The sequence below is a fragment of the Halichoeres trimaculatus genome, unplaced genomic scaffold (assembly GCF_033239565.1).
Source record: "Halichoeres trimaculatus isolate MK-OKI-2021-1 unplaced genomic scaffold, fHalTri1.1 fHalTri1_scaffold_20, whole genome shotgun sequence".
Classification (NCBI taxonomy): Eukaryota; Metazoa; Chordata; class Actinopteri; order Labriformes; family Labridae; genus Halichoeres; species Halichoeres trimaculatus.
In genome coordinates, this window is record NW_027437198.1 from 10,426,394 (window position 1) to 10,671,231 (window position 244,838).

Here is a 244,838-nt window from a genome sequence, read left to right on the forward strand (position 1 = left end):
TACTTCCCACAGAATCCTTTAGATTTGGTTTCCTGACCTCTCAAAGAAGATGATCTGTAACAAATGTTAAATTTAATCATGCCAATAATCATGGTTGGCGTCCCTGCGATCTTCAGGTAACTGTTTCTGTGTAATTATTGCTCTTTGTGGTTCTTATCGATGATTGTTGGAGTTTGTGTCCACTGTTGTAGTAATGCAATTTAGCCACTAGAGGGAGTTGCAATATCAGATCTACATTTTTTTAACTGGCTTGAGGACTTGTGATTGCAGGAGAAAGACAATTTTATTTGATAGCTTTTCTCACAATGAGTGATATATATATATATATATATATATATATATATATATATATATATATATATATATATATATATATATATATATATATATATATATATATATATTGTAAACAAAGATCAAAAAAGGAATCAAAATAAAAGAGTTCCAACACATCACAAATTAGGGCTGCATTCATGCTAGAGTTTGTGATAATATGCAGTTGTTGGGACAAAATTTAGATACAAACAAAAGGTCAGGTAAGTCTGTAATGACTAGTTGTGGTTGTTGATTTTTATTACACTGGCTCTAGTCAGCTGATTAGAAAAATACCAATTACAGATGATTTAGTGTCAAAAAATCTTAAAATCGAAACCTCCAACAGGAGCAAAGCCAAACTAACCTGTTTGATGACTTCATCTTTTATGACCCAATTCCCACATCCCTCTCTCTGGAGTATTTCTTCTTAACCTGACGCTCATTTTAGAGTAAAAGCAATAATACTGATCAATGACAGAGATAATGAGTTCTCCAGAATAACTGCGTTACGCATTAGCAGTAAATTCCTACAGCTTGTTTCTCTGTCTTTGTTGATTAAAACCGATAGAGGAATCAATACTGTCCATCAATACAAGGACTGATATCTGACGCAGCTGACGTAACCTTGCTGTGACAGAAAAACATCCAGAGGCATAACTTAAAGTGCTTTTCTCATCCGATGTTCTCAGACATGCAGTTCATCCAGAGAACAATGCCTCTTCGTGTTCCTGAAAACATCTGCTTGGATCTGCTTGTTTCAATCCCCTTTGGCGCTCCCACTGATGGGAAACTCACTGAGATAACAGCCGAGGAGGATGAGAAGGTCCACAAGAGCTGAGATCAGGACCTGGACTTTGCACACAGTGTTTTTATTGTTGAAACATCCACTTACAGAAATACAGCTAATGAGCATCTGAGGAAACGACAAATTCAAAATATCTGCTCTCACATTTCTTTAATTGACTTTTAGTGATAACAGCATTTAGTCCATAGCTCTGTTCATCAATACGTCCAACTCATCACCATGACACCTGAAGAGGTCAGGAACAGACAGGTAACGTCACAGAGACTACATGTGTGTTTTATGTCAATTGAAGTAGTTTTAATTTCTTCTAAAATCTGACTCAGCCTCAGGGATCAAGCTGCTGACGCTCCTGCCAGCTTTTCCTGTGATTGTCCAGAATTATTCCTCTCAGATGTCCCTAACCAACGACAGGATGGGGCTCCAGGGGAGGATCAACCTGGAAATGATTTATTTTTAAATGAAAAGGAGACACTCTGGCTGTTATCGGTTGTTTAGTTTGGACCCCAGTGAAAAGAGGAAACAGGGTCCTCAAATGGAAAAAGTTAATGTCTTGAAAATGAAGCATAAATTGTAGTTGGCTGGAGAATAAGAAGTGTAATGTTTTGTGAATTAGAATCCTGAGAGGGTGAGCAGGAGCCCACAAGCTTCAGGAAACTCAGCAGAAACTGATCAGACTATATCTTCACTTAGAAAGAGCCTCTGAGGTGTGATATATGGGTCTTTTATGGTCAGCTTCAGTGGCGTGCCGAGACTTTTTAAAAGACAGAGACAAAATGAAAAAAAAAAAGGCACATCAAGCATTTCTCACAACTACAAAGGACAGTGGATCTGGATGTTTTTGAGAGGAGTGAGGCACGCAATTCTTTGCTCCCAACAGGCCACTGTAGCACTTTTTGGCTTCCAAGAGAGCATGTGAGCGGATGGAGCAGCAAGGAGTTCTGCCCCTCGCTACCCGAGGTGCCTGTCTCCGTTGATCCCCGCTTAAAGTCCCACCACGCCGCTCCGCCCATTATCACTGAGTGCTTAACCAAGATAGCATCTCCACTTCACACTTGCTCCATGATCACTCCAAAAATATGTGCCTGCACATTTTATTTATCTTTATTTATTTGAAGCTTTAGACCCCAAATAGGTAGGAGGTAATAAAACTATTTGTACTCAGATACTCAGATACTGTGCTTAAATAGATTTCAGACTTGTTGTGAGCTAAAATTGAGCAGGACGGTGTCCCACTCCACTCCATTCATATTCATTGAAAAAAAAACCCACTTGTGCTCTTTTCAAAATTCTGTTTAGCTCCCCTGCTAGCTCCCGCTCAGCTCTGCTCAGATGCTCAGGGCCCCAAGAGAGCACTTTAGCGCGTGTTTGGGCTCAAAGAAGGCAATTTAATGTGTTTTGGCTCCCTTGAGGCCACCTTAGCATTTTGGCTCCTTAGAAGCCAGTTTGTCATGTCTTAACTTACAGGGAAGTTTTGAGTGTTTTGTCAACCATAAGGGCACTCTCGCACAGCGACCATTGCTCTAAGACTGCAAGGGAAGCTCAGCTTCCCCTAAAATGTCCCCGAAAAGTGGTGATATGTTCTGTTGTGTTTACATTTCTTTGACAAAATATGAGCTAGAATTCCTTCATCTTTTGTTCAGAATCAGCTCCTATCACAGGTAACTGGTTCGACCTCCTTCTCATTCATCCCCGCAGCGTCTCAGTGCTTTATCACAGTCGGACGCTGAGCGTCTTCTGACTTCAGCGGGGAAGTGTAGAGTGGGTTGTTTCCCTGTGGAAGCTGGATGGTAATTGGATAAATGCTGGGCTTTGTCTCGCCCATCGGACGCTCAGCATCTCTGGGGGTCTATGAGACAGTGGGCTGGCCTGGACGCTGGGCTTCTGCATGATGATTGGATGATCTGTCTGAGGCTGAATCCCTTTTTGATTGACAGTGAAATGAGCCAGTCAGCGATCTTGACGTATAACCCTCCACTGGAGCATCTTCTGTACAGAGGAGCTTCTTCTGTTTGAAGCGGCTCAAGTCTCACACCCTCAACACTATGGGCTAAGGCCATTTAAGCAGTCTAGCTCTGCTGGTCATTGAGAGAACACCTGTAAAATCCCTGGAAAAAACACCTGGTTGGTACCACAGGGTCACAGATCATTTCTTGAAAAGGAACGGGTAGAATTTACGTTTTAGTAAATGAACAAGTTTATGATGTAGGCTGGAAAAAAATGAGCTTCCCTTCCTTGACTGACCAGCAGCCACCACTGCTTTGGCGCCTACTTTTTAACCCCCCTTGTATCATACTGATACAGTTTTTAGTTTTTAGGTCAAACTGGACTCTCAAAAAATTAAAAAGTTCCTCTTAATGTCAAAAGCTGTGCTACAGAAGCAGAAAATCCTCTTAAAAAAAATGAATCACGCATTTCCAACCCATATTTGGTGCAAGAATCAGAGGGAAGTCGACCGTTCGTGTCTTTTCCTTTTACACTGCTGACCCGTGTGAAAGGATTGACCACCTGTGTGGATGGATCCAGATTTAAAGTCAGTACCAGGAAACACTCTGACCCATTTGGACTCCTTCATCTTTGGACTTCCTCGTTTTTTTTCTTTGAACATTTGTTTTGAATCATGAGGGAAGCAAACTCATGAGGGGAATAACAGGAAAAGTTTGTATCTCTACCCAGATTAAATCCCTGGACCCCCTGAGGTGTTACATAAACGTCCCAAATGGACCCATTGTTGTTGGAAAAATCAGTTTTAAAGTAAACTGTCTGAAATAGATGACACGTAAGACAGCGTGATAAAAATGGACACAAACAATCTGCAGCCGCTGGAGGACTCTACTTTGGAAAACATAAATCTGAACTTGTTTAATGAAATGTGTCCAAATACATGGGAATTCATCAGAGCAGATGTCGGTTTAAGCCTGTCCGAGTGCTTGTTGACAGGTTTCTGTGATGAGTATCAGTGAGAGTGAGAAGCTGTTGGAGAGCTCCTCAGACCACCTGAGACGAGCTCAAAGAGGAGTCAGCTCACAGGCCCGAGGTTTCTTCATGCTCCTGACTCTGAGTCTTATTCTGTCTGTAAATCATCTTGTTAAAAGTTTCCTATAACTATCTCACTCAGAGATTTATGAGGAACAGCAGGTGCTGGGGATGGGAGTGTGAGGATCTGAGTCAGTTCTCTTCAGCGCAGACTGAAGTAACTACGGGAAAACACAGAGACAGACTCTGATGGATGGTCAGAGGTGAACATGTGGCATAAGGTGTGTTTCAACAGCAGGAACAAGGGTCTGAATTTAGTTCCTGGAAAGTTCCTGCCAATTATGTCCAAAGGTTCAGGTTCAGGTTAATTAGTAGTGACCATGCAGTTATGCGTATTAGAAGCCTGACAGGGCGAGCAGGACACCATTGTTATTAATCCCAACATTTACAAAGACACCAACTTTCAGTGGCACAAACAGCATGCTCTCACTTCTGTAGAGGTGTTTTTTTAGGGGTACTTTAGCAAGTTGATTTGGGCAGTTCATCATATTTTAACCTACCAAGGGGGCAGGTGAGTGTGTTTTTTCCACCCAAGAAGGCACTTTAATACATATTTTTCAACAATTAGGCCACTTTCACATCCAAAATACACCAGATGCGTCAACTGTCCTTGCCCTGCTTCATCCCAGCATCAGATCAGAAAGGTTTCTATTCAAGTCAGGGGCAGGCTGGCCATTGGGAAATTCAGGACGTTCCCCGATGGCTGGTCTATTCCAGACCCTAACCAGCCGGTGGTTGGAGCGTTTCTTTTTTTTTTTTCAATTACTGACGTCAGGCTGCTGGTCTGCTGATGTGTCCCATTGTTGTGGGCCGGGCCGAGTCAAAGTCCAGGGCTGTTTTTCATTAACAGTCCGCCACTGATTCAAGTCAATAGCTGCCAAGTGGACCTGTTCGCGTTGTCTCAGTATGGCTCACATTTTGCGGTGTTTCCACTTACTAATCCCGGGACAGATCACCAAACAACTGAGACGAGCCGTCCCACTTTTTGGGACCCTTTCGTATGGGTGCCAGACTGAACTGATCCACTCTCAGAAGGTGGAGCTACACACTGCAGACGGTTGATTGGTCGAAAGAATTGTCACTAACCCCAACAGCGGCTGCATTTCTCCTGGCGGCACACAGACTTCTCTGAAACAAAGCTTGATTGCACTGAGTATCAAAGAGCTACATGTCAATCAGAGAGAGGATGAAATGCTGCATGTCTTCCATCGATGCTCTTTGTTTACTGTCCGCGTTTTTTCTTCTTAATTGGATGTATTTGCGAGGTAAACGGTGTCACTCTATTATTTTACAGCTGCGGCTTTCAGCATCCGGCTTACACACGGCCCACCACGAGAGGGCACAGTTTTGCTGTGGAAACACAAACAGGATCAGGCTTAACCGTACCAAACCATGCCAAACCGTACTGAACTAAACCTGGCTGCTTGGTGGAAACACGGCTTATGTGTCAACTCACATCAGATCCAGCAGGATCTGCTCAGGCTGGGTTCCTGCTCTGGCAGGTAGCAGCAGATACCCAAGCCTCCAAATTTTGCTGGATGCTGGAGCTGTGACGCATCAATTTACAAGAGGCAGATTGAGCAGGACAGGAAGTGGTGCAATGAAACCACTTTGAAATGTCTAGTGACTTTAAAAATAAGACAAATGATGTCAGAACAAAATGGTGTTTAGTTTGACTACAGCAACAAATCACCAAAATGAGTGAAGTCAGTCCAGAAATCAGCAGGTTTGAGGTTTTACAGCCCAACATGAACCAGGAGAGAATCATTACTGGGTTGGGAATCGAGGGGACTCCTCAGTCAGTGATTCCAGCTGTCTTAAGGTCAGGGTGCCTTTTTTAAGTTATTTATGGGCTTTTTATGCCTTCAGTTAGATATGAGAGAGGACAGTGGATTAAGCTGGGAAGAAGCCACAAGCTGGATTCAGACCCAAGCCACCCATGTCAGGGCGACCTCATGGAGCACGACTAAGTCCCACTGTGTGTTGTCGCACTGGAGTCACATCTATCCTAAATAAATTGAGCCCATTAGTTTCAGAAGTAAACACACATCTTATCTATTGAAGGCCAAACATTTGGCAAAGTGAGGATGAGGAAAAAGAACGCCGTCTCTCGTCCTTTCTTGACTGGGCAGCATCATGAAACAGAATCTGAGCTGTCGTCTGGTATGTCTGGTTTTGGAGAACTGGTTTTATTTATGTCTCCACATTTGCCAAACATGTGTTAGTGCTTAAGTTTACATGAAAGACTTTGTGGGCTTAATGAAAAAAAGAGACGGACGTTTCCAGTTCAGCGCAGATATTCCATCCCTCTGTGTGCAGTTTGGTTACAAAAGAGAAGAAATCCAGTCATGTTTCAAATCAGTCGTCAGTTTCAGAGAAGAAGAGCAGAGGTTCACCATTTTCTCTGTTGTATCAGTGACACTTCACGGATCTGAGGCCAGTATTTGTGGAAACACTGATGATAAATAAAGGGTTATTTTGGGTTGTGATGATGTCTTAAAGGCCTGTGTCTGAATTGAGCGACTTTTGGTGCCATGTTTGCATCTCGTTGCTTAGCAACTAAACCTGGACGCCTTCCTTTGTATTAATAGTTATTTTTATCAACAGTATTAAAACAGAACTGCATTTGTGCGTCACAGAGTTCATCAGAATTATTTCAGATAAACTGTAAATCTTAACGTGACAAAAAGTTATTTTTAGTCTTTAGTCATGGCTTCAGCTCGCCATGTCAGCTCGTGTTTTACTGACTCAGGAGATAGACAGAGAGATCCAGGACAGAAAGAGTTCAGCATTGTTCTTCCAAATAGCACCCCCGGGATAGCATCCATCATCTCAGGCTGTGTGAGCAGGTGGTTAACACACATTAAGACCTGAACCACTGCTTCACTCTGTGTATGACCTCACCAGGTGATGACTGATGGCTGCTGGAGGGCTGTAACCTGCTCTCTGTCACCTCATTCAGGCCAAGATTTCTGACAGCGCTCTTGTTTGGATGCAAACAGAGTGAGTTAGGGAGGAGGAAATCAGAGCTCACTGAAGCCAAACAGTGGGCTCTGACTTCTGACCCACAAATTTAATTCATAAACAGCCTCAGTGACCGTCTGTATTTACGCTTTGGAGATTTATTTATCCTGGCTTCGTGCTGCATCCGTGACTTCAGCTGGTGTCACCAGAGGAACGTGACACTGTGAAATGTTTATTCTCCAAGTCTCCTGGGAGGAGGACTGTTTATGTGGATACTTTAGAGTCTTAAACAGACCTGATAGAAAAAATAACTGGATTTACAAGCAGCGCTTCCTCGCTTTGTGCAGCTTCTCGTGTAAACAAAGCAGAGTGTGTTTATGCAGATTGTGTGGGTGCAGGTGTTTCGGTCATCATGTCTGCTCCCAGGAGATGATGTGAGGAAATTAATATTTTGGGAAAAACTTGATCTTGAGAAACTGTAACGACATTTAATGATGAACATCCGATGAAGCCTGTTTGTGAGGATTAGTAGAGTAAACAAACTTGCATATCTGGGGTAAGGGACTGAAGAAGTTGATCTGTTTGATTCAGAAACTCTTAAAAAGAGTGAGAAGAGTGGAAAGCGCTCCAAGCTGCAAAATAAATAAATAAATAAATAAAAGACATCGGCTGAGCTGCTGTCCACCCTAGAATATTCTGAAATCCTTTGGGTCTGGTTGGCGATCCAGAGTTCAAACACGGGTATCCACCTGTGCTCAGAGTCTGACACCTTGCAGAGGCAGCAAAGTCATCTAAATGAAGTTTTCCTTGAGCTCTATCTTAGTTGATATTGAAGCTAGTTCAAGCTCAATCGATCCATCTCAGAGTGAAAACCCCCAGGTGGTCTCTGATCTCCGGAGAGGAACAGAAACTGATCCACAACAACCCTCCCTCTTTCATAATGTCAGAATCCACCACCTGAAAATCAAACTCTGCCACTTTTTCATCCAAACAACAAATCCAGAGCCTGGTTTTTCCCTCTTTCCCACAAAATAATCTCTTCCACTGAAGCCCCTGCAGGCCTGGCGTTCTTTGGCTGTGGTGTCTGGATGTGCAGATGTTTTCTGGTTTTGACTGTTTTTGATTTTTCATAGTTGATGTTTTTGCAGTGGTTTTGCTATTACTGCAGTTTTGCATGTTTTTCTCATGTCTGTTCTGTGTTTTTGAATTCACATTCTTCTCCTATTGGAGTTGTTTTTGGGCTGTTGCAGAGCAGCTCTGTGGTACATCTTTACATGCTGTGCACATACGCCTACTCACACTTTTCAATTCATGCATTGAATTAAGAATAACAATGGCTTTGTTGACTGCAATTTGTGCACACAATGTGAATAATTATTCAAAAAGAGTCAATAAACAGTTATTATTGTAGCATTTTTCAAGATGAAGTTTTTGAGTCCAGATCCCTTAAGCAGCACGACAAGGAAACATTAGCAGCTTGTCAACCTCTTTTTAATGGATGGAGGAGCATCAGGAGACTCTGGGCTTTCTCGTAACACTGACTCATTATTGCATGTCTTTCGCTCTCGTGCAGACAGACTGATGGATGAAGATTTTGAAAAAACGTTTCTGTGTAACCTCACGTTTATACAGCTCAGAGAAATCCTTCATTTTGTGCTGGAACATCCTTCCAGGGGATCCAGACTTCTACCAGAAAGCCTGTTAGTCGAAGGCTAGTAAGTCAGAAAATCAGAAGACCTGTAAGTCAGATGGCCCTGTAGTCAGATGATCAGAAGGTCAGAATGCCCATTAGTCAGAAGACCTGTAAATCAGAAAATCAGTAGGCCCTTCAGTCAGAAATTTGGAAGGCCAGTTAGTCAAAATGCATGTCAGTCAAGGGGCCAGTTAGTCAGAAAATCCAAAGGCCCATTAGTCAGAATGCCTGTTAGCCAAAAAATCAGAAGGCTGGTTTGTCAAATGGCTCTTCTGTCTGAAGGTCCTTTGTAAGAAGGCCTAGCAGTCAGAAGGCTAGATTGTCAAATGGCCCTTCTGTCAGGCCCTCTGTCAGAAGGCCTGGTAGTCCAAAAAATTGTTTGGATTTAATTTATATCCAAAATTCAAGCTAATTTCCAGACTAACAGGTCCCTGATTTTCTGACAAATCGTCATTCTGATTTTTGCAATACTGGGCCCTCTGACTAATGGGCCACCTGACTGAAGGGCCTCCGAATAATGGGCCACCTGACTAGTAGAGCCTGACCAATATGGGATTTTTGGGGCCGATGCCGATACCCGGGGCAAAAAAAAGCCGATATCCAATATATCGGCCGATACCCAATATATCGGCCGATATCCGATAAATCTGCCGATACCCGATACATCGGCTGATATATATAATAAATTCATTGATTTACACAGGATATATACTGTATATAATCACAAATCATAACAATACCCATATGATTCAAGACAGAGACAGAACACTATGAAATTAAAACAAGGAACTTAAATTATAAAACTGTCAACATAAGAACTGTGGTGTAAACCAATGATAAATAAGAACAAGCTGTAAACACAATAACATTAGATAATGGTGGACGTGTGAATTAACAGTAGTATCTATCTCTGTTTATCTCACAAAATAGCAACTTACACAATGTTAAAACGTCATTCTGTAGTCTTACATTAAATAATGGTGGACGGAGGAGATGGGCTCTCGGGCAGTGTGCAGCCCAACACACAGACACACAGGAGCAAGAGTGACAGAATCTCTGTGGAGCAAAAATTATTATAATCGCCTACATTTTGGCCGATGTTGATTAATCGGTGACAGGCATAATCAGTCCGACCGATTAATCCATCCGACCGATTAATCCATCGGGCTCTACTGACAAGTGGGCCTTCTGACTACAAGGTTGGCTCCATTCTTCAGAGAGTGCTTTTAGTCTCAGAGAGATCATTCTAGAGTTGGAAAGTTCTTGTTTATGATATCCTATAAGTTTGATGTTGAAATCTTGTGGATAGATCAGTGTTATTATAATGAAATGGAAACTTCTGGAGCTCCTACTGGCTGGTTGCAGTATAGGTCATAAAGCAACTTTTACACTCCAGTGCATCAGTGCTGCTGATGGCGTAGACTACTACAGCGTAGAGTTAATGAATAACTATAAATCAGAGCTTCATACAGGAGTCATTGAACTTCCCATAATCTGCTTCAAACAGACAGAAGAATCTGTCTGAATGGGAAAAAACCTGAGGGATCTCTGCGGTTTGACCAGAAAAGAAATGCGTTTTAAGGACCTGTGTAAGACGTCAGCGCCTGTTGAAGGAAGGAGATTTGCTTCACTGTTTAATGTCAGAAGGAGGTGGAATCGTCATACCTTACCAGAAAAGCGTGACTTAAGTCTCAGTGGGCTGAGAATTGTCTCATATCAAAAGAACTGTTTTTTAAATAGAAATCTGGAGACTTGAATGCTTTACAAACATGACACCTGACACTGAATTTACTCTGAGAAACTGGAGCTCATCCTGTGTGGACCCAGAGTTATCTTCCTGTCATTTACAGACCTGAAACCAACAACAGCTCTCAGCCGTGCTCGCTGCTATCGATCCGTCTGGATGCTTGAAGCCTAAAGTCTGGGGATGCATTAAGAAGAGGAGCGGATGAAAATCAAAAACAATGAAATGTTAATGAAGCAGCGGAAAGCTGTGAGGAGAGGAAGCTCATCAGCCTCTGATGAACAGAGTGCTTGATGACGTTAGCGACACCATCGGCTGAGATGCTTGTCTGGGCTCAGTTATGGCTTTGGTGGCGTGAAGTTTCCTGTTACAGATGTTCATTACAGCTTTCTATAAATGCTTACACAAGTGCACCATTAATATCAATTGAACAGACCTTACATAACTGCACAGAGCAGAAGCTCTGACGCCAATGATTGCTAGCAAACTGATACGCCTAACAACAAACCAGCTTTTACTTTGAAGTGAAGAGGTTTATGAGCTGAACTTGGCTGTTCTTCTCATGGATTATGATCCCTCTGTTTCGCTTTAAACCATCATCAAACACAGCATGGTAACAAAGAAGAAAACATCAAACATTTGTCTACTAAAGGAATCAAAACCAACGATTATCATGAACACTTAAAAACTAAACCTACTGAACTGTAAAAACCACCTCATGGTTTGATTACAAAAGGTTGTGCGTTAAATTACTCAGTCAGGATTGTGGGTCAAAGTTGAACCAGGAAGTTTTTCTGTAAACTGAGGAGGTTTACAACAGACAGTCTGGGTACTGGGTTCATTTAGAAACTACTTCCTGTAGAGGAACTGTCAGGTCTCAAGGAAGCTGCATCCTGACAGAGATTTAATACATTTGTAATTTTTTTTTTCATTCTTTCAGAAGCACGTGTGTAACAGCATCCTTTTTAAAGATTAGTCCGCCCGCATTTGGCTGATCAAATGGTGCAAATCAGGGTGCTGAGGAGCAAAGACACAGGATCCCAAATTCTGTTTTACCTTTATGCTGACGACACTGTCATCTATTGTGTCTTAACTTACGCCTGCTCAAGCTTTTTTTTAATACTTAAGGTTTTCACTTAAGACTAAACTAATTTTCCTTTAACATTCTACTGAATGGAGAAAACAGTGCTCCACTTCTTTAAGGAAGTTTGCGCCTGACCACTGTCACATGTTGCTCTAATTTTTCAGTTTATTCTTTGAGATCATTTTTCCTTTTTCTCATGGTGGATCTAACTCGTGTTTCTTTAGCCTCCACCCACCCGTTTTTAAAAGTACTTCCATCCACATGAAACCAGGCAACTCCGCCGATAAGTGCAGCTCAAAGAATGCCAGACCCATGTTTGAACCTATAATATTGTGTTTCTACGTGGGGAAGACTTGAAAGACGTGCACCTTACAGGGCCTGTTAGTACAAGGAAATCACGGGTATTTGACGCACTTGGTCGGCAGAAAGCCAACTTGTGGCACTCTTCGACACGTGCTGCTCTTCAAGTTCCTGGAACAAGTGAAAGTTGAGCCATGCTTCACCCTCATATCTGTTTGGCGTTTTGTTTCTCGTGGTTTGTCCAATATCATAGCCACTCAGGACAGCTTCTTTGGCTCGCTATTATCAACACACAACACTTGTGCGCTAGGACTACAGAGGTAGCCACATCTACTCCCCCCACAGAAACATCCTCAGAACATCAACTTACAGGCAGAGGAGGGGGTTAGGGCAGACACAGACACTGACACTGACACATGTGTATAGAGGCCTGTAGGAGATGATTACGCAGGATAATTCCTGTAAAAGTTGACATTTTTTAGGATAATCCTGCAGACTATACTTTAAATGCTTTTAAATCTAAAATGAAAGACATGGAGGCAGAGTCTATAACACAGGGATCTCAAACTCGTGCCATGGAGGGCCAAGATGCTACAGGTTTTCTTTCCAACCAGAACCCCACCAGCTGATTCAACTAATTACCTCACCTTCAAGCAGAGAGCAGGGACTAATCAGTGAAACCAGCTTGTGAAGTTCTTGGTTGGAGAGAAAACCTGCAGCCTCTTGGCCCTCCATGGCACAAGTTTGACATCCCTGCTATAACATGTCGATGTTTTAGCGTGGCTGTTTGATCAATTGATCTCCAGAAAGGCTCAAAGATGCTTCTATTTTAAACCCTAATGCTGTTTTGTTCACTGTTTCTCTTTGTCTTTTTGTCTGTACTTGTGTTTTTGCTGCTACCAGATTTACCTTGAATAATAAAGATGAATTAAAAATAAAATAAAATAAATGCCTTTGATCAGTTTTTTTTTTCACCATTAGCACAAACAGGCCCTGCTGTGTACACGTGCTTCAAGCGGCCTTTCCTTCCTTCCCTACATCATTCCTAAAAACTGCTTCTTAAACTCTACATTTTCATGTCTGTGGCTGCAAAATTACAAATCAAAAGAAAAGTTCAACTGGTCAGAAAATTTGTGTAAATACACCAATGCACCAAATATGGCCTGATTAATCCGTCTACAAAAACAGAAAATAATCACCTAATTGAACTTTCTTTGGAAAAGTGATGCTTTGATAAAACTTAGTAACTTTCCAGCTGCGTGACCAATGATTACCAAATCTCCTCTGCATTAGTCCACTTTTTAATCGATTAGGAGTCAGCCTGTAGAAAAATCATCCAAACAAGGCATGATTGAGTTTGAGTCTGTTAAATTTAAATCCCTCAATATCTGTAAGGCTGTTGAGTTTATTTCTACAGAAACCCTTTCTTCCAGTTCAAATTCCTCAAATGCTTTCATGTGTTTATCTCCTCTCCCAAATATTTACTAAAAGATTACTTTAAGTGACTACAAACATGTGTGTGTGTGTTTTGCCTAACTGCGAGTCCTCTCCTATTTGAAAGAAACAGCACTCTGTACACCAACGAGACAGATATATGAACCCAATAAATCTCCAGCTGTGTGCTTTTCTCCTCCTTTGCTGCATTTTCATTTTCAGACACAAACTTTCTCTCTTTGATTCTCTGCGTCATCACCGTCTGGATGGAGGGGAAAGTTTTGTTTTTAGTGAGGCCAAACGTGAACATGTGCTGCCTGGATGCATTTTACGAGGTTTCTCTGAGTCAAAAGAAAGAAGTTTAGAGAGTTAGTTAATGTAATCCAAGACTGGTTTCATTTTATAGACATTACTCTTTTGCTGCAGGCCAATCTTTGATATTTTTCACACTTCAATCCACAAAGCTTCTCCATTCATGGCCCCCAGCTTTATTTCTTCTATCCCCTCCAACATTTTATGATCAGGCAAAGTTTTGTGAGGATTTTGGTCCGTTTACTCATCCGGCTGGTGTGTTTGTTGATTGTTTTCTCTCAGCGTTAAATTCCTTTGGTTATCATTACTTCATCAGGGAGTTACATCACGTCTGCCTGATTGAACGATGTTAGATTGAACTTTATTTAGACGTGATTCAAGCCTCTGCATGTTTGTGTGTAATGTCAGCGGGAGCAGTGATTCATACTTTCAGGGTGTTTGAACTTCAGTTCCCGTTAGGCGTAAAGATAACTGAGCCATTAGGGCTCTTTTAGGAAACAATAATTCAAACACAGAGGTCAGCCTTCAGTAAGGAAAAAAGATACATCACAGCTGCTGACACAGAGTGATGCTCAGCTGTGATAGAAAGTGGAGTGTCAGGCAACTTTGAGACTTTAATAAAAAAAAATAATAAGTGAACCCATATCACTCTTCATTAAAATATTATTACAACTCATTTTAACAAGTAACTATGTTGAAAAAGGTGGGAGACCCATTTTTTCTGATTTGGGTCAACATAGAAAAATAGAGTTATCAGAAAGATGCTTTCATTTGATCAGTCCACACATGCATGATTAAGCCCTGATCTTTTTGGTGCTTTATTCATTCCTTGAACATATGTGGGCAAATCCACACTGAAAAAAAAACTAGTAGTCCAACTTATTAAAAAAAAATAGTTCACATGAGCTGGACTCATAAAAAAAAAAAAAAAAGTCACATGTGCTTGAAATTCAATTCATTTGAAATCATCACCTTGTATAAACCCAACTCAAAATATTTAAACTAACTTAAAGTTTCCAAACTTTTCAATAGAATAATTTCTGAAACCAAAATAAAAAAACTGCTTCTTTATTTTCTAAGAAAATTAATTTAGCAAAGCAATTCTTTGTGACCGCATTTTGTAACTGTAAGTGAGGAGGGAACACAGTGACTTTGAGACCCTGCTGTACCTCAGTATGTGCAGTTCAAACTGGCATATGCTGTTTGTCTGTGCTTCACATGGTATGGACTGGTCTGTGCTTAAAATATATTCCTAGAGATAAGTTAACTGCAAAAAAAAAAAAAAAAAAAAAATCCCTTTATGAAAAAATTCAAAGATGGCATAGTCCAATCAAAAGTTTAATTCATTAATATGTAAATCATTTGGCACACTGCAGAAATTAAAAGGACAAGACCATAGACTGTATCAAACATGGACGTAGTCTCCCGACGTCACCCGTCTGTTTCTGAAACGGAAAATGAAGCACATTGGCTATAGCGGCTATATTGATAGTGGCAAGGGCTTGGCCTACAGCCATAGAGCGCCTGGGCCCCTACAGTGTGTGTCGTTAGTAAAATTAGCGACTCAGACAGGAGACGATTTTTGAACCAGGCTGTAAATATGTTAATTTCTGCTTTGAAAATGGCTTTTTTTGGATTGGCGTGTCTGTGACTACTGGTACTTCTGGAGCCAGCCTCAAGTGGACACTCAAGAAACAACAGATTTTAGCTCTTCAGCATCGTCTCATATTCTTAGACCGGGGGTTGCCGCTTGGACAAAACTCATGCCATGGAGAAATTTGTAGATTTTTGAATGAGAGGGGTGAGTCTGAGCTGTGGATGTTTGGAGGGATGAAGATTCAGAGAGTTGGAGCTGCAGAAGGCTCTGTCACCAACAGTCAGTGTGGTGCTTGGTCTTAGGGTTTGGGGTCAGGAGGTTGGTGTTGAGGTGGTGGGTTGGGGGAGTTGGAGGAGGTCTGTAGGGTATGGGGGAGCAAGGTTATTGAGTCATTGAAGGCTCTGTAGGTGATGAACAGGATCTTGAAGTGAATTGTCTGGTAGACAGAGAGCCTGTGAAGGGAAGTTGAGTTTTGGATGTACTGTAGGTTTTGTGAAAAAGAGGGTAAGGTGAACTTTTGCTCTAAAAAGTTGATGCTTTGGATTTAATATTAAGATTAAATTCCCAGAAATTTCCTGAGTCCTTACTGATTCCTTCCTGGGCTTCCTGTTCTCCTTGTTTGACCTTCACTTCCTCATCTTGAATCGGATGGGCTGAGCAGAGGCGAGATTTGGTGGACTGCTGGGAAAAAGCAAATTACGTAAACTAATGGCTCCATAATGGATGCTTTCTGCACTGCGATGAGAGACAAAACGGAAGCTGGTGAGAAAATGTTAAAAACACTTGTCAAAGCGGTGATGCTGGATGTGACGGAGTTTATTTAGAAATGTTTGAAAGATGTGAAGCTCCATAAACATCAGAAGAACGTGCTAGAAGTGATCCAGTCTGAACAACACGACTGAAATGATGATTTGATACTGGTGCAAAGGGACGGCTGAAGGGAGAGTTGTTTCCTTGCAAATCTTTTCACAAAGATCTGCGACTTCTGCAGCAAAATAACTTTAAAAACTCATCTTTTTATCTACACTCATGCTCAGTTTGGAGATGTTTATTCAGCTGGGTTGAGGCCCCTCATTACTCGTCATTATCCTGTCATCCCTGATCCGAATCTTGCCCAAAGTACAGCAGCACGATGACAAGATACCCCTCAAAAAAAAAAAAAAAAAACAGAGCAGGAAACGTGATTTAGTAATCTTCCTCCAGACAACAGAGAGTCCTTGGTCCTTCACTTCAGTTTTTAAGACAGAGGGTCAGTCTGCGCCGAGTGAGTTTAACACGGGAGCCGCAGCCTGACCACAAAAGGAAAAATACAGGAAGGACTCACACAGTCAAACTGTGAATCTGAGACACAGAGAGGAGATTATCCTCTGAGAGGCCTCGTATATTAACAATCCTCACTTATTTGTTTGGGCTTGTTTGATTACACGCCACAAAATGAAAGAGCTCTGATGGATAAAAGTTATCCTCTTCACAGTCCCTCATAGATTCTCTCGTAGGTTCAGGTCCAACAAAGTTGCTGGCCAATCAAGCTCATTAGAGTCAGGGTCACTCGAACTTTTGGTACTTTGGCGTTGTAGGCAGGAGCCAAGTCCAGCTGGGGAAGAAAATCAGCTCCTTTGTGAAGTTTATCTTCAACCAAATCCATCTCAGCTTCATCACGGCATTGGATTTGATAGGTTTTAATTAAAGTCAACGTGTTTTCCTCCCTTAAGTCTCTGCTCCAGCAGGACAGAGCTCTAAGTTATCTTAGTGTTTCTGTATTTTTCCTGATACTGGAATATGGATGCATTGCAGATTGAGTGGGACAGGAAATCAGACACTGAAATTACATTAAAACATCCAATGACTTTCAAATTAAAATGATAGAGTTAGCACCAGATCGTATTTATCTATCTTATCTTACAACAACAAGCCATGAAATAAGTGGAGGCAGGCCAGGACTCAACAGCTTTGATCAGTGGTCGTCACGCGTTCCTGTGCATCCTTCCCTGTATTTATTCACCTCTTCTGAAACAGTTTAGTCTAAGGTTAGTGAGCCAAAGGGAACATGAAACAAAGACAGAAGTGACTAACAGAACTCATAAGAGATCAATTAGGATCTTACCCTGGAGTCCATATTGTCCCTTTCTTTCCTGCTTACTCTGTTGTTTCTCTTCCTTTCAGCTGCTCAGTACCTCAGAGCTAATAAAAGGCATTTGGAGGGCGACTCGCCAACAGATATGTTCAGAGATGAACAGAGGGAGGCTCTGGAGCTGTTACTCAACACGCCTTTCCTCTGGCTGCGGGGAAGCTTGTTGATGGATGAGCACTGCGCTGCCTCAGGGCGAGGATCGATGTGTGTCAAGATAAGTATTTTGAGCAGAAAGATGACGGCTGAATACCATGTTGCCTGACAGTTGGAGGCGGTGTGATGGAGTGTTTTAGATTCTGACACATTCTGGGGCACAAGAAAAACAATTAGATAGATAGATTATTTATCCCTACTGGGAAATGAGACTGTCATGGGAGCCAATCACATTTCAATGACATCAAAAAGTAAATTGATTCAATTAGAAAAATACCCCCGGAATACAGAAATATGCAAAAAAAAAAAAAAAAGTTTCACAATGTCAAGTTTTTAGGATAAAAAAATTAACTGCAAAGCTTAAATTAAGGTCGGTAATCTCCTTTGGAGTGTAACTCATTGTCCATCTATTTTGTTTCAAAACACAGATGCTGAGTGTTATAATGTCATGAGTCAAAGCATTCACCACACACACACACACACACACACACACACACACACACACACACACACACACACACACACACACACACACACACACACACACACACAAATGTTATTCAAAACTAAGCCGCAAGGTTCAAAAACCTGAAACGTCAAAAATGACAAATCGACTCCCTGCAGCTGCAGACGACCTTGTTTCTGGCAGAACGCTGAACTGGAACAACAAGGACTCAGTCTGTGAGGACTCAAATGACTCAGTGGCTGCCTAAGAGTTTGATACAACAACAACAGAGCAGCTGCTTTGGTTTTCTCTGAGTATTAAGCGTAATCTTAACTCCTGGTCTGCTTCAAATCCAATGATAGGTTCCTCTCGTTGGCAAACTGCAACTGTAAAGATGAAGGAGTTTGACCGTAATGGTCAGCTAGCCACTGGAAATGGGAGTTAATGTTGCGGTTGGACTTCTGAAATCCTGTGCCATCAAGAAGTTTTATCTTGTTTGAGCTTCAAATTGACCCTATGGGTAGAGAAATCAGCTGTCTTTGTCTCTCTTTAGCTCATGTTTGACAAAACTCAGCCTTATCTTTAAAGCCCTTTAATCCACAGAGCACGCTGTTCAAAGTGCTTTACAACAAAAGGCTTAAAATAAATTAAAGCTACAAGCAGTGCTGAACAGGTCCTGGGCTCTCTGTGCTGGTTTGGGACACAGTCTGAATGCTGATGCTTCAGGAAGCTGTTAAGATGCTTTAATGAGCACTTTAAAGAAAAGGGTTGTCATTGTTATAGTGAAATATTTGCATGTGGATGTGTTTGGCCTGGAAAATTTATCATGTATGTGCATTATGGTCTGGATTCAAATTTGTACACCAGAGCTGTAAGGTTTAAATGGGGTTAGCACATCACCGAAACAACCCTCAAAGTTGAACCCCAGTCCTAGCCACACCCAATGAGTCACAGAATGAGTCTTGTAATAAATTTTGATTCTTAACATGAGTACAACACACAAACCAAATTCAGGGTCGATCTGATCAAATCTGTCGGACAGGTAAACTATGAAACGCCAAAATCCGACATTTAAAGTGGTATTGAGGAATTGCTAAGTGATCTTGAAAAAGTCTCCCTTCTAGATATATGCTTGATCATAATCCACACTTTGAAATGGGATTATCAGCGCCAATATTGCTGGTTATAGGTTATTTTAAATTGCTACTTCTTAGCTTCAAGCATGACTGTATTGATTTACTGCATGCCCAAGTCTCTATGACAACACCACCACACCAGCTGACAAAGTTTAGTAGGGAGAAGAGAGATCTGTGTTTTTCTCGGCTGAAAACTATTTCTATGATTAATTTTGTAGTGATGGTGGACACTGAAGCCTAACTGTCGGACAGAAAAAGGACAGAAGAGCAGAAGAAAGATGAATGGGAGAGTGAAACAGCCTGAAGGCTAAGGCATGACCTAAACTGTTTCCTCAGTCAGCAGTTATTCTGCAGTGGTCTGTTCAAACTTGAGAGTCTATCAATAAAATGCAGAGTGAGGTTATGTTAGCTCTGATTGATAGATGACTGGCAGGACATAACCAGGTTCCAAAACAAACACACATCTCACAAAAAGTAATTTATGACAATGTGCAGAGACTCCGGGCCACAAGGTGGCAAGGGAGTGCAATTAAAACAGACCCTCCTCATAACATCTTTAAGTCAAATTTCCAAACTTCCTGTTATGATCATAGGAGGCTTTTTTGAAGGTCTCTGCGACACAGTAAAAGTGTCATGCATGTAGGTGAAAGTAGCTGGAGGAACTACAGTTCTAAGTCACCAGGGGGCGCTATGGAACACGTAACCATGCTAAACCAATGGGCTCATAAATCTTTGGCCTGAATTAAAGTTTCAGTGAGGTTTGGTAAACTTTCATGCATGTTGTGACCACCAAACACTTGATTCATTTGCAGCATATAAGCAACTATCCTATTTTCACTAGATGCTAGAGCCGTGATGCATCAATTCAAATGATGCTGTTAGGGTTACAGAAGGGTCCTCGCCAACCTGACTCTGGGCTCTGACCCTAAGTGAAGGCTCTGTGATTGGTTGAGTGATTTATTTGTAATTATGTAGAGCTATTGTTTGAAACGTGACAATGAGTGATCATTGTACACGGGCGGTGAACAGACTGTTTGTGTTCCTCACAGCCCAGTGCTCTGAGACCTGTCCATAACGTTTATGATGTAACGTGGATTCATGCTCTCTGAGGGAAAATCCGGTCCTAACTTTTGGGCTTCCTCTCTCCTGACTTTGCGTCTCTCGTTGTTAAGGACTTCTTTTAGCTCTTGGACTCCTGTAAATAAAACTGTTTCACTAAAACATCCGAAAGTCTTTCATATTGTTTAGCGGCCCATTGTGCTTTAGTAAAGACCCATTCTCTCACATTGGGGTGGTTCTGTTTGGAGGTCAAACAGAATGTAAGTCCAGAAGAAGGAGTGATTGCAAATCAAGTTGTTTGGGGTTTTAAGGAAACAACCAAGGACAGATAGTATCTTTGGAGCGGGTCATTGTTGTACTTTGTTTCAGCAGGGAGTCACTGTGAGATGACGGCAAGGAGCGACTTCCTGCTAAATGGGGCTGACACAAACTGCCCTTCATAGTTTACTCCCTGTTTGCTGTGTTATAAATGTGACAAATTAATCCCAAAGTGCATCAGTTTCATGAACTGATTCAAGCACAAGTCTGGAACTTTCTCCCTGAGACTTGAAACCTCAATGAGCTGCAGCCTCTCACTCGCTCATTAGTCTTGTTTTTACCATAACACACCATCTCTGGATGAGATTCATCTTCAAGTAACTCCTAAAAGATTGAAACGAGAATCTGAATCTTGAAGGATGTGATAGAGCAGACAGAGTTCATGTATCCCTGATGTGATGAACCAAAGAATCTGCAGCATCTGGACTCAATCAGGGAGCTGCGGGCAGGAGAGACTCTTACAGTCCGGCTGGCACTTTGTGAATGAGGTCTTTATAAGAGTTTGGACACGACTCCGTGGACCTTAGAAGAGCCAGTTCAAGCCTCACTGTGACATTTAAATTAGGCAACAAGCACACTTTGCTGCTTTATGTACACAAACGTTTAAGATGTTGAGTTTGGCTCCTCAGTATGTTTAAAGGAAAACTTACACCATTGAAGAAAGTCTCACAGGGTCACATCAAGAGATCAGCACAGGTGGATACTTTCTGTTGGCATAAAAACATTTTTCTTTGTTCAGACTGGCTCTAAAAGAAGTGCGAGAGTGTGGACTGCAGAGCTCCTGTTTTCTTTTGAAATTCTTGCCATTTCTGCAAACTCCCAGCTAAACGTTCACCTTGAAATACTTTGCAGTCTGAAAGTGGGTTTTAAAACATCTAGAAAACATGAAAAATAAGAAGTGATCCAAAGGAAAATAAAGCAGAGATGTGGTGCTGTTGCGCATTGAAATCAGTGATACTTGAATTCTGTTTGACATAAAGTTATGTTTGGCTTGGCTTGGGAGTTTCTACTGAGGAATTTAGCATTAAAAACTATGGTGTGCTGAAAGGGACAAAAGCCTGTGTTTAAAACAATATTTTGAGTTTGGATCATCATTGCATCCAGAGTAATATGTTGATGCTGAAAGCTCTAAACCTGACACAAACAAGTTAAAGATGATGATTCTTGACCATTGATCCATCTTCCACCGATTGTCTGGGTCTGGGGTCAGCAATATCTTCAGTGAAGATCAAAAACCTCTTCCACCAGACCTGGCCACTTCTACCAGCTCCTTTGGGGGGATATCAAGGTGCCAGCCAGGGAGATATAAACCCTGCATCGTGTCCTGGGTCTACCCCGGGGTCTCCTCCCAGCTGGGTGTGCCTGAAGCACCTCACCAGGAAGGCATCCAGGACAGTGGCACGCACAGACAGAAGAAAAAAGACGCTCATTTTTGTGACCCAAGAGGGCAGTCTATTATGAATTAACCGGCATCGGGGGCAGTTTGGTGTGTTTTGCCAACCAAGAGGGCACTTAAGTGCGCGCTTCGGCTCCATTTGAGGGTGTTGCTCCTGTATGCACACCACTAGTTCAGGAAGCATCCTGACAAGATAAGAAGGAGCAGTGCTTTGCAGAGAAAGCTCATTTTAGCTGCTTTTATTGGCAGTCTTGTTTTTTCAGTCACTACCCACAACTCCATGACCATAGGTGAGGGTTGGAACATAAATTGACCAGTAAATCGAGAGCCCTTACCTTCTGGCTCAACAACTGACTGATAAAACATCCACATCACTGTCCAAAAAATTCTGATATGATGCAAAACATGTCAGAAAATTACTTTTGAAATCAGAAGAATGGCAGACAGGATTCATTTATCGGTCTTTATGTTTTTATGATGTGAGTCAAAGTGTTTTCAAGCAGAAGGTTGGGAGTTAAACCCCTTGATGCAGGTTTGTCACAAATTTGCCATATACTCTGTCAGGTCTTGTTGCAGCTGAAATGACCTTTATATCTCATTATTACCAAATGATTCATATTCTACACGTACAAAAGATCGTATCAGATCCACTATGTCACAATATATTGGTCAGGGGATGAACGTCTCATGTCTATATATATAGCTATACACTTATGTGCAGTTTGATTAATATGTTCAGATTCTCTCCATTGATAAAGCTTTTTTCTCCAGGTTATGTGAGAAGTAGTAAAGTGCTGTGTCATTACTACTTTCAGACTTGTGCGTTAAACCACTTCCCAGGTGAAGTCGATTAAGTCCATAAGGGCCCAGGGCTCAGGGTTTAAGGGGGGACATTGAGATCCAGCCCGTGAACCCCAAACGGCTCCCGCTGTTGGTCAGCTCTGTTCCTAACCAGCCACAAGCCAGTGTTCTTATTAGTGCTGGATAACTGTGCCAGGAATTCTGATGTGAAACTGTGACAAATCAACATGTGGAACAGGAACAAGTCTGTGATGACCCCAGAAAGCAAAAGAAGTTTCCATGATGTAACTGAAGTTAAATTCTGGTTTATAAAGCCCAGGTGTTGACTTCCAGGGAAGCAGGTAACGCGCTTCTAAGTAACGCGTTACTCTGATTTGACCACTTTTTTCAGTAACAAGTAATCTAACGCGTTACTATTTCCAAACCAGTAATCAGATTAAAGTTACTTATCCAAATCACTGTGTGTTACCCAAATGCTTTTTCACTTGTGTCTCAAGAAGTGATGGGGGCCACTTGTGCATCATATTCCTTAAAGGTCCCATATTATGCAAAAATCCCTTTATTAAGTCTTTAAGTGAAATCTGTGGGTCTTTGGCTTTCCTCCCAGCCCACAAAATGTGACATTTAATGACAAAACCTGTACTTCGTAGTGCTTGTGAATGTAAAATCCTGACCCAAAATGGGGTGTTTGGGTTTTTGGGATTTTCTGACGTCAGCGATTCCTTTTTTTGACCAATCAGGAGCAAGTCTGACCTGATTGGTCCATCGGAGCAGATTAAAACCAAACCAGACTCGACAACTCTTTAGTTGTATTTTAAAATCCAAAACGTATACAATGAATATTTTCGTTTTTAATTGTAAAGTACACATTTTACAACTACCAATGTCTGCATGTTACTTTAAAACAAAAGAAGTTGACTCATATTATTTTTCATTTTAACCACAATTGCACAATTTTGCCAAATTATGCAGCTGCAGGTGTTGTTAGCAGCTGCTTAAAATAACTAAAAAACTAATTTGTAATCTAACTTAGTTACTTTTAAAATCAAGTGATAAAGTAATTACATTACTTTTTAAAGGAGTAATCAGTAATCAGATTACTTGTTCATTGTAACTGTGGCAACGCTGTTGACTTCTTAGGCAACACGATAACCTGCTGACCAACCAATCAGTCTGGATTTCTCATCCCATCGCTCTCTTTGAGTCTGCATCTCTGCCACGTTTTTGTCATTTCTACATCTTATTCTTTCTTCCCAGGGAAAACTGGGTCATCGTGCAGAGGGTGGTGAGACAGTGGGATGTGATGGATTGGGGGATTTAGCTGAATTTCTTTGTGCACGACTCTGCTCTCTTTTAGCCCAGAAGCTTCCAGGGAATCTGACGTGTCCCTGTGGGGGTTCTTTAACGGTCTGTGCAGAGTCCAGTATACTTGTTACCAGGATGGATTAAAGCCAGAAACGTGTTTTCTAAATCCATTGTGTGACATGAATCTGTCTGACTCACAGAGGCACGTTTTATTTACATATTTTATCCTATTATTAGACACTAACAACAAACAATGATGTCCATGGAAAGCACTACCTCATATATTTTGCTGCCTGAGGGTGCGTCTGTAATTTGCTGGATGTTTTATTGGTACAAGAGGGGCAGTAAAGCAGATAATTAAATATAATCGGCTTCATTAGCCTGATTTATGGTTTGGACATAGAGTTTGTGGCACAGAGCAGTCTTTTCCTGCAGCTGTTATCAGGTTTGAATCTATTTTTTTCGTGCTAACAAAAACGACCTCCAGCCTGCCGTGCAGCTCACACAACCCTACAAATCACTCCACCGTCCAAAACATGCTGAGCATTTTTGAGCCGCTCTCCTCCTGACTTCCAGGCAGCAATTGTGGCGAGGTAATTAACTCGACAATTATCTCCTCAACCTCGCTTTTAGAGCTCACTGAGAGGAAGAGAAACCAGAGGCGATCTAGGAGGTGCAGCTCGAGCATCTCTGTTCGATCCAAAAACACTTCTGGGACAATGGTTGGCAGGAGGGCTGGGAATATGTAATTTATGGACACCAACACGAAAACACGCTCTGGAAAGTTCCATTTACTGAAAAGACAAACTCAGACTTCAGTATGTAATGCTGAAATTGACGGTACAAGCTGCAAACAGCATGCATGTGCTGTAAAGGGCGTCTGTGAATCTGTAAATCTGCCCATTAAGTCTAATGATGTGAAGCAATGAAGAGTCTGTTCTTGCTTTGCGGTTTCCCAGCACTCCTGCTGTGTTTGTCCAAACAAACTGTGCAAGAGTTCATACGAACAAGAACGAGCTCTGCAGGTCTGTGCCCAAGATCCTGCATCCAACAAAGAGCGTCTGTGAGCTGCAGCGCGGCCCTCACTGCATTTACTGTACACAGCGAATGAAACGTGCTAATGAAAGAGCAGATTGAACTCAGAGCCAACTTTCAGGAACAGGATCTTAGATGAGTGCGTTAAAAACAACTTTACAAACAGGTCGCACAGGTTGGGGAGAATCCAGGAAGAGATGCTGACAACATTTAGAGAAAACAACTGCAGAGGACGTGCAAAACAGAGACCCGGTGTCTCATGAATATCCTGTACAAGTACACTACAGTTACATGGCTTTAATCTTAAACCAACAACTTAACACCACACCTGATCTGGAAATGAGCCAAACAATCATTTTTCAACATTCAGACACTTTCAATGATATGCAAACTATTAAAGGCTTTATCATTGTAATAATACTTGTGGGATTTCACTCTGAGTGCCAGCGTTGCTAAAAGTTTGTTTACTTAAAAAAAGCCCGTCCCCAAAGTCACATCACTCTTTAGTCATCAGAAAATGTGTCACTGTTATTTTCAGAAGTAATGAGCCCTGACGGATAAGATAAGTTACATAATACGTAAAATAGAGCTGAGGCACGGAGAGAGGAGGGAAAATAAGGGTCAAGAAAGGGGCCTTCCACTGCTTGATGTAACTCTAGAAAAGTTAAATTTCTGCCTTTTTAAAACTCTAAATCTGGTAATACACACATTGAATTACTCAAAATGTGTAAGCAACTTGATTTGATTTTTTTCGAGGTCCCTAAGCTGTAGTGGGTTACATTTTTCTCAGTCCTCTAACTTGAACTCATGGGACATCTGAAGAGCATGTTTAAAGTTTGTCAGCTTAATTCCTGCTGCTTTTCTTCAGCACTTTCTGGTAGCTTGGTTCCCTTTAAGTATTATATTCAAATTGTGGGGTCCCTCATCCAGGTCTACACTCCTTCTGGCCCACTACACTCTGCTTGGGAAAGATGCCTGGTGCTCCCGGCCCAGTGCAGCTCCAAATTTCTAGCCAGTCTCTTCTTCTCTGCTGTTCCCAAATGGTGGAATGAATTACCTAATTCTATATGATCCCTTTCTACTTTTAAGAGATGTCTGAAAACTCATCTGTTCAGGGAACACTTGTGCACTTAAGCTGACCCTTCTCCTCTTTGCACTCAGGGGTGAAATGAGTCGGTAGGTCTCAGACTCAGCTCTTATGATTTTTCAGCACTACTACTGAATGTTGTTGAAGATTGAAGTATATTGTTGCAGCAATTAGTTGTGGTTTGTTGGCTTCTTATTATTCTACCCCCCCAAAACAACAACAACAACAACAACAACAACAACAACAACAACAACAACAACAACAACAACAACAACAACAACAACCTTGCACTTAATGGCAGCACCTGCAGCCAAATAAGCTGTAGCACTGTTGTCGCACTAACTAGGTTTTCCTTCTGTCTAAATTCTTGCTTGTGTTGTACATCGCTTTGGACAAAAGCGTCTGCTAAATGAAACTGTAGAATTGAAACGGATGTGAAAATCTCAGAAATTTCTGTGATTAAAACTCCAACATGTAGAAATCCTAAAAATCAGAATTACACCAACTAATATTCCCACCAATATTTCCATTGACTAGAGGACTAAAAGTCTCTCCTGTTATACCTCATTTGGGTAACAGGACTGAAAGTAAGAGAAATTTTCAGAATAGAATCAGCACAAACATGAAATACAGCCACATAGCATTAATGCTTGTAGCATGTGACAAAAAATGCATTACAGTAGTTGAAAAAAAAAGAAAAAAGGGAAAAAATATATAATAAATTCATTAAATAATAATAAATTCATCAAATATAATAAATTCATTAAAAATAATAATAATAATAATAATAATAATAATAATAATAATAATAATAATAATAATAATAATAATAATAATGTTACAGGACTGAGCTGAGATTTCAGTTATAGCTGTAATACCATCAAATACTTGCTATGATGCTACTTGCTGTGGATCATGTGACTTGTGGAAAGGTAACAGGACTGAGTCAAAACCCAGGGACATGAATAAAGTGTGAATTTCAATTTCTTTCTCTCTTTTTTTTTTTCTTCATTTTTTCCAATACAAATAACTTTAAGTACGGATTAGATAAGGACTAACACAAAGATGTGAAAAACATCACATTTCTGAAGGATTTAAATGATTATATCTGATGGCACAGTCTTATTTTCTGAAGCAGGGACAGGCAACAAATGCTATTTCTCCAGTGTTCAAGGTAGCTTAAATGTCTCTTTTGAATTCTGTCTTATTAAACACGCAATTAGATCAATGTGCAACACATTTGGCATGAAACAAAAATGTATTTACATTTAATTCTATCGTGGATTTATACATTTTATTACCTGGGGAAGCAAACGGCACCGATTTGGTGGACTGGCCCAATGAGTGGAAAGATTTGTAAGATGTTACAATTTGAGTTGTTAATCTTTCATAACCTTTAATCTTGTGAATTACTAATCTTAAAGTGATCATAGATATAAAAATATGATCATAACCGGACTATCTCAGACATGTTGGTACCACAGAGTACCTTCAGCTCTTCAGTCTGACACCCTGTCAGGTGAGATTGTTACACCTTCCTCCGCTTGTCCTTGGATTCCTCTCTGTGCTGTTTATTCCTTTATTTACTTTGACTCATGTTGACGGCCTGTGAGACTCAGCACATCCACAGTCCAACAAGTGTCTGGACTCCTCAGTGGAAAATCAGAGTGCAGAAAAAAGTAGTAATTGCAAAGGAGAAAAATTTGGACTTTACACTTCAGTGAGTCTTCGAATACTTTCTCAAAAGACCCTTTCAGCTGTTATGGGAAGTGTGACGAGGAACGCCAGCCCCGGCAGAGATGTGGATGCTGATAGCTGGCTGCTCTGAATAACTTAGAGTTAGAGTTTGTTTCTGTTTTTGGTAAAGCTTGGCCCACACTTTAAAAGTTTTTCAACAGAGGGTGAAAATGTGAGAGCCCACACATGGAGGCAAAAAATGACACTGAAAATAAAGAGAAGCTTCATTTCAGTTTACTTCAGGAGAGAAGAAAGAGATTTTCTTACTTTCTAGGTTGTAAGTTTGTCAAAATAAAATCTTGATGCATCTTTGTCCTGCCTGTTTTCAAGGGAGAAAAACAACAACTTTTACGGTTTTTGTTTGTGATATGAAGGCGTAATCCATCGTTTCTGATGCACTCCAGAAAGTTGCAAAATCTTGAAGAGGGGTTATACTGCTTTCTCATATTTTAAACATGGATATAACGTAACAAAGCTGTATGTTCAGACTCAATGTAGGAAGAGTTTCAAACCTCTACATACTTGTATGTTTTAAGTACCCCTGAACCTGTGAGTAGAATCCTCAAACTGGCTCAATCCAAAAATATTGTTATAGATCCTTACAAGATATTTACAAGACCTTCACAAGATCTTCTCAAGAACCTCAAGAGATCTTCACAAGATCTTGATGAGATATTCACAAGAACTTTGAGATATCTTCATAAATACTAACTGCTTCCTGACACATTAGAGGGGCAGAGCTTCATACACCAAAGTCATAGCTCCGCCCCTGACAGGCCTCCAGAGAGCTGACCAATCAGAGAGACGTGGGTTTGTTTGGTAGGGAGCCTTAAAGTGACAGCAGCTAAACCAAAGTGCGTCAGGAAGAACCTTCAGAGGAGCTCATTTCACACCAGAGGAGACAACGAGATAAACAAAACACCAACCCTGTCTGCCACATACGACACCGTGAAGACGGTTAAAGGCAAGGACAGGAAAAAAACAACGATTCAGACAGAGCCTGGAGCTGAAACTGACGCTGAAAATAAATCAAACTGCATGTCACTGACTTATAGAGAAGGAGCTGTGGGAGATCTGAATGAACTGTCTCAGGAGTCAAAATCAAAAAGCTTTTACTTTGAAATACCTCAGGAAAATATTTTGACAGCTTCGACCAGCGCTCAGCAAACTTGACCTTTGTGTGCCACAGCAGGACGTGTCAGAGTCAGTGTCCACTGAGCTTTGATGATTCTGTCCCCCTGCAGGTTTACTCTTACATAATCACTCTTTTTACATCAACAGCTCCAGAAAAACACATCATGACCTCCAAGGCTGCACGAGTCCCAGGCTGACGGTCCTTTCCAGAGCTCTGCAGTCACACCCACACACTGAATAAAGCCCGCTTTCACATTTCTACTCCCTAATGGAGTTTATTTGATTTATACAGAAACTGAATGATAAGTGGTCTGTGCTCTGGTGCTGCAGCTATTTCACACTTCACTGAGCCAAGGAAGTGTCCGTTTATTATCCACGCTGGGCGAAAGAGAGGAATGATAATGTGAGCAGCTCAGTGACTGCTGCTCGTCCAAGCAGCAGAGATAATATGGAGCCAGTCAGGCGATCAACAGGAAGGAGGTTCAGAGTCAGGAATGAGTGCATTAGATGTGTTGAACGCTGGGATGACAAACCGAGCAGCAACCTCCGGTCTAATGCCGCAGCCACACCGGACGTGAATTTGGGAATGTAAACGCGTGTCACGCCTGTAACGTGCTGCGTGACCACCCAAGTCTGGACGCTGGACTATTTTGACAAGCTGAGGGGCTGATGCGTCACTATGCTGGCAGAGTAGAGAGCCCGTTCATTTAAAGACAAAAAGCCCAAAAGAGCAGCTGAAAAACAATGAGCTGTGGTTTCAAAAGCATGGCAGGAGAGTGTGTGAAAGCTTTGGAGATCACAACCAAGGCCTGCTGCCTCTCCCTGGTAATCCACCTCCACCGGCCCTGCCTGGCTGTTCCCTGCAACCTCATCCTCGACCCACCAACCCATGTTCCCGGAGGTCTCCCTGGGGATAATGAAGGGGTCGAGGACAGAGAGGACCGCAGAGAACTTCCATCTTTTCCCTGCCCCTGCCCCGCTCCTTTTTTCATGCTCCTTCCTCCTCTCTGTCAGGTAGGTGTCTCTGAGGCTCTTCCATCTTTTACGACGAAACTCCGCTGAGGAAAACACAGTCGGACTCAGTGATGACCCGTGCAGGCAAGTCCAGCTGGGAACGAATATTTACAGAACTTACCTTCGAAACCTGTCTCCTCAGAGACTTTCACCCAAGCCTGCTCCTTTTCGTTCTGGTCTTTGTAGAGTACACGCGTCGTATCGTATAACTATGGATAATGACACACTGCAAAGATTATTCTGTCCTCCATCTTCCGGCGGGGTTGGAGTTGGAGCAGGTGGCGGTTCCCCCCAATGTCATCAAATCAATGACGTCGTGGGGGAACATCATTGCTGATTGGCTGCCGCGACACGGCCTCAAGCGAATTCGCGTTGAAAGTTCAATATTTTCAACTCGAGCCTAGAGGCGTCTGACGCCCCAAACGTACGGTGGACGCGCTGTCCGGGGCAAATCAGCATCTAAACACGTCTTTGCATTGACTTTGTATGTGATCTCGACGCAAATTCGCTTTCGGTGTGGCGGTACCATAAGAATATGAGACAATGCTGAAGTGCTAAAATCTGCTGTTCCCTCGAAAGTCCGCTTGAAGTGGGCTCCAAAATTACCGGAAGTTACAAACACACCAAGCTAAAAAAAAAAGCAGTTTTCCAAACAAAAACTAACCTATTTACAACCTGGTTCAAAAAACATCTCTTGTCTGAATCGCTAATTTCACAATCTGCGCACACTGTAAGGGGGTGAATTTTTTTTTAACTTGGCAGTTCAGAGGAAATGAAGATGGCAAGCTTGCCCAATCAGATCAGGTCATGTGACTAATGGGTGCCCTATAGCTGTACTAGAAGCCCCCGCTTCTTCTAGTATGGCCGCGATAGTCGATTTGCTTCAAAATCAGTTTCAGAAAAAGATGAGTGACTTCAGGAAGACTTAGTCCATTGATTATACAATCTATGCAAAACCTGATATCTCCCCTAGACTTTGCAGCTTTAAGTTCGTCTGGTGCAAAATCCTCAAATCTCAGATGCAAACATGTCGTGTCGTGTGATGCAATATGATGCTTTACCCATAGACTGTATATAGAGCGAACAGTGTAGCTCCGCCATTTATCATTGTACGGTTTTGAAGCCAAAATTCCCCCGTCACAGGCGCTGCCATTGGCAGCCATTCTGCAGCCAGAGTCCGCACGCGATTATGGGAGAATCTGAGGGGAGCCTGGTGACAAAAATCTCTATTTTTTTTTCTGTCGATAGTCAAATCACTTCTTGACTCCACCTTCCGACCTTTTTTACAGGCCCCGAAAAAAGCTGTCAATCATCGTTAAACATAACCTAAAACCTTGTTTTTAACCTCCTATAACTACTGAAAACAAAACTTTTCAGAAAAAAAGGGAACTTAAATACAAGGCAGCCAAATGATACTCCAACAATCTGACGTGAGAAACATTTCTACGAGGTGTATTAATTTTTTAAAGTTTGACGACAGCCCATCCAGAATGACTGGAGAGTCAGATTTTTTGACCTATACTTCTGCCAGCCACCAGGGGGAGCAATTTTTGTGGCGACCTCAATTCGAGCTAAGCAAGATGACGTCCATTTTTTTTTTTTTTACAGTCTATGGCTTTACACGGTAGCTTTATGTGTTTTTTTGCCAGAGGACGTCAAAGTTAGGATGTGCAGGAGGATTCTGCAACTACACTGTTCCACTGAGCGCCCCCAACAGGTCTGGAGTATCTCTGTTATCATGTCTTTGGAGATTTTAGCTGAAGCAGTAGACCTGCTTAAGCACACGCTGCTAAAAGTGACAAGAGTCAGCCGAGGATTGCACTTCGTATTTCCTGGTCTAGTTAAATCCTGTCATGTTCATCTGTAGCACCTGTCACGGGATTCAGAATGATCCAGATATTAGTTTTAATTTTCTTCAAGCTGCAGGATGTGAGTTAAAGTTTCTGCTGGATAGACATGACAGCATACGTGCTTCACGAGGAGTTGGCATGTATGTTCCCATGCTCCTGGTTGAGCCGTGATGAGGAAGCTGTGGTTTTCTGGTCATTAGTTGAATCGACCTCAGATATCCCAGCTGCTTTAATTGATCCCCAGAGCCCGGGGGAAGCTGTCGCTTCTGCAGAAGAGTCCTCCCTCAGACCCGCAGCTTTGACAGACTGCAGATCTGATTTCTGTGTAGTCCGGGAGGCCTTTGACTCTTACACGTGCAGGGAAACACTGCTGTAAAATTAGCTGGAAACCAGATTCTTCAGGGTAAAAAAAGACTGACTATATCAGGGCAAAAAAAGAGGGAGTCACGTCATTGGGTCATGGTTGTCTCTTTTAAAGCCAGCAGACCTGAACCGCTGATTGAGGCTCTGCAGATGGCACAATGAGTGCTGCATCCCAAAAATATCGCACTACAAACTGAATTTCTGTCGTCAAAGAAAAGAGTGTTCACTTAAAACAAAATCAGCTGTTTCCTGTGGTTCAGCAGACCCACTGATTGAAGAAAAACAATGAAGGAAAACAATTTTTCAACCTGTTGATGAACCGACCCAAAACAAATACTAGATAAGGCTCAGAGGGGATGTGATCACTCTCCCTGCGATCGGGGAGGTTCAGGGTTTGTAAACCAAAAAAGGGCAGAAAGAAGGGAGAGTATCTCTGAAACAACAACATGCCCCACTTCCAGTGAAATGACCCCTCGGGCCTTTCAAGATTTAGGTCTTTCTGCTTCCACGGAAACTAAACATGCCTAACTCTCTCATCCTCACCAAGACCTCTGAGGACAGAAGGATGAGCCGTCCCAGGAGGTGGACTCTCAGGGGGATCAGGGTGGGCCTCAGCTGGACTGTGCAGACAAGCAGAGGATTATTGATTCAAAATCCTGATCACTAATTCTCAGCAGAGTGGGAATAATGACAGGACCCAGCTCGTAGGGATGAACAGGTCAATATTTGTGTCTTTGTTTTAAGCTCTACTGATAAAATCTTTTGGTGTGAACATGTTATCAAGCAGGAGGAGTTTCTATCTTTGGATTATTTTCTTATCTGATGATATTTTGTCCTCATGACTGACACCAGAGCAGAATCAACACAACATGCCGTATGTAGACATTTTAACGTAGAGTGGTTTTTTAGAGTAGGAGTTAAAGTCATAAATCATTTAAACCACTCTAAACATCAAAATGAAAGTCGACCACTGTGTTTTATTGTCATTGCGAATAGACATAAACTGTAGTGACGGATCCCAAAGTGCTCAAACAACATGATTCTACAAACTATAGCTGGTGAAATATATCTAGGAGTGGCCAATTGTGGGGTTACATCCCTCCTTTAAGCACCAACTAACAACTCTAGGCTTCACTTCTAACTTTAAAATAACCACTTGGACATAAATTGTCATTAACACTTAATATGGCAATAGAACCCACAGGCTGAGAGAAAATGATAGAGGAAACTGGCTAGAAGTTACGGCAACTGGAGCTCGAAATGTTTTGGCTTTAGGGAGGGGTCATGTTATTTTTATTCCTATTGATTAGGAATGGGTTGTGATTTATGAATCCTCAAATATTTATTGATTTATGAAAAATAAAAGAGTTTGGGGGTTCCTGTGTGGCCTTGGTTGTGCATCCCACCCTTGAGCTGTTGGTCCAGGTTCGAATCCATCCTACGTCCATTAACTTGTACCCTTTGAATAAAAGCACAAAAACTTTTTTAAAAAACAACTCAAACGTCTGTATATACATATGAAAATTAAAAAGTTAATATCCAAGTATTATCTTAGTATAAGGGTGTAATGACACTGGCCATTGGTACTGGGCCCAAACAGTTCATTTGGCCACTGTGACTGAGATGTACTCTGGGGTGGTGCACTTCATGGATGAACACAAGCACAAGCACGAAACAAGTGCATGACATAATAATAATAATAATTAATGACAGATAACCACGGTGACCGCTCTTCTCAACAATCATTTTAAATAATGGCGGGGTGTTAGAGGGTTGTGTCGAACCAAAGCGACTTAATGTGAGCCAAAAAGTCACTAAAGTTGTAGTCATGGTCTCTGTAACTGATGTGTCAGTCGTGAAAAAGAGCTCTTCAGAGTAAACGACAGGAGTCGGCTCCTGATTGGGAGCCAATTCTTTTTTTTTATTATTTTTTATCTTTTAAAGTGGCATGTGATTGGAGCCAATTCATTTTTCTTCATTCATTTCTTTTTATTCGGAAAAAATAAAAGAATAAGGTAAACAATAAGCCAGAGTAATAGAATAAATAAAGACCTCAATATACAGTAAATGATTTTACTTTGTTTGTTGTTTCACTTCAATTGTTAAGTTAAAAAAAAGCTAAAAGTTAAATTGTAAATAGCTACATGTTTGTTTTTGCTCTTCATAAGTAAGTTTTTAGCACCTTGTAGGGTTAGTAACTTATGGCAAATCTAAATCTAAAAAACACAAATAACAAACAAAAAGCTTTTTTTAAATCAATAATTAATTTTACATAAAATTTTACATTATTGTTGGTAATGAATTTGTTTAAGCAATAAATAAATCTGAAGAGCTGTTTAGGGGCCACAAGAGCCAGCTTTTTTAAATGACTGAGAATTCCCATCACTCGTCTCTGTGGTGTATTAACCACACAGTTATATTGTGCTTCTGTACTAATTGTGTTATACCTCCAGGTAACGCCCCTGTGAAGATGATGCAGTGCGCTTAGGCTGTGTTTTTGTGTGAATAATGGCTAAATAAAGACAACATCAATACTGTCATGCCTCCTGAATCAATACACCCCAGTCTCTGTGGCACAAACTCTGATGAAACAGACGTTTCATGATGAAGGAGGCGAGCCATGCAACAGTATTTCCAAATGATGATGATATGAGTACAAGAGATGATCATGCTGAAGTCTGGTTCATATTGGAGTAGTGTAACAACAGGCCATACGGGCCAGCGGGAAACGGCGCAGTGGAGGGGTCAGTCGGTACAGATGGCGAGTGTGACTCCCATCGTTTTCATTGGCGCATGGCTTTAAAACAGTTTTCCCACCAGTGGCAGTAGCACATCTAAAATCTGCTGGGTAAGACGACGAAGAAGAAGAAAAATAAGAAGAATGCTGACTGCATTAAATACAAAAGAGGAAGAAAGCATTAGCATCAGTTTCTGAGATACATGAACAGATGTGATTGGCTATCAGTCAGTATTTTGGCTTGAAATGCCCATCATTACTTTAATACAGTCTATAAACCACAACACATCAAAATCTGAGCACCAGATGTTTACATGACTTTAAAAAGACCTGTCACAGAGTCAAAGACCCCAGATCCTGGATCACTACCATGGACCTCAGGACTGTTTGCAGGGAAGTCTGGCTGCTCTGTGAGACTGCGGGTGTTTTTATGGCGTGAAGGGCGGTGCCATCCAGCCAGCACATTCCTCTGTGTTATAGAGAGAAATTACAAGTCTGAAGCAGAGCCCAGGATCAGGCGGTCTGAGACCTTTCAGTCCGATTCGGCTGATTTTGGAAGACGGGGAGAAACTGTTGAATCTGTGCTTGTTGTTTTCAGTGCAGGATGAATTTTAAACCACTTTCAGGCTCATTGCAGCTGTTTTGGCGAGTGCTTTTGTATGCTGCGGTGTTCCCTGTGGTGCAAATTAAGATGTCAAATACGGTGACCGAGCAACACTCATCAGTCATAGAGTCTGAAAGTTTCATAATTTGGTCTGGGCTTCAATGAGAAGTTAAATCTTGTATTCAAACATATTTCGGGATGTTCTTTTGTGCCTGTTTGAAATTGAATTCCTTTGTAGATATCAAACCCTTTTTATGTCATTACAGGAACAGAAGTTATTAAAAAGGCGGTTAGAAGACAAAATCAACATCCTTGAGGCACGATGAAGGACAAAATCTGCGTTTTGATCAAATAAAGAAAACTTCTCTGGCTCTTTGTGCTTTATGTTACATAATCGGCTCACCTCCCTGTTTCTGTTCCGACACAACGAGTACGATGCAAGAAGATACACTCACCGGCCACTTTATTAGGTAGACCTTGCCTGTACCGGTTGGACCCCTTTTCCTTCAGAACTGCCTTAATCCTTGGTGGCGTAGATTCAACAAGGTACTGGAAACATCCCTCAGAGAGTTTGGTCCATATTGACATGATAGCATCACACAGTTGCTGCAGATTTGTCGGCTGAACATCCATGATGAGAATCTCCCGTTCCACCACATCCCAAAGGTGCTCTATTGGATTGAGATCTGGGGACTGTGGAGGACATTTGAGTACAGGGAACTCATTGTCATGTTGAAGAAACCAGTCTGAGATGATTCCAGCTTTATGACATGGAGCGTTATCCTGCTGGAAGTAGCCATCAGAAGATGGGTACACTGTGCTCATAAAGGGATGGACGTGGTCAGCAACAATACTCAGGTAGGCTGTGGACTTTAAACCATGCTCAGGTGGTACTAAGGGGCCAAAAGTGAGCCAAGAAAATATCCCCCACACCATTACACCAGCACCAGCAGCCTGAACCATTGATGCAAGGCAGGATGGATCCATGCTTTCATGTTGTTGATGCCAAATTCTGACCCTACCATCTGAATGTGGAGCAGAAATCCAGACTCATCAGACCAGGCAACGTTTTTCCAATCTTCTATTGTCCAGTTTTGGTGTTGCTGTATGAATTGTAGCCTCAGTTTCCTGTTCTTAGCTGACAGGAGGGTCACCCGGTGTGGTCTTCTGCTGCTGTAAACCATCTGCCTCAAGGTTGGACGTGTTGTGTGTTCAGAGATGCTCTTCTGCAGACCTCGGTTGTAACCAGTGGTTATTTGAATTATTGTTGCCTTTCTATCAGCTCCAACCAGTCTGTCCATTCTCCTCTGACCTCTGGCATCAACAACCATGCCAGGTTCGAAGTCTCTTAAATCATCTTTCTTCCTCATTCTGATGCTCGGTTTAAACTGCAGCAGATCGTCTTGACCACGTCTACATGCCTAAATGTATTGAGTTGCTGCCATGTGATTGGCTGATTACAAATTTGCGTTAATGAGCAGTTGGACAGGTGTGCCTAATAAAGTAGCTGGTGAGTGTATATACAACACAAGCTCAAATGCTGAGCTTCAACTGTTGCAAATTACAACTAATTGCCAAGTTTCTGAACCAATCAATTGTTTTCTGGCAATGACGAAGCAGTTTCTGGCAAATACCAGCTTTGCATCCAACAAATTTAGTGATTAGCACAGCCATCAGTGCAAAACCTTCTCTGGCTCCATGAACAATTCCTCCTCCTCCTCCTCCTCCTCCTCCTCTGCTGCTGTGGTTTTGCAGGATCAAGATGTCAAAGGTTCAGGCCTGACACACCAGCTGCTTTTCTTGTTTGTTGCCAAAAAACAAACACAAACATCTTTATTCAGTCCCAGCACTGGAGGACAAAAGAAAACAGCGGTTTCTTTTTATTTTTTAATAACAAGGTGCCGGCTGCAGTTTGTGCTAATTTGTTTGTTTGTGCTAACCACATCACCTCAGACTGATTTAGCAACAGACGCCGACCACATAAAGCTTCACACGGAAGGCAGAGAAGTGGGAGTAACACTTCAACAGTTTCTTCAGTTCATGGTTAGTTCTGGATCATATGCAAATCGCAGGTTCTTCTGATGCACTCGCCATTGTCTATTGGGTGTTTTTCCGCCTCTGCATCTGCCTGGATTTCTTTAAACAGCTAAAATATGGTGAGCTTTTAAATCCAGTTTTAAATCCCTCTTCTTTAGGAAAAAAAACACTCTTTACTTTTCATCTTTTTTCTCAGAAAAGACTGAGGTCCTTCTCACCCAAACAGCCTGCCAGCTGATCACTGCCTCTCCTCTCCATTTACAGACATTAAGATCTTCCTTCCAGCCAGCTGTGGTGTTAATCTTAGCCAGGCTCCAGGTTTCACAGCACATCAGACTGACAGGTTTGCATTTAACCCCTGCCAATACTACTACAGCTGCGTTTCTGATAGCTCACTGCCTGCTAACTCCTCTCCAGGAGGACGTACGGACACGTTCAAGGTTTCCCCCGGTTGTTGAAGCTACAGTATTTAACAAAGTGAGCACACAGAGGTTTGAAGCTGTGCCTCACTGTGGGTCAAAGGTCATCACACAGCTGCAGTTAGCGGTGAACAAAGACTTTTGTGTATCAGAGTCTCAAAAAGAGAAAAATGAGAAGACTTTGTGTGGGAAGAATTTCATCCGGGTGTAATTATGTGCCTGACTTGGTGATAACCTGAGACCCTCCAGATTTAATCCTTAGACTCTGCAGCTTGACTGGTCTGTGAGTCTGTCTGTAAAAAAGGAATTTTACTTATTTAAGGTGCGGTTCACTGCTCATCGTCTGTGTGAAGCCTGCAGCTTTAAATCATATTTCAGGAGTTGGACCAGTCTTTTGATTAAATGTAAAATCATCTGCAGCCTCAAGCTTTCAAACATTACAGAGATCTCTGAATCCGTCTGTAGTCGGCTCAGTGGTGGTGATAAAATCTCTGAGACATTCTTTATCAAACAGTTTACATTTCACTAAAGTGACTCATCTTCATAAAGTTGATTTAATTTGTAAAAGACAGATAAGAAAAACAGATATTCTCTCTTTGCTCCCAAACTTTATGGCCTGTGATCCTCAAATACTGCTGTCATAGACCAGCGGCTCTGTGCCGTGGGAATACACTAACAGGGTGACCCAGAAACAGACAAATAGAAATAAAAAGAGGCCTGGGACACTGATTTGAATCAGACTACCTTTGGTCAGATAATGATGGTTCATCAGTGAATCTGCCTTCACTGATGCTGTTGTGATCAGTGGCATTAACCCTCTCAAGGCAGACGTTACAGATTTGCAACAGCTAATTGTTAGTTACCTAATTACTCCATATCCACATTTTATGAGCCTTTTTTTCACAGAAGTACCACTGCAGAACGTAGTTGTGCAGTAGCAACAGTTTCCCACTATCCCACCAATTGGCAGAGCTGTGACACTTTTAACATGGCTGCCTCCTTGGTTTCAGCAAAACAGATTTTCAAGGCATCAGTTTCATGTAAGTTTCACTACCAACCAAAATTAATTTGAAACTAAAACTGCATGAGATGAATCCTGAATATATATAGATCCAGTACACGCCAATTAGTAGATTTTATCTCCTCTGGGTTTTTTCTTAGGGGTAGCTTTATTACAATGTTGCAACATCCCAGAATGCATTGCATGTGAAGGTCTCTCCTAAAAAAAGTCAGAATTGTATATAACTATTTTTCCCTAAGCATCTGATTTTCTCAGTAACTAAAACTTAATTTGAACCTGAAAGTGTTAAAAAAAACTTTTGAAGGGAAAGAGCGAAACAAAAAAAGACACATACGGTGCGTTTCTCACCACAAAAAAGCGCACCATGTTCCACGTTTTCAAGGCTCTGTAGCGCAATTTTACATCCCAAGTGGGCAGTTTATTGCATGTTTTGGCGACCAAGAGTGCACTTTAGTATGCCTTTTGGTCCCTAAGGGCACTTCAGTATGCGCTTTTCCACTCCAAAGAGGGCACATAAGCGTGATTCAGCCCTCAAAAGGGCACTTTAGCGCCGATGTGGCCCCCAGTAGGGCAAGTTATTGCGCATTTTGCATCTCAAGTGAGCACTTCTTCTTTGTTTTGCCTTCTAGGAAGGCATTTTTGCACCTGTTGTTGCCTCTCAAGAGGGAATTATATTGCAGAGTTTTGCTCCCAAAAAAGCAGTTTATTGCATTTTGTTCCGCAAAAAAGCACTTGAAAGAGTTTTTTCAACAAATACAGGACAACAAACATTTTCTGGTAGCGTGGTTTTATGAAAAGTCTAACATCTGAGAGTGTTGTAGGCATTATTATGTTTTTACGCATTATTAGTATTGTATATTATTACAATAATATATGAAATATGACATTTCAAACAGTTTTTTATTGCGAAAGGCATTTCAAGACCCTGCTTTCTGTATTTTGCAAACCTTGTTTTGGGAACCACTGTGCTACAAAAAAAAAACACACACACACACACACACACACAACAAAACAAAAACAAAATCAAAAACCAAAGACATTCATTTACATCTCCAAAAAGTGAACAGTTTACTTTCCCTCTGAGACATTTTTGACAGAGGGGAGACCGACATATTTAGATTTAATCTGGTTTCTGTGTTGTGTTGCTTTTAGTCTGTTGCAACATAAAAGTGGTTTAAACACACTGCTCTTTCCTTTTAAGATAAATAGGATGTAACAGACAGTAAAAAGAGGCCGTGATAAGAAGAAGTGTGACACGCTAAGAAAAAGATTCTTGAGCACATTTTGGGTAGAACACGTCAATGTGGTTGATGCTGATTTTGAAGTTGCCACAAACATCAAGATCAAATCTTTTCCTCCAGAGAACAAACATTTCCTCCATCCTGCGCAACAATCGCAGAGTATAAAACATGCAAACTGGCCGGAGATCAACACTCCTGGGATCAAAGACTTCAAGATCATCAGTGTTTGGACAGATGGGTCAGCTTGGTTTGAAATATTCATCCTCTTCCTGTCGCCTTCAGGGAGTCTGTGATGCCAGCAAAGAGGCGGACGCTGAGACACCCAGAGGTGGTGTGGGCTCTCTGCAGCTCGGTGTATAAAACCAGCTGCAGAGTAAGAGAGGACATGCATGTGCAGCGAGACGCAGGAGCAGCTTGTTCTCCTGAGGAGGAAGACTTTCAACGTATTTCTCGGAAGGACATACAGGAGAAGATTCAACAACAAGCTGGATTTATGACTTTTCTGGTGCTTCAGGGATGAGTTGTCGAGATCCGCATCCCCTCCATGGATTTATCACTTTTAAGGTGAGTTCAGTTTCAGGTGTTTTCTTCTTTTTCTTCTTTGGTATGCTTAGATGTTGTCCAAGTCTGTCACTGCAACTTTTAAAACTGGGTTAAACTGCAACTTTGGGACACAAATTGGAAAAACAAACATTTAAAACAACAATATATTTAGAGGAAATGGGATTGTTTGGGGGAAAATGCTTTTTAGCGCTCAAAGGAATGAAGCAATTGTGCCTGTCTATATTAATAATGAAACATTTTATATTATTTGATCATGTGTTAGAATCAAGACTTTTTATTTATTTTATTTTATTTTATTTTATTTTATTTTATTTTATTTTATTTTATTTTATTTTATTTTATTTTATTTTATTTTATTATTTTGCTCTGGTAATATGTGTTATTTTTCTGACCACAAGAAAAATATGCCATTAATGCTCTTCTAATCTTTAACGAAGCAGCTGAAATGATGCTTTCAGTGTCAAACTCTCAGTAAATAATCTCCCAGCAGTTTGCAAACATGCATGTGTGTCTTATTTTTGTCTGCTTCAACACGCTGCTGCAGGTAACCATACCTGTGCAGGAATGTTGTAGCAGAGGCCAGAGTGACACAGAAACTGTCCAAACTTGTTTAGACTTTCACTCCGAAGCGAAACAGAAATGTTGGTGAATCAATCGAGGACCTGTTTGGGTCTGTTTGAAAATGATTCCAGGGAAATTCAAAGGTTTGTTAATCTTGAAGGTGTAGTTATGTAACAAACAGATCAGGCATTGGTTTTATGACTGACTGTCGGACATGTCTTGGTTTCCTAACAGAGGCTCTAATTGAGCTGCTGGAGTTCATTGGTTTCAGTCTGGGTGGGGCTGAATCAGAGCTCTAATCCCTCATTGCCTCCAGAAACACTCTGTTCTCAAGTTGCCTGCAGCCAGAAACAACAAGTTAGAGCAAAGTGCTGGAAAACACAACAATTTTATCGTCAGTAAATCCTCCAGCATCTGCGTTTTAGAGGAAAGTTGGTCGTATAACTGAGGAGGAGTGTCCACGGAGAATATCAGAGCTGGAAATGGTTTTTCCTCCCCAAAATAAAAGAAAAAGTTCCCTACCTTAAATATTTTCCTGCTGACTCATCACTAAGCATGCTGATCAGGTTTTTTTTGTCTATCTTCAGCCTCTTCTTAACCAGAGGATTCGGATCTGGCCCAGAGCCCCGCGGTGATGCTGGCCATGCAGCGCTTCAACTCCTCAGCTTCCTCTAACCACACCGCCGCGCCACAGGGGCCCAAGATGAAGGCTGTGGCACTCAACCCCACATCTGCAGGCCTCACCATGACGCTGGGGATCCTCTTCAATGTTGTGGCCCTCATCATCCTCGTGAAGGCGTACAACCGCTTCCGGCGGAGGTCAAAGGCCACATTCCTGCTCTTCGCAAGCTCTCTGGTGGCCACAGATCTTGTTGGACACGTGATCCCTGGAGCCCTCGTACTGAGCAGGTACTCACTAGGGAGCAACTCCACCAGCTCTCAGCAGGACCATGCAGATCAGGATGCTTCCTGCCAGTTTCTGGGAGGGTGCATGGTCTTCTTCGGCCTGTGCCCGCTCTTCCTTGGGTGTGCCATGGCTGCCGAGCGCTGCCTGGGCATCACAAAGCCTCTGCTGCACGCCCGGCTGGTGACCACAGCACGGACTAAGATGGCACTGACTGTGATCTGGCTGCTGGCGCTCTGTGTGGCCCTCATGCCTAACTTCAACCTGGGAGCATACACAAATCAGTATCCGTGGACTTGGTGCTTCATCAGAGTCATGGAGAACACCAAACTGACTGACGTGGCTTTTGCGGGGCTGTTCTCTGGCCTCGCTCTGTGCTCTCTGGCCCTGGCCTTCGTGTGTAACACCATCAGTGGGATCACATTAATTAGAGCGCGGATTAAAAATAAGTCCTGCACTCAGCGCCGCTCAGCCCGGTCCCACGACACAGAGATGGTGGTGCAGCTGGTGGGCATCATGGTCACTTCTTGTATCTGCTGGAGCCCTCTGCTGGTGAGTGTGGGGAAAAACACCAAAGACATGACAACATAACTTCCTTTAGCTGCATTCAACACCTTTCTAGGGCATAAGATGTTATTTTATGAATATTTTATTCTTGTAAAAAATCCACAGTAGAGTTAAGACTTGAAGCAGTGCAAAAATGTAATATCAAAATATATTTCTGGAGGAAAAATTCAAAAAAGTCTTTAAACATGATACAGTTTCTTTATGTTTTTGCAAACTTTAAAAAAAGTATATTAATTTAATAAGAGACTGTTTTCTTGACAAATTGAATGCCTGTTCAAGCAGTTGCCAAAGACTTTTATTTTTTCAAAATTACATAAAAAATAGGAAAACGTGCTGCTTCCCTTTTTCAAGTCCCCAAAATAAAGGCCACAGAGTTCATGTTATTCTCTATTTCCCTGTTATATATATATTTTTTTACTTCTTAGCTGTCCTGTATGGCATTTAAATTAGATGAAATAATCAGACTTGAGATGTATGTACTTGTCTTTTTTGATATTTAATTGGCACTGTTTTAGAAATTTTAGATGTGGTCAGTGATAAATTAAAAGTAAAGGAGTACTTTAAGATGTTATGATCGACTTCTTTTTAACCTTTCGTCATTAATGTTGAGCATTTTGTTTTCTCGTCTTCAGATCTTTGGTCTGATGTCGGCCATCAGGTCTTACAGCGGCACCCTCGGCACTGACATACAAACTTACAGGCAGCTTATGGTGACAGGTGTCAGGATGGCAACCTGTAACCAGATCCTGGACCCGTGGGTCTACATCCTTCTGCGACGCGCCATCCTGAGGAAGATCTATCGCATCACTAAGAAGCAGGCAAGCCTGAAGGGGAGCATGTTCCGCTCTTTACGCGGGGACATCAGCTCCTTACAGAACTCAGAGAAGAGCAAAATGAACAAGATCTAAACGCACTGAAAAGGACATGTCTGCTGTCACTTTTTACGGGATGCTCGTCCACTCAACAGCTGAGGCCAGGAGTAATCCAAACAAAATGTAAAATGCCAATTTGTACAAAAACCCCTCCATCACTTAAAGAGCTTTGTTGGTGGACTCATATGAAGTATACATATTAAAATATTCTTGAGCAGCTAACTAAACTAAAACTTTTGGGTTGTTACTGTCAAAGGGTAAGAGGAAAAACTAATCACAAACTGATTTGTGTGTTCAGATGGTGTTTGCACCCCAATTTGTCCTCTATGAGAGAAGATGTAAATTAATTCTGTTTAAAGAAACTTTTGTTGACATGAAGTCTGTGTCTTGTCTTGTAGCAAACATCTCAGCTTGTTTTTGTTATTTCACTTTGTTGAAAAAGTTATTGTGTGACAAAAAAGTAATGCTGTGATGTGACCTCAGCGTAAAGATGTGAAAAACCCCACGTGTGTGTGTATTATGTTTAATTTAGTGTGAAATGAAATGAATGTGTGCTGTTTGTATGTGGCTGCGAATGTATGACAGTATTTCCCCAGTGTTTGGGGTCTTAAGTGAAGCTATCTGTATGTGTTGCAACAAGCTATTGAATGTGATATTGTTAAAGATGTAAAAATAAACAGTTTTCAACAGTTATCTTTGAATTCACTGTGGTATGTGTGGTAAACAATGTCATATTTTACATCAATCCAAGATGATGTAAATTTCCATTTTCATTTTTGTTGTACTGTCAGGAATTTCAAAATTAAGTTAAAAACAGCTGGTGAAAAAGCTACTTCCTATCTTTTTGTTCAGTGTTGTCACTTAGTAAATTTCCTCCATATTCCTGTGTATCTGAGTCTTCAGTGAACTACAGCTCCTGGCACTTCCACGTTGGCTTCAGACTGTTGTTGATTGTTGCATGGTTTAGGGTACTTAGATGGGACATGGAAAATTTGGAAAGCAACAGAAACATCCCCATCATCATTTACAGGAAAACAATGTTTTGGTGAGTATTATGTGGATTATGATATCTTAATGAGATTCACTTTTGTTAAAGTCAAATTTTGAGCAAATCTCTTGCAACTTTAGGAACAAGCACATCCTGAGATTACTCCAACACTTGTGCAGCTGTGTATCCCCACAGGGACTGGTCTCTTCACAATACTTTGAGCGTCTGTTATCAGTGGAGGTAAAATGTAATGAATAATATTATACTATGCATACTTTCATTACTTAGTGAATATGAAATTTCTTTAATTGAAAAAACCAACCAGCTGTTGAGGGCAGACAGTTGACTTCAAAGCCTCAACTCCAACCACGCCCCATGTTTAACCACGCCCAGTCTATCCTGATTGGTTGTAACCACAGTCATACGCAATTCCATCCAATCAGCTGTACCAATTTCTGATCGTGGGTGGGCGCAGTTCCTCCTGCTGCTGAGACCGGGGAGCTAACGTGTAGTACCGTCCGTTAGCAACAACGACACCTCGGTGAGTATGAGATTACGGAATTGCACTTCTCAAAATAACCCCTTCGTGACCAGTCTGGATGTTAATGTATTAAGAGAACTTTTATTTATCGTCTCTGAGCTGTTTTATGGCTGAGTCAGTGCGATTCGTGAATGATCCATTCGGCGGTGTTGAGCTAAGCTAACCGCTAATTGTGGCTGAGCAGTCAAAGGGGTCTCGGTCAACCTCCTCGACCATTTTGGTGTCTGATAAGCAACAGACTGATACCAAAAACTATAAAAACCTTTCCTTTAATTATTACAACCTCAGTTTGAACATTGAGACGCAAACTATGATATAACCTAGATGTTTTTTGTATTTCGTAGCTCCATAAGCACGGCAGCACGGCGCTGTTTCAAACGATGGGTGATCCGTTTTTTTGTGGGGGATGTTAGCCAGACTGAGGACTGAATTAAAATGGCGTCTGTTTTAAAGTCCCCTGATGGAGCTGTAGGTCTGGGTAAAAACCGTTGAGCCACTTTTTAATTTCCTGTGAAGGTTTGGTGTCAATGGAGGTTTAACAGGTGTATAATTACAGCAGCCGTTACGGCTGGCGTGGTGCCTTCAGGAGCATGTTGGTGTAGACACTAAAACAGAGACGACACGAAATCCCTTCATTTGCCTCAACTGCATTCTGAAACATTTTCATACTCAAATATTTGGGTTAATTTTTCTATTACTGCTTTTAAAGGGCGAATTCATCAAACAATGTCATCTTCTGCCTGTTTAGACATATTCATGTATGAATACTGCTGTTTCATGTATTGCATATTGGGAAATTGTAGAGTTACAGCAGGTTGTCAGTTAGAAAAGGCAAGGAAGACATAAATACACCGAATAGATGCCTTAATATTGGCAAAACATTTAGCTACTCCATGAAAAGAAACGCCTCATTATGGCACATTAAAGATATAATATACTCCAATAAACATTTTAATGCAAACAGAAGCACACTGGTCGGGAAATATTCAGTATTTTGGCTTTAGGGTGAAAATGTTGCAAACACAGGAATTAATGATACGTGAAATTTGCAGTATAAAAATATTTCTGCATTGAATTGTGTGGCCTGACATACACCTCTTCCCAAATGCAACTTTGCCACAGTAATATCAGCGGTTAGAACACAGTGAAACTAAGAAACTACATACACTCTAAAAGAGTATTAGTGATTCCTCAGAAGTATCAATAGGACCCCATGCTGTGACCCCTTTGATCAGTGTTTTGCCAGGAGTGCAAAAACAGAAATAAACAAGAAATGCAGTGGTATTGCATATGTAACAGTGTAATATCCGGGTGTGTTCTTGTCTGTTTGTTAGTCTAACACTGTGCTGTCTATACACATGTAACTAAATATCCTCTCGGGATGTAGGTAAAATGAGCACAGAGACATCTGCTGATGTGTCTGTAGCACGTATAATGTCCACCATGATTGTAGTACAAAGTAAACAGGATTATATCAACTGAAAAAAAAACAAGAATCTGTGAATGAAACCTTTACAAAAATCACTGTTATCACTGTCAGAATGAGAAAACTCAATCCAAAGTCTGAGCCAATGAACCGATTCCTCCAATCTCCCTCAGGAGAGAAACCTTTTTTTTTTTAGATTTAAATAGACATTTTAATTTAATCCTGACAGTTATTGACAGATTTGAAACATGTTTTTCATTATGTCCCAGCTGTGAGTCAGACGTCACCAATGATCAGTCAGTCATGCGTGAAGGAACTCTTATTGACCTCTGCGCACAAATCATCCACTTCTGTCTGCTTGTCTCTGACTTCCTCATTCACTGAGTTCTTAAAAAACAACATTTCAAAACTGCTTTTTTCTTTTGATGATATGAATTTCCTTATTGGACTTGTTCATCATATTAATGCCAGCTCTTCATCTAGTTTTGCTTCACCTGCATGTGCAGTGACATTTGATGTCTGCCTTTATAAGTCATATTTGTACGTTTTTCCTCTGCTGTAGTGACGGACTGCTACATAACAACCTGCAGCTAAGACGCCAATCGCCGCCATTCCGTGGATACAGAGCACACAGTCTTTAAGATCAACAATGGTAATGGTAAGAAACCCCTTCCTTCATCTTGTGTTTCTCCGATCTCTGACGACACACAGGCACAGTCCCGTTTGTTAAATGTCACCGTTAACAGAGCAAACAAATGTGTCACGTCTAATTTAAGTCACAGGATCGGTGCCAGTGCTCTGGTCTGCCCGGGGCTTTAGGTGCACATGCTGCAGCTTCCACATCACTGCTCTCCTCTAAATGAGCTTTGGCTGCCTGTGTGTGCTCTGCTTGTGTAATCACTGCTGTTAGAAGCTTGGCCTACACTCCAGACCTACTTCTGTAACGTTTTAATTAATAAAATGCAAGCCGGGGGCGAAAAAAGTCAAACTTTTAAAGTGGAGTAAAGCATTTCTTCAGGTTGGAAAGAGTCTGTGTCAGAAAAGAAGATTAATGAAGTTAGAGGAACAACCACTCTAAATGGAAAAATTTAAAGAGGCGCCCAGGTTTTACTCTTGGTCCAGGTAACTCAGTAATCCTGTGAGTCGGGACTCTTCTCATTAACAGCAGTGACCTGAAATGAACCAGACGTGTGCTCTCTCTGAAGTGAGCGTGTGAATCTGTAAGCTTTTTAACTACAGCCCACTTGTGATCTATGTCCCATGTATCCTGTCGGCTGCAACATAACTGCTCCAAACACAATGTGTGCAAAGGCCTTTAGAGGTAGATTTTCATTATCAGTGTTGGAGATCAGTCTTCTTTCAAACTTTAAGACTGTTGGAGCTGCTGGCACCCTTTCCTTAGCTGAGTCCCATTATTTTTCGTCATTACCTTCCTGAGTTGGTATATGATTGTGTCCCTGTCTTTAATTTGCTTCTGGGGTCAATTAAATTCATAATTTTTTCAAGAAGTAGTGCGTAGTTTCCCTAAGTTAACATATTCTGTGACTTTTCCTCCTGAAGCGCCACCGCAGCATGCGCGTCTTCCTGAATGACGACCGCCATGTCATGGCCAAACACTCCACTATCTACCCGACTCAAGAGGAGCTAGAGAGCGTACAGAACATGGTGTCTCACACAGAGCGAGCCCTCAAGGCCGTCTCTGACTGGCTCGATAAGCAGGAGAAGGGAACATCCAAGTCTGACTCTGACAGCACTGACGCTGATAAGGAAAGGTGAGAAGGCGTGAGGGAGCTGGATCTAACAACGATTCATTGTCACTGAGCTCACAGCTAATCCTGACTTTATTCCTCTGCCGGACAGTGAGCACAAAGATCAGGCCACACGCTCTCTGCGAGGTGTGATGAGGGTGGGTCTGGTGGCTAAGGGGCTGCTGCTGAAAGGGGACCTGGATCTGGAGCTGGTGCTCCTTTGTAAGGAGAAACCGACCATCAGTCTGCTGAAGAAAGTGGCTGAAAACCTGGTGACACAGCTTAAGGTGAGAACATGAATCATTTTACATTTAAAAAAAGATTCAGTCACCATTTCTTACAGTAGAGGTGTCAAAGACATCTGGAGCTTTTAGGAATTCATATCCATACTCCTGTTTTTGTCTCAAATTATCATCACTGTGATCAGCGCTCCACTGATTAGATTCAGATGTGGTTTTAACCGTTCTGTCTTTGCGCTCTCTCAGGCGACAGAAGAAAAATACGTGGTGACTCAGCACATCCGCGAGGCCAGCATTGTCATCAAAAACACCAAGGAGCCCCCTCTCACCCTCACCATCCACCTGACGTCACCCGTGGTCCGAGAGGAGATTGAGCGGGCTGCAACTGGAGGTAAGCTGCTCCGCCTGGGGCTCAGTGTCTTAGCGCCCCCCTTACTCCTCCAGCAGGGAGGCAAAACCAGGCTAGACAGATATTGTTTATTGGGCCTTCAATGGAGCTAGGGGACAAGAACGCACTGTCACATAATGAAACTGCGCTATGCTTATAGCTCTATAGACTCTCTCGTAGTTCCATGTGATGTAATTGTACATTTTTGATGGCCCAATATACAGTATAGGGCAGGTAGTTCTCTGACTGCTCTTGGTCACCAACGAAATGAAGGCTTACTGAGAATTTAACCAAAGATTAAAAAAAAAAGAGAGACCACTTTGTTTGCATGTGTTTTATCATTGATGATGAACGGTTTGCATTGCAGCAAAAATGAGAAGCAAAACATGCAGCGAAAGTGTCCCCGACTCTTCGACCCAGCAGGGGGCGTCTGAGTGTCTCTGATGTTCCTCAGGAGGGCAGCTGGGGGGTCACAGATAATGTTTGTAGACTGTATGGAAAGATGGATGACTACCTCCTCCTGGTCACTGGGGACATTTTTAAATGAGAGTGTTTGTTGCAGAAGGGATTGGCCCTTCCTCTCATCTAAACAAACATTTAGCTCACAGATTACACCTTAAGTTTGCCTGAAAACTGGCTCCAAAGCCTGGTTTATACTTCTGCATCCATGTCCCCATCACTCTGTGGTACAGCTTCAAAACACATGAGGACTGTATAGCCCCCGATCAGAACGCTTTGGTACAGGTTGGCTCAGTTAAGCTTGATCTTGTTTGAGTTTCCACAGCTGGATGCTGATAGCCACAGCGTGAGGCCATAGCAACGCGACACAGTGTACTCTGCTAATAAAACCAACGAAGAAGAAAAATGTGTCACAGTAAACAAAGAGCAACCATGAGAAACATCCAGCAATTCGTCTTCTTTGTGCTTTCCATGTGGCTTTTTGTTACAAAGCACAATCAAGCTTAATTTCAGAGGAAGCGGTGTGCTGCGAGGAGAAATACAACTGCTGTTGCACGGTATGTGACGATTCTTTCAACCAATCAACGGTCTGCAGTGTTGTAGCTCCACCTTCTGGGATCAGATCAGTTTAGTCTGGCACCCCTACAGAAGGGTCCCAGAAAATGGGACAGCTTGTCTCGGTTAATTGGGGATCTGTCTCTGGATTAGTCAGTGGAAACAGTGAAATGCGTGCTCTGCCGGAACGAACTGAACTAAAACAGGACTTATGGTGCATGATCGTCAGATCGCCTGTTTCCCATCCCCCTTCATTTCTGCGTTTTCTCATCAGTTTCAAGCGAATTATTTTATATTTTAGCTTACGCTTGTTGTACATCATACAGCAACTGTTACAGAGAGGAGACGTCAGAGGAGATAAAATAACAATGTGCAGCCATTCTGGAAATGTAAATCACAGGGCTAATGGTCTACACTGTTTTACCCCTAGTTCAATTTTGTAGGCAGTGCACATCAGCTACATGTGTAGGCTTCTGCACAGTTCTGAGACTACAGCGGATCAATGGTTCAACACAGAAGTATAAACCAGGTGAAAACACAGGTTCCAGAGTAGCACAAACTCCTCGCTAAGCTAGAAGAAAGATCCACCTACATCAGGATCTGGTGGTTACATCAGCTGAACTTAACTGTAGCTCAAGAGCCACAGTCAGCGTGGTAAAAACCTGACTGAATACATCATTTAGCCATGTTTGCAGACAGTAGAGTTACAGAGCTGTCAGAACGCTTCACAAAGGAGCTCGATATGGATGAACTTCAACGACAGAAATCAGGACGAAGACAAATGTTTTTTTATTCTAAAGTTTGACTCATCAGGTAACATTTAAAAGGCTGGCTTTATGACCTGTACTGCAACTAGCCCATAGGGGGAGTTTTAAAAGACCTGGGTTCTTTTTGGGGAGGTATGTCGTCCATCTCTTTATACAGTCTATAGTAAAAACATCTAAAGTTTTATAAATCCATCTGCTGATACACTATTATCATGGGATTCATGTACCTTCTGTAAGTTCAGCTATTATATTTGAGAATCTCATCCCCACCAGGTGTTTGACCTTTGACCTTATCTGTAGCCCTGAGCTCCCGGCGATGCCCGGTTTGGGTCTTTTATTTGTCAGGCATCAGTTTTGCTGCAGTGTGGACCTGTTTTGATACCCACTTTTTGTGCATCTGATCATTTCTGCCTGTGGTTTCAATTCTGATTGTCTCTGTCAAGCCTTCTAGTTTGTCAATTTTTAGGGACGCTGGACCTTTGACCAACTGGCCGCTCTCTGTCTCGGAAGGGGCAAAGTGCAGTGTACCCAGTATAGGGGCAAAGGGGAGGGGCTCTACCTCTGAACACCAGAAAATAATTCAAAGTCTTAAAGCAACCATGAGGACAGCCTCCCATCTGAAACAGCTGATGATCCCTTAAGAAATCACATTTCTCACACAGGGATGAAATCACTTTAATTCTTAAATTTGACGCTCTGGTGGAGTCGAAGTGTAATCACACAAGCCGAGCTGTGAAGCCCAAATAAAACGGGAGGTTGGGAGTGTTTGGTTTGGTTCATCCTCGGAGGGGCCCCCTCCCCTTCCCCCTCCAGCCTGTGGTTTGGGAAGGCTGCCTGTGTTCCCCCTGGCCGCCTGACAGAACTCCCCTTGGTCAAACTGTACCTTGTCTTCTTATTCCACCTGCCAATAGACTCGCTTTCAGTCAACGATCCCCCGGATGTTCTGGACAGGCAGAAATGCCTAACTGCCTTGGCGTCTCTCCGCCACGCTAAGTGGTTCCAGGTTTGGATCTTGTCTTTATTTGTCTCTAAAACAGAAGTAGTCTTACGTTTGGTTTTTATGCTGTTTGTTCTTTTGTCTTTTCTTTGGATGTTCCTGTGTTTTTATTCTTCATTTACTCTTTGAGGTGTTCTTCCTGTAGTGATACTCGATGATCTCGATGTTGGTTTCTTAGGAAACCTTTGTCATTACTCTGTTGTAGAGCTGCTTTGCTCATATTAACACATATCACATGCCATTTAAAACAAATGTAATGCTGCTTTTTGGAGTTCTTTGGTCTCCTCACAGCCGCTTTCCAGCAAAACAAAGCTGGGATTAATCCACCGTGTGTCCAGGTGCAATATTTCTAGAATGCCAGTGTTGGTGTGTGTGAGATGTTGTTGTTGTTTTCATTTATGTGCAAGCCACTTAGAGCCCCTTTGCTGCCACGTTCTGCAGTAGGTCTGGCAATGAGCTAAAGATATCTGATTACTATTATTTCATATTGATCCAGTCTGAACTTTTAACAGGAGCTTGAAGACATCTATTTAAGTTGTTGAAGTTAATTTTCTGTAAGATTTGGTGCTCTTTTTAGTTACTTTTTGTGCTCTAAGACGTGAGTTGCATCTTCTTCACCGCTGTGACTGAGTATAAGGTAGTTTGGGCTCACTCAGCCGTCTCCAGTAGCTTCAGAGAGAAGCTGTTCCTTCATGTCGATTATGGTTTAATGTCGCTGTAGCACTTTGTCATCCTCAGCTTTCACACTTTAACAACCATCGCTCCATCTCTGCAGCTTCCGTAGAGTTTGTCGCCTCAGCTGCTCCTCCTGCTCTCTGGCTGCTTCTGTTACTCTGTGTGCCACAAAACCCACAGGAATATTGCACCTTTAGTTTGTTTTTGGCTGTCACTGGTTTACTCTCCATATAGCTCATTTATTAACACTTTGAAGCTGGTGATAAAGATGGTTTTATGCTAATTAGCGAGTCATTCATGAAAATCTCCTCCCCATAAAGTTTAATCTAATCAGAATCCTGTCAGCTGCTGATGCAGCCATAAATGTGAGCTAATAAAACTCATCCAGAGAGCTCAGACGTTATTCTCTCACGTTATCTCTATCCCATAATGACAAAGCTAAGCTGTTTTAGTCTGTGTGGCTTCATTTTGATTGTCCTGTTGTTCTTTTGGATGTTGTTGCTGAGAGCTTCACTCTCTTCCTCTTTGACTAAGGCTGCCTCTCCTCCTCATGCTCCTCCTCCTCCTCCCCCTCCCTGCTTGTGTCCACAGGCTAGAGCTAACGGGCTGTGCTCCTGTGTCATCGTAATCCGGATCCTGAGGGACCTGTGCGCTCGGGTTCCAACGTGGGCTCCGCTTCGTGGCTGGGTAAGTGAACGTCTCGAAAAAGTCCTCTGGAAGAGCTGTTGGATCTAAACAAGGTGTAAAACCCTAAAAATCTGTCTTTAACAAGCATCACCGACATATGACTCAACATGCACAGCAGTTCATTCACCCAGTCTGATATGAAGCTTACAGAACTTCACACACTCCTGCAGCTCCGTCAGGGAACATGAGAACTTGTCAGGTTTTGCTTTCGAAGCGAGCCCCTAAAAAAGTTTTGGCAGGACGTGTTTGCTTCACGACATCCCGTGGCACACGTAGCAAAGCTGAACCAATTTATTGTTCAGCTGTAACTCTAACGCGGTGACCTAAAATCTCTGAGATTAAAAATAGCCTCGTCCCTCTCCTCTACGCAGCCACTAGAGCTGATCTGTGAGAAAGCCATCGGCACGGGGAACCGGCCCATGGGGGCAGGAGAAGCTCTGCGGAGAGTTTTAGAGTGTCTGGCTTCAGGGATCCTCATGTCAGGTACGTCTGGAGGCTCTCTTCTCTGAAACTGTGGCGCAGTGTTTGATTTGAAGAGGTCAGGTGATTTCTAGTCTCTGAAAATGATCTTTGCGTCGCAGAGGGAGCTGGAGTCTCTGATCCTTGTGAGAAGGAGCCCACTGACGCTATTGGCCACTTAGACGTCCAGCAGAGAGAAGACATCACAGCAAGCGCACAAGTGAGTGTAGAGAGTGTGTGTGTTTGTGTTTTATCTACAGTCTGATGTAACAAGGACTGACTTTTTGTGTCTCCTGTCTCCAGCATGCCTTAAGGCTGTCAGCTTTCGGACAGCTTCACAAAGTGCTTGGGATGGATCCCCTCCCCTCAAAGATGCCCAAGAAACCTCGCAGTGAGACTCCGATTGACTACACAGGTATACCACCAGGGAGGTTCAAAGGAACTAAAACCGGGGTCTGAATGAAGGAACGGTTTGGAATTAAAGCCTAATGTGGTTAATTTTGTCTTCTGTGACGTAGTTCAAATCCCTCCCAGCACGGCGTACGCCCCGCCAATGAAGAGGCCCATCGAGGAGGAAGAGGGAACTGATGACAAGAGTCCAAACAAGAAGAAGAAAAAGCTGCAGAAGAAATGTAAGTGATCCTCGAAGACCCTGAATTTAAAAAAGAACCGTGAATCCTTAATTAGAGGAATCTTCCACTCAAAACAAAAGACATAAAAGCTTGAAAAACACAACTATATCTTTAATGTAAAATTAGTTTTGGCAGTTTCAACTTTTGACATAAACTGCAGGCAAAACATAACATCCTAAATTTTCAAAGATTTCTAATAACTTCTGAATGCATTTGCCCTCAGTCTGGATAATAAACTCATCTTTTATTAGCATAACAAAAAGCTTTTCAAACACATAATCTAAAATAAAATTATAAAATACTAATTTCCAAATCTGACAGAACAACATTTTTAAACAAGTTTTAAGGAGGTTAAGTTGCCACTTCCCTCCTAAGACTAATGAAAGGAGAAAAGAAATAACAGATGTGACCATGAGATCTGATTAGCTTCCACCTGCAGTCATCAACACGCAAAGTCACTTGCACACTATGATTGTTCTATGATTGGCTGATATAACCACGCTTACTCTTTGCCCAGAAACGTCCTGACACAACCAAAACATCAACATACAGGCAGAGGAGGGGGGCTGAGGCAGACACTGACACTGATGCACATGTATAGAGGCCAGTAGGATTATTCCTGTGAAAGTTGACATTCTGTTCCTTTAAAAAACTAGTAAAAAGTCAAGTACATGTGTTTTTACTACACTGGGTCCTTAAATTTAGTCAAAGGTGTTACAGAACAACAAAGTGGAACATAGTCACAAATATTAAGCGCACCTTTAAATCTACAGTTACTATGTTGCAAACATACTAGTGGTAGAAGAACACTAGTTAAGGAAAATAGTCAAGTGAGCTATAATTCAACCACAAAAGGGTCTTGTAACTCAACTCCTCTGCTTTCTTCATCCTTTAAATCCAGTTTCTTCCTCTGTCATGTGACTCTTACAGCTGCAGAGGAGAAGGCCGAGCCCCCGCAGGCCATGAATGCTCTGATGAGGCTCAATCAACTGAAGCCTGGTCTCCAGTACAAACTGGTTTCTCAGACTGGCCCAGTTCATGTCCCGGTCTTCACAATGTCTGTAGAAGTGGATGGAAAGTCCTTTTACGCCTCCGGGCCATCAAAACGCACTGCCAAGCTGCACGTAGCTGTGAAGGTGAGCCCAGCGTTAATTATTCTCTGAAGTGTTTCTCTGGATGACCGTGTCAGCTGTTTGAATGCTGATGATCCTGTGTGGGTGGTTTCAGGTCCTCCAGGACATGGGTCTGCCCACAGGAGTGGAGCTAAAGACGGCTGAGCCGGTGAAGTCAGAGGAGGCTGTCGTAGCCCCCACAGTGGAGGAAATGAGGCCGGTCGTAACTCCCGTAGAAACAACCACTGCCACTACAGGACCAGCCACCACTGAAAACACAGCAGATGTTGCAGAGGTACAGAGCTGCTCTTGTCATGTCACATTTTTACCTCATTCTTCCTGAATTTACCATCGATCTTTCCTCTCAGACTGCCCGCCAACAGGGACCAATCCTCACCAAACACGGCAAAAACCCAGTGATGGAGCTGAACGAGAAGAGGCGCGGCCTCAAATACGAGCTCATCTCAGAGACGGGAGGGAGCCACGACAAACGCTTCGTCATGGAGGTGGAGATCGATGGGCAGAAGTTTCAAGGGACTGGGTCCAACAAAAAGGTGGCAAAGGCTTACGCGGCACTGGCTGCTCTGGAGCGGCTGTTTCCTGAAGGCTCTGTGGCCGAGGCAGCAAAGAAGAAGAAGGGACCACCGATGGTAAGACCAGGGAACAGGATAGAGGGGCTTTAAAGGATACATCAGTCAAAGTTAAAAGGGTGTCAGATTATTCTAAATATTTTATTACAGCTCTTCATTTCATAGATTTAACATTTGTAGATGGTACTGAAATATGTTTTAGATTACTTTAAAATAAGATCAATTATAACCAGCCAGAACACAGACTCTCAGTGACAGTCAGGAGTGGGGGCCTTAAGCAGGTTTTAGATGATCTAAAACTCTTTATTAGCAGCTCATTAATAGAACAGAGAAATGATTAAGAATCAGTTCATAAAACTTCATTTATAAATTTGTCAGGCTGGATGGACTATTTTAAATCCCTTTGTTTCCTCAGCACGCTCCAGGCTTCGGCATGATGGGCGCTCCTGGAGTCGGAGATGCAGCTCCACCGAGAGGTCGAGGAAGAGGTCGAGGCCGAGGAAGGGGGAGGGGCTTCAATAATGGAGGCGGCTACGGTGACAGAGGTAAATACTTAATCTGCAACTCCCACTCATTTGATCACAAGAGTATCAGATTAACTCAGTGACTCTCTGTCGTCCTCTTAGGTGGGTTTGGAACATATGGATACGGGAACAGTCCGAACTCTGGATACAGTGAGTACACATCTGATGTATTATAATTCTGTTATGTGCTATTTATCTGGGCTGCAGACAGATGTTAAACTAGTCAGGATGTGTCATCTGGAGAGATGCTGAATATGTCAGGACTATAAACAAACTCTTTCTGAATGAGGCGCTTAGACAAAAATGGCTTCACTCCCACAAAGAGAGGATTCAAAGACGAACGTTTCCAGTCATGATTTTACATTTCTCTGCTTTAAGCCACAGGATTCAATCTGTGATTGACCCCCCCTCCTTCTTATGAGAAGCAGTTTTTCCCCCTCTGGCAGCCTGTCTGAGGACTGACCTTCCTGAGCGTGACAGGAGCAGAGAAATCTAAAAAGAAAAAAAAAACACAATCTGACCTAATGACTAATTGAACTGCCTCCTTATGGCAGGAGAAAAAAACCCAACTAATTTTGATATTTTTTTCTTTCTCTGCCCTGTCTCACTCTTTAGGTGACTTTGTCTCAGACTGCTATGGCTACCACGAGTTTGCAACATAGACCCTCCCCCCAGTCTTAAAAACAAAAACAGTCACATAGAGACAATTTAAAAAAATGGACAAAATACTCTGTAATGTTCCTGCGGCATCATGATGAGACTTCAACCCCGGAAACAAACAACCCCTCTGCCCTGACATGGAGACGATCTGCCTCTGCATGCATGTAGCCACAAATCACCTTCTGTTGGACGAACCTGAACACCTGGAGCTCCCCGATCCTCCCTGGTCCACAGGGCGGAGTCTTTTAGAAGCATGGGGCTTTGTTTGAATCATGAAGTGAAGGCCTGCAGGAGCTGGACGACACACTGCCTTTGGGATAATAACACAGCCTGCTCTGTCTCTATCATACACTGTATATAAAGATGGACGACACGTCTCATGCTCTCCTGTTGCACAGAAGCGAAGTCAAAATAGCTCCAACTATGAGCGCTGACTTCATCTCCTCTAGAGTCGGACGAAGCGGATGTTTACGGTCACAAAGAGTAACGTGATGAGTGCTTCGTAAATAAACACTGAGCTGCAGCAGCTTCTTCCACAGAGCTGTCAATCATGTCTCTGTTTAATTCACACTAATGAACACTCGGCATAAATCCTCATAGGAAGAAAAAAAAATCATGCTTTTAAATTATTTCAAAGCTTGACACATCTTGGCGCCATCTTTGACAACCTGACGCATCGTCCATCTTTTTATACCTCTCATCTCAACTGTTTACTGATGAATCTCTCTTTTTATTTCATTTTATATTTCTTAAACATGTTAAGCGGCTCTTTTATTTCTTGCTTTAATGAAGGCCACTTCCTTTACGTTGAATGTGATGTTATCATGTGATCAGAAACACTGAGTTCAGTACGGTCTAACTCTGGAAGGTGATTGGATGTTACAGGATTAGGCTCTGTGTATCTGTGTGAGTTTGCACATAAAACTGTTGAACTACGAGAGTTGGATGAAATGACTTCTTGCTCTGTTTTTTATATGTCTGGGTTGTTTTTTTTTTAATAAATGTGACACCTACATTCATGACTGCGTTCATCAAGAGTGAATCAAATGGGTCTACGATAACATTTTCCTTTTCTGATGATTCCTGAAGCTTTAAGCCTGATCTTATAAGAGTAAAGATTCTACGTTCAAATAGGAATTAATCTTGCAGAACTGAGGTTGTGATCTGAGTAACAGCTGGAACAGAGAATCTTTTACTGTTATCATAAAATAACGACTAAATTCTTTGTTTTAGGACTTTGTTAGATCGTTATATCAAAACTTTTGCAGTATGTCTCTGAACTAAGCATTAATACGTTTTCTTTGTTTTCCTGAATTTTCTTTTATTTTTTAATGTGTAGTTTTTTTTTTTAGTCTTAAAACTCGCTTCACATAGCATGAAGACATCTTGTTTTTTTCCTTGGTATTCAAACTTTCCTCCCATAATATCCTTACTTAATTGTTAAAAAAGGACTTTTTGTAGAACATTTCTCTTATATTATTACGTATTTGTTCTTGTTCTCGACTCTTTTCTCAAATTACTGTTTCGTTCTTAAAATCTCTCCTCTAACAGCTCTTTAACCCCCATCCTACCTCATGGAAATGTACAGGAGGTCCATAAAATCTTGGCAGAATTTTAAACATTCTTTACAGAAGCAAAAAATATGGAAAAAATGACAAAATTAAGAATTATTTAAAAGGAAAACTAATTTTGTAGAACGCTGGAAGGCTTCTCATACAAAATCAGTGTTTTCCTCACATTCGTTGTCCACTCTTCCCTTTATCCAACCTTGCCCCTTCTCCATGAATTTCTTGTGTCGTGCACAAACTGACAGATGTTACGGTGGTTTTCTTCCATACTTGGTTCTGTAGTTTCTCTGAGTCTCTATATCCGATTTTGTGTCAATTAACCATGACACACGTTGTGACTTTTCTTGAGTTGCAGCCATTTTTTAGGTGTTCATTTAACAGAACCTCTTTTACCAACAGGATACCTGAAACACGCAAATGCAACGTGATTAAGAACTTTGATAACTCCTGAGTACAAGGATCAAGTCTGACTAAAATATCTTATCAACTGGCTTTGTGATTCATATTTAAAATGCAGAGAGACTTTATGCACATCCTGTGTATCAAAAGCAAAAAGCAGAGCTCTTTAAGCCCCACATTTCTGTTGCCGGTCCTTGTTCTGGTTCTGGTTTTGCATCATTTGTTTTGAGCTCTTGCTAACAGGCTTCTTCTCACAAACCTTTTTCCCTGCTGTTGTTTCCCAGGTTACTACAATAACGGCGGCACAAATGGAGGAGCGGGGGCGTCGAGCAGCCCCTCGGGTGGCCCACCAGCTAACGCAGCTCCAGGATCAGCTCAGGGCTCGTACGGCGCCTACTACCAGAACGACGGAGCCTACACTGCCACTTCTGCTGCCAAAACAGCCAAAAAGAAACCCCCCATGCACAAAGGAGGGAAGGCTCCCTTTCCAGGACCTCCGGGAGCAAACCCTGGATCTGCAGGTGGGTACCAGTCCAGCAGCCCCCAGGGACAGGGCTCCTATAACCAATACAGCCAGGGCTACGGGCAGGGGAAGAAGGGCTTCAACCAGAGCCAGGGCGGAGCAGGAGGGTACTCGTACAGCACGGCGTACCCCAGCCAGGTGACCGGGGGCTCAGGGGGGAACCAGGACTACAGCTATGAAGGTAGGAGAAGTTTGGTGTTATTTTTGAAACATCACTCCTCTGTTTTTAGTTTCACATCCTTTACGCTGAGATCGTTCTCTGATCGTCAGATGTTTTTGTCTTTTTCAGGTTTCAATAGTCAGTCCAACTACAGCTCCCAGGGGGGAGGAGGGGGAGGAAACCAGGGCTTTGGAAACAACCACTCTCAGTACCACAACCAGTCGGGGTACGGCCGGGGCGACGGCAACATGAACTACCAGTACAGATAGACTGAAGCCCTCGTCTTGGCAAACGCCTGCGTTAGTGTCTCCAAAGAAAGTGATCGATGGCCTGACTGTGCTCTCTGCCTTCTCCATGTTTGCTTCTGACGTGTTTTTCAGTTTGGGCACAAAACCAGACGTGTGGACTTTGTGAGTGTCAGAGCTGAGTTTAGTGGTCTGTCTGTGCTTCGTCTCGTGTTCTTTGGGTTTATTCTTTTATCTCGGTCAGCGTTTCTAAATGCTCCAAATGGCTAACCCTCTCACTCCGACTTTTAGTTTCTTCTTACAGAGTTTGTGACGTCTTTATTTTCTCATGTGAAATTAGTAAATCTTGTAGTTTTGAACTACGAAGGTTGTTGTATTTTTTGTATCTATTCACAGACCTGAATAGCTTGTTTTATCGGCTTTGCCTGTAATTTTTGCTTATTTTATTAATGTAATAGTTATTTTGATAAATGTTTTTGAGATTACTCGATGATACATTTACATTCTGATGTCAAATCCACCTTTCTGCTCAGTGTAGCTCTACAGCTGGGTGGGAGTTTTCCTCTTCATGTATAACAAACTGTGTTTGTATCAATAAATGATTTTTATTTTGAGTACAGGTATAAATCAGAGTTTGAGCTTTTTTTCTGACTCATTCATTCAGGGGTTCCCAACCATTTCAGCAAAAAATAGAGGTGACAGACAACCCCCTTGTCAGGTGTTGTGATGACAAAGAAATGCGGACACTTAAAATTAAAATTTAACATGTTATTGTTTAGATTTTTACAATAAAAGATAAAATACACTTTTTTAAAAGCCTTTTTTCCATTTTGAAGGCATTTCGTCCACCTTGGGAACCACTGCTTTAACTGGAAATTTTCCACAACATGGCAACTTCAACCTTCACTTTTTACACAAAGTGCAAAAACTGAGCTTTAAAAGTCACTACTTACTAATAGGCCTATGACTTTCACCACCTAAAAGAAGATGTTGATTTCGAACGATGTGAGAAACATGCTTCTTAAACTGGTGATAAAACAAAATTATTTTCTGTTGTTTGTTTTAAAGAAAAAATAAATTAAAACCTAGGAAATTCAGATTATTAGAGAAAGTGTTGCAGTTATTCCATAAAAAGCAGAGTGCAGTGCATCAAGTCACCAGCAGGGGGCGCCACTGCACTTTTAATAACCTTTGACCAATTGAGATCTAGTGATAAGAAGATCGTCTCTGCAGAAAAACATGCATAAAAACCAATGAAACAAACATCTCAGAGCCCATGTGAAGCATTAGTGCTGCACTCTGCCATTGAATTAAATCAGAATTGGTGATAATGTCAGGATGACAGCTCGCTTCAGTCTATAACACTACAGCTACACTCAGTTTTCTGTGTTTCATGTAGATTTACAAAGCAGAGAAGTGTGGGATCAGCTGGCAGAAGATGGGATCACACCAGCTTAGCAGGTAGGATGAAACTTGTCAGTGTGTGTGTGTGTGTGTGTGTGTGTGTGTGTGTGTGTGTGTGTGTGTGTGTTGCTTTTTTACTAAGTAGTCCAGTTTTTGGTTTCAGGATTGGAGAAGGAACCAAAATAACTGATCTGTACTGTCCTACTTTTTTGGCCCCCTGCTGTTGAGAGAATCAAACTCACTGATCTGCCCCTGGACAAGGAGCTAGAGACATCCCAGTCTGATGATTAAACTAGATTACATCTCTCCATACCTGGTGTTATTTGAACTATGAGTCTGTCTCATCTTTGTGTCATTAACATTAAGGGATTTCCTTTAGGTGTTGTACAGGTGTCTGGTTGATCTTCCCCCCAAAAATGATCTTATAAGAAAAATTCAGGTGCATAACAGACAGATTCATTGGCCAGCCTACTGGATCAGCTGATTACAGCTCTTTTCAAATGATTTTTTGGGCCAGAATTTTGCCTATTAAATACCAATTTATTCTTATTTCCTCATAAAACAGTAAAAACTGTCACGTGTTGGAGTCTCGCAGTCTGATCCCTTTGCGCTGTTTGTCCACTGCACTGCTTTGGACTAAAGCGTCTGCTTCAGTAAAACTGTAGAATTGCACATGGAGCTCTGACTCCATCAATCCTCAGTCCCCACCGGTGTCTTCTCAGTAACATACAGGAGTGAGCTGAGCACAGCTTAGCCGAAAACATTATATGGATACCCTAGCGCTAACTTGACGCCAACATGTAAGAAAAATTGCTTAGCTATGCTAGCAGTTAGCATACATTTATAAAATATTGGTTTTAAAACAATATTTTAACTTTTATTACAGAAAAATATCAGAGTTACTCTTTGTAATCAACACTTAAAACTCTAAATGTCAAAAAAGCTAACAGGCAAATGTTTTCCAAACCAGAAGATGAAAGAGAAGCTGCGTGTAGGCTAATAACTGACTTTATAACTATGGCAAGCTCAAGGTTCCAAACAACTCAACAAGAATTGCAATGAGTTGTTTGGTTTAATGCTTTTCCAATGTTTTTGTGCTTGAATATTTCCTCCCTGCTGTCAAGTTAAAGGTAGGGTCTGCAGGAATTTTTGTTACTTGTTGGTAAACACAAATTCGAACCACGCTCGTCCTCCTTGGCTCAGTGCCAGAGGCAACGCACACCCACAGCCCCCATCTGTGGCTATGTGAACACACTCACTAGCTGAATAACCACCTGCAGCATTGGGTTTCTAAGTGGGAGGGACTTGTGAGTCATGCACCTGCCTTGACATGTTGGCACAAGCTAAATACGGGTATTTAACAGAAAGCCAACTCATGTCGCTCTTCGTCCCGAGCTGCTCTCCTTCAAGCGTGTGAAAGTGGAGCCAGGCTTCACCCTTGTTTAGGAAAAAGCTTTAGTTTAGTGTTTTGTTTCACTTTTGTTGTGTTTTTCTTGCTCTATGCTACTTCTACTAGCTTCCACTTGCTAATCAAAGCGCAAAGTCACTTACATGGGTGCACTGTAATTGGCTGATGTAACTAAGCTTACTCTCCGTTCAGAAACATCCCACCCAGAAATGTCCCGAAACAACCAAAACATCAGCATAGAGGCTGAGAAGGGGATTGAGGCAGACACAGACACTGACACACAAGACTTTTTATTTTTTGAGAAAATCCTGCAGACACTCCCTTTAAGCCATTACCAAAGGACAAAGTATTGATAAACAGTAAAATAATCTGCCAGTAGTTCAAATCTTTGTTATAAGCGTTGAGTAACCCCCCTCTCAAGAAAAAAGTTATTTTATATCTAACATCAATCAGCCAATTGATCAGCTATTGGATTTTTTTGCCTGCCATATATAGAAAATAGCATCAGCCTCAAAAAATCCTTATTGATCAGGCCTTAGTGGAATCACAACTTTTAAAACCCAAAAGTGTCAGCTGTAAAACATCCAGGAAGGAAGTAGAATTCATTGTCCCCACAAAATATTTGACATGTATAAAATATATAAAAATGTAAGAACACAGATAAAAATACTACATACATTATACTCTAATTACGGTTTCTCATTCAAGTTTATAAAAGTTTTACGCTCTATTAGTTTTCATTTTATTGGTAGTGTTTCACAGCTATGATAACCTTTATTTTTGTAGCTTCTGGCCTAAGAAAACAAACATGTCGGCATCCAAATGTCAGACTAAAAGCCTCAAACAGGAAATTCCAAACCTTTGGGTGATTCACTGAAGCATTTTTCCTTGTGCAGTCTATCGAGAGTCACCGAGCATTAAAAATCTCAGCTAAAGTTGCAGATGCTGCTTTGCTGAGTGCAGAAGTATTTCACACTCAAAGCCTAAAATGACTTTGAATACCTCCCTCCATGCAGCACTGTGCAGAGATATCAGGATGAGTGATCTTTATCTGCACTCTCCTGTACATTTTCCACAGTGACATCACCTTCATCTTTATATCTAATCTCAATAAAGATGGCTCCTCTGGGTATTATATCTATATTCATGGGGAGTGGACTTCCTAGTTGTTCCCCTGAGACCATCCATCTATCCCCGATCCCGAGCGTGAGTGTGAAAGCAGCGGGTGATCTGTCATTCGTGCTATTAGTTCATGGTTATCATCCGCAGTGGCCAAGGCCATTAGCCCAGAGACATTAGCATCAGCCATCAGCAGAGCCATTAGCTCCTCTGGCTGCTAAAAGGCTACTGTCCCTCACAAAGACTCATTAAGGCGAGGAGAGACGGTCGTGAATGAAGACGGAGGGAAGAGGAGGGAATACAGAGACACTAACGGAGGGAAAGAGAGCGCAATAAAGGATGGAAGTGAACACCTAGATCATTTTAATTGTTCACAGTGTCATTTCTCTCCTCTCTCCATCTGCAGTTAGTGTAGGATGTGCACACATAATGTTTCCGCAGTGTTTTACATTCTTTTACACGGCTGCAGCACGGTTTAACTGCTGTGCATTTTTAACCAAGGGGTACACTCCACGGTAGATACACCACACACCTGCTTTTCTAACAGATAGAACAAGGCTTTGGATGGAAATCTAAGTTTGTAGATCCATCATAAGAAATACTCTAGTTTTTATTGGTGGTCATCTTTACTCCAAGTAGTTTTGGTGAATCACGTCAAAGCAGGGAGAACACAATATGCTTTATCTAGCCTTCATGAACATGTATCTGCAAGCAGCTCCAGCTAAAAATTCATTCCTCACTAAATTTATCTTAAGCAACACATATTGGACTCTGTGTCGAGAAGACAACCAGTGTCCAGACTTCCTGACTTTCATTAGAAATGTTCAGACAAGTTTCTTCTTTAAGTGTGGAACCAGAGTGAAGCCTCTGTGAGTAACCATTAACAGTGAAACTGAGACTCACTAGTAACAAATGAAAAAGGCACTTATACGCGGATGTTTTTGACCTTGTTATGATGGACAAAGGACCCTTGGTGTCTTTGTCTGACTGCTGATAAGGTTAGAATAAAGCCTCAACTAACCATTTTCAGTGAATCTGAGACTCAAACCAAAAAAAGATCAGGTGCTTCAGGAGAGAGATGTAACTATCCAGAAATCACGCAAAAAGACCTGTTTCTTTATTAGGGAAATACCATTGCCAATTTTTAGGCCTAAGACTAAGTCTGACATAGTATTTACTGTGAAACTGAGACCCATCAGAACAAACATACTGTACAGTATGAGTTTCTCTGAGATACAATGAACAAAGAACTTTCAGAAGAAGAAAAGGAGTCTCCTGTTCAGGTTCATGTTGCTCAAGTTAGACAGAATGAAGCCTTTGTCTAACTGATCATTAACAATGAATCTGAGACTTGCCAAAAACAGATAAAGAAGTGTTTTGGCACTTGAGAGGATTGTAACTGATCTAAAGGTAAAAGAAAAGGAAAACTGGTATGTTTTGTTTTGGTTATTTTTTTTGTGATAATTTTCAGGATAAAGACTCAGTCTAATTTACCATTTACAGTGAAGCTGAGACTCAACCTAAAAGCTGTGTTTCATTGAAGATAAAACTGCTCAAGTTCTACAGACTGAAGCCTTTGTCAAATTTATCGTTAACAGTAAAACTGAGACCTACCAAAAGCAGACAAAGAAGAGCACTGGGAGAGGATTGTTACTAATTAAAAAAAATGGAAAAGGAAATTTGGTGTCTTTTTCAGATTCATACTGCTGATGATTTTCAGGATTAAGACTCCCTCTAATTTACCATTCACAGTGAAGCTAAGACTTTCTTTTTCAGGTTCATGCTGCTGATGTCCAGGAAAAGACTAAGGGGTTAATACAGTTAACAGTGAAACAAGGCAACAGATAAACCAGCATCCATCTGGGGAGTGATGAATGTTATAATGACGTCATGAGAAGTTTTGTTTGTCACTGTAAACGTATTTTTGGCTGATCCTTTTATTGTTCTTAGCAGCAATTTTATCATTTCTTCAAGTTTGGTTGGACATATCCACATTTTAAAATTTTGCATCATTTGTGAATCTGCAGATTGTTATCATTTGAAACCCTTTTTGACTGATGTCATTTGTTTACCCTTGCAGGCCACCATACTTGATGGGAGAAAGTGATTTCACAAGTTGTGAGTCAGGCTTATTTGCTCCTCTTTGTTTTTGTTGTGCCTTTTATACCTAGACATTTGCTGCATATTGCACGAGACTTGAAATGATGAAAAATGCAAAAAGGAGAGTGGACCCTGAGAAAGCAAGTATTACAAGCAAAGGGATGAACAGAAAAGACAGAAAAAGAAAAAAAACAGGAGCGCGAGAGAGAAAAAATGAGGGAGGTGATTTTACCCTTTGACCCAACGTTCCTGTCTACCCCAGTTACTCAGGGGCCCCTGACAGACGCTTAATGCCTCACATGGACGCACATGAGTGTACGGCACACACACACACACACACACACACACACACACACACACACACACACACACACACACACACACACACACACACACACACACACACACACACACACACACACACACACACACACACACACACTCTCTGTGTAGAAGATCTCTGATGTGCTTGTGTGGGTGGCTAATTTTATTAGCAGAGAGATCAGGGCGCTAAACTATTAGCTCTCATCTCTGGCTCTTTCTACTTTTTCTTCTATTTCTCCTTTTCCCTTTGCACAGGTTGACTAAAAACTAACTGACATATGAATACACTCTCACACACACAGGCACACACACACACACACACACACACACACACACACACACACACAGAAGGAGAGACACAAGCTGGATGTCAGTAGGTTTGTTTTGGAGTGAGGATCAGGTGGTTCACTATGTAGGTCAGAGTGAAAAGAAAAGGAGAGAGAAGCTATGTCTTAGTTTCCTCAATAATTAATCAATCCTTTTCTCTCTTTCTGCCTGTCTCTTTCTCTCTCTCTCTCTCACACACACACACACACACACACACACACACACACACACACACACACACACACACACACACACACACACACACACACACACACACATGGGAATGAATGGAAAAGCAGTCAGGCATACAGATATGAGCAGAAGAAGAGAGAGACAGTCAGCCGCATATGAAGTTCTGCAGTTTATTCGTCCTCTGGGAGCCTTTAGCTGCGATAATCACCTCGAGGAGCTTTTAGCAAGCTGCCGTCATCACCCGTGTGTGAAATTTCAGATTACGTGTTCACATTTGGGAAAGTTTTTCAGAGAGAAGAGGATGCACGTGCAAACACCTGCACAGCTGCTTTTGAGGAACGACACTGTGTCCTTGTGTTTGCACGTGATCTCAGAGAAAATGCGGAACCTTTGTGAAGCGTGATCTACATCTGTAACAAAGTGCATGCTCTGATCATCACACACACACAGATGAAGGCTGGTGACAGGATTTCCTGCTGTAGGCGTCAGAGCAGGGAAGAAGGAGCACAATCTGCAAAGGCTCATGAAAGGAAAGCTTCAGTGTTTCGAATCTTAAAATGTAAATATGACGACATTTGTTCAGTAAGTGCTCAGTGAATCTGTCCTGTTTTTAACTTTGAGTCTATGATGCAGTCTTTTTCCATCCTGGCAGATTCTGACATGAGACATGAGCATTAGGCCCAAGTGCCATGCCTAGAGATTTTGGAGGCTTGTAAACGATTATTTCTCCATATGGTCCTTAAGTGTTGGTGCCACCATCCCAAAATTTAATATGTTTAATATTTACAAATCCTGAGCAGACTACCTGTAATAACCACAGACTGTATATAGAGTGGACAGCGTGGCTCCGTCATTTATCATAGTACGGTTTTGAAATCAAAATACCCCCGTCACAGGCGCAGCCATCAAAGCAGTTTGCAGCCAGAGTCTGCCCAGTAGAGACTGTGAAGGATTCTGGGAGAATCTTAGTGGAGCTGGGTGACAAAAAGTATAACTATTTTCTTGACTCTACCTCTCGACATGTTTTACAATCCTCAAAAAAAAAACACGAGAACGGCAGCTGTTCATTCACCGTTTAACGTTACGAAAAGCCTTGTTTTTAAACTTGTATGACGAATGGAAACGAAACTTTTTGGAAAAAATAGGACTTGAATACAAGACAGCCAAATAATATCTTCAAATCACCACAACAATCAGACGTGAGAAACATTTCTAAGAGATGTATTAATTTTTTAAAATTTGACCACAGCCCATCTGGAATGACTGGAAAGGCAGATTTTTTAACCTATACTGCAGCCAGCCACCAGGGGGAGCAGTTTTTGTTCCGACCTCACTTCAAGCCGAACAAGCTGACGTCCATTTTTTTTTTTACTGTTTATTGCAATAACCAATGAGAGAGGGGAGATCGGGAAGTGCCATGTCAGCGATGTGAACTAAACTGTGACCAGAACCAAGTGAGATATTGTAAAAAAAAAAAAAAAAAGACACGTTTATGTCGTTATTCACCCAGATTGTTTTATTTTCTGGTCACATTTGATATTGTAAGCTTTTATAAGATCTCAAATCTAACGAACTGTCATCACAAAGAGAGCTTATTGTGCTTTTTTTTGTGCTTCATTCTGTCACTCTGGTGCTCCTGTTGTAGCTTTACATGTTCACCTCAAATAATTCCCTTTTTTCTCAGTGGTGTATTAGAAACTCTTTTTTTTTTAACCCTCTTTTTTAGGTCCTGTCTCTTTAAGGCACCCTCCTCCACAAACCCCCTTCCTTCTGATTGGGCAGCCCTACAGGTAGTGGTTCCCAACTGGTCTTGCTTCAGGACCACTTGCTGCCCAAATCAAGGGAAATTTTCAACTTCCTCATTTTTTTAATTAAAATTCACTTTTACAAAATCCTCAAGACTTGAAGTTATCTTCAGAAGTACTCGACAGGTTTATCTTTAAAAGAAATGTTTTTTGTTTCCTAATGCTGTCTCAGTTTTGACAGTTTTACACTTTCCTCTCCCAAACTAACTTTGAAGGCCTTCTTCAAAATTTATGGAATATACCTTAGTGTTTGAGGCCCCCCCCTCCAATAGTCATGATCCTTGTCATGATGTCAAGATTAGTCCACCGTCTTTAGGAATCATTTAGATCTAGTGATCAGGGGCAGGTCATTGCATCCTGCCATTACTCAGCTGATGAGAGGAGTTAAACCTGTTTCTAAGTTTGTGGGAAGATGAGTTATGATCATCTGATGTTAAATCCAGAAAAACTACTGAAGATAACTTATCGTGGGGAAACAGGTAAATATCTGCATGGATGTGTGTCAGCCTGAGGATTCTTCACTTAAGAATCAAAAGAGCTTTGGAGGAAGAGAAGGTAGGAAGCAAGGGAGGAGGAAATGATGAGGGTGTGAGGCAGGAGGGGAGGAGGGTGAAGCAGATGGGGAATCAAAACAATGGCGAAGCTGTGACATGATGGGATTCCCCTACATTCCCATGTTTGTCTGAGAGCCAGAGGCCGGCACTGACAGCAGAGCGTTGACACACAGGCGTCTGTCATCTGCAGACATGACTACCAACACACACGCAGGCCCATGTCTGTACACACACAGAGGGTTTATTGTGATGGGATGTTTGTGCATCATAAATTAAACCTCTTGTAAAGAAGAGGAGATCTACCTCTTCGACAGACGCAGGACGCTCTGAGCACAAAGCTGCTGACGAGATGAGGGAACACAGTTAGGAACACATTGTGTAACTAGTTGCGCAGTGCAGAGCTGCACGACCTTACACAACAGACCCAAATAGTTCCCTAGATACACACACACACACTCTCTCTCTCACACACAGGCATGTTTTCATTCAGCACAGGAACGGGGTCAAAGCTCTGCCTCTCTCTCTCTCTTTGTCTTCAGGCCTGATGCTCTCTTGTCCTCTTTCTGCAGCCTCAGGTGTCTCTGTCCTCTTTCACACATTCACTGCTCTCCTGAAAAGTCCCCGACTTTACCCTGCAGCGCTGCATGTGAGTACACAGCTGTCTGAATCCATTTCCCCTGACTGTAATCAAGTTTCTATCTGGCGCCCTACTTGGACATAGTCTGTCTGATGCCTGAGTGAGCCGACGTGTGAGGGCCGTACAGGAACACCCTACTCGGGTGGGTGGGTGGGGTCAGCGTTTACGTATGGCAAAGTTTGGTGAAATGTCTCATCCCTTCATTCTGTTAATGCTAATGATAACGGATTTATTCATGGTACTGCAGGTCAGTATCCTAGACTGTAATAAACCATACCATACTGTACTATAGTGCAGGGGTTCCCAAACTTTACTTTGCCAAGGCCCCTCCAAACAGCATTTACTCCTGGTAGGGGACCCCTTTTAGAAACAGATAACTTTTCAAAATACGTTAAAAAAATGTCAACTTTAAGAACATATTTTGTAACTATTATTCACTTTTCAATAATTATTACTTTGTTTAAAACAGGAAATTACTAACAAAAAAAAAAGCAATACTCACTCAAGTATGTTGGTGCAAAAGGGAGAACACATTTCAGGGCTCTGTCAGCCAAGGTGGGATACTTCTTTCTTACATGTAGTCAGTAGTTAGACAGGGGAAGAGCTTCACAGTTAAGTTCAGGTTTTTTTTTTTAAATAGCTCTATAACAAGCCCAAACCGCCAGGTCAACAGGGATCATGACAGCATCAGGCTGAAGTTGCAGCTGTCACACAAGGTGCAGTTAGGTATAACCCGAAACTTGAGAAGCCGACAAATATGGCACTTTACGTGTTGTATGTTCAGGACACTAGGTTATAAATTTTAAAAACTAAATTATATAAAACAAAAAAATAACAATAATTTTTCCCTCCCCTCCAATCTTCTGAGGCCCCCAGGCCCCCCACTTTGAAAACCACTGCTATGGTGTACACTGCCGACTTTATTTACCTGTTTTAATAACTGCTTTTGTTCAATTTGAAAGAATGCAAAACTACACTGTTAGCATCTAAGGAGAGGAAGAAATTCTTTTGTTGTTGTCTGGCGTCCGCTACTAGTAAAAAAAACTGTTTAAATTATTGTTAAAGATGGGCTGGGCTTGTCTATGTGTTGAAAACACCAAAACTGTAAAATTTTCACCTGCTGCTGGCAATTCAGGACAGCTACATTTGAGACGTAATAATGTTAGGGTGAAAAGCGCCCCTTACTGTTTTAACCCTTTGACATGCACTCCATTAAATACATTTGCAAGATGAATTTCATGGTTGAGCTTCCGGTTTAGGGTCATTTTTGGCATTATAAAGTTCTGTACACCTTGGTGTTCAGTATAAGTAAAATTCCTCCATAGAAGAGGTAGATGACCACGATAAATTGGGTCATGGGGCTTCAACACAGCAAAGAGACACCATGTAATGTAATACATACAAGTAGTATGTAAAATAATAAGTGAAGCTACAGCTGGTGAGCAAAAACTAGTTTGCACTTTGCTTGTAAAAAAAAAGCAGCGCCCCCTATTGAAATGGAGTGAGAGGTTTTCCACTAGCAGTCCAATTCTCTTTTCTGTATTTATACTCAGACAAGACTAGACCCCCCACTGTGAATTTACAATCAAGCTTTGACCTTAGAGCCAAAAAAAAATTTAAATGGCAAAATTGTGGCTAAAAAAGGTGAATTGCACGGTTACAATAATAATAATAGTAGTGATATTAATAATAATACAATACAATACAATGACAGTGAAAGGACATTGTGATTCATCATCTCCTCGATAAGAATAATTTCTTTATTTGTACCGATTTCCAACTGTATCTCAAGCTGCTTTTACAACCACTGAGGGTTAGAAACACAAAGTTTATGCAAAATTTCTCTATTTCCTCAATTCTGTGTTTGGCAACAAGAAGATGGTGACTGTATTTTTCAGGATGCTGATTTTTTTGTTTTATTTTTTTGGTAATTTCTCTGTGACAGCATGAAACATTTAAAGCTGAGTTATGTGCTCAGCCTTGTAAGTTGCACTCTTTGCATCAGGGGCTTGCTTTTCACTGACCCGTAAATAACGACAACAACGGGTTATCCACCAGCAGGGCGAGCACACACACACACACACACACACACACACACACACACACACACACACACACACACACACACACACACACACACACACACACACACACACACACACAGACACACACACACACACACACACACACACACACACACAGCAGCAGCAGCAGCAGCAGCATGATCTATATATAAATAAGGCAAAGACCCACACACACAAATCCTCACACCCCTCTGTCATGACAAGCAGAAACACGCAATGCTATACGTTTGTGTAAGATGTATCTTTGTGTGTCTGAACACACACACATCCCTACTTACTTACTGGGTGTGAGCCTCATGTCACACGCGATGCCATGTACTGTGTGCCCTCCTGCTGTTCGCAGCATTATGCAGCGTTAGTGGGGCATCTCTTTCAGAATGAGACCACTGGAGTGCACTGATTTATAAAAACTCTGATGGACCAAACTTCAGATGTGGGCTGCAGATATATATAAAAAAAACCCACCATGATTAGAAAAAGAACTTACAAAAAACTTGATTTTAACATCATTCTGCACCCAAACACACATACAACGCTCTCAGTGTCCAAACACACCCTGCTTCACGTGACATGTACAGCTCACGGCTCAGTCATGAGTATTTTCAACATAGCGTGATCCTTTCTCTGTGATGTCAACCATAAATGCAGCTACATGTGTGTGCACATACATTTATATTTAAATACTTGAGTATATATTTTCCTTCTACCCGAGGCAAACAGCATCCCAGCATTGTCACATCATGTTTGTTTTCCTTCTCATAGCCGTGTTTATTCCTCGCTGTCTCTTTCAGTGTCATCTCTATTTTTACTCCTTTCTGTTTCTACCTGTCGCCTTCTGCATCTCTAAACTTTTCATCCTTTCTGTGTCACTTCTTGTGATTTCCTTGTCTACAAATCCTCGTTTCCCTCTGCTTTATTTCTCCCATTATCCCTCAGTTCAAGCCCTTCTTCCTCGTAACCTACTTAGAGCACAGCTGTGTGATAAATAATGGAGGAGAGACAGTTACTATCAGCGTCTCTATCAGCAGGATCCCTCCTTTGATCTCTGCTCCTCTCCTCCTCCTTATGACTCTTTTCCTAACTTTCCCCTCACCTCTTTTCAGTTCTTCTCCTCTGTTTTATTTCTCTTGACAGTTTGTGGAGGAAAATAGGACTCAGTGCACCAAGAAAAATAAATAATGCAATGATGATTTTCATGTTTTCATCAATTTTTATATAATTCTGACATTGCATGCCAAAAGAAAGAAAGAAAAAAAATGAATTTCATATCCCAGCTTCACTTCAGAGAAAAGTGCTGTGTTATGCTTCTTCTTGTTGCTTAAGCTGCAGCTCCCATGATTTTTATGTTGCTTACATGGGAGTGCCAAAAACTGCAGTTCTTGAAATGACCACTAGATGCTGACTCCAAAATGCGTCATCCCTGAGAGACCCCTTTTAAAATTTGCATTTTTTTATTTACTGAATTTCATTATTTTGTGGCTTTAAATTTTATAGGAATGGAGAGAGGTCATGCAGGATGAGAGGTGGTACATCTAACTTAGCATAAGATAAATCAGAGGAAAAGATGAGTCGTGCGTTGGGCCTCATTGCTAACAGATTTTTCTGCCTAGAAAAGAAAACTCATAATATTAGTACATTTAAACACACTGAGTAACACCAAAGTCATTTTTTGAACCAACCTTTATTTTTATTTCTGATCAGCTTTTTTTGAATGGCTGTGTGTGTATGTGTTTTCTGGTACTTCAAGCCTCTAGTGGACCCTATTGGAACTGCAACTTTCATCACTACCACATCAGCTTTATTTTCCTTTTCTGTTTAGGCCAGCTTTGTATTCTTTCCTTTATTTTTGACATTAATTAAATTATTACATTAAAAAAAAAACAAAAAAAAAAAAAACAACAACAACAACAGAAATGCTCTGGGGTGTAATTGTGTCACTAGCTGTAGCTTGCAAATGGAGAGATGGTTTGACTTTAGCCTTGCTTTTGCCATTTTTTTTCTTCAAACTGCATCAAAATCAACCTCAGCTCATGGATTTTAAAACCACCCTGTGCACTTTTGCCTGTCAGTACGTCTTTGTTGAGCTCCTTGTAAGGGATTAATATATATTCATGCCTTATGGACCCCCTGCTGCGCTCACATCCAGCTAAGTTCTCCTTGTTTCTACTTACCTCCCTGTAACCCATTTCCACCTCTTTTCCATCTCTTTCCCACCTTTCTGCTTTCCATAGATTTAATGTCCTGTATCGATTAACCAGCAGCAGTGAACGTGATGTGTTCCCTCCTTTCCCTGCTCATATTTTAAACAGCAGCTAATCAATACAAGGAGGCCACACAGCAAGGACACAGACTCACTCAAAGGAAGGGGTTTAAATCCAGCTTGTTTTGTGGTTGGGGACGTAGAAACAGCACTTTTGACAAGATAATGGAGTTTTTCCCACAAGGTTACAGCTTGTGTGCATAGGATGACGATTTTTTTGTTCAAACAAGAAAATACATTTTAAACCTTTATTTGGTTTGGATTTTGTGGCAACCCCTTTCATTACAGCTGTAAGGTTGGAAAAGTAAGGAAATTAACGAATGCTTTCAACAAAGTGAATGTTTTTGGTCATGAATTAATGGTTAAAAGAGATAGCTGACGACTGGTGTCCATCTCAGATAAAATGTATGGATGCATGTGCCTCCGAGGCTTCCGTACAACAGTATTAAAACTTAAAAATATATAGTTTGAAACAATTATATTAACAGCCTTAGAGGTGAAATATTTTACTGAAATAAACAATAATTAAAAGTCAATCGATTTAGATGTTTGATGCCTCTGTATCATGGATCTGGCATTTTTTCCCAAAAAACAAAACATTCATTAATTCAGGCCTGCCGAAAAATCCCCCTATGTCAACACATTTTGCAGCACCCTAACAAACTGAATATGTAAATGAGTTTGGGTTAACGTTGCCCCTTTGAGGAAGAAACCCGCAGGCCAGGCATGGCTCGGCTGGCAGGCTACAAATTATAACGCCTGTGTTCAAGTTCATGTCAAGATACTGTGAGGAGTATCTGGTTTAAATAGACCACAGCATCACCTTTTGGCCAGGGGTCTCATGCACACTGTCGTGAAGACATGACTTTTAATAAGGTGTGTGTTTGTTTTGTAAATTAATGGAGATCAGCACTTGTGCTTGAAATGTCTTTTCTCTGCACAAGACGGACAACAAGACACAACATGATAAGGTAAGGTATTTATCAACAGTTACGTAGCACTGTTGATTAAAACATGACATCAAGCAAACGTCATGAGCTTGTACCATAGTTGAGTAGCTGGCTATATTTAGCACTATTGGCAGCCCGTTGTTCATAAATATGTTAATAGTGTGTAATGTTAACAAAATTAATCTGAGAAATCGTTTTCAGTGGAGAAAAACACGGATCTCTCTTCTCACTTCGGAACTTCATCAGCCAGCGTATCTTCAGAGACTGAGACGATCAATCAATCCGATTGGGAAACTAAGAAGTAGTATTTAGAAATAACCTATACTGGCGTTGATATTCTCTTTTTAAAGTGTGGATTACCATCAGGTTTATATCTAGAAGAGAGACTTTTTTTAAGCTCACTTAGGAAGTCCTCACAGTCCCTTTAACCAAACAACATTTCTGTGACAAGACAAACACAAAATTTGAGTGACTGCAAACGGAATATGTATTATCATAAGTAGCTCAGCTCAGAGCCTAAAAACCCTTTGAAGGCACGCGCAGGGCAGGTAGGTGGAGCTCGCGCGCAGCTGGTGTCACTCATCAAACCGGGGGAGAGAGAGGGAGAGAGGCCGTCGGGTACAGATCAGGGGTTACCACAGGACACTGCTGCCTGCTCGGCTGCTGGACCTCAACAACAAGATACAAGACGCGTCCAACTGCCCCGGATATCTTGACCTACCTCAATTTCACCCCCGGATATTCACCGTTTTCAACAAACAGCACCAAGACATCAGTGACAGCGTGCGTTCAGCATTAATGTTTCAACGTTTCAGGGTTTTTCTGTCGTCTCTGAGCCGAGGAGCAGCGCGTTTCTCTCCACACACTGGACCTTTCTGCTCCTAGTTCACGACATTCATTCCTGCATGCATGGATTTCAGGACAAGCAGTACCATCTGTGACATAAAGGAGTAGTCTGTCAGCGCAGTGGAGAGTTCGTCTTCGAGCTACGCGGATTAGCAAGCGATATGACAATTACATAATAGTATTTTAGTTAGCGGACAACTGCTAAGGACGGCGACGTACGGACTTCTTCAACAGAGACACGGACGTCGAGGTCATTTTGAACTCTTGGGCAACAAAAGTGCGTCAATTTGGTGAAGTAACGTTGCAGTGTGTCTTTGATAATTCGCTAAGGAACAAACATTTCAACTCCTCGGACGTTAAGTTAATCGAACACTTGTAGCGTTCGAACTTTGATCGTCATTCAACGTCAGAACCGTCGTTTAACGCGTTAATTTCGAAGACATTCGACGTAATCAACGACAAAGACAAGATAGTTCCCTGACTGCGCTCCTCCAAGAGCTGAGAGGTCACCGGGACCGGTCATCGCTCCTCCTCCTCCTCCCGTTAGTCTGTTATGAAGATGTGAACTCTTCCCTCCCTCCCTTCCTCTTTCTCTCCACGCCGTCCTCGACGCTTTGATCTTTTCTCTCCTCTATTCGCCACAAAGAGATCAAACGCGTCTCCCGCCTCTCGGGGATGTACGAAAGCGTGGATGTTGTGGGTTTTAGCCCCAGCCCGAGCAGCCCCAGTCCCGGTGGCTCTTTTCTGAGCATGGACTACTACCACAGACCCCCGGGGCTCGGGCCGGAGAAGGGACTTCTGTCCGGGGTAGGAGGACTTCAGCGTCCGTTTGGGGGGTCCCTGTTGACCGGCAGGCACTGGAGCGGATCCAGCCACTGTGAGTACAATTAAAAACAATGGTAGAATCTGCACTTTTAACCACAATAAGTCGGTGTGTATAGTTTAATGTGTTAATAAATGACAGGGGGTCGCTGTTGGTACAGTCACTGCCCTTTCTTTGATATTTGAGGCCAGCTGGAGGAATGAATGAGGTTCCAACTAGGACAAATGCATCCTCCTTCTTCAAGTATCAGGTCCCTCATAGCATCTCTTTTAGCCCCATTTTAACAAACTGGAAAATTAACATTCGCTTGTACTCCAAGTCTCAACAAGATGTTTTCTTCCAGCACTTTTTAGCTTATCACACAGCATCTGTTATGTCTCCACCATTCAAAGCTGAGCATACATGAATCCTTTATTTTTCATCATGGTCAACTTTTCAGTCAACGCTTTGACTAAATATAGATTTACTAAATGACCTTTCCTAAAAACAAAACACTTTAAAAGTGATTGGTTTCAGCTTGTGATTGCTTCAGTGCAGTCAGCAAGTAGAGATTTTGATAGTACGATAGTTTTAGGAAAATTGTTGCAGTATTTGTTGCTGCCCTTAAAAACAAAACATCATAAACAATACTGCTGTGTTGTAATTTGTTGACCTAGAAAGTCCAACTTTTCCTGCTACTAAAATAGTTGTGAATGACACATTCACATTTAATTATCTACAAAGGTAATACTTCAAAAAGTAATTTCAAGAAACATAATATAACTCGTATGTGTTACCCTTGCATGGGCGGCACAGTCTAACTGATGACCTGTCAGAAGCTATATCTCGTTTGGTGTGTTTGACCCTTTTGCTGCAGTGTATTTGTAGATGATTGATTTTGCCATCTTGTAGGGGTGGAAGAAACAAAAAAAAATCAATATGAAGGGATTTTTTGTTTGACAATATCAAAATCGGGATTATTTGTCAAAAAAAAATTTTTTTAATTCAAATTCAAATTCTTCATTTCAGTTTTTGTTCATAAACTGGATCAGAAAAAAAGTTACCGCTTTTTTCTAGTAGAGGGTGACATGTTTCTCTCTGACTCATGTGATGTGCATTATATGGGGGAATATGGCTCCTGATATAGTCTGTAAACATTATAATCATCATTTAACTTTTTCCCATGTTCAATAAGCAAAGTAAAAAAATCATAAAAATTGTAAAAATCGAAGAATCGCAGTTTCAATCAAATTAAAGTCGTAATGGAATTGAATCACGAAAGTAGCACATCATCTTAGCCCTATCGTATGGTATAACCCTGAAATGCTCTCACGCTGCTGACTTCATTTTTTTGGCACTGGATACAGAACTTACATATTCTGTCCCTCTGCTATTGTTAATAGCTAAAATATGCTAATTTAAGTTTGTATGTCGCCTTCATATCTTATAAGCAAGGAACATTAAGGGGCCGTTTACACGACAATGGTTTTAGGGTGAAATGCAAAAGTATTGTTGCATTTCTGCCTCGCATTTACATGGAAACAGCATCTTAGCCAACCTAAAACTCAACTTTCGTAAACAGCCTCCAGAGTGGAATTTTTTTTTAACGCTGCCGACACTATTGCCATGGAAACAGTAAGCCAGTGTTTTCAGTGGAAATGCTGACACCACGCTCTTTTTCACACAAGCCCAAACAGCAGTACAACGGTACCGTTGTTTCGATTGTCGGGAACGACTTTTGCACAAGACAGTTATAGTGCCATCTACAGGCCTGGCATGTTTACTACAGTGTTTTCAGTCCCGCAGCGTTTCTGTGTAAACACAGGTTTTATTTCTCTGCGTTTTAGCGTTCTTGGATGAGACATTGCGGTGTAAATGGGGCCTATGTGAGCACTTAGTTGTTCTGTGCAGTTGTGAGAAACATTTGCTCCTTTGTGAGAGTCCCAACAGAAACACTTAGTGCAGCAGAGCCTTAACAATGAAATAAGCATGACGTTTGAAAGAGCAGTCAGAAGTGAAGCTGCTTCATGGCTGCATTCCTAATTACTATGTTGTAATTGTTTGGCCGCTTGTTCTTTATTTTTCATTGTGCAAAGTGCGAGCAGTGGCAGAGCCAGGCTTTTGTATGGAGGGTCATGTGTTGTAAACATTAGGGACTTAACCCAAGGATCATAATTACTGTAATATTTAAAAATAATCCAAAAGATGATATATTCTTGTAACAGAATGGTCAGTATCTAAATCTGCTTGAGTCCACATTGAACAGTAAAGAAGATACAACAACACAACCCAAGTGATTAGCAACACTTCAAGTGCAGGCCCCAGATAAGGCAAATAACTGATCACAATTTGAGACAATTTTCATGGTGGCATCTGGGATGGCCAATCAGAATGCAGGACTGAGTATGAGACAAGTGTTGCATTTAGAATACAATGTAAAAAATTCATTCATGTCACACGTGTTGTTGTGCAACTCTTTGAAGTTTTGACACTTTAGCATCCGCAGTTGCACAAACTCATCACACATAAGCCGGTGTTCATGTTATGAACAGTCACTTGACTGTTTGTGTGAATAAAATGAATGAAGATACAAAACGCTCATGAATTAAATTAATTCCCAAACACCATTTTAAAACACCAGCAGACAAATAAAAGCAAAAAAAAAACCCTCTACATTTGAAATGCTAAAACAAAGACTAGCTTGGATTATTTTCTTCTTGAAAAACCTGATTATTGAATTTGTTGTTTCATTCTTGTAATACTCTGATTTGACCATGAAAAGCCTGCGTAAGCCAGACAGAAAAGCAGTGAACAAAGGGACTCTGGACCTGAGGTCAGGACAGGTTAAATTTGGTAATGAGTGCAGGCAGCTGATGACCCGCCGAGGCCTTTTGGTCACATAATGCACAGCGTAACACACCAAACTGAAGGCCAAGGACTTTAATTCCCCAAATAACACTGCTACAAATAAAGGCCCATTATACAACAGTTAGTTCTGACCAGGTCATCTGATTGGATAAGAGTGAGGATGTTGACAATTAATGAAGTATCGAAATAACTACGAGGCGATCAGGATGGTGTTTGAAGTTAAAAGCTTTGTGCTTTAGCGGCTCTGCGACGGCTCATCTTGATGATGTATTTCTTTCCTCAACGATAACAAGTAGGCAGGACGGTGGATGCTGTGAGTCTGAAATATTGTTCTGTTCAGTCCTCTGGTGGTATCTTTTAATATATGTCTGCAAAGATTATTTTTATGAGCCCGCCCTTCATTTTGATATTAAGAGTGTTAACCGATTCACACGTCTCTGCAGCACTGTGGGAGACATGCACTGGATTGCTGCACATGTGGGGATGTATATTTATATATATATATATATATATATATATATATATATATATATATATATATATATATATATATATATATATATATATATATATATATATATATGATTTATTAAAAAACGCATGAAGGATCATTTTTGTTTGCATCCAAAGTGTCAAGATTACATCGCCATGTTTAAAGTGGTTTAGAGACTTGTTCCATCAGTACATTTCAACTACTTCCAATCCCAGCATGCACTGTGTCAGAGGCATGTTCACCTCTGTCACAGGACCAGCACATGCAAACACATAAACACTTTCCTGCATGCTGGAAGCTGATGTTGCCACCCTGCTCCGGTGTCACATGCCACAGACAGTCAGACAGAAACCCAAGTGTGATGTCACTGTGACATCGCCCTCGCCCCGCTGAGCTGAAGTCATAAAGAGGGAGTGTGTGTGTGTGTGGTGGTGAGAAACAGAGCGACACTAAGACAAATAGAAGTAAGAGCGAAGTGGTCGTAAATTCAAGCTGTAAAGATAGGGCTGCCCCCAGTGTGTGTGTGTGTGTTTGTGTGTGTGTGTGTGTGTGTGTGTGTGTGTGTGTGTGTGTGTGTGTGTGTGTGTGAGCCTGGAATGAACAGTCTAACAGGTTAAAGGTTAAAGGTTATACACCAACGCAGAAGCAAGCACGCCCACTGAGCCATCGCTTCAGCAGCATGTACACAGAGGCTGGGGGTTAGTGCTCACTTTTTGTTTGTGTGTGTGTGTGTGTGTGTGTGTGTGTGTGTGTGTGTGTGTGTGTGTGTGTGTTTGGGTGTGATCCAGCGCAATGACTCACTGACAATTGGGAAGTGACCTACATCCCTCCCTCTCTTTATTTCTTCTTCTATCTGCCTCTTTCTTTCCTGTGTCAGCTGCCCAGTCATCATTTCCCTGCACTGAATGACCTCCCTCTCCCTGACTGTTGGACACACACACACACACGCACACACAGAGTGTTGCACACAAACACACACACACATTCGCTCACAGTTTGTCTGGGAATGTGAGGGTATACTGACTAAGTTTGACCTGAGTGTGAATGTGTGAAAAAGGGAGGAGGTGGACGGTTGTGTGTCAGGGTTTGTATCTGAGAGATGTCTGTGTTTTTGTGTGTTTTTTTGTGTGTGTGTTTGGGTTCACACAGCCATCAGATAAATATTAAAGAGTGGCAGTGGAAAGCTTGTTATTAATTCATTCCTTTTAGAAAGTCTTGTAGCAGGCGGGTCTTTGTATGTTTTCCACGACACAGTGCTGGTATCACATGTTTGCATCGTTTGTGTTTCAAAGACGACAGAATGAAAAGACATTACAGTGCTTTGTGAGACTGTTAAAATTAGTGCAGTTAAATCGATGAGAAAAAGAATCGGTGCTCTTTCAGAAGTATGTCTCTTATTCAGGAACTAGAGGGAGGTGTAAGGCTGAGGCAGGTAAGGAAAGTGCAGTGCATGCCTCGTGATTCCCACACATACCTGATACCTGAGCGACTTGCCAAAGTCTGAAACTGCTCGACTGTATAAGCAGTTTCTGGTCTTTATTATTGTGAACCAGAAATGCTGCTGTCATATGTTGTCATAGCTGCAGCTCAGCCTTCTGCCTCTAGCTGGGGCTGTACCTTTAGTTAACAGCTGCTGTCATAGTGTTAGAATCCCTACTACCCCGATGTAAACAAACACAGAAAACAGAAATTTTGAAAACTTTTTATGAAACGCCCCGACTACTGTTGTCATGTAGCAAGACAACAAGCCAGAGTTTTCAGTGAAAACGCTGACACCACACTGCACTCTTTCGCTGTGGCAACTCAGGGCTGTATTCAGACCTGGACTGTTTGGTCCACTTTAAACGGACCAGGGTTCGTTTCCCACGCTGGTGCAGACTTTTCATGCAGGTGTGAATAGACACAAACGAACCCTGGTGCGGACCAAACAACCGGACCGAGACCCACTTTTTGAGGTGGTCTCGGTCCGCTTCCAAACGAACTCTGGTGCGGTTCGTGGTTCTCCAGTGCAGGTCTGAATACAAACCAAGGTCCATCCGAACTAACTACAGGATACATGCGCCTTTTGGGCCTATAAAGCCACCGTAACCTAACCATCTTTGGTTCATACCTGATCCTCCGTCTTCTGTTTAGCCACGCTGTTGCTGGCATGTTGTGGGTCAGGACACGCAGAGCATAGCGTCTCCTTGCTGCATGCATTTGTCTTCACTGTTCCAAAATTTGAAACGGAGCGTTGTTAAGCCTTCTTTGAAGGAGCTGCTCTTGAAACTGAAAATGATTTTGCAGCTCTAATAAGAGCACAAACACACGTTTACCTCCATTTCCAGGTCTGTATTCTGTGTGCCGCCCTTTGTCAGTGCTGTCCAATGAGAGCACTGATCGTCACACACGTGGATGTGTTTACAGAATATAGTCCACTTGCAAAAAGTACAATCTGAATATGAACCGCACCAAACGAAAAAAAAATAAAGTCCGCTTTTGGTCCGCACCGAACAAGTGGACCAAAGGACTTTTCTGGTCTGAATACAGCCTCAAATTGTCGTGTGCAAATCAGAGAACAACAGTAACAAAGATGGACTACTGTGTTGTGCTCATGCTGTTAAATCTACTGACTGCCTTTCAACAAAATGTACATCTGTTGTAACACTTCTTAAATCAGTGAAGACACTTCATTATCGACCCAGCTCTACTTTGGTGGAGAGCTACCAAAAGACTCTACAGTTATATCGCCAACTACAGGTGTGGCATGCTTACTACAGTTTTTCAGTCTCTTGCGGTTTTTGTGTTTTGGGGTGACGCGTCATGTAAATGGGGCCTCAATGTAAGTCATGTGGATGATATCCATCACTGAGGACTTAGGATGCATGAATTTGAGATTGTTGCAGATCCTCCATTTATGTGATCATGAATCCTGACTGTTTGAGAGTTTTCGTAGCTTCTGACGACTAAATTTCATTTCAATGAAAAAAAGTCATGAGTGGCTTTTAAACATAACTACCTACAAGATTGCTATTAGCAGAAAATTAAACTAGCAAACGGCATCACTTCCCCAAGATAAGACTAAATAAAACATAAATGGCGCAGAACACAACCTCCATAGCACATCAGCATCATGCATCAAATTAAGGTGAAAAAAAAACTCCAGCTCCATCCAAAACCTTCTCGTCTCACGTTCTCACAGAGTAATTAAAGAATCAATCACTGGATCAATAAGGAGTGTGATTTTTAAAGAGCTTTGATAATGGCTCCAGCCTACATAAAAATTAATGATCCCTGTCCTTACTGCAGCATGTAAGGAGGATGCACTGGGATTTATCGCCACCAGTGCCAAAGTGTCCCGTCTAATTAGGATGTCCTCTGTCTGCGCACTCGTGCAATTCAGAACGAGTTGTTCCATCAGTTACTTTTCTAATATCTGTCAAGCTCTGAAGACAACCCTTTCCCAGCAGCAGATGAGTGGCTGAAACACATCAAATGCATTTCTTGGAAACTTTAGTTGTAGATCAGGGGTTTAGGGATGAACGATACTGGGTTTTTTGCCGATATGCCGATATTTAACAACGATATTTTTTTGTGCACATAATTGAAAAGATCATCAACTCTCTTCTGTATTAGAAGTAGCATAGCGTATTATGCTGTATACTCTTATTACATTTGTTACACAATATTTGTGTCTTGTGCAAAATCAGAAAAAAACATGTACTTAAAACTGTATATTTACTAATGAAATTTGCTTTCAAACAAAAAATCCAAGAAAAATCTGATATCGTGCATTCTTACTTGTAACTTGTTGATATGAAGAATTTGACTTATTTTTCTATATGAATACTGGCTGAATACTAGTGACTTGATGGTGCTAGCTGATAAGCCCTTACACACAACTCACCCTCTCTTCTTCAAAGTCAAAATGATAAAATAATCCTCTTAAAAATAAGCAAATCAGCTCAGCTACTCAAAACCAATCACTTCTGATCTCCCTAAAGCTTCAAACCTCACCACACTCACGTTGTTTTTCATCAATAACGTTCCGATCAAGTCAAATAAAAGTAACTACTCTCCTGTCTGAGCTAAACTGAAGTGATAACAGGAAGGAACATAATAAACTACATGTAAAGCCAGAGTAAAGATTTGGTTCCTAAAGGATTATTTCTTCCTCATTATCTAACTTTTTTTTATAATCATAGACCATTTTTGAAAGATGATATCAATTTTTTTGATAAATTTTACAATCTAGACAAACATTTTATCAATAACAATCACAAAGTCTGCATTATAGGTCAGAAACATTCCCCAGAAACATTCCCCAGAAACTCAGGAAGCACTGATTATTGAGGCCTAACTGCTTGTTTTCAAAAACTAACATGTAACAGCTTTTTTATTGTGTTGTAAACTGCTGGAAGACAATACCTCAGCGCTCTGATTAGAGGCTGGTCTGTAAGCTGATGGAGTACTCCCTCTGTTCAGGAACTGTCTGCTGGCTTAGAGCCAGGACCGCCTGGGGAAACCACTGAACATTATTCTACATCAGATTTGAAAAACAGCTTAACCCGACTCTGGCTAACGTTCAACTGAAGTGACCCGAGGACACAGTCTGTCTGCTTCACTCAGGACCACGCAGCCAAGCTCGGGATTATCACGAATGTAGACAAATATTTTATTTACCTTTTTTTAGATCTGATATGTATTAAAGTGGCACACAATGACATGCTTTTAGAGGCTGTGCTCATGGAGATGTCTTCAACAGAAAACACTGAAAAGAAATCTGTCTCTTCTGCTGCTCTACATGGAAACAACGTTTTAGGCAACAGAAACAACAAATCTCTTGAACTAGGTTTTAGAGTCACCAACCCTTGTGTCAGACATCTTTTTTTGACCTGAAGATCCAGGGACTTTTAGTTCCTAGTGAAACATTCCCAGGAACTACATGACTCTTGTGGCCCATTGTTTGTTTGCCTTTTCACCACAGGCCAAAGACCCAGGTGGATTATGCATCAGCAGTATGCATCCTTCTCAAACAGTTTAGGATCATCATTGAATACTTACCTGATGAGAATATTTTCCTTCACATTTCCCTGATCAGTTCCTCCTGTGGTTTATATATGTACAAAAAGTAGACTCAAAAGGATTTCTGCATCAACATTTGATTGAGTTTACACGTCAATGAATGTGACATTACAGTCTTGCTATTTGACGCCATGCATTGACAAATGCTTTAACATGTTGGTGATGTTGCCATCCTTGCATCGTATTACAACGTTGCACAAAATGCGTTGCATTGTCAGCGTACGTTTTGGTAAAGTGAAGCCAAGCGTGATTGACATGTGGCACGTCATGTGATATTGACGTAAAAGTAAAGAATCAACAAGGGATATGTTAAGCATTAAGGCCAATGATGTCAATGGATGGAACCATTTCTAACTGATCCTTGACAGGAACTGGTTAGCCATAACCCATCTCTAGCTGTGTGTCATCTTATTGTAGACAGAGGGGAAAATGAAATCACTGTGGGTTCTCCTCCAATCAGAAGTGTTCAGTTTACAGGCCACACCCACTAAGTTAGGGGTAAATTTCCTACCTCAGAACTAAATTTAGACCCTGGTTCCTCAGTTCTAAATGCACTTAGAACCAAGGGAAAGTTCCTGTAGTAAAAAAAAAAAAAAAAAAAACTCCTAGAGCATCCACCCTGGAGCAGCCAATTAACCAGAGCTGTGTTGCTTGACACGACTAATTCCATGGTAATTAGGGATGCCCCGATACCAGGTGTTGGTATCGGGGCGATACCAGCCTTTTTTCAAGGTATCAGTACTAGAGAAGGCTGCAGATACTAGCAGCAGATACTCTAGGGAAAAAAAATCTTACGCCAAGCAAGTCCTCCTTGCCACTAGATGCTGCTAATTGCTGCGGTTTAACACAACTGCTAATGTGCGCCAGGTCCTTTTCAGACAATATGAATGAACAAGGAAGAGTGAACAGTTAAACTTTTTCTTTTGATCTTTAGTTTGCTTTAAAAAAATACTTAAACTCTGACAGTTGTTAGTTTTAGTGTGTGCTTTTAATATTGTTGTTTGATTTTTATCAAAAAAATTTGAAACTCAGGAAGAGTTGTATGTGTTTTATTTGGACTTAATATCAGAGTGACTGTGCTGTCTTTGATCAAAATGATCTTTCACTGCTAATTAAAATTTTATGTATCAAAAGTACTAGTAGTATCGGTACTTGGTGTCGGTGAGTACTCAAGAAGGAGTACTCGTACTGGTATCATTCTGCATTAAAAGTGGTATAGAACATCCCTAATGGTAATACCAGCAAAGTTTACAACATCTGCTGGGATCATCTATGGCTACGTTTACATGCAATCGTCAATATTAAGATTAAGGCCAATATCTAAAACATTCAGAATAACTCGTTTACACACATGAGCAAACAGAGTTATTCCTATGGGATCACATCACTGGTTTCTTGTTAACATCAGAGAGCGACAGAGCATCCACTGTACTATTTATTGACAGTAATCACAGGAACAGAGGGTGTCAGACCATAGACTGTATTAAGAGTGGACAGCGTGGCTCCGCCATTTATCATTTTGCGGTTTTGAAGCCAAAATTCCCCTGTCACAGGCACAGCCATTGGTAGCAATTGCAGCCAGAGTCTGCACAGTAGGAGGGTTTCTGGGAGAATCTGAGTGGAGCTAGGGGACAAAAATAATACTTTTTTTTTTCTTTCGAGAGTCTGATCACTTCTTGACTCAACCTCCTGATATATTTTACGATCCTGAAAAAAAGTACACGAAAACAGCAGCTGTCAATCATCGTTACACGTGACGTAAAATCTCATTTTTAACCTCATATAACGACTGAAAATAAAACTTTTCAGATAAAAAGAGGACTTGAACACAAGACAGCCAAATGATATCTTCAAATCACCACAACAATCAGACGTGAGAAATATTTCTATGAGGAGAATTAATTTTTTAAAGTTTGACCACAGCTCATCTGGAATGACTGGAGAGACAGATTTTTTGACCTGTACTGCAGCCAGCCACCAGGGGGAGCAGTTTTTGTGGCAACCTCCCTTTGAGCCAAGCAAGATGACGTCCTTTTTTTTTTTTTCTTTTTACAGTTGATGTGTCAGACATACTGCTCTAACTAGAGTGGCATGCCTCATACTGAATGTTTTTAGGCTAACATCAGATAGCATCATGGTAGCTAACAGTTCAGAAGTGTCCTGTTGTGTTTTGTGATCACTAGCGTTGTTCAGTCTGCTCCCATCACAGGTCATTGTCACTCATTTTGAGTTTTCAAAATCTATTGTGGGTTTAAATATGTTTTTAAAGCCTCAACAGTTACAGAGAAAACACATCACAGTAAAGTGTGTTTGTTCTTTTTAATCTTTCTCTCAGTTATTTAATTTAAGATTTCCAAATTTGGATCTATAGAGCCCAGTGTATCAAGTTCTGATTGGTGGTAGATTTGAAACCAGATAAGATCAATGGATCATTCTTTTTCCTTACAAAATCTTAGGGGGTTATACTTTCATAATGTGTTTTCAACATGTTCGCTTGCGCTTTTTTCTTCCACTGATGTGTTAACAGAACTCCAGTGTGAACAACAAAAACATTACAGTCCAGGCTGTGGTCGTTCACATCACTTCCTCTGTTGACTAAACATCGCCATGTTTTTTAAAATGTACATTTCTGAGGGATACAGCCATGACATTCCTGTATTTAGAAAAATATGTGTCTTTTTTATGGTATATTGCACTTTTTTTTTTACATTTATTGACTTAGTCTGGACATAAGTCTATTGGGATATAAGGGTTGTATTGATGTGTAGCAAAAGTGTTGTGCAAAAAACGACACTGCAGCATCTAAAAATGTAAAGATGCTCTGGCAGACTTGGTGTGGTGGGTCATAATGGGTTAAATGATTTTTGTCTTCTTAATAAAAGGCCTTTTTTAAATCACATCAACATCGTATGATACTTTACTGGACATCTCCATAAGACGAACTATCAGACGTCGTCCAGCTTTAATCTCTCCTCTCTGTCTCTCCCTGTAAACAGAGCGGAGCAGCAGAGGGGAGCTGAGTCTCCCCCATGGAGGAATGTCTGGTATGGCTCCTAAAGCAGGGGGAGGGGAGGACTGAGTGTGTGTGTATTGGTGTGGAAGTGTGTTAGGTTAGAGGTTAGAGAGGGCAGAGTGAGAGAAAGAGAAGCAGGGATCGTCCTGGTTTCTTCATCTGAATGAGAGGACGTCAAAAAGCTTCACAACCAGGTCTCCGGAAAAAAACAACAACATTTTGTTTCAGAATTAGTGACGAGAGGATGAGTTTACTAAGCTCCTGAAGGGCAACGAACTCCTGCACTGTTAGGATTAAAGGGCATTACGTTAAAAAAATATGGAGCATGAATAATTTCTTTTGTGAATGTTTTACTCAATTCATTTAGCTTCACTTTGTGAGACAGGGAGACGGTCTCTGCAGAGCAGACTGTGCTGGATTTGACTTCAACTGTATGATATGAAAGTGCAGATGGCGCAATGTGGAACAGTAATGAGAAGGAACAGAGTCACACACCTCGACTGGGTCAGCAGTGATGACAGAGAGGAATCTTATTTCTTCCTTATTTGCAAAATCCTGTGATTAAAACTTAAATAAGATTTTTTTTTTTTATCTCTAGGGTTGTGAGTCACTGCAGTTAACGTAAATTTAACCCTTCCCTGTGCACTCTGTTCAACCCCTGTTTACACAACCACTGCATCCTTTTATGGGATTTGTTTTTGAATTTGTTGGGATGTTTAAGGCTGTGGCAGGAATGTGAGTCAGTATGGATCTGAAAGTGTTTGTGAAGCGAGGAAGTTGACCTCACCTTCTCTAAAACAACCGCACAGCACCCTAAAAACAAGAAGTACAACGGCTCAGATCCAATTCATATCGTTTTTATTCTTCATTTCACGTTTGAACAGCACTAAAAGGAGCATGTGCAGTGCAAAATTAAGTGTTTTTTTAATTCACTGAAGTTTTACTCAAAGTTTAAACATGTTTTTGATGTATTGACACACACGTTGAGAGGAAGTGATGTGGTGATGTCAGCAGACACACCGCGGCGCTCACTCAGCAAATGGGTGGCTTCATTGGGACGTTTGTTTCAGACGCTCAAGCTTCAAAACATCAAAACCTGCTGATGCAAAATGAAACACTTCAGGCAAAAGAAACCAAAATGGAAAAGAAGAAACACTGAAATAATTAAAAGATGAGGCTTGATGAGTTCTCATTCATCTGGTATCTGCTCAATGTTTGTGATTGAAGAGGAGCCTAAAGGGAGGTTAAGGTTGAGGGCCAAGCCAAGCATTGTTTGTCAAAACTTATTCAACCAAAGAAGTTACTCAAACACTTGAGACTGATTTTTTTTTATCTTCTCCAGCAATCTAATCCAGTAATCTTATACCACAAAAGTTTGCCATGGGGAAGACAATTTGGCCTGGTGTTTGCTTTGAACAGTTGGAGACATTCACATCAGGTTTCAAGCATTCTTCCTGCAAACTGTTTTATAATGTCAGGGTGTTCTGGGCAATCATTTCTTGTTTCATTGTGTACATCATGTGTTGACGTGTTTTCAAGCTGTTTGGATTTTCTTCATTCGTCAGAAACTTTGGAAACTGTGCTGCCTCCTACCTTGGCCAGAACTCTCTAGAGCCCTGTTTCCACTAAGTAGTTTAGTTCGGTTCGTCTCGGTATGGCACACATTTTGTGGCGTTTCCCTTGACTGAAACTTTGTCAAAAACTTCTGTTGGGATGCCAGACCTAATGATCCGACCTCAGAAGGTGTTGCTACAACGATGCCGACCGTTGATTGACTATTGTATTTCTCCTCACACAGTCTTCTCTGAAACAAAGCTTGATTTCACTTAGTACAAAGAGCCACATGCCAATCATAAAGACGACAAATCCCTGGATGTCTTCCATCATGGCTCTTTGTTTACTGTGTCAGTTTTTTTTTCTTCATTGTATTTATTAGCAGGGTACACTGTGTTGCTCTGCTCTGCCGTCATATTTTGACCATAGACTGTACATAGAGTGGACAGTGTGGCTCCGCCATTTACCATTGTACGGTTTTGTAGACAAAATACCCCCATCACAGGTGTAGCCATTGTCTGCGCAGTAGAGGCGATGAGGGATTCTGGGAGAATCTGAGTGGAGCGAGGTGACAAAAATAATACTTTTTTCTTTTCTTTCGAGAGTCTAAACACTTTTTGACTCTATCTCCCGACATATTTTACAATCCCCGAAAAAAATACATGAGAACGGCAGCTGTCAATCATCGTTAAACGTGACGTAAAACCTTGTTTTAAACCTCGTTTAACTAATGATAACGAAACTTTTCAGTGAAAAGAAGACTTGAAAACAAGACAGCCAAATGATATCTTCAAATCACCACAACAATCAGACGTGAGAAACATTTCCACGAGGTGTATTAATTTTTTAAAGTTTGACCACAGCCCATCTGGAATGGCTTGAGAGTATGATTTTTTGACCTACACTGCAGCCAGCCACCAGGGGGAGCAGTTTTCATGGCGACCTCACTTCAAGCCGAGCAAGATGACTTCCATTTTTTTTTACAGTCGGTGACTATGAAGTAGCTGATAGCTATTAGCATACAGCTTACAAGACACCTACCAAGAGGGGCACGGCTGGCTGTGAAAACGCAAACAGGACCAGGATAGTGATCCGTTCTGGACTCTTATCTCAATAAGTGATTTCCTGGTGATATGACGAACCGTTAAAGAAAGGTTTTGGTTTTCAAGTCAAACCTGCGTCTACTTTTCTGCTTGTCGTTCTCCCACCCTCTCTGTCCAGGTTTTCTGTTCCAGTCACCGTCTTGTTTTCCTGCTTAATAACCTAAAAATATGACTTATAGGAAAAAAGGAGTAGCATTGCAGTGTTAATAAGCTGTCATAAAGATATGCATTTCAGGTTGCCACCCATTCACTTCTTCCAATATTAGAATTGTTTCTGGGAATGGTTGTGAACTTTGGCAACAAAGGATTTTAAGCACAAACTTTCTTCTCCATGTGTTGCTTTCTTTTTGTTGAGAGAGAAGTGGAGTGGAGGGATGACATCATAAAGTGGATCATTAGCTTCACTTACATCCAGACATCTTCTAGAGTTGTAGTATGGCGCACTAAATTTCACTTCATTTGCTTTACACGACTCCAAATCCCCCCCAAAAAAACTTCCACATAGAACTTACTCATTTCCAAACCCAAAACCCAATCATGTGCACTAAGGATGAAGGATATGGAAAATAATTTCATATCACAATTTTACTTTTATCATGTCTTTTTTTATTTATAGTATTCAGAATATTTTGCATGTTATTTAACATTATAACAAAAACAATTCACCTATTAAAGTGAAATTTCTAAATTGAAAAAAAAAAAAAGATAAAAGATCATTTAAGGTGGTAATGTTTGAACACTTTTATGTTTGGGTAAACAATTTAGCAAACTTTGCCAAATAAAATGATGTAATTAGTTTAAAGTCAAAGTCTTTTTGTTTGGCTTAACTCACAATAAAAGTCAACTTGCTACGTAACAGCTAGCTAACCAAGACAGCTCAGAGGCTTTTAATCAGTTTAGTGACTTTGCCTTGTGTTTTGAGGTAGCACATTCGCGTGCTACCAAACATCAAGAAAATCAGCTTTTAAACAACAATCCTCTCAAATACAAACCTCACCTCTTGTTATAATGCACTTCAGCCATACAATCTTAACTTCATTTAAGCCAACTTTTTGTTTAAAGTTGTGCAAAAGATTTAACTTTCACAAGAAAAAAAATCAACATACTGGAAAGCATAAAATGAAAATGTAAAACCGAGTTACTGCTTTCAACACTTAAAGTGCAGTATATTGAGACTACATCCTCAGCGAGGAAAAACATCACTGCTTCAGTCACGTCTTTACGGTGCTGACTTGTGTCCTGATCAAATACTTGGATCAAAGTTGTTTGTTTTAGTGGTGTTTGTGGATGACGGTGTAGCTGCCGCTCTTTGACTTTCAGCAGGCTGTTTCAGGTGATGTCCTTCCCGGTTGTTAAAAGGGTTTGTTGTGTTTCCGTCAGGGGTACCAACTTTCATGTTGAAAACTTTGCAGATGATTGTCATATGTTTGTTTTGTGTCGCTTTGGGCGAACCCAAACCAGTTCCTCGTTAATGGAGTTACAGTTTCTTTTGGGGACCGACTCGTCACTTTCACTTTCATTCGCAGCCAGGATTTCTCTCACAGAAGAGAGGATCAGAAGAGAGGAGAGATAAACAAACCAAGACACTGCCTACAGCTCACTCTGATTGGTTCATTGGTGTGTCTCCAGTACAGACGCAAAGCTGATTATGGTTTGATTCGGCAGAGAAAAAAAAACTTTGGATGTGGCTGTGCATGGGCACGCAAACGTATGGCACAGACTGCATTGCGAGGGATCGAATGTGCACGACAGACGGTTCTACGATCTTCGTGCTTCGGCAGATCGTCATCACATTCTAATCCTTCACGATCTAAAAATCGTCACATCGCTCGCCCCTAATGTGCACAAAGATTCTGTGTTTTTATGCAGGGATTAGGTCGTAATAAAAGCCCATGAAAACCTGCAGGGACTGATAAATGCTTTTTACTGGCTTAATTTAAGTCTTTTTGTTCCCTTTGCAGCGATAGAGACGGAGAGCACGAGTTCAGGAGAGGACCTGCTCGTCCCCAGCCCTCCATCACCTCCACCTCCACCCAGAATCTACAAACCCTGCTTCGTGTGTCAGGACAAATCTTCAGGATACCACTATGGAGTCAGCGCCTGTGAGGGCTGCAAGGTAGGAAGTTCAGTTTACACACACACACACACACACACACACACACACACACACACACACACACACACACACACACACACACACACACACACACACACACCTGCAGACATAGGCTCTTCTTAGAAAACCTGAATGAAAGATGGCTTTAGAGGGTTGAGCTCATTTAGTGTTTGCATAATGTTTCAGCCAAGAGGTCACAACCTCTACACCTCCCCCAGGATCAGTAAGCCTCTTTACTTCATTTAATCCTTCACACACACATATATATACACCCACACACACCCACACACACACACCCATAAGAATCTGTGCATGCAATCAGCCTGATATCTGTGTTAGTGGTTCAAGACTGTGCAGACCACGATCCACACAGACTCTGTTTTTACGCTCTCTGTGCCTTATCCACTAATCACCGTGGTTTCTGTGTCTCAGGGTTTCTTTCGGAGAAGCATCCAGAAGAACATGGTGTACACGTGTCACCGAGACAAAGTCTGTGTCATAAACAAGGTGACGAGGAACCGCTGTCAGTCCTGTCGCCTGCAGAAATGCCTCGATGTCGGCATGTCGAAAGAGTGTGAGTAGATCCTCTCAGCTGCAGACGAGGAGGATCTTTGATATCTGTCTCCCTCTAGTGGCTGTGAAGGGTTGATACAATAAACCATTGCTACCTTAGAACAACCAGAAGCTTCCAGCACTTGACTGGTTTTTTAAAGGGACAGTTACACAATTTACCAAATCTATACCTTTGTGACACAAAATACTGGATTCTGAGACAGACTTTTCACCAACAATGAGAATAAATCTGACTGAAGCTCCTTTTCTGTTTGTTAAGATTGAAAATGTTTGAATTAATTTTCTGCTGAATGTCTGAGTGAAACCTTCCTCTCTTCAGTGGTTCGTAATGACAGATCAAAGAAGAAGAAGGAGGAGAAGAGGCAGGTGGAGGTGGAGATCTACGTCCTGTCAGCAGACACAGAGCAGATGATCGAACGAGTTCGCCGAGCCCATCAGGACACGTTTCCCTCGCTTGGCCAGCTGGGAAAATACACAACGGTACCCGTCATTTCTTATATGTGTCATGAAGCTGCTCAGGTTTCCAGGCTTCGTTAAAAAGTCTCATTTTTATGTCCTCTACCTGCAGAGTAACAGCTCCGAGCACCGCGTCCCTCTGGATGTGAGTCTCTGGGATAAGTTCAGTGAGCTGTCCACCAAATGCATCATAAAGACGGTGGAGTTTGCCAAACAGCTGCCCGGCTTCACAACGTTAACCATCGCCGATCAGATCACGCTGCTGAAAGCTGCCTGTCTGGACATACTGGTGAGTTTATTAACAGACGTCGATTCAGCCGAGTCTCAACACAAAAAGAAAGTTTGACAAACACACCTCCTTAAAATGGTTCCTTTAATATTTCCCTCTGTTTCTTTTCTTTCTTTAGATTCTCAGGATCTGCACTCGCTACACTCCAGACCAGGACACCATGACGTTCTCTGATGGTCTTACCTTAAACCGCACTCAGATGCACAACGCTGGATTTGGACCCCTGACAGATCTGGTCTTCTCCTTCGCTAACCAGCTGCTTCCCCTGGAGATGGATGACGCAGAGACGGGTTTACTTAGCGCCATCTGCCTGCTCTGTGGAGGTACTACATTTCATTTCCTCCAGAAAATAAAAAGATACTGTATGTGTTTCTAATGTCTGAGCACCATAATGTGTTCTGTGTTTGTTCAGACCGGCAGGATCTGGAGCAGTCGGATAAGGTGGAATATCTCCAGGAGCCGATCGTTGAAGCCTTGAAGGTCTGCAGTGTGATATTCTCCATCCTTTATTTTTCACATCACAGGGATTTAGAATATGATTCACATAATATTCAAATAAACTAAAATTATAAAATAAAACTAAAATAACTGTGCGGTGATTTTGCAACCAAAAAAAACACCTGTGATTAAGTTGAATCTACAGAAACTGGCGCGCCAAAATAAAACGATGCATGTGCACATTTCCTGTTTTTTGTGAAGATTTACGTGAGGAGGAGGAGGCCTGAAAAACCCTGTATGTTCCCCAAGATACTGATGAAGATAACTGACCTCAGGAGTATCAGCGTAAAAGGTGAGACCCTCAAATTGGAACTTAATCACCATCTCAGACAATAAGCTAGAGAACCAAGATGCTTGTTTTTTCATTTAGAAAATAAATAAGTGATTATTTTTATACACTGGTTGCAAAAAAAAGTCTGATCGGATAAAAGACCATGAGGAATGAGCTAATTTCACAGCTATTAACACCTCAGTTTATGATCTCCCTACTTGTTTGTCTTCTTATGGAAGAAGATCAGGACCACTGTAACATGAATATTTGAAGTGAAGCCAAAAAGTTTCAGTTTCATGCTAAGTTTATGGAATTTGAAACTAAAGAAAGACTTTACAGGAATCTGATATTTGACAAAGATTTCTGTGGGAAAAGAACTTGGATTTTTGCATATTTCTTTGTCTTTGCGATTGTTTCTTTGACACCACCTTTCTTATCTGACCTCTTCTCCTCCGCCTCCAGGAGCTGAGCGAGTCATCACACTGAAGATGGAGATCCCGGGCTCCATGCCTCCACTCATCCAGGAAATGCTGGAGAACTCTGAAGGGCTGGAGGGTCAGGGTGCTGTGGGGGTGAAAGGAGGAGGAGGTGGAGGAGGGGGAGGGAGGAGTAAAGGGGGAGACAGAGAAGAGAAAGAAACAGATCTCGGCAGCTGTGATCCATCTTCATCCCCCAAGTCAGTCCCGTCTCCCACCCAGAGCCCTGCGCCGTGCTCCCCTTCCTCTCCTTCTGACTCCACCTGAAGTTTAGCATCAGCATGTTTTCTTAGCACACTGCCACCCTGTGGCAGGATGTGGTACTGCAAGAAAACCACAGACGGCAGCTTTAGAGCTGAACATAACTGCAACTCGAGAAACAGAAACTGTGTGAAACTCTTTGTGAGGAGGTGAAACATCTGCACAGAGCTGCAGGGACAGAAACAGTAACACTCTGCTTTGGGACTAAGCTCAGCTCAGACGTCCTGGTAAACGCAATAAGACATGATCACATGTTATTCACTTTATAGAGCCTGAAAGCTTCATCATGTGCAGCTTGTGTGGATCTAGATGAAGGATTTTCATGATGAACTTCTAATCAGATTTGGATGATGTCCAGATTTGTTCTTTCACATGTCAAATTCTTAACTACTGAAAATACTCAGATTGGTTTTGGCGAGGAGGCAACTGATGAGCGTGAAGGAGAAGAAGGCTGAGGAATATTTCTGCAATGAAATTCTAAAACACACCTACTTTACAGATCAGCTGGGGATGTAACTGTACCTGCTTTAAAATGAGCTCACTGAAGGCATGATATAAATAACTGAGGAGAAAAGAAACTGCAATACCCAGTTTTGAAATTTTGCCGTCGAGGATCCATCGTAAGTGTTTCCCACACTCAGACATAAAAGTTCTGATGACTGCAGCTTTTGTTTTTGCATAAATCTTGCCACCTACGACCAATAAGTAGTGACCGACCCATATGTCTCTGTCTCAACATGGCAACAAAAAGCTATTTGTGAGGCTACTTGGTTTCCGTCATCTTTAAATAAATAATTGTCACTAGTGTATCGTCACATCCTGAGTATCTGTTGTAAAACTCTCTATGCAAACAGTGAACGGTGTCCTCAGCACGCCTGCTCTCTCTGTAACCAGCAAAATCTGTCACACATCAGCTCGTCCAAAATCAAACATACGTCTCTCTGCAAGGCTCCGAGGCTGAAGTCAGAAATGTGTGTTTCAATGTGTGTGAAGGATTCGTCTGATATCAAACATCTCCTCCTTGATGAGCGTTTATGTACAGTATACAGAATCATTGTGTGTAATATATTGTATATAAAATGGGCTGTGCAGCTGTCAGACTGAGACAGACTGATAAAAGAGGTTATTTTCCTAAATGTACATGTGTATATATACTGTATTTCACCAGATCAGCTGATTTCTGGCTTCATCTCCTTTATGGAAAAATCTGTTTATGAAGAAGATTCACACAGCGGACATTTTCGGGATTTAAAAGTGTGGATTTTAATTTGACTGAACAATTAAACATGTCATCCTCGCTTGTTTGGCAGCAGGAATACTTATCATACTAATCAGAGCTGTAGATCCAATCAATGCTCTACTACCTGGATGTAGAGAAGCACAGCATCTTTTGGTGCAGCTCAGTTTGGGGATATCGTGTGGATGCTACACTGCAAGGAGAATCAAGCCAATTTCATATTGTTCTGCAATGCTAAGACAAAAGCTAATTTTAGCATCCAGTCACTATAATGATTATCATGACCTTAGAAAGATAATGTCTGAAAGCTACTTTTTCTTTCTTTTGTTTTTTTAGGGCACCAATACTGGAGATTGTCAGCATTAATATCTTTACATGTGTTCATTTGGTTGAAAATCAGTTTGTCAGATTATGACATTTATAAAACTTCTGTAAACCATTAATCACTGGTGAGCTTCCACTCTGAGCCCAGCAACAGATGAAAACGTCCGCTGTGTGAATTCATGTATAGATTACAGTAAATGTATTTCCTTGTGTTTCTATGCACCATGCTCTGTAAGAAAAGCTGTGTTCAGTTTGATCTCCTGCAAGCGAAGCTCAACAAACTGAAACGTTTTTACTTTAACGTGATAAAACGTCTGCCGTCAGTGGACTCTTCTTACCAAAGCAAGCACCATGTGAGCAAACTCCTCTTTCCTTCTTCGCTGAGAGCTGCTGATTCAGTCATACTCTTCTATCTCTGGTGATGTCAGATTCTGCCAAAACAAAATGTTCAAACTGAAGCTAGTTTTTATACTCAGCACCGTTTCCTGTCATCGTGTGTTTACACAGTGCCACTGCCTCACTACAGTATTCTCTGTCAGGTACAAACGATTCTCACTGTCGTCCTTTTTAATGTTCTGTGGGCTGAAACCCGTTAAAACGTTCAAACTACAGGGAGTTTAATAAAAGGTTTGATTTCTGTCTGTCCTCAAACATGTCTGCTTTGTTTCTCATGTGAAGCCTGGTGTGGACTCCTGTGTTGACATCCTTCCAGTGGTTGGAGCCTGCAGGTGGATGCTGGGAGGTGGTGCAGGACAGCAGTCAGAGACGAGACATCCTGCTGCTGAAATAAAGCGTCTGATTGTGAGGAGGCTCATCAGGTGATCGTGAGAATGCATCTCTAACAGTCCGTTACAGTTTGCTTTCCAAACATTGTGCCAACACTGTGCACACTCATCTGTCCAGAGCCAATGGTGCATGCACAGTTTGAAACTGAGCCGATAATTCAGCCAAAGTTAACAATCAGATACCATCAGTGAGTGCAGACGTCAAATATTTGTGTGATCGAACCCTTCATTCATTCATCTGTGTAATGAGCTGATGACAGTCTCCTCTCCAGGGTCTGCAACACATTGAAGTTTCAGTGTTAAAAAACTATTTGTCTTACTGAAAGTAACATATAGAGGAGTAAAAGTGTTTGATATTAATAAAAAACAACTAAACTGAGGGTCCAGAAAAGCTTGAAGCCGTTGATGCCCACAGGATGTCTTGACAAACTTTTCCCAGAAGCTGCTCGTCCCTCTCCTCCGGTCATTCCTCCTCAGAAAACAAACACTTTGTCACAGCCCATGTTTGCATGCTGAAACACACTTGTGTGAAACTGAGCGTGTATTTTGGCTCACTAAGGCTGTTTCCACGGCAATGTCATTGTTATTTCATATCAAACATCAGGTTGAGCTGTTGGGTTATAAATCTTCCTGCGTGTCTCGGTTTGCTGGCAGACATATTCCCCTGAATTTAAGTGACACAAGGACCTGGAAACTGCAGATATGGGTGAGTAGGAATTTCCTGATGGAGTTGCAGTGAGACACAGATTTTGAGCAGTTTGACCTCTCCTAAAGAGAAACTTGATTGATGGTTGTATGAGCAGGTTTGCTGAGCTGGCTGAGGCAGGAGGAACAGCTGAAGAAGATGGTTTTAGTTGTTGTTTTCATCGCCCTGTTTCTGGATCACATGCTGCTGTCTGTGGTCGGTACGTTTTCTCTCAAACCAAAGGTGTAAGAGAACAATTCAGAGACATATATCCAGTTTTTTGTCTAAATTCATGTAAAAAAAAAAAAAAAAAAAAAACATAAGTCAGATTTTCCTGACAAGTCAGCCAAATGTTCTGTTTTTAGATATTTGAAGCCAAAAATAAGGCCTTGGATGTTTGTAATCAGAAAAAAATTACGTTGGAAGAAGAAAAATCCACGTCTGATTTATTCAAGTAAAGATTAAAAAGTACTTTTTTTTCTCTTATAAAAAAGGCACCAGGCATCATTTTTGTTGGTAATATCTCGAAATAAGGTATTTTTCTGTACTAGCCACAGGAAATTTAGATATCTTATCATCCTTTTACAAAACTGCATGAGAAAATTAAAACCTAACACTTAAGACTTCTCCTGGATAATTCTTAGTTTAATCAGACTTCAAACATTAGTTTGATATTATGGTTCATTTTATCCACAGTTCCCATCCTTCCCAGTTACTTGTACAGAGCCGAGCAGGATGAATTCCTTTCTTCAGGGAACAGCTCAGAGTCCTCCGTCACTCCTCCGATCAGAGACAGATCAGGGGTTTCTACCCCGGCGTTTTCTGCAGATTTGTCTCAGAATTCCTCAGAATCAAACTGCTCTGAAGCCGGGGCCGAGCTGGATGAAGTCAACATTAAAGTGGGGCTGTTGTTGGCCTCCAAGTCCACCGTCCAGCTCTTCATGAACCCCTTTGTTGGGCCGCTCACTGACAGGTGGGTGAATCAGTCACAATGCAATCTTTATCTCCCTAAATGGACGATGCACTGCAAAAAACTGAACCTGAGCACATGTTCTTACTATAAAGAGACTGTGAGGACTGTCTGTTTGAAGTGGATTACAGTGACAGCTTTTGCCCAGAGTCACTCACACACTGTTGTGAAGATGTGACTCTTGACAAGGCGTGTTTGTGTTGGAAATCAGGTCTCCTTTAAACAGGACTTTTCTTTGTTCAACCCCAGGTATTTATAAAGCCTCTATTAACTATTGTAGCATCCGCAAAAGAGATCCTGAGACTTAGTCCTTGTTTTGATGTTAACAGTTAATTAACATTTAGCTCTGTATTTAATTCTTAGATGAGCGCCTCCTACAACTCTTTAAAGGTCCCATATCCTGCTCCTTTTCTGCAGTTTAATATGGATCATTTATGTCTTCATGAAATGGTAGTAACATGTTTTGGTCCAAAAAGCCAATAAATCAAGCACAGCAGCATTGTTTCCAGGCTCTCATAGCCCCTCTGTTCAGAACGCTCTGATTTAGTGGGCGTGACCTTCATATGTAAACGACCGACCACTGATACCCCCCTGCCCTTCAACGTCACTGAGAGCGGTGCCACAAGCTCCAAGTGCACAATGTTTAGAAAACAGCAAAGCTCGTTTACCGTAACATTGCAGGCTAAAACAACAGGCTAACTGCAGCTAAAGTTAGCATCCTGAAGCTAACACAGAGACAGGGGGGACACTGAGGAAAAGCTCTTACATCTGCTCCACAGCACACAGCATTTAAAATACTCACATTTCCAGGGTCTGGATTCTGGACCAGTCTATTCTCCAGCCCTCTGTTTTACTGTCCAAAGTTGGAAAAGCAGTCAGCCATGAAGTGACTAGCACACACATGCACAGTTTTACTGAGTGTAGCTGGCACATTTCCTTGATAAATGAACTCTAGAAACTTAGTCTTGTCTTCTTTCGAGGTGGGAAGCTTGTGCATGGAACTATGTGGCTGTTTACAGCCAAAAATAAAGCAGTGATGGCAGTGATGGCTGCTGGAGCAGCAGCGGGGAGGGGGTTCAGGAGTTTCTGCTCCGGTAGAACAATCAGGTCAGACTTGCTCCTGATTGGTCAAAAAAGGGAATTGCTGACATCGGCAAATCTTCCAAACAGCTCGTTTTAGGTCAGGATTTTACATTCACAAGCTCTACTAAGTACAGGTTTTGTCATTAAATATCACATTTTGTGGGCTGGGAGGAAAGACAAAAACGGGAGTCTCCCACAGTTACGTGGTGCTGCGGTGTGAAACTTGACAACAAGCAAACTTTGTCAGTTTGTACCGTTGTTTAGTAGTCGGCTATATTTAGTGCTACTCACAGCCCGGTGCTTTGAGACATGGCGTGTAATGTAAGTAAAGCTGGTTATGTCCCGCCAGTCATCTACCAATCAGAGCTAACGTAACCTCACTCTTCATTTTATTGATAGACTCTCAAGTTAGAACAGACCACTGCAGAATAACTGCTGACAGTGGGTTGGAATGAACATTATCACAAACAGTTTAGCCTTTTAGCCTTTGGCTCATGGTTTAGTCTTTAGCTTGTGCTCTATCACTCTCCCATTTCGCTTTCTCCTTCTCTGCTGTCCTTTTTTCCTCCCGTCAGCCTGCGTGGTGTTGTCATAGAGACTTCAACGTGCTGGAAATAAATTCCAACCCAACCCAAGAGGAAAGCTGAGAAATAGCTCTTAGGAATAACTTCTATTGGCACTGATAATCTAATTTCAAAATGTGGATTACAATCAGGCTTCTATCTATAAGGGAGACTTTTTCAAGATCATGAAAGTCCTTACAGTCTCTTTGAATTGACTATGTGTGAGACAAATTTACCTGAAAGTCCAAAAAAGTCTTATTTTTAGATATTAAAGACAAAAATGACACCCAAATTGCTCATAACTAAAAACACTTTCTCTTTTACGTGTGAATCTGTGTTGTACAGGATTGGATATCACATCCCGATGTGTGCAGGTTTCTGCATCATCACTTTGTCAACCACCTGTAAGTATCGTCCACCTTAATGAATGATCAAAAGAATTAAACAAAAACAAATTTAATCCAGTTAATGAGGTTACATGGTTTGTGTGGGTCAAACTGAACAACAGTGGTTTTTAAAGTCGGCATTCACTGGTCTCAGGCACGAACATGAGAGAAACTGCATCACAGGCTTGGTTGAGGGAGAGTACAGTTTTCACAGAAACAGTACAGTGATCGAGGTTTTAGGTTATTTTTGTCTCACCCAGTACCACTCTCATAAAGAGAATCATCATTTGCATCTGGCTTTGTGACTTTGGTCTGAAAACTCCTTCGATATCTTGGCTGTGCATTTAGGGTCGTTGTCACACTGAAAGTGGACCGCCGCCCCAGTCTGAGGTCAAAAGCGCTCTGGAGCAGGTTTTCCTCCAGGATGTCTCTGCAAATTGTTGCATTCATCTTTCCCTCAATCCTGACTAGTCTCCCAGTTCCTGCCGCTGAAAAAACATCCCCACAGCGTGATGCTGACACCACCATGCTTCACTGTGGGGATGGTATGGTCCAGGTGATGAGCGGTGCCTGGTTTCCTCCAAACATGACGCCTGGCATTCACGCCAAAGAGATCTATCTTTGTCCAATCAGAGCAGAGAATTTTTCTTTTACATGGTTGGAGAGTGAAAGAAAATTGCTGGATTGCTGCACAGATGGTTGTCCTTCTGGAAGGTTCCCCTCTCTCTGCAGGGTTTTTGGTCACCTCCCTGAAAAAGGCCCCTCTCCCTGGCAATCCTGTCTCGGAGGTCTACAAACATTTTCTTTGACTTTATGCTTGGTTTGTGCTCTGACCTGCACTGTCACCTGTGGGACCTTATATAAACAGGCGCTGCCTTTCCAAATCAGGTTTGATCACCTGAATTTAACACAGGTGGACTGCATGAAGCTGTATGATCAGTGGAAACTGGCTTTACCCGAGCACAACTTTGAGCTTTGTGGAAAAGGCTGTGAATACTTATGTAAAGGTGATTTCTTAGTTTTTCAGTTTTGCAAAAAAATTCAAAAACACATTTTTCCCCACATCGTCATTGTGGGATGTTGTGTGTAGACTTTTGAGGGGAAAAAATGAATGTATTTCATTGTGGAATGAGGATGTAACATGAAATGTGGGAAAAGTGAAGGGGTGTGAGAACTGTACAGACACAGTAAACAGAATCATCTGTGAAACCTGAACTCGTGTGTGGTTACCACTGCCACAGTGATGACATTGAATTATTTGATACAATAGACACTTCACTCTTTATTTGCGTGGCTGATCAAATCTTTGTCTGTGTTGTCTGGAAGTGTTTGCTTTTTCATCGAGCTTCATCTTACTGCTGCTGGCCCGAGCAGTGCAGGGTGTTGGAGGATCCTGTTTGTCTGTGGCAGGTAATACAAACTTATATTTAACACTTTACAACACAAACATTTGTCAGTCAAATACTGAAGAAAAATGAACAGGTGGTTTAAGTGGAGCTATGAGTCACATCTTGAATGCCCGTCAGTGTTGAAACTGTGATTTGTGTTGTGCAGGAATGACGATGTTAGCAGATATGTTCAAAGATGAGGAGGAGAGGGGACGAGCGATCGGGATCTCCTTCACTGGTTTGTCTTTAGGACTGATGGGTGTGTATGAATAAATGAAATATCTTTTCAAAAGCTGATTTTTTTCCCGCTTTGGCTCACTTGGCCTTCTCCTCTCCCTGCAGCCGGAGCTCCTTTCGGCAGTGTGATGTATCAGTTTGTGGGGAAGATGAGTCCATTCCTGGTCCTGGCTGTCATCGCCGTGCTGGGTGGAGGTGATCTGAAAAGTTGCACATGAAATCAAACACTCAGGAGGTTGTTCTCACATCGCACTGACCTGTTTCTCTGTCTTCTGCAGGTTTACACAGCCTCATCTTTCAACCCTCACGGGTGCATGCTCAGGTAAAGCTCTTTGATCAGTTTACTGCAGTGAAATCATCAAAAGTTGAAGCTGTATAAATGGAAAAAATGAGCAAAAAATAAATCCAAATCCCAGCTGAAAAAAAAAATGAATGTATGGCTTCTATACTAATAAATGATTAAAAAAGCTCACCTTTGGCTTCCACACAATAAATCACTGTAATATGAAAATATAAAAATCTGCTTAAGTATTTGAAACTATTGAAACTTTTTAAAACAAGACAAATAAATAAATAAACAAGCCCAGACCAAAGAAACTTCTTTAATTTCACCTGGTAAATAAACGCTCATTAAGTTAGTTTTAATAGTTCTATTCTTGCATCTAATTCATAGATTCACTGAAGAAAATAATTTTTGAATGCTTTTTTAATTAATTAAAAATTTGCATCTTGGTTAGCAATATTTATGATTAAAGCTGACAGATAAAATACAAGAAACGTACAAAGAAGAGAGAGCTGCTGCAAAAAGCAGCCATAGCCAACAGGGCGGCACCTAGCAATGGAGTTGAAGTAAAGTAAATGAGTCGATCAAACAGTTCTTCTCATATGTCATCACATCCTGTGTCTAAAATTTGTCCTGCTCCTCTACAGACAGAGAAAGGGACTCCCCTGCTGACTCTCCTGAAGGATCCATACATACTCATCGCTGCAGGTTTGTTGAGAACATGAGTCTGGTACACGACTGAACAGAAGAGATAAAGTTGAATACTCTCTGTGACTGTTTTCCAGGAGCTATCTGTTTCCCAACTCTGGTCATCGCTGTGATAGAGTCTGCTCTGCCCATCTGGATGATGAGGAGCATGTGTGCAAGCAAATGGCAACTAGGTATAGATAAAAACAACTGCACATGCTTACAAACTTCTCCTGTCTTTCCCCTTTTTATAAAAAAACACTCAACTACCATTTATCTACACGTGTTAGGTATCGTCTTCCTGCCAGACAGCGTTTCCTACCTCATAGCATCAAACATCTTTGGTTACCTGTCTCAGAAACACAACGGGAGGTGAGCTCACACGGTGGAAAACAGACTTTTTACTCCAGTTTGAGACGTTTTTCTACCAGTTTGACCAGTTTGTCATCTTTTCTCACAGTTGGCTCTGTGCCTGTATTGGGATGATTGTGGTGGGAATAACCACGATATCTGTAAGCTCTCTGGATTAAATACACTCTGATGATTTAACAAGCTGAATCTACAAGATAAGTGAAGATGAAGATTCAAAACTGAAGAAAGGACTAAATATGAAATTGCACATTTATCCCTTTTTTTCAGTTTAGATTTTCCAAGAACTTCTATGATTTGCTCATTCTGAACACATTTATTGGATTTTCAGTTGGTAAGTTGTGTTTCATTTCATTTTCAGCTAATTTTTTTTGTAAATAGGCTCATTTGATGCTTTTTACTTGATCCTAAATGATATGGAGGCAGATGTTTTGTCTAATGTATCCTGAGATGTTTTGAGTCCTGGAGGTAGTTATCGTGTATATTTCTTGTTTTGAGTGTATTTGTATTTGTGTCTGTTGTAATTGTGTAACTGTACTGCTGCCTGTGTTGGCCAGATCACTCTTGAAAAAGAGATTTTTGATCCAAACGAGCCTCACCCTGGTTAAACATTGAGTAAATACGATAAAAAAAATAAATTTAAAACAAGGCAAGAAAATCACAGAGAGCGCAGACCTCCGCCTAGCATATTATGATCGTCACCAACACTTCAGTCCTACTTTAATGTTATACTCCCTTTCAGCAGACTGTCTGCTACAATTTGGTGTTAGTTGCAGGTTTGTATGTTAATTTGTTTCCTGACTGTGTTGAAAATTATGATGACCCAGTACATATTTCATATTCCAGATCTTAGTATCCAGAATATTGCCAGGATCTGGATCGTACTTTGACATCTGTCAGAAATTATGGTGACCTTGTCTTGTATTGTTTTGCAAAGCAATCCGACCATTTATGGTGGAGTTATATACACGTGTTGAAAACAACCCAATCGCACAATGATAAAGAATCCTTTAAATAAATCCTGGATCCAGACGGTGATCCAGATCACCTCCAAAAGTTAAACACTTCTTCTTTATCCCATTTTGAACATTTCCTGAAAATTTCATCAAGATCTGTTTGTTACTTTTTGAGGAGGTAAAAATGTAATGTTGTTTTGTTTATGTCAGGTGCTGTGGACTCCTCGGTGATGCCCCTCATGGGTAACTTGGTAGACCTGAGACATCTGCCGGTATATGGCTCTGTTTATGCCATCGCTGATGTCGCATTATGCATCGGATTCTCTGTGGGTGAGCTTCTTTAAGTTACCATCAATTTCATATTTCCATAGTTTTCATTTTACAAAAGAAACTCATAAGGTAATCGTTCCCTTTTTAAGGTTTATACTAAAGGCTCTGTGTAACTTATTATTTACACTGAAGCTGAGACTCACCAGAAACAGTGGAGATACACTATGAAATGTAGCTTTTGCTTTGCAGACATACATAGAGCAAATTATGCAGCTGCATCTTCGGTTACTGATTACAACTGTCAATATGTTCTGTGACTGAAACCTGCTTCGATATAAAATTTTAGCCAAGTTGATGGCAGAGCATCAAACCATAAGTGTGCGATGTTTAGGTCTTTTCTTTTACTTCTTTATCCTTGGATGTAATGAACCCTCATGCTTCCATCCAAAGGTCCAGCTGCCAGCGGCCCCTTAGTGGCATCTATTGGCTTCCCCTCACTCATGGCCATAGTGGGGGCAGTGAATATCGTCTTCGCTCCACTCTGTGTCTTCCTGCTCAAACCATCTCAACAACAGGAGCGACTGGTAAGAGGGAACATTAAAAAAATATCTGACGCATATTTTCATTATTTTTCATATGCACAATTTTTGGCCTTTTTGCTTATCATTGACATGCTGAAAGATTTCAACTAACTGTGCCAAAAACTTTTCTAAACACTGCTCTTATGTCACGAGAAGAAGCATTAGGTCTATCCAATTACAAAATTAACCTTTCCCTCTCATCGAATAATAGAACAACGCCTCAAATACACCAGATTCATCTGCAGTTCAGCTCCGTTCTGTTGAGGAGGAGTTGAGGAGTTCCCCCACTTCCTACTAATCGACAAGTCTCTGTTCATTCATGTTGGGATGTAAAACCTAAAACCTGTTGACTCCTGGTCTGGCTCTGTTCATTTTATCTGTTTGTCGTCATATTCAAGCTGAATACAAACTGGTTTTGACACAGTCTGTTTTATTTTGAAAGTCACTGGGTGTTTTTAGTTAGATTGTAGTCACCACTTCCTGTCCTGCTCAATCTTCCCTACACTGAATTTATGTGTCACAGCTCCGCATCTGGCAAAAATAGGATGACTGTGTATTACCTGTGACCAGCCATGGAGCCAGACCACTAGGAAACCCACCTGATCCGTTGTCATAACGGAGACGGACTGGAGATGAAGCTGGTGTACCTCAGCCATAACAAAAAGCTGATTTGTTGTCAGTGTCTGACACTTCAGAGTACTGTCAGAAATGTACACATCTGTCCACACCAACAGTTTTATTTTCTAATATTATGGGGAAAACAGAAGCCTACTTGAGGTTTGCTACAGAAAGACCAGAAACCACATACACACCAAGCCAGAAAAAAACCCAACAGACTTTTACAGCATTAAAAACATATTTACTGTCCACCTCAAAAAACAGCTTGGGTCTGCATATCTTTTCTTGATTGATATACACTGTAAGGGGGTGAATTTCTCTCTAACGCAGCAGTTTAGAAGATATTAGGATCAGGAGTTTGTCCAGTCAGAGGCACAGCTCTTGTGACTGACAGCTCTGGCGGCCTATAACTGTTAGCGTGGAGGCTCAAAGCCCGCCTCCTGAGTCAGCGTTTCCAATATGGTCCCCACCAATGACAAGCTGTTTTCCAAACCACCTACTACACACTACATGTGAATGTATTGTGTAGTAGGCACAACATACTACCTACTGCTTTTGCTCATAGTATGTAGTCTGACTGTTCTGTTGGGTCTGTTATGTAGTATACTACTCTGGTTTTGAGTTTTTGAAAGCAGAGCTACAGCTGATGTTTGTTTTATCTTTTCTTTTTACCTTTATTAAAAAAATACAAAACAGACTATTAGTAGATCATGACATATCAGTAATTTTGTTAATCATACCACTGCAGAAACATGATATTTGATATCTTATCTTACACCAAAAGTTATATCGTTTTTTTTTTTTAAATAATCAGAAAGGGATTGACTTTTTATTCTTACAGTTGATGGAAAAAACACTTCCATTTAATCCACGTATGGTTATAAAAAAAGGTAATTATTGGTTCGTATGGGCTTTAGTAAATTTGTGAATTAAACTCATCACTTAACCTTTATCTCAAATATTGTCTTACATTAGTGTTGTTGTATTGTAGTTTTAGTGCTGACTCATTCCAGTAGATGGCAGCATTCACAGAAACATGCCACCGCACGCATTGACAAACAGCGTTAGCGCTGTGCATTGTGGGAAACAGTATGCCAGGTAGACTGGTTCGTTGCATACTGAGAAATTTTCCTGGATCAGTAGGACATCCGAGGATTTTTAGTACACTGCAGATTTTTTAAGTTTTTGCATACTGACTACTACATACTGAATTTCAGCCAAAACAGTAGGCACTGCTAGTGTAGAAGGTGGTATGGAAAACAGCCAAAGTCTTCATCACTCTGTTCAGGAACAGACGAGTGACGTCATGGGGACTATGTCCAAATATCATACGATCTGTGGGATAACACCACTCATCCTCAGCTACAACATTAATTAACTATAACTTGTTTCCTTTACATCACTCAATCAACAAAGAAATCTGTCTTGATCAATGAATCTAAATGTGAAAACTTCAAATAACACCAGTTTCTTTTGTTTCAGCTAATATCCAAAGGTAACTAAGGAAACTCAGACAGAGAATTTGACTGTGGAGTCTTTTCACTGGATAAAACAAACTGGTCAGACTGGGAGTGGACTCCTGTGACTCATTCTTCTTCACTAATCTGTGTGTGAATTAAAAAGGCATAATCCTGTCCCATTGTGGACTTTTCTTTGGACATATGATTCTGCTCACATCCATAAGCATCTGTTGTGTTTTTTTCCCACGCAGACATGAATAAATATCATTGCTAGGGGAGAGTTCAAACTTGTTGTCGTCTGTTTTTGCATGTCACATTACTGCTGCTGTATAAGACTCCTCCCCATCAGCAGCAGTTTAATGATGTCTCAACCTCCTTAAAAGGATTTTTTTTGTAGTTGTGTTCAAGGCAACAACGTGTTTTTATATTGCTATTTATCTAAGAAGAAGCTCAGGGGCCTGTACTGCGAAGCTGGATTAAGTCATCCAGGATAACTCTGCGACAACTCGCTGAACTTCACCGGATCTCCGTCATCTAGATCTGCTGTACTACGAAGCTCGTTATCAACTGGATAAGTGAGCTGGGATCTGTGCGCGCACACATAACATGGGCGTGGTTAGCGGCCCTAGAGCATTTTCCACTATGGAGAAGAGAGCAGCCTACCCACTGAGCAATAGACATCTATTAGACGTCTAGTTATTTTTTAGACCTAATTTCAACCATCTAGATATTGTCTGTTTTTAGACAGAATTTACACCTTGCACTTAAATCAATTATTTTACAACCCTTTAAAAAACAACAACTTTAAGGGGCATGACTGATCTACTAATACTGAACTAAATTAATTATAGTAGCTGTTGAGCGATAAACAGTATAGTATAAATATAGACGAGAATTAGACGTCTAATTCTCTACTGCATTTCAACGTCTAGATACAGACTGAATCTAGACAACTGAATTTAATCCATCATTCAAAAGCTGTTTATTCAAAACAATAACTGCATTTTGCAGAACAGGGCCCTGTTCTACGAAGCAGGATTACTGCCTAGCGAGGTAGCTTTGAGGATAGGTTTCGGATTCCCTGTTCTACGACACGGGATCACTCCTCAGCGAGGCGAGTCTCCATGGCAACATACACTGAACGGCTAACCTGCTCCGGGGCAGGTTAGGTTCCAGATTGAACTCGCGGACTATTAAAACCCCGCCCACTGACCAATGAGCCCTCACGAAAAAATGGCTTGTCCGTTCTTAGAGGATCCTGTGGACATCGGAGCCCGACCCACTCTCTTTTTCGGATGACCACCTTTATGAAAGTTACCGGTTTTCCAGGGAGGGGTTGGTAGTTCATGACACTTTCTACAGGTAGTTAAAGGGAATGAAGAACTCTCATTGCCGTAATAAGATCTTTAATGCCAACACTTCTGTTCCATCACAATATTGTGACAGGAATTCATGTAGGGCTCATGTGGGCTACATATCTCACAAAAAATGTAAACACGGTAGGAATGAGCAAATGAATAAATTCATCTAAGAAATAAATTAGGTATGGTGCATGCTACAGTAAAAGTGCATGTTGAACAGTGCTATTTCAGGATGATAATGGCACTCAGCAGTTTTCTGCCAGCACTCCTTCCGTGCTTTAGCAGCGGCGACGGTGTTGCTTTTAACGTTAATTACACGTTTCAGCTCGTCATACTTCCTCATGATCACCTCCTGCTCCTCCTGTGTGAAGTATGCGGTCCTTCTCTCTCCGGCCTGCTCTGATGCTCCAGACTGCTCCATGTTCGTGATTTAAGGCTCTGCCTTAAATGCGTGCACGCTGGATCCACTTATGAGGTTGATAACCAGCATCGTAAAACCGTGTAGCGAGACCGCCGGCTACCACGCTCAGTTCAGCGAGGTAGCTCCAAGGCTATCTCGCTAGGCTGAACTTGCTTCGTAGAACAGGGCCCTGGGGCCTGTTCTACGAAGCTGGATTAGCTCTTAGAGAGATAACTTTCTGGATAAGTTTCCGATTTTCCGAACTACCAATGTGGATCTCTTTTTATCCAGACACGTTGCCCCTGTAACTGATGCTGAACGCCAAACCTGGTCCGGAGCAGGTTAAGTTCCAGGATAAGAGCTCACGGGGTGTGACAGACCGCCCGCTGACCAATCGGTTCTCTCGGGCGCGCATTAAAGACCGCTCAGTCACCAATTTGCTCTGGCGCCAGACCACCCCCTGTCATTTTGGACCAACATTTTTTCTTATGGGCTGTGAACAAACAATATCTTACTGATCATCATAACTGAGACATTGTCAGGGAAAAGTAGAAATGTGTGCAAATGGAATCTTTCATGAAATGAAATGAAATTAAAAATACTTTACTAAACCCAAAGAGAAATTCAGGAAATTCATACTGACCACTTTGAAGGATGTTTTTAAATTAATTTTTATTTGCTTCCATGTCATTTTTCCCCCACTGCTATGCATCTGCAATACAAATTGCTTATAATCAGCATTTTCCTTGCGATTTGTAGGAATAGAATAGAATAGAATAGAATAGAAAATACTTTATTTATCCCCGAGGGGAAATTCAGGAGTCACTGCAGCATTTAAGAAAACAAAAGTAAGAAAGAGTATAGAAAGTGCAAAAATGTCCATAAGAAATTAGATGACGACATCCCGTCCACCACTCGTCCACCACTCTCCAGCCCAGCCAGTCTCCACCTCCACAGGGTCCAGGACTGAGCCTCCCCAGCAGTCTGTACAGTCTCTGTCTCCTGGATCCTGTCTGCTCACAGCAGGCGAAGCTCCTCCGATGTGTCGCGGCGTCTGATGTCTGCTCCGTCAGCCACGTCCGTGAACAGCATGATGCCGCTGGATTAGCACAGCTAGCTCATCCATCCCCCGGAGCGAGATCCCACGTTCCCAACAACGATGGATGGAAGGACAGGACCACGTCGTCACCTCCCAGCTCACATCCGAGAACCAGCACGTCGTCCTCACCTCCTCCTCCTCTGCTCGAGGGAAATAATCAAGCCCTACACTAGTTAGCATTTACATGCTACAGGCTGCTAACAGCTAATTTCGCATGTAAACAATGCAGCCATAGTTACATGTAGGATCTCCAGACAAACACAGGAGAAAAGTAGTAAAAAATACCGCCGAAGCCACAAAAAGTTTGGTGTCCGTGACCGACAATGAACCATACAAAGTGATGATCCACTCCAAATACAAAGATGACGAAAAAGAGACGAAAAAATTACAAGAAACGGACAAAGACGAGAGAGCTGCAGCAACAGGCAGCTACTTGGGTAGCGCCTAGCGTTGCTAATGATGGTGCTAAAAGTGGACTCTTTCTAATTATGAGGTCGGATATGATGCTGATCACACACACACACTGACTGACAACATGAATGAATAAGGACCTAACTGCCTGTCGTCACGTAATGAGATAGGTCTATTAATATCAGCATTTTGGAAATTTACGCATTCATTCGGTGATTTGCAATCTGCAAATGTTTGAGATAAAGAAAGAAAAGTAAAGAAAGAAAGAAACTTTCTGAAATGTGCAGAAAGCTGTGTATACAACTTTTGTAACTGATAGATATCACCAGGTTAGGGCCATATCTAGTGCTAGGGTTAGAGTGTTGTTTCTGTAACAGATGTTTGTCAGCTGCGGCTTCAACGGAAAACTTTGGTTTACAAAACTCCGATCGTCTCAATAATATGGTTTAAACCAATTACAGCTTCACTAAATGACTGAATGAATTGATGACCTTTGAAAGACTTTTAAAAACAGACTGTTGAGGATTTCATTCTATTTAATATTCAAGCTGTTTAGGTTTTACCTTCACAGCTTAGAAAATCAGAGATACTTTCCCATCCAGGCCCAAAGTTCATCACTGCAAAGAAAATAAAAGATACAGGTGCCAAACATTAAACTGGGTTCTACAAAGGATTACGCAAAGTTAGATAACCCAAAGGCATAATGTGGCCACGCTCTTCTCTCATGTGCGGTTGTTTGTCTTTTGGATTAAGTTTCAATGAACACAAAGACTGTGTACACAGCAGTTTACACTTTGGTTTATATGTTTGCGGTGTTCAACATTACTTCCCCCGAAGGTCGAGGCCCCTGGGCTTTCTTCTTATTTGAAAAAGACGAGTTTGCTGGCTTCAAACAGCTGATATGAGTGAATCAGTCTCTGTGCAACACTCCTCTGCTGCTGCAGGGGTCCCACAGGGATCTGATGTGGAGGGTTTTTTTTTACCTGAACACGATGAGCCACCTCCTTACGAGGAAGTGCTCACCCTCACCTGTACGGTCTTACATCACATTCCTGTCATACCACATGAAATTACAATGAAAGCACACAATGCTGATGGCAGAGAAAAAAACTGTACCAGAAGTAATAACACAAAGACAGAACATAAACAAGAAAAGTCATCAGTGAATGAAGTATGAGAGGTTCCTTTGTTCTCATGACATCCTGCAGACGCTGTGAAAACACAGAGCCATGACTAACACCCTGCTGTGTGCAGAGGTTTGTTTATATTTGTAGTTTTTTTGTTGCAGCCAAGAGTCATTTGCTCATAGATAGACAAGGTAAACAGTGGGTTATTGTTCCAAACAAATGGCGTGTTAATGTCTGGTTAGACAGATGGTAGAGATGGGAAAGGTACACATCCAGGAACCCTAACTCTAAATATTGGATTATAATCCCAGCGCAGAGTGGAAATGGGTATGACATAAAGTCTAATTGTCGAGTTATGACTCGATCTTTTCAAGTCGTAGATCAATAATTCTTACCTGTAGAATTGTTGTATCATAAAAGGTCAAGAATACATCTGAAACATTCCTACAAAAAATACTACTGCAGTGCCTTGTGGGATTTGTTTTATCTTTCAGTGTTCATATAATCAGTGCTTTTGGGGAATGTTTCCTCTGACAAATATGTCTCTGGTCTCACACCAAACCCCAGGAGAAACTTAAAGTGTTTGCCAAAAATGTTACAACACCTAACAGATCTGAAAGTTTTAACCTTTTCTTTTTATTATTTGCCTCCAAAGCCTGATCATGAGACATGCAGATGGTTGCTAAGAGCACAACAAATATCAGATGGATTGAGTCTTTCTGTTTTTATCTACTTTGACCTCTAATGTTTGGTTTGTCTACCTTTGGCAGCGGTTTCAGCAGCATGTCTCTGACACAGTGTCGATATAATTCCTGAGAGCGTCAACACCGATGCAACTCAAGACAATGCCTTTGAATGTTCAACAGATATGTCCACATGACTTTACAACTGGACCAAATTTAGAAAGAGCATCATGATATTATTAGATATATTTGAATTATTTTTGGGGTAATTTAACGGCCGATTAAATAAAAACAACTGAAACCTTTTAAATATGCTGTACACCACTGGATGTTAGGATGCAAACTGTGCTGCATCTTCACTTTATATGAATGTCATGGATGTTTTAGAATAAGGAGCAAGACAGCAAACTTTTCCCCAAGGAACGGTGTTCAAATACACAAACTAGCAGCACGAGGACATTTGTTGAGTGTATCACCTGTGAGATCTGTGAATATCACACTGCAGAAAGTCCATCTTTTTAAAGCTGTGGCCCAGCGGAAGTATTATAACTTTGAAGAAGAGTGTGGACACTTGGAGCTGAAGTTCTTCCAGGTCAGACTTTAAATATTGAAATAAGAAGTTGTGTTTGCTTTGCACACAATGATAAGGAGGAGTCAGCATCAGCCTGACTGTGTCCACTAACTTTAAGGCACAAACTGGATGGAGTCACTTCCATGAGATGCAGGCCTTCCTGGGAGTTTATCAAAACCTCTGCAGATGATCCAGAATGCAGCAGCATATCTGGTGTCTGGTCCAAAACAGCTGTCACCCCATGTTAATTCGTCTTCACTGGCTTCCAGTGGCAGCTCCAATCAAATTCAATTAAAGTTCTTCTTCTAGCTTATAAAACAGTGACAAGAATAGATCCTGCCTACGTGGCGTCTCTTATCCAGGTCTACACTCCTTCTAACCTGCTACGCTCTGTGTATGAAAAAGCCCAGCATCGCTCTAAATCTCCAGCCTGACCCTTTTCCTCTGTTGATGCCAAATAGCAGGATAAATTTCAGGATAAACCCCATCCGCAGAGTCCCTTTCTACTTTAAAGAGAAGTCTGAAGACTGAACTGTTCAGGGAACACTTTGACACTTGATCTGACCCTTCTCCTCTTTGTCCTCAGAGGAAGAATGAACCAGAAGGTCTCAGACTCAGCTCTTAGTTAATATTTAGCACTGACTATTGAATGTTGTTGAAGTTGAAAGCATATTGTTGATGTTGATTTTAGTTGTGGTTAGCCGTAGCTACACTTTTACTTTGCCAAGGGGGTTATGTTTTTGGGAGAGTTTGTTTGTTTGTCTGTGAACAACATTACTGAAAAAAGTAATGAACGGATCTTGATGAAATTTTCAGGAAATGTTCAAAATGGGATAAAGAAGAAGTGGTTAAACTTTGGAGGTGATCTGGATCACTTCCAAGCATAGACTCTATATAAAGTTTTTAAAGTTTGACCACAGCCCATGTGGAATGACTGGAAAGCCAGATTTTTTTAACCTATACTGCAGCCAGCCACCAGGGGGAGCAGCTTTGTGGAGACCTCACTTTGAGCCGAGCAAGATGATGTCCATTTTTTTCACAGTCCATGCTTCCAAAGGACTTTTTAAAAGGATTTTTTATCATTGTGAGATAGGGCTGTTTTCGACATATGTGTATATAACTCCATGATAAATGGTCGGATTGCTTTGCAAATTAATACAAGACAAGGTCACCATAATTTCTGACGATGTAAAAATACGATCCAGATCCTGGCAATATTCTGGATACTAAGACCCAGAATATGAAATATGTACTGGGTCATCATAATTTTCAACACTGTCATGAAACAAATTATCGTACAAACCTGCAACTAACACCAAATTGTAGCAGACAGTCTGCTGAAAGGAAGTATAACATTAAAGTAGGACTAAAGTGTTGGTGACAGTGACAGTATGCTTGGTGGAGGTCTGTGCTCTCTGAGTGCTTTTCTAGTTCAAGGTGGAAAGACAAAAAAAGACAAAAAACAAAAAACAACATTGCACCTCTTCTGGCACTAGGTGGCAGCACCTTTGGCCAAATAAGTTGCTGCACTTTTTCGCAGTCACTAAGGTTTTTCTCTCCTGTCTAAGTTCTTGCTTGTGTTGTACATCGCTTTGGACAAAGGGTCTGGTATTTGAATTGTTGAATTGTAGATGTTTGCCAATAAAAGCACTAGCTTTCACTCACTCCATCATTATCTAATGGATAGTTTGTTTTGTTTTTTTCAAATCCTCTTTGATCTACAACCTTACATAAACTGTGTTTTGCTAAACAGCCTTGACCATCAGGAAAGGAAGTTAACCGTCTGAAGAAAAAGTAGACAGACATGAAATGACCTTCAGTTGTTGTGGATTTAACCATTAATTACCCAATGTGCTCAAAGGTGTTATCTCCGCTCTTACGCTCTCTGGGAGCTCAGCATCATGCTGTGGCTTTACCCAGGACGTGAGGGTGAGCTAAAGGCTTTGGACTGGAGAGAAGGAGGCTGGAGCAGTGGAGGCAAAGCTCTCCTAGTAAGAAGGAAGTCACGTTTAACAGGGCCGCCTTGGTGTGATGTTGGTTGTGATTGGTTTGGGAGTGATTAAAAGAAATGCTTTAATCAGCAGGCTGTCAGCTGATTACAGCGTATGACTTTCATATCCCGCACAAACCAACGCCGAGGTTCATTTCTGAGTTTGAGTTAAATCCAGCGCAGCAGAAACAAGCCGAAGGTGTCAGCACCAATAGAGAGGCTGCATGTAGTAGAAGCATTGTGACTGTTCAAATCTCCACCTCATGCACCAGGATCAGTCAGGACAAATGTTCATTAATGTCTGTGAGCTTAATGTCAGAAACAGGTAGGACACAGATCTTTGTTTATTCATTTGTATTTGCAGTGTTGGTTTGTTTAAATATGGCTTGAGATGATTGTTGGTGGTGTTTGTAGTTCTGTTTCAGGCTCACGATAGATGCCTTTGTCTTGAGTGTGCATGCATGAGTTTTGTACATGTGACATTAAAGAGGGAGTACTTTGGGGACTTAAGGCTGGTGCATGCCCGTCTTGTTTCTCATCAAAAACTGTTTGTTTTTCTATCATGAACTTCTTGCATTTCCTGGGTAACTTCAGGACATTCAGGCCCCGGTATTCTCAGGAATTTAGCTTCTCACATGCACCTCAGCAAGAGATTATCTGTGAGATCTGTGAGATTATCTGCACTCTCAAACTCAAATACTCTGTTTGGTTTGGGTGGGGGTGGGTTGGTGCTGCAGGAGATGGTCTCACATAGTGCTGGATGTGAATTAACGTCACTTTAAGCCGAAGTTTGCAGGTGCATGAAACTCAAGTCACTGTTAAAGTTCTCAAAGCTGCTGTGCATGTGGAAGAGAGCAAAGGAGTTGAAGCACTGCTCTTGTGCTTTATGGAGCAATCCTTTTTTTGATCTTGCATTAGCATAGCAGCTGGATTATGAGCATATGTAATGGTTGAAATATTTAGTCATGCGCTATATGTGTTATTGGAGGATGCCTCTAGAGGGCACACCAACGAGTTCTGACTGTAAAAAAATGGATGTTATTTTGCTCAGCTCGAAGTGAGGTCACCACAGAAACTGCTCCCCCTGGTGGTTGGCTGCAGTGTAGGTCAAAAAACCCATCTCTCCATTCATTCCAGATGGGCTGTGGTCAAACTTCGAAAAATGAATACACCTCATGTATTTGAAGATGTCATTTGGCTGCCTTGTATTCATGTCCTCTCTTTTTCTTAAAATTTTCATTTTCATTTGTCATAAGAAGTTAAAAATGAGATTTTACATCACATTTAATGATGATTGACTGCTGCTGTTCTTGTGTATTTTTCGGGGGATTGTAAAATATGTTGGGAGAGAAAGTCAAGAAGAAATTAGACTCTTGAAAGAATAGAATAAAAATTTTCAAGTCTGAATCTGAGCAAATGCAACACATCAGTAGGAAGATGTAAAAAAAACAAAAAAAACAAAAACAGATGCTCAAGACAGCCATGGTATATACTGAAACATAAACTTCCACCTATTTATGCTGGCTTGTGGATTTCATTTGGGTGGAAAGACAAATGTCCCCTCCCATTTTCCAGTAGAAAGCTGGCTCGCCACTTATTTTGTAGATTTCCTCAGCATGGAAAATAACTGGACTCTGAAACAACTTTGCAGACTTTTGCTGGCTTTATTGAAGATATAACATACATTTCACAATTCTGAACAACTCTGGATAGATGGACCTCTTGTCCAACTCTTACTTTTTTATCACCTTCAGCGCCATCAGCATGTGTGTATGTGTGGATATTGCCATCATCACAAATTCCCTGGAATGGCCCTTGACTTCTTATCTGTTAATGCCATACTTAACTTTCAGTCAGTCTCCAATGAAACATGCTTGCCCTGCCAAGAATTTAGCCATGTCTCTATTTTATTAACTCCAGGTCTCAGTGAGGTAGTGTACGGCTTGTTTCGGGGGAGCACGTGGATGCCTCAGAGTCAACTTTGACAGAAAGATTGTCTTTTAAAACTTTTGAAAGTTTGGTTGTTCCACAGGAAGAAAACTTTATGCAACAGCTGCAGAACATTTTGGCTTCTCCAGGCAACATGGAAGTCACCAAACACATGTTCAGTGATAATGAAGAAGGTAGAATCAGGGTCTTGTCCATCTCAGCTTGTGTTGTCTTCCTTGAACTAGATGTTTCAGCTCTTAGCTTCACAAATGAGCAACGTCAAAAAAAGGGCAATACATTGTTGCGTCCAGGATTTTGTTGGTCAATTAGGCAGTTGCATTTTGCAACAAAGGAAGCAATACATCCTCAGTGTTGCATCCTCAATGCATCTGACCAGAGGGCCCCCCCACCCCAGAGGCTTGTTAACACACGTGCATGCAGAGACGTCTGCTCTTTGAACAGCACAGGTGCTGGGATAGACAATAACTACATGTCAGGGTTACATCCTCCACATGTCACCTGGTGTTAAATGTGGAGAGCTTGATAACTGTGCACACACACAGTCATCAAACTCCAAACATGCCTCACAGCTTAGGGGATGATTTGCAAATGACTGTAAATGTTTTTGGAAGAGAGTTTGCTTTTCATGTGTTACATTGCTATCACAGGTGACTCTTACCTTTCACCTTCTTTCCTCAATAAAAAAGCAACAAAAAGAAAGTTCCAGCTCAGTTTTCTTCCTGAAAACTTGAATCTCATTTCTTTACTAAAATACATCCAAAGTTTCTTGAGAGATTTGGGTGTTCTTGACAAATTTTGTGTCATTTGAAAACGTCTGATCTAAGCTATGCAGAGCTACAGGATGAAGAGGGTTTTTCAGAGGCTGGGGGGCTACAGCATTGTGTAACAATCCACAGCAGCTCTCCCTCTGGCTGTCAGACTGCGTAACACCTCCTCTGTTTGTCTTGGTAATGAGTGTTTGAATTTTTGCACGAGGAGGGGAAATTAAAGCGCTGTTTTTTCAAGGTAAATAGCCTCATTGTTGGTTTTGAAGCAGTAGGTGGAGAAAAAAAAAGTGAACAAAATCAGCATGTTGGGATGAGTGTTTGTCGGACTTGGTGAGTACTTCCAGCCAAATGTGCTTCATAGACATGCTGCTTTGACTCTCTGTAATTTGACTTTTTTGGTCCTTCAGGGTTGCGAAATATGGAGAACCATGTCGGCCATGGTAAGAGGACACAGACATCCAGGGATGAAGTGAAAGTTTTTGCCTAATTTGATGATGAATGCGTGTTTTACCTTCTGCCTCATCATTCTTGCAGCACCAGTAACCACAAACGGATCTGTCCTGCACGTTTTGTCCCCTGAAGACTGTGACATTGACATCTTAGAGAATGGAAGGACCACTGACGATTTCATAGACATCAAAATCAAAGAGCTCTCCTCTGGGGTGAGTTCAGAAGCGTTTTCACAGGTGCTGGATTCGTGAGACGAAGTGCTAACTTTGTTTTATTCTTTAAGGAAAATGAGGAGCCATTCTTCGTGGCGAACCTGGACAGTATGTTTAAGAGGCACCTCAGGTGGCTCACTAACCTACCTCGAGTCAAGCCTTTCTATGCAGTGAAGTGCAACAATACACCAGCTGTGGTGCAGATGCTGCGTGTTCTGGACACAGGTTTCGACTGTGCAAGCAAGGTACCGATCAGCATCTCAGACTAACCATCCAATCTTTGTTTTGTCTTCTGGAGTTTCTTATCTGAAGCTTGTTTTGGTGAAACACAGGGTGAGATTCAGCTGGCTCTGTCTCTTGGAGTGTCACCGGAGAAAATAATTTACGCCCATACAACCAAACCTCTGTCACACATCAAGTACGCCTGTTCTCAAGGGGTCAACATGATGACCTTTGACAGTGAGGATGAACTCCTGAAGATTTCTCTCTGTCATCCCAAAGCTAAGTAAGTAACCAACAATTTCTACTCTCTGGATAACGAAATTTAAAAGGTACAGAGTTAATTTGAAACAAATCTTTTGTGTTTACTTTCAGGCTGATACTCCGCATTGCAGTGGATGACTCCAAGTCCCTCCTGAGACTGAATTTAAAGTTTGGAGCCAAGTTGGAGAACGTAAGCAAGCTGCTGGAGCGTGCTTCTGAGCTGGACTTGAACGTCATTGGAGTCAGCTTCCACGTCGGGAGCGGCTGCACTGAATGCTCCTCATTCAAGCAAGCGATCGCAGACGCCCGACAAGTCTTTGACATAGCGGTGAGTCGTCTGCATACAGAACGTCACGGTACCTTCTCACGTTAGAGGAGGAGCTTTTGAGTGAGGGGCATTCAAAGACAATATGCTACAAGCTTTTAAATTCAAAATAACTCTTTGAAACGTATCACTTCACATCAAATATCTCAAATCAAGCCAATAATTTTGTCTTGCCTTTAAAGATTGTTGTATGTCAGATGATTTTCTTTTAATGCATAGTCTGGTGACCATAGTTATATTTAAAAAGTTTTTCAAGTGATGTCAGCTCTGTAAATTTGTCGACAGCTCTTTCTTTGAACTGTCACAGGTCATTCAGGAAATTCTGCTTTGTTTACCTGCTGCAGTTTTGCATACGGCAACAGGTAAACAAACTCTGATCAGAGGTAGACAGAGGTACAACAGATGGTGGTTCTCAGATCAGCCTGCATGTGATTGTTACTGAGTCGCATGAAGACATGTTTTTGATGATCAGCTGTAGTTTAATGTGGCTTGGAATGCAGAGTAAAAGTCATTGCTAAAGAAGGAATAAAAGATATTTAAATATTTTTGGATAAAAATAATAACAGTGTGATTACTGATCTGTTGCCTCTGGAGAGATAGTGCAGATGCAAGACGGCTCACATCTTAGCAACTCGGCTCTAAGAAACTTTAAGTCTGCTTATTATTTCTTGACAATGATGTTTGTCTGCAGGAAATTTAAATTTGTTCAAGTTACGGTTAATAAGGTGATTCTAAAACTGTTTCAGACCAAGGTCTACTTATCCCCACCAAAACACTCATGGACCACAGAGCTAAAAAGCCCCAGAATAACAGCCCAGATATATGTAATAGAATAGAATAGAATAGAATAGAATAGAATAGAATAGAATTACTTTATCAATCCAAACTGGGAAACTGCTTATTTACCAGATAGCAAACTGACGTAGTATAAGTTTGCGTCATACATGCTTGACAAAGGCAAACTAGAGCTATTAGCACTGCATTAACATTAGCTTGTTGACAATGCTGAGGTTTCCTCTTCCTCATTTTGTTTTCTTTTCACTGTGCCCATCCTGAGCCACTGATACATGAGGGTGTCATCTGTAGGCTCATTAATGGAGTTACGTTAGCTTGACCGTTAGTTTTCTCTGGGAGGGGGAGGGAAAGCTCAAAGAAACTTTTTTTCTTCACCCTTTACTGCTTGAATTTATTAACAATTATACAAATAGATTGTTTTTATGTATTTTTTTCATTCTTACAGATGTTAAATTAATTGGCAATTGTAAATTTGAGTATAGTTCACAAAATAATCTGATAAGAGACAGTGGATAGAGTAGGAAACAGGATGAGAGTGGAGAGTGGCATGCAGGAAAGAGGCCACTGGTTGGATTTGAACCCCGGCTACCCATGTTAGGGTGAGCCTCAGCGCGACCATAACCACTAATTTATCTTTACTCTAAGGTCAAAGCAACTCTTATAAATCCTGCCAAACCCTAATTTAGCTGACCAGAATTTGAGAAACACTACTTTAATAGAAGCACATCATGGGCAGCACACATCTTCCTATAAAGATTTTGAAAATTGCTTGCCCCAGTTTTACATCCAGTCTGTGGTCTCTTTCCTGTATGTCCTTCCCCTCACCTTTTCACCATTTTTCCTGCTTTGTCAACCCCCTCCATTGACATTGAACTGACGTCTTTTTCAGAAACTGATGGGTTTCCAGATGAGTCTTTTGGATATCGGTGGAGGTTTCTCTGGCAGAGAGGACTTCCAGGTCAAATTTGAAGAGGTGACTCTATAAAAAATATATCGCTTCAGTAATGTGCTTTGATAATTGAAAATGTCTTCAGAAACACACATTTCCAGTGCAGACTGTGCTGAAATTTAAATAATGTTGTGGTTTGAATTCACTTTGGACCTTTTTGTATTTTGCCTTTCCAGTTCTCAGAGGTCATTAACGGAGCCCTGGATAAATACTTTCCCCCAGACAGTGGGGTGAAGATTATGGCTGAACCGGGCCGGTACTACGTAGAAGCAGCGTTCACACTGGCAGCAAACATCATCGCCAGAAGAGTCATCACAGACGATATGAAAGAACTTTGCAGTCAGTATTAATACATTTTCACAGCCGTGTAAACACTTCCTGTTGATCAACTGATGAAACTGAATGAATGATTCACTCCTTTTGTTTTCCTCTCAGATGATGATGATGAAAACTGTCCCGACAAGATGATGATGTACTACCTAAACGACGGCGTGTACGGCTCCTTAAGTTGCCTTATCAATGACGCTGCCCACACTGCGGTTGAGCCGTACCTTCACAGGGTAAAAACAACAGCACTGTGACACTAGTGATCTTGGACACATTGTGAAATTGATGATACAGTTAATTCCTTATAATAGACTGTATTAGTATCAGAGGAAAGTGAGTTATTAGACCACCTGTTATTCCCAGTCTGACTGATCTCTGTGTTTGGCCCAGGCTGTGGACAGCAGCGAGCAAAGATACCCCTCGGTGGTCTGGGGTCCAACCTGCGACTGCCTGGACAAAGTAACTGACAGCCACTGGTTCCCTGAGCTGCACGTGGGGGACTGGCTCCTCATCGACAACATGGGGGCGTACTCTGTCAGTCTAACTACTGATTTTAACGGCTTTGAACGAGCTCGTATTTACTCTGTTCTGAGCTCTGAGATTCTGCATGCTTTAAACCTCTCCCACACCTATGAGATTATCCACGACTGACCTGCTAAAGTGACCCGTTTTAACCGGCAGGTGAATCTTTTTATACAGTTTAATTTCACAGCTTTCCACTGTCCACCTGGTTTAAATTCACACTTCAGTCAGCTACAGAGAAAAAAACACCAGAAGCTCATAGAAATCTTCATGCTGTGGACGTTTTCCCCACTGGCACTAAATTATTTAGTATCACAGTCTAAAAAAGGGGGACATCCCAATCATTTTTTATAATCCTCTTAGTTTGGTCAGCTGCTAAAATGAAACCCAGCGTGTTTCCCTAATGATTAAAAGTCCAACTCAGTAAAATAATACATAAAGCAGCTGCATCTGGGCACAAGCATCAGGAAACATATACTGCAGACTCTGTTTGGCCGCTTTAAAGCTTGAAGTACTTAAAGTATATAAATGAAAGTTAAATATCACTGAAAACAGATGCCCATTTGTCCAAATCTAACATCTTGCCTGTGAATACTCTCGTCTCCAGCCCTGATCCACATGCATGTCGTGTGTATGCTGGTTTCAGAGTGTTGTATGCTGCTGTGCTGATGCTTTAGCATGTAGGCTAACTGAGCAATAAGCGGACATGCCTGGTGTTACCTCTGTCTGCTCCTGATAATGGTTTTTTTGAATAAACCTGAAGGCTTTAAACCAAAATGATGTGTATTTTTTTCTTTTCTGCTGGTTCTTACCTCTGGTCCTTGTGCTCTCAGTCTGTGTCGTTCAGCAATCAGTCAACTTTTATTAATATCCAACTCTGGTACAAATAAATTCTCTACACAAACAGCCATAGGGTGCCCTGTCAATCAGCTGAGCTGAGCCTCTGATTGGGCAAACTCCTGTTATTAATATCTTCTAAACCCATTGCCTCACATTTTTAAATTTGAGGTTGCTGCTTGGTAGAGAATAATGCATATATATAAAAATGCATTTTATCAAAACAGTTTTAAATTTTGAAATACACTAAAAAATAAAAATAGCAATAGCAATAAGATGTAAATGGTTAAAATTATTATTTTTTTTAAAGTTTAAAGTTAAAGAAAAATAAAAGCTCTAAAAATAACATTTGCTTTAGTCACAAAAAAAGAATAAAAAATAAATAATACACTAAAAGATAGAATAATTACAGAACACTATTTAACACCTCCAGCAGACTGTTTCATCATCTTGGAGCTTTTTGGCTGAAACCAGCATTACCAAAAATTGAAGTTCTTTGAGGATCAGCTAAAAGAGAGGAGCCACAAGATCTGAGAGGTTTTCCTGCATCATTAACTAAAACTTCTCTGAGATGTAGTCCAGTGCCAGGCCATGTTGTGCCTTAAAAACTGATAAAGGGGGTTAAAATTAATCCTGAAACCAACAGACCTCTGGTGGAAAGATTTCTTTTGTTTTATTTTTCTGTGTATTTGCCGTACATTTCTTTTAATTAGATGTAACCATTGCACTAACTGGTAGCTTTTGATTTTTTGTAAAATAACGTTTTTAAAGATTAGTTTTAAAGATTATAATTACTTTTTTAAATCTTATTTTATTATTATTAATAATAATGATAAAAAAATTAATTATTTTTTTATTTATTTTTTATTTTCCTGGATGCAGTTTATCATTTCACCACTAGGTGTCGCCCTGCCCATGGTCACCGCCTCATCTTGACAGCTGCGCTTTAATTCCTCAGATTCTGTTGTTGTCTGTGCAGCACACACCCGCACGAGCCCACTGAGCCCACTGGCCACGCCCCTCTGATGAATAATTAATCACCTGTCGTCGCCGGAGGAGGCTCGTGCCACCGGAGCTCTTCAGACGTCAGCTCGTGCTCACCGGAGGAAGGGAAATAATGGGTTTAATATCACCGTCCGAGTGATGATACGGATTTACAGAAACCCGGTAATAAAGGGGGGACTGGGAAGAGCGGGATTCCGCCTCGCACACAACGACTCCGCTGGTTTCTACCGGCGATCTGTGGAGGACGCAGCCGCACACTGAGGGCTTGATATTAACCCGACCGTGACCGACCTATTATCTGCCGGTGTGACGGTTTTTTTCTCGTCGCTGCAGATTCCAAGGAGAACAAAACACTCAGGTATGTTTCCTGTTTATTCGAGCTCCCATGGAGCGTGTGTGAGGGTGCGCGTGTGTGTGAGCACGAGGGAAGGAGAGATGGATGTAGTAAAATGGTGTGTGTGTGTGTGTGTGTGTGTGTGTGTGTGTGTGTGTGTGTGTGTGTGTGTGTGTGTGTGTGTGTGTGTGTGTGGAGGAAAACATCGCCTTGTGCAGCACAGCCATCATATAAAAGGAACCAACAACACCCATAATTCATATCTAATTTATGCCCCCCACGTTTTTGGAATTATTATAAATCTGTTTCATAGTCGTGTGTTTTTCCTCTGGTGGGGATATTTGAAAAAAAAAAAAAATCGGTAATGGATGTTGAAATGAATACTGTTGAAATATTGCTGGGCCAATGTGAAACCTCTATCCAAGCAATGTGTAAACACAAACACGTTTCCATTTTGTATTGATGAGAGGACAGCTACAGTTGTAGTGATGCTGCAAAGGTTCGTCGATTAATCGATTGTCAGTTGAGGGAAATGTAATGGCTGTTGTTTGATAATTAGTAAACAAAGCAATATGTCACACGTTGGCTGGTTCAAGCTTCTTTTTAAAGCTGTAACTTGGTGAAATATATTGCGATTTGACTGAAAGAAGGGATTTTAAAACGTAGTGCGGATTAACTTATGCTGTGTTTATCATTTTTGGAATATTGTAGACTCTTAAGGTGAAATAAGTGACAAGCTGTTAAAAAAAATAAACAGATAAGTTATGGAAAAAAAAACATTATTTGGAAAATGAATTAACAGTTGCATCCCCCATAGATGAAAAAAAAGAATTCTAGTCCCCAAAATAAAACCAGGAAGTGTTAGAAAAAATGTCAGCATCGGCACGTTTTTAATACATGGTGCAGTTACGTTTGTGCATATGAAGATTTAACTCGTCCTACCAATCTTTGCCTCTGTTCTGTTGTTGTTTATGCTTTTCTGTCTTCAGATTCTTTATTCCTGTTGCACATAGTGTGCAGGACGTCTGTTTACGCCAGCTGGTGGTTAACAGTTGTTTTGGCAGGAAACAGAAATCCTTTGTGGGGAAATGACGGGATTATCTCTCACAATACTACGTCCATTATTAATCCATATTATTCTGCAGGCCCTCCTTATGAGCAGAGTCCATCAAACCATCCATCTAAAACCCGTATAGGCAGTGCATGGAGACTGGGACAGAATATCAATACTTCAACATATGATTGTCCTGACTCAAGCCATGGCGCTGAATGAGTAACTTCTGTTATGCTCCATGAGATCTGATGCCAGGTTACTCAGATGTCAAGTTGGAAAAGCTGACTTTGGTTAGGGTAGTGTGAGGAGGAAGAGGCCACCCACTGTCGTATGTACATGAATTCATATATTTTGAGTTTCTGTGATGTTTAGTTCCAGTATCTTTGCAAGAGAAGAGCGTAAAACTAAAAAGTACCAGTAAACAAAAGATTTAGTTTGTGATGTGGTTCTTTGGATCAGCCCTGAGCTTTATACAGATTTCTACAGACCTGGTGTGATAGTGTTCCTTGAATACTTGTTGTTTTTCTTCCATATTTTGTTTCCTCCTTTAGCTCCTCTCCATCTCCCTTCCTTCCTAGACAGTAGCAGGGCAGATGGATGTAATCCCGCGTTAATCTGCCTATCCCTGTAGTTCACAGTCTGGCTTTAACACTGCTTCAACTGGGCCCCCTACCATGTCAGTCATTACTTTAATTAGATCACTCACACAGCATCACCGCTGCTAATTAAAAGAATACAAAACCCAAGGATTCTGTTAAGTCTGTTGGCTGTTCTTTGGTACGTATAGTTTTGAATAATTCTTAAAATATCCCTACATTCATTCTGCAAATTGATATATTCTTGGATTGAAGGTCTTAACCTGTGGGATGATGATGATACGTTTGTATCAAGAAATGCACCGTAAAATGATGAGATAGAGCAGAAACCCACAGAGATCTCAGTTCATCTTTCTGACTTCCTGTAGGAGGAATGTGTGTGTGAATGGGCAGTGTGTGATTTAATGCTGCGGTGTCATCTTCCATATGGTGAGAGCAAGAGCCCGCCTGGCGTCCTTGATGAACTTTCAGAGAGAGATATCTCTCTATCTCTGATCACGAAGCCCCCAGCAGTCAGTGGCTCTCTACTTTCACTGGTTTAAAGCAGGGGATTCTCAACTGGTGGGTTGTGAGCCAAAAGTGGGTCTCAGACCTGTTTTCAATGTGTTGTGGGCCCATGCCAGGGAGAAAATTAAAGCACAAAAAAAGATTCAGTAGCTTTTATTTTGAAGGGGATTATTTTTGTTGCCATCGATTCACACTTCTTGGGTGGGATAGTGTCTTTTGATCCTAAAAGTATGGTGGCCCTGAGAGCTCACAGCACTGAAACTTAAAAAAAACACACCCAAGAAGACAATACACGAGCAAATTGAGAAAACATCTTCATCAATTTGACAACATGTGCCGAGCATTTAGAAAATGCACTGCACAACACATTAGAAAACAAGCTGCAAATACACTGCCACACAACAGAAATGTTTCCAGACAACACTTTAAAGTGATGCACATGTCCAGACACACTTATTGTTGATGTAGATTTTCAGTTACAGCAAAGGCTAGCATCTGCATGACACATTCATAGTATTAAAAAATATCAAAACACTCACATTTATCTCATTTTCCTACACAACTGATGGAAAGAAAACCACAATAGAGCTGTGACTGAAAATCCACGGCAACAACAAGCTTGTCGGGACATGTGCATTACTTTTAAGTGTCCTCTGGAAACACTTCCGTTGTGTTGCGGTGTATTTGGAGAGCGTTTTCCTAATGTGTTGTGTTGTGATTTTAGCAGCGCGTTTTCTAAATGCTGCACATGTGTCGTCAAATTGATGAAGATGCTTTCTTAATTTGCTTGTGTTTGTCTTTTTGTGTGTGTTTTCATAAGCTGCAGGGCTGTGAGCTCTCAGGGCCACCATATAAATGACACCCCAAAGAACAGAAGACTACTCACACAATTTGTTTTCATATGCTAAATAAGCTTAGCGAAATGTACGTACGACTACGTTAGATGTGGCCTTTGTCCATTTTTTTTGTTTTTGTGCAGCGAGGTGTTCCAATGAAAAAATGAAGCTGTCAAAACTGGCAGTCTGTGATATCCTGCAGGTCCAAACTGCACTATCCTGTCAGTAAACAAATGGGAGAATGTAAAAAAATATTCTTGATTCAAAGCACGTCTTGTAATTCAGAAGTGATGGTGGGTCTCGCAGCCAGAGGCGCTGAAAATCACTGGTTTTAAGTATCCAACATAAAAACTCTCTCTGTGGTTAGGGATGGGTACCAAATTAGGTACTTTTATAGGTACCGACCGATTTCTGTCAAAAGTACCGGGTACCAATTCATGAAAAATCAAAAGTTACCATGTTAAGGTACCTAACTGCGTCCTTGTGACCGTGAGAAAGTGGGAGAGTAGGTGATTTTCCATGCTGATCGTGAACACAGCATTATAAGGTTATATTTTGAAGAATAAAAATGTTAAATTGAAAAAGAAATACATTAATTCATCCCCGCAGCGTCTCAGCGCTTTAACACAGTCGGACGCTGAGCATCTTCTGACTTCAGTGGGGAAGCGTAGAGTGGGTTGTTCCACTGTGGAAACTGGGCGGTCATTGGATAAACGCTGGGCTTTGTCCCGCCCATCGGACGCTCAGCGTCTCTGGGGGTCTATGAGGCAGTGGGCTGGCCTGGACACTGGGCTTCTGCATGATGATTGGATGATCTGTCTGAGGCTGAATCCCTTTTTGATTGACAGTGAAATGAGCCAGTCAGTGATCTTGAAGTATAACCCTCCACCGGAGCATCTTTTCAGTTGTTCTGGACTGATCCGGAGGCTTTATCGATCCCCAGCGAGTTTATCTTTCTTAAAAACGACGAGCGTTGAGAGAACACTGGTAAAATCCCTGGAAAAACACCCGGTTGGTAAGACAGGGTCACAGATCATTTTTTTGAAAAAGGAGCAGAGGGCAGAATTTACATTTAAATGAATAAACAAATTTATGATGTAGGCTGGAAAACAATTAGCTTCCCCTCCTTGACTGACCAGCAGCCACCACTGATTGCCAGGTACAGGGCATCGGTACAGTATCTTTTCAAATGTGAAAGGTACCCATCCCTTTGTGTGATACAGGTAACAGCAAAGCCAGATAGATGATGATCAGTCAAAAGAGTTGTATGGCAGAGGATCAGGCTGACAGCTAACATTTTTTTGAAGTTAAGGCTGTAAAAATACAGATACCATTGATACCAAAGCCCAGGAATCATTTTTAGTATCCTGACACAAAAAGTTGGATCGGTGCATTCCTATTTTGCGCAAGAACTTGGTGAAGAAATAAGCTGAGGCTCCTATTCTCCAGACTTCCAGTGCCTGAGACATCCATGAGTAACGCTGTTCACGGACAGCAGTTTCAAAATTCTGACCAAACATAATCACAATAATGAAAATCAACCCATTTGTGAGGCATCACCTGCTGCTCACCAAGCTCTGCTGAGCTCTTTGTTTTTTAAATTTGAAGTTAAGGAACAGCTACTGAATACCATCTTTTCACTGCAGCCTGCTGTGGTAGTTTTACAGTATCTGGGTACTTTATTTCCAAAAGTTTTCACCCAGAGTTGCAAAGAGGTCAGTGGTGTGAGGCAGCCTCCAGCGGCTCGAGACGACTTCAAAGAGTGTAAAAGTGAAACGAGTTTACAGCCTGAAGAAAGGGTAAAAGGTGAGAGAATCAGTTGGCCCTTTGTTTGTTTATCTGCAGGAACTTTTCACACACACGCACACACACACGCGCACACACACACACACACACACACACACACACACACACACACACACACACACACACACACACACACACACTACCTTCCTCTGCGTAGGGAGTCCTGAGCGATTACAGGAAGTCAGGATTGGCTTCTCTGGGGAAGAGAGATAAGAGTGCAGTTGTGTGTTTGTGTGTGTAGGCGGGTGTGCGCTCACTTTTCTTTTATAATACACACATAAAGACAAAACTAAGCTCCGTAAAACAAACCAGTCGTGTGTGTGTGTGTGTGTGTGTGTGTGTGTGTGTGTGTGTGTATGTGTGTGTGTGTGTGTGTGTGTGTGTGTGTGTGTGTGTGTGTGTGATACTGAGCCTGTCCTTTCCTCACAAGGAGCAGAAATGCTTTGTGTGGTTCGATGAAAGGTGAAGTCCCCCCTCGTTGTGGGGCAGGAAGGTTCAATCACAGCATGTAAAACAAAAGCTGACCGACACGAGGGGAAGAGGAGCAGGTCTTTAGAGCAGGGGGTGAGTGTGTGAAGTTTCCAGGGTGAGGATCAGCACCGTGCTGTGTAAACAGACAGGTAATGGATTTGATCTGAGGACAGGTAGAACAGGTCGGAGGATTTGAATTTAATTTGCATGTAGTCGATTCAAGTTACACTGTGGATCTACAGCCATGCTAGTGTGTCTGAGGGAGAATCGAGCAGAAATATTTGGTGTTAAAACAACAAAACCAAAGTCAAAGTGTAAAAAAGCTGCAGTTCCTTAAGTGTCCACTAGAAGCTGGCTGCATAAGCAAGAGAAAGCCCATTAGAGCCCATGTTAATAATGCCCTTTATGATGTAGATGTCAATATAAATGCAACCATTTACTACGTCTATATGAGTAAATTACGTTTTTCAGCGGGGGGAGATGGGTCTGGTGGAGCCGGTCAATCAAAATCCTGCTCGTTAACTACTGTGGGTGAGAGCAGTGTTCTCTTTGGATGAGAGCTCAGCATGGATATGAGGAGAACATGTGAGATGACAGAGACATAGAGAGGCGCTGCAAGTCAGAAAAGTTCAAGCAGCTCACGCTCCAACTGAGGATGTGTCGCGGTAGTTCAGGGAGAAAGAGCGGGGCCATCTTGAGAAAAGACGACGGACATCATGGAGAGGATCAAAGGGTGGAGTGCCCAAGATGAACGCCACCTAAAAGATTTTTTTTGTCTGTTTTTTGGATCAAAAATCTTGGGTAGTTTTGGTGTTTACACAGTTAGAGAAAACAATATTATTTGGGTCTTGAAAGATCATCAAAGATGGGCTAAGTTAATCGAGTTAATTTTTTAACCATTAATTTGAGGTGTAATTAATTAATGTGTTTAACGTGTTCAAGTGACAGCCCCTAAACCAAACATTTTACTAGCTAGTATAAAAACAGTTTTTGCCCCTATATGCCTTGTTTATGTTTTAACAACTGCATGGTGTCAGATGTATGTGGCGCTTAGTTGTTTTGATTATACCAAATTCATAGCTTAGATCACATCTAACTTAACAGTGTTTCACAGTGAAGTCTTAACATTAGTGTTTCTTGTTGACTTTCTTTAATGCTGTAGAAAATAACAGCAGTACCAAAGTAGGTACGGCGCTGCAGACTTGACTCTTTTCTTTACTTTGAACAATGTTTCTTCGGCTCACCTTGGATAGTTTCTGTGCTGTCTCCTTCCTCAACACCTCTTTTTCCTGCTGGTTACTCATCAGTCCCTAACCATGGAGTTGAAGCTTTGTGTCTTCCAAATAAACGTTAAAAGTATCATCTCTGTTGTAAAGCCATGCTGTAGGAGAGTAGATTTTTTGCCACATAGTCAACAGGAAGAATGGGACACCTTTCTGAAGATTTATTGGACTGGTTTTGTGCAGTCTAATTTTCTCAAAAGAAATTAAATTTGCTATGGGATTTTGACCAATCAGAGCCAAGTATTTACCCAAACTGATTAAATCTTGGTTTATGCTTGATGCGTCTGCACAGCTCAGTGCAAATGAACGGCTTCATTTTAGCAGCCTCGCCCCCTTGCCTCTTTTTTCAGTGGCAAAATTTCTGCATCACAAACATCAAAAATGTCTAACTGTTACACAGAGACACGCAGGCAAAAAGGAGCAGGAGTGTCTGAAGAACAAAAACTGGCATTCATATGTTTAATCACACAGAGATAACTGATAACCGCGTGATGAACACTCCCCGGCATGAAATTGTGCTTGCCCAAATAGTAGAGGAGTTACAGTAATGAGAATAGCTTGCATCAGTTATTGTGCTGGTTATGTAGTAAATCAAAGAAGTAGACATCAAACTTGATGCTAATGCTAGATAAAAAGTTATTAGTCATTCATAGACATGATGACACAGCAACAGTCATGAAGCTTTAACCAGAACACATCATTTACATCTGGATTAAATCTCACAGCATCATCCACCATGCTAATAGTTATTTAATGTGAATCCGAACAAGCTAGCAGCAGCTCCTCCAACATGATGATGTGTTTTATTCTGCATCAAAATGAATGAAAAGCAACCAAACAGCAACAAACAGGTGAGTTAGTCACAAAGTGGTTCCAGTAGTTTACAGCTCGGCTCAGAGCTGCAGGGAGGCGAGTGTGGGAGAAGAAAGCAGGACGCTGCCAGTAAACATGACTAAGAATTAACAGACACATTGTGTGATTCAGGCCTGTGAGGGGAAGACCACATTAGGCCGCATGAAATCCTGACCACTCAAGGCTATCAGCGCAAGGACACATCTCCATTATTCAGCTCACACACAGCGGGCCTGTCTGATAACAGGCATGTCTTTTAGAAAGGGTTAAATTTAGAGAAGAGGGAAGAAAAGAGTCACTCTGACAAAAAAAAAAGTCATATCTACAGCCTGGTGAGCTCAGAAAGAGCCAGAAAAACATCTGCCGCAGAAAACACTGTAAAAGTGTTTTATTTCAGCTGGCAGAGCAGGCGCCCCATGTAAACACGGGTCGTCTGTCGATATCATGTAGTATTTGAATTTAACATACAGTCACTGTGAAGCTTGTAAGAAAACAGATTAAATTCAATAAAATTGTGAAAAAACAACAGTCAAGTATCAGAAACAAAGCAACAGACTACACACACACACACACACACACACACACACACACGCACACACACACACACACACACAGGCACATGTGCATCTACATACATGAACACGCAGTAATTTAAACACATTCATACGTGTTTGCAGTGATTCAACAGGAGAGGTTTTTGTATTTCGTGTGTAGGACAGAAAAGTTATTGGAGGTCAGACTGAGCAGGAACTGATGACAGATGGTGTGTGTGTGTGTGTGTGTGTGTGTGTGTGTGTGTGTGTGTGTGTGAGAGAGAGAGAGAGAGAGAGAGAAAGAGGGAACGACACACATGTTCCTCTCCCCCCTCTGCTTCTCTCACACACACAAACACAGACACACACACACATGAGCCTCTCACCATGTCAGTGCTGAGTCACACTTACTGGCTGCAGACCGCAAACACTGACTCAGATCAGTTTCTTCATTTCACCCTGAGCTCTTGATGTTTTGCACCATTTTTGTCGTCTTTTTATTTTTTCCTTTTCTTGAAGCAACAGGCGAGCTGCATACATTGTCATTTGTACACACAAGACTGGAAAAAAAACGATAAATTTATTAAAAATGCTTGAAAAGAAAATGTGAGGAGTATTTAACTGTACAGTCTGAAAAATAGGTGGTGTGGTGGCTGTGACAGAGGGTGGAGCAGAGAGACACACAGCAGACGAAAAAACACCACCACCATGGAGGTTATGTTTTTTTGAGAGTTTGTCTGTGAACAACATAACTCCAAAATTAACAAATGGATGTTCATGAATTTCAGGAAATGTTCAAAATGGGAAAAGGAAGAAGTGATTAAATTTTGGAGGTGATCTAGATCCAGGATTTTTTTTAAAGGATTCTTTATCATTGTGAGATAGGGCTGTTTTCACCATATGTATAATTCCATGATTAATGATCGGATTGCTTTGTAAAACAATACAAGACAAGGTCACCATAATTTCTGACAGATGTAAAAGTAGAATCCAGATCCTGGCAACATTGTGGATACTAAGATCTGGAATATGAAATATGTGCTGGGTCATCAATTGTAGCAAACAGTCTGCTGATAGGGAGTATAACATTAAAGTAAGACTAAAGTGTTGGTGACAATCACAATATGCTTGGTGGAGGTCTGTGCTCTCTGAGTGCTTTTTTAGTTTTTTTTAGGGATAATCATAGACTGTTAAAAAAAAAAGTATGTCATCTTGTTCAGCTCAAAGTGGAGTCCCCACAAAAACTGCTCCCCCTGGTGACTGGCTGCAGTATGGGTCAAAAACTCTGTCTCCTCAGTCATTCCAGATGAGCTGTGGTCAAACCTTAGAAAATAAATACACCTAGTAGAAATGTTCCTCACATCCTTGTGCTGTGGTGATATGAAGATATGATTGGACCATGTTAAAAACAGGGTTTTACGCCACATTTCACAATAACTGACAGCTGCTGTTTTTGCATATATGGTTTTTTTCTATAGCAGTAAGATACCCTGGAAAGAATAGCCAAGAATAGATTAGACTTTCAAAAGAATGGTAGCATTAAGATGGAGGTATTTTGGCTTTAAAACCTTACTATGGTAAAGGCAGCATCTGTTGTGTTTTTGTCATATTTTTATGTTCTTCTTTCACAGTTTTCTCTCCTTAATCTTCTTCTCCGTATCATTTTAATAAGACTTTGAGTCTTATTGTGTGTGTTTCTCTTCGTCATAACATTCCCTCAGGCTACATATTTACACCTAGCTCTGAAAATATTCATTACATCTATATGTTTCTTATGCCTGTATATGTTTTTTTTTGCATATTTGTTTCCATTTTTGTGTCATCACACAGACACAAAGCAGTCATCGTCTACTATTTTCAGCCTTTGTCTCATTTCTCTTCTGTTCATTTGCATAAAAGGCCAACATTTGTCTTTCCCCGACACACACCCTGTCATGTTATTTTAGGAGCTGCTGTTCAGTCGAGCATGTTTCTGTGTGTGTGTGTGTGTGTGTGTGTGTGTGTGTGTGTGTGTGTGTGTGTGTGTGTGTGTGTGTGTGTGTGTGTGTGTGTGTGTGTGTGTGTGTGTGTGTGTGTGTGTGTGTCTGTGTGTGTGTCTTTCTGTCTTGATTTTAAGCTCAATCTCATCATTCCTGCTCACTTGTCACTGAGGATTAGCACACTGACACACATTACACACACACACATGCAAAGCTGCAGCAGCCGCCTTGTGTTCGAGTAATCCAGACGTACAGATGACACCAAAATGCAGATAGTTTGAAATCTTTTCTCAAACAGAAATTTAGCTTTTTTTTCTCGAGAGGCCGTTCAAGAAGTGCTGGTCTTCCTCTGGTGCTTCTTAGAGAGGTTGTACAAGGAGTTGTTGTGGGTTTAGTTGTTTATTTTTGCATTATGAGTTAAAAAGGGATACCTCTCTGACACACACACACACACATGTATATCATCACCATCTCAACACCGTGGTTTGTCCTTGTGGAGTCACTGCGTCTCCTGCTCTCTCTCTGCACCTGGCTATAGATCACCTGATCTCCTCTCCTGTGGATACTCACTCTCACACACACACACGTTTACACAAACATCCGGGACTGCTCCCTTCTTGGGAATACATAACAAGCCCAAGAAGAAGAGTGAGGAAAGAGATCTGTTTATCTTTGAATTACTGAGTGACATTAAGATAAGTACGGAAAGAAAATAACTTCAGTTGTAAGAAAAAAAAGAGATGAGTCGTTCAGAGTAACAGAAACAAACAAATCAGGTTGTAGTAACCTGAGGTGGCCAGCAGAGGGAGATGAAGATCAGTAAGAAGTTTGCTCCAATAGAGAACTCAGTGTGAGTGTTACTGAGTCTTGACCCTGATGTTTGTAGCATCATCTCATCGCACACTTTAAATAAACCCAGACATACATTAAGGTCTTTGTTTTTAAGAGCTTTTCTTTGAGCGTTTGTTTGTCAATTTTCAATAAAGTTTGATTGAAACTTATTCATGATGGAGGAAAAAGCTCAATGTTCTATTGTTAACTGTGAGTTAAATCCGTGTGACACTTACTGTGAAGTTTCACACACACACAGGCGTGTACATCAGGTTATATCCTAACACATCCTCATTAATGCATCGCTTAGCAACAGCAGACGGTTGCCTGGCAACAGCACAAGGCAGAAAGTTGGGGTGTGATCAAAAGTCTTACAGAAGTAAAAGAGAAGGGGGTTGGTGTGTGTGTGTGAGAATGTGTGTGTGAGATAAATCCAGTGCCTGTCAGTAAATAAGATATTCTGTCGACTCAGCCTCTTAAATGCAGATCAGTCATGAAGCAGGAATTCAAACCACACAAACAAACCGGAGCTGATTCTCTGAGGACCGCTCTGTCACCAACCCAATGTGGGCTGAATTATAAACTGCTATAATTACTAAAGGTGTGGTCGTGTCACAGAGCTGTGCTAACGTAAATCTGCTTTTGAAGGCTGGCACACACACACACACACACACACACTTATACACACACACACATATACACACACATACACTTAAAAAGAGACTTCACATGCTTGTTGCACTGGAGCATTTTTTACTGTCATTGTTTCTTAGGATGTATCATCTGTCATTACTGTCATAAAGAGGGTGGAAAAGCTTTTTAAATTTGAAGTTAACTCAGTCAAGATCAGGCTCGTAAAAATAATAAATGATGTGCATGCAGCAAAAACAGTTATCTAGGCAAGTAGTTACATCTTATTTACAGAGAAGAATGTCCTATTACACTTAATTTGAGCCACATTGCACAAGAAAGAGACAGGAGGTGGGCTTGGTATTCCACATAAGCTCTCAGAAGGTCAGAAAAGGATCAAAACAGAGCCAAATTTGAACTTTTCTGGGCTTGTCAAGGGAATGCAGAGGTGTCAAAAGTATTCACATCCATTTCTCAAGTTAAGGTGTAGATACTAGGGTTTAAAAAGAATTTTGTAGAAGTTGAAATATCAACTCAAGCTTTTTACTTACGTAGAAGTGTAAAAGTACTGGTTTCAAAACTACTTAAAGTATAAAAGTAACTTAAAGGGGAGAAAAATGCCATTAAGGTCAAAAGCTGAGACTGTGCCACAGGGGCCTAAAGTTTATCTAGTTCATCTCCCTCCTGAGTCTCTGCCATGGACTTCTTCATACTATGCCACATACGTCTGTTCTGTCCTTGCTGAAGTGTGGCACGCTTTGTGTCATGTGTAGGTGTGATGGATCGCATCCAAAGCCTGAAAATGTAATGAGTAGAAGTAAAAAGTTGTGTAAAAATAATTCCTCCAGTAAAGTATAGATACTCCAAATTTTTACTTAAGCAAGGTAATAAATTATTTTTACTTAGTTACTTAACACCTCTGTGTGAATGTGGCTTATATCAAAATGTTAGCTTGAATTTCATTTTTGCGGAATCAGTTTAATTTGGCTACGTCCTGGAAGCTCCCGCTCAGCATGCCTAGGTAGAATAACAAAGCACACCTCCTGATCCTTTTGCAGTGTTTAACATTTTTGTCTAACTCAGCAGTGTAGGAGATATTATAATTGTGAGTTTGTCCAATCAGAGGCACAGCTCATATGACTGACAGGTTTAGCACCCTGTAGCTGTTAGTAAGGGGGCTCAAAGCCCGCCTCTTGGGTCAGCAAATACAGTCGGCCCCCGCCAATGATCTGCTTCATTACTTTATAAAGGAACAGACGTGGGACGTCACAGAGACCATGTCTATATATTCCTTAGTCTGTGTTTGTCCTGTACTGATGTCTAACAGCTCTTATCTGACCCAGCTCACTCAGCCAGGCTCAGGACAGGAGCTGCAAATAAAGTGTGTTTCTTTTTTGATTGCCCTTCTATGGTGAGGGGGAGGGATAACAGACACATAAATAGTGATGACTGGATACAGGTAGAGCACAGTTTCATGGTAAACCAATCAGAGCTGGAGTTCAGGCAGGTGGGTGTTTAGGCCTTTGGACACTAACCAGGATGCAAATAAATGGCACAAAATTGTGAAATTTGGAGGTGTCATATTCAATCTCCGCAGCTATTCTCCTCCAAACAATGTCTTTGTAATCATTGTCTTTGCAGTTGTTATGTTTTTTGTTGTAAATAACCGGGTGCATGGAGACGAACACAATGTTTGGGTATGTGACATGTCAATAACGAACGTTTTAATTAGTTGGACGGGTACTCGTCGCAAGCGAAACTTTAGAAACATTAGGCTCAGTCTGAAGAAATAAAAGTCGCAATTTTGCACAGCGAAAAAACGTTGCTGGTGTGAAAGCATCGATTGAAAAACGGTAGGTTAAAAAAAAAATAAACCACATGCAAAATATTTGCACATCTGTAAAGGGCTGTAGTGTTACAAACCTCAGTACGCCATAAACAGCTGCACAAGAGATGCAACAATGGTGAGTCTAGAGCGGCATGTTGAGTTAAAACTAGCGTTTCCGAAAGCAAAAACTGCTCAAAAATCCAAATTCTCTTCAATAATCGGTTTTGTCAAAAAAGTAACACAATCATTTATTTTCCTGGTAACTAACTGAATTCATGAAAGAGTAATTCTATTATTACTTCAGTTATTTTTGGGGTAAAGTAACAAGTAACTCCAACTGATTAATTTTTTTTGCATAATTTTCCCAACACTGCTCTTTCATATGCACAGATGAGAAGCCAAGGCAGGGAGAGCAGCAGCAAAGACACTAAAATCTTTTGTATGTGTTTGTGCAACAGGCTGTAATCCTGTCTCTGTTGATGTAAATGGGACCTGACTCACTGTTGACGCAACCCTCTAGTGGCAACTATAGGAAATGCATGTCAGATTTAAGGGAAGCTCTGAGATCCTGATGCTTTGCTGACTTTCTGTTTCTCCAGGGAGAGCTGACGGCAAGCGTGTGTGAGTAACCCATCATCTCCAACCGTCATGTTTCGAAACAGCCTGAAGATGCTGCTGGGAGGCAAAAGCCGCAAAAACAACGGTAAGCAACGCTGTATTCCTGACATCATCACATTTCTATCACATTGTACATGTTAATAATGACTGGGTCTTAACTGAAGAGAAAAGGTCATCGTGTGTCTGCTCTCTGCTGATGAAGAGTCAGGTTACAGGTGTGATCTTCAGCTGTTAAAATCGCTCTTGTTTCCTGTACAGGTGGAGGTAGCACTGAGTCTGAGGGGTCAGAGGTCAGGATGATGGAAGGATTCACCCGCTCCCTTCCTTCCTCACCCCTCCTCAACTTACGTTTGGGAAAAAGACCTGGTATGACTAACTTTCTAAAATCCACATTCACACAGTTTACAGTGGAATACATACACACACATTCACATAACACACACACTCACCACACAGGGAGAGAAACAGATGGCAGTCTCCAGGAAAACACAGGCCAAATAAACATGGCTGCATCCCTCTGAATTCTCTGATTTTAGAAATGTTTTAGCACACAAGAAACCTGACTGGATCCGATTTCGCTCTGTCAGCTGTTCTGTCTGTCGTCCTAGATTTAGAGGATTACGTGATCTGTTCTCAGGCTGTGTTCGAAGAAAGCTCAGAAGTTTGTTCAGTGACACCAAAGTTAAAGAGTTGTGTCCTCTGAGTGGATCTCATCCGGAAAAACAGATCAATCTGTTCATGTTCTGTTCTGTTCAAACCAAGCTTGTATGATCATGAATTTACATCAAGGAGACAACTGTAGAGTACGTTTAACCCTGTAGTTCCCAAGGTTACCATTTGTGGCTGGCTCCGAATATTAGATTACTCCCATTTGGTCCCATTTTTGGCCTGCCTCAAAACTGTTTTTGGTGCCTACAGCTCACCTCGGATGATTTAGTTGTTGTTTGAGGTTTTGGTGCGTTAATTTTTCATGCACCAGACCCAAGAAAACAAAATTGTTGTCATGTAAGTTCAGGTTGCTCATCCCTCTACGGAGAGACTGCGTGGGAATCGGGCATTCTGTATTCTGTGGGGTCTTTGCTGCTGCTCTCCCTGCCTTTGCATTCCACCTAGGCACATAGAAGGTCAGGAGACTCCTAGAACAGAGTCCAGTCCACTGTAAAGTCAGATTTGGGCTGAAAATATTAAACTGGAACCCTCAGAGTGAAGTGAATATAAATATGCTTCATATTTTTAAAAAACCAAGAACAGCCATCTTTGTGATGTCATCATTTTAAGTTTCTTCCTCTTTTTCCTTTCCTCTTTCTCCACACACACACACACACACACACACACACTCACACACACAGAGCTGTGATCTGTTTGGGGGGTTGACCTTTGACCCTACTTTTTTCTTGTCCCCCTTGTGCCACGGTGAAAGAGGAATCACAGAACTGTAACCTGACCCCTTTCTCTTTCTTCTCCTGCTGCTCGTCCTCCTCCTCCTCCTCCTCTTCGTCCTCCTCTCCTCCTCAGGGTTGACTTGACACACTTCTCCTAAACATAACCATGTGCAGCCTCTTTCTGTTTTCTCTCTTCTGCTCGCTCACTGTCAAAACACGAACATAATGAGCCAAGAAAACTTCTCTGAGCCGGTACAGCGTGATTACAAACACACACAGACTCTGGACCGTTCTTTTGTTTTCCTTTCTTCAGCTCTTTTTTTGTCTTTGTCCTCCTTCACCTCCTTACTCACCCTTTGTCTCACTCCTCCTGGCTCATATCCAGGTTTCTTGAAAGAAAAAAGTAGGTCAAAGCTAGGTTAGGACCTTACTCTGGAAAAAAAAAAGGCTGATTCAGGGAACCAGACTTTTCTTTCTTTGGCCACAGGGGGGCAGCAGAGTGAACTTGTAGGCTCAATATTAACATATCACAAAGTGTGAGTCAAGTGGAACCTCTGGGGTAAAAAACATTCAGCCACTTCAGAGCATAGACTGTATATAGAGTGGACAGTGTAGCTCCACCATTTATCATTGTACGGTTTTGAAGCCAAAATTCCTCCGTCACAGGCGCTGCCATTGGCAGCAGTCGTGCAGCCAAAGCCTGCGCAGTAAAAACTGAGGGATTCTCGGAGAATCTGTGTGGAGCCGGTGACAAAGTTAATATATATATTTTTTCAAGAGTCTAATTTCTTCCTGGCTCTACCTCCTGACATATTTTACAATCCCTGAAAAAGATACACAAAAACGGCAGCTGTCAACCCTTATTGAAGGTCCCATATTCTGCTCCTTTTCTGCAGTTTAAAATGGATCATTGATGTCTTCATAAAATGGTAGTAACATGTTTTGGTCCAAAAGACAATAAATCAAGCACAGCAGCATTGTTTCCAGGCTCTCATAGCCCCTCTGTTCAGAACGCTCTGATTTAGTGGGCGTGGCCTTCATATGTAAATGAGTCACCGCTGATACCACCCCACTCTTCAGCGTCACTGAGAGCGGCGCCACGAGCTCCGAGTGCACAATGTTTAGAAAACAGCAAAGCTCGCTTACCTTAGGGCAGGGGAGTGGGCCAGGTAGGGGGTGACTGCTCCGGTGGACCAGTCAGGTCAGACTTGCTCCTGATTGGTCTAAAAAGGGAATGGCTGACATCAACAAATCCCCAAAATCCAAACAGTTTGTTTTAGCTCAGGATTTCACATTCACAAGCACTACTTAGTACAGTTTTTGTCATTAAATATCACATTTTGTGGGCTGGGAGGAAAGACAAAGACCCACAAATTTCACTATGGGACCTTTAAACGTGACGTAAAGCCTTGTTTTAACCTCTTATGAAAACTAAACTGCTCAGAAAAAAAAGGACTTGAAAATAAGGCAGCCAAATAATATCTTTAAATCCCCACAAAAATTAGACCTGAGGAACATTTCTACCAGGTGTATTCATTTGTATTCATTAAGTTTGACCACAGCCCATCTGGAATGACTGGAGAGCTGGATTTTTTTTTACCAATACTGCAGCCAGCCACCAGGGGGGGAGCAGTTTTCGTGGTGACCTCACTTCGGTGACATCCATTTTTTTTACAGTCAATGGCTGTTTTCGAATTCACCTACTACATACTGCTTATGAAAGTAGTATGTAGTAGGCACTGCCTACTTATCTGCAAATATATTGCCAGAGAGAGCATTTTATATAAACTTTCAGTGGTGGAGATGATGAGGATTTAAAGATAAAAAAGAAATGGCTCTTACATTTTTATTCCTCTGCTACCCTGGTTGTTGTTGCTCCGCTCTCTGCCATTTTCACTTCTGATATGGGACCAGGGGCGTTGCATTGTGGGTAACAGTAGGCGAAGCAGACTGGTCCGATGCATACTGTGGATTTTTCCCGATTCAGTACGTCATCCGGGTGTTTTTCTCATACTACATCTCTGACATTTGTTCGCATACTGCATACTGCATACTACATTTTGGTCGAATCAGTAGGCACTGCTAGTATAGTATGCGAATTCGAAAGCAGCCTATGATTCAGAGATGCTAATAAATGCAGTTCATCAAGTGGCCACTAGAGGCCAGGTCAGCAAGCTCCTCTTTGCCCCATATGGAAATGTTGACTTTGACAAGTCAGCAGCCCAGACACTGTAGATTATCAATTTTTTGTGTTATTTGGGATGTTTTTATTTTGTTTTGATTTTTTTTAAATTAATGGCTTAGGGGCATTTTGTTTCTGATGTCACACTTTTTTTTTTTTTTTTTACTTTGTGCGTTTATCTGTCTCTCTTTCCATGCTGGTAAATCCTCCACTTTGTTCACCAGCTGGCTCTGAGCTGCGTCTGTCTGCAGTTTGGTGCTGAGCACGAAGCAAACAGTGAGCAACTGGAGATGTGCAGCCAAAGGGGGATTTTAGGAGACAGGGAAATGAATTAAATGATGATTTGATGGGCCCCCTGCCACTGAATAATCCATCTTTCTCCAGTCCTTTTTGTTGATCTTCTTGTGTATTCTTCATTTTGAATATTCGGGTGTTTTTGTTGACAAAGTCTGGGCCAGTTTGTCTCTCAGGTCTCACGTTCCACATTCTGAAGTGTCTTTGGGCAAGACACTTAACCCTGAGCTTCCCCCTGACGGCTGTACCATCAGCATGTGAATGGTTGGTTAATACTGGCGAGCGCTTTACTTAGCCTCCGTCACCAGCATGTGAATGTTGTGTAAAAGGTGAAGTGATGTAAAAACGCTCTTAGTGTCAGGAGAAGTTATTTAAACTCAGTCCAAGCAGCGTTTACCGCTTAGAGGAAGCTGAAAGTTAAGTTTGTGTGGCGTCTCTACTTCTTACAGTGAGGTCACAAGATTTATTTTAAAACGTGACTCAAAGAGTTGTTCTTTCCTAAAACATCAGTATCTGTATCGGTATTGGTTTTCATATCTGTGCATCTCTTCTTGAAATAAATGAACAGCTGGGTTATTTTGCAAGCTGAAGTCATCTTTTCTTCCCTTCCTGGTTCTTTTTAAGCTGAACTAATCGAACACAAGTAAAACATAGTTTCCTTAATGTGTAATCAAATTCAGCTTTTTATTCAGCGCCATTCTTTCAACATTTTTCACATTTTATGGGCTTTAACTGGATTACAGTTTTCCATTTGCTCTGTGATTTGTGGTCAGACTCCTCTGTTCTCTGGAAAAAAAACAGTTTCTCTTTAATTGCAGCTTTTGCCAGTCGTCTTTCTCTCTTTTCTGGTCTGTTTTCTACCAGAGAAGGAAAGAAGAGCGAGCTGTTTTTCTGAACTCCACGACGTGTAACAGATTACTCCTGCAGTCCTTCCCTCTCTCTGCTGAGTGTGTGTGTGTGTGTGTGTGGTGTGTGTGTGTGTGTGTGTGGTGTGTGTGGTGTGTGTGTGTGTGTGTGTGTTTTGGGTTGGAGGAGGGGAGCTTTTGATTTTTCGGTGCAGTCAGACGAGGGAGGTCGACTTTCAGACCAGATATGGAGGCTCGGCTGAGGAGAGAAAAACTTTTGCTTCATTTGAAAAGTTAGTTTGCGAACAAAGAGGAGCTCATCCAGAAACTTTGTTTCCTCTCTTTGCTCACTTTAAAAGAAGCTCTACCTGTGACTGGAAGGACCTGCATTTCTTGGCATAAAAAAGGACAAAAACTGTGGATTCATTGTGTTTTTTAAAGTGTGGATTCTGACTTCCAGTTTGACTTTTACCCCAGTTTGACGTTTTGATCCTTTTCTTTTTCTCGTCAGAAGCTGGATTACCTCTGGTGTTTTTTCCTTTCCTAGAGAGTCTCTTCCTCCTCTTATCGCTGCACTCCTGCTTCTATCAGCTTTCTTTCCTCCTCTTCTTTGTGCAGTCTGAGGTTGGAGGAGGAGCTCAGGAGCAAAGTGAAACAGCGTGGATGCTGGTGTTATCACGTGCTTGGACATTTCCTGAAGAAAGCCTCACAGAGTGGACCAGCAGCCGACACACTGACCTGAAGGACCTCACTCTCATTCATCTCAGTAACTGTCGTTTTCCAGCATTAGCTGCTGTTCGAGTCGTTAGCTCCGCCCCCCTTCATGGAGTCCCTCTAAACCAATCAGATCTCAGAGCAAACTCAGGATGGACTGCACAGCGGCTGTTTTGAAAGCCTGCGCCAGCTCCAGGACCAAGCTGTGTCGGCTTCGGCGGCCCCACTCCTGGAGACCGGCAGGCCGCTGCAGATGTGGCAGGGGCGTCATGGCAGCAGGCGTGGTGAACCGCGCCTCCTCCTTGCTGCAGTGTTTGCTGTTTTACACCTGCTGCTGTCGCTCCCTGGAGGATAACTCTGAGCTGTGTCGAGAGTGGACGGATGAGGGGAGGAGGAGGAGGAGTGAGGAGGAAGGTGAGGGTGAAGGAAACGTCTTCTGCGGATTGGATCCAAACAAATACCAGTATCACTGCTCCTGTCATGGTCACTGTGTGAAGGCTGTGGCGTTCCACGTTGGCACTGAAAAGGCAGGGAGCTCCTGGGGCAGAGTCATACCACCAAAATAACATGTAGCATGACTGAAATCTGTGGTTGGAGATGACATGTGATCCTGAGAGGACATGTTGTTTTAGTTACAAGAGATTTGGTACTGTAGGGAATGAAAATATCAGGAGAGATTGTTATCTCCAAATCCAAAAAAAGAAAGAAAAGTAGAGCAAAGAGAAGCAGAAAATCGTCCAAACTTTTAATGTTTTAACTTCATCTTGTGTGCCAACAGTTTTCTTTCACATACTTCCAATCATTTCACTCCCTTTTAAAGCTGTTTCAGGCACCAAAAATCATCATCCAGACATTATCAGTCATGTGGATTAGGATCTTGTTTGCTTCTGTGTATCATTAACCGGTTCGGCATCAATATAACCTGTTTCACACCACTTTAAAAACACCTCACAGGGGCTTTAAAGCTGATTTGGAGTAAGGTGAAGGAAGCTGAATTCTGTTCAGTGTGTTTGTTGCACTCACTGACCCCTGAGCTTTTATTTAAGACTGTGTAAGAGATATTTCTGATGCTACAAGAAGAAAAAAGTACATTAACATGAAATGTAGGTTATGTTTAAGTCCAGAAACCAAAGTAAAAAACATTTTTTTACACTCATATAGGGAAATAAAGAAGGGTAAGAGTTGATTGCTGCTCCATTTAGGGGACAACAGTGCATAGTCTCTCTCCTTTGTGAAAAAAAAAATAATGTGTATATCAAATCACTGGTTTAAGAAACGAGGACAGGATGGCGTGAAAGCGCCGACTGGTTGAGCTGGGACCGGTCTGAAGAAATCACGAGCTGCAGGAACAGAAACGTCTGCTTTCTGCTTCTGATCTTTCCATTTTATTTTTCTCCTTCTAAAAACGACTCGCGCACCCTGTCATTGAGCGACCGCACACACATGCGAGTATGTGCGTGTGTGCACACATAGTTCTCCCAGTATGTGTGTGTGTGTGTGTGTGTGTGTGTGTGTGTGTGTGTGTGTGTGTGTGTGTGCTGCTCTGGTATTTAGTCCAACAGTCAGCAATTTATAGCTGTAATTATAGACAGTGGAAGAAAGAGACAGAGACTATGAGCTTTCCTGCTGTGGCTTACTGAGCTGTGCAGATGTGTGTGTGTGTGTGTGTGTGTGTGTGTGTGTGTGTGTGTGTGTGTGTGTGTGTGTGTGTGTGTGTGTGTTTTCTCTTGGCTTATTTAAGGTATGACAGTAGATATTCTTCAGAGAAATGCAACTACTCCCGTCGTCTAATGAGCTTTGTGATGTCTTTACAGGGTGTTAGAGCAACCTACAGTTCACCCTCCATTTGTGTGTGTGTGTGTTTTCTATCCATATTGAGGTTTTTGGCTGCTCTACGCTGACGTTCTTCATGATGAAACTCTCAGCAGCTGAAGTGTGGTCGCTTTGCCGATCTTTAACCATCAGTATCGTATTACTCAGTGGAATCCTGCGAATATTCTCTGCTCAGTTTTGATTTCTCATTTTCTAATTGTGAAATACAAGCGGTTAAAACTGAGACCCACCCTCATCTTCTCCACACACTCAAAGTCACGTTAATACTTACACAATAGGAACATGAATAGAAAGAATACAGAGGAATGAAGTGTCAAAACCGCCAAAGAGTTTTCCATGTCAGGTCATTCTGGGATTAAAGAGAGGGTATTGTGCTTCATTTTTAGGCTTTATCCTGTCCCTCTGATTTACAGCTCAAAAATATCAATATTTTTGATCTCACTGGTGTTATAGTAAACTCTTATTTCAGCCTCTGTTGGGAACACTTCATTAAAGCTGCTGTCTCTTTAAGGCACCGGCTCCATAAATCCCCTTCCCTCTGATTGGTCGGCCCCGAGAGGCCTGTCAGAGGTGAAGCTATGGGCAGACCTTGATGTTTGAGGCCCTGCCCCTTTAATGTGTCATGAACCAGTAAAGAGATCCTTACCTCATCACATCTTCAAGTCTCATGAACACCTTGTGCTGTTGAGAACGAATCGTTTTGATCAGTTTACAAACAGACTCAGGGATTTCTACAACATATGAACATGTAAAGGTTTTAAAAATCTGCAGGCATTTAGTCTGCACATCCAGCATTGTAACTTTTATTCATGTTTAAAAATACGGGAAATCAGAATACCCCCTCTTTAATGTCATATGCCTGCTCTTCCTGCTCTCTTCAGGTGAGGATGAGGAGTTAGGACCTCCTCCTACTGTGGATGAAGCAGCTGATGCTCTGATGACCCGGCTGGGCTTCCTGCTGGGGGAGAAGATCATTGGTGGGGAAGCGGGGTCACATTACCACGCTCAGGATGACGCACAGGTAAACAACCGAGTCCCATGATGTCAGTGAGAATATCAGAAGAGAAAGAGAATTCTTTCCAGAGAATTATCAAATACACAATAAAAACAGAAAATCTCAAAATAAAACAAAAATTAACTTAAACTCACAAATGTTATGATCTCTTTTTCCTCCATCACAGAGGATCTCTCCCTCCTCCAGCCTGGCGAGCAGCGGCACCTCCCCCTGCTCCACTCTGCAGCCCCCTGCTGGAGGGGAGGGCAACAACAACAACAAGCACACCTCCTCTTTCCATGCCTCCGTCACCTCCCCATCCTCCACCCTGGAGAGCAGAGACAGCGGCATCATCGGTACCTCGCAGTGACCACAGCTTCTAAAAACAAAAATCACAGTTTGATTCTTTCCACTCACTCACTTCTTTCTCTTTCAGCCACGCTGACCAGTTATTCCGCCGACTCGGCAGCAGAGCGGGAGGACAGCACAAAATACCCCGCTGACAGTTACCATGGCAGCAGCCTGAACCTGTGGCAGCAGGTGGGGCGGCCGGTGGTCTCCTCCAACTCTTCCTCCAGCATGACGGCAGGAAGAGTGAACGACGGCTTCCTGTACCGCGCGGAGGACAACATGTCCGCCTCCACTTACAGCCTCAACAAACTCCACCCAGACCGAGGCCCTGGCTCCTCAGGCTCAACCCACTCCATCCCGCTCTACCTCATGCCCCGCCCTAACTCAGTAGCTGGTGAGTAGCGGGTGACGCGTGTTTGGGTGTGTTGGTATGAAGCTGGTTTCCAGTCCTACAGTTGTGTCTTACTTCCTGTTAGGAAGGAAACGACATCATTCTCTGTCCGAGTTAGTGATGGTGAGAAAACAAAGCCTCTAGATTAAATCAGGGCAGCTGTGTCACCATGACAACAGCCATCCCGCCTTTATCTCCACCACAGTTATTCTTCCAAAGAAAACCTTTCGGCTTCCAGAAAGATTTTTAAAAAGTCATAAAATCATGAGCACAGAAAGGAGCATGTAATTGAGAAATATATTAAAGCTCCTGTGAGGAACTTTCAGGTTGCATTGATCTGGCGCCCCCTGTGGTCAGCATGTGTAAGTTGTGATTTCTGATTTTATAATCATCTCCTGCATTATGTACAGGTCTCTCACTGTGAATTTTTGCTTTTGAAATTGTCGGACAAAAACTGTTTTTGCTGTCTTGGAGTAGTTTGTTTTAACTAAAAACTCCTCACAGGAGCTTTAAAGGACATTAAAGTCATTCAAAAGCGACTGTATCAGGAAAAGATCAAATTCAAACTTTACTTTGACTGGTTTATGAAGAGAGACTGGAACATTTGCAGGATCAAGGACTTAAATGTACAGGTTAGGGATGTTCGATACCACTTTTTTTCAGGCCGAGTTCTCCCTACTACTCAACGGTACTGAGTACCAACACTACTCGTACTTTTGATACATCAAATTTCAAACTAACAGTGACAAGTTATTTCTAACACAGACAACACAGTCACTCTGTCATCAAGTTTATAACAAAAAGCAAAAATTTCCTTTGAGTTTATTTGTTATTAGTAAATTTACAAACGTGCAAAATAAACCTAACAAATGTTAAAGTTTAAGAATTTTCTTTTGTTATTTTCCAATAAACTGAAGTATAAAATAAAAAAGTTTAACTGTTAACTACCTGGTTCATTCATGTTGTCTGAACGGGACCTGATGCACATTTGCCATGGTGTCAAACTCAGCAGTGTAGCGCCAACTACTGGCGAGAAGAACTTAACGCAAGACTTTTTTGCTTTTGCTTCTGCATCTGCTTCTTTGCTGCTGGTATTGGCAGCCTTTACTAGAGATGTGAATCAAAAACCAGTTCCTGTTGAGAATCAATAAGAAATGTTTCAATCCATCAATATCGTTATCCTTTGTGCTTAACGATTCCCTTATCAATTCTTTACATTGTGCCTGAGCCGCCGGGCCTTACGTCAACTAATCTGCTGCAGCTATCTCAGCTTAGCAGTTAGATAATGTTTCCCTGATTTAGGATTTTCAGCTTGAAGTTTTACTGAAGAACTGACTTCATAAAGATATGTACATAACTCTCTCAGGAGATTCATATTCAGTACATTTGAAATGGTATAAATCACCTTATTTACCAAAATAGCAAAATAGCGCAAGCTTGATGCTAACGTATATGGGAAACTGCATTGATATGCTAGCAGTTAGCATACGTCAGTATAACTTCAGCTTCAGAATAGAATTTCAACTTTCATCACAGAAACATATCACATGTAAAAAAATACATGTAAAAAATACTCTTTGTAAAAAAAACAGAGAATTTCAAATGTCAAAAGCTAACAGGCAATTGAAAGGCTCATGGCTGACTTCAAAACTACGGAAAGCTTTTAAACAACTTAAATCATTGATATAACCACTTTTAGACACTAGATGGCCTACTCAAATTATTAATATATTACAACACAGTGCATCAACGTCACGTAGTGTGCATTTTTTACCTGTTTCTGTATAATTGTGCCCAGAAGTATCCAGACTCAGGGACCAATTACATTTTATTCACTTACAGTATAAATGGCTTAAATGGCTCGATACAGATATTGGTATCGGTACTCGCCCGTCCCTAGTTCAGGTAAAATTAGTTTTCCTTCTTGAGCTGCTGCCACCATCTAGCGGGAATACCAAGTTACTACCAGGCTACAGTAAAATTATTAAAAGTTGTACTTTTAAAATAAGATGATATACATCAACTCTTCCAGTTCATGGTTATTTGAGCCGTTAGGTATCATAACCCATCCCTATTCTTCAGCAGACCAGAAACCAACACGCGCTCACTCAGAGTCTTTTCAGGTGTTCAGCGTCTAAGCTCCTCTTGCGTCCAGTGAGCAAGCTGGCACTCCTCCAGCTACCAGCCCATTCTCTGTTTTCTATTCTTTACCCCATTCCATGACTTGAACCGGCGACCTTCCGGTTCCCATCTAAGTCCCTGCAGACCGACCTAGAGACCCCACAAACAAACCACCAGTCTAACGAAGCGTTAGGGCTGAAAACAAAAGAAACAGCAGCTGTTTCTTCCCACAAGTCTTTTTGTCAAACGTGACAAACATTCAGAGAAAAGAGGATGATGAGTCTGAAACAAACACAGCTGATAAACAACCGCAGGGCTCATCCTGCCTTTCCACTCATCGTCTCTGCGTCTCGTAAAAACTGAAAAAAATGAGCACTTCGGGAAAGGAAGGAAGGGACATGTGTGACGTTTCTGCACACGCAGACAGACACATACGTACACACAGGATGCAGAGCACATAGAGCACGAGGAGGATTGTATTTGGAGTTATTTGAACAAACTTTCGGTAGGTTTGTGTCTTTACTTTATGTTTATTTTTGTTTTGAGAGGAGAAAACTCCAGAGTGACATTTATCAGGGCTTTGTCAGATTTTAGATCAGCTTTGTGGATTTCAACTCCAGCGTGTTCCTCACCTCAGCATTTTAGATGAGGAAAAGAAAACTGCTCTTTTTAGTGTTATTTTGACACAAGCCTTCCAAACTAGCTCCATTCAAGGTCTCAGGCAGGTCTGATCTTTGGATTCGTCTGTAGTTTATGTTCGCCTGCTGCATGTGTAGATGTATTTGTTGCTGAGCAGCTGTGTTATAACGAAAACTGAAGTTATTTATAAATTAAGTGCATTTCCTGTCTCTGGATGTTGCCTAAGGGAGTTCTTTTATTAAATGCCATGTTTTAGAAGAGACACAAGTTAAAAAGAAATTTTAATAGTAAGGACGAATAACACAAATAACACATACCAAAACAGAGACACACATTTGTAGAAATAATGTAAAGAATGAAGCCTTATTCTTTATTTATTTAGATAAGAATTGAATAAGAATATTTATTCTCTAAATTGTTTTGAAAGCCTCTTTGGTGGAGCCTTCTGAATTTATCCAGTAATCCTTTTTAAGGGCGATACCTTATTAACAGTTACTTATTAACCAATGAATTAAAGAGATATTTTTGATTTTAGCTAGCATGGTTCTTCATGTTGAAAAGGGTTGCAAGGTGGAAAAATTCCTGGTTAAATCCAGGAAAAGTTTTCTGTAAAAATTTACATGGGAGTTTTACTGCAGGAATAGTGTAAATTTTCTAGGTTTTGTTGCCATTAACTTAAATGATTTTCTTTTAAAAAATATCACAGAAAATTGTTCATCAGCAATTTTGGAAATGTTAGGGGTGTTTTTTTATTTCTTGTTTATATAAAGTATTGCATTAGAGATGTTTGCATGAATTTCTGCTTATAACGAACCAAAAGTTTTTAATATTCATACATATGTCCAGGTGAATTCCTTCAGATTTCCCCAAAATTCCAGTTCATTCCTGTGAAATTCCAAACATTCCCATGAAAAGTTTCCGACTTTGTAAATTCATTTAAGTTGATATAAATTCCCCTAAAATTCCTATTAAATCCAAATAATTCCTGCTAATTCCTGTTAATTTCCCCAAATTCCCATGAAAAGTTTCCAACTTTGAAAATTTGACAATTCATTCATTCATTCATTCATTTAGTTATTTTTGTCCGAAAAAATCTTTGCACAAGACATTTTTTCTTGACTTTTCAAGTGATTGTGGCTCATATTAAGTCTAAGTCTAACAAGACATTTTTCACTAAAAATAAGACAACGCTTGCTTAGATTTCGCTGTGTACTAGTGAAAAATCACTCTACATACATATACCAGCCAAATATACATCTTTATATACTTTACCCCATTTTTTTCATAGTATTTTTATTTGCTTTACACTAATATAATGCTTATAACTCAGCTATAATCATGTATTGACTTATACCTTAATTGTTATAATAAATTGCTTAAGAGTGCACCAAACCTTAAAAATTGAAAAAAATACAAAAAAAACGTGTTTTTTTCCACATATATTTCAAAAAACAGAATTTGCAGAGCTGTATCGCTCAAATTTATAAATATAAAAAGTTGCACAATATCCTCTGGAACAGAAAACTTATTTGGAGTCTGTACATAACTTTCTTTTTGAGATAAAGTTAGTTTCCATGTTTGATAGTCAAAATGAAAATAAATAACAGTTTTAGATTTGTAAAGAGTCAACATTAACGCTAAAACACACCATTTATGGGAAATGTTGGACATACTGGTGGTCTCATTTATGTATAATTTTGTCATTTCTGCTTCATTGTGTGTTTTTACAAACCCATTACTGCAATGAAAAGTGCTCTGGTTTACTCATCTACTGCCAAACAAAAATGAAAATGCAAATTATAGTGCCTGCTCTCTCTGGGCTCTATAGGGTTGAGGACAACAAATTACAAATTAAAAGCCAATCAGGTTTTATTTCTGAGAGCTCTGAGGAGATATGTATAAATATAATATATAATTTGTATAAATCATCCTCTCTGCTGCTTATCTCTGTCTCTTTCTCTGAAGCCACCTGTTCAGCCCACCTTGAAGACTTGGCCTACCTGGATGAGCAGCAGAGACACATCCCATCCAGGACGTCCCTCAGGATGCCCAGACAGAACTCTGGGGGTCGTAGTCAACAGGATCATCGAGGTACACACTCACAAACACACACTCGTGTTCTTTTATTTCTGGATCATAGTTTTAAATCACTCCCATCTCCTGCAGTTCGATTCACTCCATCCCTCAACCTGAAGCCGCTCCACTTCGAGGTCCCAGGTCTCTCGTCTGATTGGCTCTTCACTGGCAGGGAGTGGCTTTTCCAGGAAGTGGACTTGTGCCTCCGTAGCGATGACCCAGCGACCAGTCGGGGTGTGGTGATCGTTGGGAATATGGGTTTTGGAAAAACTGCCATCATCGCTCGTCTGGTGGCGCTCAGCTGTCACGGGAAACGGATGTTTCCGACTACCAGCGACCAAAGCGTGGCGAAATGTACGACAACACATGATGTCTGTTCATCACTCGTTTTTTATTTGAGTTCACTACAGTCATTTTTTCTCCTTAGGTGGAGATACTGCATCTTTCTCCCATGATTCCCTGGGGCGAGGTGGAGGAGGGGATGAAGGAGGAGGAGGTAGCTGTCCAGGTACTCCAGAGATGAGGAGGAGACAGGAGGAGGCCCTGAGGAGGCTGGCTGGACAGGTAGCAGAGCGAGGAAGCAGCTTTAAAGGTGCTGAAGGATGATTTGGATAAAATGAATCCTGTTAATGTTCGGTCCCGTCTGTCTCTGCAGGTGGTCTCGTACCATTTCTGTCAGGCTGATAACTGTCACACCTGTCTGGTCCCGGAGTTTGTTTACAACATGGCAGCTATGCTGAGTGAAGCTCCTCAGCTGTCGGCGTATCGGGAGCTGCTGCATCAGTCCTCTCAGCTGCAGAGCACGCTCAGTCTGCGCTCCTGCATCCAGGACCCGCACGCGGCTCTGCAGAGAGGAATACTGGAACCACTGGAAGCTCTCCACAGAGGTACACATCACAGATCGTCACAGAAAAACAATGGATATTAGGCCCCGTTTACACAACAACGTTTCATCTGAAAATGCTAAAACACAGTGAAAAAAAACTTGCATTTACACAGAAACGCATGGGGATCGAAAACGCTGTAGGAAGCATTGCAGGCCTGTAGGGGCGCTATAACTGTCTTGTCCAGAAGCCGCTTTTGGGAGACTTCCACTGAAGAAGAGTTGAGCCAGTCATCTGGTGTATTGGGGAATACTAAGTGCAAAAGTGGAGCAACAGATGCACATTTTGTTGAAAGACAGTCAGCAGATTGAGCACATTGAACAGCACAAACACACGGTAGTCTGTGACAATCGGCAAAACGGAGCTTGACAGCATGTCCACTGATAATGCCGGCTTACTGTTTACATGGCAGTGCTTCAGGAAAATTCCTCTCTGGAGGTCTTTTACAAAAGTTTGCATTTTAGGTCGGCTGAAACGCTGTTTCTGTGTCACTTCACCCTAAAACCATTGTCATGTAAATGGCCCCTTAAACAAATGCACATATAAGCTACAGTTTCTGATCAGTTCTGTTGTTTCTCCAGAGAGGAAGCTGCTTGTGGAGGGGGCGGGGTTTATTGTGTTGATTGACGGGCTGAATGAGGCAGAGTTCCACCGGCCTGACTACGGTGACACGCTGACTTCCTTCCTGTCCCGAAACGTTGAAAAGTTTCCTTCCTGGTTGAAGATCATCACCACCGTGAGGACCAGTCAGCAGGTATGAACACAAACACACTCACACACACTTCCTGTTTGGGGGTCATGTAGGGTGGTTTTGAACTTTCTGGAACTGTTTCTGTTGTCTTTTCTCTGAAACAGGACATCACTGCTACTCTCCCTTTTCACCGCATCTCTCTGGACAGGATGGAGGAAAACAACGCCATCGACAAAGATCTGCAGGTAGCAAACACAAACTGGATCCCCCGTCTGTCCGTCTGTCTCCGTTAATCCGTCTCTGCAGTCAGTTCATCGTCCGTCTTTCCTCAGGGGTATCTGATGCAGCGTATCCACAGCAGTGCAGAGATCCAGAGCAACGTGTCGCTGAGTAACGGCCGCCTTGATAACATGGCGCTGGCCAAACTGATCAGCCACCTGAAGAGCCTGAGCAAAGGGTCGTACCTGTACCTGAAGCTGACCCTGGACCTGATCGAGAGAGGGTACCTGGTCCTGAAGAGCTCCAGCTTTAAGGTGCCACTTTTAGCAAATGAAATGTAAAATAATTATATTTCATGTCTAAATGTTTCTTTTATGCTGAGTTTCTATCTCCTGTGTGCGTGTGCGTGTGCGTGTGCGTGTGCGTGTGCGTGTGCGTGTGCGTGTGCGTGTGTGTATAGGTGGTCCCTGTGAGTCTAGCAGAGGTTTACCTGCTGCAGCTGAACATCAGGTTTCCTACACAGTCGTCCTTTCAGAGAGTTCTGCCGCTGCTCAACGTTGCTGTGGCTTCACTGCATCCGTTAACAGACCAGCAGGTACTCTGAGTGTGTGTGTTTCATCAAAGACCTGAGCTGCAGACTCTAAATGTTGATATCAGATGTTTTTCTGGGTAAAATGTGACATTTTTTGTCTTTTTCAGCTCTTTGAGGTGGTGAACGCCGGCGCTCTGACAGGTGGAGCACTGCCGTGGGGGGAGTTCGTGCAGCGTCTGGAGCAGCTGTCCTCCTTCCTGCTGCGGCGGAGCGACGGCACCTGGATGATAAACCACGCCTCCTTCAGGGAGTGGCTGATGTGGCGGGAAGACGGGCAGGACGACAGGTTCCTCTGCGACCCCAGGTACACTGTCACCAGGAATGGAAAAGTCCTGCAGGGGTGCATGTTTTTGGAAAAAGCTGCACACCCCTACAGTGAATCAGACCCAAGAGAGATTTTTAAAGAGCTGTTTCTTGCTTCAGGAGCGGTCACACTCTGCTGGCCTTCTGGCTGTGCAGGAAAGAAGGGAAGTTGAACAAACAGCAGACTCTGGAGCTGGGACATCACATCCTGAAGGCGCACATCTTCAAGGTAAGATCACAAAAAAAAAACTGAAGGAAGAGCTGAAACAAGAATACTTTCTTTTGACACTTTTTAATTTTTTTTTTCCTCTATTCCCATCCCCAGGGTCTGAGTAAGAAGATCGGGGTTTCCTCTTCAGTTCTGCAGGGGCTGTGGCTCTCCTACAGCACAGGAAGCCTGAGCCTGACTCTGTCATCGCTGCGTAACCTCTACACCCCAAACATCAAGGTAACAAACACACTGACTGCATGATAAAATCTACACACCTTCTCCCAAACCCGCTAACTCTGCTCTACCTGTGCAGGTGAGCCGGCTGCTCATAATGGGCGGAGCTGAAGTAGATTTCTGTAGCGATGTCCTGAACAGCGCCCCCTTGCTGGGTGTGCACGCTCACCTGGGCCACTCTGACGCCGTGGCTCTGCTGCTGGATCATGGAGCTCAGGTACAGCAGACTCTTTCATAACTTTGTTGCATCGTTTTGATATTTCAGCTCCTATGTTCACCTTTACCTGCTCGTGTTCCAGGTGGACGCTCAGTCACATGACGGTATGACTGCGCTTGGATTCGCTGCAGCAGCCGGACATCTGAACATCGTCACCATGCTGAGTCAGCGTGGAGCAAAGGTAAAGTTCAACCCTGACTCAGTTTGATGCTGCCTGAGCTGGATTTAAATCTCAGCTCTTTGGTGCCACCTAGTGGCTACTTTAAGAATAACACTGTGATCAGCAGCATAGGAACTCTGACATCACTAAATCATGATTAAGACTTAAAAAACTGTCTTTGCTCTCAGGTGGGTCACATAGATACATCAGGTCGATGTGTGCTTGTGCACGCCGCCCAGCGTGGTCACCTCCAGGTGCTGCGTTTCCTCCTGAGACACTCAGACTGGACCTGCACTACTTGCTGCAGCCAGAGGGGGGCGAGCAGGAGCCAGGCAGTGCAGCAGGCTCTGATCGCAGCTGCCAGCAAGGGCCACACAGAGGTCAGCACACACACACACACACACACACTCTTTGATTTTATAACTGAAAATAAAGTTATATTCATGAGTTGTTTGTAAAATAAATTTTGTATCGTGTGTAGATGGTGTCATATCTCTTGGATCTGCCAGAGGAAGACGAGGAGGAAGAGGAAAGACCGGAAATCAACACACCTGACAGCCTGTGGGGGGAGACAGGTGCGACAGAAACACAACAATTAATGAGCAAAACTTTTTCACAGTTTTGATTGAAATTTAAAGTTTGCTCTTAATTTTTTCAGCTTATATTTGTGGGGTCATCTCTGAAAAAATTAGGCATTTATTTTATAACAGGAAAGTGTCATCTCTAATTCCTCATGTTGTCTTGTGTGTGTGTGTGTTTCAGCTCTGACAGCGGCAGCAGGAGCAGGTCAGCTCTCTGTCTGCAGGTTGTTGTTGGATCAGGAGGCCGACGTGAAGCAGGTCAACAGGCGAGGTGTGGCTCCGCTCTTCAGCTCTGTGAGAGGAGGACACTGGAAGGTACAAAGTCAAACGCAACACACAGATTTGACTTTGTTAAACCCCTACTTTAAAGAGCTAAAGCAAAACTAAAATAGCATGGATGTTCACAGAAAAGCTCTCAAAGTGGGAGTTGTTTTGCGTGCACAGCATTAGATCACCTCAGGAGCTGAGTCAAACTGGACAATGACTCAAGTATGAAAACACAGGGGAGGAGGAACTTGTTGGATCTTTGCTCGAGTTGAATTCCTCCTCCAGAAATGTGACTGTGTCCCTGTTTTCTCACCAGGTGGTGGAGCTGTTGTTAAATCAGGGCCTGGACGGGAACATGCTCGACCAGAATGGACGAACTGCTCTCATGACGGCAGCCTCAGAGGGACATTTGTCCACTGCCCAGCTGCTCCTGGACCACGGTAACCACTCATGTATTACATGGATTAACAGCAACAAAAGTTACCGAATATAATGGATATGATGCAACAGATAAAATATATATGATTATATTTTTGTGCTACTCCTTTTTCTGAACTCTACTTTGCAAAAAAAAAGTGTCTCATAGGAATATAACAAGAGAAAAAAACTAAGTTTTTTAACAGTTTAAGCTTTTTTATTGATGCAATCCAAGCAGGTTTTAACAAAAAATAAATAAGTTGCTTATGTCTAGGTATTGAAATTTGAATTGACTTTATTTCCATTCACAGTTTCTGGAGGTGGATCAGGTTGATACTAAACTGAGTTAAAACCAAGTTGCAACCTCAGGCTGCGAGACATTTAGCATACACAGTAAAAAAATTCCCACTCTGACTTTATCTTCTTTCTTTCTGTTTCCAGGGGCGTCTCTCGACCACACCGACAGAGAAGGGTTAACGGCTCTGAGCTGGGCGTGTCTGAAAGGAAAGCTCCCGTTGGTCAGAGAGCTCGTGGAGAGAGGAGCAGCCACGACGCACGCCGACCGGAGCGTTCGGACTCCTCTGGATCTGGCTGCGTTCTGCGGTGACCCAGAAGTGGTTCGTAAAGTGGACACAGTCATTGTTTATCATTGAGAATTAATTTGTGTTTTTCATTTTGAGAAAATTCTGATTTGTCCTGGTTGGTGTCTGTCAGGTGCAGTACCTGGTGGATCACGGAGCTTCTGTGGAGCACGTGGACTGTAACGGGATGCGTCCTCTGGACCGAGCTGTCGGCTGCAGAAACACTTCAGCAGTCATCGCTCTGCTCAGGAAAGGAGCCAAAATAGGTATTAAAAAACACGAGTCAAAATTTAGGATACCCGGGGGAACTTTCAGAGCTTTTAGTTCCAGGAACTGCTTAAAAAGCTGGAAACTTCAACTTTTTTGTAATAAGGATTGAATTTAACATAGAAGAGCTTGAAGCAGAGTAATAAAACCTGTGTCAGATGCTGCTCCTACAGCGTGTGTTCATGTGTGTTCATGTGTTTGTAGGACCAGCAACCTGGGCCATGGCGACCTCCAAACCCGACATTTTAATGGTTCTACTCAGCAAGCTGATGCAAGAAGGAGACAAACTGTACAAGGTAAAACACACACCTGGTTGAAATGCTTTAGATAAATGCCTCTCATGGTACTGATCCCAGCTCTCTGTGCATTTGTAGCAAGGTAAAGTACGGGAAGCTGCTCACTCCTATCAGTCAGCACTGCAAAAGTTCCCAGGAGACGAGCTGAAGGCGTTGAGACAGCTCAGGGTGTGTGTGCTGCTCAACCTGTCGCGCTGTCACCGCAAGATGAACGTAAGACCGTTTCTAAATAAATCTCATCTGTCACAGTCTCCTGTTTTGTCCCTAATCCTTTCATGTGTTCATGTTTTTCCTGTGCAGGATTTTGGCCTCGCTGAGGAGTTCGCAACCAAGGCACTGGAGCTGAAATCGCAATCGTACGAAGCGTTTTATGCCCGAGCTCGAGCCAAACGCAGCCGCAGGTAACTAGAGTGAGAAAAAGACAAATCATTTCGTCCCAAGTCTGTAAATTATTACTAAGCCTTCATTTGCTTCAGGATAATACTTGTAGTCCTCGAAAAGTTTGTCAAATTTGATTTTATTATCATTTGCAAATCATGTAAACTCGGGATCAGGAAGGCAGATTTTGCAACTGAGTATTGTTATTACATATAACAGGAGTATCAAAGCAGTGTCAATGGATAATCTTCCTCCAGCTTTATGTCATGGCTTCTCTTTTACTCTCCAGACTCTTCCACGCAGCTCTTGAGGACCTGATTGAAGCCAGTCGTCTCTCCCCATCCAACCGTGAAATCCAGCGCCTGCTCTCCAGGGTCAAGGAAGAGTGTCGGCAGGCTGCACGACAACAAGACTCTCCCCCACCTCCACCTCCGTCACATCACGTCTATCAACAAAATGTTCCCGAGGTCCGGAGCCGAGACTCAGGCTGTCTACAGGTCCAAGACAGAGACGGGCTCACTGAGGAAGAGGAGGAGGAAGGGGAGGAAGAAAATATGGAGGGTTACAGAGAAGATGCACCAAGTCACCCCTCTTCTCTCTCCCCCACTCACCTGTATCGACACCTCTCCAGCTCCACCCCCTCCTCTTCTTCACCGTGTCACTCGGCGCCACCGTCCTCTAACCGCCACTTTAGCCCTCCGCCATCTTTGATGCAGCATCAGCAGCCAGAAATCTTGATGTCAGAGAGTTTGACAGGAAATGTGGGTCAGTACCATCAACTCCACCACTTAGACCAGAACCCCGGCATGCAGAACCATCACCAGTATCTGTCCAATCAGAGATCTTTCCAGAAGCAGAGCTCTGGTCAGCCTCAGTGGCTCCAGCCAGCCAAAGTCCAGGTGGTCAGAACCAGTCAGCCCACCTCCTCAGCTCACTCGAGTGCTTACTCCCAGTTCGGTCAGCTGCCTCAGGAGCTGGCCCGGCTTGGCGAGGCCATCGGGCTGGATTTTAGGTCTACCCTGCAGGGTCAGGGCGGTCTGGGCTCTGGAGCTCAGTACCAAGCAGAGGATGTGGACTTTGTCTCCCAGAGCAGACCAGCTTACATCAGAGAGGCAGGAGTGGAGACAGCGGGGATGAATCGTTTTGTGCAGGCTCGCCAGTTCAGCCGTAACCAATCAAAAGCAGCGTATTACCCGATGGAGGTTACCGAGGCTCCACCAGGGCCTCCTGAAAACCTTTTATCGTCCTTTAACTATGAATACCAACAGCAGGGACTCAGACGTCCAGCGGTCCCTCCTCAAGCTCCTCCATCTAAGCCTCTCACTCTGTCTCAAAGCACCAACGTCCGGTTTAGTTCCCAGCCCTCCAACCAGGGTCCGGCCTTCAGGACTTCTGCCTCCACCCAGCACATGGATGTTCCTTCAGATCTGGGGTCTGTCGGAGGATTTTCTGGCTATGATGACTTTTACCTGAACTCCTCTCCTCAGTCTGACATGTGCATAGGAGGCGGGACTTATCCTGGAGAGGCAGGGCGTTCATCCAGGAACACTCCTTTTATGGGCATCAACGACAGGACCACAAGAGTCCACCAGCAGTTCCAACAACAAGCTCCATCCAGCTCCTCATCCTGTTTGAGCCCATCTCGCTCCTGGGCCGTGTCCTCAGTGGACACTGTTGTGAGCTCACCGAGCAAAACCCCAAACACCCAGGGCGGCCTCGGGAAACCCCAACCATCCTCCATTGCATACTACAACCGCAGCAACAACAACGCCCACAACGGTCACCTCCTGTACGACAACCAGCTGGATTACCATGAGGCGCAGGCAGGAGGTGGGCAGGTTGTGAGTCAGAACCCCTCATACTTTGATGTGAAGCTTGCGAGGACTCTGCCGGTGATCCACAGCTGCTCTGAGCGGCAGAAAGGCCCGACGTCTCCCGTCAAACCAAAACGACCTTTCGTAGAATCCAACGTGTAAGAAAGTTTAATGGGGGTCAGAAAAATTAGCTCTTTTATTCTAAAATCCTCTGGGTCTGTGGAGTTACCCCAGAACCGTACAACAATCTGTTAGGGGGTAGTTCTGCAAACTGCAACTTCCTGTTTGCACAACTGGAAGGTTCTTTAACTGGAAGTCCATGAAGTGAGAGTGACAGGTGGTTTAAACCACTGTTAACTCACCAAACCTGATGTTCGCTGGTTTGTAAGACTAGATTTTAACGTGACTGGAAGTTTGATGAGCTGATAGTCCGACTGTCAGTTTGTAGACTGATGGTTTGTACATGCACACTCCTTTGTTCACATGCAAAGTGATCAAAGTATTTGCATAAAAAGTTAGATTTTCAAGCTCATTTATGCCAAAAGTGGGCTCACTTCTGTTAAAAAAAAGCATTTACTGGGTCATCAAAAGCACAAAGTGGGAGAAGAAGTTTGATATGAAACTAGCCACGAGTCCTTCCAGTGACGAGGAAGAGGCGACAAAAAGAAGCAAAGGAAGGTCGAGAATGTTTATGGTGAGACAGAAGATGAAGAGGTAATAAATAATCCAGTCTCTGTACATTTTATAACTGAATGTTAAAAATGAAGTGCTGACATGAAACAATAACTGGAAACCTGGATTCAGGCGCTGCAGGTCTCAGTCTGTGAGACTGTGACGTCAGTGACCTGTTTCCACGCCATAGTTTGAGAAACTAGAAGAATGCTGTCCTTTAAGAGGCACTGACTCGCTGTATATTAATAATATGTGATATTTATCTTTTTAAAGTTATATCTGTATTAAACTGTATAAAATGTTTTTTTCTGAGGCTGTAGATGTCTCTTGGATTTGCTTGCAAATGTTGATTTGTTGAAAAGATTTCTTTTAAAGTGCAAAACAGAAAATTGAATTAAAGTTCAGTTTTGTTCAGTTTGGTTAAACATCTCTTGTACAAATCTTCTTTGAGGTTTAGAGGAGTTGTTTTTGTAATATGTAGTTCTTGAAGTCCAGATTTCTGCAATCCAAGAGGATCCTTTCTGATTTAGCAGGGCCCTGTAGACTGGTCACAAAGTGAGTGCTTACATCATCACAAGCTGCAAGAAATAGAATAAAAGTCAACTTTTCTCAACATCTACCAGCATAACAGTGATTGTTTTTTTTTTAAATATCTTCCTAAAGTGTGATGTATTTAAAGGCACAGTGTGTGACGTTATCAAGCCACTAGCGTCTTGGCTGAAATGCTTCTTTACTCACCCTTGCAGAAGTGGGGTGATGGTGGCCTTTGAGGACAAGAAGCTCCCAAGCACAGACTAAGTATAACCCACATTTGTCAAGTTTTTACAATAATTTCAAATTCTCTTGGGCACATTAACATTTACAAGATGTCAGGCACCATCATTGAGCTTCCTATATCAATGTTTGACGTCACTGGGACTGCATTCACATTTTCTACACTCTTTAGGCTTGATGGACATGGTGACAGTAAAATGGTTAAGGGGTTAGCTAACATCACGCCTGGTGTTAAGGAAGTAGGACTTTGCTTTCTTTTTTTAAATACACCAATATCTCTCACTTTTTAACCCGCACCCCTTTTTTAAAAAAAATGACAAGTAAAAAAAAAAAATAATAGACCGATGACAACATTTGCCACAGTGTTTATTTCAGGTTGTCTCACAGAGAAGACAAATACAACAAAAACAAAAAAAAGTTTTTTTTCCATATTTTTGTAAAGCTTTGCATTTAAAAACTAACACAGACTCCTAAAGTCCAGCAAACAAACTGAAGCTACATGTTTAGTATTTGGTTTGATACATTCAAGAACATGAATTCAAAAGCTGTACAATAAAATATAATAAATTCAGGACATACAACGCTAAACATTTCCTGTCATGACAGACAAATTACAAACACTATTAATGGACAGATTAGATACATTTATCAAGCATCGTGGTGGAATAAACTGTGATAAAGGCAGACTTTATTAGAGTGCATTCAGTAGTATTCAAACTTAAACAAGTAGTGCTCAATGAAAACTAAAAGCTCTGAGTGTTAAACTTTTCAGGAGTGGTTGAGTTATGTAGTTAAAATTTTACTTTTTGAGAATTAGAATTTTTGATCTTGTTCAAAAACTGAGAATAGAGTAGATTTTTATTCAAATTAAAACTATTTATTATTCATAATATCACCATTGTATTTGAGAAAACCATAAACTCAGATATAACTTTTGCAATAAATTCTCAATATAAATAGCAATAGTAGTTATATACATAGCAGCAGAAAGTATGCTATTTGGATTGGACACATGAGTCAGTTTCCTTATGACGCTCAAATTAGCTCAAATGCTGTTATAAGGTTGTACCGTTGAGGTTGAGTTGATAAATTATTAATCATTCATAATTATTACTTTGTTCATCATAAACTTTATAATGACACCACAGAAAATGTTAACCTACAACCCGTTTTAGCTAACATCAGCATTAGCTTGTTTTAGCTAGTGCTAATTCATGGCTATCCTTACTAATCAGGCACTTTCAAATAAATTAAGTGGCACGTAACCTCCTAGCTACCTACTGTCACCCTAAAAAGTTACTGGACAGTGAATGTATGGAGATACATAAGGCTAGCACACACTTCTCAGCTAACATCACTGATAGCTAGCCATGGATGTTGCTAATCTATGTTTCTCCTGTTGAATTGGCAGCACAACCTAACACCTTGAGTACAACTCAGCAACAAGTTTAAATCATTCAGATTTCTTGAAATCAGCAAAGAGTGTAAGTTAGCATGTTAAGTTCTGAGCTAACATTACTGTAAGCTAGAAGTAAAACATCAAGTCAAGGCGCTCCTTGTGTATGTAACAATATCAAATTGTAATATTAGCATTCATCTACCATGTGGCTAACAGTAATAACAAGTGAGTGGCTGAATGCTGATACCAGCTGCTATAGTAAAGTGGCAATTTTTTTTTAGTGGATCTTTTTCTATAGCACTGCAGCACATGAGGCAGTAAATGATAAAAGTTTGACAGCATCCTGACATTTGAACAACTTATAACTCTATTGTACAACATTACATCAGCACTTGAGTTTCCAATTCTGGATGTAGCTACTGTCCACAAATGTAGTCATAAATAGTTTCTTTGCTGCACACACTCATATACTTCATTTATATTTCTGTTTAAAGGGCTTAACTGTACACACCTCACCGCCAAGTGAGAATTATCTCTTCAAATATTTAACGTTATATGGATCATACAATTTTTAAATGACTCTATGTTTACAGAGCACAGTCTTGGCCATTTTTAGAACCACTAACTTTGTAAGAGTCAGTCAGCACAATTAGTCTGTCAGCAGGACACAGCTTGTTTAAATTCCAGTTAGAGCTGACAGATTTCTCAGCGAGCTCATGGCGTGGTGGGGGACCCCCCTTCAGTCAGGGTCTTAAAGTGTACGGACAGAGCCTCTTCCTCGGGGTTTGGTGGACGTTTGTAGTCTTCTTTGGTTATCAGGTAGCCCAGAAGCACCCCAAAACAAACCAGTAGAATCCCCAAAGTGTTAGCCAGGACCCCTTCAGAGACAAACTTGGAGTAGGTCGGCCTGTGGACAGAGAGACATAACACAGGTACAAATAGGGGTCACTTTGGAGCTACTGTAAGGAGGTTTTGGGGTAATTTTAACATGAATATACAGACAGACTTACATGATGGAAAAGAGGAGTTTCTCTGTGATGCCCAGTAGACTCGTTCCTACAGCCATTGCCAGCAGAACCAGACCACAGAACACGTGGAAGGGGAGGTACAGAGCTCGTAACCATGACGATGCCACAGGCAACAGGAAGAACACCAAACCCAGCACCCACTGAGGGAAACAACCAGCATAAAAAGAAAAGACATAGTCACTGTTGTAGTACATATAACATTTTGGTTGCATACTGTGCAGGTACTGTTTATGTTTGTGCGTACACTGTTAAAAAAAATTGTCTTTTTACAGGAAATGGTCTGTAATTTTTAACAGATTTTTCCAGTTTTGTTATAAAACAACTAAATGCTGGTATTTTTACAGATATTTTCAGTAATTTTACATAGTCAAAAAAACAAAGGTTATAAACCCTTAATTTTTAAAGTATTTTTTCTGTTTTTCAAAAAACATTATACAAAACTGTAAAATTACAGAAATTATCTAAAAAATGACACCATGGATGTTTTTTTAAGGTATTATGCCAGCTCAATCATATACTCTCCTCAATCATGGTTGCAATTCACTAATAAAAAAAAAAAATCTGTAAAAAAACGGTAAAAGCACTGGCAGCAAAGTTTCCAGAAATATATTGAAAAATTACAGTCAAACGCTGTAACATAGAACTACATAAAAAACACTGTAAAAATACAGGAATTAATTGTTTTTTGATCAGAGACAAATTTTAAAACACTTCCTCTCGTGCATCACTGGTCATTTTGTCCTCCATCAGTTTGTGTCCTAAATTTTACAATTTTCCTTTTATTTCATAACAAAGTCATTTTTATTGTGACAGTGCTTGTAACCATGAGTGAGGAGGACACACTGTGGATATGAGGCCCTGCTATACAGGGGGCACAGCATGTTTGTGCTCCATGGCGCGAACCGGCTATCTGTGCTCCAAGGAGCGGACCAGCTGATTGTGCTCCAGGAGGGCGTACTGGCTGTCTGTGCTCCATTGTGCAGACCCTGTACCCAGTTATTTTTACGTTGGGTTTTATTTTTAATAAACCAGATGTGTTGATGGTCTTTGCTATGTTGGTCAAGTTTCAATAACAATGCTATTTGAATTACACAGCTGGTTCATGCAGTGTTGCACAGGCAGCATGTTCCACCAATGCAATACTTTAATGTTCAGCAGAGTCTTATATCCTCTGTGCGCCCTCCTCACTCATGGTTACAAAACATCATCACAACAAAAAGTATTTTGCTGTAAAAAAAAAAAAAGTATTTTTCTGCAGAACTCTTTGCAATGTCACTTTATTGATGGTGTTTGACCACAATAATTTAGGAAAAATCTGTTAAATAATGGTATTTTACTCTAAAATTAAATATTAATACTGTAAATCTGCAGAAATTTCTCTTTAGTTTTACGAGTTTGTTTTTATACATTACAAATTTGTTATTATACATGGAAAAAATAGTATTTTCACAGGAAATTACTGTAGATTGATTTGACTGTAACTTTACCGTATTTGTCTGGAAACTTTGCTACCTGTGCTTTTACCGTATTTTTTACAGATTTTTTTTCTTTAAAGTGTACCTGCACACAGAATAAGATCATTGTCCCCATGCCACACCAGCTGTGCAGAGAGTACATGTCAGGGATCTTTGCAGCCCTGTGGAAGTCAAACACAGCTACAAAACCTGTAAACACAGACACAAAGAATCACTTTAGGTGTGTCAGTAAACACGGAGTGTCTCTCTTTATCTTTCTTCCTCTTTCTCACCGATGATGCTGATGATGAGGGCCAGCAGGTGGATGATGCCGTGGAGGATCTTTACGTTCTTCTTCGACTCATTTCTGAATACCCTGTAAACCAGAATGGCTGCAAAGAGAAGGAGAGAAGAAGGACAGGTAACTCAGGTCAACAGATCACAGAGGTTTCCACGCTAAAACTGGTTGATTTAAAGATTTGTTGTAAAATGTATCCCTAACAGCATGTGCATGGCTTAGGGCAACAAAAGCAGACTTAATCACAGAGAATCAGCTCCAAGGTGTTTGTCAGATCCAATTAAACGTCCAGCTGCCCTTTGCTTTTATTGCTGTAATTCAATCCAGCTCTGAAACAGAGCGCTGGGAACCAGTTGAGCTAATCTGCTTACTCTTATTAGCCAACAGGAGAGAGGGCTGCAGGCGGGGAACAGAGAGGGGGGGCAACAGCGACATCTCACTTTGTCTTAATTTGTCGGACCACCATCACGACCCCAAAGAGGCGCTGTGAGGACAGACTGTACGTGATAAAGAGGGCTTGATAACAAAAAAAGGATGGGAGTATAGTTATAACACCCCTCTGTGAGTTTGTGCACACATGCTGCCTTTTTTGTGTTGATTTTACATTTTATTGATCCTTTTTGGAGCTTTTTTGAGGCCTTATTTCAAATGACACAAAAGATCAATCAACCCCATCTGTGCCTGTTTCTGTCTCCCATCATCTGACCCACACATCTAAACCTTCAACCTAAAATTAACCTCTACTGTTCATCCTCGATCTTTGAAAACATTGGCGAAACTCATCTCTACAAAAGCTTGTTGCCAGTTGTCAGTCAGCGGCCCTGTCAGATGAGTCACAGAGCGTCTTTTGTGGCGAGCTGTGACAACAAGAGCAAATGATACAGTACACGACGGCGATTAAGCTTTGATTGCTCTGTCAACACGTCAAACAGCCGTGTTAGTTCAGACAACTTAAGCCAGGCTGATTTCACACGAAACATGAGTCAGCTTCTGAGTGGGTCACATGACAAACATCCTCATTTATCCTTCACCTCACCAGAATCCACCTGCAGAAGGGAATCTCAGATTACTACAAGTTAAATAAATCTGTGAGAAGTGATGAAGTCAGAGCCTCAACAGCAATAACAAACAGAAACATCTGGATTTTATTTGTCACCCAAGAATAATTAAGCCTTAAAGAACATCAGCCTGATAAAAGTATGATTTATCACAATTCATCTCTCTAATGATACAATTTTAACTGCTAAAAACAATAACTGTTGCTTTTTATTTACTTCGAATGGAGCCACAGCTGGTGTGTTTTTGTAATCCATCATTGCAGAGGAGACAAAGTGCAGCAGTAACAAGCTGACTGCAGAGTAAAAATGGTGTCACCTGAGTGGATGTTTTTTCTGTCTTTCAGGAAATGATGACTGGATTGCAAAACATGCAGCAAAAAAGTTCCTCAATTTTTTACGCAACAAATCTAATCAGTCGGCTTAAATGTTGTCATGGTAACAATGACGCATCAGTCTTCTCACCCTTGTAGTAGTGATCCCTGTCCCTTGTTGTTTCCACCTGGCCCCCATTACCTCGTCATAACAATAATAATGCTTTTCAAAACTCAGAGACACTGTACAAATTGCTAAAATCAACACTAAACAGTGAGTTTTTGAGGTTTGAAAGTTGAAGGGTCAGGGCAGTTTTGGTGTGGGGGATGAGTTCCTGGGGGAGGGAGACTTTGGTGCTCAGCTCTGTGAGAAAACGCAGGTAACAGGGAGGACTGTGATGGTGGAGGAGGTCAGTAAGGTAGCAAGGGGCCTGGTGGTGGAAGAGGAGGAGGAGGAGGATTTCAAACTGTACACAGTAGAGGACTGAATGTATTGTACTTTATGGTGGACTTTGGAAGCTGAGCTGTAAAAGAAGCTGATGCAGTAATCTGAATGAACGTTTCAGCAGCAGAAAAAGAAAGGAAAAGACAGGCGGGCTATGTTTGAGAGGTGGAAGAAGCTGTTTCAGAGAGCTGGGTGATGTGGTGATGAAAAGATAGGTTGCTGACAAAACTGATACAGAAGTTACGGTTGTGACGTGCAGGCAATAGGGTTGAGTTACTGAATGTAAGACTAAAATTTGGAATGGGATTGGTGATGGACTTAGAGACGATTAATATGAAGTCGCATATGTCATAGTTAGATATTTATAAAACTCTGCATCTCCTTATGTCCCCAATGTCCTGCGCCCTCTTTGCCAACCCTCCATTTCTTGCCGCCACCCCGTTATGGCAGCTCTCTTTTCCTTGTCCATTTCTCGTGATTTTTTCATCACTTTCTTTGTCACTTTTGCATTTGAAGTGGATCATTACTTTGTGTGGTTCATTTGTTGGTCATGGACACCAACTTGGTTGTGTCTTCAGTAAATTTGTTCCTGTGTTTGTCTGGAGATCCCTCATGTAACCATGGCTGCATTGTTTACATGGAAATTAGCTGTTAGAAGCCTCTAGCATGCCAATGCTAACTGGTGCTAGGCCAGATGTTTCCCCACAAGGTGAGGAGAAGGAGATGAGGACAACGTGCTGGTTTTCAGGTGTGAGTTTAGAAGTGACGACATTGACCTGTCCTTCCATCCATCGTTATTGGGAACGTAAGATCTATCTCCAATAAGATGGACGAGCTAGCTGTGCTAACCCAGCAACAGAGCGAATACCAGAAGGCAGAGTAGCATCATGCTATTCACAGACATGGATAACAGAGCTAACACCTCAATGTCACATTGGAAGAGCTTCACCTGCTGTGAGCAGACAGGATCTAGGAGACAGAGACTGAACAGACTGCTGAAGAAGCTCAGTCCTGGACCCTGTGGAGGTGGAGGCTGGCTGAACTGGAGAATGATGGACAAGCTGTCATCATCTATTTTCTTATGGACCTTTTTGCACTTTCTATACACTTTCTTACTTTTGTTTTCTTGATTGCTGATGTGACTTCAATTTCGATGTACTTGTTACAATGACAATAAAGCTCTATTCTATTCTATTCTATTCTATTCTATTCTATTCTATTCTATTCTATTCTATGTCTTGTTAGCCTGATGCCAAATTTATTTTTTAGTTTTCCACTCGTATACTGTTTCTTTGGTGTTACTTGTTATAAGTTTTTAGCTTCCAGCGTCCAGGCAGAGATTTTAGGTCGATACAGAAACAAAGAGTTACACATCCTGAGAGCTGCGCTTTCACTGTCGGATCCACAACAACGTCAGGGTCAAGAGTTTTACTACCTGAAAGCAACGCTTCCAGTTTTCTAGTCAAGCAACTTTGAAAGACTGAGATTGGGAATAAGTTTCTTTCAAAGGAAGTCCAAGCCTAGTCTTGGAGACAGGGACAGGAGGACTTTAGATATTTGGATTCAGATACCCCCTGCACAAGACCCTATGTTTGACTGAAAGGCTTTGAGATCCATGAGGAGCAGTTTGTTTAATCTGTTAGTGCAACAGCTCGATAAAACGGATGGATAAACCTACAGTTGTCCTTCATGTCTCTTGAGCTTTCTTGAGTACTGGGTTGTGATTTTTCTTTATCAAACAGGGTCTCTGGGGAAAGGACTGAACTAACTGGAGGATGTGGTTTTGTGCCCGAGCCCTGAGAACACGTGTCACATTTGAAGATTTGAACCATTCCTCTCCCTGTGTCTCTGTAGAAATCCGTCTTGCTGTGTGGGGGATGGAGACTGATGGATGTCTGGTCAGTGTTTCGCTTAATGCAACAGGTCAGAGCCTGAGGCTTCATGGAGCACTCACATCCACAGACACACACTCACTAACAGGCTGCCTGGAACACTGCCTCCATGATCTGCTGACCTCTGCCTCCTCCATTTACAGAAATTTACCAGAAAATGATTTAGTGTGTCATGACAACAAAGCAGATAACACAGAGCTGAGTCCTTCTTTTGTGCTTTGCTTATCATTCTGGCATTACCTGCTGGGCAACGTGTATGCATTTCAAAACAAGGTGTTAAATGTCCCTTCAGCTGCAGACTCACAGATTATGCGAACGTGGCATTAGCATTAAAGCATGTGGGCTACATCTTCATAGATTAAACAGATGCATATTGGGATCGGCTTTTTCCACACCTTGAAAACCTGTTTTGATCTAAATTTGAGTTACTCACCGTCTCCCTGCAGAAAGACCAGTCCCAGCACCATACACAGAGGATGCAGGTTGAACTCCTGTGCTGTGCCATCCCAGGCGAAACCCCCCCGAAAGTGACCCATCCACACACCCGTCAGCACCACCGATGCCAAACCCACCACCTGTGACGCTCCCACCAGCCACACAAACGCGGAGCGACCTGAACTCGGAGCAGGATCCTCCATGATCTGAGGAGGAGAAACAGAACTGAGCTGAAGTGACACCTCAGAGTAAGGCTGCTGAATCAAAATACACTTAACCAGAGAGCTTAGACGAAGACAACCACAGAGCACACACTGGAGCCTCATGTTTGACCATGACTTTACTTTTTCATGTTAATCATATGTTGCACTGGGTGAATCATGCTGCACTTATTAAAAACCACAGTTTTCTCTAACATTTGCCCTTTTTATTCAAAAGCCAAGAGGCCCAGTTTACATGCCTGCCAGCTCACAGATTAGTTTCTGCTTTATTTATTAAACTATTCTGGGCACAATTTCCCCCTTCTTATCCCTGCTCTAAATCTTTGAGGAAAGTCGTAACCTTCATTTTCTGGTTGTTGTGCAACTTGTTGTTCTCAAAGACCAAATGGAATTATGAAGACAAAAACAAAGATTTTTCTTCATCAGAGACTAATCTTGAACATTAAAGGAGTTCATTATGAAATATGTGTGCTTAGCTGTAAAGTTATTATTGAATGTTATGAAATGTTGTCGTAGGTTACAGTATTTTCCACTGTACTGTGTGAACCAGCTGTTATTCTTGGCTTGGTCTCCTTAGCTGAGGAGATTTCTGATCTGATTGTCACAAACTTCTTTAAAAATGTGAAGTAAATGAAATACAGATTTGGAGAAGCGCACTTGAATTTCACAGACTTTAATGTGTAAATAATGTTGGAAAAATGAGGGAGTATTTGGTACTGGTCCCATTTTAAGGCAATATCATATTAGTTTTTTGTTGAAGTGTATACTAGCACTCACAGGACATGCATCCATACATTTTATTTACTCTAGGTCTGCTCAAAACAAAATCAGCTGAGGCGGTATTGCTTTACCTTCAGGGGGTGCCAAAATAAATACAAACAGTCAGTATGTTTAAAAAACTGTCATTTGTTACATCGGCCTGACTCAAACACGACTTTGAAAATAAATGTAAATGGATTTTTTGTTGCAGTTATTTGTCAAAATATGGCCAAAGTAGCCAATGCGTCAGGTACATGTTTCATATTTTGCAGCTGGGTCTCTGATCAGTAAGTTGAGGGCAGTAAATAAAGTTAGGTAGTAGATAAAACCTCAACAGCAAAAGAAAAGGGAAAATAAACTGGGCAAAAAAGTTGATCAAGTGGCTACTTGAGGCTGCAAAAAGGTGATTGCAAAAATAAACACATTTCACTTTTAAAAAGAAAAAAAAACTGTTTTAGAATGAATAGCTAGCTTCTCCATCAGTACACTTTGTGAGGGGAAATTTATTATAAGCCACTTAACCCTTTATCACCCAAGTTTCATACAGTCAACCTTTTTTGTTATTTTGTTTCTAAAAGAGTCCATGATCATGCCCAGAAGCTCAACTCCTCTTCTTGTGGGAACGGTTTAAATTTTTTTGCTTGCACAAATAGTTGAAGAGTTGCTGAAATGAGAACAGCTCGCATTAATTGTTGCCTGTAATTGGTATGTAGTTACATGTGGATTCCTATGCAGAACCATGATACCTTAGATATCATTGTAAAGTAGGGTTGGGTCCAGAATTAAGAATTAGGAACTCTGTCTGTAGTACCAATACCAATTCACGTAAAACCAAACGATACCATGTTAAGGTACCTCAATGCATCCTTGTGACTGTGAGAGAGTGGTAGAGTAGGCAATTTTCCATGCCCGACATGAACACAGCATTGCAAGTTAAAATATTCAGAAACAAATATTTTCAATTGCTAAACTTTGAGATTTTATTATTTAAAAGTTGTGTTTATCACCACATAAATACAATTAAAACTACCGAAAACTGGTACTGTTGAGTCCCGATACCGGGCATCAGTACCGTTATCGTTTCAAATGTGAAAGGTACCCATCCCTATTGTAAAGCTTGTCTTTTCTTGAGGAGTAACTGTAATCCAAAGAGGACTTGGACTGAAATAGGAGCGCTGGAGCTCAAATGGGTTTTAAAGAGTCAGACTACATACCCACTAAGTCAAAAAAGTTGATATCATTAGTCCATAGCTTAAGTCTGAATAGCTAATCTCTCTATCAGCCACACTGGGGTGAAATTTGTTTTGATAATATTCGATTCAAAATAATAAAACATTAATGCCCATAAAAGAGCATGGTGGACTTGACTGAATGGTGATCAAAAAGACCCACCTCTTTGTCTCATCTGAACTTGAAAGAGGCCTGGTTGTGTTCAGCATTTCTGGTATGGTCATACTTTGACATGCGCTTCAAAACTCCCCATCAAAAACAGATGGTTGACGTCACGGAGGCTTCTTTCATAAGATGCATATGTAACACATGCCCAGTGCATCTTCACATTAGCTATCTCTCCTTACAAACACCAAAACAAGATTATTACCCCAAGATAAGTTGTTATCAGAGTCACACTGTTAGCTCATGACTTATGTATCAGAGTGATAAAGAAGACGGTTCCTTAAACTATGCATAATTGCGTAAAGTATTAACTGTCAACATGATTTATATGCGTTTAACTGCCTCTTTCAAAAGAGGAACTGTAAGCTGTCTTTACCAGAGTAACTTATTAAGTCTCCAATGAGCACTCCGCACACGACTCCTTCAAAATAAAACAAACGGAGAGGAAAAACACAGGAAATGCAAACTAGATCTGAAGCTTTTATCATGTTTTTCGATCAGCCGAGCCGGGCAGCAGAAAAAAATAACTCCCATGACGTTGAGCAGGAAGTGTCGCAGACCAGCTGACGGGAGGTACATGAGGACAGGAGCAGATATGAAGGAAAAACGGTTGAATTTCCATCTGTCTGCTTGTCTGATTATCTCCGCTTGTGTGCGCAGCAGAGCGCGCAGAAACTCATGATTTCAGCCTCATTTAAGGCAATTATAACACCAGGTACTGACACATCATAGGGCTATTACTATAATGACACACAGCTACAACCACAGGATGTTTAAGAAAGCTGCAGGCACTTATAAGCTGGAGCTGTTACATGACTAAACACTGTTTTACTTTTAGGACGTTTAACCTCCGCGTTTATAATCGTGACTGCACTGACAGATCCGTTTGCATAAAAGGGAATTAAAGACAGTAAATTGGGGAATTATAATTAAATACTTACAGCGATTTACTCCGAGGAAGTCCTGGTTTTTACTCCAACAGATCCGCCTTCTCTTACTGTCTGTTCAACTGCGTGTGAGTGTGCGTGTGGGTGTGTGTGTGTGTTTTGGATGTCCTCCTAAAGAAGCCCAACCCATGTGACAGAAGTGACTGACGAAGAAATAGGAAAAAAAAAAACTGTGATACTGAGGCTAAAACTATCCCTTTAAAGAAATTACAAAAAAAATAATTATTGATGTTAATACATTTTTATTATTATTATTATTATTATTATTATTATTATTATTATTATTATTATTATTAAAGTCGCAGAGGAACTCATCCAAGCTATTAAGAGTCTCTTAATGCTACCTTAAAACTTCCAATAAACACAACCATAATTTTACGTGTCAATGACGTCACATCAAGAAAGTGAGCGCGTGTGGATGGATGACTAACAGCTCCGGTGTAAAGGTCTGTTGCCTTGACAACACTGGAGGTAAAGGGAAGGAGGAGAGGACAGGGTGTCTGTCGCTGAATCACATCGTGTCGTTAGAGGATCGGATCACCATCCCTGATGCTCTGGGGGGTCAGAGGAGTCTACTGCAAGGGGAGCTCACACTTCTGTGAAAGCTCTATTAATGCAGAACCAATTAGTGCAAACAGACGTTTCTTAATACGATACATTTGAAATTTTAACCAATACAAAAAATAAACAAGTATTGAAGTTGATATAAACTGCCAAAGGTTTTGTTTTCCTCAAAGCTCAGCTAGTTTAGACTTGATTGACACATTTTGCACAAACTAAAGGGAGTTTCCCCCCGGAGCACATTCCACACAAAAAACACTATTTTTTTTAACTTGAAATGAGCTATGATGACTATGATTTGTTTCTCTGAGGTTTTGTTTTTTTTTTCATAAATATGTGCTTTTTAGAGAAATAAAATGTGCATAAAATTAAACACATGCATAATAACTTAGTTTATCTAAAGGTGAGACACCTCAGACTCTCAGCTCCCTCCCTGGTCCCTAGAGGGCACTGTTGTCCCAGTCATCTTCCACATCTGATCAGAGAAGCTGCAGCTCTTTTAGCAGCAGCTGCATCAGTGGCCTCCAGCCTGAGGTCTGAGACTCTTCAGGGGGTCTGGTGGGGTATTTGGCTGCAAGGGGAGATGCAGGATTTTTGGAAAAGCTTCTATTTTCATTTATGATGTGATTATATCAGAAAGTTGAGGGGGATGTTGCTTTGTGTCACAGGATGAATATTCAAGCAGAGAAAGGGCCTCACATGAATTTTTAGGATTCTCACTCCCCCTTCCTCCACTCTCACCTTGGCCCTAAACGTGGGAAGGAATGGCCGACTTCATTAATGTCAGAAAGTGGTGGCTGCAGCTGTGCATGCACAGTGTGTGTGTGTGTGTGTGTGTGTGTGTGTGTGTGTGTGTGTGTGTGTGTGTGTGTGTGTGTGTGTGTGTGTGTGTGTGTTCTTTTTCTGTCTGACATTTCTGATTTCTCCTGTGACTCACTGGCTGACTCACCACTGCTCCTTTTGCTGCCTCTGTGTGTGTGTGTGTGTGTGTGTGTGTGTGTGTGTGTGTGTGTGTGTGTGTGTGTGTGTGTGTGTGTGTGTGTGTGTGTGTGTGTGTGTGTGTGTGTTGACATGTTCTCTCATCCTTTCCCATGATTCTCACACTTTGTTTCTCCATCTTCCTTCCTCTCCTGACTTTTAATGACACCACTTGGTCCATTTTTATCACCCTTAGTTCCTCCCCGTGTGCTGATTGTGATGATGATGAAGACTTTCGCTCTTCATCAGTACTGCTGGACTCATTTCTACCTGTGTGGGTTTGAACCTGTGATGCTTCTATTAGACTGAGATTTTATAACCACCCACTGGTTCAGCATGAGGTCGCAATTATAGAAACACTGATTCAAGGATGGAAAAGAAATGTTGTGTTATTTTGTGTGTGAGTGTGTGTGTGTTAATATTTTTCCAACTGAACTAGTTTTTCTTTTTGTTACTCAGAAATGAAACGCATCCATTAGAGCAGGGAAACCACTGGAGGGCTGAGCTCCAGGTCCAGGAATGAAGAGTGGAAAGGGTTCAAACGTCCAAAATAAAATCCACAGCTGTAAAAGGAGAATAAAGGATGCATATTTATTTCTTCACTGTCTGGGAAATTTGTCTTAATATTAAATGGATGGTTCTGAAGTCGGGTTGATCCTTGTCAACAGGTAATGTAATAGCTATAAGAAGATTCTGGTTAGCGAGGCCTCTTTGTTGACAAACCAGAACAGAACAAAAGCTAGACTAACAACTTCTGCAAACAGCATCAAGTCCACCATGTACGCTTAGAAATACCTTTTATGTTTCTTAAAGAGAGGGTATTCTGCTTTCCCATATTTTAAACATGGATATAAAGTAATAATTCTGGATGTTCATCTGACATCTCCACCTGATCTTTACGAAACTTCCTGAAAAGATGATGTCATCAAATAAAGCTCCCCTAACTGGTTCATGACACTTGAGGGCTGACCTCAAGCACTAGTGCTGCGTTTCATTTGTACTCGCAACTGGGAAGTCAGGAGTAGAAGTAATGTCATCTCTAAGTTCAGTGCTCCAGTTGCCAAGTCGGAAAAACTTGCCTTAAAAGAGGTATTTCTGTATATAACATCAATATAATACTATATATACAATTCATTTATCGCGACAAACACTAGTAAGAAATTCTAAATAAAATAAAAATAACAAGAGCTTAATTACTGTTGACCCTGAACTCAGAATTTCCTACTAGGAACTCGGGGGTGGTGTGGGTGCTCCGATTTACAAGTCGCAAATTTCAACTTGGGGTGGGGTGGGGGGCATTCCAGCTGCACAAATGGAAAGCAGTTTAAGGTCTGCCCATTGCTCCTCCTTCTCTGACAGTCCTCCAGTGGGCTGGCCAATCAGAGTGAAGGGGGTTTGTGCAGCAAGGAGCCTTAAAGAGATAGTAGCTTAAACAAGGTGCTTCATACATAGGCTGTAAAAAGGATTTCCTAAAACCCCAGTGAGATAAAAACAGGGATTTTTTTTTAGCTGCAAGTCATATAAAAAAAAAACTCAAGGGACAGTATAAAATCTAAAAAAAAAGAAAAAAAAAAAAAAGAAAAGAAAATTATACTACCCCCTAATCTCCTACTGTCAGCATGTTTGCCTCCGTGTGTTGTCACTATGTGCTTTTTTCATATGAATGCAGTAGACTTCTGCAGGTATGTGATCAAATGTTGGATATCAGCTGTCGCTTTGATTAATAAAGTTCTTTATCTGTATAGCTACAGCTGCATTCCTTTCATCACTGAGAGAGAAACATGTGACGAAGACAAATAAACGAGGATCTGAGACAGCCATTGGATGGTAATTGCATGACCTCTGACCTATGTCAACCAATCAATATCTCTCTCCTCCAGCAACCTCCACCAATCAGGAAAATCCTTTACAAATACCCATGAGGCACCTGTGGAGTAGTCTGACTGAGGACAGCATCTCCATGGCAACAATATGATTACCAGAATAGCTCTTTCTTTCTCTCTATTTCTGTCTCTCACTCTCGCTGTCTTTTCAGTCCGCCCACGCTCTGCCTCGTTTTCTTTTCCTCTGTGCATGCAGAATATTTCGCTCTCATTTCTTCTCCACACTCTCCTGCATGTTCCTCCGTTATACTTCCTCTCCATCCTCCACCTCTACACCTTCATCTCTCTTTTCTTCCCTCTCTGTTTTATTCTCTCACCTCCTTTCCTCCCTCATTACTCCTGCTCTCCTTTTTCTGTTCCCTGCACCTTTTCCTCCTTATCTATCTGTTTCGCCGTCACATTGTGCAAAGATTGAAGATATTTTTAGCTGCAGCTCTGCTTCCTCTTGTGTCTTTTCTACTGCTCCCCTTAAATAATAAACAATCCTGGATGAAATGTAGATTTTGCCTCTTTTGCATCATAAATCTTGTTAAAACCAGGCCATTTTTAAACACAATGTACCTTTGTGGAAGATATTTTCCAATCCAGACTCTGTTTCAAAGGATATTTTATCATTTACTGAACATCTTTCTGAGTAGCCTGTTTGGTGCTCAGTTTGCACCCTTGGTTTCCTGCAGTGAGTTTCAGTTGAGGAGGTAGCTTGAGATAATGGAAAGAGCCAATATTCATGTTTTGCAGATGTAACACCTTCATGATATGACAAAATTAACACTCCATCCCCACCAGTAACTGTATTGATGCCCAAAGATGAAGTGGTGTGATGCTGGAATCAATATTTTAATACTTTGAAGTATTAAAGGTCAAATGTTTGTCTTATTCACCATGTTAGTCACACATATTGGCGCACTAACGCTGCTAACTTGCTCAGATAAAAAAACACAGATCAGGCTGATGAGAAGTGCAGTTTTTTAGAGCTCAAGAAGAGCACTAATGTTGCATCGACTCATGCATGAAACTCTAAAATCTGCAGGCAAGGTGCATGTGCGAATACAATTCTAAATTTTAGGCAGGTAGAAGGTGGATAAATTGCCTCATGAATGAAGAGCAGATCATTTCAACCCTACTTTTCTTTTTCAAGACAACTTTCTATAAGATACATATCAACAAAGGAGTGTATTATTTTTAGTGTCATTGCACTATTGTTTGAGATGTGACAACTAGCAAACAAAGTAAACGCAATATGTACTGTGGTTTAGTACCAGGCTATATTTAGCACTGCTCAGCCCTGTACTCTGAGATGTGCCCCTAACATGTAACATTAGTGAATCCTGATTGTGTCCCTCCAGTGCTCATATACCATCTCCGACCTCACCAAGCAAAGGACATGCAACCTTGCTCTTCATTTTATTTATGGACTTTCATGTTTGAACAGACCACTGCAGAATAACTGCTGCATGTGGGTTGGAATAAACATGATCACAAACAGCTTTACCTGTGTTTCAGCCAGCACTCTATCACTCCCTTGTTTGGATTTCTCCTGCTATTCTTCTTTTCTTTCCTTTTATCTATTTATTTATTTATTTATTTATTTTGACAGTCCAGCTCCAGTGTCCACTACTACTACAAAAGATATTTAAGAAATTTATTTCAGCAGCGTCTCACAGCTAATCTTTGTTACTGGCGTACTGTAATAAATAATTTAATTTACATATAATGAGTTGTATTAAAATTGTGTGTGTGTATATATATATATATATATATATATATATATATATATATATATATATATATATATATATATATATATATATATATATATATATATATATATATTCCAAAGAAACAATTGCAACTTATCCCAGGAAAAGAGCAGATGCCAGGTTTGGATGCGTGTCCGCTTAGGGCCTCCGTACACCATTACCAATACACAGCACTACAACATTTTAACAGGATTTCAGCTCTCTACTCAAAGCGTAACTTCAAAGGAAAACTGTCACCACGTGGTTATGGTTTGGGAATATGGGAAACCATGTTGAAATGAGCACATAAGAGTTTCTACTCCATGTAGCTGCCCGTTTCTCCGTCTATCTCTGCCTTGTCTGTCTGCCTTCATTGGTTTCTATTGAGTCTATTTTTAGCCCCAGCAGACTGGTCACGTGGCAGCGGGAGGACGTCAATAATGTTGTTGTTGGTGGTGGGTGAGAGAGGGAGAAGGAGAGAGGGAGGGAGACAGGCAAACTGTAAATACGGAGGAAGTGAAACGTTAGGAGGTGAGCTACGTGCTCCTTGGTGAATTATTCGTGCTCCTCTTGAAGCCAAAGCGAGCCGTGGAGCTGTACGGACAGCGAGCCTCGGCAGAAAACCAAGCCGGGAGGAAGCGACCTCTGCGCTAATACTCGTTCCAGGAGGACCCGCCGACATCCACGGTACGGTGCGGTTTAAGGGGGACAGTGTGCGTGCATGTGTACGTGTGTGCGTGACAGTACAATAATGACACAGCTTTCGACATGCCCTGTAAGGTTTTCTTGAAGTAAGGCTGCAGAGGTGAGATTCTGTGCCTGTTTAGCCAGTGGCTTCCTTTGTAATGCACAGTTAACATGAAGGCTAACTTCAGAAGTGTTACTACTGAAGCTAACTAAAGGACACACACCAAGTGACAGATATGACAGCTAACTGGATATCAAACAGGCTACAGCTGGCATCCTGTATCTGCCTCCAGGTACCAGTAGTTGCATTAATAGTTTATGTTAAGTCAGAGCTAACTTGATAGCTATAGCAGCTAACTGGGGCACAACTTGGTTAACATCTGACAAACAAAAGTTTTAAAGCTACAGACTGGGGTTTCAGCCCAAAGCTAAATGAAAGGACTGTGGGAAGCCCTAAATGATGTAGACTCGATGTAGACCAGAAAAACTGAATCCAGTCACCCCAAACCAAACTTCCACATGGCCCATGATGATTATAATATCAGGATAGAGCCATTCTGGCAAAATTGATAAATTACACCTCTCTGATTGGTTAAAACAGCTATTGATGAAATTTGTGCACTTTTCTGAGTTTTACAAATATATACAGTCACTTTAAAGGGGACATATCATGCTGATCCCTGATTTAATACTTACATATAATATAATAAATTTGAAAACAAGACCTTTCACCCCCTGAATTTTCAAAAAATGAGATACTGTTTTTTTTCTGATATCCGAGAACAAGATTTGATGCCTCTGAAAATAGGTCATTGCCATTTGGCCGCAAGATTTCGACCTTCGTGACGACACAAGGATCCTTTCTTTTTATTGGAGTAATCTAATAAAGCAGCTCCTCCTCTGTGATGTCAGTCACACAACCGCCACCGAGGGATACACCCACCAAGAGCCGAGTATAAACGTATAAACTATACATGTTACAGTACCGATTTGACTCACCACACTGAAGCGTCCTGAGATGATCTGTGTCCAGGTGGATTTTCTTCCTCCTGAGCTGCAGAACCGTCCGGGTCTGACTCAGGGTCCAATACAAAAGGACGTATCCTACACTCTGCCATTTTATTAGTGCTATCAATGCCTTACAGGGAAGTTTTGGCAAACAGCAAACTCGCTCGGTCTGCTCCATTTAATGTGGCGATTTTGTAAATACTGCCATGCTGCAAAAACCGCCCCCTGGCTCTACCCCCTCCGCCCCTCTGATAGAACTGACCAATCAGAGCACAAAGGGCTGTGACGTTGCGAGGTTACTGGAGGTCATTCTGGAAACGGAGCAATTCAACGAGATCTTCATCAGAATGGCCTAAAATGAGGATATTGAGAACGCTATTGTGGGGCAATGAAGGAACTAAATGACTTGTACTGAGGGCAGAAATGCTTTACAGGCATCCTAGTCTGGCATAATGAAAAGGAGAAACAAGCATGATATGTCCCCTTTATGTATTTAATGTGGAAAACATTGTCTATCACTATATTTTTACTGAGCATACTGAGTAAGGAAAAAAGGATGAAAAGAAACATTGCATGACTGCCACTTGCCATAGGCCGACATTTACGCCTTGATGGTCGTATGAAGAAACCTAAGAGACCAGGAAGAATGTTAAAACCAAAAGATATCCTCTTATAAGTTAGTAAATCATTTACAGGCTCCTCCTTCTTGCCAAAAAATTGCTCTTTCAAATCAACACCCATTCCAACCATTGTCAATAAGACATCATGCACTTCCTGGTTCTCATCCACACAAGCCCACAAAAGCATTCCTATGATATGGAGGAATAAAAAAAGAAAAAGAAAAAAAAAGAATGTAACAGTATATTTCTTACTTTCAGTCATTTGTTGTGTCAAAGCTGTAATGCAGCCAGCTCCAGTTGATGGCCATTGCTGTAGCGCTCTACTACCCTGATGCAGACAAGCACAGATGACAGTTGTCATCTCGTTAACCTCCCACATGCTTTCATCAGATTTTAAACCCACTGGAGCATCTGCAATTTCAGAATAACCTTGAAATGCTTACGCCAGTGTCCGCTGTCTTTGCTGTCTTACATTCAGCATCAAGCAGTGAGAAAAGACTGGTGTGCACACATTGGTCCCTCTTCCCTCCGTGGGCTTCTCTGCAGCTGAACAAAACGCCACAGTTTGCCCTTGAGACATAATAGTTTGAACAGTCATAGGTCCACAACATTGTTAGGACACTTTCTGTCATGATATTGTGATGCTGGCAATACTGTTGCATTCCAGGAGCATTGATAAATGTATTGGTGTTATACCATCTTCTTTCTAACATCCTCCAACATCGTTGTATGAATTTATAAATCCCTTTGTTTCTGACTGTGTTGACAAATCCTGATCTAAAATGTAACATCCCATACATCTAATCCCTTCCTTTCTGTCACAGATTCAGCACTCTGCATGTTTAGGCTCATCCCACAATGTAAGAAGTCAGCCGTCCTGTACCATGTGCTGATTCTGTTCTGTTTTTCGATGCAGACCTCAATCCTTGTTTCTAAAGACAGGTCTCACCTCACCTCGGTTTGTGTTAACAACCTCCCAACAGCGTAGGAAGGTGCTTAATGCTTGCTGTGTGACCGCTGTAGTGTGTGTGTGTATGTTTGTAATGTGTAATGGTCATATTTGGTTTGCCATTGTTTGACATGAATGGAGGTGTATTTGTTCTTTCTCTCTCTGTTGTTGCTCTCTCTCTGTTTTGTTTGTGGAGTCTTGTAAGGCCATGTGGGCTGCGTACCTTTTTTTGTGTGCATGACACAACGAAAATAACTATTAATACTGTTACTACACCAGATGGAGGCCACACATTTTGTTTCCCACACATGCACAGGAGAGATCTAAACCTCTAACGCTCAAATTTATTTTTCCTGAGGTGTATCTGCTTTAAAGCCTTCTGTTTATGACATTTTCATTTTTATAAACAAATTCTGCATTTGCATACAGAATATGTGGGCAAGATTTCATGTGTTGGAGGTGTTCTAGTTTCTGTTTGGAGTCCCAGTTGTATTGTCCATTACTGTTTCTGCAGGCACTTGTTGTATGATAGAAATCAGCTCATGTGGGGATTGTCATGCAATCCTGAAACCCTCCGGCTATTGTTTGGTGATGATTTATTTTTTAAAAACTAGAAATCAGTCTTTGCTTTTGGATGCTGAATCTTTGTCAGATTTTGATGTTTTTTAAGTTTCTGTGCATTCATTCTTATGTATTCTGGTGTTTTTTTGTTTGTGGTTTTTATTCTCTCATCATCACCCCAGCAGAATGAGTCTACAACTAAAATTCTCCTCCTTCTTGAAGATTCAGCAGCACACAGAAGTTTTGACATTTTTCAGTCATCTGGCTGCAAAATACTTGGGATGTTTGATTTTGAATCACTCACCCTCAGTTGACATCAGTGTAGAATCTGCTCCTAGCTCTGCTAACACTGCCAGGGTCTGTGCTTCCTGTAGGGGTTGACCCCCTCATCACACCAGCTGCTGACAGTCTGGATGGATGGTGTGATGGATGGATGCTTGGGTGGTTGAATGGTTGTGGAGGGGGATTTGCAGCTCTGTCATGAACTGGTTGTTGTTGTGGGTTTTCCTAAAGCCCTGAAGTTCAAAGGTTACTCCATTAGTTATATAAGAGCTTTAGGGGTCATGCTGTGAACTTTTGCCACCAGTGCCCACCCGTCATATGAGACTGAATCTACTTTCTGTTTGATTCAACTCATGTTGACGTCATTTGTTTAGAGAAAAATCTCAGTTTTTCACCCGGCGAGTTGCTGCAGATCCACCACCAATTCAGATTCTTCTCAAGTTTTCTACCTATAAAGAAACCTTTCTCTGTCTTAAATGGTGTAGTCTTTGGTGATTTACTCTGCTCCAACCAGCCATGACTACAATCAGAGCTCCAGTAACACTTCTGCCACAACCATCAAAAATCCTCTACTTTGCGCGCGCGGGGATAAGGGGGGTCAGATTGGTTGTCGATCCATGTTAATGCATTTTAGTATCAAAGGCCAGTGTCATTTGTGCCTCTGACAAGCTTTAGCTGCTGTGAGGGGAAAGGTTTTTCAGTTATGAACAGTCAATGTGTATAAAGATGGATGACGCCTTCACTGCTCATTGTTTTGCTAAAGTGAAGCCAAAGAACCCCAAACAGATGGTTATTTTTTGGAGTCACAGTGACATTTTTCACTTTTTGATATTATGTCTTATTTTCATTTAAAGTTTTCTGTCGCGAGACCAGCCCAGAAGCCTGTAGGTACGGTGGCTGGGAGGTGTCAGACGATTTGCAAATTAAAAACGCTTTGCTAAAGAGGAAAACACTACCACACCAACGAAAAAACACAAGTGCAAATTAAACAAAACTTTGTTAAGCTCAATGTAAGATGGCACATTATGTGTAAATATTATAGTTAAATACTAATACAACAAAGGATATCACAAAGTCAGACCCTTACAAAGCTATATCATAGCTGAAGTGAAAAAATAAAACAATGTTTTACTTTCTTTCACAACTTTTCTGTGTCAGTTGGGATAACCTTACATTAGAAAATCACTAAAGTTGACCTCTTTTGACCTGTGTGTGGCTGTACTTCTGTAGTGATATGTTGTGTTATGTTGTTTGCAGTCATGTTAAAGCCTTTGTGTTTGGTTGGTGTGGTTGTTTTTTTTTTCTATTGCAAAGTGTTTTAATTTGCAAATCCTCTTAACAACTTCTGGCTACAGTATGGAGGGCAAAAAAGAGCCCCAAAAATAACACCCATTGAACTTTCTCGTTCAGAATGCAACATTGAATTTGAGATAAAAAGAGGAACAGAAATTTTGGGTAATGATCAAACAAAAATCCTTGGTGGGGTCAATGACAGTACAGTTTGAGACATTGATGAAGAAAAACTAATATGTGTGTGGTATCATCCATGCAGACTGATAAAATTGTCATGCCATCATGAGAGTTCACCTTCAACCCTCGACACCAAAGATTTATCTTTGCCTTAACTTACCTTGGACCATTTTATCACGAAAAAATCAGGACAAAAGTGTCCGGTTATAAACGCAGTGATGTGATTACTTAGCTAGCTTTAGCTGGTTTGGTATTGGTGTCAAAAAGTTATATCGGAGTTGTTTACATCGGTGCAGGAACACCAACTGTGTCAGAAGGAGGACTATGTTAAGTAAACATGCATGAATTAAAATGCTCTCTGTGTGCTTGAACTTTAAATGTTTGCTCAAATATGTTTGAACTTTGAAAGCTGCATTGTTCAGTCCCAGTTCTTTGGAAGAATAACCTGAGGTTTGTCTCTCCATCAGCTTTAGCACTTAAATGAACTGTTGTTGTTTTTAAACGTGTAGTTTGCAGGAGTAATTCCCCCCATAGCATGTAGGAGTAGGAAGCCTTTATCGCTCTTCAAGGAGCAGGTCTATATTAGGGATCGACCGATTTTCAGGGCCGATATTTGGCATTTTGGGGCATATCGGCATCAGCCTTTTTTTTTTAATTCGACAGCCGATATGAAACCCATTCAAAACTGTGTTGTTGTGGCTCTGATGCTTCTCTTTCACAGAATTCCTCCCCTTCCACACGATGGAAGCCCTAGATGGTCATTTAAAATCAGTCATTTAAAACCAAACAGAAAATTAATTCAACTGCAGTACATTTTACATGCCTGTAAAAGGCAGCACAAACTCAACTCTGTACAGTTTTATTGCAGTATATTGGCTTCAAATATCGGTTACCGGCCTTCACGCCTTCTAATAATTGGTATCTGCCCCAAGAAATCCCTATCAGTCTCAGGGTTTCCGCTATAAAAAATGGCACCGGACAACATGACCGGCAGGTTTTCAATTTACCGGACAAGCGTTTGATTTCCCGGTCAAATATTATCTGAATTTATTGAGCTCAAATGCTGCAAAGTATACCCCCGCAGCTCCCACAAGGCTGGGGGGGGGGTATACTTTTCAAAGGGCCCCGCCCTCGCCTGTCAAATTTTGTGCGGACTTAATTTCAATAGAGTGGTAGGGGAAATTATTCAAAGATATGCCCAAAGATCAGGACATATATATAAAGTCTACTTACCTGCAAAGCCTGTAAAAAAAATCTATTCCTGTTATTAAGTGGGGGTGTATTTTCGATCGATGTAATCTACGTGACAAAGTGACTTAAAAACATAAATAATTTGGTACTAGAAACATTTGTTCTATCTTCAAAGTAAAGTTGTGTAACAACCTGAGTGGACTGATTCCAAAAACTGATTATAAAACCCTGAACTGTGCGTCAATGGGTAATGAGGAGTCAAACAGCGGAGTCCTGTGGACAGCTCCCGAATAATGACAGTTAGGATCCGCACCTCAACAGCGACTATGACATTTGGGCTCTATAGGGTGATCTGTCACTGCATCAGTGAATAGCCTCATGGAAGTTATATTTTACAAGTCTTCACATTATTTACTAACAAAATTCATTAAGGCAACTAATTTGGTGCTTTTAAGGTCATGCCATTAAGTTTACATGGATCCTCACATTTACGTTAAGGGGCAGACTTAAAGTGATACGACGTACATATAAGAATATATCAAAGCATGTCAATTTATAAAACTTTGTTTTAAAGCGTAGGCTGTATCAAATAAAATGAGTGCCATCAACTGAGTCTGGTTAACTAAAATTAATATTGCACAGCAGAAGCTTCCATTCGGTCCGAAATGACCGACTTTTCCTTTTCTTCTCGGCAGGAGGCAAGACATCATCTGCTGCAGCCTCTGGGATTTCAGCCTCACCACCATCTTTCTCCTCTGAACTATTTTGTTTAGTAAAAAAGTCTTTGAGTTTCGCCTGTTTCGACATGTGTCTCCCGCTGTATTGTTGTTGTTCTGCGCGCTTTGTCGGAGTAAATGAAACCCGTGCTACAAGTTTTGTACCGCCTGAAGAAAAAAAAAAAATGTTTTGTTTCACATAGACCAGGCCTATCCATAAAAGATAAGAGGGAATATTTTTCACCGGACATTTTGACCGGTGGAGTTGAAATATGTCAGACTTCGGCAGATTTTACCGGTAAAAGTCCGGTAATTACCGGATAACGGAAACCCAGATCGGTCTATCTCTAGTCCATATGTGTGTGATGTCACGTAAAAATAATGATCACAGCGGATTAGAAAAAAGGCTTCACAGACACTCCATCTTGCGACAGTGTGACTTTGAGAGGCTCTGACCTTCAGTACCTGACGTTACACCTGTGACTAATCACTGCAGCTCCACATGTAACAGTCCTCTTTAATATGCAGGCCTACCTTTTCAAAGGACAGCTACTGTGTGTGTGTGTGTGTGTGTGTGTGTGTGTGTGTGTGTGTGTGTGTGTGTGTGTGTGTGTGTGTGTGTGTGTGTGTGTGTGTGTGTGTGTGTGTGTGTATTTCTCTCCTTGAGTGTCCTGAACAATAGCCCAGAGAGAAAAAAAAGAGCGTGAGTGATTGAGAGGACTGATGTGGTTTCTGGTTTGTGTGTTTGCTGTGATGGCGTTAAGAAGAAACAAACCACAAACAAACAGTGAGAGACCGGCTTCCATTTGGACTCCACATCCTGTTCACTCCTGTTTGCTGTTTGTTTAGGGAAGAGGTGCTCAGGTGAACTGTTTCCACGGCAGCCAGCTCCCCGGTTGCCAGGCAGCACTTCCGACTCCTCTCTGGAATGGGAGGGGCCAGGTATTTTAGGAAATGATGGTGTGAAGAGGAGGAGGAGGAGGAGGTGTGTGAGAGGGAGAGATTTAGATTTCTTGATGCTTTGCAAACATTAAGACACATTATCCAGCGTTAGCATGTTTCGGTCTTCTTTCAGAGAGGATTTTCTTTCTCAGGGCCAGAAAACTTCACTCATTATTATCTCAATAAACGGCCCAGCTGAGAGACTTTGGTCTGGAGACATTTCTGTGGTGGGAAACTGGAGTTAGACATTGATACTCTTCTGAAAAAATGTCCAGTCTGCTCCATAACGCACATGTATGACCAGAGAGCAGCCCCTCACACATCTCCATGCAGCTTTTTTTGGTCTGTGGGTCGTTTTGGGATGAGAAACTTTTATAGTCATGCGGTTAGGAAGGAGTTTCTTTCATCCTTCCTTTCTCTTTTTCTCCATATTTGTCCCTTTCTTCCTTCCATTTGTTCTTTCCCTCCCCTTTTCCTTCTCTTCTTTCTCTACATTTTCCTTCCTTCATTCTCTTCCGCTTCTGCCTGTTCCCTTCCTGCAGTCCCCCCTTCTTCCCTTCCTCCTTTCCTTTCTTCTTTCCGCCCTCTCCTTCCTTACTTCCTTCTCTTCATTTCTTCCTCTACTTTCCTTCCTTCCCCCGTTATTCCCTTCTTTTTCTTCCTTATCCCCCTTTCTTAATTCCTTCCTTCCTATTATCCTTGTCCCTCTTTTTCCCACGTTCCCTTTCCCCTCCATTCTTTCCGTCCATCTTTTCTCTCATTATCATTCTTCCTTACCAACTTGTTTCCCTCCTGTTCTCCTTCTTTATCATTTTTTCCTTCTATTCTTCTTTCCTTCTTTCTTTTCTGCTGTACTATCTTTCTACCTTTCCTTCCTTTTTACTCCTTCCTCTTGTCGCCTCACCTTCCTTCCTGCCTTTCTACCTTCCTTTTTCTCTCTTTTCTTACTTCTTTCCTTTCCTTCCTTTTTACCTCCCTCCTTCCTCTTTCTGTCCATACCCCTCTTTTTTTCTCCCCTACTTAGTTTTTGCTTCCATCTTTCCCTTACTACTTCTTTCCCTGGCCTCTCATTGTCCTTTTTTCTCTGTCCATCATTGTTAATTTGTTTTTTTGTCTCTTTTCTTTCTATCTCTCATTTTGTTGTGTGTGTGTGTGTGTGTATGTGTCTCTGTGTGTGTGTGTCTGTGTGTGTGTGTGCGCTGATCTTCATGTCATTAGGCTAATGGAGTAGTTGGCCAGCAGGTTAGTCTGCCACAGCTAGTTAGCTCTCTGAGTACCCACACACACACACTGCTCACACACACACGCTCACACAGTTCAGGTCGTGCCCTCTCTTACTGCTCTTCATCCCATTATCTGGGCCCTGACACCGTTACATCAGCACCCTGCTGAGCTGCTGTAATGACACGGACTTCCACTTCCTCGAGTAAGCAGACTTTGAAGAACCAGAAACTGGAAAGGGACAAAAATAAATCCACTGGATGGACCCAGACCTGTTCATTTATTTGTCCTTTTTGCTTTTTTAAAAACATTTTTAATTCAACCTTTTTTTCATATTCATGTGTTTAATGTTAAAACCCAAGGCAAGCAGTATCAGAACTAAAACATTTATCATGTAATCTCATTAAAGCTGAGCAGCCTGAGCGTCACCTGTGACACACACCTACACACACAGATGTCTGGAAAAATACACAGACACACACACACTCAAGCTGCAACATGTTGCTGTCTGTGTCTCTGAAGCACAAAATGATCCAATATTTGAACCAAGAGCATAAAAAGTGATATCATCATTAACACACAATAAAAACATTTATAGAGTGTACTCTACTGGACCAGTGGGGGGCGCCAAAGGACAGGGAAGCTCCAACAGGCAGTGCAGCTTGTTTCCTGTTTATGTGGTGTGATTCCTGTGTGAAGACTGTCTTCATTCAGAGCATCCAACAACCAGGAAATAGGCAGCTCAACCAGGGCAACGTTAGATTTTAAGATATGATGGGCTAAAATATAAAAGTAGATTTAATCCAGTGAGGAACAGGAATGGTATAGTTCATTAAATCAGAGACTTCGTTATTCAAATGAGTTTATACACTAAAATCAGGAAAAACAACAAAAAAGGATTAAGAAAAAAGAAACAGGAAAAATGTAAGTTTAGACTTCACAGCCATGATAAACCCCATCAAGCAAAAGAACAACATCACTTTCTCCATTTCTTAAAAGAAAACATGGATGTGTTTTAGACACTTTCTGAATGTTTTTTTTAATCAAACACTGAGTCAAGTTCAATCATCTGTCCAAACCCTAACGAAGCCAAACGGACAACCTGAAAAAAATGTGCTGAACAAAATATTTTTTTTCTCTTTTGCAGAAACATCCAACAGAAAGTTGATTCCTTCCTCGGCCCGTCCATCGACTGTCATCTGACACATGGCTGACACAGAGGACCCACTTTAACTCACACACACACATACACACACTGCAGAAGAAGAATCGTGGAGGGAAATCCAGGCTCATGAATTCATCTCACACTTCAGGTAAGCCTCTTTAAATATCTGCTGTGGTCACAGAGAGATGACTGAGCTGTTTGACTAATCGCATGGTGCTAGGGGTATTTTTGAGTCTTTCTTTGCGACTTAGGAGACTTCTTTGAGTAGAGGAGTTGCTAGTTTGAATGTCCAGGCTGTGAAACCATCAATGCTGTTATTCTTTTACATAGTGTCTATATTCTCTGTTTCATTGCTTTTGTTTTTTAATTTTGTAAAGGCTGAATTACTCAGTTGTGTCTGTTGTTGTTGCACTTGAGAGTTCAGCCAATTCCACATGAGCTTTATGGTGTGAGGAGCTCAGTTTGGGGTGAACGGAGTCACTGAGATTCAGCATTCTGTAGCATTTTCTCGCTGATGTGCCAAACTAGGGTTTTCAAATTGACTTTCTAGATTTTCTGACCTGGTAATGCTGCTTTAGTGAACCACACCATGACACAGTATAATGAGAAAGATGTAAATAAAGAGACAGAAAGGTGGTTAATTGTAGAGCTGGACCGATAGGAGATTTTTGGGGCCGATGCCAATGCCAATGCCAATACCGACACTGGGGGCAAAGAAAAGCCGATATCCAATATATCGGCCGATATATACAATAAATTCATTGATATACACAGAATTTATACTGTATATGAACACAAATTCATTATAATACCCATATGATTCAAGACAGAGACAGAACACTAAAAAATTGAAACAAGGAACTTTAATTATAAAACTGCCTTGTAAACCAATGATAAATAAGAACAAGCTGTAAACACAATAATATATAAAGACGTCAAACTGTAAACACACAATGAGCAACTTTCACAACGTTAAAACGCTGTATTATAGTCTTACATTAAATAATGGTGGACGGAGGGGGCGGGCACTCTGCAGTGTGTAGCCCAACACACAGACACACAGGAGCAGGAGTGACAGAATCTCCACAGAGCAAAAATTTTTATACTCGGCTACATTTTGGCCAATGTTGATTAATCAGTGACAGGCATAATCGGCCCAATTAATCAGCCCGACTGATTAATCGGTCGGGCTCTGGTTATTTGTGGGTGTGTGGCTGAGCCAGAACTGTTAAAATCAAGATTCACTGCACTATACTGATCACATCCATAACAAAAACTCACAGTTTGTGTCTCAAACGTCGACACCAACATCTATGATACAGGTAAGTTTCACTGTTTTGGAGATCAAGCTCTTGGGGCTAAGGCTAAGGTGACCACACGTCCTCTTTTGCGTGGTCATGTCCTCATTTTTCGTCGTAAAATTATGTCTGGTGGTTGGGATTTTAAATATTCCCTAAAATGTCCTATAGATAATAAATATTTGGAATAAAGCGCTGCACTGGGCCAGTGGCATGATTCTGAAATACCTACCTGTCAGGATGTTGAGCGTACACTTCGCATGCATCATGATAAAACAAAAGACCCAGGACGCTCCTTTTCTCGGCTCAAAACAGAAACTGATGAAACATAAATGCAATTTTGCAAAAGAACTGAAGAAAAAAAAATCTGAGTATACCACCGCTAGTTTTCTTTTCTTAAATTTTTGGGCCTTTATATATATATATATATATATATATATATATATATATATATTTACATTTAAAAAAAAAAAAGCAAAAATTCACACTTAAGAATAATTCTATTTTTCTTTTTGTTTAACTAAGATTTCAAGGCTTTTTTAAATATATTTCTGTGGGCAGAGAGCTGCGTCCCTTTTACTTCTTATTTAAAACTTTTGTGAGGCATTATTTATGTTTACATTGTAGAGAATTTTCACTTCACTAAACAGAAAAGGAACACTTTAAATTAACGTACAGTTTGTAAAGCTACTCTGTCGCCTTTGAGTATGTTTGCAATATCTCTGTGTAGGTTGCCCTCATTTTGGGTTTTCAGAATAATGTCACGCGTGGTATGATAGCATAACATTTGCTGCTGCCACCAGGGGTTGCTATGACTGTGATCAAAAACCTCCACATGGATTTGGTCAGGCGTGGACCCCTATCATGCTTTGCATTTTCAGGTCAGATCGTAGCATGTATGGCTGAGATACTTTTTCCTGTTAAGTTACAAAGCATTTCACAATGGCCGCACCCCCTAACTTTTTTTACCCGATGTTGTTGAACGTATCACATCTGATAAATGAGTTTGTAAGATTTCCATCTCATCAGCATGATCAATCATTTCCTTTAAAACCTGTTGTTTATTTACATATTTTTTTATGTATTCTGCCCCCTTGAGGATTATCATACCACTGCAGGCAGCTGAAGTTGTATTTTGGCTCTTTTCAAAACGGCTGCTCTCGTGAAATCTACCAGACATTATTTTTAAGGAAAACCATTATTGGTTTTTCCAGAAGTTGCAGTAAGAATAACATCTCAATTGATACTCCTTTTTCATTTTTTAAAATGATTTTTTTTTTCCTGCAACTAAAAAAATGCAAACTCACTAAAAACTTAACTCAATGTGTCAAATATACAAAATTTATATCATAAACAAAATGATATAGCAATATTTTGTTATTGCCATATATATATATATATATATATATATATATATATATATATATAGTGCTTTTTGTTTAAGAGTTTCAAAAAACATCCCTGTTCCTTAACATTTTAATTTTCTTGTTATTTTCTGAGGGGTCAGACTTTATAGGGTAAAAGAAGTTTTTTATAGTTATGTTTCTTAAGCTGTGAATTTCAAACAGACTGATTACCCCTTTTGAAAAAAAAAAAAGACTTTTTGAGATATCCCGAAATATTCTGCGTTAGTCGACATTTCACCATTCTGTTAAAAAACCTTTTGTTTTGAACCTCAGGAAGCCAGTTTGGGTTAAAATGATCATTCTGTGATGGTGAGGCTGCTCCTCCTCAAATCTTCCCTGCATATATTGTGTACCTGTACGTACATATGTAATTTTTGCCACACATGTGGCGCTTTGCACTGTTAGCTTAATTTATTTTGTTAAATTAAGCCACACTTGGGACCATTTTTGTCTCTGGTCTGCCATGTTTACTCGCTTAACTCTGCGCTGGCTGCCTCTCAGGATGTTTTTGTTTACCTGGTTGGGCAAGACTCAACATGGATCTGTTAAGAATAAAGGCAAATGGTGTTAACTGCTGAAACTAGTTGGAACCGTTGTTTGCTTTAACAGTCAATATCAGCGCTCATGGAATCCCCTTCGTCCAATCAGATCCCTCCGTGTAAAACCAACAATCAAAAGCAGATTAATGACACCTGTAAGGATTCCTCAGGTATGATTTTTGACAGCTTTGTCTCACACAGAGCGACTGGTTGACTAACTGACTGTAACTCAGTTGTCATGGATACAGATATAGTACATCACACATACACACACACATGCACACGTATATACACACAGGCACACAGACAGCAGTGTGACTCCAGGGGTTCATGCGCCTCAAATAGAAACGCAGAGATGAGTCATCGGCTGAGCTACTGCAGTACACACACACACACACACACACACACACACACACACACACACACACACACACACACACACACACACACACACACACACACACACACCTTTAGCAGATGTGTTTAGTATGTGGGAGCACTCTGATGTCAGACATGTTGTCTGGTCAGCCCTCCGTCATGCGTCTGCCCCTGTCATTAAAAGTGACGATGCTCCTGGAATAAGTGGTGATAAAGACGCCGCAGCAGGAACACATCAGAAATTAGCTTCCAGAGTATTTTTACCTTTCCTTTTCTGTCAGTGTATTTGGTCTCTGTAGCTGTGAGTCATACTGAGGCGGCCTTAAAAGTGCTTGAGGACAAACAGAGCTGTTTACACAGGAGGTGAGGATGATGAGGCCGATGAAGGTGATGAGGAGGAGGTGGGATGAAGGTGATGATAAGATGATTCAATAAAATATTATCATTTCTGAAGAGGAAGCTGTCATCAGCCCAGAGATGAGGAGCTAATGAATACACAAGAGCCCAAATCAGCTCAATTGCGTCAATTCACACATTTAACTGCAGCCATTCAAGATATTTTCTCTCTGTGTTATTATCTTTGTGCATTTTAATCCACGCACTCCCACAGTTCCTGACATCCCATAACAGCCCGTTTCTTAAAGCATAAACCAGATTAGAGCTGAGCTGGAGCAAACAAACACTAAAAATAGAAGCTAGCAGTGTCAATTAATAATATCCACACAAGTGACAAAAGTGAGCGGTTTTTTCCACAAAGCGACATTCCCTGGATTCTCCCGGAGATTTTCATGCCATGATGCACCTCTGAAAGTCTGCCGGTTAGATATGAACAATCTGTGCTTTGGATTTCTCATTTTCACAGTGTCACAGCTTAAATCAACATTTATTTTGGCTTTTAGTGAAATGACAGCAGCATAAAGTAAAGTGTAGCCAAAAGCTTGAATGTCAGGAAACCTGAACGCTATGTGTCATTTTTGACACGGCATCAAAAGTTTGGTCAGGGTGTCACACTCCTGAGATCTTATGAACACACCTCATTCCTGCCTGATGTGTGTCTTATGGCTCTGCTCTCCATCACAGTCTCTGCATTGCTTCTGCTCTTAACTCAAAGTTCAGAAAATACAGATGTTTTGGCTAGGAGAATGTAAGAAAAGTCTTGATTGAGTGTTACTTTCAAACCCAATGATGATCATATTAAACTTCGCCGGTTTTGTGCCGCCACGCAAAACTTGTGCATTACAAGTTTTGCACTCAGCTGCAACGTCTTTTTTCTGACTTCAACAAAAAATACTCCCACATCACTCCTCCTTCATGCTACTTTGTTAGCACCTTAGCACATGCCGTTTTTTGTGATCACGTGGACTTGGCATGCTGGATCTGGGCAGTACTGGTGCAGAGTGTGGAATGGACTGCTTTCATCAGAGTGCTCTTATCTGAGATTTTAGATGCAGACCAATATAATATGATGCTCTTTTGATGTTGTTGTTGTTGATGTTGTTGTTGTTGTTGTTGTTGATAACTGACTGATATTTGATTTCAGTATTGGATAAGGGCACCCCTAGTCATGTCAGCATTTGCTGAGAGTCAGAGATGTCTCTGTCAGTTATTTATTAGTCAGAAATTACTCGTATGTCAAAACAATTTTTCCTGTTAAAATGAATTGAAATGTAAATTAATTTGTTCCGGACCCTGGGAGATACTGACAGAGGTGGAGGAGAAAGGCTGAACAACCTGTCCAATGAGCTCTGTGTCATCCTCCCTTTCAGAATGTTTCTATATAATTTAGCCAAGTGGCCACCACACGTCCATTTGGAACTTTTTCTGGGTGTTTCCTTTGAATTAAGTCTAAAAGTTTTGCGAAATAGCTGCAAGCACAGTAATGAGCACAACACTGATGCTTCCACTGCGAGCTCAAAGTGGACATGTGAGACACAGGATGCTAGGCGGATGTTGGGGTGTTTACTGAGGCTTTCGGTGCACCAGTGGTTGGGTATCTGAAGCTGGCCCATAACCCGAATTTTAGCTGTCAAACTAAAGCAAAAAGATATATGAGTTATGGCGCTTACCTTAAAAAAAAATGTGAGTTGGGACACTCGTTAGTCAAGGTACCACTGTACACTGTAGGGGTGGGACCAAAAATCAGAAATTATATATCTGGATTTTTTGTTTGGCAATATCAAAATCGGGATTCTGTGCCAAAAAATCTTTTTTTTTTTTTTTTTTAAATTATTCATTCAGACAGACCAGCAGAGGGCGAAATGTTTCTCTCTGACTCATGTGATGTGCATTTTATGGGAAAATATTAGGGATGCACGATATTATCGGCACAATATTGGTACAGGCTGATAAAAGCTTAAAAACACGTTTATCGGTATCGGCAGATATGAAAATTTCTGACGATATGCACAGCCGATAAGGTGATATTAAGTTAGGATTATTATTATTTTCCATCTGACAAATAAGCTCCTTAAATAAAATGTAGCACTTCATTTATTTGCACTGCAGAGCTCTGTGTCTGTCACCAGGTTGTTACAGTAGCTCTGAAATAATCAAATGCAACTTGGTTATGTTTAAAAATGCATTGTACATTTAAAGTTCATGTGATCTAAAGAAATTATTTTTCTGTTTTTCAATACTGAATGTCTTGAGTTTGAAAAAATAATACATTTCTTATTTATGGTAAAATCAAATGTTTTTGTCTTGTTTTATGTGCGTTTCTTAAACAAAGAAGACCATCAAAATAAGAGTAACATATAAATTCCAGTACAGGATAGACTTAGCTTTCTTTACAGTGAAAAAAACAAACAAACTTGTGATTATCGGTATCGGTATCGGCATCGGCCAAAAGAGGTTCCGATATATCGGCATATCGGATATCGGCAAAAATCCAATATTGTGCATCCCTAGAAAATATGGCTTCTGATATAGTCCGTAGACATCCTCATCATTTAACCTTTTCACATGGTCTGGCGTTTAAAAGGCAAACCAAAAATCGCAAAAATGTAAATATGGAAGAATTGCAAATTAAATTGAATAGGCACCCCAAAAATCGTAACAGGTTCGAATCATAAGAATAGCACATTGTTAGGGATGGATACCTAATTAGGTACTTCTATAGGTACCGACCGAATTATGCCTAAAGTATCAGGTACCGATTCATGTAAAATCGAAAGGTACCATGTTTAGGTACCTAAATGCATCTTTGTGACTGTGAGGGAGTGGAAGAGTAGACGATTTTCCATGCTGGACATGAACACAGCATTGCAAGGTTATAAATGGAAGAATAAGTATATTAAATTGAAAAAATATATATTATTAACAAATTTATATTTTTTACCACAGAAACTCAAAAAAGTACCCAAAAGTGGTACGGTTGAGTACTGGTACCGATTGCCAGGTACTGAGCATCAGTACCGTATGGTTTCAAATGTGAAAGGTACCCATCCTTACAGATCGTCCCAGCCCTACTGTACACACTTTTCTTCTTAAAGTAATATCTGACTGCTCTGTGTTTAAAGTATCCCTGGATCAAAATTTGAAATTCTGTTGAGTTATGACTATTATTAATATTTCTAAAAGTTGCTGTTAAAGCATTGCAGTGCTGCTATTTTTTTTTCCTTTTAGTACTTTTTACTTAAATTGTCTCGCCTCGAAGGATAGCACTTGAAGGGTTGAAGAATTTCCCACCCTTTATGGTTCACAAACTGTATTGTATAGATCCTCTTTCCATCATTGTTTTAGCAGTGTGAGCGGATTTGGTGTGAGAGGCATGCATACGTCCAGAGTTAAATGTTTTGGTGCAATCCATGAAGTAAACATTGACATATTTGCTTCATGTGACCCTCTGCTGATGGAGGATTGGCCTCAGAGTGTTTCTGAATCTGTCCCAGAGTTGTTGAGATGTTGTGTAAGTTGTTGCGTTAGTTGAGACTTGGATCGTCTCCATCTTCCAACATAAAACAGGAAGGAAGAGTTCACAGTCCCGCCCACACTCAGTTTGATTGACAGCTGATCTCCGGGCAGTGTGGTGCAGAAACATGACAGCACTGAACGCCTCCCCCTCCTCTCCTCCACCCCACCCCACCCAGCTCTGTAGGCTTACCGCTCTCATCCCTCTCCCTCTCTATCCGTCTATTTTTATCCGTAGCTCCTCCTCCTCCCTGGCAGGCTATTTTCAGCTATAGTCCCTCCATCAACCCCCAATCTCCTGTGTTAGTAAATGCCTCTCTTCTCCTCGCTCCTCTCCCCATGCCCGTTCTTTAATCTTTTAAACAGTCGGCCAATCTGACTCCTGAAGCATGCAGCAGCAGTGAGAAGAACGAGTGAAGGTGAGCGGAGGGCAGACGATGAAGGTCTCCTCCTCTTCTCTACGTTGTGAAATAAAATAAGCTGTAGTCGACTCTCCCTTCATCCGTCTAACTTCTTTTCCACCCAGTGATCCACTTTCAGCCTCCCTCTTTTTTCTCACCCTCCTCCCTCTGTCTCCTCTCTCTCTAAGCCTTCATTCACACACACACGCACACACACACACACCAAGGACTCTCAGACAGAGAATATTAGCCGTCTGACCAGCAGCTGTTTCTGCTCGCCGTACAAAGCTTCACTCTGCAGCCGCTTTCGTCTATTTGTGTGTTTTCGAGCGAGGGGAGAGGAGGGCAGCGTGTGATCTCCTGCTGCTCATTTTTCAAGGAGGATTCTAACTCCCCTCTTCCTCTCAGAAACATTTCTTTTTTTTTTATCCTACCCGCCGCTCTCTCCTTCTCTTTCCCTGTCCTTCTCTTCCTCTCCTTCCCTCCTTCTCTGTCTCTTTCTCTGTCATTCTCTCAGCGCTTCGTTCTAATTTTGGAAGCATGGAACCTCGGGGAGCGCTCTCCCAAAGCTATTTACGTCCTCGCCTCTCCTCCTTCTCCTCCTCCTCCTCTTCCTCCTCTCCTCGTCTCCCTCTCGTCATCCAGGAGGAAAACAGCATGAGGAGCCTTTGATGCACCCGAGCAGGGGGGATTCAGTTTCTCCTCCTCTCAGTATTTTTGACGTGTTGTTAGCCGTGGGACGCGGTGAAGAGGCTGCAGCAGCTCTGCTCTCCAACCGATCCTCTCCATCACTTCTCAGCGTATGGGACACGCAGGAAAACAAGACCCTGATCCTGCTTTTTCTGGCTGCACGGTTTCTTGGTTTGGTGAAGAGTCGCTGAGAGTTTCGTGCAGCAGAGGAAGCAAACTTTCTTCTCCTGTCTGCAACATCGAGTTTCATTTGCGCGCAGAGTGTCCTGCATGGACCAGGACTCCGGCTGACATCAAGAAGACCAGCAGAGCAGAAAGTCTCATGTTCCTAACTTGATTTTTCTACACTTGGTGCTTGAAGCTGTGTGCTGTATGATTCATTTGTGGACACAATCAGAGAATATCTGGAAACAGTGTAAAAAGAGGATTTTTGTGTCCAAGGAGACATCAGACGCTCAAAGAAGAAGAGTCTACCTGCAAAAATCTGCATCCTGATCGGGACACCTTTGTTGGATTACATAATAAAAGAACGGAGGAGTTCTCTCTTGCATTTTTAAAGGACTTCCTGGGGGGGTGATAAATTTAGGATGATCTCTTTTGTGCTGTAGCAGCCAGGACTACAGTTTTGAAGTTTCCTCTTATCCAGTGATGATTCCTCAGCTCCTATCAGGATGATTAACCCATGATTCAACATTTCTGACAGCACACATCAGTGTTTGTTCCCCCCTCATCTTCGGCAGCTTTAATCCTAAACTTGGCCACTGAAATGTCTTCGGAGAGGAACTGACAGCTTGTGACAAAACAGAGTGTTGCCTCTTGTCTTGGCATGCTGTTACATCCTCCCGTGTCAGGATTGTGCGCCATGTTGCAGACCATCTATGAGACTGAGTCCTGTTTCTCCTCCACCAGCACAGACAGCCACCACCAGCCTCTGGAGCTCCTGAGTGACAGCAGGGGCTCCAGCACCGCCATGCCCACCGCCGGTGAGTCATCCCTGGGAGAGGAGGGACGGGGGAGTGGGGGGCTTGATGGAAAGGCAGACTGAAGATGTGGAAAGCAGATTATATTCTGGTGTTTAACAGAGTGAGGTTGTTGTTCTCAGTATGAAAAGTGCTGGTGGATGTTTTAGTGTCACAAAAAGTGTGTGTTTGTCTGTGTGTGTGTGTGGGTGGGAGCTCAGAGCTGCTGTCGTTGGAGAGTACAGGACGATGTGTTTGGGTCAGGGGGCTTGCAGACTAGGAGGAGAAGCGATATATGAGCTGTGAGGTGAAAGGGGACGAGTGCATGCTGGGCTTATGAAAACAAACAAAGTGAAGCAGGTATCGCTGTTTCACCCAGGTGGACAGAAATGCTGCAAACTCTGGGCTAAAAGAGCTCATGTGTAACCTGCTAACCTGCTGCATGCTGAATCCAAACCCCTGAAATTAAAAGTAGCACTGAGAGTTCGAGTTATTTAGTTTTTCAACACAAATACAAATGAGTTAGTCTGATTAAAGAATCTGAAGCAGTTACTCATTGCTCATTGCTGTTTTATATTTTCATTTAATAATGATTCTGATATCTCTTCCACCCTTTTAAAATTATGGGTTGTTTTGCATGCACTTATGAAAACAATCCTAATACATTCATTCATCGAAAAAATAACATTGTGATCATACCCAGTGGCCGGAGTAATCCGGTGCTTTCGAAGTGAAGGTTGTGGAAATTTGAGGGGAAGAGCGCAGTTCCCTTGTTACTGTTTTTGTAGAATTTGTACTCGGGGGTATGGGATATGTGTTTCAGGCAGGGCTGAACAATTAATCGAATTTAAACTGACATCGCAATGTAACAGAGTGCAATTTTCAAATCACAGAGTCTGCAATTTAAAAAAATAAAATTTTAAAAATGTTTAATGTACACAGACCTGGAGGGGAAAAAGTAACTTGTGCTCCTTCTTCCTTGAAACAAGCAAAAGTCAAAATGCTGTTTTTTCTGGCAAAAATATTACACGTCTACAAGGCTTGAAGTTAAATCAATCCGTCAATATTCTTCGGTGACCGTGATAGTTAAATGAAGATATATTATTCGTATCAATTTATGCTTCAACCTATTTCATGTCATCATAACATGTAGGCCTGGCCTTCATACTAGAGAATGATATAGAATGATTTATTATTTGTTTTTAGTAAATAATGCAAAAGATACCCCCCAAAAAATAAAATAAAATAAAATAAAATAAAATAAAAATAAACTAAAAAATAATAATAATAAAATAAAATAAAATAAATAAAATAAAAAATAATTGCATGCTAAATCGCAATCGCAATATTGGTCCAAATAAATCGTAATTAGGTTATTTTCCAAAATCGTTCAGCCCTAGTTTCAGGGAGCCTTGTGTTCCTGATTTTAGTCTGACATTAGCATGCTTTAGTGTTTGCAGGAAAAACAGTGAGTACCGAGAGCAAAAGCAAGCTGAACCCCGTCCATAGTATGGATATACTTGCTTCTATCAGAGGCAGTCTGAAAACAGCTGATATGAAAACTCTTTGTCTAAGAATCTGTGTTTATTTGAACATTCAACATAAACTTGTGCGCTTGTCCCAGTGGTTAAGTCGTGCTCCCATAAAGCAGGTAGCTCAGGCTCAGGTCACCCCTGCTTTTCTCTCTTCCCCTTTTCCCGCAATATATCTGCTCGACACTTTGAACAACCAATCTGCACTCATGATCCCAAACTCCCTGGAATCATGCATCAGAGTTTATCAATCCGACCTTCGCTGAGCATCCATTTTTTAACGTTTCTGTTGTCTCCAGCAACAGAAGGGATGGCATTTATGAAAGGTTCCACTTCACCTCTTTCAAGGAATGTTTTGTTTTCAGCCAATCAAAACCCTGTGTTTTTTATTGAATTGAGGCAGAAATGCATGAGTAGTTTTGTGTCAAACATGTTTCCCTACAAACATTTTTCCTATGTCCACAGGAGGAGCCAAAACGTACAAAACCAGAAGCTCCTCTCTGGAGCTGTAATCAAGCTCATTGTACTCTTGCAAAAACTTTGTGTTAAACACAGAATCAGCTTCATTAGCAAAGTGTGTGCACCATATAGTGTTTAAAACATGGACGAAGTGGAACACTGGAGTTTGCAGATTGATGCGCGGTTTAAAGAGTTCTGTTTGTAAACGACAAGGTAACAGCACGATGACTGATGTGTTAAGGGTAATAAAGAATAATAAAACGATTGATTAATATTTAAAACTCAGCCTTCAAGCTTCCTTGAAGGCTATCCAGTAAATGTGCTCTTGTGATTTTCCTGCTGCTCTCTGTCAGTTCAGAGAAATATTTATATATATTTTGGGGAAATTTTGGGACTTTGATGATCATTTTTGATCACTTTTTCTCTGCAGAGCCTCAAGCATGAAACTCTGCAACTTCTAGGAACTCTTTTTATCTTTTGTTATCGTTTAAATCTGTTAACGACACGGAAAAAGTTAACCAGTGGAGGCCCAGTCTCTTTAACTATGTTGCAGCCAAATTGAGGAAAGCCTAGTTTTAAATGCGGCTCATTGCCAGGTCTGTATACAGGAGGTTGTTCGAGGAGCAGGACTTAGATTCAATGTAATCTCCTTTTCCGCTGCAATTAAAGCATTGGCTCACTGACGAGGCCTGGTCAGTGTGTGTGTGTGTGTGTGTGTGTGTGTGTGTGTATGTGAGCGAGTTTGTGTGTGTTCAGACTTAACAGGCTCACAGACGGTTAAATACGGGTGTCCTCTGCTGCAGTGCTTACTCTGATCAGTCTCGTTTATGCTCTTTACAAACATTGATCTCATTTTTTACATCACACTTGTTGTTTCCTTCTACAAAGAATCAGCTAAGACTTTGACATTATAGTGCATTATTAAAGAAAGGCAGAAAAAAACAGAGGCATCCAGACATGTAAAAAAATAGTAGGGATGTTCAATACCACTTTTTTTTTAGATCAATATCAGTACGAGTACTCACTGATACCGACTACTGCTACCAGTAGTACTTTTCATACATAAAATTTCAATGAACAGTGACAGATATTTTTTAACAGAGACAGCACACTTTGCCATTAAGTCCAAAATAAAACACAAACAACTCTCTCTGAGTTTACAATTTGTTTTTAATAAATGAACAGAAGTGCAAAATAAAACTAACAACTGTCAGAGTTTTAGTTTTTTCATTTGTTTTTATTTTTTAAATAAACTAAAGAGTGAAATAAAACAGTCAAACTGTTAAATCCCCCTGGTTCTTTCATGTTTTCTGAACTGGACCTGACGCACATTTGCCGTGGTGTTTAACCGCAGCAATGAAGTGCCAAACTACTGGCAAGGAGGACTTACTTGAAGCAAGATTTTTTTTTTTTTTTTTACCTTGACTATCACTTGCTGGTATCGGCAGCCTTGGCGAGTACCAATACCTTGAAAAGGGCTGGTATCAGCCCGATACCGATACCAGTACTTACCCATCCCTAAAAAACAGGTATTTCAGAGTATTTATGGTGATTCTCCATTCTTCTTCTTTAAAAGCCCAACACTCACATTTCCTTCACACTGAAGTAGAGGTGATGGTGTTTATAAGGAGTTTAACTGTGAGGAGATTCCTCTGAAGCCAGCACTTTGTAATCCCTCTTGTACCTGCGACCGTGAAAATTGTCAAAAGCTGTGTGCCCTTTTTTTACTGAGACCTTTAGTGATTTTCCAAAGTACAAAAAGATGAAAGAGGAGTCAAGTGTCATGTCCAGAGTCTTGACTCCTCCACAGACTTCACAAGTGGATGAGAGCAGAAAATATAAACACAGTAGAACTGATAAAAGTCACTCAGCTCATGATACAACAATATTTACAACGCTGGTTTCAAGAGGCAGTTTAACCCAGTTATGTTCAGAAATTTAGGAAATAATTTGCCTTTTATTTTGAAGGGGCACAAAGGTACTCCTGCTAGATAGCAAATGTGGGGAAGCTCAGGTGTAGCGACAACTAATAACCATAGATTGTTTAAACCTGGATGTAGCGTCAGTGATGGTGGTTGGAAACGAACACATTTTTGGTCAACTAAGGCCCCGTTTACACTGAAACGTTTCATCTGAAAACGCTAAAACGCAGTGAAAAAAATCTGCATTTACACGGAAACGCTGAGGGACTGAAAACGCTGTAGTAAGCATGCCACGCCTGTAGGTGGTGCTATAACTGTCTTGTCCAGAAGCCGCTTTTCGGAGATCTCCACCGAAGTAGAGTTGAGCCGGTCATCTGGTGTATTGGGGAATACTAAGTTAAAAAGTGGAGCAACATATGCACTTTTTGTTGAAAGACAGTCAGAAGATACAGCAGATACAGCAGATTGTGTAGCACTACACGGTAGTTCGCGACAATCGTACCAACAGTACTGTTGTCCCGTTGTATGCGCGCGCGCGAAGCAGTGTGTGACGTCAGCGTTTACTTTGAAAAGTGAAGTGAAGTGTTTCAGAAAAATTTCCACTCTGGAGGCCGTTTTTAAAAGTTTGCGTTTTAGGTCGGCTGAAATGCTGTTTCTGTGTAAACGCGAGGCTGAAACGCAACAAAACTTTTGCGTTTCACCCTAAAACCGTTGTTGTGTAAACAGCCTCTAAGAAACAGGCCAGGAGGTGAAACTGAGGTGGGCTTTGTGCTTCTGGGCTGCTCTCCATCGCCTTTTGTGCTGTGTCTGGTTTTATCAGTGTCATAGGTTTTGTCACCAGGGTTGCAAAGGAGTGGAAAATTTCCAGTAAATTTTAGGACAGTTCCCTGAAAATTACCACAGGAATTTTAGCGTGGGAAGAAACTTTAGGGATTTTGTTAAATGAGTATTTCTAAAATTCCTATGAAAATACTGAGAATCCTCTTTTTTTCTTGTTATCCAGTTTGTTTGAAAAGATTGCATTAGACATGTTTGCATGAATGTCTGCTTAAAATAAACCAAAATGTTGAAATTTTATGTTCATATGACCAAGTTAATGCAGTTTAGTATAAATTACTGAAAATTAAAAAAAATCCCACAGAAAGTTTCTGTCTTTGAAAATTCCTGGAATTTTGAAACTGTCACTGATGCTCACTTTTCTCTTCTCTGTGCTGTACTCTGATGGCTTGTTGCTGATGCTTTCTCAGCCTTGGCTTTTCAAGTATGCATATAATAGAGCCAGGAGGTGTGCTCTCCCTTCATCAGACTTTGGCATTCCACATAGGCACATGGATGGGCAGGAAGCTCCTAGAACAGAGCCATACCACCAAATTTAACCAACTTAATGCACATAATGAGTTCATTCAGTCACAGATATTAGAGATATGTTTATGTTCAAGCAGTGCAGTGAAACGCAAACAGCACGCTCCACTGTTTGAAAATGATGTCATGATCAGCTTTCATCCACTGATTTGAATCATATTCCTGCAAACTGATTTTCAGCTGTCTCACAAGTTGTCATTATGTAATATTCAAACTCCCTGGAGCAAAATGCAGTGAAGCACTTCATTTAACTGACTGTTATTTGGGGTAATAAAAACCCAAATAGCATCTTATCAGCAGAACCTGACCTGGGAAAGAAGTTTGTAGAGGTGCTCTCAGCTTGTTTTTCTTCTTTAAATTCACCGGACTTCACTTTGCGAGAGCCTTTCTTCCTGTGTTGGTTCAGCCAGGTGTTTTCAGAGACAAACTGTGCTGTAGCACAACAGACAGCATCCTCTGTGGATGACCTACAGTCTGCCATCCCATAATACCCCTGACCCACCCTTGGTCTCTACGGCAACGCTACACATGTGACTTCTCTCTCTCTAAGCTTCTAATTTGTCTAAAGTACACACGGCCATTATCCTATTTTTACCCCTCTCCCCTTCGCTCCCTCTGTGTCTTCACTTTCTCCCCTCCTCTCCCTCACACTCTCCCCCTCTCTGGGCTTTATTTAGTGTTTGCAGGGCTGATGTCATGGTGCCTATTTTCTTTTAGTGATGCAGAACCAACAAGATGGGGGAGAGGAGAAGAGAAAGAAGAATATATTGGTTTCCAGAAATACCTCCCAGCAGAAGCAGCAGCAGGAACATGAAACACGAGCTGCTGAAGAGAAAAAATCCACACCTCTGTCTCAGAGATCAGTGCCTCCTTTGTGATTAAAAACTCCGAAAAATTAACTCTCAATGATGCATCTTGTGATGTCAGATCTCATTCTTCCTGCTTCTGCATGACAACTGTTTCTCTTAAAATTAAAAAACCCCAAATTTTGGGACATGCAGGTCCCTCTTTTTTCTGGAATTTCCCTCTCACAGAAGTTTGCTCACAGCAGGACACTGGCTGCTTGGACTCATTAAGATGAGGGGGCGTCAGGGTGAGGCCTGCAAGATGAGAAGGAGTTTCCCTCAGAAGTGACTGTTTCTGGTTCAATACCTCAACCACTACAAGGACACGAGTCTAAGGAGTTCTCAACAGCTGACATGGCTCACCTGACTTCTTGCAGACTTTTCTAGATAACAGTTTCCTACCCTTGGACAGCAAATATAAGACTGGGTTTTTTCGTAGTAAGACTCTACTCTTGTCCCTTAACTGCATTTCTCAGAAGCCCCTCTTCATCTGTGAACTCCTGACATGTTCTGGTCAGATTCAGGCCATTCAGATCCTGACATTTTCTGGACTTTTTCATGTTGCACTTAACTTTAAAAAAAGGTTTAGTGCAGGTTTAATACATCTGTTATAAAAATAAGTGAATATCCAACATCACTTTCTTGCATTTTTCAGAACTCCCTGCCAGAAGTTAATTTTGTAAATAACCTGAAAATTACCAGACTTTTTTTTCATATTTATGAAGACTGACACCGGTGCACCTTGACTTTTTGTAGGAGTTTTGCAAAGAATTGAAGGGAAGAAGTCAAGTAAAGACAACCAGCTGTTACTGTTTACTCATTCATAGATTTGGGGATAGTTTTAATATATTTCAGAAGTGCAGTACATCCCTGAATAGGCTTGAAGTGCATGGTGCATTTGACTCATGGATGGCCATCTTTGAGACACCTTGGTCCTGTCAGTATCTGGACGTTTCCTTGTCTCTCAGAGCAGGGGATTGCAGGTTGCACAAGCTTTAAAACTGAGCGAAAGTAGAAAGCTGGAGAAGAAGAGTTACCATTTTTGTTTTGTTTCTCTGAATCAAGTCTAATGTGGCCAGTTTTTTAGAAAATGTCTGCAAATCCTGGCCCTGACATTTTCTGCACTTTCCTTTTCCAGGTAGATGTGCTGCAGAAGTTGTCTTACATAATGGTGACTGTTTTTTTTTATGATGACACTGTGTGTAAGGACATTTCCACAGTGTCAGTGTGAAACCTACTTGCTCATGGTCCTTCTGCCTTCACACATCCTTACCTGGACTTTGCGTGGACATTGTACTTTGAGGTGTGGAGGAAAAAGGAGGAATAAAGTTTTCCTCCTTATCAGACATGCAGGCTGTGTTGTTGGGATCATTTTAACTGAGATCAGTGTAATGCGCACAGAGATATATAATCATCAGTCTGTGTTTGTTTCTGCTGGGAGTCTCTGTCTGGTTAGATGCGCAGTCTGTCTTTTTATTGCACTGCTCTCTTGTGCTGGATTTTCTCTCTAACTTCAGTGATCTGCGCCAGTTTGAGTCCAGTGTGATCGACTGAAAAGTTTCTTCTTTGTCAGACTGTACGTTAGTGTACAAGTGTGTGTGTGAGAGTGTGTGTGTGTGTTTACTAGACTATAAATGTCTTCGGTTTGACGTCAGACGCTGGCTGCTGTGGAATGCTGCTCTCTTGCCAAACGGACAGTTACACACACACACTCACACAGGGACAGTGTGTGTGTTGTAGTGGAGGGGGAGACACGTGCGTCACAGTAAAAGGCCAGAATATTTGTTTAGGTGATTTAGACTTGAGGGGCTTCACACACGTCCAGACACACACACTCTTACACACTCGCGCACACACAGCCTTATTTATCTTCTGCCTCCATTTTTGGACGTTTTTAAACTGACTGAGCTCACTGAACTTTTGCAAACCAGAAAACCTGAAAGTGAACAGTTTCTTTGCATGTTTTTGTGTGTTAGCATGTGTGTTAAGAAGTTTTTCTGTTGCTGGGTCACTCTGAGGACAAAGGTTAGAGGTCAGGGGTCCTTAAGCTTCAGCTTTGCAGTAAACACAGGTAGAATAATTGAATCTGCTAAGAAGATCTCAACTGCCTCGTGATTAGGGATGGGTGCCTTTCACATATGAAACGATACGGTACCAATACCCGGTACCTGGCGATCTGTACAGGTACTCAACGGTACCAACTTCTGGTACTTTTTTATGTTTATGTGATAAAAAATACCAATTTGTTTAGAAATAAAGTTTGTAGATTTTTCAATTGAACATATTTATTCTTCATTATATAACCTTGCAATTAGGCCTGCCACGATAATCAATAAATCAATTAACCAAACGATAAATAAAAACGTCCTCGGTAAGTTTGCCAGCCTCGATAAACTGACACGTGCATGCATGTTTGTTTTCCTCCTCTTTTTCGACCAAAGAGGCTGAATGAGAAGATGGCTCACTACGTCTATCTTTCCTAACATCGGGGTGCATAGGTTCTAAAGCGGATTTAGCGGATTTATAGCGGAGTGAGCATCTGTCAAAAATGCGATCTTTGGGGTGAAGACGGGGCTGCTCGCGCGTACACACGGAGAGAGCTGGAAACACACGCTAATATGAGTGATGGCACGAAAGATACGGTTCTTAAGCTGCCTGCCACAGTCCCAGTGTGGGAATATTTTGTTTTTTATCAGAATGAACAAAGTGTGAGCTCATGAACACCAACAAGCTGATATGTCACATTTGTTTGAAAATAGTGGCGACGAAGAAGAAGAAGGGGAGGTGCAGCGGAGCTTTGTTCTTTGACAATCCGCTCTTACTGAGGCTTTTGGTCGGCAAAGTAAACAGAAATAAAAGCGCCAAATGGTGGGCGCTCAAAGACAGCTACATTACCAAAGAAATGCAGCCCTTCAATATGGTTAAAAGCCAGAAATGTTAAAAATGTTTGACAGACAGTACAGATTGACTGGGAAAAAAAGGACATGTTACAAACAATTCAGGAACTGTATAAACTCCCTTTTATTTAGGCTACAGTTTTTATTGTTGTTTTTTGGGGGGAGTTTTGTTTGTTTTTTTTAGAGACAGGGTCTGTGTTTTATTGTTTTTGATTAGTATTAATTATTTTCATTGACATGTATTTTTTTCTAAAAGAGAGTCCATTTCATTTTCATTGTATTTTTTTCTCTTTCTTGTTTGTTAAATTTATTATATTTTTGGTTTGATTTATTTTACTTAAAAGATCCTGACCTTTTAATTACAGTTAAATACTCTTAAGAAATTAAAGTTTCTTGCTTTTGATATGGTGTACTCACTTTATTATCCCACTTATCACAATTGCATCAATGAAAAAATGGAAAATAAATCAAAATAATATTGACAATGATATCGTTTATCAGCAATAATATTTTGGAAAATTATCGTCTAGCAAAATTTGTTATTGAGACAGGCCTACTTGCAATGCTGTGTTCATGTCCAGCATGGAAAATCACCTACTCTTCCACTCCCTTGCAATCACAAGGATGCATTTAGGTACCTAAACATGGTACCTTTTGATTTTACATGAATCGGTACCTGGTACTTTTGACAGAATTTGGTCAGTACCTGTAAATGTACCTAATTCGGTACCCATCCCTACCCGTGATACACAATACAAATAAATTTATAACAGAGATGTGCAGAGTTCAGCAGGCTGCATGCTGTTGGATTATGGAGCCAATCTATAGGTTGGGTAGGGACCACATAGTGTTGTTTAACAGCCTGAAACTGTTCCTCTGAGGTAGTTTTTCTTATTTTTTGATGTGTTTAATTGTTGTCGTGATGCACTGATCCGAACTTAAAATTGGTCTAATACAGACGAGAAGAGTTAGATTGGAAATCAGGGACAAAGGACCTTGAGTTGCCAAAACTGAATTTACCTTCTTATCATCACATGAGGAAATAGAGGATGTTAAATTAATACTGGTACTGGATCAGATCAGTGTCAGCCGCCGAGGTGTGTGTGTGTGGACGGCTGAGCCGAGGAGCTGATGTTGTTGAACTGCAGCTGAATTTGTGAAGTCATGAGTGTCTGGTTTTGGAACTTTAAGCACTATCAACAGATAATCAGCTCGAGGCAAAGTCATCAGTGTAAACTTTACTCAGGATCACAGACAGAACCAGGCTCCATGCCAAGTAGGCCTATGCTTACCAGGAATGTGTCTGGTGCAAAACAGAAGAGGGTATAACAAGGAAGTAAGTCAAAAACTGAACTTAGGGGACTCATGGTGAAAGAAAAACGTTTTGAGTAATTCTACTTATAGTTTTGGGTCCATTGAGTTTGAAGGTAACACTGCCTTTTGTTTGTGCTCCACCCTCGGTCTGTTTATAATCTGCTCAACTTGTGATGTCACAAAGTGAGTAATCATTATTATACCTTCCACTCCTTGCCTCCTGCTGGGCTGGGATCAGAAGTGTAACAGGCTAAGCGTCCTGGATTGTTACTGTTGGCAAGCTATGCTAACAGATGCTAGTAACTTGAGTGTCTGGCTTTATTCCGGTGTTCATCCTGAAGAGACGTATGTTAGAGTTTTGGTCCGCCCCCATGTTCTCCTCAGTGGTTGTTTTCTATTTTAAACATGTTTTTCAGCCTTTTGTTTGTTTTGAATGTAAAATCTTTAAAGGCAGAATTCACTATTTTCTTGTCAGTTTGGATTTTGATGTTCCAAAGAACAAAGTTCAGGATAAAAAAACAACAACAACAGAAAAACAGGGTGTACAGCAGAGACAAAAACCAAAACGTAAAGGGATTTGATGACAGAGTGTCAGTTTGTAGCCAAAGATAGTAAAGACTTTACATGATGAAACCTTTGCCTTTCCAATTAGCCCGAGCCCTGGAGGACAGGCCTAATGAGCTTGGCCTTATTGTGGAAGTTACTGTTTGATTATCTTAGAGCCCACGTGACGTAGAAAGCAGAGCGGACGCGCCAGGGAGTGAGGTGACCAATCAGAGCACCTGGTATAAAAAGATCACAGGTCAGACTACACGGTGGGTAGTCCTAATTGTATTTCCTCTCTGGCACATTGCAACTAAAGGAAATAGTCCAAATGACGTCATACACACTCTCGCTAGCTCACTCTCTTTCTATCCACCTGTCTCACTCACACACAAGTGATCAGTGTGATCAGGGTAAGCTGATTGGAGGAGCTAAGCTGATAGGGAGCTTCCGATCTGAGCGCTGATGAGTCTTAGATTATACATGGATACTGTAAAGACCTAATTAACCGTCTCACATCCACCTGTATTTTTACACCACTTCTATTTCCGTTCTGTTCTCTATAGTTTTTATTTTTAACAACAAAGTTCATCAATCAATCCATTTCCTGTCCTTTCACTTCCCCTTACACACGCCCAAGCATCTCAGCTTCAGAACTGTGAGCACGGGGAGCTGCAACCACTCCACAGATTTCTATCCATTCACAAGTGATGCAGTTTTATGAAATACAAGCAAAATTCACAGAAAGCTCAAACAAAATAACAGCACAAGAAGATGCTGCATGTCCTGTCATCCCAACACAAGTCCTTCAGGCCTGTAGGGGGCATCAAGAAGAACTGTTTCAGTTTTAGAAGCAGAGAAAGAGAAGGCAAACATTTTAAAAAAATGTACCTCTAATACGCATGTAGAAACTTCATGTGTTGAAAAATGAAGCAATTATGAAAAAAATGGAAAATGGCAGTTATCTAAATGTCACCCTCATTCATCAGCACCATAATTACTGGAGGAATAAACTAGGGATGCCGATATTATCGGCACAATATCGGTATCGCCTGATAAAAGTTTAAAAACACGTTTATCGGTATCAGCAGATATGAAAATTTCTGACGATAGGCACAGCCGATAAGGTGCTATTCAGTTAGGATTATTATTATTTTCCATCTGAAAAATAAGCTCCTTAAATAAAATGTAGCACTTCATTTATTTGCACTGCAGAGCTCTGTGTCTGTCACCAGGTTGTTACAGTAGCTCTAAAAAAATCAAATGCAACTCGGTTATGTTTAAAAATGCATTGTACATTTAAAGTTCATGTGATCTAAAGAAATTATTTTTCTGTATTTCAATACTGAATGTCTTGAGTTTGAAAAAATAATACATTTCTTATTTATGGTAAAATCAAATGTTTTTTGTCTTGTTTTATGTGTGTTTCTTAAACAAAGAAGACCGTCACAATAAGAGTAACACATAGATTCCAGTTCAGAATAGACTTAGCTTTCTTTACAGTGATAAAAACAAACAAACTTGTGATTATCGGTATCGGTATCGGCATCGGCATCGGCCAAGAGGGGTTTCGATATATCGGCATATCGGATATCGGCAAAAATCCAATATTGTGCATCCCTAGAATAAACTAAATGATAATAATTTTATCATTTTTTAAAGTGATCTTTGCTATTATGTTTACATTATTGCCACAATTAGCCTATCACTGCCATCACCACTTCATAACCTTTTGTCTGTCACTCTCTATGTTATTGTCTTGTATTGTTGAGCAATATTAAAAAAAAAAACTCATTGGGGGCTCAAAGTGCTAGTCATACCTAAGCTTTAGCACAGCAATGTGCTGTCAGCCATGGCTTTAGCTTTGGTGAGCCCATCACCATAATGCTTTCACACTCTACTACCTGGATCTAAACGAACACAGACATCATCTGGCAGCATAGAATGATTGGTCAATATGTTGATCTAATGAATGTGATTAAAGTTGTTTATAGCCTTGTCTGGTTACACTGTTGTGGATGTGAACTTGCAAGCACAACTGAAGGCTGGTGTTGCTAGCTCTGCTAACTATTTTGGCGTTGTTTACCTGCAGACTCTGTGTGTGTATTTAATGAATAATGATGAGTTGAAAAATCCAGTGGAAACCACATTTATGTCTCTGTACAAATGAAGTGCCAGTCTTCCATGCCTGTTCCTGCATCCCTCTTCTTCTTATACCAGATGCTACCAAACTCTCTGTGAAAGCAGTTTCATGCAGTGCCCTTCAGTGTGGTCTCCCTGAACGTTGGCTAGCGTAATGCCAAGGCGACACTAGGGTAATACTAAATCAGTGTTATTGAAAACTAAGCTAATGCTAGGCTTGGAGCTATATTTAGGCAGCAGGTCGCTGTGTCCCTCACGCCTTACAACACTATGAATGAAAAGGAGATCTGCCTGTGTGTGTGTGTGCAACGAGTGATGTAACAGTCTGATAACATTTTCCAGACTAATCAATCTCTCTCTGTGTCTCTCTTTCTGCATGTCCCGCAGTAGTGGAGGTGAAGAGCAGCCTCCCATCAGGCATGCAGAGCCCTGTAGGAACTGCGAGCGAGCAGAGAGGAGGAGGTGGTGAAGGCGGTGAGTCCTCTAAGAGTCCTTGGTGGTGCTAGTGTTGAGGGTTTGGGGGCCTGCTGTTTTTAAAACGTTTGATTTCATGATTTCTTCTCATTGAATAAATGAATTAACATCACCTGGGTGGATTAGCTAATCCTGAAACTGCAGCAGAATTGGTCCAACCTGACTCTATTACAAAATACAAGCAGTTTTAGAGTAGTTTGCTCATCTTACTGCTCATCATGTTTACTAACTTGATTTAACAATAAAATCTGTTTATTTGGGTTAATTCTCCTCTCATTCTCTTTTGCATTTCTTCCTCAGGTGGGGGTCCAGGAGGGGGAGGAGGAGGCCCAGTGGACCTGCGGACAGAGCCCAGGGTGGGGTCTCTGTCTGCTCCTGGTGTGGACACGGTCATGAGAGAGCAGCAGCTCCAGCAGGAACTGGTCCTCCTGAAACAACAGCAGGAGCTCCAGAAACAGCTGCTGTTTGCAGAGTTCCAGAAAAAACACGAAGTGCTGACGAGACAACATGAAGTACAGCTGCAGGAACACCTGAAGGTAGTCAGTCAAGTGTTATCGACTCAGTAATAGGTGCTAAGCTGGATAACACGTTGAACACAGAAGCACCTGAGATACAGCTCGTCTGCTTCTCAGTTTGCTTTCCATCAAATGAAATGTTTGTATTCGTGTGTTTAGCAACAACAGGAGCTGTTGGCAGCGAAGCGTCAGCAGGAGATGGAGCAGAAGAGGAAACTGGAGCAGCAGCGACATGAAGAGCAGGAGAAACATCGACTGGAGCAACAATTGCTGCTGCTGAGGAACAAAGAGAAAGGCAAAGAGAGTAGGTCACGCTGCTGCCCTTACCACTGTGTTCCTCTTTGATCCAGCACTGCTAAACGTCATGTACTCTCTCTGTGTCTCTGTGTTTGAAGGTGCTATTGCAAGCACAGAAGTAAAGCTGAAGCTGCAGGAGTTCCTCCTCAGTAAGAAAGAGCCTGGTCCTGGTGGACTGAACCATTCCTTCTCCCCAAAGTGCTGGTGAGGATCACACCTCTCTGTGGGCTGATGAGCCACATTACACAATTTCAGGCACAAACTGAAGTCTTCTGAAGTATCCATGTAACTGTTAATCCCCCTTTAAGGTACTGTAAATTCCAACTCCCACTCGCTTAGTGTGAAGACTGTGTAGCTGTCACACAAACCTACTGACCGTAACTTATTCACCGGCAGACGCACGACTGTACAACTGCAAGTTACTACGACACCTTCCAGGTCACACCAGGTCCCACACAGACCCTCTCTGCACCTGGCTGGACGAGTTAACTCTCCTGATTGGATGAAAATCAGATAACATTACAGGGGGTGAGGGGATTGCCAGCCCAGGTGTAAATAGAGGATCAATATTTGTGGTCTTAACTCAGAGCTTGTTGCTGGTAGATTTATCAGCCAGTCGCTTAGACTCCCATCATCTAACGTCCATGTATTTTTTTACACATGAAAGCTGATTTAAAAGACTCTTAAATAGGGATGCAGGATGTTATCGGCACAATATCGGTATCGCCTGATAAAAGTTTAAAAACACGTGTATCGGTATCGGCAGATATGAAAATTTCTGACGATATGCACAGCCGATAAGGTGCTATTCAGTTAGGATTTTTATTATTTTCCATCTGAAAAATAAGCTCCTTAAATAAAATGTAGCACTTCATTTATTTGCACTGCAGAGCTCTGTGTCTGTCACCAGGTTGTTACAGTAGCTCTAAAATAATCATATGCAACTTGGTTATGTTTAAAAATGCGTTGTACATTTAAAGTTCATGTGATCTACAGAAATTATTTTTCTGTATTTCAATACTGAATGTCTTGAGTTTGAAAAAATAATACATTTCTTATTTATGGTAAAATCAAATGTTTTTTGTCTTGTTTTATGTGCGTTTCTTAAACAAATAAGACCGTCACAATAAGAGTAACATATAAATTCCAGTACAGGATAGACTTAGCTTTCTTTACAGTGAAGAAAACAAACAAACTTGTGATTATCGGCATATCGGGCATCGGCCAAAAGGGGTTTCGATATATCGGCATATCGGATATCGGCAAAAATCCAATATCGTGCATCCCTACTTTTAAATGAAACAAAGTTTACACACAGGAATAAAGTTTGAACCTCTAGGCACCCTCCAAAACAGACTTCATCTTACACAGCCGTGTGACCTGTGTGCAGAATTTACAGTTCTTTGAAAAGAGGAAAACAGAAAAGGCATTGTGGGAAAATTGGTAAACAAAGATCAGTTTGAGAGCTGCTGCTTAGTTCGTCACGTCATAAAACTGTTTTACTGGCCTTCCTCCATGTGATGTGCAGGGGAGTCCCACACACCTCCCTGGATCAAGGCTCTCCGCCCCAGAGCAACACCCCAGGAACCCCTCCCTCCTACAAACTCCCCCCTCTGCTGGGCAACTACGAGGGCAAAGATGACTTCCCGCTTCGCAAAACAGGTAGGAGACGGGATGAGTTGTGACCTCGAGCTGTGAAGTTAGGCAAAATAATTCTGACTCATTAACCACAGAAAAAAATACAGCATCAAATAAATGAACACAGATCAGACAGCCCTGACTTTAAATGTGGTTAATAAGGAAATTTCATGCTGAATTAGATCCGTCCTTAACTGGATGATTGCACAAAGTGAGAAGGTAACCGGTGTCAAAACTTCAAGGTTTTTGGATTCATCTTGGTAAATTATGGCTCAGGAATGTTAAACCAATAAAACTTAGAGGTGTGTTTTGCTCTTCCTGTATTAAGCTCTCAACCTGTAAAATGTAATATAGGATTATCCGACAGCTGGTGCCCCAGAAAGGCTCTGATTGTCTCCGGTTGGCAAAACACCAAACACCTCAAGTCACCTGAGAAACACTTGATACAACCGCACCTGACAACAAAACCATGCTACAGACATACTTATCACACATCATGAGGTGCAGGTTCAGATCTGATTAATCCTGACAAAAATTCTGCTTTCCAGTTTACCCCAAAACAACTTTTAATTAACAGCTTTAAGTATTACACTCCACATTTTCCTCCTCACAGTTTTGGTGACAGTCAGAGATCCAAAATGTGATCGCAGCTTTTGTTTTTTGGCTGCAAACTTAGCAGTTAACGTTCCTTCTCTGTCTCTTAGTCTCCGAGCCAAACCTGAAGGTGCGTTCACGGTTGAAGCAAAAGGTGGCGGAGAGGCGGAGCTCTCCACTCCTCCGCAGGAAGGACGGAACTGTCATCAGCACCTTTAAGAAGAGAGCCATCGAGATATCAGGTGAAAAAAACACACAGAGATTCTGTCACAGCTTTCTGAAAAACATGCACATCAGACGGAAAAATCTGTAAACAACTGTTTTGATTGAATTAAGAATGACTGTCTCTCTCCTTCCAGTGTCCTCTCTCTGTAACAGCGCTCCAGGTTCAGGTCCCAGCAGTCCCAACAGTTCAAACTCAGCCATTGCAAATGGCAACACGGGATCCGTCCCCAACATACAGACAGAGGTACACACACACAAACACAGAAACTCTCGTGCACACACACTGCCACTTTGATATATGTGTCACTTACTCACTCATCAACCCTTCTTTCTGGAGCTCCAGCTTCACACCTGTTTGGTGTTTTCTTCCCAGAACTAGAAATTTAAATTCTGAATAAAACTAAGTTAAAGGGGCTGCGAGGAGTTTGAAAGTGATCTTGAAAGATACAGCCTCAGCTATAGGCTAATTAGCCTTTAGCTCAGGCTGTATCACTCTATAACACAGGTGCTAACCTGTTTGTGATAATGTCCACTCCAATCCACAGTCAGCAGTTATTCTGCAGTGGTCTGTTCAAACTTGAGAGTCTATCAATAAAATGAAGAGTGAGGTTACGTTAGCTCTGCTTGGTAGATGACTGGCAGGACATAGCTAACCAGGATTTACTGACGTTACACATTACGGACACGTCTTAGAGCACCGGGTTGCGCTAATATAGACATCTACTAAACCACTTACAAACTGACAGTGTTTACTTTTTGTCATGTTAGCTTGCAGATACGTAGGAGCACCAGGCTGCCGAAGTCACTAACATATAGCCGGCTTGGCATTACATAACTGTACTAATAAAAACCAAACCTCAGCGCGTTGTATCCAGTAAAAAAATTTTCTGGAGCAAAGAAAATATGTTTAGATCTGATCTCCATTTAATTCCCAAACAAACACGCCTCACGAAAAGTAATTTACGACATTGTGTGGAGACTTCGGGCCACAAGGTGGCGAGAGAGTGGAATTAAAACAGATTCTCCTTATAGCATCATTAAAGCCAGAATAAGACTTTAGCAAACTAAATTAAAATCACTTTCCAGACATAATTGCAACCAGAGGTGATGGCTATAGAAGGAGGACAAAAGGTTTGTTTGTGTCCCACTCAAGATGTGTTCATTTAGTTGACTAAACCAAGGATTCCCAAACTCCTCAGCTTGCAGCTACCAATATAGTGGTGCTGAAGTCCCATGACCCCCTGCAGGTGGAAAAAGACCAATAAGCCAATTTAGAAAAAAAAAAACAAAAAAAAACAATTCTTAATAAAGCTGACCATTAGTAAATAAGTCTACCTTTGTGTACATATTGCTGTGCTTTATAAGTTAATTATTTTTATCCTGGTTTAGTCACATCAGAGGTCTTCAAATGTGGAAACACATAAAGCACTTTCCCTATGAAGATTTTATATCAAATCTAAACCCTATTTTTTTGTTTATATTTGTACAATAGTTGATTAAATATGCATTTCTTTTTTTCCGCTTTGACTCACTTCACTTGAGACACCTAAACTCATCCCTCTGATTTCCTCCCTGCAGCTGAGATCTCTCCATCAGACGCTGGGGGCTGATGGGACATTGAGCCCTCTGAATCTCTACACCTCACCCTCTTTGCCAAATATCTCCCTTGGCCTCCCTGCAAACACGCACATCACGGTGAGTCACTGAAGATATTTTTTCTTTTTCTTTTTTCGAAATTAAATTTTTCAGAATCTCAGTCCAGCTGAAAACCATTCAGGTATCAGGAACAGAATTTTCTCTAGCTTTGACTCATGAGTGTTTGCTCTCGTCTCAGGGTCCTCAGAAACTCTCCTCCCAGCAGGAAGCTGAACGCCAAGCCATCCAATCACTGCGAGGGGGTGGAGCCCTAACAGGAAAGTTCCTCTCGACATCTTCCTTACCTGCAGGTGAGTTCACCATAACTCAAAGCTTAACCACATGTTTTTATGAGGTAGAGAATACGAGAGTTAACGCAACAATGTTTCTGTGCAGGTGTGGGGCATGATGTGGAAACTCCGCCCCCTAGCTCTCATTCTGCACATTCCTCATTACTGCAGCACGTGTTACTGCTGGAGCAGGCCAGACAGCAGACTGCAATGCTTGCAGGTGCGCACAAACACACACTCACTAAAACACACTGCATCAAAAATCACAGCAGGACTTATGTTTGCCTCTAACTTTCTGCTCTACACACATCAGTTCCCATGTACAGCCAGTCGCCGCTGGTCACAGCAGAAAGAGGCGTGTCCAGTGGCATCCGGTCTGTCAATAAGCTGCCTCGCCATCGCCCGTTGGCTCGGACGCAGAGCGCACCGTTACCCCAGTCGCCTCAGGCGCTGCAGCAGCTGGTGGTCCAACAGCAACACCAGCACTTCCTGGAGAAACACTACAAGGTACACACACACACACACACACACACCACATACAGATACGCACATGTGGATTCTTGCTCACTTAACCATTATTTGGATTTTAGATGCTATCAAAGGGGGCGGAGCTTCCAAGACCACCACCCACACATCCCGAGGAGACAGAGGAGGAGCTGACAGAGACCAACGACATGCAGGAGGACGACGAAGGGATGAGTCTACACAGGTGCCAGTTTGTACAATCAGTTTCTTGAAGTGATCGATTTGTGTTGAACCAAAACGCGTCAATGTGATTTTCACGTTCACAAATCAGGCTTCAGAAGGAGGGATCTGACGACAGCACGCACTCCTCAGAGCGTCTTTGTGCGCAGGTGAAGGGAGAAGAGGAGCTCAGGGAAGTCCACGTAAAGGGAGAGAGCACCGAAAGTGAGCTCGAGGAAGAGGAGGAAGATGAAGACATCATCCAGCTGAGGGAGGGCGACGGAGATGAGAGGGGCAGCTACTCACAGGTTGGTTTTTGGAAGTTTTCTCAAAGGATGGCTCTCCAAACTTAGAAAACACTATATCTTCTGATCATCATCATCAACACTCCACTGCGCACGGTGTCTAAACTCAAACGCTACCCTTGGATTATTAGAGGAGCTCGTCTGATTGAGATGTGGGGGCACATTAGATTACAAAAGGTGAGCTCGATCTGCTCCCCAGTCCCAGATCTCGTCTTAATCTCGGGGCGTTTCGGTTACGCAGCTTCATCCCACAGAGGAATGAATCACACTGATGAATCATCCGCAGACCTTGAGCTGTTTTCTGCCTGTGTTTGCTCTTTTACAGATGTTGCTGTGTGTTAGATTTCTGATTCATCAGAGCTCTCGGTTGGCCTCTTACCTTGGTCCTAACCTGGAATAGCTTCAGGTGTTTATCACCCTCACATTGAGAGATTTAACACATGGAGGAGCCCTGAGCTGCTGAGTCTTTGTGTATTAACACAAAATATTGAAGCATGGTGGTTATGAGAGCTCCTCTCTTCTTCTAAAGTCTTATAGGATGGAAACAGAGAGGTTATACAATAATTGGTCTTTGCATGGAGGTCAAAAATATACAGAATTACAAGCAGATCAAATCATTATCTACACTGCCTTAATTTTTTCTTTGTTCTGGTTTTGCCCAAAACGTCTGGATATTTTGTGTGAAATAGATTAAGTTTGTCGGCATTCTGGGTAATGTAGGCAACAGTGAATGAAGGATTTTTGGAAATGACTGTACTCTGCTACGTTTAAGTGCATCAAACCTGACGTAGAACTGCCATAGCTGCGAGTGTCACATGTCCATTCACTCTGGGAAAGCTTCCTTACCGTCAGTCTTTGTTTGGACTTTTGGTGCTTTTAATTTTGCAGCTGACAACAAACTAAGGTTTTAAAAAAACACCTCATGTAGGCATTTTGGAAAACCCACCTTTTCTGTATCATGAACTACATTAATGTGTTCATGTAAGACCACAATGGAGGAAAAACTACATTTTCCAGAATATCCTCATAAATCTGGGTGAGGTCTTCATGTGTAATGTGTAAAAAAAGGAGATTGTAGTCAATAAAATCAACCACATGAAACACATAAATGAATTCATCCATCCATCCTCCACCACTTATCCTGGTCGCAGGGGCTGCAATGTCATCAGCCAAGACCAGTGTCCCCTGTCCCGAACCACTATTGCCAGCTTCTCTGGGGGCACTCAGAGTGTCCTGGTCTACTCCAGGGTCTCTGGAGAGGCGTCCAGGATTCATTCGCTCCAGATGCCCGAACCACCTCACCTGGCTCCTCTCGATGTGGAGGAGTCGTGGTCTTGTCTGATGTCTGAGCTCTGAACTCTAATCTCTGAGTCTGATTCCAGATGCGCTGCAGAGCTTGTTTCAGAGGCCTGTATTCACGATCTCGTCCTTTTGGTCATTACCAACAGCTCGTGGCCAGAAGTGAGGGTTGGAATGTAGATTGACCTGGAAATGTAGGGCCTTGCCTTCTGGCTCAGCTCTCTCTTCACCTCAATGGTATAGCATCTCAGTATACTGGCTGTGCCTAGAAATCCTGTCTATATAAGTAATGAACAGTATCAGTGACACGGGGCAGCCTTGGAGGAGTCCAACCTTGAAGAGTTTGATTGACCTCTGAGTCTAAGACTACAGAGATGGAATAGCCCGTAACAACGGGTCATCAAGTCCATATTTCTGGGGCTACCTCCCTAAGTTACTTCAAAATATTTCCAGATCCACAAACCACATGTGGGCAGGTTGGGCAAACTCCTATGACCCCTCTAGCACCCTTACAAGAGCTGGTCCACATAAATACATATGAAATATAAATGAGTGAAAAACCAAAGGAATATATTTATATTATAAAATAGTATATGAATATTTAAAAAACTCTCTACTCTTTCATTCGTTTTGATTTCCAGTCGTTGTCGCCTCATCACAGCCAGAAACGCACATCTGATCTGTGTTTACTGTGGGTGTTATTTTTTTCATCTTGAGGATGCTGCAGCTTTCAAACCGGCGGAGGAATGAATGAATCAATCAATCCAAAATGTAAAGTCACATTTGACTCGATGTTTTTTTTTTTTCTTTTTTTGCACAAAGTGCAGGCTGAGTCATCGGAAGAAGCTTTGACATTTTAAAGGAACAGGAAAAAGGTGGGATTTGAATATGAATTGAACAACACTTCAGATTTTGACACCTACATGCGACACTGTCTTGACAAACATCCTGAATATAGAATAAAAAGTGGAGTTTTTTTTCTTTTTATCAAGTTTTTGTCACCGGAAGGACACTCACAAACGTTTACCGCAGAGATAAGAACTCCTTGAAGACACACAGCAGGAAACACGAGCCTGCCGCAGGTGTCAAGGGGAACTTGACCGTCACACACACACAATTGTTGACGCTGCAGTGACATCACCACTTGGTGACTCAACCACTGGATTCATCACAGTGTGTGCTGCTGTATGTCTGTATATCTTCAATTGTGTGTGTGTGTGTGTGTGTGTGTGTGTGTGTGTGTGTGTCCACCCACACATGATGAGTCACAGAGATCGCAGCAGGGAGCACAGCAACACCCCCTATATATAGACTCCTCAGAGTCTGTGTGTGTTTCTGCAGCGCACACATACACAGATCAAACTCTCACACACCCCAAAACACACACACACACAGAAGAGAATTTTTAGGGCTGTCATTCAGTTTTTTCCTCACAGCTGTGAGAGATGCTGCAGTGTTTTTTATCAATGAAGTGTCTGCGGAGTGATGTGGTCAGCGATCAATGGAGCCAGGACTTCTCGCTCTATGCTCTGCATCGTCAACGGTCGTCGTTAACTTTAGAAGTGATTGCATTCAAAGGTCGTTAAGGTCTTCATAACTGTATACTTTTAGTTTCCTTTGTCCTTCAAAAGTTGCATCTCAATTCTATAAATGAAAACAAGAGCACTTCATATACTCTAAATCCAGCTCCGCCCACACACTCTGCGTTTTATTGTACACACATGACTTTGTCTGTAACTTTGCGTATTTTAATCTTTGATTAATCAAATGAAACTTTAAGAGTCACATTTATTTCAGTGTTTGTGATGAGACAGGAGTGTGTTGGTGTGAAGCATCCTGTCATATCTGATACACACACACAAACACACACACTCCTCTCCTCCAGCTTTCTAGTGAATGAATAAATCTCTGAGTCATCCTTCTGCAATGAATCATAACTTTCCCTCTCCCCACCTCTGTTTCTCTCTTCCCCGTCCCTTCCCATCAGGCTTTGCAGCACCTGGGTGTGTTCCAGTCCTCGCTATCCCACAGACCTCTCGGAAGAGCGCAGTCCTCGCCTGCGACCACTGTCAATCCCATCAAACACCTCTTCACCACCGGTCAGTGTGTTGGTGTGTGAGAGTGTGTGTCTCTATGTGTGTGCACAGCTGTTTTTTTTATTCAGCTTTCAGTTTGACATCAGCCGCGTCAGACCGCCCACTATGAACCACCATGCTTGTTGCTTAGCAACGAGAGGCTGACTCAGTGCTGGCTGACCATTCAGAACAACTGAGGAGTCATACATTTTTAAAGCAGGGTTTTGTCTTTTGCAGCAGAGTTCCTAATGCTCATTTCTCCCCCTTTTAATTCTACTTTTTTAATTTCTTCAAAAAATTCTCCTCACTCAACCAACAGTAACATACACCCTTAGTCCATCAAACATTTGAAAACTATTTTCAGAAAAAAAGTTTAAATACAGTGATGAATGATAAATCTTTAAAAAAAATCAGCTAATTTTAAATTTGATGACAAAAACATGCAAAATAGGACAAAGGAGACCCTGCAGCTGAAACCCTTTACCATGCAGAAATGGAAAAAACACCAGACACTGGTCTCCTGAGTTCAAAAATGTTTACAGTTTTGTTAAAGAGAAGAGATATCCCGATGTCAAATTTCAATGAGAGTACATATTTCTCATGACATTTTAAAAAATTCAGTTTTTATATAATTGTTATATTATCTTTGTACTGTTCCGAATATTAGGCTATTATGATGATTTGCAAACCTTTAGAATCAGTTTTTATTCACGTCATACTCAGTGCTCTAACTTTAATGGGGTTTATTGGGGTTGTATAAGCTGTGTGTGTCATCCCTCAGGTTCTACATGATTTATTTTGGCAGATTCAGTGTCCTGCACTTCATGTCCTCACACATATTATACTTGTAACTACTGACACCCAGTGGGGCTAAACTGCTACTGCAAGGTTTTAACTTCAGGCGACAGTCTGGGGTGATTTGGCTGTACAGCAGCATTATTCCAGTGTTTATGTTTTATTTTCATCAGTCTGGTATTGTTTCCTTTTCTCTGTGCAGGACTCGTTTATGACAGTCTGATGCTGAAGCATCAATGTATTTGTGGCAACGCTCACATTCACCCCGAGCATGCTGGGAGAGTGCAAAGCATCTGGTCCAGACTGCAGGAGACGGGCTTGCTGGGCCGCTGTGAGGTACACACACACACACAAACACAGACACACACTCAGACGTCTGAAAACACACTGTTAATGTCGGTTTTTAGCACCTTCAAACCCGCCCACTCTGCATCTGAACACAAAATTTTTCTCCATTCTCAAATTAAAAAGCTTCAAACAGTTTTTGCTTCCACTGATGGCTTCTCAAATATCACTTCTTTTCTTATGTGTGAGTGTAACACTCCTTACTCAGTGTCTCCTTTTCGTGTGTGTGTGTGTGTGTGTGTGTGTGTGTGTGTGTGTGTGTGTGTGTGTGTGTGTGTGTGTGTGTGTGTGTGTGTGTGTGTGTGTGTGTGTGTGTGTGTGTGTGAGCAGAGGATCCGTGGGCGTAAAGCGTCTCTGGATGAGATCCAGTCGGTTCATTCAGAGTTTCACACTCTGCTGTATGGAACCAGCCCGCTGAATCGACACAAACTGGACCACAAGAAGCTGCTCGGTAACTCCAACTGTCTGTCTGACTTCTGGTGCTAAAATCTTTGCTGAACTTTCTGTCAGGATTCGTGAGCGAGTTAGCCGTGACTGAGTTTAGAGATTTTCAAAAAAAGAATCTTCTTTAGGTCAGCATTCATCCTGTTTTCCAGCACTCAGCAGATATCCACCAAAACATTTATGAATGAGCCTACTCAGTCATTGAACCAAAACAAACTGATATAATAAGTTTTGAATTGTAGGAAACGCTTCATATCTCTCCGTGAAACCTCAATTCAAGGATATTTCTCTTAATTTCTCTGACATTTCCACTATTAGTGATGTGTGCTCTCTCCTGATTGGTCGTTTCAGGTCCCATCAGCCAGAAGATGTACGCTGTTCTCCCTTGTGGAGGAATAGGAGTGAGTTTTCTTCTACAGCCTGCCTTTTATTGTTTTAATGAGTCTTTTATCTGTGAGTTAACGCTGTATACTGCCCCCTGCAGGTAGACAGTGACACCGTGTGGAATGAGATGCACTCGTCGGCAGCGGTCCGCATGGCGGTCGGCTCTGTCATCGAGCTGGCTTTCAGAGTGGCTGCAGGAGAGCTGAAGGTGACACAGATTTTGTTAGCTCTCAAATGTTCAGAACTCTTCAAACACAGTGTCTGACTGGTGTGCTGTTGCGTGTTTCAGAATGGCTTTGCGGTGGTTCGTCCGCCTGGTCATCATGCTGAGGAATCCACCGCCATGTGAGTGTAAACCCACGTCCCCTGCTACATAATCCCCTACATCACAGTTTAGTAATCAGAGTTATTTAAATATCTGTGTTTTGTTTCCTTTGTGTGTGTGTGTGTGTGTAGGGGGTTTTGTTTCTTTAACTCGGTAGCCATCACTGCCAAGCTGCTGCAGCAGAAACTAGGAGTGGGCAAGATCCTCATAGTGGACTGGGTGAGTCGTAAGAAAACAATAAGAATTTAAACCTCTTTCCTCCATCATGTAGAGCCCAGGAACGCTGCTCTGGAATGGTTAAAACAGAAATAACTGGTTTCAGCCCTGGAACTAAAACAGTTCATCTTTGTGTTCATAAACTTTCCCCACACCAACAGTCTGTGATCTATCCAGGGTTCAGCTCCAGCAAAGTTAGCTGCAGGTGATGAAATGTTGGCGTCTCTTTCAAACATCGCTTTGACCTTCTCTCTTTCTGTCTCTGACCTGTCACTGCAGGACATTCACCATGGCAACGGCACCCAACAGGCCTTCTACAGCGACCCCAACGTCCTCTACATCTCCCTCCATCGCTACGATGATGGCAACTTTTTCCCCGGCAGCGGAGCTCCAGAGGAGGTGAAAACACACTCAAAAATAAACAAGCACACACTGATTCACCCTCTGTGTCTGTTGGGGTTTGTGTTATGGGATGTACACTCAGCGGCCACTTTATTAGGTACACCGTGCTAGACCTCCTTTTTCCTTCAGAACTGCCTTGATCCTTGGTGGCATAGTTTCAACAAGGTACTGGAAACATTCCTCGGAGAGTTTGGTCCATATTGACATGATAGCATCACACAGTTGCTGCAGATTTGTCGGCTGAACATCCATGATGAGAATCTCCCATTCCACCACATCCCAAAGGTGCTCTATTGGATTGAGATCTGGGGACTGTGGAGGCCATTTGAGCACAGTGAACTCATTGTCATGTTAAAGAAACCAGTTTGAGATGATTCCAGCTTTATGACATGGAGCGTTATCCTGCTGGAAGTAGCCATCAGAAGATGGGTACACTGTGCTCATGAAGGGATGGACATGGTCAGCAACAATACTCAGGTAGGCTGTGGACTTTAAACCATGCTCAGTTGGTACTAAGGGCCCAGAGTGAGCCAAGAAAATATCCCCCACACCATTACACCACCAGCAGCAGCCTGAACCGTTGATACAAGGCAGGATGGATCCATGCTTTCATGTTGTTGATGCCAAATTCTGACCCTACCATCTGAATGTGGAGCAGAAATCCAGACTCATCAGACCAGGCAACGTTTTTCCAATCTTCTATTGTCCAGTTTTGGTGTTGCTGTGTGAATTGTAGCCTCAGTTTCCTGTTCTTAGCTGACAGGAGGGTCAGCTAAGATGCTCTTCTGTTCAGAGATGCTCTTCTGCAGACCTCGGTTGTAACCAGTGGTTATTTGAGTTACTGTTGCCTTTCTATCAGCTCCAACCAGTCTGTCCATTCTCCTCTGACCTCTGGCATCAACAAGTCATTTTGGCCCACAGAACTGCTGCTCACTGGATATTTTCTCTTTTTGGGACCATTCTCTGTAAACCCTAGAGATGGTTGTGGGTTAAAATCCCAGTAGATCAGCAGTTTCTGAAATACTCAGACCAGCCCGTCTGGCACCAACAACCATGCCACGTTGAAAGTCCCTTAAATCACCTTTCTTCTCCAGTCTGATGTTCGGTTTGAACTGCAGCAGATCGTCTTGACCACGTCTACATGCCTAAATGCATTGAGCTGCTGCCATGTGATTGGCTGATTAGAAATTTGCATTAACGAGCAGCCGGTGAGTGTATATAAAGAGGGACACATGAAAAGCTGACAGTGGGATGTTTCTGTCTCTCTCTGCAGGTGGGATCAGCTGCAGGTGTTGGCTTTAATGTAAACATTGCATGGACAGGAGGAGTGGAGCCACCTATGGGTGATGTGGAGTACCTCACAGCCTTCAGGTGAGCACATCCCAAATCTCAATGTGAACACACCATTTGTGACCAGTCATTTTTTACAGTGTGTGTTTGATCTCTGTGTGTAGGAGTGTAGTGATGCCCATCGCCCAGCAGTTCAGTCCAGATGTGGTTCTGGTGTCTGCAGGCTTCGATGCCGTGGAGGGTCACCAGTCACCGCTGGGAGGATACAACGTCTCTGCTAAATGTTGGTGCTGCTAGATGTTTGTTTCCCTCTCTGTGTTTCAGTGAAGCTCTGCACTCCCTTGACTGTGGCTCGTGTGTGTTCTCAGGTTTCGGTCAGCTCACGCAGCTCCTGATGAGTCTGGCAGGGGGCCGCGTTGTCATGGCCCTGGAGGGAGGTCATGACCTCACAGCCATCTGTGATGCATCGGAGGCCTGTGTCTCTGCGCTCCTGGGAGAGCCGGTGAGAGACACAATCAGGATAAATTTTGTGTCCTCTGGATGTTTTATTGTTCTTCTGAATGCGAAATCATGTCTTTTTGTTTGATTTCATGCTTTTCTGTCTCCCTCAGAGTGACTCCGTTGCTCATTGGCCTCAAGAGAAACCGTGTCCGAAGGCTTTCGCCTCGCTGGAGAGAGTGATAGAGATCCAGAGTGAGGACCACACACACTCACACAGCACACACACTGACGGTAGCTACTCCTGCCTTTGGATCTTCATCCACCTTTGTCTTTCTCTGATCTTCCAGGTAAACACTGGCCTTGTCTCCAGAGTTTGTCTCAGACAAGTGGACACTCGCTATTGGACAGCACTCCTGATGCTCGTGGCCAATCGGAGGACGAGGCGGAAACCGTCAGCGCCATGGCCTCCCTCAGTGTGGACGTGGAGCAGCCGACCTCAGCTCCTGACAACCAGGAAACCAGCAGGTCAGTGTCATGATTAGATTCTGTCCTTTAAGGTATGTACATGTTAGAGGTGGGTGTAAATACAGGGCCAGTATTGCCGATACTGATACTTTTTAATATTTAAGGTTGACGTATCATCAAACTGCTGGGCTGTAAGTGTTTTTGTGATTTTTTCTTCTGATTATGTGGTTAAAATCTAGGACAGAATTTGGGCAAAGTTTAAAGGTGACTTCAAAATACTTTAGTGTCATGATAAACATTTAGGTTCTGAAACAATTCAACAGTAAAAAAACAAATATTCAATACAAAAATGAATAAAAGTTCTCCCATTATTGAGCTCATTTTTTAATAATAAAGTATAAAGAATTATCACACCAAAACAAATGTTATACAAAAATTATTATATTCAATCAAGTCTGTGCCATATGATATTCAGTTTATTTGTTTCAATTTCAATAATATTTTTTTCATTTTCTGTATTTTATTTTATTTTATTTTTTACTTTTATGTTATCAGTATCTACATATTTTATGCATGGATGGTTGTGTAAATATTTCCCAGAGATCAATTGTTCTGTTCATAATCTTTACAGCAATATAATATGTTTGTTTCCCTGGCGCCAGACGCCGCAACACCAAAACACAGGAGGGGGAGGGGGAGGGAAAGAGTGTGCTGCTCTGTGCTGTGACACAGCTGCACTTACACACACACAGTCAGGTCGCCACTTTTATAAAACTGCCACAGTCAGTGCATGCAGGAGAAAAAATGAAACTAGAGTATGGATCTTTTTACACTGGTATCATTCGATATCAAGACCAACATTGGTATCAATATTAACGGTATTTGGATTTGCCCATCTCTATTACACATTACACACAGGTTTGTCATTTTGTATGACATATTGCAGCTGCTTAAACCTCCACTGAAAGTGATGTTTCTTGTCATTTACCTGTGATTTGACCACCTGCAGGTCGACAGAGGAACCAATGGAGGAAGAGCCTGTGTTGTAGGAGGAGCCCCAATAAGGACGGCACAAAATCTCCACCTTCACTTCTTTGTGGCTCCTCCTCTTCCTCTTCTTTTACCTCTCTCTGCACAGAGTGTGTGTAGGTGTACACACGCAGATTGTAATTCTGCCGTTGTGGAGGGACTCCATTTGGCTGAGGAGAACAGTTTGGAGGCAGGAGAAGGCGGGGCCTGTGAATGACACGGACAAATCTCCTTTCTTATTGGTTCATCAGCCTGAGGAGGAGCAGACGACTTGTTAGCACCTCCGTGGAACCAGAGGAGGAGCGGGGCTGGCCGGCTAGGAGACGCGCCTTGTGACATGTATACTTTACCACCTGTACACAGCACCACTGAATTCTTCCCTTCCACATCCCGGTCACTCTTCTGTTGACTTAATTCCTAATCCCGATTGTTCTGCAGCAGAGGGGCGACTGTGGGGAGGCTGAAACTGAAGCTGGTTCACAAATCAGACACCAAGCGGACGTCTTGTCTTCTTGGAACAGAGGAGGAAGAACTTGTTTTAAAAATAAGCGGAGGATTTGGAGGAACTAGGTGCCTTTTTTAAAAAACATACCGTCAGAATCGGAAACCAGAAAACACCACCGCCGCAGCACCTCAGTAAACCAACCAGCCAATCAGGACTGAAGAAACACACTGACGCACACGCACGTTACACTCAGTCGGTTCATTTTTCAGTCTTTGTTTTTTCATCTGGATGCCTTAATTTGTTCTAATCTCACTGTTTAGGAACCAGGAGAGGCGGGATGATGAGAGCTGACATCGTTAATTACTCACAGATGTTTTGAAACTGCAAAGAATTGTATTCATTGTCAGATCTCGCAATATTCAAAGCAGGTATTCCAACGGAGTGAAGAAAAACCTCTGAAGCCATCACTACACTCTACACATCTGCAGTAAGAATCTCTGTTAGAGATGAATATTAAGTTATTGATGATATTCAGTCAGACTTTTATAGGATCTGGTGAGTGTCTCAGGACCGGGCAGTGTTGATTTTTGGAAATATGTGCTAATTTAAACGACATCACTTTCCACTTCAGACCACCGCCTCTCTCTTTCTCATTGAGTCATGTGACCTGAGCCCTGTCCCGTCTTCTCCAAAGGGATCATGGGTACTTCTTTTCTCTCTTTCTTTTTTACTGTAATCTTTCATGTTTGGTGTAAATACTGTCTCCTGTCCTGTCACCCACCGTCACGTCACAGCAGACTCATTGTGGCCACTTTTCTATACCTGTACATACTTCTATGTATAAAATCACAAACTAATTTCTCTTTTTGTATAAAACAGACAAAAATATTCTACATAGTAAAGCTATATATACATATACATATGTAAACAGTGTTTGTCCAATCAGATTGGATTTATGGATATATTCTATTTGGAGATGTGATGTTTGAAAGGTTTGGCTGAGCTGAGGAAAGCACACAGGCTGTTTGTTTACAGGTGTTCGGTATGTCCGGTTGTTGTTGTTATCGTGGTTGTGGTTGTTGTTGTGGTTGGAGGTGAACAGACAGCTAAAGTTCCTCTGGCAGGACCAGGCAGGCTGTGCTGCACTCCACAGGCTGACAACAGCAACTGCACAATACAGAATTTTATGGTCAAAGGTCAAGTCTTGGCAACAGGATGGTCCAGTGATGATATTTTGTTCTCAAACAGGGGTTAGCCTGCACATCGGCTGCTTTTTGTATTTATTGTCAGACATAAGGTTACTTTTCTGAATCACCAGCTGATACTTGAACACTAAAATCACATTTTGCAACTCAGACTTTTTTATATGGCATCAGAGTTGAAGAAAAAACACTAGGTGTCATTTTTTGCTAAGGTTAGAGATCCTGCAGTCCTCCTTGCTGGGTTTGTCTACATGCCTCTGCTGGTTACTCATGGCTCTGGTTGAGTGCTCAGTTTAACCACACAACCGGATCCTATTCTCCATTTTCTAGCTCAAAATACTGACAACACAGCACTAAGCTACAAGATGTCTTCTGTTGTCTGTGCCTGTTTACATCTGGGTAGTAGAGCATCATAGCAGTATAATGAGCCAAAAGCCTGGAGCTTTCTCTCCTTCACCTTGTGTTTTTGAGCGTTATTTTCTGTGGCTCCTTCAAAGCAGTTTTTCTGAGATGTGATTTGTTTTCTAGAACCACATTTTGACAAAAGAGGAAAAAGATGTGAGCTACATTTCTCTGCTTTTCAAAGGTGCTCTGTGGAAACAAAGCTTCAGATCTGGACCATTCTGTTGTCCACTTTTATTCACACAGCAGCTTTTTTTTTTCCTCTGAATGGTAAGACAAATCATATGAAACATTGAACTGCAGTGTACCAGGTTTGAAATATAACCATGGGTACTGAAAATCTAGAAAGAAATAAAGCCAAATTTAAAGTTAGCCTACAAAGTTGTACAACAACAGCTAATCTTAGCATCAAACTAAACCCTAGCTTCAGACAAGAAAATAGCATTACCTCAACAACACAACCCACTTTCTCGCTAGCATAAGATTTTTTTTAGGACTTAAGTTTTTTCCTTGCTCTAGAAGAGCTTATAATTGCATAAAGATTAGCAGAAACAGTTACCTTACCCAGGTTTTTTTTTTTTTTTTTCGCTACCTAGTGCTCCATGCTAACATTAGTGAATGATCTGTTACAAATAAGCTATATCATTACTGTTTTAACTTGATGTGAAGTGAGACGTTTTTGGTCCATCAGGAAACTAAGAGAAAAGGTCATTGGTGTTGATCTTACCTAGATAGCAAGTTAGTATGTGAACCTTGAGGTAGTTAATAGTAATATTAGCTTTTATTTACACCTTCAGAGCATTTTTAACTCTTTGGAACTGTGTTTCAGCTAAAAGCGCTAAAAGCTACCATTAGCTGTTACTTAAATTGCATCATCACTTTAGTGCTTTGACTTTAATATAGGATTAGATGTTGATCATCTGAAAGTATTGACATGGTCTCTGTGAGTGGAGCCTCCAGTTAGCAAGCTAATATGCCAGTTGTTAAGACTATTGTTAGCTTGAAAATAATGCCACGGAATGATTAATGCTAACATTAGCTGCTGTCTAACAGTTGCAAATCAGTTATCACTGCACTGTTTAACTTTAAATTAGGCCGTATTGTTTTAACTGTGTAGTACAACATCATCTAATAGGATTTGTGCATACCATCCTGAGCTTAGTGTCAAAGAAAAATGGCTGCTGTGTAAATATTGTGAACAGAAACTTGGAAATATTTTCTAGTGGTATGGTAAGCTAACTCTCCCAGACACAATCATACACCTCACCTAAGTTTATTTCCCAGGACCCTCTGTGGAGAGGAGAGTGCTGTAGCGTGCGCTGCTACCTCTGGGTCTCATCTGTTCAAAGCAATATAACACTAAGACGATGGCAGCGACTGAAAAAAGAAAGTCAGAGAAGATAAATGTCGGATTTTTAAGCATTGCAACGGTAACACTGCGGACACAACAAAAGCCCCGTTTCTACTAAGCAGTCCGGTTTAGATCAGTACGCTTTGGTACGGGTCGGCTCGGTCAAGCCTGGTCCACAGCCAACTGTACCCCCTTGTGGTAGGTGGCGTGTAAGCTGAATGCCAATAGCCACATCGGTTACATCATAGCATGACGCCATAGCAGCACAACACAGTGTACCCCGCTAACAAATCCAACAAAGAAGAAAAACACGACACAACAAAGAGCAAAGACATCCAGCGATTTGTCTTCAATGTGATTTCCATGTGGCTCTTTGTTACTTAGTGCAATCAAGCTTCGTTTCAGAGAAGACTGTGTGCCGCAAAGAGAAAAAACGCTGTCACAGGGTAAGTGACAATTCTTTCAACCAATCAGTGGCCTGCAGTGTTGTAGCTCCACCTTCCAGGATCGGATCAGTTTAGTCTGGAACCCTTACAGAAGGGTCCCAAAAAGTGGGACGGCTCGTCTCAGTTTTTGGGGATCTGTCCTCCGCCATAAAATGTGTGCCGTGCTGAGACAAACCGAACTAAACCGCTTGGTGGAAACGGGGCTTGTAGCCAGCTAACACCCTTCATCTGTGGAGCTCCCTTTAGATTTTACATATATGGTTGAGTGCTGTTTGTGTGCATTGTCTGTTTAGTGGAACGAACACAGTATTGATTGATTGATTGATTTATTGAGCTGTGTTTCCAGGCGGTTCAGTGTAGTCTTTTTATACTAGCATTAAAGATAAGGCCATTTTGCCCTCTAAACCAGTTATTGGTTACAAAAGCACCTCTTGTTTTGGTGTTCGAGTTGAGATGAAACTAGACCATTAAACATGGTAGTGTTGGGAGGTTTCAGCTCGACTGGAGTTCATGCAGAAACAAAACTACCAGCTGCTGTGAGTCTGTTAATTGGTAGATTATTTTTTATTCCTGAAACATGCCTTAATATACCCCCAACATTTTTTTTTCTCACCGAAGCAGAATCTAATGTCCATACGGGGAACTGCAGCTGAAACTGATTTAAAAAATAATTTGACCCTTTAAATGAAATAACTGAAAATTCCTCTAGGGATTTTTTTTTTTATTCATAATGGTTTGTTTGGTTTTGATTTAAGATCTGTTTCCTGCTAATGATTCCAAATTGTAGTTCTTTGTAGAAACTGATCAGCTGACATTTATACTGTAATCATCTGTTAACTTAAGAGTCAAAAAAGCCATAAACTACCTGCTTCCAGCTTTTGAAATGCAAATTTTTGATGGTTTTAGTTTTTCTTCCACTAAAATAATCAGAAAAATCAGTTGCAAAAAAACATTTATTAGCAATTAATTATAAAGTCAAAGCTGAAACTCCTGCTGATTTTTTTTATCATTCCAAAATGAGACGTCGTACTTAACCGATAAAAAAACTGACATTTCGGAGGTGCCAATTGCACTCTTGTCCTTAATTCTGATTTTTCTTTTTTTTAACAAAGGCTAGCTAGAAACTCACATGCTCCAGCTGTTTTTTTTATCTAAACTGTAACAGCACAGAATTAAATATGCTGACAAAGCCAGATGGTTTATGTCATCAGAATGTTAAAACCTCCAACATTGAGAGGCTTCACAGCTTTACTGTTGCTACCACGCACACAAACACTGCAGTTTAACACACTTCACACTCACACACAAACATGGGGAGACCAAAAACCAGTTCCCATGTAAAACTCACCCACATGGAAAAAAAAATTAAAAAGGGTCCCCTATGCATCATTAATTTGGGTATGGTCCCCACCAATGTAGAAAAACAAACACACACATGAAACCATTGTACTAATGGGTCCCCAGTATGAAAGACTGGTCACTAGCTGGGGACTTGTGAAAAATGTTGTCCTCATTATTCAAGCATGTGGGTGAATTTGTTTGTAAGCCCTACAATTACAGAACAAACCCAGTACATACCTTGGATCATGGAAAAAATAGGTCCCCACAACATACCAATAAAATTAAGGACCCCATCAGGGTAGAAAAACAAACATGCGCACACACATTAGTTTCCTACATTAATTCTTACTGTATATTTCTTGCTATGTTTGATACTGTGGTGTAAATGTTGTGTCCTGATATGATGCAGTGCGTGTGCAAAGAGGTATTTTTGGGACTTTTTGGTGAGACAGAGGAGGTTCGGTATCAGTTAGACTGTCACCTCTCCCTCTTTTACCTCCTTCTGTTTTTGACGGGACACGTTCTCTCTGTTACCTTTCTCTCGTCCAGATCGTGACTGAAAATTTGGAAAAAAAAAATCTGTTTTATTGGAACTGATCACAAGCACATTCCTGACTACTCTCTGTCTGTGCTGTCGTTTTATCCCGATTCTTTCCTGTTGCGACAATACAACATGTGTCTAGTTCTTGCTGACTCACATGTATATAAAGTGCATATATGTGTACACGTGCAATACACGCTATTCGAGCAATCTATTACTGTGACTATTATTGATGGTGATACTCGTCCCTTTTTGAAGTTTCAGCCTGTTTTTTTTTCTTAATGTCCTGATTTTTTTGTTGATAAATTGTTGCAGGAGCTTAAAAAGGGAAGGTGACTCTTGTGATTCTTCACTCTGTTTAATTTCAGGGGTTTGTGGACATTTTAATGAAGCCCTTTTTTATTACTCTCACTGTAATGTTGTGATGTTGATCCTGATTATCTGTTTCTTTGTTTTTTTTTTAAGTGGGCCTGTTGTTAAACTTGTCTGGAAACTCAATAAAGCAATTCACCAACATCTTTTTTGCTGCTTCAAATACTCACGTTTAAGTTCCAAAATTCTTTTAGTAAATGGTAATTTATTGAAAAAACTTAAAGCATCACATCTAAATAAACTCTTATTACTGTCAGCATAGAGCTTATTTTAAACAAAGTGATTATCTCCAAACCAGTCTTCATTTATTCACAGTTTTTTTTTAAAAAAGGAAGGCCACAGTTTTATCAGCTGTTAGCTCTCCGGTGAGTAGATCTTGATGAGGTGTTGTAATTCAGTCGGGTATCCTGTGACTGGGCATCTGTGGTTCACCTTCACATACGTGTAGATGCATCGGTAACAGAAGACGAAACCAGATGTGGACAGCACTGTGGTATTTGTGCGAAGCCGCCGGCACAGTGGACAGTTATCTCTGTCAGAGTCCAGCTGAGTAGAGTTCGAGTCTTTCTGGCCCTGCTGCATGTGGAGAGGGGGCGGAGGAACTGGAAGGGAGGTGAGGGTTTTCACGGTGTTCTGGTTTTCTGAGGAGTACCACCATTCCAGGAACTGCAGGAAAAACACCCCCATGGAGAGGGAGGTGGAGAGGGACAAGGCTGTTCCCCTGGCTGCCTGGGACATGAACCACCACGCCTTTTGTACCAGACTGCAACAGAAGAGCAATGCATTGTGGGTGAGAAACAGTCAAATTTTTCACTTACATCAGACAGAAATCCAGACACTTACCCCCCCTCAGTTGGTTTGCCAGTTTCACTCGGCCTCAGCTCTAGGTCTCTAATATCCTGAGCATTAAGACGAGCCAGTCTGACCCTTGCAAGCCACAGCAGGGGATTATGCGTCTTTGCAACACCAAAGACGAAGAGCAGGTGCTGACAGAAGACCCACGCCTGCCAGGCTGAGCTGATGTAAGGATAAGCTGCCACAGCTGCACGGTACAGCCTCTGACTCCTGCTCTGTGCCAATCGGATAGAGAAGTCTTCCTCATCCCTCTGCTTCGCCAGCGTCACCTCCAGCTTGGCCCGCAGGTATGGCACCAGGCACAGGAGAAGGAGAGAGCGCCAGTGAGACTTCCTGTTCAGCCCCAGGCGGATAGGGAATCCACGTCCACAAACTCTCTTTAGGCCATAGAAGTTCTCTGAGAAGGAGGCGCTGCAGTGAGACAGGTGGTGGTTCTGAAGGAGGAGGTCCAGGAGCAGGTAGAGCTCATCGAAGCAGCGCCACAGGAAACCGAAACGGGCGGGGTTCGACTCTGCCAGAACCTGAGAGGGTCACAAAGGTCCAGGAAACAGGACATACAGACAGTGAGCATTCTTAAAGTCAGCATTTCATCTTACGTGAGCAAGAACAAAATGTTTTTATGTTTTTTTCTTTTTAGAAATGTGTTAAAATCAATCCTGGGGTCACAGAGCAGGAGTGAAAAGCAGATATCTATTGTTTATTTCTTGATTTAAATGTGCAGTTCTCAGAAAATATGATATGAATTTAAGAGAACTGCATTCTTTGCACATTTTTTGAATACTCCCCTCACCTTGACAGCATGTCTCAACGCCGGTCTGACTGCTTCCATCAGAGACTCCTGGGCCAGGACCTCGAAGATGGAGGGCTGCTCATTCACAGTGGTGGAGGTCAGGTGAGCTCCAGCCTCAGCCATGGTTGCTCTTTAAACACACACACGCACACACAACGTCACAGCACAGGTCCAGATAACTGACCACAACACTGGCAACAGTTTCAAAGTACACTTTTGAAGACAGTAACATAAAGGATCCTCCATCTTTATTCTGTCAGATTCTTATAATATAACGTCAGAAACCACTTACTATTATTTCAGGCTTTAATTTATTCTCCTCTGGTTTAAAGGGTAAACCTAAAACTGTAAAGCTTCATATAGCTAAAGCCTGGGGGTTAAAGGTCACTTAAACCGTGTCCAGGTATTTCAACGCATTTAAAGCTCTAAAGCTGACGGCAGCGTACACATACTATTTTATCAAGACTGAAGAAAACCAGAATTCGCTTTGATGCAAAACTTCAGTTTAATAAATAAACAAAGCAGCAGTATGCCCATAAAATACTTCATAACACCGTTTCGTGATTCACCTGTCAGAATCAACCCACCTTGTGTTTTAGCCGTTAGCTGTTAGCCCTCAGTGTCGCAGTTGTTTTTAGCAGCTCCTCGAGCTCCGACAACATCGCACGCGCTTTTCAGACCCCTTCACATTACTTAAAACGTGTCTGTTACGACAGAAAGAAATGAAATTGATATTTAGTGACTGTCTCTAAAAAATCATGCACATCTCTCTGCGTTCTCCACAAGTTCCTTCTTCCTCTGGTGGATCACAACAACCATCATTAGAGGTGCATACTGCCACCTACTGTACCGGAAGGTGTAATGTCATGATTTGTACTTCAGGTTACAGTCAAATCTAAAAAAAAAAAAAAAAAAAAAAATAGGAGAAAATTAAGGAACATGTAAGGAATTTTGTGAGCGGTCTTGAAATAGTTTCACTATTATGTATTAACCTGTCAGAATCCATTGTTTAAAATCTTTGTATCAGCGCCAAAACTGAAAATTTCTAAGTACTGTTTCTCAGGGTCTGTGGACATTCAGAAATGCCTTATGTCTTTTATTTTTTATTTATTTTTATTTTTTTGTACGTTACATATGATGGTTTTGCTTTTTTTTTCCAGCAAAAGCAACAGCAAGACAAAAAGAAATAAGGACATACATCAGGAAAAGTGCAGAGACAGAGGCAACGTTACCATTGGTAAATTAAAAAAAAAAAAATAGATACTGTAAGTAATAATTATAACAAGTTGAAAACATATTCATAAGGAATAATAATACAATTTTTCAAATAAAATAAAACAAAATAAAAAAAGTAGTGGGGTATTTTTTACAGGAAATACTAACCTTTCATTGCTTTTCAATCAGTTTTGGTTCCAGCAGAGTATGGTGGTGGAGATAGAGGTTTCTACTGTGTTGAGTTGTGTTGTATTAATAGGTCCCATATACTAAAAACTTGTTCAGATTTTCAGATAGTTCATATCTCAGACTCTCAAGATGACGAATTTCAATCTTGTCTCAAAACTAAGGGGCAGAGTTAGATTTCCACATTTCCACTGCCCTTCGTCCAGTTCGACTGAGGTTTTAACGCAGCCCTTAAAATAAATCTTGACCTGCCTGTTTTATCTGTCTTTATATTTCTTGTTTTGTTTTTCTCTGTTCACACAGACTGAGTTTCAATCATCACACTCTGATGTGCTCCGAGGGTCTATGGTCATAGCTGCTCCACTGTCTCTGTGTCTGCTCTCCAAACCGTCCATCCAAACTCATCATAAGATGTTAACAGTATTTATATAACACTGAAGTGGGTGAAACAGGCGTCTGGAGGGACGCCAGGTCTCCCCGGTGGTATTAACATAAAATGGGAGGGAGGGGGGCAGAGTCAGAGATGGGACTGAACGATGAGATGAGCAGGATGGAGAGGAAACATTTGGTGATTGGAGCGGATTAGAGGATTAGTGACACAGCTGACTGCACAGAGAGTCTCCATCAGCATCATCAGCATCATCAGGATCAACTCTCTGTCTCTGTGTTTGTCTGTGAGTGTGTCTGCTGCAGATCACTCTTTGTTGGTGTCCAGTCGTCTTCATCTCCTTCATCGTTAGCCAAGAGAGAGGAAACAGATATATCCCCATACCAGAGCTAAAGACGAGGTGAGTTAGACATTTTTAAACATTTTTTTCTTTGTGTGTGTGTGTGTGTGTGTGTGTGTGTGTGTGTGTGTGTGTGTGTGTGTGTGTGTGTGTGTGTGTGACTTTCTGTACTCAGTTTTTCTCTCATGCAGGCTTTGAAGTAGGATGTAGGATAAAAACATGGATGTTAAAAGGCAACAGAGTGTTCGTATGAGTAAAGATTCACATCAGATCATAAAATCATAAATATAACAATGAGGATGAAAATAACTTGCTTATTTTTCCCCAACACTTTTCATTGAAATGTTTTATTGAAGTATTTTTAAAATCATGATGACATTGCTTTAACATCTTGAGTATCAGTCTCAGTGAATTTGTCTCTGCCTGCCGCTTTGCTCCCGCTATGATTATGTAATTGTGTTCACATGGGACGGGGAGGATAAATCAGATGAGGCCTGTGTTAGAAACAAGCTGAACAACTATACAGAAGATTAAAAGTGTGTCACTTATGTAAGGCAGAAATTTGAACAACTTTTTAATATATCAGCTTTTGATCAGCTAAATTTGACCTCTCTTCTAAAGGTGATCCACGTAAAGAGGCGAAAAATATAAACCTGAATTAAATGCACCATGCTGCAAACACACCAAGACTCAAATCTTTCAATCCATGAAGGGTAAATGATAAAACCTTTAAAAACACAGTCACCAGCAACAGGATGTTCAACAAGCTCAAGTAAAAAATGTGAGTTTTAAGAGGATATTTTAAAATGGTCATCAGGAGAAAACAAGTTTAAGCATCACAGATTTCTCTGTGTTTGACATGCAGAGTTGGCAAGTTGGTGGTGAATGTAGCATTTTAAAGCTCAAGAGGCAGATGTTTTCCTCTGGAAACAAGGATAGGGAGGAAATTCATATCCTTGTCTTTTGAAAGGGAAATGAAAATTCTGGCAGAGGTAATGCTGGAGGTAAGAAACTATGTAGAAAACAGTCAAAACTGATCTTAATTCACTTAACTCAGCTAAAAACAGCATCTCAGAGTCTGCAGGTTAACGATAGATAGAGCAGCAGAATTGCTTAAAACTGCAGTTCTTCTTGAATCCACTAGAGGCTGGATGCAGAAACTCCAGAAACTACATACACACCCATTTAAAAAAGTCATTCTGAAGCCCTTTGGTTCTGCCTTACTTACTAAACTCAAACTGTGCTTGTTTTCTTATTTCCAGATGTCTGCAATGAGAAGTGGAGAGAACAGATTTAAACCCTCCTTCATCCGTCTTCACACACTCCTCTGAGCACTCCACCATCCTCAGAAATATGCGTCTCCTTCCTTCGTCCTTTCTTCTTTTCTTTCTCGCCTTTCATTGCCCTACATCCTTCCTCTCGTCCGTCAAAGGCTTACGTCTGTGTCCGAGCAAGTGCAGCTGTTACGAGCACGCCGACCTGGTGGACTGCCACAACCGGGGGTTTGAGCATGTTCCCAGGGGCCTTCCACACGGCACATGGCTACTTGAGCTGGGAGGGAATAATCTGAGCGAGATTGGGACGCGAACGTTCACTGGACTGTGGTCTCTGAGGGTTCTGGTGCTGACCAACAGCCAGGTTAAAGAAATAAAGCCACAGGTCGGAAAAACATCAAAGACTTGAAGAATATTTTGTAAACAGGGTTAAAAGGTTTTCTGTCAGCTGATGTGTTGAGATCACTGCAAGATGTGACTTGAATTTCTCATGTTTTGCAAAAGTGAAGCCAAAATACTCCATTAACACAGACTTCAAACACCAGAGACGGTCTTTGATGAGTCTTCCTCCCTCTTCCTCTGCAGGCATTTTTCTCCTTGTCTTTCCTGGAGAAGCTAGACCTCAGCAGGAACAAGTTAACATCTCTACCTGTCGACTTCTCGACCAGTCTGTCTGCTCTCAAAGAGCTGCGGGTTGAGCACAACAACTTAAATCATATTTCTGGATACAGGTAGGCTTCCAGTTTTTAACATGTCCGCTCTCTGATGCCATAAAAATGACACAAGAAAGTAGAAACTAGCAAATCATAGACAAAGTGGGACAACATACTGCATCAAATACTGTTTTGGACATTGGTAACAACCAAAAACAGAGCAAAAAGTAACTAAAATTCACATGTTTTTGTTTTGAGTCTTGGTTTAAAAAAATAAAAAATATTGTAAAAGCCAGTGTAAACCGAAGCCCATAAGGAGGCGGAGCCAAGCTACTTAAAATGGGATTGAAAACTGATTCTTAATATTGTGATGACCTGTCCCTTGTTTTTTTTCTGTCAGCTTTGAGTATCTGGACAACTTGGAGAAGTTGGACCTGAGTCATAACCACCTGACATCTATCGGCCCCGGTGTGTTCAGGGGCCTCTCCAGACTCCGGCTGCTCTATCTGCACAACAACAGACTGACTGTGGTGCAGCAAGGAAGCCTGGATATGCTGCCTGGACTCGAGGTATATATGCACAGATTTTTAATTACAAAGTTACCCATATGCCTGTCTGTCTGATAACCCGTCTGTCTGATAACCCGTCTGTCTGTCACTGCAGATGCTCCAGCTGAGCAACAACAACATCTCTCAGATTGACGGGGACGCTCTGGCTCCTCTCTACAGCCTGGCCGTCCTTGCTCTGGAAGGGAACAATCTGCATCACCTCAAGTTTAAGACCTTCATCAGCCTCCATACGACAGCGACACACATCCAGCTGTCAGGTCTGCTACCTCTTTGTTTACCGACAAGCATCATTAGATGTTTGGGCAAAGTTTATTTACCTCTTCTGATTCCTTCCCAGGTAACCCGTGGAGCTGTGACTGCGAGCTACATCGTGTCTTCAGTAAGATCCTCCACGTCCGACATCTCCACATCGATGACTACCGAAACGTGACGTGTCAGGACCCGCCTCAGCTGGAGGGGGCTTTGCTGGCCTGGGTGGACAGCCAGCTTTGCGTTGCAGAAACAGCCACTGTGCTCGTCATCACCATCACGGTGCTGGTCACTGTGGTGGCAGCGATGGTGATGGCGGAGAGGAACAGGAAGAGGAACTCTGGGAAGAATTGGGACAGCGAGTCACAGGCACAAAGTTAGAGAACTCATTAGTGAGAAAAGCTTGATTAACAATGACGATGGGGAGGGACTGAGGAGTGACCTCAGAGCACTTCAAGACACAAGACAGTCGCCATAAATGGACCAAAACTGTTGGAAATTCTTCCTTGACATTCAAACAAACGATGCAGTTCTCTGTATACCAAAATAACTTGAAGGGTATTAAAAATTTGATCAGCTCTGACTTTTTTACACATTTTACTATGGATTTTTTTTACATTGAGTTAGAGATTATGTATAGTGACAGGTGACAATGCATACTAGAATGCTGACAGAGTGAGCAGAACCACATGGCCACGCTACATTATCCAGCTACCAACTACAGACATATATTAGTCAATTAAAAATATTCTTTATCTTTTTTTTTTTTAAAGCAAAATCATGATAGACAAAAAATGTCATTTAGACTTCAGCAGCTACAATTGCCCCTCAGTTTTATGTGCATGTGACTGTCCACTGTCCACTGTACAAAAAAATCATTAAGCTCCCAATCATTTGTAGAAACAGGGGTCTTTAAGAGGACCATATGTTTGGGATTACTGCTGGACTGAGAGAAACAGTCTTATCGAGGTCACAGGCCAGATGTCAAGATGATTATCCCGCACTGGAACACAATTATTAAATTTGTGCGTGTTGGTGGGTATAAAGAGTTAGAGACTATGTAGGCTTCAGCTGACCTTACTGGGTGTCAAGAGCTCTACAGAGAATAAAGTTGAACGAAACCAGAGATAAGGACGGCTAAAAAAATTGAAGTTGTTATCACTTAACCATCCATCCATCATCAACCTACTCTCACATACTGACACAAATTTAGAGTGACCATATGACCGTACAAGCTTGTCTTCAGACCACAGGAGGAAGCCAGAAAACAGACCTAAAAGTGGAGTAAATACTGGACTCCTCAGGCTTGGTAGTGGTAACCTCACCAAGATCCAATAAACAGTTTCAGATGCCAAAAGAAGCCTATATACAGTCAGGGTCATAAGTTTACACACACCTTTGTCTTCAGGGCTAAGTAGCATTCCCATTAACTTTTAAAACTTCAGTAAGTTGCTTTGGATAGCCATCAGTAAGCTTCTCACTGTATCCCTTTGGCATTTTTGACCACTCCTTCTGGCAGATTTGGTACAACTCGGTCAGATTTGTCGGCCTTCTCCTATGGACTCGTTTCTCCAGTTCACTCCACATATTCTTAATCAGATTGAAGTCAGGGATTTGTGAAGGCCACTCCAGTCCTTTCACCTTGTTCAGCTAAAAATGTTTTGAAACTAATTTTGCTGTATGTTTTGGATCATTGTCTTGTTGAAAGATCACATTTCGACCAAGCTGCAGAGATTTGGCAGACTTTTTGAGGTTTCCTTGCAATATTTCCAAGTATTGCTCTTTCCTCATGATTCCATTGATCTTCTGAAGTTCACCAGTTCCTGACACTGCAAAGCAACCCCACAACACGTAACACTCTTCCAGAAGGCTTTATCCTTATCCTGGTGCTCTTTTTAAAACTTCAGCCAAGCTTTTCTGCATCTCTGTGTAAGTCATGGCTTCTTTCTGGTCCGGTACCCTCTTAGGCCATGTCGATGGAGAACTCTCTTGACGTGGACACTAAGACATTTGTTCCTCAGGCAGCCAATTTATTGCAGATGGCTTTCTTGGTGGTCTTAGGGTTAATTTCCACCTTTCTGACCAAAGGCTTTTCATCTCTAGGTGTTTATTTCCATTTCCTTCCAGACTGTGGCATTACAGTTGTTCTCCCAACGTGCTAATATTTGTGGACAATTGTCTGAATGGATCCCCGTGGTACAGCAAGCTGCCTTGAAATGGTCCCAAGAGACGAGCCTGACTTATGCAAAGCAACAATTGGCTCCCTGATGTCATGGCTGTATTCTTTTGACTTTCCCATTGCAAGTCTTGAGTTGAAATGCAGTTTATGTAAAGTCAAGCTGCTTTTATACCCCATAATTTCCACTTCTTGGCTTTTACACAACAGGAATGAACACCAGAGTAAAGGGATGATTCCATGAATGATTGCATAACCTGATTTCAACTAATGTATTGTTAAATAGGCCAGACAAGTTGGGGTATGTAAACGTATGAACCACAAGAATCTGAGGTCATTTGGTGAAATGAACTTAATATCTATCTGAGGTCAAAATGTCTCATCTGCCCCATTGGCAGAGTAATGGAGACACTATTATTGAATAACCACATGTATGCCTTTATTCAAATTGAGTGGAAATTGTGTTAAGCTGTCCTGAATAGTTTTTGCTTGAGTGTATGTAAACTTCTGACCACGACTGTAGCAGCAATTTTTTTCTGAGGAGTTTGAGGAAACCCAACATGGAGCTAAAAGCTAGCATGGTTTAGCGTCACCATGACCATATCTCTAAAGCTAGAGATTAAACACAATGGACACTTTCTGATGCCATAAAAGCAGTGGCGTTTTCTCCCGGAGGCCAAGGGAAGCCATGCTTCCTCACTTTTTTCAGACTGTAGCTGTGTTTTAATGAAAATACTCCTTTATAACAGTTTCGATAATTCTTCCATGTTTCATCACTGTCATCTCCTCCTTATTTCTCTCCTCTACTTATTGAGCATTTTACGATGTGTAAAACAGCGCCCTCATAAATGTTATGCTGTGAATAAGTGGTGAAAATATGATACTGCACACTGTTGCCTGCAAGGAAGCCAAGCAGAGTTGGCGTCCCTTGGTGAAAAAAAAAAGAATGATTAACCAATCAGATGAGGCTGCGGTCATGACACTGCTCACCTGTGATTGGCCAAGACTGTGTCAAGGGAA

At 41.5% G+C, this 244,838-nt stretch overlaps 10 protein-coding genes and 1 long non-coding RNA gene across 19 annotated transcripts; 9 read left to right on the forward strand and 2 right to left on the reverse strand.

Annotated features, from left to right (window-relative positions):
- The first annotated feature begins 40,673 nt into the window (after nt 1-40,673).
- Nucleotides 40,674-44,465, forward strand: LOC141809737 (prostaglandin E2 receptor EP1 subtype-like). The gene is made up of 3 exons (XM_074696908.1): nt 40,674-40,868; nt 42,017-42,885; nt 43,533-44,465. The coding sequence occupies exons 2-3, from the start codon at nt 42,064-42,066 to the stop codon at nt 43,806-43,808; spliced, it is 1,098 nt and encodes a 365-aa protein (XP_074553009.1). The 5' UTR covers nt 40,674-40,868; nt 42,017-42,063; the 3' UTR covers nt 43,809-44,465.
- Nucleotides 44,466-45,208: 743 nt separating this feature from the next.
- LOC141809211 (interleukin enhancer-binding factor 3 homolog) lies at nt 45,209-60,728 on the forward strand. Of its 2 annotated transcripts, XM_074696108.1 has the most exons (18): nt 45,209-45,301; nt 47,290-47,385; nt 48,288-48,499; nt 48,588-48,762; nt 48,961-49,105; nt 51,795-51,886; nt 53,147-53,242; nt 53,614-53,725; nt 53,824-53,921; nt 54,005-54,116; nt 54,220-54,333; nt 55,264-55,469; nt 55,561-55,740; nt 55,814-56,095; nt 56,451-56,580; nt 56,662-56,709; nt 59,471-59,890; nt 59,999-60,728. In XM_074696108.1, exons 2-18 carry the CDS (start codon nt 47,377-47,379, stop codon nt 60,136-60,138), a joined length of 2,571 nt encoding a protein of 856 aa, XP_074552209.1. In that variant the 5' UTR covers nt 45,209-45,301; nt 47,290-47,376; the 3' UTR covers nt 60,139-60,728. The 2 variants fall into 2 exon arrangements, with proteins under 2 accessions (XP_074552209.1, XP_074552210.1); XM_074696109.1 differs by lacking the exons at nt 59,471-59,890; nt 59,999-60,728 and adding an exon at nt 57,175-58,211.
- Nucleotides 60,729-75,842: 15,114 nt separating this feature from the next.
- Nucleotides 75,843-98,165, forward strand: LOC141809446 (retinoic acid receptor alpha-A-like). Its single transcript, XM_074696468.1, has 9 exons — nt 75,843-77,001; nt 92,983-93,137; nt 93,570-93,711; nt 94,030-94,190; nt 94,279-94,455; nt 94,574-94,778; nt 94,868-94,935; nt 95,155-95,245; nt 95,687-98,165. Exons 1-9 carry the CDS (start codon nt 76,800-76,802, stop codon nt 95,965-95,967), a joined length of 1,482 nt encoding a protein of 493 aa, XP_074552569.1. The 5' UTR covers nt 75,843-76,799; the 3' UTR covers nt 95,968-98,165.
- An 844-nt stretch (nt 98,166-99,009) lies between these two features.
- Nucleotides 99,010-115,120, forward strand: LOC141809354 (synaptic vesicular amine transporter-like). The gene is made up of 17 exons (XM_074696342.1): nt 99,010-99,013; nt 99,111-99,212; nt 99,689-99,965; nt 101,954-102,012; nt 103,321-103,404; nt 103,549-103,641; nt 103,725-103,814; nt 103,898-103,941; nt 104,550-104,610; nt 104,688-104,783; nt 104,880-104,961; nt 105,050-105,101; nt 105,229-105,292; nt 106,125-106,244; nt 106,635-106,768; nt 114,430-114,516; nt 115,082-115,120. The coding sequence occupies exons 1-17, from the start codon at nt 99,010-99,012 to the stop codon at nt 115,118-115,120; spliced, it is 1,488 nt and encodes a 495-aa protein (XP_074552443.1).
- A 1,589-nt stretch (nt 115,121-116,709) lies between these two features.
- Nucleotides 116,710-123,676, forward strand: LOC141809726 (ornithine decarboxylase-like). The gene is made up of 10 exons (XM_074696893.1): nt 116,710-116,810; nt 119,610-119,642; nt 119,737-119,864; nt 119,936-120,109; nt 120,197-120,369; nt 120,459-120,675; nt 122,357-122,440; nt 122,593-122,755; nt 122,852-122,976; nt 123,134-123,676. The coding sequence occupies exons 1-10, from the start codon at nt 116,783-116,785 to the stop codon at nt 123,392-123,394; spliced, it is 1,386 nt and encodes a 461-aa protein (XP_074552994.1). The 5' UTR covers nt 116,710-116,782; the 3' UTR covers nt 123,395-123,676.
- A 1,417-nt stretch (nt 123,677-125,093) lies between these two features.
- Nucleotides 125,094-162,686, forward strand: LOC141809103 (protein TANC2-like). 3 transcript variants are annotated; one of them, XR_012599987.1, is made up of 29 exons: nt 125,094-125,465; nt 139,247-139,350; nt 139,524-139,631; nt 147,397-147,536; nt 147,697-147,865; nt 147,946-148,254; nt 152,977-153,441; nt 153,515-153,651; nt 153,743-153,974; nt 154,553-154,725; nt 154,827-154,907; nt 154,995-155,195; nt 155,342-155,476; nt 155,581-155,777; nt 155,897-156,005; nt 156,102-156,224; nt 156,301-156,438; nt 156,521-156,619; nt 156,787-156,978; nt 157,080-157,173; nt 157,361-157,494; nt 157,763-157,886; nt 158,305-158,480; nt 158,578-158,710; nt 158,916-159,007; nt 159,086-159,220; nt 159,308-159,408; nt 159,675-161,913; nt 162,618-162,686. XR_012599987.1 is itself a non-coding variant. In XM_074695922.1 (29 exons), exons 2-29 carry the CDS (start codon nt 139,296-139,298, stop codon nt 161,359-161,361), a joined length of 5,664 nt encoding a protein of 1,887 aa, XP_074552023.1. In that variant the 5' UTR covers nt 125,095-125,465; nt 139,247-139,295; the 3' UTR covers nt 161,362-162,503. The 3 variants fall into 3 exon arrangements, 2 of the variants coding, with proteins under 2 accessions (XP_074552022.1, XP_074552023.1); XM_074695922.1 differs by lacking the exon at nt 162,618-162,686 and having other exon boundaries at nt 125,095-125,465; nt 152,977-153,102; nt 153,178-153,441; nt 159,675-162,503; XM_074695921.1 differs by lacking the exon at nt 162,618-162,686 and having other exon boundaries at nt 159,675-162,503.
- A 325-nt stretch (nt 162,687-163,011) lies between these two features.
- cyb561 (cytochrome b561) lies at nt 163,012-174,433 on the reverse strand. Its single transcript, XM_074695923.1, has 6 exons — nt 174,282-174,433; nt 170,964-171,171; nt 166,820-166,918; nt 166,633-166,736; nt 165,055-165,212; nt 163,012-164,951 (listed from the first exon to the last, which is right to left on the reverse strand). The coding sequence occupies exons 2-6, from the start codon at nt 171,166-171,168 to the stop codon at nt 164,759-164,761; spliced, it is 759 nt and encodes a 252-aa protein (XP_074552024.1). The 5' UTR covers nt 171,169-171,171; nt 174,282-174,433; the 3' UTR covers nt 163,012-164,758.
- Nucleotides 166,869-171,053, forward strand: LOC141809105 (uncharacterized). The gene is made up of 3 exons (XR_012599988.1): nt 166,869-166,947; nt 170,493-170,561; nt 170,977-171,053. It is a non-coding gene; the product is annotated as an uncharacterized LOC141809105 (long non-coding RNA).
- A 5,477-nt stretch (nt 174,434-179,910) lies between the features above and the next one.
- hdac5 (histone deacetylase 5) lies at nt 179,911-235,267 on the forward strand. Of its 6 annotated transcripts, XM_074695795.1 has the most exons (30): nt 179,911-180,135; nt 190,243-190,408; nt 199,791-199,864; nt 213,244-213,330; nt 213,631-213,866; nt 214,005-214,149; nt 214,241-214,346; nt 215,671-215,804; nt 216,485-216,616; nt 216,734-216,843; nt 218,178-218,294; nt 218,434-218,545; nt 218,631-218,744; nt 218,838-219,031; nt 219,115-219,233; nt 219,321-219,516; nt 222,800-222,911; nt 223,885-224,018; nt 224,358-224,478; nt 224,823-224,872; nt 224,956-225,063; nt 225,145-225,200; nt 225,312-225,399; nt 225,676-225,795; nt 227,072-227,169; nt 227,253-227,371; nt 227,457-227,590; nt 227,700-227,781; nt 227,877-228,054; nt 229,004-235,267. In XM_074695795.1, exons 3-30 carry the CDS (start codon nt 199,852-199,854, stop codon nt 229,041-229,043), a joined length of 3,255 nt encoding a protein of 1,084 aa, XP_074551896.1. In that variant the 5' UTR covers nt 179,911-180,135; nt 190,243-190,408; nt 199,791-199,851; the 3' UTR covers nt 229,044-235,267. The 6 variants fall into 6 exon arrangements, with proteins under 6 accessions (XP_074551896.1, XP_074551895.1, XP_074551897.1 ...); XM_074695794.1 differs by lacking the exon at nt 199,791-199,864; XM_074695796.1 differs by lacking the exon at nt 199,791-199,864 and having other exon boundaries at nt 213,244-213,318; nt 213,658-213,866.
- A 208-nt stretch (nt 235,268-235,475) lies between these two features.
- On the reverse strand, nt 235,476-237,599 carry pex12 (peroxisomal biogenesis factor 12). Its single transcript, XM_074695798.1, has 4 exons — nt 237,356-237,599; nt 236,769-236,898; nt 235,967-236,499; nt 235,476-235,886 (listed from the first exon to the last, which is right to left on the reverse strand). The coding sequence occupies exons 2-4, from the start codon at nt 236,889-236,891 to the stop codon at nt 235,478-235,480; spliced, it is 1,065 nt and encodes a 354-aa protein (XP_074551899.1). The 5' UTR covers nt 236,892-236,898; nt 237,356-237,599; the 3' UTR covers nt 235,476-235,477.
- Nucleotides 237,600-240,160: 2,561 nt separating this feature from the next.
- On the forward strand, nt 240,161-242,037 carry LOC141810020 (uncharacterized). The gene is made up of 5 exons (XM_074697317.1): nt 240,161-240,556; nt 240,757-240,902; nt 241,225-241,393; nt 241,488-241,650; nt 241,731-242,037. Exons 1-5 carry the CDS (start codon nt 240,251-240,253, stop codon nt 242,021-242,023), a joined length of 1,077 nt encoding a protein of 358 aa, XP_074553418.1. The 5' UTR covers nt 240,161-240,250; the 3' UTR covers nt 242,024-242,037.
- The last annotated feature ends 2,801 nt before the right edge of the window (nt 242,038-244,838 follow it).

What these genes read in the sequence shown, in the direction of transcription:
- LOC141809354 (XM_074696342.1), top strand. An exon ending in ATCCTGTTTGTCTGTGGCAG is followed by an intron (nt 103,405 to 103,548) that starts GTAATACAAACT and finishes TGTGTTGTGCAG; the next exon opens with GAATGACGATGTTAGCAGAT. An exon ending in TGGAGCTGAAGTTCTTCCAG is followed by an intron (nt 114,517 to 115,081) that starts GTCAGACTTTAA and finishes CTTTGTCCTCAG; the next exon opens with AGGAAGAATGAACCAGAAGG.
- LOC141809103 (XM_074695921.1), top strand. Translation starts at nt 139,296, where the DNA reads ATGTTTCGAAACAGCCTGAAGATGCTGCTGGGAGGCAAAAGCCGCAAA. An exon ending in CGACCAAAGCGTGGCGAAAT is followed by an intron (nt 153,442 to 153,514) that starts GTACGACAACAC and finishes TTTTCTCCTTAG; the next exon opens with GTGGAGATACTGCATCTTTC. An exon ending in TGAGAGGAGGACACTGGAAG is followed by an intron (nt 157,495 to 157,762) that starts GTACAAAGTCAA and finishes TTTTCTCACCAG; the next exon opens with GTGGTGGAGCTGTTGTTAAA.
- hdac5 (XM_074695791.1), top strand. Translation starts at nt 199,708, where the DNA reads ATGCTGTTACATCCTCCCGTGTCAGGATTGTGCGCCATGTTGCAGACC. An exon ending in GAAGGGATGAGTCTACACAG is followed by an intron (nt 219,234 to 219,320) that starts GTGCCAGTTTGT and finishes TTCACAAATCAG; the next exon opens with GCTTCAGAAGGAGGGATCTG. An exon ending in GCTTGCTGGGCCGCTGTGAG is followed by an intron (nt 224,019 to 224,357) that starts GTACACACACAC and finishes GTGTGTGAGCAG; the next exon opens with AGGATCCGTGGGCGTAAAGC.
- LOC141809211 (XM_074696108.1), top strand. An exon ending in GAAAAAGCTGCAGAAGAAAT is followed by an intron (nt 54,334 to 55,263) that starts GTAAGTGATCCT and finishes TGACTCTTACAG; the next exon opens with CTGCAGAGGAGAAGGCCGAG. An exon ending in ACACAGCAGATGTTGCAGAG is followed by an intron (nt 55,741 to 55,813) that starts GTACAGAGCTGC and finishes CTTTCCTCTCAG; the next exon opens with ACTGCCCGCCAACAGGGACC.
- cyb561 (XM_074695923.1), bottom strand. Translation starts at nt 171,168, where the DNA reads ATGGAGGATCCTGCTCCGAGTTCAGGTCGCTCCGCGTTTGTGTGGCTG. An exon ending in CCTCATCATCAGCATCATCG is followed by an intron (nt 166,737 to 166,819) that starts GTGAGAAAGAGG and finishes CTGTGTTTACAG; the next exon opens with GTTTTGTAGCTGTGTTTGAC. An exon ending in AAACTCCTCTTTTCCATCAT is followed by an intron (nt 164,952 to 165,054) that starts GTAAGTCTGTCT and finishes CTCTGTCCACAG; the next exon opens with GCCGACCTACTCCAAGTTTG.
- LOC141809726 (XM_074696893.1), top strand. Translation starts at nt 116,783, where the DNA reads ATGTCTGTGAGCTTAATGTCAGAAACAG. An exon ending in GGAGAACCATGTCGGCCATG is followed by an intron (nt 119,643 to 119,736) that starts GTAAGAGGACAC and finishes TCATTCTTGCAG; the next exon opens with CACCAGTAACCACAAACGGA. An exon ending in GTTTCGACTGTGCAAGCAAG is followed by an intron (nt 120,110 to 120,196) that starts GTACCGATCAGC and finishes GGTGAAACACAG; the next exon opens with GGTGAGATTCAGCTGGCTCT.
- LOC141809446 (XM_074696468.1), top strand. Translation starts at nt 76,800, where the DNA reads ATGTACGAAAGCGTGGATGTTGTGGGTTTTAGCCCCAGCCCGAGCAGC. An exon ending in CTGGAGCGGATCCAGCCACT is followed by an intron (nt 77,002 to 92,982) that starts GTGAGTACAATT and finishes TTCCCTTTGCAG; the next exon opens with CGATAGAGACGGAGAGCACG. An exon ending in CGATCGTTGAAGCCTTGAAG is followed by an intron (nt 94,936 to 95,154) that starts GTCTGCAGTGTG and finishes TTTTTTGTGAAG; the next exon opens with ATTTACGTGAGGAGGAGGAG.
- LOC141810020 (XM_074697317.1), top strand. Translation starts at nt 240,251, where the DNA reads ATGCGTCTCCTTCCTTCGTCCTTTCTTCTTTTCTTTCTCGCCTTTCAT. An exon ending in TTAAAGAAATAAAGCCACAG is followed by an intron (nt 240,557 to 240,756) that starts GTCGGAAAAACA and finishes CTTCCTCTGCAG; the next exon opens with GCATTTTTCTCCTTGTCTTT. An exon ending in GACACACATCCAGCTGTCAG is followed by an intron (nt 241,651 to 241,730) that starts GTCTGCTACCTC and finishes ATTCCTTCCCAG; the next exon opens with GTAACCCGTGGAGCTGTGAC.
- pex12 (XM_074695798.1), bottom strand. Translation starts at nt 236,891, where the DNA reads ATGGCTGAGGCTGGAGCTCACCTGACCTCCACCACTGTGAATGAGCAG. An exon ending in CGTTGAGACATGCTGTCAAG is followed by an intron (nt 236,500 to 236,768) that starts GTGAGGGGAGTA and finishes TGACCCTCTCAG; the next exon opens with GTTCTGGCAGAGTCGAACCC. An exon ending in GGCAAACCAACTGAGGGGGG is followed by an intron (nt 235,887 to 235,966) that starts GTAAGTGTCTGG and finishes CTTCTGTTGCAG; the next exon opens with TCTGGTACAAAAGGCGTGGT.
- LOC141809737 (XM_074696908.1), top strand. Translation starts at nt 42,064, where the DNA reads ATGCTGGCCATGCAGCGCTTCAACTCCTCAGCTTCCTCTAACCACACC. An exon ending in TCTGCTGGAGCCCTCTGCTG is followed by an intron (nt 42,886 to 43,532) that starts GTGAGTGTGGGG and finishes TCTCGTCTTCAG; the next exon opens with ATCTTTGGTCTGATGTCGGC.